At 44.9% G+C, this 288,358-nt stretch overlaps 1 protein-coding gene and 1 pseudogene across 2 annotated transcripts; one reads left to right on the top strand and one right to left on the bottom strand.

Moving 5' to 3' along the window:
* Window positions 1-55,284: 55,284 nt before the first annotated feature.
* Window positions 55,285-239,848, bottom strand: cpne7 (copine VII). Of its 2 annotated transcripts, XM_078400853.1 has the most exons (16): window positions 239,676-239,848; window positions 227,820-228,300; window positions 181,712-181,894; window positions 161,231-161,305; window positions 142,425-142,499; window positions 139,696-139,779; window positions 136,405-136,494; window positions 134,708-134,806; window positions 126,842-126,928; window positions 124,270-124,329; window positions 111,988-112,121; window positions 96,916-96,970; window positions 85,366-85,417; window positions 82,394-82,527; window positions 73,982-74,218; window positions 55,285-61,478 (listed from the first exon to the last, which is right to left on the bottom strand). In XM_078400853.1, the coding sequence occupies exons 2-16, from the start codon at window positions 227,991-227,993 to the stop codon at window positions 61,341-61,343; spliced, it is 1,677 nt and encodes a 558-aa protein (XP_078256979.1). In that variant the 5' UTR covers window positions 227,994-228,300; window positions 239,676-239,848; the 3' UTR covers window positions 55,285-61,340. The 2 variants fall into 2 exon arrangements, with proteins under 2 accessions (XP_078256979.1, XP_078256981.1); XM_078400855.1 differs by lacking the exon at window positions 142,425-142,499.
* LOC144594980 (U2 spliceosomal RNA) lies at window positions 185,523-185,613 on the top strand (annotated as a pseudogene).
* Window positions 239,849-288,358: the final 48,510 nt, after the last annotated feature.

Raw genomic sequence — 288,358 nt, 5'->3', positions numbered from 1 at the left:
AGAGTCTATCAAGGGCCGTTCCGGGTTTTACGTAAGGGAACGGCTACTTTCACCTTAGACATGGGCGGCAAGAGTGAACTCGTCTCGGTGTCCCGGCTCAAACCTGCCCATTTGGACCCGGATCAACCAGTCCTGGTCGGTCAAACCCCTAGAAGAGGCCGACCTCCGTTAGTTCCGCCCAGTCCACAAACCCCCGTTCCGACAGTTCCTCCAGGACCCCCCGTTTCGGCAGTTCCCCTAGGACCCCCCGTTTCGGCAGTTCCTCTAGGACCCCCTGTGCCGGTAGTTCCTCCAGAACCTCCCGTGCCGGCTGTTCCACCAAGTCCGGAACCTCCGGCTCCTGTGGTTCAGGCTGTCCCCCTCCGTACTCGTTATGGTCGCGAAATCCGGCTCCCTGCTAGGTTCCGCACCTCGGGTTCTGGGGGGGGGTCATGTAGCGACCATAGAGAATGGTCCAGGTCGTCGAACCCTCGGATTGGCCAGCGAGGTCACGTGGGAACGCGACCGTGGGGATTGGTCCAGGGAACGACATCGCTGATTGGCCAGCGATGTCAGGTGCGCGTTTGGCGCCCGATTTAGCCAGTTCGGCGAAGTCTTCAAGGAAGACAGTAAGTTTATATTGGTTGTCCTGTAACTTGTTGTTTATCTCTGTATTCGTGTATTGCGGCTGCAATAAACTTCGTCTACAACTTACAAGTTTCGGACTCGCCATACTATGTTTCTTTTACGTGATCTGTTGTTGTTTAGCTTCGTAAAACACCCAAAATTTATTGAAACGATCATGAAAATCTTCTTTGTGTACAAAATAACTGCAGATGCTGGTTTAAACCGAAGATAGACACAAAAAGCTGGAGTAACTCAACGGGACAGGCAGCATCTCTGGAGGGAAGGAATGGGTGACTTTTCGGGTCGGGACTGAAGAAGGGTCTCGGCCCAAAACGCCATCCATTCCTTCTCTCCAGAGATGCTGCCTGTCCCGCTGAGTTACTCCAGCTTTTTGTGTCTATGAAAATCTCCTTTAAGATGTGCAAGCTGCCTTTAGTAGCACTTTGATAATTGCAATACCAAGCCGACTGCTGACGTACACACAAGTGTGAAAACACACACCTCCAGATTATGGGGCAATTTCTTCCAAGCTGTTATCAGGCAAGTGAACCGACCTACTGCAACCAGAGAGCAGTGCTGAACTACCATCCACCTCATTGGTGACCCTCTGACTATCCCTGTTCAGACTTTGCTGACTTTACCTTGCACTAAACGTTATTCCCTTATCATGTAACACTGTAAATTGATTGATTGTAATCATGTATCGTCTTTCTGCTGAATGGTTAGCACGCAACAAAAGCTTTTCACTGTACCTCGGTACATGTGACAATAAACAATAAACAAACAATAAATACTCAGCAAGTACATTTCTGGATAAAAGGAATGGGTGACCCTTCTTCAGGCTGATGTCAGGGGAGAGGGAGATACATAGATCAGGACTTGTAACGTGTGGAAATAGGACAAAGGGAATGCAGATCAAGGGTAATGTGGAGTAGATCATTGTTAGCTGGGAGAAGCTAACGACAAAGCAAACAGAGATAAAATGTAGTCGGAGACAGTAAGACTGGTCGGAGAACTGGGAAGGGGGAGGGGATGGAGAGAGAGGGAAGGCAAGGATTACTTGAAGTTGGAGAAGTCAATGTTTATACCGCTGGGGTGTAAGCTGCCCAAGTGAAATATGAGGTGCTGTTCCTCCAATTTGCGCTGGGCCTCACTCTGACAATGGAGGAGGCCCAGGACAGAAAGGTCAGTGTGGGAATGGGAGGGGGAGTTGGAGGAGGTGCAAGTGAACCTCTGCCTCACCTGAAAAGACAGTCGGGGTCCTTGGACGGAGTCGAGGGGGGAGGTGTAGGGACAGGTGTTGCATCTGCGGTTGCAGGGGAAGGTACCTGGGGAGGGGGTGGTTTGGGTGGGAAGGGACGAGTGGACCAGGGAGTTGTGGAGGGAACGGTCTCTGCGGAAAGCAGAAAGGAGTGGAGATGGAAAGATGTGGGTAATAGTGGGATCCCGTTGGAGGTGGTGAAAATGTGGGAGGATTATGTGCTGTATGCGACGGCTGATGGGGTGGAAGGTGAGGACAAGGGGGACTGTCCCTGTTACGACTGGGGGGAGGGGGAGCAAGAGCGGAGCTGCGGGATATCAAGGAGACCCTAGTGAGGGCCTCATCTATAATGGAAGAGGGGAACCCCCGTTCCCTAAAGAATGAGGGAATCTCGGGTGTACTGGTGTGGAACACCTCATCCTGGGTGCAGATGCGGCGTAGACGGAGGAATTGGAAGTAGGGGATAGAGTCTTTACAAGAATCACGGTGGGAAGAGGTGTAGTCGAGATAGGTGTGGGAGTCAGTGGGTTTGTAATAGACATTAGTCAATAGTCTATATCCTGTGATGGGGACGGTGAGATCACGAAAAGGTAGGGAGATGACGGAGATGGTCCAAGTGAATCTGTGTGCAGGATGGAAAATAGAAGTAAAGTGTATGAAGTCAGTGAGTCCTGCATGGGTGCAGGAGGTAGCACCGATGCAGTCATCAATGTAGCGGAGATAGAGTTCGGGGATAGGGCCGGTGTACGCTTGGAACAATGATTGTTCGACCCTACAAAGAGGCAGGCATAGCTAGGGCCCATGCAAGTGCCCATAGCTACGCCTCTCATTTGGAGGAAGTGGGAGGAGTCGAAGGAGAAGTTGTTGAGGGTAAGGACTAGCTCTGCTGGGCGGAGGAGAGTGTTGGTAGATGGAAATTGGATGGTTCCGTGGTCGAGGAAGAAACGGAGGGCTTTAAGACCTTCCTGGTGGGGGATGGAGGTGTAGAGTGACTGGACATCCAGAGTAAAGATGAGGGAGTGGGGGCCTGGAAAACGGATGTCATTGAGGAGATGAAGGGCGTGTGAGGTGTCCACATAGATGGGGAGAGATTGTACCAGGGTGGATAGGATGGAGTCGAGGTAGGTGGAAATTAATTCAGTGGGACATGAACAAGCAAAAACAATGGGTCTGCCAGGACAGTTCTGTGAGTGGATTTTGGGGAGAAGATAAGACCGGGCCATGCGGGGCTGGGGAACTATAGGTTGGAGGCTTTGGAGGGCAGAGAGCCAGAAGTGATAACATTGGAAATGGTCTGTGAGATTATGGCCTGGTGCTCGTCTGTGGGGTCATGGTCCAAGGATAAGTAGGAGGAGGTGTCTGAGAGTTGTCGTCTGGCCTCAGCCCGGTAGAGGCCAGTGCGCCAGACTACCACAGCACCTCCCTTGTCAGCGGGTTTGATGATAATGTCAGGGTTGCTGCAGAGTGAGCGGAGGGCTGCACATTCAGAGGGGGATACAACACCTGTCCCTATACCTCCTCCCTCGACTCCGTCCAAGGACCCCGACTGTCTTTTCAGGTGAGTCAGAGGTTCACTTGCACCTCCTCCAACTTCATCTACTGTATCCGCTGTTCCAGGTATGAACTCCTGCATATCGGCAAGACCAAGCGCAGGCTCGCCGATCGTTTCACTGAACACCTCCGCTCAGTCCGCCTGAACCTACCTGATCTCCCAGTTGCTAAACACTTTAACTCCCCCTCCCATTTCCACACTGACCTTTCTGTCCTGGGCCTCCTCCATTGTCAGAGTGAAGCCCAGTGCAAATTGGAGGACCAGCACCTCATATTTCGCTTGGGCAGCTTACACCCCAGTGGTATGAACATTGACTTCCCTAACTTCAAGTAGCCCTTGCTTTCCCTCTCTCTCCATCTCTCCCCTTCCCAGTTCTCAAACCAATCTTACTGATTGCAGGTATTTATTCACAAAATGCTGGAGTAACTCAGCAGGTCAGGCAGCATCTCAGGAGAGAAGGAATGGGTGACGTTTCGGGTCAAGACCCTTCTTGTAGTCTGCAACTACATTTTATCTCTGTTTGCTTTGTTGCTAGCTTCTCCCAGCTAACAATCTATGCTACATTTTCCTTGATCTTTGTCCTATTTTCACACCTTACACTTCTATATGTCTCTCTCTTCCCTGATATTAGTCTGAAGAAAGGTCTCGACCCAAAACGTCACCCATTCCTTCTCTCCAGGGATGCTGCCTGCCCCGCTGAGTTACTCCAGCTTTATGTGTCTATGGTCTAACCCAGCATCTGCAGTTCCTTCCTACACAATACTCAGCAAGTGTTTGATGTCCATACAAATCAATGCAAGTAGCACGAATTCAGAGTACAGCAATTAACGCACATCAATTCTGTCCTGTCATCTCTGTGTCCACTTTCTAATCCTGTCCAAGTTGCCTCAAGGTTCCTACAGCATGGCAGAATTAAGTTATCTTTAAATTTCTCTCCATTTTCTTCCTCAGTAAATTCCTGCTCAAAATACAGCATATTGAAAGCAAAGAGCTTGCAATCTTTACCCTCCATCTTTCCAAACAGAACAATACAATAGATTTACACGAACTTGAGCTTTATAAAATCAAAATCCTCATAAAATCTATTACGTATAATTTATTACTATTTAATTTTGCAACTGAAAAAACGTTCACAAGTGTTGATGAAATGAAGACTATTGCTCAAACAAATTGCCGCTGAAGTGAGTTTACTGCACTGGGGAAAGAAAACAATATTATTTTATTTTGGACAAAATATGTAGCAAATGTAAAGTTTGATTTATATTTTTCCCAAGAAAATATCTTCTATTTGAAGCATGCTCTTATTGTTTACCAGAAAATGAGAACAGTCCTCATCAGGACAGGTCAAAAAAGTTAATTCAAATAGAGTCATAGAGTGATACAGTGTGGAAACAGGCCCTTCGGCCCACCTAGCCCACACCGGCCAACAATGTCCCAAATGAAATCACTGTCCTAATACCTGATCTAATGCTGCAATACTGGAAGTCTGGGTGCAAGATTCAGGAATCCCTTTTAGGAGGTTTCATGTTCATTCCGAAGGGCGGTCACGGTGGCGCAGCGGTAGAGCTGCTGCCTTACAGCGCTTGCAGCGCCGGAGACCCGGGTTCCATCCTGACTACGGGTGCTGTCTGTACGGAGTTTGTACGTTCTCCCCGTGACCTGCGTGGGTTTTCTCTGAGACCTTCGGTTTCCTCCCACACTCCAAAGACATACAGGTTTGTAGGTAAATTGGCTTGGTAAATGTAAAAATTATCCTTAGTGTGTGTAGGATAGTGTTAATATGCGGGGATCAATGGTCGGTGCGAACTCAGTGGGCCGAAGGGCCTGTTTCTGCGCTGTATCTAAAAAAAAGAAAATTAGGCAGCAACTCATTAAGCCATCACTGCTTATAATTGACACAAAATGCAGGAGTAACAGCGGGACAGGCAGCATCTCTGGATAGAAGTAATGGGTGACGTTTCATGTCAAGACCCTTCTTCCGACTGAGTCATATCCCTGGATAGGGAATGGGTGACGTTTCGGGTTGAGACCATTCTTCAGATGCGACTGCTTATAAATGATCTGTCTGGTTTGGGAACATTATGTTCACTAGTCTAAGGATGCACGCAGTGCAGGGAAAGTGCCCGTAAATCAGGCAATAGTAACATCATAAACTACACACTGAATGGAGAGTATGCTAGAAATACTCAGCAGGCCAGGCAGCACCTGTCGAGAGAGAAACACAGTTAAAGCATCTGGTTGAAGTCCTTTCACCAACACTAGGTAATGTTAGAAATGATACATGTTTAAAGTTGCAAAGGTAGGTGGGGATAGGGGTAAGGAGATGGGGCGATTTTGCCAGAGAGATTAAACAACACAAATGGTGGGTGATGCTGGCTTAAAAAGTATTGGTATTGGTTTATTATTGCCACGTGCATGGAGATAACAGTGATAAACATTATTTTGCGTGCTATCCAAGTAAATTATACCAGACATGTGTACAAAAGGTGGTGCAAACAAGAAAGGAAACAAAATACAGAATATAGTTTTGCAGCTACAGAGAAAGAGTGGATTTTAAAGTGAGCAAGAACCCCAATGGTGGAGGTGGGACATCAGTAATACATCCTCAGCTTATGAGGGCTCCATTCACAAGGCTGATAACCGCGGGAAGACACTGTTCTTGAATACAGCGGTACGTGCTGTCAAGCCTCTGTCTCTGCCTGACGAACGAGGTGAGAAAAGGAAATGACTGGGGGTGTGACCACTGCTTTCTCAGGCAGCATGAAGTGTAGATAGACTCAATGGGGAAGGGCAGTCTGCTTCTTGTGATGGACTGGGCTTTGTATCTGCACACGCAAGACACAGAAAATGTTGAAATCCTGAGCAAAAAAACAAAGCACTGGAGGAACTCAGCAGGCCAGTCAGCATCTGAGGAGGGAAATGCACAGACAATGCTTTTAATGTCAGGTCCCTTCTTCATATTGATCAAAGTTCAGATGCTACCTGGCCTGCCGAATTCCTTCCACACTTTATTATCTGCAATATCTTGTGGTCTTGGGTAGGTTTGCCAACTGTCACGTATTAGGCAGGACATCCCGTATTTTGGACTAAATTGGTTTGTCCCATACGGGACCGCCCTTGTCCTGTATTAGGCCCAGGGGGCGCTGTAGGCCCGGACACTGTAGGCCGGACACTCTAGGCCCGGATACTGTAGGCCCAGACACTGTAGGCCCGGACAGTGTAGTTCCGGACAGTAGGCCCGGTCAGTGGAGGCCCGGACAGTGTAGTTCCGGACAGTGCAGGCCCGGACAGTGTAGTTCCGGACAGTGTAGGCCTGGACAGTGTAGGCCCAGACAGTGTAGTCCCGGACAGTGTAGGCCCGGACAGTGTAGACCCGGACAATGTAGACCCGGACAATATAGGTCCATAACAGTGTAGGTCCAGAGGCCCGGGCGCCGCGTGTCGGAGGTTGCGTAGTAACCCGCCTCCCGGCCCGGGCGGCCGCCATTGATGGAGCGGGACCACATGGCCGCTGGCTGGGTGAGGTCACGTGGGGCGGTGACGTCACCTTGTCCCTTATTTGGGAGTGAGAAAGTTGGCAACCCTAGTCTTGGGCAAAGCTGTTGTCAAAGCAGGCAGTTGTCAAACCAAGCTGTGATGCATCCAGATAGGATGCTTTCTATAGTGCAGTCAAAAACTAATCTGGAGGAAGTATAAATACACAAAGATGAAAGTAATCTGAAATATCAATAACGGAGGGAGGAAAAGTGCTGAACGCTTGAAATGTGAATATAAGACTGAAATCGTTGATCACATGAATTTCTTGAATTCATGTCGTTTCAAAGGCCGTAATGTGTGAAGATGGAGGTTTAGTTACTGTCCTGCTGAGTTACTCCAGCTTTTTGTGTCTATCTTCGGTTTAAACCAGCATCCGCAGTTCCTTCCTACACGAGGATGAGTTACTGTTCCTCAACCTTAGTTGAGCTTTATTGCAAAACTGTAGGAGGCTGAAGACCGAGAGGTCAGAGCGGGGGTGGGATGAAGCATTAAAGTGACAGGCAACTGATAGCTCAAGGTCATGCATGCAACATGAACAGAGATATTTTGTAATTGGGCACGCAATCTGCACTCGGTTTCCTTAATATAAAGAAGACTGTATGATAAACATAGAATTAAATTGGAAGAACTACAAGTTCTACATTGAATCACTGCTTCACTTGGAGCGAGGAGATAACTGGTGGATTACTTGCACGGTATCAGGATACCGGGCAGTGGGTATTAGTGGAGAGGGTGGACTAAAGGGTCAAGGGTGGTACGGCCCTTTTGGAATGCTGAAAGGGAACTGGAGAGAAAGATCTCCGGATAGAAAGAATGGGTGACTCCTTTTGCTGGAGTAACACAAAATTGTTTACTCCAGCATTTTGTGTCTATCTTTGAAATATTCCACGTGTTCCACAGAGAGACAGGCATAGCTTGGGTTCCCACGTCAATATCTTTGCTTTGAAAAATGCCAGTCGAGTCAAAGGAGAGGTTTTTCAACGTGGTTAAAGGATGGTGAGAATGATGGAAAATCTGGTTGAACCTCTGCACAAAGGGAGATCAGAGGGCCCTCAGGTCAGTGTGGTGCGAGATCGGATTTATGTCCATGTTGAAAATTAGTTCGGTCTGAGGAAAGGGTCTCGACACAAAATGTCACCCATTCCTTTTCACCAGAGATGTTGTCTGACCAGCTGAGTTACTCCAGCTTTTAGTGTCTATCTTTTGAAAATTAGTTAGTTGGGGCTTGGAACTCCAAACTGTAAAATGGTCATTGCTGTCAGAAATCATCATGGATATAGCTATGAAGAGACTAGGTGGGGGTGAAAGAATAGAAAGAACGGCTTTTAGATGGTAAATCACAATTTATTTTGTTATCATTTCAGCAACTGCAGGTTCAGAACAGCAAATTACAAGGTCGACACAAAATGCTGGAGTAACTTAGCAGGTCAGGCAGCAGGTCAACTAGGGTTGCCAACTGTCCCTATTAGCCGGGACATATTGGGCCAAATTGGTTTGTCTGGATCCAATTCCATTTGCCACAGCTTAACCCAACTTTCTGACTGATTCATGTCCCTTTGCACCCTTTCACAGCCTTTTTTGCTATCTTCAATTCCACCAATTTCTGTGTCGTCATCAAGCTTATCAAACCACAGAGATTGTCACCCAAGATATTTATTTATATATTTCAAACAACATTGATTGATCCCCGCCATAAACCGTTGGTTGCAAACTTAAATCAGAAAAACAACTCTCCCCCAGAAGTCTGAAGAAGGGTCCCCTGTTTGCTGTCCTAAGTACATCCTTAAGCCCTTTTCTATCTTCTATAAACCAAAAATAACTCATGACACCAATATTCCATCTTAGTTTAGAGATACAGCGCGGAAACAGGCCCTTTCGGCCCACCGGTCCCGCACCAACCAGCGATCCCCACACACTAACACTATCCTACACCCACTAGGGACAATTTTACATTTACCAAGCCAATTAACCTACAAACCTGCACGTCTTTGGAGTGTGAGATGAAACCAAAGATCTCGGAGAAAACCCACGCAGGTCACGGGGAGAACGTACAAACTCCGTACAGACCATCTCTGATATATGCTTCTTTTGTTTTTCTGATCATGCTCACAAGGGTCTCGAACCAAACCAATCATCTGTTCCTTTTCTCCAGAGATGCTGTCTGAATGGCTGAGTTACTCCAGCATTTTGTTTCAATCTTCCATTCACAATTTCCTTTGTTAACCAACAATCCCTAATCTACCATCTTTACTTTTTTTTACAGAGTCATGCTGACTCTGAACTCTTACTACAGATGCTCCTCGACTTACGTTCCAATAAACCCATCGTAAACCGAAAATATCGTAAGTTGAAAATACATTTAATACACCTGATCACGAGGCCAGGAGCGAGCTGCGGCTCGCTTGCCCATTGTCCAGGTTTTGCACCTTCGTAACATCGAAATATCGCAAGTCAAAGCATCGTAAGTCAAGGAGCATCCGTATTTCATGTTTAACTTCTTCCCACTTATTGCATGCTGTTTTTCCTTCTAGCAGCACCTCCCAAGCCTATCGCCAGGTCCTATCTTGTGGAAGTCAGCACATCCCCAAATTTAAGACCTTTACCATGGTTATCTTTCAGCTTCACTCTTCCCCCCCCCCCCCGTCCCTAAATGCTACACCATTTTGTATACAAAGGAGATGGGTGGGTGGGGGGTGGGGAAGACCTTTCAGGAAAGCAGCAAAAGACAGATCAGTGGCACCCTTACTCATTCGGCCGTGCAGCAGGGACGATTAAAGATCACTGCTGATGGGGAATCTATGGTCAGGCTAGAGGTGGGCATTTCTGTGGTTGTGAGCAGGACTCCAGGATGGTGCTACCTCCCTGTTGCTGGAGTCTAGGACATCACTGAGCAGGTGCAGAACATTCTGAAAGGAGGGGGAACTAGCAGCTCGAAACAGTGGTCCATGTTCAAAGGAAAATGAGGTCCTGCAATAGGAATTTAGGGAGTTTGGTAGATGGTTGAAAAGTAGGTCCTTGAGTGTAGCAATCTCATGATTATTCCATGTGCCATATGGTTGTGAATTTAGAAAGAGGAAGTTAGACACCTAAATGGGTGACTGAGGATCTGGTGGAAGATCTGGGACATCAAATATTTGGTTATTTTTCCAGAGCAGGAAAGACCTGTACAGTTTGACCTAGACCAGTTTGACCCTAAACTGGAGGGGGAGTTTATCCTGGTAGGGTGGTTTGCCAGTTTTATTGGAGATGAGTTGATGAGAAAGGGGAGTGGGAGCTAAAATGACAGTGCAGCAGGAGGGGGGAGAGGAACTTATGTAGTAACTGGAGTAGGCGATGATGGATGGGGAGCTTCAGAGAGCTAAAGGGCTTAACTGTGCTTTCTTCAAAGCAAGACGCCTGCAGATAAGACAGATGAGCTGAGAGCATGGATCAGCATGCAGTATTATGATATTGTGGCAATAATGAAAACATGGCTGAGAGAAGAGTGGCACGGTGGCGCATCGGTGGGGCTACCGCCTTACAGCACCAGAGACCCGGGTTCCATCCTATCTACGGGTGCGCTCTGTACAGAGTTTGTACGTTCTTCCTGTGACCATGTGAGTTTTCTCTGGGTGCTCCGGTTTCCGCCCACAGTCCAAAAACATGCAGGTTTGTGGATTAATTGGCCTGCAAAAAAAATTTGCAAATGGTCCCTAGTGCATAGGATAGAAACATAGAACCATAGAAAATAGTTGCAGGAGGAGGCCATTTGGCCCTTCGAGTTCATTGTGATCATGGCTGATCATCCACAATCAGTACCCCGTTCCTGCCTTCTCCCCATATCCCTTGATTCCGCTAGCCCTTAGCGGGAGCACATGGCCGCTGTCTGGGTGACATCACCTTGTCCCTTATTTGGGGGTGAGATAGTTGGCACCCCTAGTGGTGGTCTACTCATCCTGTGAAATGTAGATCAGGGAGAAGCCAAGTATTCCAGGTGGTACATTTACAGGAAGTATATCCCCCTGCAGCTCCTCTGAGACCACGTGAATCCATGGAGTTACACTCAGTGAAGATTACACAGAGCAGAAGCTGTCGTAGATAAGGGCAGCACAGTGATGCAGTGGTAGAGCTGCTGCCTCACATCGCCAGAGATCTGGGTTCGTTGCTGACCTCGGGTGCTGTCTGTACGGAATATGTACATTCTCCCTCTGACCACGTGGGTTTTCTCCGGGTGCTCCAGTTTCCAGCCACATTCCAAAAATGTGTGGGTTAGGAGGTTAATTGACTTCCGTAAATTGTCCCTAGTGTGTAGGATAGAACTAGTGTATGGACGATCATTGGTTGGTACGCACTCGGTAGGCTGAATGGCTTGTTTCCATGCTAAATCTCTGAAATAAACGAAATCAGGGTTTCAAACAGACGGTCACACCACATGCTCACCCAGATAGATAGGTGTTACCCAGGAGGGGAAGGCAGGTTTAGTTTAGTTCAGTTCAATTTAGAGCTACAGCACGGAAACAGGCCCTTCGGCCCAACAAGTCCACACTAACCAGTGATCCCAGCACATTAACACCATCCTACACACACTAGGGACAATTTTATGCTTTTATACCAACCCAATTAACCTACAAACCTGTACATCTTTGGAGTATGGGAGAAAGCCGAAGATTTCGGAGAACACCCACGCAGGTCACGGGGAGAACGTACAAACTCCGTCATGCGGGATAATGCAAGCTATTCGTAAAGAAGGCCGGGGTGTGGGGAGGACTAACTTACATTTAAAAACCTTCCGTTATGGCTTTTGGATATCTCAAAACACTTGTTTGTTCAACAACTTTGTAAATGTAGTGCCTGCTGTAATGTACAAAATCTATTTTTATACAGCAATATCCCATATCAGCTAATCATAGAATTCTTACAGTACATTCAGAGACCATTCAGCTTTCAAGCAAAATCTAGCAATATTTATGAAAGATGTTGCTAAAGGCGTAAATATTAAGTCAAGGACTCAAAAATATATTCATGGAAATGAAAATGAAAATGTTTATATCATATTAAAATGTCAACAAGGAGGATGAAATAGGAGATGCAAGATATAAATGGAGCAGTTATTTCTCCGTCTCAAGCCTATCGCTCTGGTAGTTTTACATATATAGTATATAAGCTGGGAGGTCATGTTGCAGTTGTGTAAGACGTTGGTGAGACCGCATTTAGAATATTGTGTTCAGTTCTGGGCACCATGTTATAGGAAAGATATTGTCAAGCTTGAAAGGGTTCATAAGATTTACGAGGATGTTGCCAGGACTAGAGGGTGTGAGCTATAGGGAGAGTGTGTAGGAAAGAACTGCAGATGCTGGTTTAAATCCAAGGTAGACACAAAATGCTGGAGTAACTCAGCGGGACAGGCAGCATCTCTGGAGAGATGGAATGGGTGATGTTTCGTGTCGAGACCCTTCTTCAGACTGCCTATGGGGAGAGGTTGAGTAGGCTGGGTCTCTATTTCTTGGAGCGCAGGAGGTTGAGGGGTGAACTGAAAGAGGTGTATAAAATCATGAGAGGAATAGATCGGGTCGATGCACAGAGTCTCTTGCCCAGAGTAGGGGAATCGAGGACCAGAGGACATAGGTTCAAGGTGAAGGGGAAAAGATTTATTAGGAATCTGATGGGTAACTTTTTCACACAAAGGGTGGTGGGTGTATGGAACAAGCTGCCAGAGGAGGTAGTTGAGGCTGGGACTATCCCAATGTTTAAGAAACAGTTAGACAGGTACATGGATAGGACAGGTTTGGAGGGATATGGACCAAACACGGGCAGGTGGGACTAGTATAGCTGGGACGTGTTGGCCGGGGAGGGCAAGTTGGGCCGAAGGGCCTGTTTCCACATTGTATCACTCTATGACTCTATGACTCTGTATCTACCTGATGCTGTCAGCTTTGATGTGATGTAGACAAAATTGATTTAAACTCCCTGAATTATGAAGAAAGAAATGATAACTAAGGACTTTGGTTTAATGGAGAATATGGAGAATACAGTCAATATGCTCTCCACTGCACGCCTGTAGACGGTCAAAAGAGTCCTCTCTGACATACTGAATCTCCGTAATCTCCTCAGAAAGTAGAGGCATTGATGGGCTTTCTTTATAATTGCACCTGTGTTGGGTCCAGGAACGACCTTCAGAGACATAGCTTTTGACTCTCTCCACCATAATCCCGTCAATATAGACAGGTTTGTGGGTCCTCATCCTTCCTCGTCCAAAGTCCACACCCAGATCCTGGGTCTTACTGACATTGAGAGCCAGCTTGTTGATATCCCTTCTAAACTCTGACTCATCACCATCTGTAATTCATCTAACAGTGGCGGTGCCATCAGCAAACTTGAAGGTGGAGTTCGCACTGTGTCCGGCTACTCTGTCATGAGTATAGAGTGGGTGGAGCAGGGGGCTGAGCACACAGCTGTAAGGTCTCCCGTACTGATGGTTTTTCGAGCAGAAGTGTTGTTGCCAATTCGAACAGTCTGGTTTGTGGATGAGGAAGTCGAGGATTCCGTTGCAGAGGGATGTGCAGAGACCCAGTGCCGTGAGCTTGGTAACCAGCTTTTTTTTAAAATCAAAAATATTTATTCAAATATTAAAATAATATATACTGTACAATAAAACCAAAACAGAGCCCACCACCATAATACAAGACAAACAATAAACTATTATACAACTATGTAACAATCCTTGGCAAGGATACATCCAACCCCCTGCGGTGCCCAGAGGTCCCGGACATCCCCCAGGGTGCCCGTGGACAGCGCGAGGTCCCTCTCCAACACCACCCGGGCGCAGATGTAACCCCGGAAAAGGGCAGCTGTCTGGGGCAGAGCCCTCTTCCGCCTGGCGCCGTGACTCGTGGATGGCCAGCTTGGCAAGGCCCAGGAGCAACCCTACCAGGACATCTTCAGCCCCCCTCCACCCTCTCCCCTATGCACAGGGGGTCCAAAGATGAGGATGGTGGGTGAGAAGTGTAGCCAGAAGGCAAGGAGCAGCCCCTCTAGATATTGGAACAGGGGCTGCAACCTCACACACTCCATGTACACGCGGTACACAAACACACACTCCATGTACACGTGGTACACAGACTCACACACTCCATATACACGTGGTACACAGACTCACACACTCCGTGTACACATGACACACAGACTCAAACACTCCGTGACTGTAAACGTTTTTCCTCATCTCCGTTCTAAATGGCCTACCCCTTATTCTTAAATTGTGGCCCATGGTTTTGAACTCCCCCAACATTGGGAACATATTTCCTGCCTCTAACGTGTCCAATATTGGAGATCCCCTCTCATCCTTCTAAATTCAAGTGTATACAAGCCTAGTCGCTCCAGTCTTTCAACATACGACAGTCCCGCCATTCCGGGAATTAACCTAGTAAACCTACGCTGCACGCCCTCAATAGCAAGAATATCCTTCCTCAAATTTGGAAACCAAAACTGCACACAGTACTCCAGGTGCAGTTTCACTAGGGCCCTGTACAACTGCAGAAGGACCTCTTAGCTCCTATACTCAACTCCTCTTGTTATGAAGGCCAACATTCCATTGGCTTTCTTCATTGCCTGCTGTACCTGCATGCTTCCTTTCAGTGACTGATGCACTAGGACACCCAGATCTCTTTTCCTCAATTACTCCTGTGCCAGAAGAAAATGTCGCTTTAGGAAATGAGTTTTTACAGAAGTTATCAGCGTTCCCCTGCATGGTGTTGACTCTGACAGTTCAATGAGTGAGTCTAGAAACAAACACCTGCACTCATAAATAAAACACAAATCCCTGTCACAGAAGGATTCAACTCGAAGAATGAAGATGGGGATCTCGACACAATAACTTCACTGTCTGACTGTATATTATCCATCTACAAAATCATTTTCAATTTCCATCAAACTGCAGCTGGTGCTGTCAAAACTGCCAAGGTAGAAATATCATCCGGAGAAAGGCTTGTACTAGAGAACAGCCGATCAAATCTCCCGCAGATATCCCAACGCGCTTCTTTTGCAATTAATTATTCTTGAAAACGAAGATTACTTCAGACTGTGAGCTCTGTAATTTTGGCAAAGCGTGCTAAACACAAGCAATATTCATCGCATCTTGTCAAAAACTTAATGAGCATCATATATTTACCAAAATACATTTATAAGAAAAAATAATTATTGAAGACATTCATGAAAGAGATAATTGAGGGTTTTAAACCATTAAGACAATTGATTTGGTTATTTGTCCTGTGCGGAAATTCAATGTTTAATTGTGATGGTTTATCACTATCACGTTCACCACACTACCCTCATCGAACCTATTTCCATCAAGATAGACACAAAATGCTGGAGTAACTCAGCGGGTCAAGCCACTTAGTCTGAAGAAGGGTCTCGACCCAAAACGTTACCTATTCCTTCTCTCCAGAGATGCTGCCTGTCCCGCTGAGTTACTCCATCATTCTGTGTCTGTCTTCGGTGTAAACCAGCATCTACAGTTCCTTCCTACAGGATTTTAATCAAATTTGATGACTTAAAAATCCTCAGTCAAGTTTCGGTTGACTTTTACATATCACCTCATATCATTCCAATTTCCAGTTAATGGGTTTTTTTTCTATTTTTTGTCTCTAAAGATAATCATAGCTATCGTTTAAAGTGACTGACACATTAGCGGTTAGAGTAATCTTAAGTCCTTTTGTTAAGCATGGTTATAATGTTGGCAGTCCATTTGTTAAGCAGAATCGTAAGACTACAACAATGGCTCATCTATACTTTCTTCAGGATGGCTCCAATATAAACTATAAACCTGTTTAAGTTGTAAAAACAAGTAAATATTGAAAATGATCAGATCAGGCAGTATCTGTGAAGGAAGAACGAGAATTTCAGTTGAATAACTTTCTCTGTGTTCCCTTTTCTACTTCCCACAGTTCACGGTCAACACACACAACTTTCCTTCCTGCTGCTAGCTTGGGTACAGTCTCCCCATAATTTCAATTGGATCACAAAGAAATTGGGCAGAAATGAATAAATGAATGCAGAAAATTGAAATTTCAAGCTTAAGCGAATTGAATCCATAAATGGGTATCACATTAATATCCACAATCCTTTATAATACTTCAATTGAACCAGAGCCTGTCCAAGAGACCAGTCAACCTTCAGGACAACCTAGTAATTGGGGGGGGGGGGGGGGGGGAGGGTTGATAGGCAGGTGGTTGGACAAAGGCCAAAAATGGCCATATGAGGCAAAGGGATGAAAGATGTGAAATGTGAAGCTAAAGGAAGGAATCTAAGCTTGTGGAAGGAGGGGAATAGTTGCCAGCCCAGTTGGGGCATAGGGGAAAAAGGGAGTGGGGAGTGGTGGGAGGGGGGCTGATGATTATCTAAAATTGGAGAATTTAATGTTCATGCTGCTCAAGTTACCCAAGCGGAATATGAGGTGCTGTTCCTCCAGTTTGCGTGTGGCCTCACTCCGGCAATGAAGAAGACCCAGGAGAGAAAGGTTAGTGTGGGAGTGTGAAGAGAAGTTAAAATGGCTAGCAACCGAGAGATCCAGCAGACCCGAGCGGATTGAGGGCAAGTGGTTCGGCAAAACGGCCGCCAATCTATGCCTGATCTTGCCGATGTACTGGAGGCCACATCAGGAACACCGGATGCTGTAGATGAGGTTAGACGAGGTGCACGTGAACCTCTGTCCAACTGGAAGGACTGCCGGGGTCCATGGATGGAGATGAGAGAGGAAGTATAGAGACATGTTTTACATCTCCTGTGGTTGCAGGGGAAAGTACCTGGGAAGGAGTGGTTTGGATGGGAAGGGATGAGTGAACGAAGGAGTTGGCAGGGGCAGCAGCCTCTGCGGAAGGCAACACAGGGTTGGGATGTGAAGTTGTGACTGGTGGTGGCATTGCATTGGAGGTGACAGAAATGCTTGGTTTGGGAACTGTTCCATCCAAGACCGCAAAACATTGCAGCGAATTGTGGACGCAGCCCAGACCATCACACAAACCAACCTCCCTTCCATTGGCTCCATTTGCACCTCACGCTGCCTCGACAAGGCCAGCAGCATAAATAAGGAAGAGTCGCACCCTGGCCACTCCCTCTTCTCACCTCTCCCATCGGGCAAAAGGTGGAGAAGTGTGAAAACGCACACCTTCCCAGTTATCATCAGGCAGCTGAACCATCCTACCACAACCAGAGAGCAGTGCCGAACTACCATCCACCTCATTGGTGACCCTCGGACTATCTTTGATCGGAATTCACTGGCCTTACCTTGTACTAAACGTTATCCCCTTATGATGTATCTACACACTGTAACTGGCTCGATTGTAATCATGTGTTGTCTTTCCGCTGACTGGTTAGCACGCAACAAAAGCTTTTCACTGTACCTCTGTACACGTGACAATAAACTAAACTAAACTCAACTGATGTCAGAGAATGATGTGTTGGATACAGATGCTGGTGGGATGAATGGTGAGTACCAGGGAAACTCAATGCATTAATCCACACTAATCTTACTCACCTGAACCTGCTGTGACCAGCAGATAATTGAAGCCTAACCCTGTTTTGTATCTCTGCTGCTGCCATAATCTCTTTACGTTTAGTTTAAACTAGTTCAAATTCAATCAATGACCACAGAAGTCCTGTTTACATAGCAACTGCAATGAAAGATAGATGCACAATGCTGGAGTAACTCAGCGGGTCAGGCAGCATCTCTGGAGAGAAGGAATGGGTGACATTTTGGGGTCGAGACCCTTCTTCTGACCACCCATTCCTTCTCTCCATAGATGCTGCCTGTCCTGCTGAGTTACTTCAGCATTGTGTGTCTATCTTCCAGGTAAATCAGCATCTGCAGTTCCTTCTTACACATTAACTGCAATGGGCCATGAATACTATGAGCCAATACAACCGTCACTTGGATTCATTTAGAGAGGAAGTAGGAGCATCAAGTCAATCGAATGAAGATTGGCTTGTGCACTGGTGACCCACTCCTCCCTTGTCCATTAGGGATTAATGACACTGTTTCAATGCATTCCTTTACGCAAACTTCGCTTTGAGAATTTACTTACAAGAGTTTTTGTTCAACATACATGTATCATTTCTCTCACTCTACTCTGTGTCTCTCCCTCTCACCTCATGTTCCCCCTGTACCATAGATGAGTTAGCTATTTTGGGTCAATGTGTGGATGGTTAACTGCTCCTGTATGGAGGTCCTAGCTCTGCTGTGGCACTGATCCCACCCCATTCCCATCTGTCCTTATCCCCATTCCCAGCCCATTCCCATCTGTCCTTATCCCCATTCCCAGCCCATTCCCATCTGTCCTTATCCCCATTCCCATCCCATTCCCATCTGTCCTTATCCCCATTCCCAGCCCGTTCCCATCTGTCCTTATCCCCATTCCCAGCCCATTCCCATCTGTCCTTATCCCCATTCCCAGCCTATTCCCATCTGTCCTTATCCCCATTCCCATCCCATTCCCATCTGTTGTTCTCCCCGTAGCCCTCCTTACTCCCATCCCACATCTGCCTTGCTCCCACCCCCCCCCCACTCTCCCCATCTTCCTGTCTCCACTATTGCCAGCCTATTGCCCCAGCTCCTCCCACACCACTGACTGCAGCCACTGAGCCCATGCCTCCCGCTCCCTCTCCCTAACACCACTGCCCTTGCCCCTGGCTGAGCCCTGCTCCCACCCCCTGCTCCACTGACTGCAGCTACTGCGCCCATGACACCCGCTCCCTCTCCCTAACACCACTGCCCCTGCCCCCTGAGCCCTGCTCCCACCCCCTGCTCCACCTCTACCTCACTGCTGTTGCCCACCCTGGTCATCCTCCTGCCCTCTGCTCCTAACTGCGCGCCCACCCCTGTCGCAGCGGGAGTGCCAGGGACACACGTCCACTGTGGGGAAGGAGGGAGGGTTCATGTCAAGTTTAGTTCAGTTTATTATGGTCATGTGTACTGAGGTAAAGTGAAAAGCTTTCGTTTCAACGCTCTCCAGTCAAAGAGAAGACTGTTGTACTTCGTGGTCCGGTACCTGTTGTACCTTTAGTGACTCTGGACAGACCACAAGTACACGTGTATAAAAGGTTACAATGCTGGAGCTCAACTCCAGGCTGTTTATTCCGTGGTCATCTGGATCCAGAGTGACCACCCAATCACACCAACCTCTTATATACGCACTCCTGCACATGCAAACAAAGTAGTCCTTGGGATACACAAAGTAGTCCCAGGCAATATCACAACATCCCCCTTGTCTTATAAAAGAAATATATATATATATATATATATATGTAACAACAAACTCTAAACACAAACGTTTTTTTGAAACACCATATAACATTAACAAATATCAACGGTAACGTGCAGGTTTCTTACTGGCACGTCCCGAGCGTGTCACATAATCCCCATCATCATTACGGGCCGGTCGTCCCTCCGCTTCACATTGGGTCTCAACCCTATCGCTGTCTGGGGGGACACAATGGGGACCAACCCCTGGCTTCTCCAGTGGAAGATCTCTCAACTGCACTCGATTCCTCCTGAACCGATTTCCATTCGGCGTCTCAATAATGTAAGACCTTGACTGGGGTTCGTCGCAGACCGATCTCACTTCTGCTGGAACCCAGACCTGATTCGCTTTATCCAGAACCCGGACCTTCTGTCCAGCGTGCAATGGCAACAAGTCATGTCTCTTGACCGAACTGTCAAACTGTGCCTTCATATTCTGCTTACGCTCCTCAAGTCGCTCAAAGGTCCTCTGCCCTTCGTATGCCTTGTTCATGTCAAGGTTCGTGGGGAGAGGCGTCCGAATCTGTCTTCCAAACATCATCTCCGCCGGTGACGGTAACTTGGAATCAATCGGTGTAGTGCGCAAGTTGAGTAAAGCTGCTGCTACACTCTGTCTCGTTGCCAAGGACTTCTTGATAACAGACTTCACCGTTCGTACCATGCGCTCAGCCAGCCCATTCGACTGAGGGTACCTAGGCGACGACGTTGTATGGGTGATTCCCCATTGCTTGCACATGGACTGGAAAGCTTCACCCACAAATTGTGGACCATTGTCGGAGATGATCTCCGTCGGTGCTCCTAGCAGACCAAACATTCCAGTCACCATATTAGCAACCATGGCACTCGTGGTGCTAGTCAGTCGGTTGACCACCGGAAACTTGGAATGGTAATCCACCATGACAAGATATTGAACGTTGTCAATTTCAAACATGTCCATTGCTATTTTGGTCCAAGGTGTGACTGGTATCTCATGTGGCATGAGTGTTTCCCTCATTTGCTCTGGCATGTGCATCTGGCACGGACTACACCTTCGGACAAGGTCATCAATGTGTTGGTTCATGTTGGGCCAATAGACCATTTGTCTCGCTAGAAGTCTCGTCTTCTCAATGCCTTGGTGGCCAACATGAAGTTGCTGCAATACATCCTGTCTCATCGACTCAGGAATGACTACTTGCCGTCCTTTGAAAATGGCCCCATTTGACATGCCCAACTCATCTCGAAAAGACCAGTAGGGCCGCAGGTCGGTAGGTATCTCCTGTAGGGTCGCCGGCCATCCGGAATGGACATACTGCATAACCCTATGCAGTATAGGGTCACGACAAGTTTCTGTCTGCAGCTCCACCCTTTTGAGTTTGCCGAAGTGTATCAAGTCGACACCTAGTGTGTCCTCGATGTTGTCGAAGAAGATGCTCTCTACATGTACATCGAGATCTATGCTCTCTGTCTTCTCCGGATTGGGCAGCCTGCTGAGAGTGTCAGCAATGATCATCTCAGCCCCAGGTCTGTGCTCTATGGTGAAGTTGTATCCTTGCACCTTGATGAGCAACCGCTGCAGTCGGGGTGGGGCACTCACTCGTGAGTGGTTTGCCACAGATAGTGACAAGAGGCTTGTGATCAGTCAGCACCTTAAAATCCCGCCCAAATAGGTACGTATGAAACCTTGTGATGCCAAAAACCAATGCAAGGGTCTCGCGTTCAATATTGGAGTAGTTGGACTGGCATGAAGACAGTGCCTTCGAAGCGTACGCAACAGGCCGTCCTTCCTGCGAAAGGCATGCTCCCACTCCTTTCATTGACGCATCTACCTCAAGGGTGACAGGAGCATCAGGGCGATAGTACTGGAGGACAGATTCCCCCTGTATGCAGCTCTTCAGGTTACAGAACGCCGTTTGGTGGTCTTCTTGCCACAAGAATGGGACATCTTTCTTCAACAAATCCCTCAAAATGGCGACCAGGTCAGCATACTTTGGGATGTAGGGCAATAAAAAATTCATCATCCCCAGGAACCGTTGTAAATCTTCCTTATCTTGTGGTGTTGGCATCTTATGAATGTCCTGCACCTACCAAGATCTGGCCGAATGCCTGTGTCTGAATACATTGTCCCGAAGAAGTTGATGGAGTTAGCCTTCACTACGCACTTAGCACTGTTGAAAGCTAGCCCTTCCCGGGACGCTGCCTCTAACAGCTTCTGTAGATTATAATCATGTTCTTGCGCTGTGGATCCCACTATGACAATATCATCCGCAATGCAGACGCATCCAGGAACCTGTTCTATGATCGTGTCCATACGCTGCTGGAATATATCCTGACTCACCGACAAACCGAAAGGCAACCTCCTATAGCAATACCTGCCAAAAGGCGTGCGGAACGTGGTAAGTTCCTGGCTAGCCTCATCAAGTCGGACAGACCAATAACCCGCTTTAGCATCGAGTTTGGAGAACAATTTCCCATTGGCAAAAGCCGGATTGATCTCCTCAAGTGTCTGGATCTTGTGCGGGCAACGTTTGAGACTTGCATTCAAACGCTTCGGGTCTAGGCATACCCTGATTGACCCATCCTTCTTAACGGAGGTGGTTATTGAACTGCACCAGTCCGTATGGTGAGTCACCTTTCGGATGACTCCATCATCTTCCATTTTGTCCAACTCAGCCCGCAACTTGTCTTTGAGATGGATACTACATTTCCTTGGCGCATCAATGTGTGGTGTGGCCTCCTCCTTGAGATGAAGGGTGGCTGGCCCCTTGAAGTTGCCAATCCGATCAAACTGATTAGGCCACCTCTTCATTAGGTCCCCCACCGAGTTGAAACTGTCTTGCTCCTTCCGAGCATCTGATGGGTGCTCCTCTGTTCCCATAGCATGTATCGTGACAACCTGAAGTTGCTTAATACCTGGGAGGCCGATGACAGCGGATCCTGCCACGTCTACCACGAAAAATTCCTGAGGACACCACATCGACCCTTGGTATCGGCACGAAACGGATATAGTGCCAACACACATGATTTCCGTCCCATTATATGCTGTCAGACGGACTTTGCATGGTCGTAGGTGCTGCTTGTATTTGTCATTGGGATACATGTCTCGTATGATCCGAAGGGGAAGAGTATTTCCTCCAGCCCCGGTGTCTATCTTCACCTTCAGTCGATGTTGCCCCTTCATTGACGGGCATTTGATGTTCAACACCGCAAATGCCTCATCACCCATTGGAGGCATCCTGTCCATACCTGAAATGGTGATATTATGGACATACATATCCGATCCTTCCTCTTGACTGTCACAGCACGATGCATCACCGTCATGGGACTGCTGCTGCACCTGGTCAACTCGCTTGTATTTGCCCCTGGACCATTTAGATGGGCGCACAGGATCCACTTTATTCCTACAGCATTTTGCCCAATGCCCTTTCTTGCCACACTTCTTGCATGTGTCGCGATACGCCGGGCATTGCCTGGGCTTATGAAGCAAATCACAGTAGCCACAAGGGTTTTGTCTCTCATCCTGCGACTTCTGTTTCGTCGACCCTCGTGTCTTGACAGCATCAATATGGCTAGACCCGGGCTCTAAATTTGCAATGCGCTGTCTGCCCGCTGCAATGGCCTCATACTGCCTGCCTAACGTAAGCACCTCTGGAATGGTGTGACCTTTAGGCTTCTGTATAAGCTCTCGCTGTAGACCTTCATGGGGCATGGACGTGATTACCAACTCCATGACTCTGTCAGTGAGCTCCTGCTCAGTGAAGTCACACTGGAGGCTTTTTTCGCGACACCGGGTCACAAACTGAGCAAGCAACTCCCCCGGCTTCTGGCGATACCGCATCAACTCCAACCTGTGGACCCTGAAATTTACCTTCGTCCTCAGCTGGTCCTCAAAAAATGCCCATATGCACTCCGGTTTGCTCCGATCCTCCACACTCAGACCTGACGCATTCAAACGACGAAGGCCTTCCACTCCCAAAGCGATTTTTATCTTCGTGGCCTGCTTAGATTCCGATGCAACTTCTAAGTCTTCCAGGCACAGTTGCAACCTTTCCTTGAACAGGGAGAACTCAGTGGGGATGTCCAGCACTTGCCAGTTCATTTCAGGTAACCGAGACATATTATTTGCACTATATGGCGGAAACACTGTAACTTGAACAATTATAAATAAAACCAAAAACAACCGTATCACAGGACCCCAACCCTTGCTATCAGCAAATCTATAGCACTATATGCATTCACAGAAATAAACATACATATACCATAGTATCAAATGCAAACAGTAATCTTGCAGTATTACACACAGATAAGCACACAAAGCAATGTCCAAATCTTCCCTTCAAGAAGCAGACTGGCCGTGTAGATCAGCGTAGCGTAGGCTCTAGATGGGTGAAGGTCGCTGCTCCACTGCGATGATCTGCCTCGCAACGATGGGCCCGCAACGATGGGCCCGCAACGATGGGCCCGCAACGATGGGCTCGCAACGATGGGCTCGCAACGATGCAGCTCCCAGCTGCTGTAACCGCGTTGCGATCGGGCCTCGGCTGCGGTGCGCGTTGGCCCCGCCCACAGGTGCTCCCGGCCGCTGCTGCTCAGTCGACGCGTGCTGCCGCTGCCTCGGGCCCAGGGCCTTCCCGACTCACCGGTCGCCGCGCCTGGGTAAGGATGCAGTGCCTCGACCTTACCGGTCGTCGCGCCTCCGTGGGTGGTCGGTCCCTCCGGTCGCCGAACTCCCCCGCGATGTCGGGTCTCACCGGTCCCTGTCGGTGACGGTGTCGTCGTCGGTGTGGGCCTTCACACACCTCCCTCAGCAGCTTGCAACGTCCCGTCGGCAGCTCAGCGCTGACTACAGATCAGGTAAGTGCACATACACGGTAGGCCCCGTCGAGAGGCAATCCAGCGTCCCGTACGAGCTGGAAACTACTCTTTATTTCTGTTTCTTTCCCCTAGGGCACTAGTTTAATTATTTTCGTAGTATAGTTTTCACCAAAAAAAAATTCTTTTAAATTTAAATTTTTTTTTAACATTTTTTGTTTGACTTGTGAACCTTTTCCGCTTGGGTTTCTCTTTACCTTTCTAGGCAAATCACCAAACCGCTGCCACCATGTTGTACTTCGTGGTCCGGTACCTGTTGTACCTTTAGTGACTCTGGACGGACCACAAGTACACGTGTATAAAAGGTTACAATGCTGGAGCTCAACTCCAGGCTGTTTATTCCGTGGTCATCTGGATCCAGAGTGACCACCCAATCACACCAACCTCTTATATACGCACTCCTGCACATGCAAACAAAGTAGTCCTTGGGATACACAAAGTAGTCCCAGGCAATATCACAACAAAGACTGTACACGAATGCAATCAAGTTGTCCGCAGTGCACAGCTAAAGGATAGAAACATAGAAAATAGGTGCAGGAGGAGTAGGCCATTTAGCCCTTCGAGCCAGCACCGCCATTCATTGTGATCATGGCTGATCATCCACAATCAGTAACCCATACCTGCCTTCCCCCCATATCCCTTGATTCCACTAGCCTCTGGAGCTCTAACTAACTCGCTTTTAAATTAATCCAGTGAATTGGCCTCCATTTAGAGCAGAGATGAGGAAAATCTTTTTCACTCAGAGTTGTAAATCTGTGGAATTCTCTGCCTCAGAAGGCAGTGGAGGCCAATTCTCTGAATGCTTTCAAGAGAGAGTTAGTTAGAGCTCTTAATGATAGCGGAGTCAGGGGGTATGGGGAGAGGGCAGGAACGGGGTACTGATCGTGAATGATCAGCGATGATCACATTGAATGGCGGTGCTGGCTCGACGGGCCGAATGGCCTCCTCCTGCACCTATTATCTATTGTCTATTGTATTGTCTATTGTGAAATTGGGTTAAAGGGTACAACATTTATTTCAAGATAAGCTTATTGGCAGCTTGAACTTATTGTTCTATGTATAAGTGCAATGAGGTACAAAGGAAATCTCGCAATGGCATCACAGTCATCTGGCAGGGTGGAAGGTGAGGGAGGTGGGTTAAAAGTTGCAGGGAGTAGTTCTGAAGAAGGGAGGGAGGAGGTCGGGGGGGGGGGGGGGATGGTGGCATGGAAGAGAAGGTTCAAAGATGGGGAAGATCAAGGTTGAGGGGGCTCAGGGAAATGTAGTACAGCATGTAGGGAGGAGGTGGCAGCAGTGGCAAAGACCCCTCTGAGGGCTCAGAGATAACCTCACGAAGGATGCATTGGTAATGCATCATCATCAGCAGAGCCTTGGGCAGAGTTTGAGTGTTTGAAGATCAAGACCTCAACCCTGACACCAGGCTTTCGGCCTACTGGACATATGGACTCCTGCAGTAGGGTTGCCAACTTTCTAACTCCCATATAAGGGACAAAATGTGACGTCACCGCCCCGCGCCCCACGTGACCTCACCCAGCCAGTGGCCACGTGCTCCCGCTCCACCAATGGCGGCCGTCCGGGCCAGGAGGCGGGTTGTAATGTAACCTCTGTTAGGCAAACACACTCAGCCCGGCTCCCCGAACACACTCCGTTAGCCTACACTGTCCGGGCCTACAGTTTCTGGGCCTACAGCGGGACAAGGGCGGTCCCGTACTGGACAAACAAATTTAGCCCAATATACGGGATGTCCCGGCTAATACGGGACAGTTGGCAACCCTATACTGCAGGCTTCTGAGGCATTGATTTTCTACAGCAGGTTGCTTAACCACTAGATAGATATCACAAACAAATCCATAACAGGACATCTTGACTACCAGCATCCTCCCCAGGCCAAGAACTCCAGCATTGAGGCCCTAATTATACTAGTTGGTACTGACGGGCAGGTCAGATGCATATGTTCCTGGCAAAAAATTACCTGGGCAAAGAAAATGATGGCCAATGTGCTGAAAGCCTCTTTGAAAGAGTGTGACATCCTCATTGATGTGTAGTGTTTTGGCCCTTGATTTGTCATAAAACACAACAAGATGAATGAAACATGAAATTAAAGTGCCAATTGGAAAGTCCAGGAATGGGGTCGTGCAAAAGTTGGGGCGGGGGGGGGGGGAGTCAGTCTACCCCACGACAGAAGGGGGAGGAGTTGTACAGTTTGATAGTCACAGGGAAGAAGGATCTCCTGTGGTGTTCTGTGCTGCATCTTGGTGGGACCAGTCTGTTGCTGAAGGTGCTCCTCAGGTTGACCAGTGTGTCACGGAGGGGGTGTGCTGTATTGTCCAGGATGCTCCGCAGTTTGAGGAGCATCCTCCCCTCCAAGACCACCTCCAATGAATCCAACTCCACCCCCGGGACTGAGCCAGCCTTCCTGATGAGCTTGTTAATTCTAGTTGGCATCTGGTGCCTTTGCCCTGCTACCCTTAGCCACTGCAGAACCCTCAAAATGGAGAAAAACTACACATCCTCGACCCAGAGGGACTACCAAGGAAAGAAAGAGACAGGGAATCATTCTTAACTAAGACTAATGCAGTGCTGCGCAGTTCTTGATGCTTTTTCTCAATAGCCTGATTGGATCTCCATGTCGCCACATTTGAAGATGTTAATAACTGTAGATATATTCCATGCCACAGTAATGCACAAATCGTTATGGATGGCTCCCTTGGTAACTTCAGAGGATTTTGGTTCAAATGTGTCTTTCTACGACCATTAGGGGATATAGATTATAGAGACAGTTACATATTGAACTGCTGATTCGGGAGCTCACATCATTACAAAGTGACAGACACTAAAGATTACGCTCATCTTCCTCCTAAACAGTAAAATACGACTGGAAGGTGGAAACGCTGCAGAGGCTTTTTGCACGAAGATAATTTTAATTAAAAAACTTTGGACTAAACCCTCCATCAAGTTCCGGAAAATGTTGCGCATTCGTATCAACTTGGGGCCAAAATTAGCCACTGAGCTGTCACGGCAGCACGGTGGCACAGCGGTAGAGTTGCTGCCTTACAGCGAATACAGCGCCGGAGACCCGGGTTCGATCCCGACTACAGGTGCTGTCTGTACGGAGTTTGTACGTTCTCCCCGTGACTGCGAGGGTTTTCTCCGAGATCTTCGGGTTCCTCCCACAGTCCAAAGACGTACAGGTTTGTAGGTTAATTGGCGTGGTATAAGTGTAAATTGTCCCTGGTGTGTGTTGGATAGTGTAAATGTGGGGGGTTCACTGGTTGGTGTCGACGCGGCGGGCCGAATGGCCTGTTTTTGCGCTGTATCTCTAAACTAAACTAAACTAAAAGTAACATTATCATTTCGGAAACAAAAAAGCCTTTTCCCAGTTTTAGCTGTATTGTGGCTTCATGTACATGTGTACATCTAGGACTAGAGGTCATAGGCTCAGAATTAACGGACGTTCTTTTGGGAAGGAGATGAGGAGAAATGTCTTTAGTCAGAGGGTGGTGAATCTGTGGAATTGTTTGCCACAGAAGGCTGTGGAGGCCAGGTTAGTGGAGATTTTTAAGGCAGAGATAGATTCTTGATTAATATGGGTGTCAGTGGTTATGGGGAGAAGGCAGGAGAAATGGGTTCGGAGGGAGAGATAGATCAGCCATGATTGAATAGACTTGATGGGCCGAATGGCCTAATTCTACTCTGATTACTTATGCCCAATGCATGTGCTGTATGATACCAGGCATGAATGCCAAGGAGTCTCATCACAAACAGTTGTTGGCAGCTGAGGGTTTGCCTGGAGACTGGATGGAAATGAACAGAGGATAAACCCTTATCTGCTGATCTGCAGCCTATGTTTCTATGTATTTCTGTAAGATTTAATTATTCGGCATCCTTGAATAAAATTCTGGAAACTGTAGAAGTAAGCGGAATGTTAGGCAGAAGATAGACACAAATTGCTGGAGTAACTCAGCGGGTCAGGCAGCATCTATGAAGAAAGGAATAGGTGACGTTTCGGGTCAAGACCCTTCTTCAGACTGAGAGTCAGGGGAAAGGGAACGAGTGATACAGACAAATGAATGGACGAAATACAAAAAGAATGATGCTCAAGGAAAGGTGGAGCCCACAATGGTCCATTGTTGGCTGTGAGATAGGTGATAACGAGTTATACAGAACTGTGAAAAGCGGTGGATTGACTGTCGGTGCCTATAATCATTTGGCATCCTATTCTGCACTTTGTGGCTACTTTTTTTGTATGCTGTGCATGCATAAACAAAGAATTTACCTGTACTTTCATACATGTGACAACAAAGTATCTATCTATCTATCTGTCTGTCTGTCTGTCTGTCTGTCTGTCTGTCTGTCTGTCTGCCTGTCTGTCTGTCTGTCTGTCTGTCTGTCTGTCTGTCTGTCTGTCTGTCTGTCTGTCTGTCTGTCTGTCTGTCTGTCTATCTGTCTATCTGTCTATCTATCTCTCTATCTATCTATCTATCTATCTATCTATCTATCTATCTATCTATCTATCTATCTATCTATCTATCTATCTATCTATCTATCTATCTATCTATCTATCTATCTATCTATCTATCTATCTATCTATCTATCTATCTATCTATCTATCTATCTATCTATCTATCTATCTATCTATCTATCTATCTATCTATCTATCTATCTATCTATCTATCTATCTATCTATCTATCTATCTATCTATCTATCTAATCAATCCAATCCGGGTTGGGTCCAAACTTGGATTTCTGGAACTGGAGTTGGAATCCGCGAGGCAGAAGATGGACGCTCAGGCAAGCACCCAGAAAACACACGTGTCTGTGGTAGCGAGTCTGGGTGAAGACGTGGTCGTCGAGTCCCTGACTCCCAGTCTGACCTCTCCCCTGACTCTCAGTCTGAAGAAGGGTCTCAACCCAAAACGTCACCTCTTCCTTTTCTCCAGAGATGCTGCCAGACCAGCAGAGTTACTCCAGCTTTTTGTGTCTGTCTTCGGTGTCAACCATCATCTGCAGTTCCTCCCTACACATTTTGACTGCAAAATCTCCTCAAGGTATATCTTCTTTGAAGAAGTTGTCCTCCTCTCTCCGACGAGAGTTCTGCTGCATCCTCTCTCGCTGCTCCCCCTCTGTGATTCCTCCTGCTCTCCGGCTCTACAACCACGTGATCGCCCAGACTCGCTACCACAGCCGCGTGGGTTTTCTCGGTGCTTGCCTGCTCCTCCATTTACTACATCGGGGATTCCAGCTCTGGTTCCAGACATCCAATAGTCAATAGTCGTTTATTTGTCACATACACATAAATGTGTAGTGAAATGAAACATTACCCGCAGTTCAACAATAATAAACTAACACCAAAACAAAATAAACATCCATCACAGTGAGTCTCCTCCAGTCCCCTCCTCACTGTGATGGAAGGCCAGAATGTATTTTCTCTTCCCCTGCCGTCTTCTCCCGCGGTCAGGCTGTTGAAGTTGCCACGTCGGGTCGGTTGTGGCTCCCGACATTGAAGCCCCCGCCGGACGGTGAAAGGTCCGCGGCGGGCCGACCCAAGCCCCGCGATTCGGGGCGGGCGAAGATGCTGTCGCTGCTGGAGCTCCCGATGTCGGCCCCCATCCAGGGGCCTGCGGGCTTCCGACGTCCACGCGGCCCGCGCCGGAGCCTCTGTAGACGAGTCGCAGCCGCTCCCGCAGCATCCGCAGGCAGCCACCGCCGCAGGTGGTGAGTCCGGGTCGCGGGCTCTGCGAACCAGAGCCCCAGGTGGTCCCAGGTGCATGGCCGGTGGTAGGCCGCAGCGGGAACGGAGACACGACACAGAAACAAAGGTCGCGTCTCCGTTCGGGAGAGAGAATTTTACAGTTCCCGTTCCCTCCCACCCCCCCCCCCCCCCCCAAACATAACATACAAACACTACACCATATTAAAACTACAATTCATACAAAAACAACAAAAAACACAAAAGACAGACGGACTGCAGGCAAGCCGCAGCTGCGACGGCAGCGCTGGCTCTGGGTTGGGTCCAGATTCGGACCCAACCCGGATTACAGGCACCGTCAGCCAAACCACCTCTTTTCGCAACAGTTCTGTATAACTCATTATCACCTACCCCTCAACCAACAATGGACCATTGTGGGCTCCACCTTACCTTCATTATCCTTGCTTTTTGCATATCTTCCATTAATTTGTCCTAAGTACTGTCTATATCTCTCGTTCCCCTGACTCTGTCTGAAGGGTTTCAATCCAAAACGTCACCTACTCCTTTCTCCAGAGATGCTGCTTGTCCCGCTAAGTTTCTCCATCTTTTTGTGCCTGCCTTCGGTTCAAACCAGCCACTGCAGTTCCTTCCTACACAGCTTGTCAGGCAGGTTTGTTGAGAAAGGAAACCACTTTGCAGGCCGAATCTTGCTGGGCACAGCCCCACTTCATTCTGCCTCATGACTATATTGAAGCTTGGACTGACATCTTCAACTTGTCACTTGCCCAAACAGCTGTCCCTACGAGTCTTAAAACCACCTCCATCGTACCGGTGCCAAAACACTCCACTGCAGCGAGCCTCAATGACTTCCGCCCAGTTGCACTTACTCCCATCATCACTAAGTGCTTCGAGAGGCTGGTCTTGGCACACCTCAAAGGCTGCCTACCTCCCACACTGGACCCCTATCAGTTCGCCTACCGCCAGAACAGGAGTACGGAGGATGCCATCTCCACGGCACTTCACTCCGCCCTCTCCCACCTTGACAACAGAGACACCTACGTGAGAATGCTGTTTATCGATTTCAGCTCAGCATTCAACACCATCATCCCTTCCAAACTGATTGCCAAACTCAACGACCTGAGCATCAACCCCTCCCTCTGCAATTGGATATTGGACTTTCTAGCCAACAGACCCCAGTCTGTTAGATAATAGACAATAGACAATAGGTGCAGGAGTAGGCCATTCAGCCCTTCGAGCCAGCACCGCCATTCAATGCGATCATGGCTGATCACTCTCAATCAGTACCCCGTTCCTGCTTTCTCCCCATACCCCCTCACTCCGCTATCCTTAACAGCTCTATCCAGCTCTCTCTTGAAAGCATCCAACGAACTGGCCTCCACTGCCTTCTGAGGCAGAGAATTCCACACCTTCACCACTCTCTGACTGAAAAAGTTCTTCCTCATCTCCGTTCTAAATGGCCTACCCCTTATTCTTAAACTGTGGCCCCTTGTTCTGGACTCCCCCAACATTGGGAACATGTTTCCTGCCTCTAATGTGTCCAATCCCCTAATTATCTTATATGTTTCAATAAGATCCCCCCTCATTCTTCTAGACAACGACACCTCCTCAACCATCACCCTGAACACCGGCGTTCCACAGGGCTGTGTGCTGAACCCTCTCCTCTACTCCCTTTTCACCTACAACTGCACACTTGTACATGGTTCTAACACCATTATTAAGTTTGCAGATGATACAACGGTGATTGGCCTCATCAGCGACAACGATGAGTCGGCCTATAGGGAGGAGGTCCAGCTACTTGCAACGTGGTGCGCTGACAACAACCTGGTCCTTAACACCAAGAAGACCAAGGAGCTCATTGTGGACTACAGAAGGACTAGGGGTGGTACGCACACCCCCATCCATATTAACGGGACAGAGGTGGAGCGTGTTTCCAGTTTCAGGTTCTTGGGTGTCAACATTTCTGATGACCTCTCTTGGACCCACAATACCTCAACACTGATCAAGAAGGCTCACCAGCGTCTCTTCTTCCTGAGGAGACTAAAGAAGGTCCATCTGTCTCCTCAGATTCTGGTGAACTTCTACCGCTGCACTATCGAGAGCATCCTTACTAACTGTATCACAGTATGGTATGGCAACTGCTCTGTCTCCGACCGGAAAGCACTGCAGAGGGTGGTGAAAACTGCCCAACGCATCACCGGTTCCTCACTTCCCTCCATTGAGTCTATCCAGAGTAGGCGATGTCTGCGAAGGGCGCGCTGCATCGTCAAGGACAGCTCTCACCCCAACCACAGATTGTTTACCCTCCTGCCATCTGGGAGGCGCTACAGGTCTCTCCGTTCCCGGATCTGCAGGTTCAGGAACAGCTTCTTTCCTGCGGCCGTTACCTTACTTAACTCTGCGCTTCGGTGATTGCTGCCATCCCCCCACCCCCCTCGGGCACTCCTCCCATCAGTGACTGATCTCGCTCACCGGAATTTCCACTACCGCTACTGAATTACTGTATATATTATGTGTTTTACTATTCCATCGCATGCACTCTGGTTAAGATGCTAACTGCATTTCATTGTCTCTGTACTTGTACACTGCACAATGACAATAAAGGTTGTATCGTATTGTATTGTAAGCTGCATAGCTTCTGCCACGGCAGTCACACTAAAAGTAGTGGTACATGCGGGTGAACAAAGTCTCAGCCTCTGATTGCTGGCTGATGCTCTTCTGACTGCTCCCACACTCAAGGATCGTTTTCATTGCTTGAGACTGATGATTAGATATGTTTAATTTAGTTTTTAGAAACATGGAAACATAGAAACATAGAAAATAGTTGCAGGAAGAGGCCATTTGGTCCTTCGAGCCAGCACCGCCATTCATTGTGATCATGGCTGATCATCCACAATCAGTAACCCATGCCTGCCTTCTCCCCATATCCCTTGATTCCACTAGCCCCTAGAGCTCTATCTAACTCTCTTTTAAATCCATCCAGTGAATTGGCCTCCACTGCCTTCTGTGGCAGAGAATTCCACAAATTCACAACTCTCTGGGTGAAAAAGGTTTTTTCTTATTTCAGTTTTAAATGGTCTCCCCTTTTTTCTTAGACTGTGGCCCCTGGTTCTGGACTCGCCCAACATTGGGAACATTTTTCCTGCATGTAGCCTGTCCAGTCCTTTTATAATTTTATACGTTTCTATAAGATTCCCTCTCCTCCTTCTAAATTCCAGTGAATACATTCCCATTTAGTTTTAATTCAGTTTAGTTAAGAGATGGGAAGCACAGTGGCATAGCAGTAGAGTTGCTCCTTTACAGCGCCAGAGACCCGGGTTCGATCCTGACTATGGGTGCTGTCTGTACAGAATTTGTACATTCTCCCCGTGGCCTGCGTGGGTTTTCTCCAGGAGCTTCGGTTTCCTCCCACACTCCAAAGACATACAGGTTTGTAGCTTAATTTGGCTTTGGTAAAAATTGTAAATTGTCCCTAGTGAGTTAGTGCTAGTGTACAGGGATCGCTGGTTGGTGTGGACTCGGTGGGACAAAGTTTCCGCGCTGTATCTCTAAACTAATCTGAATTAAATGTTTAGAAAACAGAAAATGAAAATCAAAAACTCCAGATGCTGGAAATTTGAAACAGAAATAGGAAATGCCCTAAGCACTCAGCAGGTCAGCCAGCATCTGTGAAAAGTGATGTAGTTAACAATCTGGCTTTCTTTCCACATTCAGGAACAGTTGAAAAATAGCATTAAAAAATGGATACATAATAAATTCTATTAAACATTAATTTAAAAGATTAGTAATAATTAAGGTAAGGTTAGGAAAGTCAATTGATTTAGGACTGGAGAGTAGCTAATGTTGTTCCTTTGTTTAACAGGAAACTGTAGAAATGAGCAGCATGTTAGGCAGAAGATAGACACAAAATGCTGGAGTAACTCAGCGGGACGGGCAGCATTGATGGAAGAAGGAATAGGTGAGGTTTTGGGTCAAGATCCTTCTTCAGACTGAGAGTCTTTGTGTAAGAAGGGAAGTGAAGAGAATCCAGGGAATTATAGGTGGATGATCTTCACACCAGTGGTATAGAAACTACTGGAGAGGATTCTTCGGGATAGGATTTACTCGTATTTGGCAGAGAATGGGATACTTAGGGACAATCAATACGGCGTTGTCCATGGCAGGGCTTGTCTTATGAAATTGATTGAGGAGGTTTAGTTTAGTTTAGTTTAGAGATACAGCGCGGAAACAGGCCATTCGTCCCACCGAGTCCGCACCGACCAGCGATCTCCGCACATTAACACTATCCTACACACACTAGGAACAATTTTACATTTATACCCAGCCAATTAACCTACAAACCTGTACGTGTTTGGAGTGTGAGAGGAAACCGAAGATCTCGGAGAAAACCTATGCAGGTCACGGGGAGAACGTACAAACTCCGTACAGACGGTGCCCGTAGTCAGGATGGAACCCGAGGCTCTGGCGTTGTAAACGCTGTAAAGCTGCAACTGTACAGCTGCGCCACCGTGCCGACCCTAGCAGGTAACAACGTTGATTGATGAGTGTCGGGCAGTAGATGTTGTCTAAATGGATTTTGGTAAGGCGTTTGCTAAAGTCCTTCAGGTATGGGTGTAGAAATGGCAGATGGAGCTTAATCTAAGCAAATGCGAGCTTCTGCTCTTGGAAGGTCGAATGTAGAAGAAACTATACAGTTAATTGCAAGACTCTTAACAGCATGTCTCTGATGACTTTTACCAACTTCTACAGATGCACCACACAGAAAGCATCTTGTCAGTTGAATCACAGCTTGGTCTGGAACTGTTCTGCTACAATTTTGAAAACCATATTTTGCACTCTTGTATTTTTCTCTTTGTTCTACCTTAGTTTAGTTTAGAGATACAGCGCGGAAACAGGCCCTTCGACCCACCAAGTCCACACCGACCAGCGATCTCCGCACACTAACACTATCCAACACACACTCGCGACAATTTTACATTTATGCCGAGCCAATTAACCTACAAACCTGTACATCTTTGGAGTGTGGGAGGAAACCGAAGATCTCGGAGAAAACCGACGCGGTCACGGGGAGAACGTACAAACTCCGTACAGACAGCACCCGTGGTCAGGATCGAACTCTCTCCAGGGCTGCAAGTGCTGTAAGGCAGCAACTCTACCGCTGCACCACCATGATGCCTGCTGTACGTATATATGACTTGATTGTATTTACACACAGGATTTTCTGATTTAATTGGATCGCACTCAAACATTAGCTCCGTGAAAGTGATAACACAAGTTGATCGAGAGGTAAACAATGCAAATGGCATGCTTGTCGTTATCATTCGAGGCAATCAGTATAAGGATCAGGAAGTCTTGTTTCAGCTGTATTAAACTTTGATTAGTCTGCATTTGGAGCGCTGCATACAGTTCTGTTTGTCTGTTTACAGGAAGGATACGAAGGCTTTGGAGAGGATGCAGAAGAGGCTTATCAGAACTCTCCCTGGGCTGGGGTTATTACCTTTAAGGAAAGTTGGACAAACTTAGATTGCTTTCTCTGGAGCGTTGGAAGCTGAGGGGAAATCTGATAGAAGTATATCAAATCTTGAGAGGCTTAGATGGAATAGATAGTTAGAACATTTTTTTCCCAGAGTAGAAATGCCAACGAATATAGGGCATAACTTTAAGGTCAGAGGAAGACATTTTAAAGAAGATGTATGTGGCAAATATTTTACACAGCGATTGGTGGGTGCCTGGAACATGCTGCCAGGATAATGGTGCATGTTGATATGATAGTGGTGCTTAAGAGGCTTTTAGAAAGGTACATGTATATGCAGGGAATGGAGGGATATAGATCACATGCTAGTTTAGTTTAGTTTAGTTTAGGGATACAACATGGAAACAGGCCCTTCGGCCCACTGAGTCCGCGCCAACCAGCGATCCCCACAGAGTAACACTATACTGCACACACTAGAAACAATAGACAATAGCCAATAGGTGCAGGAGGAGGCCATTCGGCCCTTCCAGCCAGCACCACCATTCAATATGATCATGGCTGATCATTCTCAATCAGTACCCCGTTCCTGCCTTCTCCCCATACCCCCTGACTCCGCTATCCTTAAGAGCTCTATCTAGCTCTCTCTTGAATGCATTCAGAGAATTGGCCTCCACTGCCTTCTGAGGCAGAGAATTCCACAGATTCACAACTCTCTGATTGAAAAAAAAAATCGTCATCTCCGTTCTAAATGGCCTACCCCTTATTCTTAAACTGTGGCCCCTTGTTCTGGACTCCCCCAACATTAGGAACATGTTTCCTGCCTCTAACGTGTCCAACCCCTTAATAATCTTATACGTTTCGATAAGATCCCCTCTCATCCTTCTAAATTCCAGTGTATACAAGCCTAGTCGCTCCAGTCTTTCAACATATGACAGTCCCGCCATTCCGGGAATTAACTTAGTAAACCTACGCAGCCTAGTAAACCTACGCTGCAAAAATTTACAATTTTACAAGGCCAATTATCCTACAAACATGTATCGTGGGAGGAAACCAGAGCTCCCGGGGAAAACCCACACTGGTCACGAGGAGAACGTACCAACTCCGTACAAACAGCACCCACAGTCCGGATGGCACTGTGAGGCATCAACTCTACCGCTGTGCCACTCTGCTGCTTGTAGTGGGGATAACCTGACATCATGTTTGGCACAGAAGCTGTGGGCCGAAGGGCCTGTTCCTTTGCTGTTCTGTTCTTTGACCTTTTTATCCCATAGACTGCTGATAATACTTCCTGTATGAAAATTAGTTGGAGAAAATTGAAGGAGTATGTTTATTTCCCGTACAATACACGTTGGAAAATAAGTCACAAAATAGTCATTTTGTTCATCTGGTGAGATTGATTTAGAGGTTTTGTTTCATGCAGCACTGTTCTGGGATCATTAGTACATTGAAGCTTTATTTTTCTTTTTATCTTTTAAAACAGTTACATATATTTCTAAGTGGATCTAAAATTAGTGGGCACAAATATGCTGCAAGCCTTTGCTGTTGCTATGGTAACGCCAAATGGTGATGTTTCTTAAAGACTCATGAACATCAGAGCTGAGAAAAATGGTTTTGCAAGTCAATAGCTTTTGTTTTTAATGAAACTTACTCTATTATAAAGAATTTTAAGCTTAATTCTGATCATTTGCATTCAGAAATATTTTGAGACGTCAACCTTTTACATCAGTCTGTTCATTTTTATGCCTTTTTGAGTAAACGATGTACAAAATGACTAAAGCCCCTGCCCCACTTAGGTGATTTTTTTAAGCGACTGCAGGCGTCTAGGCTGTCGCCACACGGTCATCGGGATGTCGCCTGTACGGTCGTGAGTAGTTTCCAAAGAGTCGTAGCTTTTTTCTGGTCGCCGATGGATTTCGAAGCGTTAAAAAAATTTGCCGACTGTTGGTTTGACGCCAATGATCGTAGCTTGACATCTCCTGACATGGGCGCTGTCGTAGGTTGTCACCAGGTGGCGTAGGTTGTCACCGGTGCTGAATTCCATTGGCGACTACCTACGTCAACCGGCGACAGGTACCGGCGTCAAAACCGGAGGCCAAAATGACGTGAAATGTCTTCAGTTGTTGCCGACAGGGTCGTAGCTTGTTGTAGCTTGTCGCGGGTAGACGTAGGTTGACTTCAGTTGTCTTAGGTTGTCGCCTATGTGGTCGTAGGTTGTCGTAGGCGCGGTCGTCAATGGACGTCCTAAGTCGCGATGATTGGGTCGCCGGTTGTCGGTAGCTTGCAGTAGCTTGACATCGACTGGGTGGTAGGTTGTTGTAGCTTGTCGTAGACGTTGTCATAGGGGGGGTCCAGTCGCCAGTTTTTCGGCGACCTGCTACGACTATGACAGTCGCCAGCAGTCGCCTAAAGAATCGCCTGTGGTACAGGCCCAAAGAAGCAAAACAGATCAAATTTGTTCATTTTAATCAGCTTCCCATAGACATGCGTGGAGATAACCTGACATGATGTTTGGCACAGATACTGTGGGCCGAAAGGCCTGTTCCTTTGCTGTACCATTCTTTGTTGCTATACTGTACCTTTTTATTCCATAGACTTCTCCTACATAATGATAATATTTCCTGTTTAAAAATTAGTTCGAGAAAATTGAAGGAATATGTTTATTTCCTGTACCACACTTTTTTTTCATGCAACACTGTTTTGGAATCATTAGGATATTGAAACGTTATTTTTATTTATATCTTTTGTGCAGATTTATACATGGGAACATCACAAAATCTTATTTCTTTAGAATGAAAATATATCCAGAAAGTTATTCAGATGGCTTCCCCGTTCAAACAACAATAAGCATACAAAATATTAAAACTGCATCTCAAGGGATATGGGGAGAAAGCAGGAATGGGCTACTGATTTTGGATGATCAGCCATGACCATATTGAATGGAGGTGCTGGCTCGAAGGGCCGAATGGCCTACTCCTGCACCTATTTTTCTATGTTTCTATGCTTCTGTGTGAAATACAGGAGGGAGAACCTAATGGAAGTTTTCTTTGTTTATAAAGCCTTTAGTATATAAAGTTTATAAGCGTGATTGTTCTTGGCAAGGCCAACAAGAGTGGCAGACAGCCTCCATAGGAACTGTGTCGGTAGGACCTGCAGATGCTGGTTTTCACAGAAGATAGACATAAAATGCTGGAGTAACTCAGCAGGAAAGGCAGCATCTCTGGCGAGAAGAAATGGGTGACGTTTCAGGGCAAGACCCTTCTTCAGAGGCCCGAAATGTCACCCATTCCCTTCTATCCAGAGATGCTGCCTGTCCCGTGGTATTCAAGAGGCTTGCAGTTACTCTGAGAGCAATGCAAGAATCTCCAGTTACAGCCACTGATGGCATTGAATTACTCTGGTGGAAAGAATGAAGCTATGTCGATGGACGTGCACATCCTGGTCAATACCTATGGATAGACACAAAATGCTGGAGTAACTCAGCGGGACAGGCAGCATCTCGGGATAGAAGGAATGGGTGACGTTTCGGGTTGAGACCCTTCTTCAAACGTCTGAGTATGTCTGAAGAAGGGTCTTGACCCGAAACATCACCCATTCTTTCTATCCAGAGATTCTGCTTGTCCCGCTGAGTTACTCCAGCATTTTGTGTCTATCTTCAGTGTAAATCAACATCTGCAGTTCCTTACTACACACGGTGATCTGAGGTATTCGTTTGAGAGGCACCATGAAAGTTGTTTTCGCAATGGACTGGCAAGTTACTTGTTAAGTTGGAGGTTTGAATAAATTGTGAACGTGTTTACTGAACAATCAGACCGACACGGTTGGTGGGTCTACTTTAATGGTGCTGTGCTGGTTCCTGTGTCACTGTCAAGAACATCAACACTGCAGAAGTGGTACGAGCCATGTGCCTAACAATTATTTCCAGGTGGTTGAGCTTCACTGCTCCATGCCTGACTTGGCATTGCAATATACAAGACCCGCACTGCAATACAATCTGCTGTTGTTGTTTGCTCCCTTCTCTCACGCCAGAGCATCCACAAATGAGAAATGTATTATTTCCACTCCTTGTTCAACCTTCATAACATCTAGGACTATTTTTTAAAACACTACAAAAATAAATTGGATTCTTTGCTTGCACATCAGTTGAGCACATCCAATCAAAAATAAAGCAAGAGCAATGTAAATGCTGACCTCATTATTCACAGCAAGTTGTGGAATTGCCATTTGCACACATTCTAATAAATCAGTGAAGTAAATTAATTTGAGGCTCTCAGTAATTCACTAATAAACGCTTCAGGTTGGTAAGTAGGAATGACAGAGAGGGGTCCACATTGCTTTGTGCTCATGGTAGATGCCATCCTTGTAGTAGGCCAAATTCCAATAGTTTCGTTTAATTTAGTTTAGAGATACAGCGCGGAAACCGGCCCTTCCGCCCACCAAGTTCGCACCGACCAGCGATCCCTGCACATTAACACTACCCTGCATACACTAGGGACAATTTTACATTTACACCAAGCCAATTAACCTGTACGTCTTTGGAGTGTGGGAGGAAACCGAAGATCTTGGAGAAAACCCACGTAGGTCACGGGGAGAACGTACAAACTCCGTACAGACAGCGCCCGTAGCAAGGATCGAACCTGAGTCTCCGGTGCTGTAAGGCAGTAGCTCTACCATTGAACCACCATGTTATTGTGGATAAATGTGAGGTTATCCATTTTGGTGGCAAGAACAAAAAGGCAGATTATTATCTGAATGTTGTCAGATTAGGAAAAGGGGAGATGCAATGAGACCTGGGTGTGCATATACATCAGTCACTGAAAGTAAGCATGCAGGTACAGCAGGCAGTGAAGAAAGCAAATGGCCTTCATAGCGAGAGGATTTGTGTTTAGGAGCAAGGAGTTCCTACTGCAGTTGTACCGGACTCTGGTGAGACTGCACCTGGAGTATTATGTGCAGTTTTGGTCTCCGAATTTGAGGAAGGACATTGTTGCTATTGAGGGAGTGCAGCGTAGGTTATTTCCCGCGAAGGTGGGACTGACATATGATGAAAGAATGGGTCGACTGGGCTTGTATTCACTGGGATTTAGAAGGATGAGAGGGGATCTTATATAAACATATAAAATTCTTAAGGGATTGGGCAGGCTAGATGCAGGAAAAATGTTCCCCATGTTGGGGGAGTCCAGAACCAGGGGTCACAGTTTAAGAATAAGGAGTAGGCCATTTAGGACTGAGATGAGGAAAAACTTTTTCACCCAGAGAGTTATGAATCTGTGGAATTCTCTGCCACAGAAGTCAGTTGAGGCCAATTCACTGAATATTTTCAAGAGAGTTAGATTTAGCTCTTAGGGCTAACGGAATCAAAGGATATGGGGGAAAAAGCAGGAACAGGGTATTGATTTTGGATGATCAGCCATGATCATATTGAATGGTGGTGCTAGCTCGAAGGGCCGAACAGCCTACTCCAGCATCTATTTTCTATGTTTCAATGTTTCTATACAAGCCACAGTCCAGATTTATGATCCTTTATTGATGTTATCAATCAAATTTCTGATAAGTTCCCAAGATCAAATTCTGATTAGTATAGAAAAGGGAAGTAGGAATGGTTGCGTTCATCTCTGACTATTTATTTCATTAAACATCTACTTTTAGCTTCAGATTTACATTCTATGAACTAACATTCATTCAACTTCTGACTGGAGCACAATGATTACACGACTGGGCTTGTAATTCAGAGACAGACACAAAATGCTGGAGTAACTCAGCGGGTCAGGCAGCATCTCTGGAGAGAAGGAATAGGTGACGTTTCGGGTCGAGACTCTTCTTCAGATTGAGAGTCAGAGGAAAGGGAAACGAGAGATATAGACGGTGATATAGAGAGATATAGAACAAATGAATGAAAGATATGCAAAAAATTAACGATGATAAAGGGAACGGGCCATTGTTAGCTGTGGGCTAGGTAAAAACAAGTTACAGGCAATGTGACTCACCATGACAGCTGAGTTTAGATCTGCAAGTTCGCTAAACACAAAGAAGAACTTGTGAACTCAAGTCTGCACTGAGACTTCCTAACCTTCCTACATAGATAAGGAAGCCTGTTTTTCAGTGGAAAGTTACTGAATGCTGGATCACAATAGTTAACCCTGTAAACACAAGAGCAATAGTTGGGGACACAAGAGAAATAGTTGGTAGAGCAGAGACATTGTAGTAAATGGGGGCAGTGGCGCGGTCTGCTTGAAAGATGAGATAGAATAATGTCGAGATGCCCTTGTATTATGTTTGACGTATTAACCGTCTGTTGTTGAATAAGATTAACATGAATAAAAAGTATATTATGGCTAATGAAATAATTAATACCCATGTAGTAGATAATAATAACAGGAAAACATATAGCCAAGGACAGAGTATATTTCCGTATAGTTGTATCGTTGTATCTATAACAAAACTGCACTGTATAACTGTCGGCTAATTCTGCTGCAAAGACTCAGAACAGGTGAGCAGATAACTGCCACCATCTCTCCATGATATCATGCAATAAAACCTCGTGAAGCAAACCTCGAATTCTCCGCTTTTCCTTTAATTTCCCTCTAAGTCAAATTCTTCGACAATCATAATTAATGATCAACATTGATCTATTCTAGTATCATTTTTTTTTAAATCTAGTTCACTAATGTCCTTTAGCAGCTCAGGCATATATATGACCACTGACCCACACAGTAATGTGGTCAGTTGCTGTCTGCCCTTTGATCAAAGGCCAGCTAGCCAGTGAAGCATACCTTATGGACACAAAGTGCTGGAGTAACTCAGCGGGACAGGCTGCATCTTTGGAGAGAAGGAATGGGCGACTTTTTGGGTCGAGACCCTTCTTCAGCCTGAGAGATGGAATACGAATATAAACAAATGTCTACAGATCCCACAATCAGATTAGCTGCCATTACACCCATGCCTGCAATCAGATTAGCTGCCATTACACCCATGCCTGCAATCAGATTAGCTGCCATTACACCCATGCCTGCAATCAGATTAGCTGCCATTACACCCATGCCTGCAATCAGATTAGCTGCCATTACACCCATGCCTGCAATCAGATTAACTGCCATTACACCCATGCCTGCAATCAGATTAGCTGCCATTACACCCATGCCTGCAATCAGATTAGCTGCCATTACACCCATGCCTGCAATTACAAATACAAAACTTACATTCAGTCCTTTCACAGCCGTGATCCTCATCTCACTTTTATTCCCTCTATCTTTACATAGAAGGTAAAACAGTACAGGTCCTTCATAGAAACATAGAAACATAGAAAATAGGTGCAGGAGTAGGTCATTCGGCCCTTCGAGCCTGCACCGCCATTCAATATGATCATGGCTGATCATCCAGTTCAGTAACCTGTACCTGCCTTCTCTCCATACCCCCTGATCCCTTTAGCCACAAGGGCCACATCTAACTCCCTCTTAAATATAGCCAATGAACTGGCCTCAACTACCTTCTGTGGCAGAGAATTCCACAGACTCACCACTCTCTGTGTGAAGAAATGTTTTCTCATCTCGGTCCTAAAAGACTTCCCCCTTATCCTTAAGCTGTGACCCCTGGTTCTGGACTTCCCCAACATCGGGAACAATCTTCCCGCATCTAGCCTCTCCAACCCCTTAAGAATTTTACATGTTTCAATAAGATCCCCCCTCAGTCTTCTAAATTCCAGCGAGTACAAGCCTAGTCTATCCAGTCTTTCTTCATATGAAATTCCTGCCATCCCAGGGATCAATCTGGTGAACCTTCTCTGTACTCCCTCTAAGGCTAGAATGTCTTTCCTCAGATTATATTTGTTTTTGTTTTTTTATATATAACATATAACAACTACAGCATGGAAACAGGCCTGTCCGGCCCTACCAGTCCACGCCGACCATTCTCCCTGACCTAGTCTCATCTACCTGCACTCAGACCATAACCCTCCAATCCCCTCCTATCCATATACCTATCCAATTTACTCTTAAATAATAAAATCGAGCCAGCCTCCACCACTTCCACCGGAAGCCCATTCCATACAGCCACAACCCTCTGAGTAAAGAAGTTCCCCCTCATGTTACCCCTAAACCTTTGTCCCTCAATTCTGAAGCTATGTCCCCTTGTTGGAATCTTCCCCACTCTCAAAGGGAAAAGCCTACCCACGTCAACTCTGTCCGTCCCTCTCAAAAGTTTAAAAACCTCTATCAAGTCCCCCCTCAACCTTCTACGCTCCAAAGAATAAAGACCCAACCTGTTCAACCTCTCTCTGTAGCCTAAGTGCTGAAACCCAGGCAACATTCTAGTAAATCTCCTCTGTACCCTCTCCATTTTGTCGACATCCTTCCTATAATTTGGCGACCAGAACTGCACACCATACTCCAGATTCGGCCTCACCAATGCCCTGTACAATTTCAACATTACATCCCAACTTCTATACTCGATGCTCTGATTTATAAAGGCAAGCATACCAAACGCCTTCTTCACCACCCTATCCACATGAGATTCCACCTTCAGGGAACAATGCACAGTTATTCCCAGATCCCTCTGTTCCACTGCATTCCTCAATTCCCTACCATTTACCCTATACGTCCTATTTTGATTTGTCCTACCAAAATGCAGCACCTCACACTTATCAGCATTAAACTCCATCTGCCATCTTTCAGCCCACCCTTCCAAAAGGCCCAAGTCTCTCTGTAGACTTTGAAAATCTACCTCACTATCAACTACTCCACCTATCTTAGTATCATCTGCATATTTACTAATCCAATTTGCCACACCATCATCCAGATCATTAATGTAAATGACAAACAACAGTGGACCCAACACAGATCCTTGGGGCACTCCACTAGACACTGGCCTCCAACCTGACATACAATTGTCAACCGTTACCCTCTGGTATCTCCCATTCAGCCATTGTTGAATCCATCTTGCAACCTCACTATTAATACCCAACGATTTAACCTTCTTAATCAACCTTCCATGTGGAACCTTGTCAAATGCCTTACTGAAGTCCATATAGACAACATCCACAGCCTTACCCTTATCAATTTCCCTGGTAACCTCTTCAAAAAATTCAAGAAGATTAGTCAAACATGACCTTCCAGGCACAAATCCATGTTGACTGTTTCTAATCAGGCCTTGATTATCCAAATAATTATATATATTGTCCCTAAGTATCTTTTCCATTAATTTTCCCACCACAGACGTCAAACTAATAGGTCTATAATTGCTAGGTTTACTTTTAGAACCTTTTTTAAACAAAGGCACAACATGCGCAATGCGCCAATCTTCCGGCACCATCCCTGTTTCTAATGACGTTTGAAATATTTCCGTCATAGCCCCTGCTATTTCTGCACTAACTTCCCTCAATGTCCTAGGGAATATCCTATCAGGACCTGGAGACTTATCCACTTTTATATTCTTCAAAAGTGTCCGTACCTCCTCTTCTTTAATTCTCCTAATTTCCATCACTACTCTACTTGTTTCGCTTACCTCACATAATTCAATATCCTTCTCCTCGGTAAATACCGAAGAAAAGAAATTGTTTAATATCTCCCCCATTTCTTCCGGCTCAGCACATAGCTGTCCACTCTGACTCTCTAATGGACCAATTTTATCCCTCACTATCCTTTTGCTATTGACATATCTGTAGAACCCCTTGGGGTTTACTTTTACATTACTTGCCAAAGCAGCCTCATATCTTTTTTTCGCTTTTCTAATTTCCTTTTTAAGATTCCTTTTACATTCTTTATATTCCTCAAGAACCTCATTTACTCCCTGCCGCTTATATTTATTGTATATCTCCCTCTTTTTCCGAACCAAGTGTCCAATTTCCCTGGAAAACCACGGCTCTTTCAAATTATTATTCTTTCCTTTCCACCGAACAGGGACATAAATACTCTGTACTCTCAAAATTTCACCTTTAAATATCCTCCATTTCTCTATTATATCCTTTTCATAAAACAACAATTTCCATTTCACTCCTTTTAAATCCTTTCTCATCTCCTCAAAATTAGCCTTTCTCCAATCCAAAATCTCAACCCTTGGTCCAAATTTGACCTTCTCCATAATGATATTGAAACTAATGGCATTATGATCACTAGACCCAAAGTGCTCCTCAACACATACCTCCGTCACCTGACCCATCTCATTTCCTAACAGGAGGTCCAACACTGCCCCTTCTCTGGTAGGCACCTCTACGTATTGCTGCAAAAAACTATCCTGCACACATTTTACAAACTCCAAACCATCCAGCCCTTTAACAGAATGTGATTCCCAGTCTATATACGGAAAATTGAAATCACCCACAATCACCACTCTGTGCTTACTACTAATATCTGCTATCTCCTTACATATTTGCTCTTCCAATTCTCGTTCCCTATTTGGCGGTCTATAATACACCCCTATAAGTGTTGCTAAACCTTTCTCATTTCTGAGTTCCACCCAAACAGCCTCCTTAATCGAGCCTTCTAGTCTGTCCTGCCAAAGCACTGCTGTGATATCCTCCCTGACAAGCAATGCAACACCCCCACCTCTTGCCCCTCCGATTCTATCACATCTGAAACAATGAAATCCTGGAATATTTAATTGCCAATCGCAACCCTCCTGCAACCATGTTTCACTGATCGCCACAACATCATACTTCCAGATGTCAATCCAGGCTCTAAGCTCATCCACCTTTCTTACAATGCTCCTAGCATTAAAATATACACATTTAAGGGACCCATCATTTCTTATTCTCAGTTTATTTCTTTTCCCTTCTTTCTCTCCTACATATTGGGTCTGAGTGTTTCCCTTTTCTGCCTCCTGCCTCACACACTGCCTATTAGCTATCTGTGTTTGAGTCCCTCCCCCCAACCGTACTAGTTTAAAGTCTCCGCAGTTATTTTAGCAAATCTCCCCGCCAGGATATTGGTTCCCCTCGGGTTCAGATGCAACCCGTCCTTTTTGTACAGGTCATACTTCCCCCAGAAGAGGTCCCAATGATCCAGAAACTTGAAACCCTGCTCCCTGCACCAGATTAGGAGACCAAAACTCCTAAACTGTACACAATACTCCAGGTGCGGTCTCACCAAGGCCCTGTACAACTGCAGCAGAACCTCCCTGCTCCTATACTCAAAACCTCTTGCTATGAATGCTAACATACCATTCGCTTTCTTCACTGCCTGCTGCACCTGCACGCTTGCTTTCAATGACTGGTGCACCATGACACCCAGGTCATGTTGCATCTCCCCTTTTCCTAATTGGCCACCATTCAGGTAATACTCTGCTTTCCTGTTCTTGCCGCCAAAGTGGATAACCTACAATGTCCCTATAATGTCTGATGTGAACAAGATGCCAAGTTAAACTAATCTTCTCTGCCTGATCCAAATCTTTCCATACCTTATATGTTCATGGGTTTATCGAAAAACCTCTTAACCATCGCCATTGTGTCTGTTTCCACCATCACCACTGGCAGTGCAGTCCAGAAACCCACCTCTCCCTATGTAAAGCATTTGCCTCCATTTGCCTTTAACTTTCCCCCTCTGACAAGGTTTTTCCTCTCGTTTACTTTAGAGATATAGCATGGAAACAGGAGGTGCAGATCCAGAGCCAGCAACATTATGGGGGACCCCTACCACCCCAGCAACGGACTGTTCCAGCTGCTACGGTCAGGCAAACGCCTCCGCCGTCACGCTATGAAAATAGAGAGGATGAGACGGAGTTTCTTCCCACAGGCCATGAGGACTGTTAACTATTACAACTCCAGGGACTAAATTTTCTTTTCTGTATTAATTTTAATTTATTTGCTGTAATTGTAATTCTTTTTTTTGCACAATCCGCAGGCATTGCCACTTTTATTTCACTACACATCGTGTATGTGTATGTGACAAATAAACTTGACTTGACTCAGCCCATCGAGTCTGCACCAACCAATGATTATCCACACACTCATTCTATCCTACACACTGGGGCCAATTTACAGAAGCCAATTAACCTACAAACCTGGACGTCTTTGGGATGAGTCAGAAAACCGGAATACCCAGTGAAAACCCACACGGTCACAGGGAGAAAGTACAAACTCTGTACAACACCCATAATTAGGATTGAACCTGGTTCTCTGGTGCTATAAGGCAGCAACTATACTGCTGTACCATTGTGCCACCCTTAAATGTCTTTGATATTTCCATCCTGAGGAAAAAGTTCTGACTGTTTACCTCTCAGAAGTACAGGTGTCAGATGTTATGGGGAGAAGGCAGGAGAATGGGGTTAGGAGGGAGAGAGAATGGGGTTAGGAGGCAGAAGCCATGATTGAATGAAGGAGTAGACTCGATGGATCGAATGGCCTGATTCTACTCCTATCTCTTATGACCTTATGACTTAGAATAATAAACTTCTATCAGATCTCAGCTCAGCCTCTGACTCTAGAGAATATAATCCAAGTATGTCCAACAGATATTACCCTCCAATCCAGCCAGCATCCTGGTAAACCTCTTTTGCACTCCTCCAAAGCCTCCACATCCTTACTGTAATGGAAGACCAGAACAGCGCACAATACTCCAAATGTGGCAAAACCCATAATGTTATTAAGCTGCAACTATACTTTTAAACTCAATGCCTTGACCGATGAAAGCAATCATACTGTTTGCATTCATTTCTTCTCCATCTATTTGTGTTGCCACTTTCAGGGAGTTACTAGACCAAGTGGACCCATTGGGCCCAAACCTCCTGCATTGGTGCAGCACCTTCTCCTCTCCCCCCTCCTCTCCCTCTCCCCCCCCCTTCCCTCTCCCCCTTCCCCCAACTCCATCCCCCTCAACCCCCTTATCCTCCCTCCCTCCCTCCTTCCACCCCTTCCCTCCCTCCCTCCATCCATAGGAGATAGATTTAAACTTTAAAATGTGAATAACTTTAAAAATATAACACCAATTTCAACGAAACTCCTTCCATCAACACCAAAGGGACGACGGTGAGTAAGGTGGGCCTGAAATTGTCATGCTATCGTGTACCATTTTGGCTGTAGTTCAGGAACAAACAAACAAACAAACAAATGAGAGTTTTAATGTATAGATGGACTTGGATCCCAAGATCTCTGTGAACATCAACGCTATTAAGGGTCTTGTCGTTACTTAAAAACCTTCCGTCCACATACTCTCCTCTTGTGGTCCTTATCTGATTTTTTTTTCACTTTTAGCAGACTTATCTAAAATTACTATCCTGAAGCTTTACAATTAATCATCGTTTCCACTTGAAGAAATATCTTAAAACCAAATCATTTCACTGAGTTTCAACATTCTTAAAACATCTTTCTTCTGCTTGATCCCTATATTTTGATGTCAGCTTCCTCATGTGAATCATTGTTGTACAACAGCGATACACTTTCTGATTTCTCGAGGCAATGATTATTTCTGAAATATAACATTTTCAGGATGGTTTAAGTTAGAGTAGCTTATAAATAGCATTATCTAAATGCTAGGGGTAGCGACAGAGCTGCTGCTTTACCGTGCCAGAGACCCAGGTTCAATCCTGACTACGTGTGCTGTCTGTATGGAGGTTGGATATTCTCCCCGTGACCTCGTGGGTTTCCTCTTGGTGCTCCGGTTTCCCTCAAAATCCAAAGACGTACAGGTTTGTTGGTTAATTGGCTTCAGTAAAATTGTAAATTGTCCCAGGTGTGTAGGATAGTGTTAGTATATGGGGTGATCTCTGGTCAGTGCGGACTCGGTGGGCCTGTTTCCGCGCTGTATCTCTAAAGTCTAAAATTGGATGTTAATCTATAAATCATCCACTACTTAGTGAATGACATTAATGCAGAAGGACTGTTCAGAAGCCTGATAACTGAGGGCAAGAAGCTGTTTCTGAGTCTGGCGGTGCACGCTTTCAAACGTCTGTAACTTCTGCCCAATATGAGTTGGGTGAAGTTGGAATGGCCTGGCTGGGAAAGGTCCTTGATTGTGTTGGCCATTTTCCTGGGGCAGCATGAAGTGTAGGTGGAGTCAATGGTGGGGAGTCTGGTCTGTGTGATGGACTGGGCTACATCCATAACACTATGCGATGTCTCGGGCAGAGCTGTTCCAAAACCAAGCTGTTCTGCAATCCAACGATGTCCCTCCTATGGTTATCTGTAGGGGTGTGCAACAATCATTGGAGGATTGCCAAATTTGCCCAGTCTCCTGATGAGCCATTGGTGTTCCTTCAAGGCAGTCACTTCAATACGTTTGGTCCACGATAGATTGTTGGTAATATTCACGTCAGGGAATGTGACGTTCCCAGCTGTGTCTACTTCGGCGCCAGTGATAACGTTTAGGGCATGGACTCCACCATGCTTTCTGAAGTTGAAGACTTGCTCCTTTGTCTTTCTGACATTGAAGGGGAGCTTGTTATCCTGACACCATGTTAATAAACTCTCTATCTCCTTCCTGTACACGGTCTCATCATTGATTGTGAGCCGGCCCACCACTGCAGTGTCATCTGTAAACCTGTAGATGGAGTTAGAGCAGAATTTAGCCAGGCAGTTGTGTGTGTACAGGGAGGATTGTAGGGGTCTGAGAATGTATCTTTGTGGGGCGGCGGTGATGAGGATTATTGAGGAGGATGTGTAGTTGTTTGCCCGATCATGGTGTAAGGGTCAGAAAGCATCCAGTGGCAGAGGGGGGTGCTGATTTCTAGGTCCAAGAGTTTGGAGATGGGTTTGGATTGAATGATGGTGTGGAAAGGCAGATCTATAGTCAATAAATAGGAGTCTGATAGGAGTATGTGTTGTCCAGGTGTTCCAGAGATGAGTTTAGGCCTAGGTTGGTGGCAGGTGTGCACCTGTTGAGACAGTACTGGAACTGCAGTGGATCAAGGCTGCAACTAGATGGCCATGCTTTAATGGAACACAGATTAGTGTTAAGGTGCGCTTTATTAAAGTCTCACAACTAGCTAAAATTATCCATATACATAATTGGCATAACTTCACGAAGGTTTACACAAGGGACTGCGAAGTGAAGATCTGTAACCTATAAAATCAGCCTCCACCTCATTTCAAGAGTCAGGAAAGAATTGGTGGTAGAGATAAATGGTGAGATGTTTGTAACATGGCCTCACCATGCGGTGCATGACACTGAAGCCATTTTCACTGTGACTGTGGACTGTGTCTCAACATTTATTAATCGTACCACTTGTGGTTGTTTTGAAATGAATCATGGGTTTGGCAGAGATTGGGGAATGACCATGAACATTGTCAACTTCCCAAGTGGAGTCTACCACATTCCTCATGGGTATGTTCCCCATCCAGGTACCTCAACATGGGTCACCAACGGTCACCAACCTCCCCATGTTCTAAATGCCAGCGTCCCCACCCTCTCCCCTATGCTCCCAACTCCTTAATACAAATAAACCACCTCCTACTTCTGAGTGTCAAGCTTCCTGGTGAAACTACGATCGCCCATCCTCTCGCAATGCCACGTTGGTACGGATATCCATTTGAATTGGTGCCAAGGTCCAATGCAAAAGAGATCCCACTGTCTGGTGGAGAACAGCTCCACGGCCTGCCTTTGTTTCAGCCCACTCATGTTGTCTCAATAAATAGCAGGGCCCACTAATCCCAAAATAACAAGATTAATGTACCAAGCACGAGGAAGGAGTAAAGGAAATGAAGCTAGACACCAAATGCTGGAGTAACTCAGCGGGACAGGCAACATCTCTGGAGAGAAGGAATGGGTGACGTTTTGGGTCAAGACCCTTCTTCAGACTGAAGCCTTGAACAGAAAATGAAGTCTTCTGAATGCATTTATGGTATTTAATTATATTTATTATAGATCTGTCGAAAACCAAAAGGAAAGAGAGCAGTGCACTGCCCTTACTAACGTTTTAACCGCCATTGATCAATATTCCAGCATTTTTAAAATTAAAACACACAATGTTAAATATATATATTAGATAAATCTGAGATTGAGCATTCAGTTCACAAAGCACAAAGACTATACATTTCCATGCAGTCTTCATATTAGATGATATTGTCGACCCACTAAGTTGATACAAATTGATCGAGAATTGGGAAACACAGCATGGTAAAAAACATTTATTTGGAATCAAAACAATACAGCGGAGGTTAATGGGCCTGTTATGGGCATGCATTTCTGTAAAAAGCAAGCAAACATATCCAAAATATTTTAAAGCTTTTTTTCTCCACAACACTTTTGAATTTAGCTTCGTGAAACCAGGCGTCACACTATCCAATAAGTTCTGTAAGTGTAAGTTCCTCAGAGAGCCTAATTTCTGCTTTCAACCTGCCTTCGCTCATTCCCTTCAGAATCTCTTTGGCAGACCAGCGTGATTATTATGGAGCAATCCATTTACTTCAATCATCTCCTCCAAATTACAGCACCTTATTTAACTGCCAGTCAATACCGTTCCACTGCCAGCACTACTCCCACACATTAGTTGGACATAATTACATTGTTATTTCCATGAGAGCTTCTTGCGTAAGCAATCATTTTAATATGGCGGTAGCATTTAAATGATATGATATTTCTGCTCGTCGAGTTGCCCAAATCATTTGCTGCGTATAACTAATATAAGATGTGCTATCCTATTTTGAGTGATACATCTCTTAGCCTTTCAAACACAAACACTAGATCAATCGATGAGATCAATTCATGGAGGGAAATATCAGGAATTTAAACCACTTCAAAGCTAAATCGGTTTCTCTTTTCTAACTTGTTGGTTAAAAAACCATTGATAAACCCGAGCACTGCAGAAGCATCCTGATCTGGGTTAGTCTGGCATTCATTCATCAGCACAAAGTTGTACAGAAGGGTCTTTTAATCAAGGTTACCCCCCCCCAGCTCACATATGCAGGCTATCTGGCAGCTATTTCAAATGGCAAAGTGGAATGCCTTTGAATAGGACTTTCAGGCACTAGAAATGTTATCCCAAAATTGGGCTTTGTTACTCCAGTCTCTGGCTGGAAACAAACCCTTGACAAGTAAATCCATCTTTGTAATCCATGTCTTGAACAAAACCAAACTGCTAATGTATAGGATGGAACTGCAGATGCTGGTTTACACCGGAGATGGACCCTTCTTCAGTCTGAAGAAGGGTCTCGACCCGAAACGTCTCCCATTCCTTCTCTCCAGAGATGCTGCCTGTCCCACTGAGTTACTCCAGCATTTTGTGTCTATCTAAACTGCTAATGTAACTCCATACCTTTCCAAAGACACGGTGAATCATCGAGGACAGCTTTCATTGGCTTATCGAAACTGGCAGTGGTCATAATGGGACCCATTCAGTTCTGTTTGCCATTGAGATCAATGGATAACCTGTTCACTCCTCTAATGGACTATGTAAGCACCAAGGAGGAAAATGACTTTCACGCAAGAACCGCAGTCCCATCTAGTGTTTGTGGAAATAAAGGTTTGCAGCGTTAATGGTTTTGTAGTTACTGATAGTGCGCTAAATAACCTCCAGAAAGTCATTGATTACTCTATAAGGTTTTCAAAATCAAGGTGGAAACAATCTAGATTAGGAGCCAGTACAAAATGTGAATACAACTATTAAAGTTCTTGGCAGGAAAATTACAGAATTAAGATTATCAAAAAGCAGTGTTTCTGTTCTTCCTATTTATTTCTAATTCCTCAAAATTATGCACCTGGACTCCAAGAGAACCTTACTAGCTGCGAGCAATCCAGACCGAAAATGGGTTTTTGGTTGCACTGTTGGTGCTCTCTTGAGAATTTTTATTAAGATAACTTAATAGAAAAGAAAATGCTAAGTGGAAACTTGTCGCTGATTGAACCTGCAATAAGGTCAGGATTGACATGCTCGTTGTCTGAATATGTTGTGTCAAAAATATGATTACTTTATGGCAACATTTTATCATGCACTCACAAATGTCAGCAATTTTATGTAGGAAATACAATTTAATTGTAATTAGTTTACAATGACATCTTTCAATGAAATATTCCTCCTGGCACCACAACAATGAAACATAGAGAATACAAAACAATAATACATTGGTTTTACAATGCTAAACATTGGTGACTCTGATTATTTTGTAAGTTTTCATTTTGCAATTAAAAAAATGCTAATTGAAATTTTTGAGCAGAAGCATTAGATATTTTAAAATAATATAGGAATTAAGAACTTTAAAAATGTTTACATATGGGTAAATTAGCTTCAATTTCTTACAGTCTCCTACCTAGTGACATTTGAAAAGCTTTAATATTTTACCTTGATGCATTTGAAAAGAAATATGATCTACTTCAGAGGTCTGATGTTTTTACTTAACATGTGTTACATTAAAAAAGCTTCATTCTGATGAAGATTTGAAAGACGGGTGAATTCTCACGTTACAAGAAAGATTTCATAACTGTCATGCTCTATGTTGCTGATTTGCTATGTTTCAAATCACTGCGTCTGGAATTTTAGTAATTATTAACATGCTTTTATAAAGGACAAACATGAATTCAGGCTGTCAAATCCAAGTAAATAGGATCAAACATCAGAAAATGCAGCATTCGCCCTTAAACTCCATGCAATCACGAGCACTGTCTTATTTCACACTGCAAGCAGAATTTAGTAAAGTACAATGTGGTATTACCATGGTGGTGTGGTATCGTCAATACATTTCACACATGGGTATGACTGGTGTAGAAAGACTTGTCTTGCAGTTTATATTAAAAGCAGCAATTATTTGAAAGAATATCATCTACACTTTCTGAACTGTAAGACACAACAGATGCAAAGCTGGTAATGTGCTCACACTGTATAGGAAGGAACTGCAGATGCTGGTTTAAACCGAAGATAGACACAAAAAACTAGAGTAACCTAGCGGGTCAGACGACATCTCTGGAGAAAAGGAATAGGTGATATTTTGGGTCGAGACCCTTCTTGTATTCTCATCAATGTGCTCTCATTGTTGAGCTAAGGGACTTAGACTCATCTTTATGTGACTTTTACATCTTTCTCAAGTGATTCTCAGGTTAGAGTCTCAGAGTAGTACACTATAGAGACCCTGAAAACATTCACATTAGAAGACCACTCAATGATCATACTAGAGAGTTTCTAACGAGCAATGAAGATAGCCCATGACCTCTATCAATGTATTTCAGAGGTTTACTTACTTTATCATGGAAACTTAAAAAAATAATATAACAGTTCCTCCTGAGCAATGAACTTCATAAATCAAAAATGTAAAGTTGGCTAAACTATTACAAAATATAGAAATATTTTAAATTATTTTTATAATTAATTTTACAATCAAACATTATTTCTAATCATGTGTCAGAAGGAACTGCAGATGCTGGTTTACACTGAAGATAGACACAGGCTTGAGTTCATTACTACCTGCATTTGTCCCCCCCCCCCCCCCCTCCCCTGACATCAGTCTGAAGAAGGGTCTCGACCCGAAACGTCACCCATTCCTTCTCTCCAGAGATGCTGCCTGACCTGCTGCGTTACTCCAGCATTTCGTGACTACCTGCATGTTTTCTGTTTTTGCATGTTTCTGTTTCCAATATACAGTAACTGCTTTCATGCATTTTGCTTCACCTACATTTACACTGCAAGTTTAGTATTGTAAGAAATGGGTTCCATTTACCATTAATCTTATTACTTATTACAAATCTCGACCAAAGATTTGGGAGTGTGGGACAAAATGGACCGAGACATTGGAATTCTGAAGTCACTGCATTCAGTGCTCCCGATGTGGGTGGTCCCCCTCTACATCAGTTAGACCAGGCATGGACTAGGCATGCATTTTTGTGCTCTGTCCGCCAAGGCCTACTGCATGCCCTGGTTACCAACCATTTTAATGCTCCTTCCCATATCAACGTCTCTGTCCTTGGCCTCCTCCATTGCCAGAATGAGGCTACGTGTAAACTAAGAACAGCATCTCATATTCCATGTGAGGATCTTACCACCCAATGGTGTGAACATTTGAATTCTCTAGTTTCAAGTAATGTCCCCCTACCACCCCTTTACCACCTCCCTGTTTCTACTAAACCCCCTCCACTCCTCAATATGCTCATCTCTAACCCCCCCCCCCCCCCCCATCCTCGTGCACTATTTCTCTTTTATTTCCCCTCTATTCCCTCATTCCTGTCACCTTCCATCCATATCCCTCCCTCCAGCTTCACCTTTCACTCCTCTCCTCATCTGATACTTTTTTTCTCCTCTTCCATGCAGTCTTCAGCTTTATGGAGAGATGAACTGAAATGTTGATGGAAACACAACTATTTCACACTGATTCTACAGTTTTGCTGTAATTACACCTTAAAGTATGAAGAAGCTGCCAAAAATACCAAAACTATTTTAGATTATTCTGCATTTGACAGACAGTATAAATTAAACAGTAGAAACTAAATGCTATCACTCAGAAATTCTGCAGTAGAACCATTTTAACACAAAAAAATTTAATTGCGCACATTTTCCCTTTGTTATCATTCCTGGTCTCTTTGTTCATACCCACCCTCATCTTTACGTGAATTTCTGTGGCAGCTCAATCTTTTTCACTGCTTTCACATCTTCCCATCAATTGTTTTGTACTTCACAGTAATTAACTATATTTTATGTCTCTGATGCACTTATCGTTTTCTGAACAGGATTTCTGAACAAAAATGTTTGGGAACACAAATACTATATAGAGTCATAGAGTGATACAGCGTGGAAACAGGCCCTTCGGCCCAACTTGCCCACACCAACCCAACAATGTCCCAGCTGCACTAGTCCCACCTGGCTGCGTTTGGCCCATATTCCTCCAAACCTGTCCTATCCATGCACCTGTCTAACTGTTTCTTAAACGTTGTGATAGTCCCTGCATCAACTACCTCCTCTGGGCACTTGTTCCATACACCCACCACCCTTTGAGTGAAAAAGTTACCCTTCAGATTCCTTTGAAATCTTTTCCCCTTCACTTTAAACCACTATGGTCCTCGGTTCACCTACTCTGGGCAAGAGTCCCAGCCTACTCAACCTCTCCCTGTAGCTCAGACCCTTTAGTCCTGGCAACATCCTCATAAATCTTCTCTGAACCCTTTCCAGCTTGACAACATCTTTCCTATTAACACGGTGCCCAGAACTGAACACAATATTCTAAATGCGGCTTCACCAACATCTTCTACAACTGGAACATGACCTCCCAATTTCTATACTCAATACTCTGACTGATGAAGGCCAATGTGCCAAAAGCCTTTTTGACTACCCTATCTACCTGTGACTCCATCTTCAAGGAATCATGCACTCCTAGATCCCTCTGCTCTACAACACTCCCCAAAGCCCCACCATTCACTGCCTACAAGGTGGGACCTACACAGATCCTACCGACGCTGTAGATCCCGCAGGGTTCTATTTTTCAGATTGTGCTGGGAAACCCTTGAGGTACCGTACACAGCAGTTGAACTCAACACTCCATTTTTATATCCATCCTTGAGAAGTTCTAAGTAGGGGTTAACATTGATATCTCAGAGTTTTAACAGTTGAGAATGCTGCATTGATTTTGCCTTTTTAAATAAGCACTTTATCGTCTCAAACATTTATTGATGATTTATTGACGATTAATCATGTATCGTCTTTCCGTTGACTGGATAGCACGTAACAAAATCTTTTCACTGTACCTCGGTACACGTGACAATAAACTACACTCAACTGAATTTATAATAAAATGCTTTTCATTAAATTGTTTTAAGAAATATCAAAACATCATGGACTGTATAAAAGAAGAAATACTTGGGTTTTTTCTCTCTCTCTCTCTCTCTCTCTCTCTCTCTCTCTCTCTCTCTCTCTCTCTCTCTCTCTCTCTCTGTGTGTCTCTCTCTCTCTCTCTCTCTCTCTCTCTCTGTCTCTGTCTCTCTCTCTCTCTCTCTCTCTCTGTCAAATAACTGGTTTGCCAAGAAATTTTCCATGAAGGATTGTGTTGAGGAATTGTAAAGGCAAGAAGACACTAATTGGTGTTATCTCCAGACCCCCAAATAGTAGCCCAGATGTAGGGTGTAAGATGCAGCAGGAGTTAAAGCTGGCATGTAACAAAGGTAATGCCACTGTGGTGATGGGGGATTTCAATATGCAGGTAGACTGGGAAAATCAGGTTGGTTCTGGACCCCAAGAAAGAGAGTTTGTAGAGTGCCTCCGAGATGGATTCTTAGAGCAGCTTGTAATGGAGCCTACCAGGGAAAAGGCAATTCTGGATTTAGTGTTGTCCAATGAACCAGATTTGATAAGAGAACTCGAGGTAAAAAACCGCTTGGAGGTAGTGATCATAATATGATTAGTTTTCATCTGCAATTTGAGACGGAGAAGCTTAAATCGGAAGTTTCAGTGTTGCAGTTGAACAAACGGGACTATGAAGGCATGAGAGAGGAGCTGGCCAAGGTCGACTGGAAAGGGATCCTAGCCAGATTGACGATGGAACAGCAATGGCAGGAATTTCTGGGCATAATCCGGAGGACGCAGGATCATTTCATTCCAAAAATGAAGAAAGATTCTAAGGGGAGTAGGAGGCAACCGTGGCTGACAAGGGAAGTTAAGGATGGAATAAAACTAAAAGAAAAGATGTGTAACACAGCAAAGAGTAGCGGAAAGCCAGAGGATTGGGAAACTTTCATGGGACAACAGAAGGTAACAAAACGGGCAATATGGGCAGAAAAGATGAAGTACGAGGGGAAGCTGACCAAGAATATAAAGAAGGACACTAAAAGCTTCTTTAGATATGTTAAGAGAAAAAGAGTAGCAAAGTCAAATGTGGGTCCCTTGAAGGCAGGCACGGATGAAATTATTATGAGTAACAAGGAAATGGCAGAAGAGTTGAACAGGTACTTCGGATCTGTCTTCACTAAGGAAGACACAAACAATCTCCCAGATGTACTGGAGGACAGAGGATCTAGGGGGGTAGAGGAACTGAAAGAAATTTTCATTAAGTGAGAAATAGTATTGGGTGGACTGATGGGACTGAAGGATGATAAATCCCCAGGGCCTGATGGTCTGCATCCCAGGGTACTCAGGGAGGTGGCTCTAGAAATAGTGAACGCATTGGTGATCATTTTCCAATGTTCAATAGATTCAGGATCAGTTCCTGTGGATTGGAGGGTAGCTAATGCTATCCCACTTTTCAAGAAAGGAGCGAGAGAGAAAACGGGGAATTACAGACCAGTTAGCCTGACATCGGTGGTGGGGAAGATACTGGAGTCAATTATTAAAGAGGTAATAACGGTGCATTTGGATAGCAGTAAAAAGATAAGTCCAAGTCAGCATGGATTTATGAAAGGGAAACCATGGTTGACTAATCTTCTGGAATTTTTTGAGGACGTGACAAGTAAAATGGATGAAGGGGAGCCAGTGGATGTAGTGTATCTAGACTTTCAGAAAGCCTTTGATAAGGTCCCGCACGGGAGATTAGTGACTAAAATTAGAGCACATGGTATTGGGGGTAGGGTGTTGACATGGATAGAGAATTGGTTGGCAGACAGGAAGCAAAGAGTAGGAGTAAACGGGTCCTTTTCAGAATGATAGGCAGTGGCAAGTGGAGTGCCGCAAAGCTCGGTGTTGGGGCCGCAACTGTTTACCACAATATTAATGATTTGAAAGAGGGAATTAGAAGCAACACTAGCAGGTTTGTGGATGACACGAAGCTGGGTGGCAGTGTAAACTGTGAAGAAGATGTTAGGAGGTTGCAGGGTGACCTGACAGGTTTAGTGAGTGGGCAGATGCGTGGCAGATGCAGTATAATATAGATAAATGTGAGGTTATCCACTTTGGCGGCAAAAACAATGAGGCAGATTATTATCTCAATGGAGTTAGGTTGGGTAAGGGGAAGGTGCAGCGAGATCTGGGTGTCCTTGTACACCAGTCACTGAAAGTTGGCGTGCAGGTACAGCAAGCTGTGAAGAAAGCTAATGGAATGTTGGCCTTCATAACAAGAGGATTTCAGTATAGGAGTAAAGAGGTTCTTCTGCAGTTGTATAGGGCCCTGGTAAGACCACATCTGGAGTATTGTGTACTGTTTTGGTCTCCTAATTTGTGGAAGGATATCCTTGTACTTGAGGCAGTGCAGCGTAGGTTCACAAGGTTGATCCCTGGGATGGCGGGACCGACATATGAGGAAAAATTAAAAAGACCAGGCTTGTATTCACTGGAGTTTAGAAGGATGAGAGGGGATCTTATAGAAACATATAAAATTATAAAAGGACTGGACAAGCTAGATGCAGGAAAAACGTTCCCAATGTTGGGCGAGTCCAGAACCAGGGGCCACAGTCTTAGAATTAAGGGGAGGCCATTTAAAACTGAGGTGAGAAAAAACCTTTTCACCCAGAGAGTTGTGAATTTGTGGAATTCTCTGCCACAGAGGGCAGTGGAAGCCAAATCACTGGATGGATTTAAGCGAGAGTTAGATAGAGCTCTTGGGGGCTAGTGGAATCAAGGGATATGGGGAGAAGGCAGGCACGGGTTATTGATTGGGGATGATCAGCCATGATCACAATGAATGGCGGTGCTGGCTCGAAGGGCTGAATGGCCTCCTCCTGCACCTATTTTCTATGTTTCTATGTAAGACAAAATCCTTTTATATTTGCCAACCTTTTAAAATATCCCTATCCTTTCAAGTACACTTTGCTGGCAAGGACCGTACTTAACAGGGAGCCGGCCAGATCTGTGTTCCTACTATTATTACATCAGTTGCTGGAAAACACGTCTACTTTTTTTTAATGAAGATACAGCATGGAAATGGAGCCCTCGGCCCACTGGGTCCACGTCGACCACCAATCAGCCATTCACACTTGTTCTATGTTATCCCGTTTTCACATCCACACCCTCCAGACTAGGGACAATAAACGGGATCAAATAAGCTCCAAACCTGCACGCCTTTGGGATGTAGAAGGAAACCGCAGCACCTGGAGGAAACCCACGTGGTCACAGGGAGAACGTGCAAACTCCAAACAGACAACGCCAAGGCTATGATGGAACCCAGGACTCGGACGCTGTGAGCCAGCAGCTCTATCAGCTGCACCACCGTGCTGCCTTCTTTGATTCCTTCATTTGCCACCAATCAAGGTTCAAGATAAGATTCAATTTAATTGGCACATGTACCAAAAGGTACAGTGAAACTTGTGTTACCATACAGCCATACTCAGTAAAAATCGACAAGACACACAGCCACATAAAATAAAGTTTTACATAAACATCCACCACAGCGGATTCCACATTCCTCGCTGCGATAAAGTTCAATCACCTTCCTCTTTGTTTTACGATGATGTGATCATTCTCACATTAGGAACTTTCTTGAATTAATGCAATCTCCACCACTTCTTGGAACTCCAGCTAATAAAACAAACACTGACTGACTGATTGATTCAATCTATGCCATGACATTCTTTTCCTTTTTGCCATTATGATCCGAAGGAGTAGTATTTTATTTAGGTCGGAAGGAACCGCAGATGCTGGCTTACACCGACAACCTCACACAGAATGCTCAGCAGGACAGGCAGCATCTGTAGAGAGTAGGAATGGGTGATGTTTCAGGTCGAGACCTTTATTTATGATTCCTTGATTTAAGATCTCCTTCTACTTTCATGCTGTATTAATTTGGGCATGCAGTTTTTGTTTCAAGAGAGGGGCAAGAAGAAATCTTATAAAATTCTGCAGAATAAATATTTGCACAAAAATCAACCAAATAACCCCAAAATCTTCAAATTGCTTATGAAGCCGCAAATGCAGAAAACGTGCAGCATATGCCATGTGGGTTATTTTCTCCAGTGGGACTAAATGACTTGGGAGGATATTGTGCAGAAAAGGGAATTAATTCATGAAAGATGTTTCTCCAGCCACTTTGCATGTATTCAGTACAGATAATACATTATCTGAATGTCCCATTGACTCCAATAAAAACGCTAAAAGTGCAATGTTTGGGAATTGGCCAATATTCCCCAAACATTATCTTTCAGCTTCCAGATATTTGTTGCTGTGGTTGATCAGTGGCATGGGCATTGGAACTTGTTTATTCAAACTATGAAAATAGCTTAGCGTTATCTTAATGTGTTTGCAGCAAACCAGTTACGTAATGTGAAGATTTTTTTGTTCTCTGTGCCATCTCATTCTGCCTTCAGAAACCTCCACCAGCAAAGAGCAGTCTATTTATTCCGGCGTTGTGCATGCTGACTCAGAGGAATCCAGACTGAGGCATTTAGGAGGAATAGCCTTGGAACTGTAATATTCCACAACTTGTTTCGGGACTTCTGCTAAGACACACTTGGCCAAAGCTGCTGGAGATGCCTGAAACACAGCAATAAAATAAAAGTATTAACGGAGAAAAATAAAGCTCTCCTCCATTGCCCGGTGGTTGTGCAGAGCGCTGAAGTGACAGCACTTGCCCTGACCTTAAAAATAGTTCCACACAGAATTACAACAACTCAGCTGCGAAATGTACCTTTTCGAAGCCTGTCGCTACGAGAGGTCAGTTATAAGGAATTCCTGGCATCCAGCAAATGTGATAATCATCAAACTGGATGAAACATAGAAACATAGAAAATAGGTGCAGGAGTAGGCCATTCGGCCCTTCGAGCCTGCGCCGCCATTCAATATGATCATGGCTGATCATTCAACTCAGTATCCCGTACCTGCCTTCTCTCCATACCCCATGATCCCTTTAGCCACATCTAACTCCCTCTTAAATAAAGCCAATAAACTGGCCTCAACTACCTTCTGTGGCAGAGAATTCCACAGATTCACCATTCTCTGTGTGAAAAAAAACGTTCTCATCTCGGTCCTAAAAGACTTCCCCCTTATCCTTAAACTGTAACCCCTTGTTCTGGACTTCCCCAACATCGGGAACAATCTTCCTGCCTCTAGCCTGTCCAACCCCTTAAGAATGTTGTAAGTTTCTATAAAATCCCCCCGCAATCTTCTAAATTCCAGCAAGTACAAGCCAAGTCTATCCAGTCTTTCTTCATATGAAAGTCCTTCCATCCCAGGAATCAATCTGGTGAACCTTCTCTGTACTCCCTCTATGGCAAGAATGTCTTTCCTCAGATTAGGAGACCAAAACTGTACGCAATACTCCAGGTGTGGTCTCACCAATGCCCTGTACAACTGCAGCAGAACCTCCCTGCTCCTATACTCAAATCCCCTCGCTATGAATGCCAACATACCATTTGCTTTCTTCACTGCCTGCTGCACCTGCATGCCTACTTTCAATGAGCAGCCAACAGGGGCGTATCTACGGAAAATACCGCCTATGGCAAGCACTGAAATTGCACCCCTGTCCAAACATCTAACACGGACCAGGTAGGGCCCGTCCTGCCAGCCAAAGATAGACACAAAAAGCCGGAGTAATTCAGCAGGACTGGCAGCATCTCTGGAGAGAAGGAATGGGTGATGTTTCGGATCAAGACCCTTCCTCAGACTGTAGCCAGCCACGTTAAAGAATTCTCAATTTTAATTAACCTTTAGACATTATACAAGTTTCTAAATAAAGATCAGTGCATGCACATTTGTATAAGTTTCATTTATTTAACTGCTGATAATAATAAGATATGAATATAATAATGACATTTACTTTGAAATCCTTTCTTCTTTGACATATTCATGAAAGGAAATTAAAATGCATCTCGGATTTTTTTTCTCAGGCCACATGATTTGCTAATACTTAGATTTTTTAGTTGATACAGTGTGGAAACAGGCCCTTTGGCCCACCAAGTCCACGCCGACCAGCGACCACCCCGTACACTAGCACTATCCTACACACACTGGGGACAATTTACAGTTTCACCAAGCCAATTAGCCGACAAACCTGTACGGCTTTGGAGTGTGGGCGGAAACCGGAGCACCCGGAGAAAACCCACGCGGTTCATGGGGAAAATGTACACACAGCACCCATGGTCAGGATCGAACCTGTGTCTCTGGCGCTGTAAGGCAGTAACTCTACCATGGCACCACGGTTTGGTGTTTTGTTATGAATTTACTTAATTTTCATGAAAGTAAATAGATGTTTTTTTTTGCCGTAGGACAAATTGTAAAATGCTGAAGTTGGCTGTGATTTTAGTTTCATTCTCAGCACAGCCCATGGTGACAACTTGCATTACTGCCAGCAGCTTTAAGGTTCCTGTGTTAAGCCTCACAGGCATGGGAATCATAAATAGCTCTTGTGTACAAGGAGTTTGTAGAACTCTCTTGCCATAGAGGGAGTACAGAGAAGGTTCACCAGATTGATTCCAGGGATGGCAGCAAATGTCAGCACTTTCCACATAGATACAATATCTAGGTCATTTTATTTTTGTGCCCAGTAATTTACACGTGTTTGAGAACTGGATGGATTACTGGAACATTCTACAGGGCAATCAAGAGAGACCAGTACTTGTGACTGTGGGGAGCAAAGATTCCTTACTAGATAAGGATAACAGGCATTACTGTGCCTGAGAAAAACACAAAATGCTGGAGTAACTCAGCGGGACAGGCAGCATCTCTGGAGAGAAGGAATGGATCACAGTGATTCTGTAAGAAATCAGTGAGCATGATATATAGCACTATAGTAATTTCATGACATTTAATGATCCTTGCTTATCATCAGAGATTTATTTAAATTAAATTGAAATAGGGTTTGGATTTGAGCTTATTTCTCAGAAAACAATCGGAATCCTCACCATTATCATAATCATTTATTCACAAAATGCTGGAGACACTCAGCGGGTCAGGCAGCATCTCAGGAGAGAAGGAATGGGTGACGTTTACGGGTCGAGACCCTTCTTCAGACTTATCATAATCATAATCATAATCGTAATCATACTTTTATTAGCCAAGTATGTTTGGCAACATACGAGGAATTTCATTTGCCACACAGTCATAACAATAAAAAGCAACAGAACACACAAAATCAATTTTACATGAACATCCATCACAGTGATTCCTCCTCGTTGTGTTAACATAATCAGTAAAGTTTATGGGTGGTAAATGGTGGGAAGCAGATCAATAAAACCTTGCTTGAATCCAATCTGGTGGAGGATTTTAGCTGCTAAAATGCGAGGCTGGGGCCAGGAAGAATATTCTGGAGAGATGGTTTTGTGAAGGAGAAACCATGAACTTTGAATCTCACCTCCAGAAGCAGAGACCTGGCTGAAACTGTGAACTGAGGATTTAATTCTCAGACAACTGCCGGGGAGAGAGGCGGAGCCAGTGTCAAGGGCTGAAGGCAATAGTTTTGGTCTTCCCAGTGCTTAGTAGTTTTAGAGATACAGCGCGGAAACAAGCCCTTCAGCCCACCAAGTCCGCACCGACCAGCGATCCCCACACATTAACACCACCCTACACACACTGGGGACAATTTACAATTATACCAAGCCAATTAGCCTACAAACCTGTGCGTCTTTGGAGTGTGGGAGGAAACCAGAGATCCCAGAGAAAACCCACGCAGGTCACGGAGTGAAGGTACAAACTCCATTCCCCGACAGCACCCGTAGTCAGGATCGAACCTGGGTCTCTGCAACTCCAGCGCTGCGCCACTGCGCCACCCTAGTAGTTGGAGTAAAATGCTGCTCATGCAGATAAACTCTGTGATAAATCAGCTGCCACAGAGGAGTTGGGAGTAGAGGTGATAACATGGTGTAGGGTGCAGTCAACATGAACCAGAAACCTCATGTATTTTCAAATGATGTCACTGAAAATACCAGGGGTTAATAGTGGGGTAACCATGCAGGAAGTGATTGATGCCACTGTAGGTAATCTCTGTCCACTACAGCAGAGATTAAAATAGGAATCAGTGTAACGTGGCATTATGTTCAACACAGACATCATGGGCTAAAGGGCCTGTACTTATGCTCTGTGCAGAAGAAGCCTAGGGCAGCCCCTGCCACTTGAATGACTCTCTTAAGGTGGAACAAGGTTGTGATGAAGTGGTACAGCTTGGACCATCAATATACTAAAGCAGAAAAGATAATTGTAGGGACATGAGGAAAGAGTGGGAGAACATTGGCTGCATTGCTGGTCCACATGACACAGAGAGACTGAAAGGCCTTCTTCTGCGCCATTTCCATTTCATGATTCATAGAGATAACTGGACATATACTGATGGTCACATTGTCTACTTGCTGATGCTGATGTGCAGAGCCACACATCTGGAGGAAGAGACACTGAGGGGGGGGGCATTCTCTCACACAAATATGGTCAAAATCAAGCAGCAAGATCTCTCAGTTGATCTCCAATTTAAGGTGGTAAAAGGACAATCTCACATTTCTTCCTGAGAGATCACCTGAACGAAACAAAAACGGTGTTTATTGCAATGATGCGCGTGAGATCCAAATGCAGTTTCAGTACAAGAGGTAGATTTCAGGGTGAGTAACCGATGCTGGCAATCAAATCCAAGTTCACAATATCCCTGCCAGAGTTTGGATTACAATGACTGAATTGCCAGCCAAGTTGCACATCGATAAGATGGAAATACAAGAGACTGCAGAGATTGTAAACTTGAGCAAAAAACAAAGTGCTGGGGGACCTCTATTTTACAGTATTCTCGTTCCTACTCCAATCAAGCTGAAGAAGAGTCCTGACAATATCTTTCTGTCCATCCCCTCCACAGATGTCCAAGCAGCATCTGTGGAGGGGATGGACAGAGGGATATTTTCAGGGCTTTTCTTCAGACTTAATGGAGTAAGGGGGAGAACACCGTGAAATAGAGGTAGGAATGGGACAAATCCAGCATAAGTGACTGCCGGACACAGGTGAGGGTGGGGGAGGGGTGATCGGCAGAAGGGTAGAGGAAGTCACAAAGCCCACAAGTGAAAGGAAACAAAAGGAGGTCAGATGAGGAAAGAGGAGGAGGGAAATGTAAAGCCAGAGGAAGGAACATGGGGGGGAAGAGGATAATGGCAAAGGGAAAGAAGGGGGATGAGAGGGAAATATGGAACTTAGGGATGGGAGGTGTGGGTAATGAGGAGGAAAATCAATAATATGCCTGGGGTGATGAGAGATAGTGAGGGAAATAAATGCGTGGGGTAAAGGGAGAGGGGGTCCAGGTGTACTACTTAAATCTAGAGAATCACGTGTTCATACTGTTGTGTTGTAAGCTATCCTAGCAGAACATGAGGTGCTGTTCTCCCAGCTTGCATGTGGCCTCGCGCTTGCAATGGAGGAGGCCAAGGACACGAAGGTCGTTATGGGAAGGCAAATTAAAATGGGGGGCAACTGGAAAATCCAGCAGGCCTTAGTGGACAGAGTGCAAGTGTTCAGCAAAATGGTCACCTAGCCTGTGCTTGGTCTCAACCCTCTGTACAGCAGGCCAAATTGGGAGCTTGAATAACTAGATGAGGCTGGAAGAGGTGCACGTGAACCCCTGTCACAGCTGAAAGGGCTGCTGCAGTCCCTGGATGGAAGTGGGAGAGGAGGTGTTGGGGCAGGTGGTACATCTCCTGCAGTTTGATGGGGTGGCAGGTCGAGCAAACCAAGAAGTTGTGAGGATGCCTCTAAGGAAAGTGCAAAAGGATGGGATGATGTTGGAGGAGATATAAACGTCAGAATGATATGTTGGATACGGAGGCTGGTGGGGTAAAGGAAGGACCAGGGGAACTCGACCCTTGTTCTATCCATGCGGCAGGAACGAGCACAGAACTACGAGACAGAGATGAACTACAGCAGAGGGCTCAATCCACAATTGTAGGCGGGAGACCATCTTCACTGAAAGCAGATATACCACGTAGACAGATCAAAGTGCCCACGAGAAAAAGTAGCTCAAAAATAGGACACCTTAATAGACAATAGGTGCAGGAGTAGGCCATTCGGCCCCTCGAGCCAGCACCGCCATTCAATGTGATCATGGCTGATCATCCACAATCACTACCCCGTTCCTGCCTTCTCCCCACATCCCCTGACTATGCTATCTTTAAGAACTCTATCTAACTCTCTCTTGAAAGCATCTAGAGAATCGACCTCCACTGCCTTCTGAGGAAGGGAATTGCACAGATTCACAACTCTCTGGGTGAAAATGTTTTTCCTCATCTTCGTTCTAAATGGCCTACCCCTTATTCCTAAACTGTGGCCCCTGGTTCGGGACTCCCCAACATCGGGAACATGTTTCCTGCCTCTAGCGTGTCCAATCCCTTAATAATCTTATATGTTTCAATAAGATCCTCTCTCATCCTTCTAAATTCCAGTGTACACAAGCCCAGTCGCTCCATTCTTTCAACATATGACAGTCCAGCCATCCCGGGAATTAACCTCGTGAACCTACGCTGCACTCCCTCAATAGCAAGAATGTCTTTCCTCAAATTTGGAGGCCAAAACTGTGATATACAAAAATAGTAATGTCTGGCTGTCAGTTTAATCTATACAGGTCTAAAGGGCGGCACAGTGGTGCAGCAGTAGAGTTGCTGCCTTACAAAGAATAAGTGCTGAATAACCTTGTTCTCCACCACTTGCTCTAGCAGTGCTGGAGAGCCAGGTTCGATCCCGACTATGGGTGCTGTCTGTACAGAGTTTGTACGTTCTCCCCGTGACCTGCGTGGGTTTTCTCCGAGATCTTCGGTTGCCTCCCACACTCCAAAAGAAGTACAGGTTTGTAGGTTAATTGGCTTGGTATAAATGTAAAATGTCCCTAGTGTGTGTAGGATAGTGTTAATGTGCGGGGATTGCTGGTCAGCGAGGACTCAGTGGGCCGAAGGGTCTGTTTCTGCGCTGTATCTCTAAACAAAACTAAACTAAACTAAACTAAACTATACACACTGTTATTCAAGCTAACTTTATTTTCCTCAAATTCTCACAGCAATTCCACACAGAATCAGGTCATCCACCTCCTATTGAATGATTTAATACTTCATCAGCAACACTGGCCCATCATCAATGAAAAAGTGAAGTCGTCTCATGTTTTAACTGTCTCCTTTAATGTCCACTCCTGATATTTTTAAGTCTTTTCTTGATCTGAATAAATTATGACTCCGTGCCAACCTTCTTAAATCCCTCCACTACTTTGAAAACTTGGGAAGTATGCACTTGCAAACGTTTTCCGGTGGGAATAGGTTTAGTTTCCTACATCTTAAGTCAAAATCCTAACCCCTCATTCTCAGGTTTCTCTCATTCATTTCCTTGGCATCTTTGTTGAGTCATAGTGATACAGTATGGAAACAGGCCCTTCAGCCCAACTTGCCCATGCTGCCCAACATGCCCCATCTACCTACCTGCCTTTGGCCCATATCCCTCTAAATCTAACCTATCCAACTACCTGTCTAAATGTTTCTTAAACATTGCAATAATACCTGCCTGAACTACCTCCTCCGGCAGCTTGCACCCTTTGTGTAAAAAAGTTACCCCTCAGATTCCCATCAAATCTTTCCCCCCTCACCTTAAACCTAAGTCCTCTGGTTCTCGATTCCCCTACTCTGGACAAAAGACTCTGTGCGTTTACCCAATCTATTCCTCTCATGATTTTGTGCACCTCTATGAGATCACCCCTCATCCTCCTGCACTCCAAGGAATAGACCCCCAGCCTGCTTACCCTCTCCCGATAACTCAGTCCCTTGAGTCCTGACAACATCTTGGTAAATCTTCTCTGAACCCTTCCAAGCTTGGCAACGTCTTTCCTATAACACGGTGATCAAAACTGAACATAATACTCTGAATGTGGCCTCACCAACATCCTATATAACTGTAACATGACCCCCCCCCCCCCCCCCCCCCCAACTTCTATACTCAAAGAACTTGTAGATCTGTGTACATTACCTCATGTAACGTTATAAGAAGGGTCTCGACCCGAAACGTCACCCATTCCTTTCTCTCCTGAGATGCTGCCTGACCCGCTGAGTTACTCCAGCATTTTGTTTATAAATTGATGGGGTAAGTAAATAATTTTGACAATAGAAATGCGATATATATTTGAAATTAACCAAATTGGCAAAAAAGAAAATTCCAAAACATGAGATGAGAATATCAGATATTACTTTTTGAAACCCTAAGGCAATTTTATTTCAATACTTACCCAGGAGTCACATGCAGCTAGCTAACTGGTAATCCAGAGGTAGCTAATTGCAGTTTTGATTAGCAAACGAAAATCGAGTTAGACTACTGCTGAGCATGGGATCTCAAAACCAATATTAATTTAGTCTCACGAGTATGTGTTGTAATTTCTTCGAGTATTTGTTGGCAAAATGAATTGTACAATATTAAAAATATGTTTTTTTTGTTGGAAATTAGGAGGATTAAAGAAGAGGAGGTACGGATACTTTTGAAAAATATAAAAGTGGATAAGTCTCCAGGTCCTGATAGGATATTCCCTAGGACATTGAGGGAAGTTAGTGCAGAAATAGCAGGGGCTATGACAGAAATATTTCAAACGTCATTAGAAACGGGGATGGTGCCGGAAGATTGGCGCATTGCGCATGTTGTGCCTTTGTTTAAAAAAGGTTCTAAAAGTAAACCTAGCAATTATAGACCTATTAGTTTGACGTCTGTGGTGGGAAAATTAATGGAAAAGATACTTAGGGACAATATATATAATTATTTGGATAATCAAGGCCTGATTAGAAACAGTCAACATGGATTTGTGCCTGGAAGGTCATGTTTGACTAATCTTCTTGAATGTTTTGAAGAGGTTACCAGGGAAATTGATAAGGGCAAGGCTGTGGATGTTGTCTATATGGACTTCAGTAAGGCATTTGACAAGGTTCCACATGGAAGGTTGATTAAGAAGGTTAAATCGTTGGGTATTAATAGTGAGGTTGCAAGATGGATTCAACAATGGCTGAATGGGAGATACCAGAGGGTAACGGTTGACAATTGTATGTCAGGTTGGAGGCCAGTGTCTAGTGGAGTGCCCCAAGGATCTGTGTTGGGTCCACTGTTGTTTGTCATTTACATTAATGATCTGGATGATGGTGTGGCAAATTGGATTAGTAAATATGCAGATGATACTAAGATAGGTGGAGTAGTTGATAGTGAGGTAGATTTTCAAAGTCTACAGAGAGACTTGGGCCTTTTGGAAGGGTGGGCTGAAAGATGGCAGATGGAGTTTAATGCTGATAAGTGTGAGGTGCTGCATTTTGGTAGGACAAATCAAAATAGGACGTATAGGGTAAATGGTAGGGAATTGAGGAATGTAGTGGAACAGAGGGATCTGGGAATAACTGTGCATTGTTCCCTGAAGGTGGAATCTCATGTGGATAGGGTGGTGAAGAAGGCGTTTGGTATGCTTGCCTTTATAAATCAGAGCATCGAGTATAGAAGTTGGGATGTAATGTTGAAATTGTACAGGGCATTGGTGAGGCCGAATCTGGAGTATGGTGTGCAGTTCTGGTCGCCAAATTATAGGAAGGATGTCGACAAAATGGAGAGGGTACAGAGGAGATTTACTAGAATGTTGCCTGGGTTTCAGCACTTAGGCTACAGAGAGAGGTTGAACAGGTTGGGTCTTTATTCTTTGGAGCGTAGAAGGTTGAGGGGGGACTTGATAGAGGTTTTTAAACTTTTGAGAGGGACGGACAGAGTTGACGTGGGTAGGCTTTTCCCTTTGAGAGTGGGGAAGATTCCAACAAGGGGACATAGCTTCAGAATTGAGGGACAAAGGTTTAGGGGTAACATGAGGGGGAACTTCTTTACTCAGAGGGTGGTGGCTGTATGGAATGGGCTTCCGGTGGAAGTGGTGGAGGCTGGCTCGATTTTATTATTTAAGAGTAAATTGGATAGGTATATGGATAGGAGGGGATTGGAGGGTTATGGTCTGAGTGCAGGTAGATGAGACTAGGTCAGGGAGAATGGTCGGCGTGGACTGGTAGGGCCGGACAGGCCTGTTTCCATGCTGTAGTTGTTATATGGTTATATGGTTATATGGATTGCTCTGTTTATTTTCTTCCTTCATTATTGCTGTTAGTTATCTGTAAAAATGTACAGAAAGAAACACGAGACAATCAAATTAGCATCATTGTGAAGGATTTCAGTCTTTCTGATATTGGATATTGATTATAAATTAGGCTTGGTATTTAGTAAAAGGGTTAAGAAAACCTAAATAACGTTAAACTACTTGCATGGCCTAAGATGGTTCTTGCTTAACCTCCAGGCTATACATTGAAAGCTATGGAACATGATTTGCCAGTCTTAGTAAATTACCAAGCTAGGAGTTATAGAGATAAAATGTCGGGCTTAAGAAAATGCTAGAAATGTAACTGCTGGCTTTGAAACAAAATGTCAGCTTGGAATTATGTCAAAAGCCAACCTGAATGTATAAATATTTAAAATAGTCAACGGTACAAAATTTCTGGAAGAATGACAAGCAACATTCGAGTAAGATAACCTTCTCATCTCACCACACAGAATACTCAAACCCTTCACTGTTCTCAAATGTGCCTTCGCGGTTGAGAATCTGTTACATTCCTCCTGGTTAAATCTGCTGTGTGCGAATTACAAATCAAATTCTTTAGGATTAATACAATTACTGTAATGTGTTCATTTGTCCTTGTGTGTGCTGATCCGGAACCGGATAGATTTATCTTTGTTTAGGAAGGAGGTCAGACGCTTAATAAAACAGGGTAATCACCCAAACAGCAGAAGAAATTAAACACAGACATAATGAAACAGAGTACATTAAGCAAAGAGCATTGCCTGACATTTCATCACACCTGAAGAAGGGTCTCGACCCGAAACGTCACCCATTCCTTCTCTCCAGAGATGCTGCCCGACCTGCTGAGTTACTCCAGCATTTTGTGTCTACCTTCGATTTAAACCAGCACCTGCAGTTCTTTCCTACACTTTTCATCACATCCAATAGGTACAGCCTACCTCAAAGCTGAGAATGTGAACTGAAATGAAGTCAAAATGCAGCTCGCAACTCTGCACAAATAAACGTTTAAACTGAAGTAAAAATGAAAGACAACAAAAGTTTGCACTGAATTGTGCTAAATCTGCAAGCTTTACTCCACTGACATAACACACTTGTCTAAATCAAAACCATTCATCAAACTTCATTCTATTACCTTATCTTGGCTAAAACAAGTTCATTGATGATTGCTGGAAAAGCAAAGAACTTTGACACTAATATTCTTTTCACAACATGGCACATTATAAATTTTGGACTACATTTTAATGTAAACGTGCACAGGATTGCATTGTTTTGTGAAAAACTCAGTTTTGCAAAATACTTGGAAAATTGGGAGGTTTTACTTCTAAGAATTAAAAGGGAGGCTCTTGCGAAGAGCAAAAAGAAACTACTGTCACTGAATGAAATACAAATTCCCAATGAGAACTGACTTGCAAATGTAGTATAGATACAGTGATGTGACTAAAAATTAGCTCAAACAAATGTTGCACTGTGGGTTCAAACCAATGTGATGTGAAGCCTTTGAGCGATAGAATAGGCCCAATAGGAACAGTGAGGGTGGTCAGAAATGAGATCAGGTTATTTGATGTGGAGCTGCACAATTGAGGAAATGGTTGCATGTTACGGAGTGGATTGGATGTGGGGGTCATGGAAATTATTGGCCAGGCACCCGGGAGATGGTTAGCGAGGGTGTTGAATACTTGAGGATGCTGAAAGTTAGGGGAGAATGAGGGTTGAGGACAGTCAATGAAAGCGTAACGTGGGCACCTTCATACATAGGATCTGGGCACAGTAGACTATTGAGCAGCACAGAGGATGGAGTTTTAAAGTAGTGTCTGAGTAGATCTCATCTGAAAGTACAACCCCATGCAAGTGATCACATGCCTACTTATGCCCACGCATGTTCGCAATATACTAGTTCACAATATAGAGCACGGTGGCGCAGCGGTAGAGTTGCTGCCTTACAGCAAATACAGCGCCGGAGACTCAGGTTCGATCCTGACTACGGGTGCTGTACTGTACGGAGTTTGTACGTTTTCCCCGTGACCTGCCTGGGTTTTCTCTGAGATCTTCGGTTTCCTCCCACACTCCAAAGACGTAGAGGTTTGTAGGTTAATTGGCTGGGCAAATGTAAAAAAAAAAATAATTGTCCCTAGTGGGTGTAGGATAGTGTTAATGTGCGGGGAACGCTGGGCGGCGCGGACACGGTGGGCCGAAGGGCCTGTTTCTGCGCTGTATCTCTAAATAAATAAATAAGTAGAGGTGTACGACATGAAGAATATCCAACCAAAGCAAAGTACCTAATTGCATTACAAACGGAATTTGTAAACTGTAACTGGTTCTTCCCATTCTTATACTTATTTTGAATTTGAGCGATCCTTTTTAAAATAATTTTCAACTCTAACATTGAGGATCAATCAGGTAGAAGATCATTTTGGGTACCCTATCTGAGGAAGGATGTGCTAACTCTGGAGAGGGTCCGGAAGAGGTTTACAAGAATTATTCCAGGAATGAGTGGGTTAACATCTGATGTGCGTTTGACAGCACTGGGCCTGTACTCGCTGGAGTTTAGAAGAATGAGGGGGGACCTCATTGAAACATACAGAATAGTGAAAGGCTTGGGTAGAATGGATGTGGAGAGGATTTTTCCACTAGTGGGAGAGTCTAGGACTAGAGGTCATAGCCTCAGAATTAAAGGACGTTCTTTTAGGAAGGAGATGAGGAGGAATTGCCTGAGTCAGAGGGTGGTGAATCTGTGGAATTCTTTGCCACAGACTATAGGTGGCCGTCAGTGGATATATTTAAGGCAGAGGTAGGTAGATTTCTTGATTAGTACGGATGTCAGAGGGTATGGGGAGAAGGTGATTGATTGAATGGCGGAGTAGACTTGATGGGCCAAATGGCCTAATTCTGCTCACATCACATGATCTTATGATCTTATGATAATCTGATGTAAAAGGACGAATCGTTCAGAAAATAATTTGGTTCTTACATTTTTAAATTCGCGGAAGGGGACAAACTGTACAATGTCTCTGAGCACAGGTTCCCCCTTTGGAGATCGTAAAACCCCATCATCACCATCCAGTATCTGCATATCCGTGAAATCCGCATTGCCCACACCAACAATGATGATGGACATTGGAAGGTGAGATGCTCGGACTATAGCCTCCCTTGTATCTGCCATATCAGTGACCACACCATCAGTCAGGATCAGTAGGATATAGTATTGCTGTGAAGACAAAATTAAGAATAGTATGAATAGTATGAATATGAATAATAGTATGAATACAGGTGCTCCCCCATCCCCCCCCCCCCCCCCCCATATCCCCCCTCCCCCGGGTACTCCCCCCCCCCCCCGGCTTACGATGCTTTGAATTGCGATATTTCGACTTTGCGATGGCACAAACAGCAGTGAGCTGTAGTGAGCCGAAGCTCGCTACCAGCCACGTGCCCGCCTGTATTACACTGCATTTTGACGTACAATATTTTCGGTTTGCTATGGGTTTCTCGGAACGAAACCCCATTGTAAGCTGAGGAGCACCTGCATTGATTTCTCTAACTTCAAGTAACCCTTGCACTCCCTCTCTATCCATCCTTCCCCCACCCAATTCGTACCAGCTTCAAAGTCGTCTTGTTGAGTCTCATTGGCTGTACTCATTCTCGCCTAGGCCACAGCTAGGCCACAGGCTAGGCCACAGGCTAGGCCACAGGCTAGGCCACAGCTAACAATGGCCTGTTACCTTTATCATCTTTACTTTTTTTGCATATCTTTCATTCATCTATACACTAAAACTCTCGTTTGTTTGCTTGTTCCCGAACTACAGCCGAAACGGTACATGATAGCGCAACAATGTTAGGCCCACCTTACTCACCATCGTCCCGTGGTCCTAGAGAAGAAGTTTCATTGACATGGGGGAGGGAGGGGGAGGGGAGGGGGGGAGGGGAGGGAGGGAGGGGAGGGAATAGGGGGAGGGGAGGGAAGGGAGGGATTAGGGGGAGATGGGGAGGGGAGGGAATGGGGGAGGGGGGAAGGGAGGCAGTGGGGAGGGAGGGGAAGGGGAGGGAGGGAGGGAGGGAGGGAGGGAAGGGAGGGGAGGGGGAAGGGGAGGAGAAAGTGGGAGGGGAGGGGGGAGTGGAGGAGGAGGGGGTGCTGCACCAATGCAGGAGAGGTTTGAACCCAACGGGTCCACTTGGTCTAGTTTATTCCACATCTCTCCACATCACTGTCTCCATCTCTCTTTTCCCTTTCCCCTGACTCTCAGTCTGAAGAAGGGTCTCGACCCGAAACGTCACCTATTCCTTCTCTCCAGAGATGCTGCCTGACCCGCTGAGTTACTCCAGCTTTTTGCGTCTAAACCAGCATCTGCAGTTCCTTCCTACACATTAAGATCGTTGGGGTAGTTACGCCCTTAGATAAAATGTTAAAAGCAAATACAAGATGCTTCTCCCAGGGTCTCGGAGGACACCTGCAGCCACGCAGAAAGAACTAAAGCCAACATTTCATTTCAATAACCTTTCATCAAAACTGAAACGGAAATAGTTTGAGAGACGTTTTGCCATTTAATTTGCCTCCAACCCTATCACAGACCTCCCCCGAACTCTCTCCACACCTCCACTCTTATCTGCATCTTATTACTCATTAATCACCACTTTTTGAACCGTTTTAATGAAAAGCTGTCAGCCTGAAATCTTAATGCGTCTTTTTCCCCAGACCTGCCTGACTTTTTATTCCAGACTTCCAGTCTCCCAATCTTTTGCTTTTATATTGCTTTCCTTGTTTTACAGCAGGAGTTTCATAGAGTTAAGTTAATTGGACTCTATTTAATGTCTCGGAAACTAATGAAGGGCTCAGTGTCAGAAACTAATTAAAGGCCTCAGCTTCCAATGGGATAATCTCTGCATCAAAACACTTTAGATAACTCATTCTGTCTTGGTTGCGGTTCGTAAAATGTTCACTTTGCCTTTTAGACACAGTCCCTGCTACGAGCAGCTGAATATTTAATCCAGACTGGGTTTACAATGGAATACTGCTGCACTGTGTCCTTCAGGTGTTAAACGTAACCCCGTCCACCATCTCAGTACAATGCGACAGATAATGAGCCGCTATCACCAAAGAAGAGGCACTCTGCTAATGTCCAGACCAACAGTGAATACTCAATCAACTGGCAAACAGATTGATCGGTCAAAAATCGGCCTGGACGACCTTACTATCTGCCCGTAAAATCACAAGTCCAACCTCACTCACATCCTTGTCATGTGATGGGAGTGGGGGAAGTGGGGTGATGGAGGCAATGGCTGTAGGGGGCGAAGCCACTAGTGGTAAGAATAGGAAGGCAGATTATTATCTGAATGGTGTCAAGTTAGGAAAAGGGGACGTACAACGAGATCTGGGTGTCCTAATGCATCAGTCACTGAAAGGAAGCATGCAGGTACAGCAGGCAGTGAAGAAAGCCAATGGAATGTTGGCCTTCATAACAAGAGGAGGTGAGTATAGAAGCAAAGAGGTCCTTCTGCAGTTGTACAGGGCCCTAGTGAGACCGCTACTGGAGTACTGTGTGCAGTTTTGGTCTCCAAATTTGAGGAAGGATATTCTTGCTATTGAGGGCGTGCAGCGTAGGTTTACTAGGTTAATTCCCGGAATGGCGGGACTGTCATATGTTGAAAGACTGGAGCGACTAGGCTTGTATACACTGGAATTTAGAAGAATGAGAGGAGATCTTATCGAAACGTATAAGATTATCAAGGGGTTGGACACGTTAGAGGCAGGAAACATGTTCCCAATGTTGGGGGAGTCCAGAACAAGGGGCCACAATTTAAGAATAAGGGGTAGGCCATTTAGAACTGAGATGAGGAAAAACTTTTTCAGTCAGAAAGTTGTGAATCTGTGGAATTTTCTGCCTCAGAAAGCAGTGGAGGCCAATTCTTTGAATGCATTCAAGAGAGAGCTAGATAGAGCTCTTAAGGATAGCGGAGTCAGGGGGTATGGGGAGAAGGCAGGAACGGGGTACTGATTGAGAATGATCAGCCATGATCACATTGAATGGCAGTGCTGGCTCGAAGGGCCGAATGGCCTCCTCCTGCACCTATTGTCTATTGTCTATAGTGTGTCCACCTCCCCCAACCACTACATTAGCTGTGAGGACTTATCATGAGTCTCAGACAAAGGCCACAGCAGGTTACAGATCTCCAGTCAGCTTGGATTTTCCTTGACACGGAACTCTTAGATTTCTTGCCTGTCTACAATGTAGTAGTTGCTGCATGCACAACAGTTTTAAGTTCAGACTGGTCATAACAGTAGATCGCGAGGTGGGTCCCTTGAAGGCAGAAACGGGTGAAATTATTATGGGGAACATGGAAGTGGCAGAATTGAACAGGTACTTCGGATCTGTCTTCACTAAGGAAGACACAAACAATATCCCAGATGTACTAGAGGACAGAGGATCTGGGGGGGGTAGAGGAACTGAAAGAAATTTGCATTAGGCAAGAAATAGTATTGGGTAGACTGATGGGACTGAAGGCTGATAAATCCCCAGGGCCTGATGGTCTGCATCCCAGGGTACTTAAGGAGGTGGCTGTAGAAATCGTGGACGCATTGGTGATCATTTTCCAATGTTCTATAGATTCAGGATCAGTTTCTGTGGATTGGAGGATAGCTAATATTATCCCACTTTTCAAGAAAGGAGCGAGAGAGAGAAAACGGGGAATTACAGGCCAGTTAGCCTGACATCGGTGGTGAGGAAGATGCTGGAGTCAATAATTAAAGAGTTAATAATGGCGCATTTGGATAGCACTAAAAGGATTGGTCCAAGTCAGCATGGATTTATGAAAGGGAAATCATGCTTGACTAATCTTCTGGAATTTTTTGAGGATGTGACAAGTAAAATGGATGAAGGAGAGCTAGTGAATGTAGTGTATCTAGACTTTCAGAAAGCCTTTGATAAGGTCCTATATGGGAGGTTGGTGAGCAAAATTAGAGCACATCATATTGGGGGTAGCGTGTTGACATGGATAGAGAATTGGTCAGCAGACAGGAAGGAAAGAGTAGGAATAAACGGGTCCTTTTCAGAATGGCAGGCAGTTGAGAGTGGAGTGCCGCAAGGCTAGCTGTTGGGGCCGTAACTATTTACAATATATATTAATGATTTGGATGATGACACAAAGCTGGGTGGCAGTGTGAACTGCGAAGAGGATGTTTGGAGGTTGCAGGTTGACTTGGACAGGTTGAGTGAGTGGGCAGATGCATGGCAGATGCAGTATAATGTAGATAAATGTGAGGTTATCCACTTTGGCGGCAAAAAAAAGGAGGCAGATTATTATCTCAATGGTGTCAGATTAGGTAAAAGGGAAGTGCAACAAGATCTGGGTGTCCTTGTACACCAGTCACTGAAAGTAAGCGTGCAGGTACAGCAGGCAGTGAAGAAAGCTAATGGCATGTTGGTCTTCGTAACGAGAGGATTTGAGTATAAGGGTAAAGAGGTCCTTCGGCAGTTGTATAGGGCCCTGGTGAGACCACATCTGGAGTATTACGTGCAGTTTTGGTCTCCTAATTTGAGGAAGGACATCCTTGCTATTAAGGCAGTGCAGGTTAGGTTCACGAGGTTAATCCCCGGGATGGCGGGACTGTCATATGAGGAAAGATTGTATTCACTGGAGTTTAGAAAGATGAGAGGGGATCTTGTAGAGACGTATAAAATTATAAAAGGACTGGACAAGCTAGATGCAGGAAAATGTTCTCAATGTTGGGGAAAGTCCAGAACCAGGAGCCACCGTCTAAGAATAAAGGGGAGGCCATTTAAAACTGAGGTGAGAAGAAATTATTTCACCCAGAGAGTTGTGAAATTGTAGAATTCTCTGCCACAGAAGGCAGTGGAGGCCAATTCACTGGATGAATTTAAAAGAGAGTTAGATAGAGCTCTAGGGGCTAGTGGAATCAAGGGATATGGGGAGAAGGCAGGCACAGGTTACTGATTGTGGATGATCAGCCATGATCACAATGAATGGCGGTGCTGGCTCGAAGGGCCAAATGGCCTCCTCCTGCACCTATTTTCTGTGTTTCTATGTTTCTATAAATCTGCTCACAGATGCTGTAAATTAAATGGCCTGATACAAGCATGCACATTCAAGACTGAACAGCCCTTTTGAGTCCAAAAAGGCACCATTAATACCATACCACTTCCATGAAAGTGTGTGGAACGTACCATCAACGAGAACATTTTTGGACATAATGAGTTTAATTTACAACATAGAGTATTACATTTTAAATGATTTAGAGACAACTTTGCTCGGAGCGTGGCATTTTTTTGACCACCTTGTCATAAGAGTTTAAAATCAGAAGGATGTTTGTACCATGAGGATCATGCATTGAACCAGTGACTGTTTTGCAGATTGTCATCTTATTAAAGTCATCATGTGTTTATTGATCACTCAACGTATCATACATTGGCAAAATCATTGCAATGGAAATTCAACACAAAATACGTTAAAAATAATGGCTAGCAAACGCAATGCTGGAATTTATTTCAAGAGGGCTAGAATACAAAAAAAGGAATGTAATGCTGAGGCTCTATAAGGCACTGGTAAGGCCACATTAAGAATGTTGTGAGCAATTTTGGGCCCCATATCTGACGAGGGATGTGCTGGCTCTGGAGAAGGTTCAGAGGAGGTTTATCTCTTTAACTTGCAGTAACTGAGGCTGCTGCCCCAAGATTGCTGGCCATTTAATCCATCGTGGTCCCTGACACCGTCCTCCACTGGAAACCCAACCTCCAGCACATTGATATGTTAGATGACAAGAACGATCCCAGGAATGAGTAGGTTAACATATGATGAGCGTTTGTCGGCACTGAGCCTGTACTCGCTGGAGTTTAGATGGATGAGGGGGGACCGCATTGAAACGTACAGAATAATGAAAGGCTTGGATAGAGTGGATGTGGAGAGGATGTTTCCACTAGTGGGAGAGTCTAAGACCAGAGGTCACGGCCTCAGAATTAAAGGACGATCCTTTAGGAAGGAGATGTGGAGGAATTTCTTCAGTCAGAGGATGGTGATGGAATTCTGTGGAATTCTTTGTTACAGGAGCCCAAGTCAGTGGATATTTTGTAAGGCAGAGATAGATAAATCCTTGATTGGTACAGGTGTCAGGGGTTATGGGGAGAAGGCAGGAGAATGGGGTTAGGAGGGAGAGATGATCAGCCATGATTGAATGGTGGAGCAGACTTGATGGGCCGAATGGCCTAATTCTGCTCCTATCTCATAAACTTATGACAACAATTCATGGGAGCCTTCAGCAGTGCTCCGTGACTCTGCTGCGCTTAGAGTTAAAGATAATAAGCATTTCTGGATGGATTTAAAGACCATCATCTGATAAACCCTTTGGCAATGTAATGTACCATCACCAAGATTGGTCTGGGTTATTGTGGATGCCACTGTCAATCAGGAACTGCTCAGCTATCACACATGGCGAAACAAAGTCTCCCGCAGAGCAGAAAAAAGAGAAGTCATGCCAACAACCCAAAGCTTAACGCCAATGTCATTGCCAACATGTGGTGGCAAGAGAGATCCTTGAGGAGTGAGCTCTATGCTGATCACCATGACTTGAGGAGCTCCTTCCAGGAACACTTCTGGACCAAGATTCCTTGTTCCGAAGCTGAACCAAAGATGAGTCAATACTCGCGAAAGAAAGCAAAGCGTGGTGCAAAGATCACTTTGCAACACCCCTGAACTATGAGTCAATTGTAACAGATGTCGCTACTGAATCCATTCCACAACACTCTGATGGAATATCTCTCGCTGACCCCCACTTCAGTCCTCAAAGTAGCAAGACATGTCATTATGCAAACCACAGATAGCAAGACTGTGGGACCAGATGGCACACCAGCTGGAGTCTACAATGTGGGGATAAAGAACTGGCACATAAGCCTCATAACTCAGCATCAAATCTGGTTCAATGAGAAGATTCCAGAAGACTTAAAACATGCCAGTGCCCTTGTACCCTTCAAAAATGACATTTCACGCATGTGGGAGTCATTTAAAGGCCAGTCGATCAAAGTTCAGGACCAGCATGTTGCAGTAAAGAGGAGGGATAAGGATGGCAGAGTAAGAGACTGTTGGATGAGCAGAGAGGTGGTAAATTTGGTCCAAAAGAAAAAGCATGCATGGGCAAGTTTTAAGAGGATGAAATCAGACTGGCTTTTGAGAAATATAAAGAAACAAGGAAGGAACTCGAGCGGGCGATTAGATGTTCCGATCCTTTGTTGAAGAAGGGAAGGAGAGATAATCAAGGGAATTGTAGGCTGGTGAGCCTCACATTAGTGATAGGGAAGCTAATGGAGAGGAATCTTCAGGGTCGGATTTACTCCCATTTGGAAGAATGGGCTAATTGAAGACTCTCAACATAGCTTTGTATTCCTCACGCCATGTCTTACTAACTTGATAGAGTTTTTCAAAGAGGTAACAAAGGTGATCAATGAGGGGAGGCCAATGGATGTTGTCTTTACGAATTTTAGTAAAGCACTAGGCCAAGTGGACCCATTGGGCCCAAACCTCTCCTGCATTGGTGCAGCACCCTCTCCTCCCCCCTCCCTCTCCCCTCTTCCCCCCCCTTCCCCTCCCCCTCCCCCTCCCTCCCTCACCTGGAGTACTGTGTGCAATTTTGGTCTCCTAATTTGAGGAAGGACATTATTACTTTTGAGAGAGAGCAGCGTAGGTTCACCAGGTTAATTCCCGGGATGGCGGGACTGACATATGATGAAAGAATGGGTCGACTGGGCTTGTATTCACTGGAATTTAGAAGGACGAGAGGGGATCTTATAGAAACATATAAAATTCTTAAAGGATTGGACAGGGTAGATCCAAGAAAAATGTTCCCGATGTTGGGGGAGTCCACAACCAGGGGTCACAGTTTAAGAATAAGGGGTAGGGCATTTAGGACTGAGATGAGAAAAAATCTTCTTCTGTGGCAGTGGAGGCCAATTCACTAGGTTTTCAAGAGTTAGATTTAGCTCTTAGGGCTAAAGGAATCAAGGGCTATGGGGAAAAAGCAGGAACGGGGTACTGATTTTAGATGATCAGCCATGATCATATGGAACGGCAGTACTGGCCCAAACAGCCGAATGGCCTACTCCTGCACCTATTTGTCTATGTTTTTATGAATGATCCATAGAATGATAGAGTGACAGAGTGATAGAGAGATCGAGTCATACAGTGTTGAAACAGGACCTTCGGTTCAATTTGCCCACACCGGCCACCATGTCCCAACTGCACTAGTCCCACCTGCCCGCATTTGGCTCATACCCCTCCGAACGTGTCCTATCCATATACCCATCTAACAGTCCATATTCAAACCGTTAATGGCATCGCCAGTGTACTTCTGCAGGTAAAGGGTATGGTATAAGGTTCTACATACGGAAGCCTCCTTTGTCTTCTCCTCCTCGGCAGCCACTTTCGCCACCTTGCCAATGATGGGAGACACGTTTGTTGGCCCGTAAAGTTGGATTTTAGGTAGACAGCTCTGATAGGACTCAACTACTCCTTGTATTCCTTAAATAAAGACAGAGTTAAGTTAGCAACTGCTTTCGTGTGAATTCAGTAAAAGAAAGCAATCTTCATAAAGCTTGAACAAATTACGTTAAATTTAGAAACAACGAATTGCAGATACTGGTTTCCAAAACATATATAGTTGCTATCCCTGCACTCCTGGTCCCCCATTGTTAAGTGCTGGTCAATCGAGAAGTATTGAATCGGGTAATAGAATAGAACTCGGATAATCTGGTCTCCTCTTGTTTGGAAACCGGAATGGTTAGGCATTTGGATAATTGGGTTCTGTTCCCTGTGCTTCACTTAAACTTATGAGTTCTTTTTCCCTGAAGATAGACACAAAATGTTGGACTAACTCAGTGGGACAGGCAGCATCTCTGGAGAGAAGGAATGGGTGGCGTTTCAGGTCGAGACCCTTCTTTAGTCTGAAGAACTCCAGCATTTTGTGTCTATCTTCCGTGTAAACCAGCATCTACAGTTCCTTCCTACAGAGTTCATTTTCCACTCTTCTCTTAAACCAAAGTCCTGGGGGCTGCGGAATTATCAGAATTTGTTTTACTCCATGTCATTTGTGCTGCTGCAAACTTTATGCTGTGAACATCTTTGAACAGATAGCTTTTATTGGTAGCTCAAATAAATTGTATTTATAGCACACTCAGTGTAGTTTTGGGAAGTCACTCGAATGTCTTGAGAAATAACAGACTTATTGACAAAGGAATTCAGCAAGTGGGCTTTAAGGCTTGGCACAGAGCCCAAGGTGAGGCGGGGGTAGGGAACCTCGGCAGCAGGTGGATGGGAGACGTAAGTAAGAGTGTGAAAGCTTAGCCTGAAGTGGAGTAGAAGGCTGAGGTTATCTGCTTCACCTACTCTGTGTGTGGGTGGTGTGGGAAACAGATGGTGTGGGATGGCATGGGATGTCGGTACACAATTTATATTGGGACTCAAGGCAACAGCTCTGTTTTTCCTGACGTTTAGTTGGACGATACAGTAGCATGGCCAAGGCTGGATGACGGAAAATCAATTGACAATGCACAGGTGATGGAAGGGTCAGAAAACGGAACTCTCCTTGAGGAAAGAGACGAGGAGTAATTTCTTTAGTCAGAGGGTGGTGAATCCATGGAACTCATTGCCACAGAAGACCGTGGAGGCCAAGTCAATGGACATTTTTAAGGCAGAGATAGATAGATTATTGATTAGTATGGGCGTCAGGGGTTATGGGGAGAAGGCAGGAGAATGGGGTCAGAAGGGAGAGATAGGTCAGCCATGATTGAATGGCGGAGTAGACTTGATGGGCCGAATGGTCTAATTCTTCTCCTATCCCTTATGAAAACATGTTAGAAATGATTGAGTTTGCTGTTGATAAATAAACACACCACAGGAAAATGATGCAGACATTATGGAGAAAGGGGCAGTGTTGGATGCTGGGATTCTGATGCCTGCTGGGAAGAGCGACTATTGCTACTTGATCTCTTATCTTGATCACAGAAGTAAAGAGATTATGAAGGAGGTGGGAAAGGCCCTTTGTAGTGCCCTTTGAAAATAAGCCAGGGAGCTTTGTGTGGATTAACATGGGATGTGCACTTCCCCGGCCCAAACCATCAACAATCCATGTTCTCCAGAGATGCTGCCTGTCCTGCTGAGTTACTCCAGCTCTTTGTGTCTTTTATTGTAAGCCAGCATCTGCAGTTCCTTGTGTGTGCGTGTATATTTTTACGTAATTACGTTAAGTGCGTGAGCAGGCACGTGCGTGACCACCACTATCCACATTAGGTAGACGTTTAGGGTTAACAGAGGTGAATGCCAAGGACAACGGTTTGCATCTGCAATACATTTCAGTGATGTGGACAAAAAGGTAGCAACACACACAGACTCAACATATTTAGATTGCATTGAAAGCTTGATTTTGAATAATATTTTATTAATATTTCTGATTGGATCAAGAATTTAAAAATATATATATTGACTATGTGCCAATTTTGATGAGACATGGATGTCCATCTGTTTGGGGCTGTGCATGCAGTTGGATCAATCATGCCAATGAAATGCTTTTAACGAGGAAATTACTGAAAAACAAGATGCATGTAAACTGATAGTCATCTCTTGGCTTCAGCTGCCTGTAAAGTCACATTTTTTAAGTCAATTCTAATTCTAGTTTTGTAACTTTCTAAGTGACAACTAATGTGGTTACAATGAGCATCAGGGGAAATTACTGTTCAACAGTGGAAGAGAGGCTGTGTATTTTCAATGAGCTTTGCTGTGTACCATTGAAGATGACTGCTACTGATTACTTAGCTAATATATACCTTAGGCTCTTATCAACATTAGGCTCTAACTGTACGGTTACCTTAATCAGAGAATGGCAATTCTAGAATTAATCTGCACACAGAAATCTCTGCTTTGGTTTGCATTGTGTATTGTAGGTGTGTCTGTGGAATTCTCTGCCTCAGAAGGAAGTGGAGGCCAATTCTCTGGATGCTTTCAAGAGAGAGCTGGATAGAGCTCTTAAAGATAGCAGAGTCAGGGGGTATGGGGAGAAGGCAGGAACGGGGTACTGATTTTGGATGTTCAGCCATGATCTTATTGAATGGCGGTGCTGGCTCGAAGGGCCGAATGGCCTACTCCTGCACCTATTTTCTATGGTTCTATGACATTATGTATTGGATCGAGTCTGAGGTAATATGAGAGGGGGTTGTCAGTGGGAACCACGGTGAAAGACCCCAGTAAGGTTAGAATCTGATCCTCCAGAATACTGTGTCGCAGTGCAGAATAGATGACTTGACGGTGAAATAAAGTTGACAGCCGTACCACACCCTCAGGTGATAGAAATAGGCTCCAGCTTACCTTCACATTCCTCATCTTCAGAACTGAAATTAATGGCAAAATTGTGTGAAACCTGCAAAAGAGAATAGTATAGGAAAATAAACTAAAATATTAATGCAAAGAGATTGCATTCCTTTTTTGTTACTCATGAAAGATTTATTCTCTGCTGGGAAGGAGAATGTGTTGCTGATACACACAAAGATTCAATTGTTCCCAATTATTCATGAGTGAATCATTCCCCTGATGTTCCCAGCAATGAAAATCACATTTACTGGCAGCATCCTAATTCCAAAGCATATATCAGTGATAGCTTACAAATAATATCTTTTAATATTGTTGTGACAGCCAAGTAATACGAAGGAAAAATAATTACCTGCAATTACAGTGTACAGTCCCAAAGTGCCAATCAACAAGAGAGTAGTGGAGAGTCATAGAGTGATACGGTGTGGAAACAGGCCCTTCGGTCCAACTTGCCCACGCCGGCCAACATATCCCAGCTACACTAGTCCCACCTGTCCCCATTTGGTCCATATCCCTCCAAACCTGTCCTACGCATGTACAGTACCTGTCTAACTGTTTCTTAAATGTTGCGATTGTCCCAGCCTCAACTACCTCCCCTGGCAGCTTGTTCCAACACCCACCACCCTTTGTGTGAAAAAGTTATCCCTCAGATTCCTATTAAATCTTTTCCCCTTCACCTTAAACCTGTGTCCTCTGGTCCTCGATTCACCTGCACTGGGCAAGAGATGCTGCCTGACACGCTGAGTTACTCCAGCATTTTGTGTAAACCAGCATCTGCAGTTCCTTCTTACACCAATACTGCAGTGATATTGTCATGTGTAGATCTGTTTAGGAGTCGTGGCTTAGTTGAACAACTTCGTTCTAAGGAGTTCCATGTTTGAAACACCTGAATTTTAACAACAGGGCCCAATACCAGGCTTGAGATGCGAGGAGGCCTCAGCAGAGGTAAATTCTCAAAGAGCTTTTCAACATTCAATTAATGATTTTGTGCTAGTATGTCCGAGTTATTTATTTTATACAGCCCTTTTCCATGCTCTGACTGAAGTTGTTGATGGAGAGTGCTGAGAGAACTGGATTTCCAATCTCTTTATTTTGCTAAGGTAAGGTGCCACTTCACATTAAGTTATTGCTTACTCTACTCAAACCTTATAATTCCACAAATAACTTTGTAATCTCCCAGTGAAAGACACAGTTAGTTGGAGAGCATGAGTTTTCTACACAATTCCATGCTGTTTCATATAAAAAGGCGTAAGCACATATATTAAGATGACTAAATAGGTTCAATATTACTTTTGTACTTGATTTTTTTTTTATTGGCGCCTTGGAGATCATATTTCATAATTTCCCATTCCATTTGAAGTAAACACACAGGAGTCAAATTCAATTTGTTAACAGACAAGTTTAGGAACGATTTCAGGAAATACTTTTTCACACATGAGGTGATCAAAGAATAGAATAATCTGCCAGGTACAGTTTGTGGATTTTGGCCCATGCCAATGTAAACCCAATGAATACAAATGATTTTAGGCCCAAAATAAAAATCCCCAAATTACGTGCAGTCCGGATTTCTAATTTTCTTGTGATATTATGATCACTAATCCTACATTTCACCAAAATCACTATATTCGGAGCTCTACGCGGGATAGGCAGCATCTCTGGAGAGAAGGAACGGGTGACGTTTCGTGTCGAAACCCTTCTTCAAACCCTAAACGTCACCCATTCATTCCCTCCGGAGATGCTGCCTGTCTCGCTGAGTTACTCCAGCATTTTGTGTCCATCTTCAGTGTAAACCTGCATCTGCAGTTGCTGCCTACACATATTCTGACCTCTGTTCTATCTCTCTTTTGCACTACATTGATGGTTGGTATGATTTCCTTGGATATTTTTCACGGTATCTTGATACACGTGCCGATATAAAAGGTGTGGCAGTAATAAAGTGGAGTTCCAACCTACAACTGGGATTTGCTTCTAGCAATCATGTGAAGAGCTGACACTGCTCAGATTGTAATGCACACTTTTACACATCTACTTCTGTCATCCACGAGAACAAATTCCAGTAACAGGAAAGGATTAGAGATAAGGTGCTTAAAGTTAAACAGCTGTCCAGCCTTTGTAAAGTCTGGCTGAAGATTGCACCAGTCGGCAGAGAGAGCAATGTGTTACTTGTGATATACTTGCAGTACCAAGGTCGATCTTATGAGACAGGCATCCAACATGATTTGACTAAGGGGAGGGCATACAGTTAATACCAAGCATTGGGCGGCACGGTGGCGCAGCGGTAGAGTTGCTGCCTTACAGCGAATGCAGCACCGGAGTCTCAGGTTCGATCCTGACTACGGGTGCTGTACTGTAAGGAGTTTGTACGTTCTCCCCGTGACCTGCGTGGGTTTTCTCCGAGATCTTCGGTTTCCTCCCACACTCCAAAGACGTACAGGTATGTAGGTTAATTGACTGGGTAAATGTAAAAAATTGTCCCTAGTGTGTGTAGGATAGTGTTAATGTGCGGGGATCGCTGGGCGGTGCGGACTTGGTGGGCCGAAAAGGCCTGTTTCCGCGCTGTATCTGAAATATAAATATAATAATATGAAATAATGTGCAGAGGGATCTTGGAGTCCAAGTTCCTAGCTCACGAAAGGTGGCATCTAGGGTTGCCAACTGTCCCGTATTAGCCGGGACACCCCGTCTATTGGACTAAGTTGGTTTGTCCCGTACGGGGCCGCCCTTGTCCTATATTAGGCCCAGACACGGTTTGCTGTAGGCCTGGACACTGTAGGCCTGGACACTGTAGGCCCGGACATTGTAGGCCCGGACACTATAAGCCCGGACACTGTAGGCCCGGACACTGTAGGCCCGGAGGCCAGTGTGCTGCCTGACGGAGGTTGCGTAGCAACCAGCCTCCCGGCCCGGGCAGCCGCCATTGGTGGAGCGGGAGCACGTGGCCGATGACTGGGTGAGGTCACGTGGGGCGCGGGGCGGTGACGTCACCTTTTGTCCCTTATTTGGGAGTGAGAAAGTTGGCAACCCTAGTGGCATCACAGGTAGATTAGGTGGTAACGGCAGCACCTGGTATGCCTGCCTTTATTGCTAGGGGCATTGAGATATGGTATGCTTGCCTTCATTGCTAGGGGCATTGAGTACAAGTCAGGAAGTCATGATGCAACTCCACAGGACTTTGGTTAGGCCGCATTTGGAATATTGCACAGTTCTGGTCGTGCCATTACATGAAAGATGAGGAAGCTTTGGAGAGGATGCAGAGGAGGTTTATTAGAACGCTGCCTGGATTAAAGAGTTTCAGCTACTAGAGGTGGATAGACTAAACATCAGAGGTTGAGGAGAAGAATGTATAAATTATGAGAGGCCTGGATAGGGTAGACAATCTTAACCTTTTTCCCCAGGGTGGGAATGTGCAACAGTAGAGGGCACAGATATAAAGTGTGAGGGGAAAGGTTTCACGGAGATACATGGGCAGGGTTTTTACACAGAGGGTGGTGGAGGCCTGGAGGACATTGCCAGGGGTGGTGGTGGAGGCAGGTACCATAGTGGTGTTTAAGAGGCTTTTGGACAGGCACATGGAAGTGCAGGGAATAGAGGGATATGGATCATGTGCAGGCAGACAAGATCAGCTTAACCTGGCATCATGTGCAGCATAAATGTTGTGGGCTGAAGGGCCTGTTCCTGTTGTTGAAGTCGACCTGCACCAAGACTCAAGGAGTCAATCATTAACCATCAACAGCAGTATGGCGAGTCCGAAAACTTGAGCGGCAGTTGCGGGATTCGCTACCCCATCGTAGGTGATAATAGCACCAGCCGCGCTTGTGCGGATCTTTTTGGCGGGCTTTCGGAGAATTGGCGGGAGACGCGGCGCCATCTTGCCGTCGCTGTGGCGTGGTCACTGATGTCGAGACCTTGTTGATCGAACCGCTTGCCTTGTTTTTTGCCGCTATGAGCGCGTCCGCTTTCGCTGCATATGCTTCGGGGTCCTTAAAAGAACAATCCGTGAGCAGCAGTCGGACATCCTCAGGAAGCTTCTCGCGGAATGCCTGTTCGAACATAGGGCAATCCGTATGCTCGCCGGCTAGCATCATCATTTCGGACATGAGGACGGAAGGCAGTCGGTCTCCAAGATCCGGTAGGTGCAGAAGTCTTGCCGCACCACCATGCTTATTAAACCCGAAGATTCGCAGTAATACTTTCTTCATGGCCTCGTACTTGCTTTCCGCAGGTGGATTAACGATGAACCGCATCACGCGCGTGGTCGTGTCCGGCGATAGAGCGCTGACGAGGTAGTAGTACATCGTGGAGTCGTCCGATATCTTCTTTATATGAAATTGAGCTTCGGTGTGGATAAACCAAGATTGCGGTGCGTGCGTCCAAAACAACGGAAGGTGAACGCTTGTCGCGCTTAACTCCGGTGTGCCCGGCGCGGCCATCGACAACGCGGCGTCGGGACCCTGCATAGTCGGTGATCGTCCAGATCACGTCGGGGTCACCAATATGGCGAGTCCGAAAACTTGTTGGTTGTAGAAGAAGTTTATTGCAGCCGCAATATTCGAATACAGAGTTAAACAACAAGGTAAAGGACAACCATCAAAAACTTACTGTCTTCTTCGAAGACTTCGCCGAACTGCCTATTTCGGGCGCCAAAAGCGCACATGACATCGCTGGCCAATCAGCGATGTCGCTCCCTGGACCAATCCCCATGGTCGCGTTCACACGTGACCTCGCTGGCCAATCCGAGGGTTCGACGACCTGGACCATTCTCTATGGTCGCTACAGCAGGTTGATTTTGCTTGTGCAAGGGGAGAGGCTATGAAGTGATTTAAATATGTAACAAAGTATCCTGCATCCAACAGCTTTTGGGACTTTGACATTGTGTTGTACTATTCTATGCTCTATGTTGATTCAAACATCGTTGTAAGGGGGGACTTGTCATATGTTTAGTTTAGTTTAGTTTAGAGATACAGCACGGAAGCAGGCCCTTCAGCCCACCGGGTCCGCGCCGACCAGCGATCCCCGCACACTAACTCTTCCCTACACCCACTAGAGACAAATTTTACATTTACAAAGCCAATTAACCTACAAACGTCTTGTACGTCTTTGGAGTGTGGGAGGAAACCGAAGATCTCGGCGAAAACCCACACAGGTCATGGGGAGAACATACAAACTCCGTACAGACAGCACGGTCATGGGGAGAACGTACAAACTCCGTACAGACAGCACGGTCATGGGGAGAACGTACAAACTCCGTACAGACAGACAAAGTCGGGATCGAAGTCGGCTCTCTGGCGCTGGATTCGCTGTAAGGTAGCAACTCTACCGCTGCACCACTGTGACCGCTCATATGTATTCTTTTAAGAGAGTGACAATGGAGAGGGGGATGAATATGAAAATCCCACGGGTACTACCTGGGCAAACGTTACCTCACTCGCCCGACCCGAATATGTTGCAACTCTTCTGGGCTGATTGGATGCAAAGAGTTGCCCAATGAGAATCTCAAAAATGTGCTCAAGAAGTTCTCAATGCAAGGAAATGATCATTCAAGGATGTGGCAGGTGCGTTGTAGTGTGTAAAAATGGGAGGAAGCAGAGGTGGAGGGTTATTGTTCGGACTGGAGGCCTGTGACTAGTGGTATGTCTCAAGGATCGATGGTGACCCCTTTGCTGTTTGCAGCTTATATCAACGATTTACAAGAGAATTTAAAATACATGAATTGTAAGTTTGGAGATGACACTAAAGTAGGTGGCATCATAGGCAGTGAACACAGCTATCAAAAGTTGCAGCAGGATCTTGATCAGCAGGGCAAGTGAGCTGAGGAATGGTTAATGGAGGCAATGCACATAAACGCGAGATGTTGCATTTTGCGAGGCCAAACAAGGGTAGTACCTTCACGGGGAATGGTAGTGTCCTGGAGTGTTTTCGAGCAGAGGCATCTATGAGTACAGGTACATAGTTTCCTGAGAGTGGTATCACATGTAGATATGGTGGTATCACAGGTATACACGGTGGTAAATAAGGTTTATGGTATATTGGCCTTCATTAGTCATGGTGTTGAGTGTAGCAGTTGCAATGTTATGTTATACAACATGTTGGTGAGGCCGCATATATAGTATTGTGTTCAGTTTTGGTCACCCTGTTATAGGAAGGGTGCCATTAAGTTGGAAAGAGTGCAAAGAAGATTTATAAGAATGTTGCTAGGACTTAAGGGCCAGAGAGAGATTGGGGTAGGCTAGGATTTTATTCTCTGGAACTCAGGAGGCTGAGGGTTAATCATAGAGAGGTGTCTAAAATCATGAGGGGAATAGATAGGGTGAGTGCAGTCTTTTACCCATGGTATGAATAGACATAGGTTTAAGGTGAAGGGGCAAGATTTAAAAGGAACCCAAGGTGAACTTCTTGACTCAGAGGGAAGTGGGTATATGGAACAAGCTGCCAAAGGAACTAGCCGAGGCATTCAAAAGACACAAGGATTGGAACATGGATAGGAAAGGTTGAGAGGGATATGGGCCAAACATGGGCTAATGGGATTAGCAAGAGAAAGAGAGAAGCAAAGATTTACCAGTTTGATTCCTGGAACAAGTTTGTTATAAGAGGAGAAATTTACAGAATGGGTCTATATTTCCAAAGTTTAAAATAGCAAAACTTGATCTATGACAATTCAAAATTGTCATCTATATACTAAAACTCTTGTTTGTTTGTTTGTTTGTTTGTTTGTCCCTGAACTACAGACAAAATGGTACACGATAGTGCAACAATTTTAGGCCCCTCTTACTCACCGTCGTCCCTTTGGTGTTAATGGAAGAAGTTTCATTGAAATCTGTGTTATATTTTTTAAGTTATTCACATTTTAACATTTAAATCTATCTCCTAGGGAGGGAGGGGGGAAGGAGGGAGGCGGGGAGGGAGAGGGGGGAGGACAAAAGGGGGTTGAGGGGGATGGAGTGGGGGGGAGGGGAAGGGAGGGGGAGAGAGGGGGAGGAGGGAGGGGAAGGGGGAGGAGAGTGGGAGAGGAGTGGGAGGGGAGGAGGTTGGAGGGGGAAGGGAGGGGTGGAGGAGAGGAGGGTGGAGGGGAGGAGGGTGGAGGGAAGGAGAGGGGAGGGGGGAGGAGAGGGTGCTGCACCAATGCAGGATAGGTTTGGGCCCAATGGGTTCACTTGGTCTAGTAGAATTTAAAAGGCAGATGTGGAGTTGGTGGTTCCCCTGGCGGGGAACCAGAATTCAGTCTCAAAATAGGGGTCTTCCATTCAGTACATATAAGAGAATACATTTTTCCACCATGACAATGTGAATTTTTGAAATTCTTTATCCTAGAGGAGCATGGAGGCTTAAAGCAGGTTTTTAGATGTTAAAGGAGCTAAGGGATATGGGGATAGTGCTGGAAAGTGACTCTGAAGTAAAATATCTGAGCTTACTGAATGGTGGCGCAGGCAACAGGGACATATGGCCGACTGATTTTTATGTTCAGTCAAGAAGGTGGCGCAGCGGTAGAGTTGCTGCCTCACAGTGAATGCAGCATCGGAGACCCGGGTTCGATCCCGACTACAGGCGCCGTCTGTACGGAGTTTGTACGTTCTCCCCGTGACCTGCGTGGTTTTTCTCCGAGATCTTCGGTTTCCTCCCACACTCCAAAGACGTGCAGGTTTGTAGGTTAATTGGCTTGGTAAATGTAAAAATTGTTCCTAGTGTGTGTAGGATAGTGTTAATATGCGGGGATCGCTGGGCGGCACGGACCCAGTGGGCCGGGTCTGTTTCCGCACTGTATCTCGAAACTAAATAAAATAAATGGGAATTAAGCAGGAAAGTGAAGCTTATGTTGATCACCAGTTATGATTGTTTATGAGAAAGCTTTGAATGGCTACATGAACTTCCGTTTCTATTTCGTACATTTTTATTTACGTCTGGGAATGGTGCAAGTGGTAAAAAAAAAAGTTGCAGAATGCACAACATTTTCACATTAATGCATAAATAGCAGAGAACTTTTAGTTTAGTTTAGTTTAGAGATACCATGCAGAAACAGGCCCTTCGGCCCACCGGGTCCGCGCCGACCAGTGATCCCCGCACATTAACACTATCCTACACCCACTAGGGACAATTTTTTTAAACATTTACCAAACCAATTAACCTACAAAGCTGTACGTCTTTGGAGTGTGGGAGGAAACTGAAGATCTCAGAGGAAACCCATGAAGGTCACGGGGAGAACGTACAAACTCCGTACAGACAGCACCCGTGGTCAGTATAAGAAAATAACTGCAGATGCTGGTACAAATCGAAGGTGTTTATTCACAAAATGCTGCAGTAACTCAGCAGGTCAGGCAGCATCTCAGGAGAGAAGGAATGGGTGACGTTTCGGGTCGAAACCCTTCTTCAGACTGATGTCAGGGGGGCGGGACAAAGGAAGGATATAGGTGGAGACAGGAAGATAGAGGGAGATCTGGGAAGGGGGAGGGGAAGAGATCAGTGGTCAGGATGGAACCCGGATCTCCGGCGCTGCATTCGCTGTAAGGCAGCAACTCTGCCACTGCGCCCGTAACTGAGAAAATTATCCTGGATAAATACATATTCCGTTTATTATGATGTAATGACTCGAACCAAACATTGGTTTAGGTTCGGATTTACATTTTAGGTTTTTTATTGCTGCTTGTACTGAGGTACAGTGAAAAGCTTTGGGGCCATCCAAACAAGGTAGATATACTGGTGGCCAAGCACTTCAACTCCCCCTCCCATTCCCAGTCTGACCTTTCTGTCATGGGCCTCCTCCAGTGCCATAGTGAGGCCCACCGGAAATTGGAGGAACAGCACCTCATATTTCACCTGGGCAGCTTGCAGCCCAGCGGTATGAACATCGACTTCTCCAACTTTAGATAGCTCCTCTGTCCCTCTCTTCCCCTCCTCCTTCCCAGATCTCCCTCTATCTTCCTGTCTCCACCTATATCCTTCCTTTGTCCCGCCCTCCTGACATCAGTCTGAAGAAGGGTCTCGACCCGAAACGTCACCCATTCCTTCTCTCCTGAGATGCTGCCTGACCTGCTGAGTTACTCCAGGATTTTGTGAATAAATACCTTCGATTTGTAATCTGCAGTTATTTTCTTATACTGGACATAAATACAATCAAGTCAAACTCAAGTATAAAAGGTAGGGAAAGGGGAAGATACAGACTACAGAATGTGGTTCTCAGCATTGTAGCGCATCAGTGCCATAGACAAGGTTAAATGTGCCACAATGGGGTGGAAGTGAATCGGACAGTACCCCAGCTCATGGAAGGGCCGTTTAGGAACCTGAAAACAGATGGGAAGGAACTGTTTTGAGTGGGATGGTGCACGCTTTCAAGCAATTGCACCATCATGGTTTATTCAATGTCAATTTGATTCCTATCTTGTGAGACTGAAGAAACATTTATGCAAAAGATATGGAGACTTTTTTTAAAAAAGTCACGTGGCTTTATGCAAGAGTTTATAATACAATCTGAGCCAGCTCGTACAAGAGGAAACTTGCATGCCTTTCACTGAACACAATAATGTCATAAATTAACAAGCCTCATTTATTCCCTAATGAGCATAAATTTAAGAAAAGACACAGAACATTAAATGCATGATTGAGTATCAAATGGAATGATTCATGGTGATTCTGAGAAATACATAGTCATTCATTTAAGTAATGATTAAACTTTGAACAGTTGGTAACCATAATATTTTCGATTTACTCCGCATGGCTGGTCGACATTATATAAAATATCATTACTGAAGCATTTGAATGAATTCACAGTAGTAAGCCACATCAATTAAACGTGTTCTGCAATAAGGATTACGACTGGTCTGATTGTAACATTAATTTTGCATTCCCATCTCTTGACAGTAACCTATCGTCTCCTTGTTCGTGACTATCTCTGCCTTAAAAGTATTCTAAGTCTTTGCTTCTACCACCCTTTGTGAGCAGCACAGTGGTGTCGCTGGTCGAGCTGATGCCCCACAACTCCAGTGATCCAAGTTCACTCCCGACCTCCTGTGCTGCCTGCTTCACAATGTGAAGGCTTTCCCAATGGCTACGTGCATTTCCTTTGGCAGCTCCAGTTTTCTCACTTTTCTAAATGACCTATTTTACAAAGACTTGCAGGTTGGCAGGTTAATGGGCCATGATAAATTGTGCCTGCTTTGTTAATGAGTGGCAGAGACTGAAGCGAGTTGATGGGAATGTAAGGAAAATAGAGAGCGATTAATGCAGATTAGTGCAAGTAGGTGTTTGATGGTTCTGCAGACATGGAGTGCCAAAGGACCCATTTCCACGCTATAACTTCAAACACTCATAACCTTCTGGGAAAACAAATAATATCACCCTGTTTAGTTTAGTTTAGAGATACAGCGCAGAAACGTCGGCAAACCGAGTCCGCGCCGACCAGCGATCCCCACACATTAGCACTATCGTACACACTAGGGATAATTTTACATTTATACCAATCCAATTAACCTACAATGCTGTATATCTTTGGATTGTGGGAGGAAACCGGAGATCTCGAATAAAACCCACGCAGGTCACGGGGAAAACATATAAACTCCGTACAGATAGCACTCGTAGTGAGGATGGAACCCGGGTCCCTGGCGCTGTAAGGCAGCAACTCTACCGCTGCGCCACTGTGCAGACCTTGTATTTGTCTTAAATAAGGATCTCCTTATTTTTAAACAAGGCTCTTGTTCTAGGTTCTCACATGGAAAGAAACATCCAACCCTCCCCTACTCAAACTCAGAGAGTTACATTATGCTTTATAAATATTGGGAAATAAATTCCAAGATTGGTAAGTGCACACTCAGAAAAAAAATCTCAAATTAAAGACAAGTTTCCCATAAGCAGAAGTGGACATGTTAATTATACTAAAGCACGTTCATAGCCACCATATAAGGTTTCTTTGAATTTACAAGCAATTTACCTTTTTGACAAATAAATTGATTGGAAAATTAAAGACAATTTTATTCCACGTAGTTTTTGAACTAATAAGGCAGAAATCAAAGAGAAAATGTGCAGGGTAAAGTTACTGGTGAACTATACTAGATCTATACTAGATTAAATGGAAATTCAGGGGCATATGTAGCGATAAGTAATACACAAGGGTATGCATAAATAAAGTATCTGGAATTTGCAACGAGACCTTTTGCTGCAATGGGGAAAGTGTTTCGGCCAAGATGTATGAGCAAACCATATGAAATGGAAAATATTACCAAATGAGTGCCAATTTCTTTTTCAAGTGTCTTGACAGAATCACTGCCAATGTTAGATCTGGACATAGAAGAAAGAGACAGAGACAAGCAGAGCAGATGGTGCTGCAGCTTAGGGCAAGACTGATTTGAATCTTGAGAAAACATGCAAATCTGCACCAGAGCCAGGCTGGGAGAGGACAGAAGGCTCACGGATGGGAAGTAGCACTGAAAGAAAGAAGTCAGCTCTCGCTGAGGCTTATAAAAACTTGGACAGAGGGAGGCAGGGCCGTAAAAGGAAGGTGTTGCACAGAAAACCAAAGGAAGGAAACTGTTTACACCTAAAGATGCTTGAGCAGAAATTACTCACCACATAATTCGGAGGAATTCTTGCTCCAAATCCCAAGGCGGAAAACCTCTTATCACTAGGAGTTAAAATGAATCACATGTCAGTGGAAAATCAGTGACATGGTTATCAATTTCAAGACAGTCTCATTACATTCTTGTCAATTTGGAAAGCTATGTATGGAACAGGCAAGTCTTTGCAATCAGGAAATAAAGTGCTGGAATAACTCAGAAGGTCAGGCAGCATCTCTGGAGAACAGGGAGAGGTGACGTTCCGGGTCGAGACCCTTCTTCAGATTATCTGCAAGAAGATCCCCCATAATGCTGCGTTCCCTGGTGGTGATGCACTAAACCTTGGCTCAACCTATCAACATGGCACATGGCTGAATTCTGAAACTAGACGGGGAATGAAAATGCCTTCCATCTGCTCTGTAACAATACGTTATTTCCCCATCCTTATCATGTTCGCTGGCCAAACCCAGAGTCCTGCTGTAACTTTCTCAAGCATGCGGGAACATTGCACTTTTAGATCTACCCAGAGTTGCTGCACAATGAGGTACAGATAGGAACAGCCCTTGGCTAGGAACAGCCCTTGGCAATTTAGACACCAGACACCATTAATTCTCATGGCATCGGGAAACCTCCTGATCATTACCTCCCGTTTTTCTGGAGGCTGATGAATTAGTTCTCTCCAGAGATGCTGCCTGTCCCGCTGAGTTACTCCAGCATTTTGTGTCTACCTTTGATTTAAACCAACATCCGCGGTTCTTTCCTACAGATTAGTTCTGTTGTAGGGTCAACAATAGTGAGGGCTAATAGTCAGTAAATAGGGATGTGGATTGTGTTAATGTGTGACAGGAAACGGCAGACAAAGCTTAACAGGAATTTGATTGATTATGTGTGCACTCATCATTGTAATAGAAAGTTAGATCTACTGTTAATGAATTTGGACTTGTGGATAATCATCTCATTCTGTTTGTCACCTAATTAAGTCTTTCTGAGTTCTGTTTTGTAATTAAGACCTTGTTTTATTGTTAATCAAGTCTCTGTGCATGACCTCGTTTTGTTGTTAATCAAGTTTCTGCAATTAAGACCTCGATTTACTGTTAATCGAGTTTCTGAGTAATCTTGTCATCTGAGAATCTAAAACAAATATTCCAAAGTGACACTTTGGCTGGTCTCTTGCTGCACACCAGTTTAATAAATCAACCGTTACTTCAAGCACCAACTCCGCGTGGCCTTTCCATCTTGCCCCTACAGTTCTCCTCCATGTTGATGAACACTTGGAAGAAACATTGAAAGTGGCAAATGCACAGATTGTACTCTGGATAGGAGACGTCAATGTCCAACACCAGGAGTGGCTTGATAGCAGCACCACTGACTGTGCTGGCCAACCTCTGAAGAATGAAACAGCCAGAATGAGTTAGCAGCACCAACCAACCCAACACATGTGAAAAACCACAAAACGCTGGAGTTACTCAGAGGGACAGGCAGCATCTCCGGATAGAAGGAATGGGTGACGTCAAGACCCTACTTCAGGGTCTCGACCCGAAACGTCACCCATCCCTTCTATCCAGAGATGTTGCCTGTCCCGCTGAGATACTCCAGCATTTTGTGTGTATCTTCGGTTTAAAATAGCGTCTGCAGTTCCTTCCTACCCATGTGAAAAACCATCTGACCTTGCCTCACCAATCATTCTGGGGATGAGCCCCTTTCTTTACAACCAGCCAGTGTGGAAAAAGGGTCTCGAAGTGTCCTGTTCATAAACAGAAGTTGCTCATCACATCAGTGAAAATCAGACCTCAAAGAGGGAAAGTCAGTATTCTGACCAGATAATGTACTTGTTCCTATTCAGCAGCTTCATATCTCAAAGGTCTAGGTTAATGGAAGCAAGTGGCGACAGAAAATGGGGAATAATAATTTTTGTTAAAAAAGTCTTTTTTTAAACTTTTAAAAATTGTTTACATGTCTCTAAATTCAGTATATTATTTGGTTGGAGTTGTCCATCTGTGCTACACAACATCACATGTGTTGGTACTAACTGATCGGCATGGACTAGTCGGGCGAAGGTCCTGTTACCCAACTGTACGACTCTATGACTTAGCTCTTCCACAGTGGTGTTCCCTGGTGGCACAGTTAACCACCACTTCCAGAACACAAAACGTTGGAGTAACTCAGCGGGACAGGCAGCATCCCTGGAGAGAAGGAATAGGTGACGTTTCGGGTCGAGAATTTGTCACCCATTCCTTCTTTCCAGAGACGCTGCCTGTCCCGCTGAGTTACTCCAGCATTTTGCGTCTATCTTCGGTGTAAACCTGCATCTGCAGCTCCTTCCGACACACCTCCAGAACACACGTTTACTGGCAGCGCGATTTCACATACTAGTGTGGAAATCTTTATTTTAAATGTAACTTTCATTACCCAGGAATATTTCTTGCCAGGAGTTGGCTGATCAAACAGAATAAATCTAAAGATGTGTTTTAAGATCCTGAATTGATCTGCAATTCTGCAGATTCTCCCCAATCATCAAGGTGATGGGAACAACAACCCAATAAAATCTCTGCATTTACCAGCAAATAAGAAGTTATGGCTGTTGTGAATATTGTTTTGTCACATGGTAACATACTGCAGAGATATGAATCCAGAATCCAATGATGATCAATCTTTTGCAATTTTGATGGATAGATTGAGCCATTGACCACACCAGCATTTATTGCTATCTCCAAAGTACAGTGTAAAAAATCTGGAATAAAAATGTTCTATCAGTAATAGCAATGAATTGTTGGGAAATCTAACATCCATCCTGAGAGTGCCTCTATGTGACTCCAGGCCCACAGTAATGCAGCCACTAAACATGCCTCTAAAATGGTTTAACAAACCATGTTGCATAAGGACCATTAAGAGACAGCTATTAAACAATGTCCGTGCCAGCAACACCCAGTGGCATGATGGTACGGCGGTAGAGTTGCTGCCTTACAGCGCCAGGAACCAGGGTTCGATCCTGACTACAGGCGCTGTCTGTACGGAGTTTGTACGTTCTCCCCGTGACCTGTGTGGGTTTTCTCCGAGATCTTCGGTTTCCTCCCACACTCCAAAGACATACAGGTTTATACATTAATTACCTTGGTAGAAATGTACAATTGTGCCTAGTGTGTGTAGGATAGTGTTAGTGTGAGGAGATCACTGGTCGGCACGGACTCGGTGGGCCGAAGAGCCTGTTTCCACTAAACTAAACTAAACACCCACATCCTGTAATAAATTTAGTTGGGTCAGGTTCTAATCTTTTAATGCAATCAAATGCTAACATGGTTGAAATCTAAATCTAGAATTGTATAGTTAGAAATAATATCTTAATGAAAACAGGATAAAAATAGTTTTATTTTAAAAAGAAAGTATATTATCTAAGAGAGGATTCGTCATTTGTGGTTATTCTCCAATTCAATTCCAACTTCAGAAACCTAGGCACAAAAATCTAGTCTGAGCCTTTTCTGCAACATTAAAGGAATGCCCCACTGTCAGGAGGTGGTGCCTTCAGTTGAGATATTAAACCAGGACCCAATTTCTGAAGATGGACACAAAATGCTGGAGTAACTCAGCGGGTCAGGCAGCATCGCGGGAGAGGAATGGGTGACGTTTTGGGTCGAGACCTTTCTTCAGACTCGACCCAAAATGTCCCTCTCTCCAGAGATGCTGCTTGACCCGCTGAGTTACTCCAGAATTTTGTGATTATATTCAGTGCAGAGCAGTATCTGCAGTTCCTTCCTACCCAGGTTCTGAGCTGGGTGAATGCAAGTGATTCAACGTCACTGTTGAATGGAGAGCTTGAGCAAGGCAGTTCTCCCAGTGTTCAGCCCATTATTATCCCTCAGTCCCCGTTACTGAATAAATAGCAGATCATTATCACTGCATTTTATGCATGTCGTTTATCAGGTGACAACGGTGATCACACTTTGGGATGTTGTGAAAAGGCAATATAAAATGGAAATCTGAGATTTTTTTTCCCCTCATTTTCTTGCTTGGCTTTTTGGCAGATTAAAGCAATGATTGTAGTTCGTCTGCAGGGTACAGATTCCTCTCCTAATCTGCATCCATTTAGGTTCCCACAGCAGCGGTACTGCATCTCAATGAGAGCTGCAAATAAACCAGCATGGACATTGATTTTTAGGCAGCGTGGTGCCTGCAGATGTCTATCAAATCTCCCAGCCCAAGCTTAAACTTGAATTTAGTGGAAAATCACAGGACCAAAGATGGCCACTATCCACACACCAAGAGTCAGTGGATGAAAAGCAACACTGTGGAACGACTGAGTCATACTGCAGGAAAACAGGACCTTCAGCCCAATCTGTCCATGCCGACCAAGATGACTATCTAAACAAATCCCATTTTTCTGCAATTGGCCCATGTTCCTCTATTTCTTTTCTATTCGTGTATCTGTACAAATACTTTTTAAATGCTGTGATTGTACCCGTGGTAAATTATTCCATATACCCACCATCCCCTGAGCGAAAAATGTGCCCTCAGATCTCCTTGAAATATTTCCCTTCTCACCTTAGACTCCCCTACCCTTGGAAACATACTGCGACTATCTACCCCATCTATGCCCCTCATCATTTTATAAACCTCTGCCAACCCAATCTCCTTTTAACTCGAGCTCCCCATTCCAAGTGACATTGTGGTTAATTATTTCTGCACTCTAGTGCCACCACATCCTTTCTGTAGTGCGGCGACCTAAACTAAACACAACATTTTAAGTGTGGCCCAAGTAGTGTCTTAACAGCTGCAACATGAAGTCCCAACACATATACGCAACCCCCCTGCTAAACGCTTTCTTCAATACCCAATCAACCTGTGTCACCATTTTCAGGGAACTGTGAACTGGTACAATGTCTCTCTGTACGTCAGTGGTTCTCAAGTCCCTCCCCTTTATAGTCTCTATCCAGCCAAAATTAGATGTACCTCACAATTATCTGGATTAAATTCTACCTCCGCCGCTCTGCCCAACTTACGATCTGATACGACATAACTTTATTTATCCCAGGAGGTAAATTGGTCTGCCAACAGTCATAAAACACAACAAGATACATGAAACATGAGATTAAAGTGACGAGTGGAAAGTCCTGGAATGGGGATGTGCAAAGATCATAAGATCATGTGATAGGAGCAGAATTAGGCCATTCGGCCCATCAAGTCTACTCCACCGTTCAATCATGGCTGATCTATCTCTCCCTCCTAACCCCATTCTCCTGCCTTTTCCCTGTAACCTCTGAAGATTGTGGGGTGGGGAGGGGAGTCAGTCTACCCCATGATAGAAGAGGGAGGAGTTGTACAGTTTGATAGCCACAGGGAAAATAGGATCTGAGGCATTCTGTGCTGCATCTTGGTGGAAGGTGCTCCTCAGGTTGACCAGTGTGTCACGGAGAGGGGAGAGCTGTATTGTCCAAGATGCTTCGCAGTTTGAGGAGCATCCTCCCTTCCAAGACCACCTCCAATTAATGTAACTCCACCCCCAGGATGGAGCCAGCCTTCCTGATACTTGCCACCTGATCTATATATTCCCAGGCACCCAGCTTGGCAACCTATAACTCCACCAATCTTGGTGTCATCAGACGACAGACATTCTCATCCTAGACATTCATATGTGTGACAAACAACACCGTTCCCAGCACCAATCCCCGTGGTACACCAGTGGCTACAGACTTCAAGCCAGAGAAACAACTCTCCACCAGTACCCCTGCCTCCTATCACCAATCCGACTTTGGAATCAGTTTGCCAAAACATCGCGGATCGCATGTGCTCTAACCTTCTGCACCATCCTACGACACTCTAACTTGACAAAAGCCATGTCATCAATTTTATTAGTAATCACCCTAGAAAATTTAATTGGATTTGTGAGGCAGGGTTTCCTATGCACAAAAACCATGCCGATTCTCCCTCACCATTCCTTGTCTTCCCAAATGATCATGTCCCATTTCTAAGAATTTTCTTTCCAAATGTTTCCCCTAACTTGGGAGTTATGGAGTTTAATCTAAGCAAGTCTAATCTGTTGTACTTCAGGAGGCCAAATGCAAGGAGAAGGCTTTCTGTCAATGGCAAGCCCCTTAACAACATTGATGTGCAAAGAGAACTTGGAATCCAAGTCCATAACTCCCTGAAAGTGTGAATACATGCAGATAGAATAGAAAAAATGTTGTAGGAAAGAACTGCAGGTGCTGGTTTAAATCGAAGGTAGACACAAAATGCTGTAGTAACTCAGCGGAACAGGCAGCATCTCTGGAGAGGAATGGGTGACGTTTTGGGTCGAGACCCTTCTTCAGACTGATGTCAGTGGAGTGGGCGGGATAGAGATAGAATGTAGTTGGAGACAGTGAGACTGGTGGAAGAACTGTGCCCGGTATGTGGGAGGGATGGAGAGAGAGGGCAAGCAAGGGCTATTTGAAGTTAGAGAAGTCAATGTTCATACCGCTGGGCTATAAGCTACCCAAGCAAAATATGAGGTGCTGTTCCTCCAATTTGCACTGGGCCTCACTCTGGCAATGGAGGAGGCCCAGGACAGAAAAATCAGATTGAGACTGAGAGGGGGAATTAAAGTGCTGAGCAACCTGGGGATCAGGTAGGTTAAGGTGGACTGAGCGGAGGTGTTCAGCAAAACAATCGCCAAGCCTGCGTTTGGTCTCGCCAATGTACAGGAGTTGACACCTGGAACAGCGGATACAGTAGATGAGGTTGGAGGAGGTGCAAGGGAACCTCTGCCTCACCTGAAAAGACTGTCGGGGTCCTTGGATGGAGTCGAGGGGGGAGGTAAAGGGACAGGTTTTTCATCTCCTGCGGTTGCAGGGGGGTAGTACCTGGGGAGAGGGAATGGCCTCTGCGGAAAGCAGAAAGGGGTGGTGATGGGAAGATGTGGCCAGTTGTGGGATTCCGTTGGAGGTGGCGAAAATGTTGGAAGATTAAATGCTGTGTCTGATATGCCCAGATTCATTGGTCAGGACATCAAGTATAGGAATGGATAACGTTTCGGGTCGAGACCCTTCTTCAGTCTCAACCTGAAATATCACCCATTCTTTCTCTCCAGAGATGCTGCCTGTCCCGCTGAGTTACACCAGCTTTTTGTGTCTCTCTTCGGTTAAAACCAGCATCTGCAGTTCCTTCCTACACATTAAGTAGAAGAGTCAGGAAGTCATGATGCAGCTCGGTAAGACTTTGATCGGGTTGCATTGCATGCAGTTCTGGTTGCCCCGTTACAGGAAGGATGTGGAGGCTTTAGAGAGGGTGCAGAAGAGGTTTACCAGAATGCTGCCTGGATGAGGAAATATTACCTGCAAGTGAAGGTAGACAAACTTGGATTGATTTCTCTGGAATGCTGGAAGTTGAGGGAAGACATGATAGAAGTATATAAAATGGTGAGAGGCCCAGATAGGCTAGACAGTCAGAACCCTCCCTCCCGAGGTGGAAATGTCAAAGACTTTGGGTATTGGCTTTCAGGTGAAAGGGACACACAGAATGTGGTGTGTACCCGGAATGTGTTGCCAGGGGCGGTGGTGCAAGTAGTGAGGATAGTGGACTTTAGATAGGCACATGGATATGCAGAGAATGGAGGGGTGTGGATCACATGCAGGCAAATGAGATTAGTTTATCTTGGCATCATGGTTCATACATCGGCTGTAGGTTCTGCTGCTGTGCTATAGTTTTCAATGCTCTATGTTCTGCCATCTGGATGCAACATGGCCACAATCTACTCAGAATGATAACTATAAGTGAAATGTAGGGAACCACAACTGTACTGTCTTGTGTAGGAAAAAACTGCAGATGCTGGTTTAAATCGAAGGTAGACACAAAATGCTGGAGTAACTCAGCGGGTCAGGCAGCATTTCAGGAGAGATGGAATGGATGACGATTTGGGTCAAGACCCTTCTTCAGACTGAAGGTCCCAAAACATCACCCATTCCTTTTCTCCTGAGATGCTGCTTGACCCGCTGAGTTACTCCAGCATTTTGTATCGACAGCACTGTCTTTCCTGACCTCACAAAAACCATTTTGATTCAATTTCAAGTGACTATGGAATATCCTTAAATGTGGCTGTTCCAAGAAATTAGTCTCCACTACATGATGGAACACAAAGACATATCTTCTCCATCGTGATCACAACAGACACACTGTCAGTGGAAGCTTGTGTGATAGTGCACGACCACACCATCACCCAAAACACTTCTCTCAACCTTTCTCACTGCAACCTTGACTCTTGTCCTATAAGCCGCTCACTGGAATGAAGCTAGCCTAAAGGATGAATGCGAGACTGTTCAACCTACACCACCTCCACTCCAGAACAGTGGCATCGAGCCTCAGTGGGCAAATGGAAATAATACAAGAGACTGCAGATGCTGAAATCTGGAGCACAAACAATCTGCTGGAGATACGCAGTGGGCCGAGCAGCATTTGTGGTGGGATATATGGACAGTCCACATTCTAGGTCGGCACCCTTCGACCAGAAGACCCAAAACACCAACTGTCCATTTTTCTCTGCAGCTGCTGCAGGACTTGGCTGAGATGTCCAGCAGACTGCTTCGTGATTTAGTAAGCAGATAATTCTTACTTTGCACTAAATATCTGTAAAAAGGATCCTCTGGCACATGGATCTCCAAACTATGGCCCGCGGGCCACATCCTGCCCGCCACGAGATTTTATCCGGCCCGCAGTAAGCCCTTAGACAGCGGGGACTGGAGGCAGAAGCTGCCAGCGAAGGTTCACCGGAGAGCGGATCGCCACCGACCCAGAGCCGGGACAAGGCGAGAGATGGCAGCGCCACCTCGCGAACACCAAGCCCAAGGAAACTTCCCTCCTCGCCGCCACCGCTCACACTGGGGAGAGAGGGTGGGGGGAGAGAGTCGGGGTAGAGGGAGCAGTGGGTGAGAGCGGGAGCGCGGGGAGGGGGAGGGTGTCAGAGGGTCCGGTGAAGGAGCGCCGCCACCTGCGGGGGCTGCTCCCTCCCTCTCTCTCCCAGCGCCAGTGAGATCTGCGCCGCTCCTCCACTCTCTTCCCCGGCCCCGTCTCCCTCTAACGCAGCGAAATACGAACAAACACAAGTGAAACTTCCCTCCTCGCCGCCACCACCGCTGCCGCTCACCCCGGGGATGCGCGGCTCTGAACAACAACTACACTTGTGTTTGGTCGTATTTCGCTGCGTTAGAGGGAGACGGGGAAGAGAGTGGAGGAGCGATGCAGATCTCACTGGCTCTGGGAGAGAGGGAGAGGGGAGAGGGAGGGGGGAGAGAGGGGGGGAGGGGAGAGAGAGGGGGGAGAGAGAGAGGGGGAGAGAGGGGAGAGAGGGGGGAGAGGGGAGAGAGAGGGGAGAGGGGGGGAGAGAGGGGGGGGGGAGAGAGAGGGGGAGAGAGGGGAGAGAGAGGAGAGGGGAGAGGGGAGAGAGGGGGGAGGGAGCAGTCCCCGCAAGTGGTGGCGCTCCTTCACCAGACCCTCGGACACCCACCCCCTCCCCGTGCTCCCGCTCTCACCTGCTGCTCCCTCTACCCCGACTCTCTCCCCCCACTCTCTACCCCCTCCCACTCTCTCTCTCCCCCCCCTCTCGCTCCCCCCCACTCCCTCTCCCCCACTCTCTCTCGCCCCCCCACTCTCTCTCTCCCCCCACTCTCTCTCTCCTCTACCCCCTCCCACTCTCTCTCTCCCCCCTCTCGCTCCCCCCCACTCCCTCTCCCCCACTCTCTCTCTCCCCCCCACTCTCTCTCTCCCCCCACTCTCTCTCTCCCCCCACTCTCTCTCCCCCCCGACTCTCTCTCCCCCCTCTCTCTCCCCCCCACTCTCTCTCCCCCCTCTCTCTCCCCCCCCATTCCCTCTCCCCCACTCTCTCCCCCCACTCACTCTCCCCCACTCTCTCTCCCCCCCCCCACTCTCTCTCCCTCCCCACTCTCTCTCCTCCACACTCTCTCTCCCCCCACACTCTCTCTCCCCCACTCTCTCTCCCCCCCCCCACTCTCTCTCCCTCCCGACTCTCTCTCCTCCCCACTCTCTCTCCCCCCCCCCACTCTCTCTCCCCCACTCTCTCTCCCCCCCACTCTCTCTCCCCCCCACTCTCTCTCCCCCTCTCTCTCCCCCCCACTCCCTCTCCCCCACTCTCTCCCCCCACTCACTCTCCCCCCACTCTCTCTCCCCCCCATTCTCTCTCTCCCCCACTCTCTCTCCCCCCCCCCCACTCTCTCTCCCCACTCTCTCTCCCCCCACTCTACCCCCTCCCACTCTCTCTCCCCCCACTCTCTCTCCCCCACTCTCTCCCCCCACTCTCTCTCCCCCACTCTCTCTCCCCCACTCTCTCCCCCACTCTCTCTCCCCCACTCTCTCCCCCACTCTCTCTCCCCCACTCTCTCCCCCACTCTCTCTCCCCCACTCTCTCCTCCCACTCTCTCCCCCCCACTCTCTCCCCCCCCCACTCTCTCTCCCCCACCCTCTCTCTCCCCCCCCACTCTCTCTCCCCCCCACTCTCTCTCCCCCACTCTCTCTCCCCCCCCCCCCACTCTCTCTCCCCCACTCTCTCTCTCCCCCACTCTCTCTCCCCCCCCCACTCTCTCCCCCCCCCCCCTCTACCCCTCTCTCTCTCTCCTTTCTTCCCCAGTGGTGGTCACTGTATTTTTTCTGTTTTATAAATAATTGTATACCCACGGTATATATATATTCCAATATTTCAAGCTCTTTTTAAAAATTGAATATTATTTATTTGTTGCCATATAAACCATGTAAACTAACCTAATCTAACCTAGTTTAACCTTTCCTAATCTAATCTAACGTAACCTAGTCTAAACTTTGAGTTCATTAAATTTATAAAACTCACACTTCTTTATTTTATCCTATGGCCCACAAAAATGTGCCAAATGTATAATGTGACCCTCATGCTGAAATGTTTGGAGGCCCCTGCCACCTCCATGTCACCTCACTGCACAATACTACCAGAATGCAGAATATAGTATTGCAGTGTTCTGACAATCAAAGATACTAGAGGAACAAGACAGACCACTCGACCCTCAAAACCGTAGTATGTCATGGTGCCATTTTAGTAGGCAGAAACTTGCAGAAACTTGCAGAAACATTTTAAAAGAAAAATAACAAAAATCTATGAATTGATAGATGAGATATATTCTGCATTTTAATGGTATCATCACACATACTGTTCCCCCAAAACACTGATTACACTGCGAGAGGCAGAGCGAATGGCGGGTTTTGCCTACTAAAATGGCCGACGTTACGCTCCTTTGCGTACTACACTTCAGTATGAAGAAGGGTCTCGACCCGAAACGTCGCCCATTCCTTCTCTCCTGAGATGTTGCCTGACCGCTGAGTCACTCCAGCATTTTGTGAATAAATACCTTCGATTTGTACCAGCATCTGCAGTTATTTTCTTACACTTCAGTATAGACGATTTAAACAGAGTGGTCTATCTTCTTCCTCTAGTATCTTTGCTGACAATAAAGATCCAAAATGTGAAATGGAAAACGTGGACCACTTTCCATATCTCAACCTTTGGCTCTCTGAGGAAAACGATGTTTGAAAAACAAGATCTCTACCAAACACAAAACCCATCAGACAACTCAATGGTATTCTCATAAGCTAAGGGTGTAGTCCTGATCTCCCAACCTACTTTACTGTTGCCCTTGCACTTTTTTTAATCTGCACTTTCTAAGCAGCTGTAACACTATAAAACTGTAATTCTATATTTTGCATTCTGTTTTTTGTTCTCTTTGCACTATCACGGCAGCACAGTGCCTGAGACCCGGGTTTGATCCTGACTACGGGTGGTGTCTGCACAGAGCTTGTACGTTCTCCCTCGGTCCTGTGTGGCCCGGTTTCTTCCCACATTCCAAAGACGTACAGGTTTGCAGTTTAATTTGTAAATTGTTCCTAATGTATGTAGGATAGTGTAAGTGTGTGGGGATTGCTGGCCAGCATGGACTCGGTGGGCCGAAGGCCCTGCTTCTACACTGTATTTCTAAACCAAACTAAACTACCCATCGGACTTGTGTGTGGTTTGATTGTGCTCCTGTATCGTAAGAAATGACTGGCTAGCATTCAAGCAAAGTTTTTTCACTGCATTTTGCTGGCAGGTTACTTGAGGAAAGAGCATCCTAGATGGAACTGAAGACTCGGAGACTCTTCCTCAGGATTCCACCCCCTTCGAGCATATCCTGCTGCTCTAATGCAAAGTCTGCAGATGGACGATTGGCTTCAGAACCCACTGAACTAAAATGGAAACAAGTCATTAATGACCCCAAGAAATGATAAAGAATGTGTCCTTAGCTCATGTGAGCCCTGCATCCACAATTGTTTGACTCTTAGATGTTTAAATACCAGTACCTCAACATAAAGTTAAGGCAGTAGGTTAATGCCTTTAAAAACTGGTTTATTCATGATTTTTATTGTCTAATATCGGATATTTTTTAATATCCGAGCCCCTTTCAACGTCATAACTACACACTCCCCCTCTACTATGCTGTTACATCTGTCCAATTATATGCTCCAACCTGTGAATAATGATTGATATACTTCACACTATGACTCCATTCACAGACAAAAATGCATTAACTGGGTGTTGGTTTCTATCATCACCTGAGCAAAGCCTTAAAATATCCGTGAGGCAGTCTTAATCAAATCTTGGTAAGGTTTTAGTAAAATCTTCAGAGTAGTTGCAATTAACATATGTTCTTATCAATTCTAATGAATTACAAATTATCTTAAATGAAAGTGTGGGAAGGAACTGCAGATGCTGGTTTACACCAAAGAAAGGTACAAAAAGCTGGAGTAACTCGGTGGTTCAGGCAGCATCTCTGGAGAGAAGGAAGAGGTGAAGTTTCGGGTTGAGATCTTTCTTCAGACTCAGTCGGGGGAGAGAATAACTAGAGTTATGAAAAGGTTCAGGTTTCAACCTGAAACGTTACCTATTCCTTTTCTCCAGAGATGTTGCCTGACCCACTGAATTACTCCAGCATTTTATGTCTATCTTAAGTGGATGCTGGACTGAGCATGCAGGTTCTGTGGTCATGTATTAATGAGGAAAACTGGGATCCTAACAAATGCCACAGGCTTTGTTTTGACAGTTAAAAGGAAGGGTATTTAACAATTCCAGAAGTCATTGGCTTAAAGGAGCATTGTATATTTTCATTGATGTCGTTCCATTTTAAATAAGTGACTTTGATTAAGGAAACAAGCAGCAGAAGCATTCACAAACTGTTTTTAGCAAAAAAGAATAATAATAAAAACAACAAGTATTAGTCAGAAGTAGGGTCTCGACCGGAAATATCACCTATCCATTTTCTCCAGGGATTCTGCCTGACCCATTAAGTTACACAAGCATTCTGTGTCCATCTTTGGTCTATTTCACAGGACATAGACATAGAGTGTCATCTACAATTCCTGTTTGTGAAAAAGCAACCAAAACAAAAAGTCACATTTCTTCAGAATTATTATTTGCCTGATATGAATGCAAACGATACTCAGGAGAAGTCTATAATTCCTCTGTTAAGAAGAGTTGGGGTTTTGTAAATTCTCTTCTTCCACTGATGGTTTACTTTCCTATCCTTTCATGTGCCCAAGAGGATTTCTATTGACAGCAATGCAAAATTGACACAGAAATAACCATGTCGATTGTAATCATGGCTCGATTGTAATCATGTACTGTCTTTCTGCTGGCTGTTATTATTTGGAGTAGATCGCAATAATGACCATTTCCAGGAGTTCAGAACAATGAGACATAAGCTCATTGAAACACACAAAATTCCTTTGGAGTTTTATAAGTAGGCGCAAAGTTAATGGCTTGATTATAATCATGTATTATCTTTCCACTGGCTGTTTAGCACGCAACAAAAGCTTTTCACTGTACCTCGGTACACGTGACAGTAAACTAAACTGAAACCGAATGGAGATCGGAACCAAGCAGCAATGTAAGGTGTTTCACACTAGGGCGTCAGAGATGTCCTCATTCTTCAGGAAACGGGGCTTTCCCTCCTCCATTATAGATGAGGCTCTCACTAGGGTCTCTTCTACATCCCGCAGCTCCGCTCTTGCTCCTCCTCCCTCCACTCGCAACAAGGACAGAATCTCCCTCGTTCTCACCTTCCATCCCACCAGCCAGCGGATACAACAAATCATCCGCCAACATTTCCGTCACCTACAACGGGACCCCACCACTGGCCATATCTTCCCATCCTCTCCCCTCTCTGCGTTCCGCAGAGACCATTCCCTCCATAACTCCCTGGTCCACTCGTCCCTTCCTACCCAAACCACCACATCCCCGGGCACTTTCCCCTGCAACCGCACGAGATGCAACACCTGCCCCTTTACCTCCCCCCTCAACTCCATCCAAGGACCCAAACAGTCTTTCCAGGTGAGACAAAGGTTCACCTGCACCTCCTCCAACATCATCTATTGCATCCGCTGCACTAGATGTCAACTTATTTACATCGGCGAAACCAAGTGCAGGCTCGGCGATCGCTTCGCTCAACACCTGCGCTCGGTCCGCATTGACCAAACTGATCTCCCGGTGGCCGAGCACTTTAACTCCCACTCCCCCTCCCCCTCCCCCTCCCATCCCCAGTCTGACCTTTCTGTCATGGGCCTCCTCCAGTGCCATAGCGAGGCCCACCGGAAATTGGAGGAACAGCACCTCATATTTCGCCTGGGCAGCTTGCAGCCCAGTGGTATGAACATCGACTTCTCCAACTTTAGATAGTTCCTCTGTCCCTCTCTTCCCCTCCTCCTTCCCAGATCTCCCTCTATCTTCCTGTCCCCACCTATATCCTTCCTTTGTCCCGCCCCCCTGACATCAGTCTGAAGAAGCGTCTCGATCCGAAACATCACCCATTCCTTCTCTCCCGAGGTGCTGCCTGACCTGCTGAGTTACTCCAGCATTTTGTGAATAAATACCTTCGATTTGTACCAGCATCTGCAGTTATTTTCTTATACAGCAATGTAAGGTTTGATGCTTTACAGCAAATTCAAATTGAAATGCATACATCATCCAAGAACTTCAGAGACAAAAGCGTACCATTACAACTATCAGGCTGCTAGACTGCCAGGATCTTTTCGGATAAATGGTTAACAGTACCTGTCGTAGTCTTGACAGATCTCACCAACGGAGATAAGTGCTTTCAGATACTCGTTGGGCTGATAGGGATTGATGTAATGCAAGGAACAGCTGTTTCGTGGGTCTCCATTTGAAGCTGTGAAGTCAATGGCTACCTAAAATAGAAGGTGGTAATTCATAATTAACAGCACCAGGCTCCGAATGCTACATTTTTCTAGAAGCTCATACTGATGCACAATGTTCTGAATAAAAACGCATAAGATATGTCAAAATTAAAAGCACCATTACACATATACACGGCAGCAGAAATCTAGTACTTGAAGGGCACACTGATACATACATCCACAGAAACTATAGTCTACGATTGAAAGAGCTTTGAGAATTATTAACAAATTGCACAGCATTGGCAAAAGCATTTTTCAAATTAACAATATGTAATTTAAGTTCATAAGTTATAGGAGTTGAATTCGGCCATTCGGCCCATCGAGTCTACTCCGCCATTCAATCGTGGCTGATCTCTGCCTTAATATTTTAATTTTAAAGCCTCAAATCCCCGAAGATTTCCTTTTTTTCCTGCGTGATATGTCATGCACCAGACAGATGGACAGTGACTGGAGTTTGGCATCAACCAACCTGCGGCACAGGCAGAAATCTTCACGGTCTTTAGCCTGCTTTCAGTAAACTACCGCTACTGATTTATAACTGCCTGGTGACGTGTCAAAGGGAAGAGGGCTCATAAGTGATCGGAGCAGAATTAGGCCATTCGGCCCATCGTCCACTCTGCCATTCAATCATGCCTGATCTATCTCTCCCACTTAACCCCATTCTCCTGCCTTCTCCCCATAACCCATGACACCCGTACTAATCAAAGATACTAGAGGAACAAGACAGACCACTCAACCCTAAAAACCGTAGTAGGTCAAGGCGCCATTTTAGTAGGCAGAAACTTGCAGAAACATTTAAAAAGAAAAATAACAAAAATCTGTGAATTGATAGATGAGATATATTCTGCATTTTAATGGTATCATCACACATACTGTTCCCCCAAAACACTGATTACACTGCGAGAGGCATAACGGACTGCGGGTTTTGCTTACTAAAATGGCCCCTTTGCGTACTACACTTCAATATAGGCGATTTCAACGGAGTGATCAATCTTGTTCCTCTAGTATCTTTGGTACTAATCAAGAATCTGTCTATCTCTGCCTTAGAAAATATCCATAGACTTGGCCTCCACAGTAGAAGTTGGACTGTAAACATGGGTCATGCTTTGTCAGCATTTGGAGGATGTAGCAATATGTGAGAGGAGCTAGTTGGTGCCTCATCACTGTGAATGAGCGCCTGATCCCATGGTGATTTTATGGAGAGTGGATGATTTGCTCCAGGCTCTGTACTCCCACTGTTACACACAAACAGGAAATGTGACCTTAGGGAAACACTAGGGGTTCTAATATGATGCTGCCTTGTGATTGGAAATGTGTTGTGACAGGAACTGGATTATAATTCAGCGAAAATCCTTCAGTATGGCTTTCTTGGCACCTCCACTGATGCCTTACTGATGCATTGACAGTGCCTGACCTTCTGCTTCAAGGGGGGGGGTCAATATCTGCCACCACAAACCTGCTGCTGGTACATGGTGGAAAGTAAAAGTGTGGAAGAGAAAACCAGGCCAACACAGTCCTTGTACAGTAATTGCGTGCATTCACCCAGCCCAAGCTCACATTCCTTTACCACTGCCAGTATTAGTCGATGAATTCTGGCTGTGATGTGCCATTCCCACAGTGGTATATACTCCAAGAGACTCACGTTTTTAAAATTCATCTTTGATCACTGTGAATGAGCAAAAGAAAAAGACTGCAATGTTGGCAGATACATGGCACACTTTGGATCCAATTGGAGGAATTAGTAGCTTCAAATATAATCGCTGAGTGAAATATAATGAATTGAGTGAAATTCCTTTCTGTTCATTTATTGTTTTACATTGGCGTTGAAATAGAAATTATTCTCCAAAATCCTTGGGGAACTTTGCAAGTTCTGTAATCATTTGTATGTTTCATTCATGTTCTTGGACCCATAAATTCTATCATTCTGGCAATTTAGCACGAATGTTTTGATGCAAGTACACACTGCAGATTTATTTGCCTTACACAAGTCTCCTAGACATAAAAGCTTTGTGCTCCCATTGCTCCTGTGCATAGGGTTGCCAACTGTCCCGTATTAGCCAGGACATCCCGAATATTAGGCTAAATTGGTTTGTCCCATACGGGACCGCCCTTGTCCCGTATTAGGCCTGGGGGGCGCTGTAGGCCTGGACACTGTAGGCCCAGACAGTGTAGGCTTGGTTATTGTAGCCCCGGGGGCCGCTGTAGGCCCAGACACTGTAGGCCCAGACAGTGTAGGCTTGGATATTGTAGCCCCGGGGGCCGCTGTAGGCCCGGACAGTGTAGGCCTAGAGGCCTGGGCGTCGCCTAATGGAGGTTGTGTAGCAACCCGTCTCCCGTCCCGGGCGGCCGCCATTGGTGGAGCGGGAGCACGTGGCTGCTGACTGGGTGAAGTTACCTTTTGTCCTTTATTTGGGAGTGAGAAAGTTGGCAACCCTACCTGTGCATAAACTTTGAAAATATTCACAACTCTGACTGCCACAGAGAGCAGTGAGTAGAGATCCCCCAGTAAGATCCTCTGGAGGTCCCAGCCTCTGCACATCTCCACTGGAATGGTTTAAACAAAGTAAGGCCCATTTCCATATCCCAGTGACAAGGTAACCCAGGCACAGAATGCCTCTTCTCCATGTGGCTTGAATAATGGCTTCCCTAGGCAGCATCTTACATTTCCTCCTGGTCTAAGATGTAGGACGGCACAGTGGTGCAGCGGTAGAGTTGCCACCTTACAGTGCCAGAGACCCCGGTTCCATCCTCACTATGGGTCCTGTCTGTACGGAGTTTGTACCTTTTCCCCGTGTCCTGCGTGGGTTTTCCTGGGAGCTCTGGTTTTCTCCCACACACCAAAGATGTACAGGTTTGTAGATTGATTGGTTTGGTAACATTATGATTTGTCCCCAGTGTGTGGAGGATAGTGTTAGTGTGTGGGGATCGCTGGTCGACATGGACTTGCTGGACCAGAGGGCCTGTTTCCGCGCTGTATCTCTAAACTAAAAGAAAGTAAACTAAGATAGTTAATGGACAATAGAATCCCCATTGTAAATATTGTACTGAGAGCTAAAAGAGCTTGTGAGGTGAGGTGAGGTGAGATCTTTTTTCGACCTTAAAAATTGAGCAGAGTTTGTGCGTCCATTTTGAGAAGTGACGAATAAGCAACATTTAAAAAGAGGCAGGAAAACACCACAAAAGAACCGTTTTTAAAAATTGAACGGGCAGGAAATTTAAAGGGGCAGGCATCTGATTAGCTGAGGAAGAGACAGATTGAGCAATGAAAGGAAGGGAAGGTGGAGCGGAGCGGCCTGTTGGGAGTGGCCATGTTGGGGGCATGAAGTGCGTGTTGTGGCCAAGTGCAGAAATGAGGCTTTGGCTCGAGATGCTGGGGTAAGGAGCGCCGAGAAGAGGTACACATGAAGTTAATGGAAAGGAGAGCACGGGGAAGTTTACCAAAGTGTCCAGAATAAGAAATAGGACAGGAAGTTTAGAAAGGGATAAGAGTCCAACGTCAGGCAACGTGGGAACCATTTTGAGAAGAGGGGTGGTGAGTACTGAACTGAAGGTGTTATATCTAAATGCACACAGCATATTAAACAAGGTGGATTAGCTCATAGCACAGGTATAAATTAGCAGGTACGACGTTGTGGGCATCAGGGAGGCATGTCTGAGAGAGAGTAAGAGCGGGGAGCTGAATATCCATGGATACACATCCTATAAAACAGACAAGCAGATGGGCAGAGGAGGTGGGGTGGCTCTGTTGGTAAGGAACGAAATCCAATCCAGGACAAGAAACGACGCAGGAACAGAAGATGTGGAATCCTTGAGGGTAGAGTTAAGAAATTGCAAGGGTAAAAAGACCCTGATGAGTATTATATACAAGCCTTCAAATAGCAGCTGTAACTTGGTGGGTACAAGTTACAGCATGAGATAGAAAAGGCATGATCGCATTGAATGGCGGTGCTGGCTCGAAGGGCTGAATGGCCTACTCCTGCACCTATTGTCTATTGTCTATTGTCTATTGGTCATGGGGAATTTTAATATGCAAGTCCACTTGGAAAATCAGGTTGGTACTGGATCCCAGGAGAAGGAATTTGTAGAATGCATACAAGATGGCTTCTTAGAGCAGCTTGTAGTGGAGCCCACTAGGGAAAAGGCAATTCTGGATTTGGTGTTGTGCAATGAACCGACGAGGCAGTGATCATAATAGGATAGAATTCAATCTGCAGTTTGAGAGGGAGAAGCTGAAATCGGAGGCATCAGTATTACTGTTAATTAAAGGTAACTGCAGAGGTATGAGGGAGGAGGTGGCTAAAGTTGATTGGAAAGATATCTCAGCAGGAATGACGATAGTGTAGCAATGGCAGGAATTTTGGGGCATAATTTGGAAGACGCAGTATCTTTTCATCCCAAAGAAGAAGAAACATACCAAGGGGAGATTTAGGCCAATGTGACTGACAAGGAAAGTCAAATGTAGCATAAAAGCAAAAGAGAAGGCATATAACATGGCAAAGATTAGGGGGAAGCAAGGCAATTGGGAAGCTTTTAAACACAAAATTGAAGGAAACAAAAGAAGCAATAAGAGGAGATAATGTGAAATATAAAGGTGGGCTAGCCACGACTATAAAAAAAGATAGCAAGTGGGTTTTTTCGGATATATAAAGAACAAAAGAGAGGCAACAGTGCACATTAGACTGCTGGAAAATGACACTGGAGAGGTAGTAATGGGGATCAAAAAGATGGCGGATGCGCTGAATATGTATTTTACATCAGTCTTCACAGTGGAAGACACCAGCAATTATGCCAGAGATTCAAGCGAGTCAGGGGGCAGAAGTGAGTGTAGTCACTATTACCGAGGAGAAGGTGCTTGTGTAGTCGAATGGGGTGAAGGTGAATAAGTCACCTGGAGCAGATGCACGACACCCCAGGGTTCTAGAAGATGTAGCTGTTGAAATTGTGGAGTCATGAGTAGTGATCTTTGAAGATCTTTCGAGTGGTGCTGGCTCGAAGGGCCGAATGGCCTCCTCCTGCACCTATTTTCTATATTTTCTAACTCTCTAGAGTCAGGAATAGTTCCAGAGGACTGGAATAGTTCCAGAGGACTGGAATAGTTCCAGAGGACTGGAATAGTTCCAGAGGACTGGAATAGTTCCAGAGGACTGGAAAACCGCACATGTAACTCCACTCTTCAAGCAGGGAGCAAGTCAAAAGAAAGGAAATGATAGGCCAGTTAGTCTGACTTCTGCGGTTGACAAAGTCCATTTTTAAGGATGAGGTTTTGGGGTGTTTGGAAGCACATGGTCAAATAGGCTGAAGTCAGTGTGGTCTTGTTAAGGGGAGATCTTGTCTGACAAATCTGTGGGAGTTTTTGAGGAGGTGACAAGCAGGTTAGACAAAGGAGAGTCAGTAGATGCTGTTTACTTGGACTTTCAGAAGGCCTTTGATAAGGTGCCACTAAACACGATAGGAGCCCATAACATAACATATAACATAACAAAACTTTATTGTCACTCGGCACAACACCGAACGAAATTTCAGCAGTCACAGCAAAAAAAGAAAAGAACACAGGACACCCGACCCCAACACAAACATCCATCACAGTGACTCCAAACAACCCCTCACTGTGATGGAGGCAACAAAACTTCCCCTCTCCTCCCCCCGCACCCACGGACAGACAGCTCGACCCCTACCGAGGCAACTGACACGCACAGCCCCCGCAAGGAGATGGAAGGCCCCCCGGCCGAGCCACCCCGGGCACTGAAACGTCCCGCGGCCGCACCGGGCGATGTTAAGTCCAGCGGCCGAGCCGCACCGGGCACCGAAACGTCCCGCGGCCGAGCCGCACCGGGCACTGAAACGTCCCGCAGCCGAGCCGCGCCGGCGATGTTAAGTCCAGCGGCCAAGCCACACCGGGCACCGAAACGTCCCGCGGCCGAGCCGCACTGGGCACTGAAACGTCCCGCGGCCGAGCCGCGCCAGCGATGTTAAGTCCCGCAGTCGAGCCGCGCCGGGCACTGAAACGTCCCGCAGCCGAGCCGCGCCGGCGATGTTAAGTCCCGCAGCCGAGCCGCGCCGGCGATGTTAAGTCCCGCACCGGGCACTGAAACGTCCCACGGCCGAGCCGCGCCGGCGATGTTAAGTCCAGCGGCCGAGCCGCGCTGGGCGATGGAAGGCCCCGCGGGCGAGCTGCGCCCCGGGGAAGAGACCTAATAAAAGAACGGTTTCCCCCGCCCCACCCCCCCCCCAACACACCCACCCCCACCCCCCCCACCACACATACACAGCCAAAAACAGAAACAAAAACCATCCCAGCACCGACACAAACAAAAAAAAAGAAAAAAAGACAAACAGACTGCCAGAGAGCCGCAGCCGTTAGGCGCAGCCAACTCCACCCCACTTTTGGCATGGCATGGGTAGAAGAATGGTTGACTGGAGGAAGGCAAAGGGTGGGAATAAAGAGGCCTTTCCTGGTTGGCTGCCGATGACCAGTGGTGTTCCGCAGGGGTCGGAGTTGAGTCCGCTACTCTTCGTATTTGATGTTGATGATCTGCATGATGGAGTTGATGGCTCTGAGGTCAAGTTTGCAGATGATACAAATATAGATGGAGGGGCAGGTACTGTTGAGGAAACACGGAGTCTGCAGAAGGACTTGGGCAGGTTGGGAGAGTGGGCAAAGAAGCAGAAAATGGAATAGAGTGTAGCAAAGTGTATGGTCATGCAGTTTGGTAGAAGGAATAAAGATGTAGACTACTTTCTCAATGGGGAAAGGATTCAGAAATCAGAGGTGCAAAGGGACTTGCCCTCGCAGCTGCGGCTTGCCTGCAGTCCGTTGGTCTTTTGTGTTTTTTGTTGTTTTTGGTCTTAATTGTAGTTTAGATATGATGTAGTGTTTGTGATTGTGTGTTGGGGGGGGGATGGGGAGGAACTGTAAAACTGTAAAATTGTCTCTTCTGAACGGAGATACGACCTTTGTTTCTGTGTCGTGTCTCCGTTCCCGCTGCGGCCTACCATCGGCCATGCACCTGGAGCTGGGGGCCTCCAGCTGGGACCACCTGGGGCTCTGGTTCGCAGAGCCCGCGGCCCGGACTCACCACCTGCGGCGCTGGCTGCCTTCGGATGCTGCGAGAGCGGCTGCAACTCGTCTCTGGAGGCTTCGGCGCGGGCCGCCTGGACGTCGGAAGCTCGCAGGCCCTGCCCTGGGTGGGAGCCGACATCGGGAGCTCCGGCAGCGGCAGCGGCAGCGGTAGCGTCTTCACCCGCCCCGAATCGCGGGGCTTTGGTCGGCCCGCCGCGGACCTTTCTCCGCCCAGCACGGCACTTCAATGGCGGGAGCCCCGACCGCCCCGACGCAGCAACTTCAACAGCCTGACCGCGGGAGAAGACGGCAGGGGAAGAGAAAAGACATTCTGGCCTTCCATCACAGTGAGCAGGTGACTGGAGGAGACTCACTGTGATGGATGTTTCTTTTGTTTGGTGGTGGTTTATGATTGTATGTGTTATTGCATATTTTTATTGCTTATTTTTATTGGTCTTATTGTTGGACTGTGGATAATTTTTCATTTCACTGCACATTTATGTGTACGTGACAAATAAATTGACTATTGGACTTGAGAGTGCTGGTGCACAATTCCCAAAAGGTTAATTTGCAATTTGAGTTGACGGCAATGAGGGGAGTAGAATATAAAAATAAGGATTTAATGTTGAAGGCTTTATAAAGCGCTGGTGAGGCCATATTTGGAAAATTGCGGGCCCCATACCTGAGGAGGGATGTGCTGGTTTTGGAGAGAGTCCAGAGAAGATTTACAAGAATGATCCTGGAGATGATTGGATTAATATATGAGGAGTGTTTGAAGACTCTGGGCCTGTACTCGCTGGAGTTGGGAAGAATGAGTGGGATCTCATTGAAACCTACCGGACAATGAAAGGCCTGGATAGAGTGGATGTGGAGAAGATGTTTCCAGTAATAGAGTTGTTTCCAGTCTAGAACCAGAGGGCACAATCTCACAATAAAAGGACATACCTTTAGAATGGAGTTAGGAGGAATTTCTTTAGTCAGAGGGTGGTGAATCTGTGGAATCCGTTGCCACAGATGGCTGTGGAAGTCAAGTGATTGGGTATTTTTTAAGCGGAGATTGATAGGTTCTTGATTAGGAAGGGCATCTAAAGTTACGGGGAGAAGGCAGGAGGATGGGGTTGAGAGGGAAAAATAAATCAGACGTGATTGAATGGCAGAGTAGACTCAATGGGCTGAATGGCCTAATTCTGCTCCTATATCTTATGGTCTTATCGAGCCTATCCAACATATTTTCAGTAATACCACCTATTCCAGATGAATTAGAATTTCGATGAAAATTTCAGCAGAAAGAGATACAGTCAGGGTAATTATAGCCAGAAAATTATTTTTTCAAATTAATCATCAACACTTTGTCCTTCAGGGATCACATCCATCTTCTTCTGCGGATCCATGCAAGATTGTTAGATTAACAAACGCAATTAAAAGAGTAAAATTAAAATTGGAAGGGACTAAAAAGAAGAGCAAATTGTGTGTTCCCATTCAAAGCTGCCATTTGGATTCTTGCAAATCTATTGGCACGTGTTCGTCCAGCTGCTTCACTTCTACCAGGTTTGGGATGCCAGTGAAACATGTTGATCCAAGTCCCAATCTAAAGGTCATTCCATCGACCAAGTACCAAACTGACAGCATTATTACAAGGTGTTGAATTTCACTGCTGGTGTATCCCAAGCAAAAAATCTGACAGCAAGAGGCACAGAAAAAAAGGCTTCCCATCAGTACAACGTTGTAGCAGTCATCATTGTTTACCGTGTACTGTATGTTTACATATTCTGTTGTGCCACTGCAAGTAAGAATTTCATTGTTCTATCTGCGACGGACGACAATAAAACACTCCTGACTCTCGAGACTCCTTCAGCAACCCCAGCCAGAATTGAGTTGTGTAAATCCAAAATATTGGACTGGATAATTATTGGTCATTTGATTGACCACATAACACAACAGGTTCGGTTTTTGTAGCATGGATGGCAACTGTTAAATATACTGCGGTTTAAAGCAAGTTTATGCTACTCCTATTGAAAGGATTAAAGCATTGTGAAGAGATTTTCCAAGATAGTTCCTAACTACAAACAAGGCTCGTCCAATTTGACCAATTATTGCCCCCCTCAGCAAAATCATAGCTGTTACTGAAAGTGTTCGCACGTAGCAATGTCTCACCAATAACTTGCTCACATCTCGAATGGTCATCCTGGATCTACTCTCCAAACTTCAAGGTCATTCTGGGGGAGTCCAGAACAAGGGGCCACAGTTTAAGAATAAGGGGTAGGCCATTTAGAACTGAGATGAGGAAAAACTTTTTCAGTCAGAGAGTTGTGAATCTGTGGAATTCTCTGCCTCAGAAGGCAGTGGAGGCCAATTCTCTGAATGGATTCAAGAGAGAGCTGGATAGAGCTCTTAAGGATGGCGGAGTCAGGGGTATGGGGAGAAGGCAGAAATGGGGTACTGATTGAGAATGATCAGCCATGATCACATTGAATGGCGGTGCTGGCTCGAAGGGCCGAATGGCCTCCTCCTGCACCTATTGTCTATAATTAGTGTTGATTCAATCATGAACCTTCCAACACATAATCCACACCATTTGGAAAGGCAAAGACAGCTGGTGCATTGACCAAAAGCACTTCCAAGTCCCCCTTTGATTCACACACTCTTCTGGCATGGCAATTTATGGTTATTCCTTCAGTGTCCCAAGGAAAATGTCTGAAACCCCTTACTGAATAACATGTAGGAATAGCTTTATCACAAATACTGCAGTTGTTCAGAAAGGCAGCTTCTGATCACCATCTCAAGGGGGCCATTAGGGACAGGCAGCAACAGACACATCCTAGGAGAGTACACTAAGATCAATTCCACAGGTGAAGTGAGAGCAATGGTCCTTGAGATTAAGGCAGCATTTTTGCCTGTGGCATTAAACAGGTAGATGCAGGAAAAATGTTCCTAATGTTGGGGGAGTCCAGAACCAGGGGCCACAGTCTAAGAATAAAGGGGAGGCCATTTAAAACTGAGATGAGAACAAACTTTTTCACCCAGAGAGTTGTGAATTTGTGGAATTCTCTGCCACAGAAGGCAGTAGAGGCCAATTCACTGGATGAGTTTAAAAGAGAGTTAGATAGAGCTCTAGGGGCTTGCGGAATTCAAGGGATATGGGGAGAAGGCAGGCACAGGTTACTGATTGTGAATGATCAGCCTTGATCACAATGAATGGCGGTGCTGGCTTGAAGGGCCAAATGGCCTCCTCCTGCACTTATTTTCTATGTTTCTAGTACAATAAACATTGATGTCAATGGGAATCAAGACTACTGGGGACATGCCGATCACAATAGAACGTAGTTATGATTGTAGCCGAATAATCTGGATCCCTGGACATAGATATAAGATATAATGCACCAAATAACGTGCATTTTCACACCATTATAAATTCAGACCTATTGGTCAGGGATTGCATAGCTCTAGCAAAAGAAAGTCCAAGTTACTTCCATCAGTGAATTCCCAACATCACCATCTCTGTGTATCACCAATGACTACAACATTAACTTGACCGCCATCTAAATTCTGTGACGGCAAAAGCAGATGAGAGGCTGATATCTTTTTTCATAAACAATAACGGATTGCCACATGCAGTGCCTTAGGATTTGGTACTTGATTTCCTGATGGAATCCTACAAATGGTCTTGGAGGGTTAATCTAACAGGGGGAAGCTGTGTCAAATGCCCTAGGCCAGTGAAGGGGCCATCCTTTGTGACTGAGCACTGAGCTTCAGGAGGGATACATATAAAACTGATGAAACGGGATACCAATCTTCTCACCCAGATCAACTGAATCAATCCTAGACAAATCAACGTGTTAACAGATGTCACAGCCAGATCAATATTTGGTGGTGAGTGTTCCACCTCCTGACAATACAAAGCTTTTCTGCCACATAGAAGGTACAATGTGATGGAACACTCTCCACTAGTCTTGCAAGAGTGGAACGTCAACAATACTTAAGATATCAAATGTCATTCAAGGTTGCACGGTGGCATTTCTTGGTTTCTTGGTTCTTGGTCCTCCAAAATATTCCAAATGGAATTTAAACTGGAGGTGGTAGGGTTACTGCCTTACAGCGCCAGAGACCCGGGTTCGATCCTAACTATGGGTGCTTGTCTGTATGGAGTTTCTACATTCTCCCAGTGACCTGCGTGGGCTTTCTCCAAGATCTTCAGTTTCCTCCCACACTCCAGATGTACAGGTTTGTAGGTTAATTAGCTTGGAATAAAATGTACAATTGTCCCCAGCGTGTGTAGAGTTGTGTTAGTACATGGGGGTCGGTGCGGACTCGGTAGGCCGAAGGGCCTGTTTCCACGCTGTATCTCTAAACTAAACTAAACTAAAAGCCAAAGCACTTCTTCCACCGTCTGAAACATTCATTGCCTCCACCATGAACTGTGTTTACCATCTACAAAATGGACAGCAGGAACATGCCAAGGTTTTTTCAACAATATCTTCCAAATTCATTAATGCTACTACAAAATAAAGAGAAGGGAAACAGATGCGTGGAAAGGACACCTCCTCAATGATCAGCTTGTATCATGTTTCCAGAAACTTACTGTTGTTTCTTTAGTTTCACTAGATCAAATTCTGAGAACTCCCCACCCAACCCAACCGCATTAGTCGCTCTGCACTCACTGCACTGATTGAAGAAAGTGATATTTCAGAGGTGGGAATGAAATGCCAAGGTTTATAACAGTCATATTTCACTATTGATGAAACCCATGGCAACAAAGGCCTTTGTGCAGTTATGAGTTCCTCCTCACCTTACCTATTTAGTGCATACTGCTTCATCCTCGTGGATGTTCCAGATAAATGATACCTTTCTTCATCACATAGCCCTAACTTCAACAAAAATGAAGTACAACCATTTCACGATTTTGTAACCATTCACCCTTAACTTGGATTTAGAGAATGTCAATAACATTACACCTTTAAACTTATGGCAAACTCATAAATGATAACCACTGGTCAACAATTTAAGTAAAATCAAGCATTCATCTTCAAGGGCAGATAAATGTGAACTCTCAGAAGTGGTTTTAAAAACATAATGACCTACCGTAAAGTGAATCTGACATCCTCCCATTATGTAATCTAAAAATGAATATACCCTGTGCAACTATAAAACAAAAAAGAGTAATTTGTTAGTCCAAGAAAAATAAATCATTTTAACACACTTAATATAATGAGTAATAACCTTGCCTGGCCACTGTAAACAACTTCTCAACCTGTTCAAGTGATTGATAATTAATAATGGCACCTGGTTAATTTTGCATGACAGGGTCCAAATACGTTAGGTGTCTTGTTCTGATTGATTTTATTTTAATGATACTGTTTCATCGCTAATGATTGTGAGCAAACGTATTCCTTGACAGAAATGAGTAACAATTTACTTAAAGGCTTATGAAGGTTTAGATCAAGTGTTCCTCCACAGTTCGGATTCTCTGAATGTCTTCCCTCATTAGAAGATTCAGTCTGACTGTTACACGTAGAACACAAAGCAGTACAGCTTAGGAACAGGCCCTTCGGCCCACAATGTCCATGCCGAACATCATGCCAAGTTAAACTAATCTCTTCTGCCTGCACGTGGTTTAATGGGTTCTTTAGTGTCACATGTACCAGGTACAGTGAAATAGATTTCCTGCATATAGCTCTGCAAGACTATCCCAGTGCATAAAGCACAATCACCCCAGCCGGTACAGAACAGCTCACTGAGTCTATATGCAAGAGAAGCCATTAGATCCATACCCCTCCATCTCTGCATATCCAGGTGCCTCTCTAAAAGCCGCTTAAACCTCGTTCTCGCATCTGCTTCCAAAACTACTCCTGGCAGCGCGTTCCAGGCACCCACCAAACTCTGCGTATAAAACACATCTCCTTTAAACTCTCTCTCTCTGACCTTAACACTGGGCCCTCTATTCATGGTTCTATCTACCCTATCTATGCCTCTCAGAATTTTATATACTTCTATCAAGTCTCCTCTCAACATCCGACGCTCAAGAGAAAACAATTCAATTCAACCTCTCTTTACAACTAATACCCAGGCAGCATGCTAGTTAATCTCTCCAAAACCACTACATCCGTCCTGTAATGGTCTTGTCCATTAACTGTACATTTGACCTCCCAAATCTCTCACAATTTTAACCTCAATATTTTTGAATGCACATTTTGTGCAGCAGAAATGTGATATAATTGTGGTAGGCTGCTTTAATTAACAGTAAGCACCACTTTAAATCAAAATGTCTTTCATACAGATTCCTCCTGATTTTCTGTTGCCTGTGGAGCCTGACTGAAACAAAATACGTTAGTTGGGATGATCTCTTTGGTAGAAGCTCCTTGCATAATTTTAGAAACCTGCTTATAAAAAATGCATAACACTGATGGTAGAAATCTTAGACTATTGAATAAATGTGATTCATAGCCTTTCTCAGCTATCACTCTTTAATTCAGTGGTTTATTTTCAATTAGGCAGCATCAGCATGTTGGGATTTCACACACAGCACAAACTGTACAAGGAAAGATTTTAGAGAATTTTAGGTTTCTATTCTTCCGAATTTCCATCAGAATGTTGTGTGAAATTGGCTGCAAATGGATCTGTTCTTTTTAATCTACAGAACAAACAAGAAACTGAGACATGTAGGAAGGAACTGCAGATGTTGGTTTAAACCAAAGATAGACACAAAAAGCTGGAGTAAATCAGCGGGTCAGACAGCATCTCTGGAGAAAAGGAATAGGTGACATTTTGGGTCGAGACCCTTCTTCAGACTGAAAGTCAAGGGAAAGGGAACGAGAGATATAGACGGTGATGTAGAGAGATATAGAACTGGACTGATAGATTTATAGATATTAAGGGAATCAAGGGAATAGGGTGGCACGGCGACTCAGCGGGTAGAGTTGCTGCCTGACAGCGCCAGCGATCCAGATTCGATCCTGACCACGGGTGCTGTCTGTACGGAGCCTGTACGTTCTCCCCGTGACCTGCATGAGTTTTCTCCAGGATCTCCGGTTTCCTCCCACACTCCACAGACGCACAGGTTTGTAGGTTAATTGGCTTTGGTAACATTGTAACTTGTCCCTAATGTGTGTAGGATAGTGTTAATGTGCGGGGATCGCTGGTCGGTGCGGACCCGGTGGGCTGAAGGGCCTGTTTCCGCACCGTATCTCTAAACTAAACTAAACTTAGAGATAAGAGAAAAGGTCCTCTGGGGCAAAGCTCGGCTGTGATGCTTTTGAACGGCAGAACAGACACAAGGAGCTGAACGGCATATTCCTACGACTAATTTGTGAGTTCCTATGAATTGTTTTGGAATGAACAAACAAACTCATGTCCTATAAATAATTTGCCCAGAATGGATGGAGCTACTTTGCCAGTGGTTGTGATCCATAGCAGGAGACTTCAATTGAGATTTTTTTCTGGATAAAGAATACAAAATAAAGAGTTTGCAGTAATCTCAAAGGCGGTAACTCTTGTATATTGTCTCAGTGTACCATTTCTATACACTTCTACTAAGATTGTGCTTTATAGTATAGTAATACTTTCGCTGAACTGTATGCAAAAGAGGCATTTCATTGCACATTGGTACAAGTGATCACAAGGTGTCATTCAACCATATAATCCCTGTTCATCTTACCTTGCAATCTTTCAGTATGACTGTTCCAGAATTTTTATAATGTCTCTTTTTGGCTTTATATTTTGGATTAACGCAGTCCCAATGGACCTGATGAAAAGAGAGAAGGCCCCAGTTGCATTATGAAATCATTATATAAGCCACTCTGACACTCACAATACATCATTTGTAATTCTAAGTGTATTTTGAAATGTCGTACGATGTACCTTTGGGTCTAGAAATATATGTAGACGAACTAGTTGCCACGCATTTGAAGACCAGCTACGTGTTACTTGAGGAAGGAAGCATTTAAATATTCACAAAGCATGCATCAAGTTGAATAAACCAACAGTGGGGAATATCACTAACAGTTAGATCATAACATAGAACAACAGATGAATTACGTGGAGCAAAGTTTCTGAACAGATAAGCTCTAACTCAATGTTGAATTCCACCACAGTCACTCTTATGTTTTGGCCTTTATCTGCTAATTATATTGATCAAACATTTACATATGTAGCAGGCTGTGTTTTCACAAATATGCGTCGAGATTTAATGTCTAACCAACTATTGGGGCAAATACACAGGTAGGACCAGACGTAAAAGAGAGGGCACAACTCTGTTCCAACTCCAAAATCCCCAACTCTATCAGTGTGGTGCAGATCGACCGTTAGCTTTATGAGAAAAGCTTGTTGCTGTCAGTCTCCCCGCTTAAGTAACTCGAATGGTATGATGCTGTTGCACAAGTAACCTAAATACAAGATAAACTTGCCACCCCAAGTTAAATCTTGTTCATGCCCTCACCACAATGTGGCAAGTGTTTTCCCTTTTCTCTTTTACTTTAACATTGAATTGATCTGCTGCACTATCCTTCCCCAGACCTTGCACTATTTATTTCACATCTCATGGCCTAGCGTATCACTCACACTACCAGTCCTCACCACAATAAGTAGCTGCTAGAACTGTTGCCTCACACTTCACTTCATACCTTAGTTTAGTTTAGTTTAGTTTGGTTGGGGGATACAGCGCGAAAACAGGCCCCTCGGCCCACCGAGTCGGCGCTGACCAGCGATCCCCACACATTAACACTACCCTACACACACTGGGGACAATTTACAATTTTACCGAGCCAATTAACCTACGAACCTGTACGTCTTTGGAGTGTGGGAGGAAACCAGAGATCCCGGAGAAAACCCATGCAGGTCACGGGGAGAACGTACAAACTCCATACAGACGGTGCCCGTAGTCGGGATCAAACCCGGGTCTTTGCCGCTGTAAGACAGCAACTCCACTGCTGCACCACTGTGCTGCTGTCAGGTGCTGCCACAGTGGAGTTTGCATATTCTCCCTGTGAGTTTGTGGGTGTGTATTCTCCCTGTGTCTCTGTGGGTGTGTATTCTCCCTGTGACTCTGGGTGCCTGGCTTCCTCCACATCCCAAAGACGTGTGCTTTGTAGCCTAATCGTCTCTGGAAATCGCCCAGTATGTAGGGAGAAGATGGGATAACATAGAACTACTGTGGTTATCACAAAATGCTGGAGTAATTCAGCAGGTTAAGCAGCATCTCTGGAGAGAAGGAATGGGTGACGTTTCGGGTCGAGACCCTTCTTCAGGCTGATGTCGGGGGGGGGGGGGGGGAGGATATAGGTGGAGACAGGAAGACAGTGGGAGAACTGGGAAGGGGGAGGGGAAGAAAGGGACAGAGGAACTATCTAAAGTTAGAGAAGTCAATGTTCATACCGCTGGGCTTGCCCAAGCGAAATATGAGGTGCTGTTCCTCCACCACTGGCCACATCTTCCCAACTCCACCCCTTTCTGCTTTCCGCAGAGACTGTTCCCTCCGTAACTCCCTGGTCCACTCGTCCCTTCCTACCCAAACCACCCCCTCCCCGGGCACTTTCCCCTGCAACCGCAGGAGATGCAACACCTGTCCCTTTACATCCCCCCTCGACTCCATCCAAAGACCCAAACAGTCTTTCCAGGTGAGGCAGAGGTTCACCTGCACCTCCTCCAACCTCATCTATTGTATCCGCTGATCCAGATGTCGACTTCTCTACATCGGCGAGACCAAACGCAGGCTCGGCGATCGTTTCGCTCAACACCTTCGCTCAGTCCGCCTTAACCAACCTGATCTCCCAGTGGCTGAGCACTTCAACTTCCCCTCCCACTCCCAGTCTGACCTTCCTATAGAACTAGTGTGAATGGATGATCAATGGTTGGCATGGCCTCAGTGTGTCAAAGGGCCTGTTTCCCTGCTGTATCTTTCAATCAATCGAGCCAGGGGGTTAACCCTGGTTCAATAAGAGGTGCAGAAAGGATGTAGGGAGTGCCACCAGACAATGCCAAAAATGACCAGAGAACAGCAGAGAGAAACTTGGCTGCATCTATGTTAAACAGTAAACAACACATTGAATAGACAGAGATAAACAATGGATTCGACCAAAGCTCTACAGCCCCACCGTATCTCATAGTGAATGATGGTGGACAACAAAACAGCTATAATGGCAGGAGGAGGCTCTAAGAAGGATTCCCCCGTCACCAATGGCAGGGCCCAGCACAAGACTGCTATAGAATAGTCTGTAGCATTCTCAACCATGTCCTGGCAGTAGTGCCCCATACATAACCCACCTCGCCTTCTAAGATCCAGCTAATTCAATTCATGCCATGTGATATGATAAAACGATGAGATCATTGGGAACAGGCACACCAGACAACAGTCTGAAAAAGGGTCTCGACTCGAAACGTCACCCATTCCTTCTCTCCCGAGATGCTGCCTGACTCACTGAGTTACTCCAACATTTTGTGTCGACCACACCGGACAACAGTTGGCTACAGATCCATGGACCTTCCAGTGCTCCAGAATTAGATGCACCCCCACTCACGATGTTACAATACAGTTACAACATTGGGTTAGTTTAGAGATACAGCATGGAAACAGGCCCTTTGGCCCATCGAGTCCACACCGACCAGCGATCCTCATGCATTAACACTATCCAACACTAGGGACAATTATTTACATTTAGACCAAGCCAATTAACCTACAAACCTGTACGTCTTTGGAATGTGGGAGGAAACCAAAGTTCTCGGAGAAAACCAACGCAGGTCACTGGGCGAACGTACAAACTCCGTACAAACAACACCCGTGGTCAGGATTGAACTCGGGTCTCTGGCGCTGTAGGCGCTGTGAGGCAGCAACTCTACCGCTGCGCCACCGTGCCGCACAATTGGTATCTATTCAAAAGGTGGAAATTTGGCCACGTATGTCCTGTTCACAAAAACAGGACAAATCTAACTTGGCTACTTACTGCACAATCAATCTAATCACTGTCATTAGCAAAATGATTCAAGCTGCCATCAAAAGAGCTAACAAGCAGCACTTAATCAGCAATGACCTGCTCAATGATGAGCAGTTTGTGCTCATCAAGAACCATTCTATTCCAGACCTCATCATAGCCCCAGTCCAAACATTGACCAAAGCGCTGCCTTCCTTTGACAAGGTCACGGTGACTGCCCTTGTCATCAAGGCAGGATTTGACGGAGTGTAGCATCAAGGTGCTGCGGTCAATAAGCAATTAACCAGCGGAAAACATTGCAGTGGTTAGAGTCATTTCAATTGCAGAGGACAGTGAGATGATAAGCAATAGAAGGAAGGTGTGATAGGAACAACAGGGAAATGAGGACCTGTACAATTGTAATAATACAATATTGGCATTTAATTCTCATACTGCCTTCCTGAATCGCTGCAAGGGCCAGGAAGCGAGCGGGCAAGATCATCTCTGATTCCTCTCACCCTGGCCACAAACTCTTTGAAGCACTTCCCTCTGGAAGGCGACTCCAGACTGTCAAAGCAGCCACAGCCAGACATAAAAACAGCTTTTTTCCGCGTGTAGTAGCTCTGCTCAACAACCAAAAATCTGTAGCCTCTTTTTGCTCTGGTTTATTTCACTCACATGTTTAAACTATAATGTTGTGTTCTTAATGTTTTAATGGTTTATGCTTTATTCTTAATTGTTTACTGTATGCTTGTGTTGATACTTGCGAGCGGAGCACCAAGGCACATTCCTTCTATGTGCACATACTTGGCCAATAAACTTATTCATTCATTCATTCTTGAATCGCTGCAGTTCTTGTGGTGAAAGTAGTGCTGGAAGAATTTGATGTGGTGGCAAATTAAGATGCTGTGTGCCCTGAGGAGACTGTGGAATTGCCAGTGCTCCCACACAGTGCAGCGGTGGCATGAGTGAACAGGGTGGTGAACAGGATCTGATCAAGTGAGCTGCTTTGTCCTGGATGAGGCTGAAGTTCTTGATTATCACTGGAACTGCTTTCATACAGAAAGATGGAAGGAATTCCTTGTAGGCGGTGCAAATACCAGGGGGTAAGTTACTCGGCACAAAATATCCACCATCTTTACATTTTAGATTTTTTTTTTTTAGATTTAGAGATACAGCGCGGAAACAGGCCCACCGAGTCCGCGCCGCCCAGCGATCCCCGCACATTAACACAATCCTACACACACTAGGGACAATTTTTACATTTACCCAGTCAATTAACCTACAAACCTGTACATCTTTGGAGTGTGGGAGGAAACCGGAAAACCCCGGAGAAAACCCACGCAGGTCACGGGGAGAACGTACAAACTCCGTACAGACGGCGCCCGTAGTCAGGATCTAACCTGAGTCTCCGGCGCTGCATTTGCTGTAAGGCAGCAACTCTACCGCTGCGCCACCGTGCCGCAACTTTGCTGCTTTTGTTGACACAGAATTTATGTGGTTGTTCCATTTAACGTTCTGGTTAGTGGTGAGTTTCTGGATGGTGAACGTGGGGTATTTGATGAAAGCCATGCCATTAACGTCTAGGGGAGGCTACTGGATTCTCTTGCACTGGACATGGCCAATGCTTAAGCTTCAACTATCACTTCAACTATTATTGTGGGCAGCACGGTGGCGCAGCGGTAGAGCTGTTGCCTAGCAGTGCTTGCAGCTCCGGAGACCCGGATTCGATCCTGACTACGGGCACGGAGTTTGTACCTTCTCCCCGTGACCTGCGTGGGTTTTCTCTGAGATCTTCAGTTTCCTCCCACACTCCAAAGACGTGCAGGTTTGTAGGTTAATTGGCTTGGTATAAAATGTAAATTGTCCCTAGTGTGTGTAGGATGGTGTTAGTGAGTAGGGGTCGCTGATTGGCATGGACTCAGTGGGCTGAAGGACCTGTGATCCTGGATCCTCCAATCGTGTGGGCACAGTTGATGCCATTAAGAAGATAATCTATTGAAATCCCTGCTCCCATTCTTTCTCTTCTCATTTGCCCAAGGTGAATTTGGGTTTCCTTGGACATAGAGCCTACATTTCCTCCCTTTTCCAGCTTTGTGAAGGATCTCGACCCGTGGGTTTCCTCAAGGTGATCCAGATTCCTCCCACATCCCAAAGATCCTGCAAAATCATCCCTAATGTGCAGGAAGAGGATGAGAAAGTGGGATAACAGATCTGGTGTGAAGGGTTGATTGATGGTTGGCGTTGGCTCGGTGGGCCAAAGAGACCGTTTCCGTGCTGTATCTCTAAACTCTAAAGTAGCTGCCCTGTTGCTGTGCTACCAAACATCCTCTGATATGGCTGCAACATACAACAGATCTCTGCAGGCATCTCTTAACAGCAGTGTCTCCTTAATGCATTGCCCATGTTTACATAGCTGGCACATGGAGGAAAAGTGCACTCAAAAAATCATTTGGGGACGGAGAGTCTTGGTGGGAGTCCTTGCCACACCACCCCACTCCTTCACCTTTCCCCAGGGTTGTGCCTTACTGGGTCTTAAACTGCTCCGCTCTATTATGTTTTACACTGCTGTTCACAGACTACTGAACCTTAAGATAAAGGTGTAGTCCTAAACTCCCAATCCTACCTCAATGCAGTATTTACATTTGTTTTAATCTGCACTCTCTACGTCTAACTCTGAAACACTATATTCTACACTCTAATTATTTTTCTTTTTGCACTACCTGTTGTGCTTGGGCATGAGAGTAGTTGTATGGCATAATTTCAATGGATAGTATACAAACAAATCTGAAGAAGGGTCTCGACCCGAAACGTCACCCATTCCTTCTCTCCTGAGTCACCCATTCCTTCTCTCGCGTCTGTACGCAGTTTGTACGTTTTCCCCGTGACCTGCGTGGGTTTTCTCCGAGATCTTCGGTTTCCTCCCACACTCCAAAGACGTACAGGTATGTAGGTTAATTGACTGGGTAAATGTAAAAATTGTCCCTAGTGTGTGTAGGATAGTGTTAATGTGCGGGGATCGCTGGGCGGCGCGGACTCGGTGGGCCGAAGGGCCTGTTTCCGCGCTGTATCTCTAAATCTATAAAAAATCTAAATCTAAATCGTGAGATGCTGCCTGACCTGCTGAGTTACTCCAGCATTTTGTGAATAAATACCTTTGATTTGTACCAGAATCTGCAGTTATTTTCTTACACAAACAAGGTTGTTCGCTGTCTCGGTACATGAGACAATGATAAGCCACTACCAGCGCATAAAGGATAACCACCAAGTCTATGTGCCTGGCAGCAACACATTTAGACTAAATTAGTCACAGTGTCATACAGCGCAGAAACAGCTGCTTTGACCCAACTTGCCCATGCCAACCAAGATCTGCCACCCAGGCTAGTCCAATTTGCTAATTTTTGGCCAATATCCCTCTAAACCTTTCCTACCCATGTACCTGTCAAAGTGTCTTTTAAATGGTGTTCTACCGCAACCTTCCCCTCCAGCAGCTTGTTCTTTATACCCACTACCCTCTGAGAGCAAAAGTTGCCCCTAAGATCCTATTACATCTTGCCCCTCTCATCTTAAACATATGTCTCTGGGGGTTTTTTTATCCCCTCTATCCTGAGTAAAAGACTGTGCATTCACCCTATCATGGTCTTATACATGTCTATAAAATCATCTCTTAGTCTCCTGCGTCACCAAGGAATAAAGTCCCAGCATGCCCAACCTCTCCATATATCACCGTCCCTCAAGCCCTGGCAACATCCTCATTAAACTTCTCTGCATTCTTAATGACATCCTTCCTATTAGCAGCGTAACTAAAACTGAACACGGTACTACAAATGTGGCCTCTTTTACAACTGCAACATAATATCTCAACGTCTATACTCAAGACCCTGAATGATGAAGGCCAATATACAACAAAAAAAGTTCCTTTAGCACCCTATCTACCTGTGATGCCACTTTCAGGGAACTATATACCTGTACTCCTCGTTTCCTCAGCTTTACAACAGTCCCCAGGGCCCTACCATTCACTGTGAAGATCCTGCCTTGGTACAACTTCCTAAAATGCAATACCTCACATTTTCTTGCATTAAAAGCCATTAGCCATTCCTCAGCCCACTTGCCCAGCTGGTCAAGAACCTGCTGTAGTTTTTGATAACCATCGTCACTGTCTACGATATCACTGTCTACAATAATGCTATTGTAATATGCCCCACAGTGCTCTTCAGAGACTTTGTGGACTGGAACAATATCATATTCTATCAAATCTCCATAACCAACTCTCCTTCCATACACCAACAACCAGCAAGTAATTGAAGATCTCAAAGAAGAATAAGATCTGGAGGGAAGGGGAAGGTTCTTTCCCCTTTGGGCTTAATACTTGGCAATAGCTGGATTAATATGGCCTAATTTTGCTACACAAGCATCAAACCACCATTGTATAAAGATTGACTTCATAATCTACTACTCTGCAGTGTGTCCAAGTGATATAGGCAACACCACTCTATCAAATTTGACAACAATGGAATTTCCAGACAAATTTGTCTGGAAATCCAACTAAATGCCTTCTGGCAGCTTTATCAATTAATCAGTGTGATATCTTCTCCGGTTCATCATTCAACATCATTTACCTTGTTTTCTCCCATCGCCTTCCGCAGTTCTTGAAATGTCGAATAAAACTCTCCAATGAAGTCATGTTTTCCACGGCTATCATAATCCCAGACCAAACACTGGAAAACAAAACGGAATACACTGAATATCAGGTGAGGGAATTTTTACTTCCTTATGTTTGAATTTTAAGAGTGACGGTGAAGTTAAATTGAGTAGCATCTCTCTAGGGAGCAGTGCCCTGTCAATTCCAGCCTATCCTATGTTGACGATTAGACCTGCTAGAAAATGTATTACAAACATTCAACATTGTGAACCAACAATTAAAATGAAGGTCAAAAGTCATCTGAACAAATTTTAAGGTGATTAATGAATGGCTGAAGAATTTTAATAGTTAGAAGAAAACTGATACACAGAAGTATATATTTTTCAATTATTTTCAGATGCTCATTTAGATTCCAAGCTATATGGATAATTCCGGCTGCTGATGGAATAGATTGGAGTATTTTACCCCAAACTTTTTCTTCAAACGTGCCAAGAAAATTCAGACAATTGGTAATAATGCTAGTTTAAACTAATTTTTGGTATAGGTTTTCCATTATAAATTAGGAGTTTAAAATGCTAAAAATTAATTGTCATGAAAGAAACACCTGGGCGGCATGGTGGCGCAGCGGTAGAGTTGCTGCTTTACAGCGCCGGAGACCCGGGTTCGATCCCGACTACAGGTGCCGTCTGTACAGAGTTGATATGTTCTCCCTGTGATCGTGTGGGTTTTCTCCCGAGATCTTCGATTTCCTCCCACACTCCAAAGACGTACAGGTTTGTAGGTTAATTAGCTTGGGTTTGTATACTTGATATAAGTGTAAATTGTCCCTAGTGTGTAGGCTTGTGTTAATGTGCGGGGATCGCTAGTCAGTGCGAACTCGGTGGGCCACAGGACCTGTTTCCACGCTGTACCTCCAAAACTCTTTTAGAAAAGAACTCTAAATACCAAATTGATTTCAATGGTTATTTTAGTAGGCCATTGATTTAAAATCAACATTAATCCAGTATACATCAATATGTGTTGGCACTCTGATGAAACCAACTGAAATTTCAACACTGATCTCTGTGGCTGCCTCATTGTAGTGGTGCAGATGAAGCAAGGTAGAAAACCCAGTGGAAGTCTAGCAAATTAGAGTATTGTACACAAACCAATTTTTTCACAATAATCTGCAGCTCACGAGTGAAGAGAAAAATAAAATGAAAATAGAATCTTGGCACAGACTTCTGCATAATGCTCATCGGAATTATCTGTGCCTACTTCTAACAGTTGACAATGAAACATATAACCACCATAATCATAATCCCAATCATACTTTATTAGCCAAGTATGTTTTGCAACATACGAGGAATTTGACTTAACCATTCACTTTTATAAAATGAGGTGGCATTTTAATCTGCTATCAGCTGCAATGGTCATTTTTAAAAAGCCTTTCATGCAATAAGGTTCATCGGGAAGTTAGTTTAATATTGAGGGAATAAGCCAAATATTGTGGAGTGTCAACAAGAGAAAGAGGTTCAGGGAAATGACACAAATTATCTTCAGCCTTCTGTCCGAATCTCAGGGGCATGGGTATCCATTAGCACAGACAAAAATATACTTTGTGAATATTGGCTTCAGTTCTGCCGTGTTTTTTTGATTAATCATGTAACAATCGGTATTCCACACCAATCCTACCTTTAACTGTCTCTTTTCATCACAACTACAAAGTGAACTCAGAGAAACTTTAAATGACTCCCACACTGGATTCAAGTTGTTCTTGATAACCTGGGTAAGCAGAGAAAACTTCTCAATGTCACATTGAATACTTGTCAACCTTACCACAAAACCCAAAGCAAAGATTTGCTGCATATGGTTTTGATTATTTCATTGTTATATCGATAAACTAGGCATAGAAAGTACCTGAGTTTTACTTTACATGACCATATAAACCAGCAAGTTAAAAATAACACAAAAAAATAGTAATCTCTTGGTCAATAAATGGCCTGTGGGCTATAGAATTAATCTACTCATACTTTGTATGCTCCACAACCTCAAAGTAAACTATTGATAGCATATTGAGTTGTTGAAATTCTTTTAATTTAATCTCTAAATGATCATTTTGCTCATCAGTAAATGGTTATATTATTTGCTACAATTTTTAATCATAAAGTGATACTTAATAATTTTACGATATGACACTTATCAAATCCTTATATATCCTTTTGCCCTGGCTATTTTAAATAGACTTTTAACACTTCACATATTTCACCTATACATACTTTGTGTAAAATCTTCCTTCGGATTTAAGGAGATATTCCAAAAGATTGGATTAATGCTTCAATTGGAAATAATTGAAAGATTATGGGGAAAGAAATAGAAGTAGTTAAATAGCTTCTTCTTAGAACTGGCATGAATATGATTGCTAGAATGGCCTGTATATAATATACTACTATCATTCTGCAACATTCTGTAGCATTAATCCAATTCCATTTTCATCCACAGTATTGAATGTACCACCATCACACTTCATGCAGTACACTTCAGATCACAGAAAGTCATTGAATAAAAAATGCCCTTTCTTCTTAAGGTAATATTTTCATCTGCTTACAATCTTACATTGGTATAATGACAATGAACCTGCTTTGTGACATTTCCTTTAAATCTGAAGACAGCACTGTTCCATCAAATGATGCACAGTCTATAATCTGGAGCAAAAACCAGACTGCACAGTCCTGGAGCAGGGTCTTGATCCAAAACGTCGGCCATTCCTCTACCTTCTGCCTGACATGCGAAGTCTATCCAGCAGCAGTGTGTTTTTTGTTTTATTTTCTAAGTTTTAAGAAATATTCCAACATTGATATAAATATGTATTCAAAGCTGCCACAAATTACAAAGTGAATCTATTTTCACGCCAATCAATCTACCAGTAGCAGCTTCCCCTTAATCTTCCACCGTGATCAATTCTCCACTCCCTGCCCCCCCCCCCCCTCCCCCCCACACACCACACAGAGCCATAGTGATACAATGTTGAAACAGGCCCTTTGGCCCAACTTGCCCACACCAGCCAACACGTCCCAGCACGTCCATGTCCCACCAAGTCTGTCATATCCATGCCTAACTGTTTCTTAAATGTTGTGATGGTCCCATCCTCAACCACCTCCTCTGGCAGTTTGTTCCACACATCCACCACCCTTGGTGTGAAAAAGTCACCCCTCAGATTCCTAGTAAATCTTTTCCCCTTCACCTTAAACCCCTATGTCCTCTGGTCCTCGACTAAACCTATGTCCTCTGGTCCTCGACAAACATAAAACATGGTCTCATAAAAACATTTGCTGTCTCTATTTCCATCTGCTCAGTAAAACCCACTTCTTTGACCAAGCTGCCTTAATATGATCTTGTTTAACTTGACACCAATTCTTGTTTGATAAATTTTCTCTGACACTTCACTCATTTTTAGAAATCTATTTTGTTCTACTATAGACAGCTTTAATGAGGTCAGTCAACATCTTAAGAAGAATCTTTTAAAACTAGCAGTAGAATATGTTCATTAGTCTTTTCAACCCCCTGCTTTGAAATTATTATTCTGAATGCACATCACAGCTCTCTGTAGGGTTTGAGTGACAAGCGCACTAAAAATTCTTTGTTATATTATTATGTTGCTTTCTTGTTAACATCAAAGTCTAGACCATGGACTTCAAAGCATTTATATAACTACAATATTTTACAACTACAAAATGGGGAACATAACATCAGAGCTCTTTCGTTTAGTATTTTTGTATAGAACAATTGTAATGATAAAAACAATTTGCAGTTCCAAAAGTATATTTTTCCTCAGTTTTAATGCCATTACTCTATTGCCTTCCATTTCTGGACACATTACGTTCTCATTAATCACTCCAAGTAGATCTTTGAGAACTGCACACAGCTCAGCTTTCACTCCTCAGTCAGTTCTTCCTACACCAAACCTTTTTGTGTACCTTGGTGTGCGATTTGACTGTTGGCAAACCAATTTCACCAATTTCCCTCCGGGGATGAATAAAGCTGGATCGTATCGTATTGTAATCAACCCTGGTTAGACTGACACCCTTACTCTCATGGCAAGTGGCAAGTGAAAGTGTCAGGCAAGGCTAAAAGGTGAATTTAAGATTAGGAATTGAACAATCAATAGCCCAATTTATTTCAAGAGCTTCAAAATATTGCTGTTTTATAAAATTTGTATCCTTAAATGAATAGTTTACATCACTTATGATTATGATGGATTAATGGCTTTGGAGTTGTCACTAAGTTTATTAATTCAGAGGTTTGAAATTTCATGTTCCTTATTTTCAGAATGTTACAGCTGAGAAAGAGGCTATTTAGCCCATTTAATGTGTGGCACAACATAAGAGCCACCTGTTTTATCTCTGCCCTCTATATTCCCTCCTCCAAATCTTTTACGTTAGATCCAGCTCCATTTTGACTATTATCTTTGGCAGTTTTTTTCCGGTCGCTAACCATCTGCTTTAAAAAAAACCCTCATGTCACTTCCAGTTTCTTTGTAAATTACTTTCTTTCAATATGTCCTAAAGTTTGTCGGTGTGCATGCAAAACAAGAGTATTTAATGACTGCCACCCATGAGAAAAGTTAATTATGCATGATTTTAAATATCTTGAACAACTTCCTTTATACCAGATTCTTCCGACTACCCATGCAACTTCTATCATCATAACAGAAGATTGTTAACTGTGGAATCATTTTAGTAAATTTCTTTTGCACCCACAGTGCCTTTACACACTTTCTCAAACTACCCTGCCATTTTCACTAAATTTATACTTTAACTAAATTCTCTCAATTCAAGTAACTCTTTAAGAACAACTGCTCTTAGTTTATATTTTATTTTATATTGTATTGATTTAATCATATTTAGAAGCAAAATTGTATTTGTGCGCTATAGATTGTGCTGTATAAATATATATTTTTGGTTATTCCTCACACATTTTACATACCTCGGTCCTGTAGACTAGTTGCTCAGACTCATCGTCATTAATCCTGTATATTTCCAAAAAAGGATCTGATTTGCTGAAAAGATCCTGTAATGATAGAAATGAAAAATCATTTGCTTTTGAGTTGCGTCGACCACATCATTAGTTTCAAGACAACTTTGAAATGATTGATGGGACAAGTGAATCAAACTGAATAATAGCAGATCGGGCATAAGTAAATGGAAATATATTTAGACCGGTTATGGGAAAAAGACTGAGATACAGCAAATGAAATTCACATTAACAAAGATAGCGTTGTTTCTTCATGCTTTGGGATATTTAAACCTGCTAGTCTCTAAAGTATTCCTGGTTCCCAATCTCAACAAGAAATCATGTAGGTGATGTTACATTGTGGAAACCCTGCTGATTTGCACTTTTTTTGCCTGAAAACTCCTTTCTTTCTGCTTGCCTCATTCCAACCTTTTCATTCAACATCTACAGTGGTGAATCTCCAAAAACATTGGCAGATTTGATGGAAGGTCCGATTATTCTTGTAAAAACAGTGTGATCACGCTTTGTCCTTTGGCATTATAGTTATAAAATGGAGAAGCCACAATCAAATTCACCCCCTCCCCCCACTGTGCTTCATGAGGGTAAAAGGACACTATTTAAATAATGGACCAGTTGTGAAAAGTCAAAAAATATCAGAAGAGATTATGGGAAGATGTAATTTTGAGGAAACTGATGCATTTATCACTCATCTACATTTTAATAAGCCAGACTATTCATTATTTTTGCTAAAAGCTATTTGGAAAAACCCCGATTCATTTTAGTCAAGTTTACATCTATCTGGTACAGCACTAGAATTCCTTTCGCTTGTCCTCCATCATTGACTGCTTAGAATTAGATCTGACTGTCATGTAGTATTAAATGCGCATCCGCTTGTAAAGTGCAGATAGAAGTTGGTGGAAAATACAAATGCACATTTGGCTCTTCCGACACAACCCAACATCAAAGTTTAATTCTCAAATCCCACGAGTAAATATGTTCAGATCAAAACGCTTTATTAACTACACAAAAAGAAAACAAACCCTTCATAATAAATGCATTAAATTCAAGATTTTATGTAAACTGTAACTGTAAGCTCGAAAGCATTGAGAAGATTGTTTTGTAAAGTGCTTTACATTGCTTTTACTGGATGAAGGGACAAATTTGCTGAAAAACAGATGGGTTCAGCAAATTGTGCAAAGGGACAGAGATAGGTTAATTGAATGAGCATGAAGCTGGCAGATGGAGTACAATGTAGTTAAAATATGAGATTATCCACTTTGGAATGAGAAAGCAATTTATTTCAACAGAGTAAGACTTCAGAATTTATTTCAACAGAGTAAGAAAGAATCTGGGGTTCCAGTACACGAAGCACAAAAGATCAGCATGCAGTGAAAACAAGTCATTAAGGCGTAGCGCAGCGGTAGAGTTGCTGCTTTACAGCGAATGCAGCGCCGGAGACTCAGGTTCGATCCTGACTACGGGTGCTGCACTGTAAGGAGTTTGTACGTTCTCCCCGTGACCTGCGTGGGTTTTCTCCGAGATCTTCGGTTTCCTCCCACACTCCAAAGACGTACAGGTATGTAGGTTAATTGGCTGGGTAAATGTAAAAATTGTCCCTAGTGGGTGTAGGATAGTGTTAATGTACGGGGATCGCTGGGCGGCACGGACTTGGAGGGCCGAAAAGGCCTGTTTCCGGCTGTATATATATGATATGATATGATATGATAATATTTGCCTTTATTACAAGAGCTCTGGAAATTTGGAATTTTGGTACAGCTTGCAGTGCATTTGAGAGACTGCACACAGATTACTATATACGGGTTTAACATAGTGCAGCACAGGAACAGGCACTTTGGCCCACAGTGTCTCTGTTGAACATGATTAGGACTGAGATGAGGAAAAACTTTTCACCCAGAGAGTTGTGAATCTGTGGAATTCTCTGCCAAAGAAGGCAGTGGAGGCCAATTCACTGGATGTATTCAAGAGAGAGTTAGGTATAGGGTATGTAGGTTAATTGGCTGGGTAAATGTAAAAATTGTCCCTAGTGGGTGTAGGATAGTGTTAATGGACGGGGATCGCTGGGCGGCGCGGACTTGGTGGGCCGAAAAGGCCTGTTTCCGGCTGTATATATATGATGATGATGATGATGATGATGATCAAGGGATATGGGGAGAAAGCAGGAACGGGGTACTGATTTTGGATGATCAGCCATGATCATATTGATTGGTGGTGCTGGTTCGAAGGGCCGAATGGCCTATTCCTGCACCTATTTTCTATGTTTCTATGATACCAAATAAAACTAATTCCTTCTGCCTACTCATGATCTTAATCCATCCATTTCCTACATATCCATGTGTCTATCTAAAAGACTGTTAAATGCCATTCTTTATTTTTATTTAAAACTCGCCCCGCACATCGCCTTTAAACTTTTCCCCCTCTCAGCTTAAAGCTACGCCCTTTAGTCTTGGAAGAATGATTCTGTCTGTCAAATATGAGTATTTCATATTCATACCATAAACTTCTATCAGGTCTCCCCTCAGCCTCTTTTGTTCTAGAGATAGCAATCCACATTTGCAATCCCGCCTCTCTTTGTAGCTAAAACGAGGCAGTATCCCGATAAATACCCTCCACTCCCTCTTGAAAATCTCCACATCCTTCCTGTAATGGTGTGGCCAGAACTGCACATGATCCTCCAAACATACCTTGTCATCCAGTTTCTTAGCACAAAAGGCTAATTCCACATAGCCATTGTTTCCATTTATTTCCTCTGCAATAACCTGTGAACATAGACAGAAATAAATAACACCTGTTTGTTGCATCTTCTATTAAGAATTAGATTCATCACATAGTTTGCACAATGGATTAAAAAATAGAAGAAGTGGATTTTTTTAATACTTCATATAGAAAGGCATTCGCCAAAATGATAACCATTATATCTGGCCTGGATAGAATGGATTTGTAGAGGATGTTTCTACTAGTGGGAGAGTCTAGGACCAGAGGTCGTAGCCTCAGAATTAAAGGACGTTCCTTTAGGAAGGAGATGAGGAGGAATTTCTTTAGTCAGAAGGTGGTGAATCTGTGGAATTCTTTGCCGCAGAAGCCTGTGGAGGCCGTCAATTGATATTTTCACGGCAGAGATTTGTAGAGTCTTGATTAGTATGGGTGTCAGGGGCTATGGGGAGAAGGCAGGAGAATGGGGTTAGGAGGGATAGATAGATCAGCCATGATTGAATGGTGGAGCAGACTTGATGGGCCGAATGGCCTAATTCTGCTCCTATCACTTATAACCTTGTATCTGACTTAATGGTATATTTCAAAGCAATTACTGTCACCTCTTTGATTCTGTGGTGGAAGAAAGTGTGAAACTTTCAGTGTTCTCCACTATTACGGAGTAAATCACACTGCAATTTGCTGCTACTGCCTTGGAAATCAGCAGGCTGTGGTTTAAGTTGTCGTTTTCTTCCTGAAACAGTGCAACACGGTATCTTTCTCTGAAAGCCAGCACTTAGACATGGTGTGGTGTGAGTATGAAATACTCAGGTGACTCCACAAAAAATAATGCCTCCTTCCTTCTTGGTTTATGAGTCCTATTTGCTTGCCTTCGGAACATAAAAAACTAGAAGCTAGAGTAGGCTATTCGGCTGCTTGTGCCTGTTCTGCCATTTAATAACTAAAGATCTATCAGTCTCTGCCTTGATAATATACATCGATGGCCTCCACAACTCTCTAGGGTAGAGAACTCTGAAATGCACTAATGTCAGGAAGGAGAATTTCTCACTTCAAACCTGAAGGGCCAATCCATGATGCCAAATTACTGTACTTCTTCAAAAACTAAACAAATACAACGGTGCTGTTCAGATTTTAATTATCATCAAATAATTTTTTTAAAGTTTATCTTCACCTTTTTTTTCATCTTTTCTTTTTCTCCCTTTCCTCTCAAGATCATTTTTCTTCCCACCTGTTTATTTCTTTTTATGTGTCTTCACATCAAATTAACTATTCCAACCATTTTCTGGTTCACTCATTACAATATGAATTTTAACCCTAAAAAATGGGGTCATTATACTTGGTTGAGATGTTAAAAGGTTAACATAATAAACCCATCTTTGATTCACCTGCAGTTCAGTTCAGTTTAGATTATTGTCACATGTGCCGAGGTACAGTGAAAAGCTTTTGTTGCGTACTAACCAGTCAGTGGAAAGACAATACATGATTACAATCGAGCCATTAACAGTGTGTAGATACATGATAAGGGAATTTATTCACAAAATGCTGGAGTAACTCAGCAGGTCAGACAGCATCTCGGGAGAGAAGGAATGGGTGACGTTTTGGGTCGAGACCCTTCTTCAGACGGTACCTTTCTCTGAAAGCTAGCACTTAGACATGGTGTGGTGTGAGTATGAAATACTCAGGTGACTCCACAAAAAATAATGACTCCTTCCTTCTTGGTTTATGAGTCCTATTTGCTTTCCTTCGGAACATAAAAAACTAGAAGCTAGAGTAGGCTATTCGGCTGCTTAACGTTTAGTGCAAGGTAAAGCCAGTAAAGTCCGAAATGTTCCTGGAAGAATAGAGATTTAAGAGTGTGGAGTGATTGTAATATGTGATTGTAGATCTGCTTCTGTGGCTACCAGGCAAAAAGTCATCTGGGTTGGGTGCCATCATGGAAGCTCTAATCTAATCAGCTGATTCACTTCCACATTTAACAGAGCTCAGGGTGTAAGACTGACACCAATTTGATAGATTTTATACTAATTAATTAATGGGACATGGATATCATTGGCATGACTAATGGTATTTGTCCAGAACTGACTGTATTTGCTTAGTCAATCAGAGATTAATTAAGAGTCAAACATGTCCTTTGAGTCTGGAGTTATATCAAAGTCACAACAGTTAAGGCCTGGAGAACCCTCTCCCTGAATTACATCAGCTTCACAGCTACTATTACATTGTCTGGTATTTTATTTCATTAATATACATGAAGGTAAAGATGCTATATTAAGATTCAAACCACTGTAATTTCTGCATATCTCGGTGAAGGAGATCTAACCCGAATTTCTGTTGGGCTAAATGAGTGTGAAGCGATTCAGTTTAGTTTAGTTTAGTTTCGAGATGCGGCACAGAAACAGGTCCCATCGGCCCACCGAGTCCGCGCCGACCAACAGTCACACTGTACGCTAACACTATCCTACACACTAGGGACAATTTACAATTTTAACAAAACCAATTGACCTACAAACCTGTACATCTTTGGAGTGTGAGAGCACCCGGAGAAAACCCACGGGGTCACAGGGAAAACCTACAAACTCAATACAGACAGCACGCGTAGTCAGGATCAAGCTGGGTCTCTGGTGCTGTAGGGCAGCAACTCTACCACTGCCCATCTGCAGACCTTGCATTTCTCTGCAGAATCTCTGATGTTGAAGGGGAACACGTGTCAAGCAAAGTTTTCTTTATTCCTCAAGCACCACACAGCTCCCCAAACCCCCAACCAGTTCAACTCCTCCCAGAACTCCACTACCAACTGCCCCTCCTCCCCATTCCACGTTCCATGACCCCCACACCCCCGAGCCGAGGGTTCGCACCACGCGTGGCTCACCACCAGGGACCGCCACAATGTCCCCATTAATCCCAGGCCAGTGTCTACATCCTCTTGCTTGCTTCCCCTCCCTCTTTCATTCAAACCCAGATGCAAAAAATGAAGGCAGTTTATCATGTTATTCCTTCATAACTTGTTGCAGTTATTCTTTCACCTCTAAAGATTAGGCCACCAAAATGGCCAGAACGTGTCTCACTTGGAGGTATGATCCGAGAACTGGTTCGACTTCATGCTGTGTCAATCTCCACCTTCTCCAAATCTATTGTTTCAGGCACAGCGGCCTATCGACGTAACTGGCAGAATTCCCATTCTCACGCATCAGTAACTGAGAGACTGGAATATGTCTTGCCATCTTGATTGCTTCAGCATCCTTTACATCTTTCGAATTGGACCAGCCCAGCATGAAAGCTACATGCATTTCTGTGCTTAGGAAGTATTAATCTTTAATCCCCATAAGCACTCACTGTAGCCTCGTCAGTGGTGCTCAGACAGATAGCCTTGCAGCGTGACCTTGAATAGATTGTGCTCACTACACACATGTAGAGTTCTTCCATTTAGAAACCTCTCCAGTTAAAAGATTACAGCAATTTGTACGTAATGCCTCTCTCCATCCCCAGAGCTCTGCTTACATATGCTATTGGTTGTCCCTTCTCGAAGGTCATTGCCCTTACTGGAAACATCTGTTCTTTCTCATCATCTGTATATCAAAATATCACAACTTAAGTAATCAGAATTATTTTGGCTAGAGGCACAAGAGACTGAAGATGCAGGAATCTGGAGCAACAAACAATCTGATGGAGGATGTCGAGTAGAACCTGTGGTGGTGGTGGGGGGGGGAGAGAATGATCAATGTTTCAGGTCAAAACCTTGCATTAGATTACAGAGTAACTTGTAATATTCTCCCAAAGCGAGCCATGACTCTGAATTGTGTAGGAAGGAACTGCAGATGCTGGTTTAAATCGAAGATAGACACAAAATGCTGGAGCAACTCAGCAGGACAGGCACAATCTCTGGAGAAGAGGAATGGGTGACGTTTCGGGTCGAGACCCTTCTTCAGACTGATGTCCTTTGGATTAAAACGTGGTCGTAGAGTTGGAGGGCAGGAGGAATCACAGAGGGGGAGCAGTGAGAGGGGATGTTGCCGAACTCTCGTTGGAGAGAGGAGGAGAACTTCTTCAAAGTAGACATACCTTGAGGAGATTTTGCAGTGGAACGGACAAAATGTGTAGGAAAGAACTGCTGATGCTGGTTTAAATCGACACTCTGATTTGTTCAATTATTTGTCCATGAGCATCTGGTCAGTATCATTATACATTCATCTCCATCAGGTAGCTAAATGGCATCTGTAGCTGTGTAAACGCCCTTTATGGGCGACTATTTGCATACCTTGGCAGGGTATGCAAGCAAAGAATTTCACTGTGACTTATTACAAGTGACAATAAAGTATCTATTCTATTCTATGGCTCATGCATCTCATTTGTATGGGTAACGAACACCAGAAACTTCTAGAAGAGAGGAGGGGTGGAACAAAGTCATGTAGATGAGAGGGGCTTCAGATATGCAGAGATGAAAAGACAAAAGATGTGAGATAAAGGATCTACCTCCCTATTAACAACATTCATTTCTGGAGCCTGGGTTTGGTAAGAATTCTCCGATCTAATCGGTTAATGGGAGTCACAATTGCTTGCCCTATTATACAAATCCCCACCCCCCGAGACAACGACATGCAGCTGGTTCATGTCAATGACCCATAGAAAGTCAGTACAATGATCAGCCAATGCCATTCCTAACCAACCCTCAAATCCTGAGTGCACATCCTGCACTCAAATTCACTTGGACTATCTCCGACACCTCCCTCCCCGTTCTCGATCTCACCGTCTCCGTCAACGTAGATAGACTATCGACTGACGTCTATTATAAACCCACCGACTCCCACAACTGTCTAGACTACACTTCCCACCCTGCTTCCTGCAAAGACTCTATCCCCTACTCCCAATTCCTCCGTCTACGCCGCATCTGCGCCCAAGATGAGGTGTTCCATACCAGGACATCTGAGATATCCTCATTCTTTAGGGAACGGGGGTTCCCCTCTCCCATCATAGATGAGGCCCTCACTCGTATCTCCTCGGTACCCCGCAGCTCCGCCCTTGCTCCCCCTCCTCGCAACAGAGACAGAGTCCCCCTAGTTCTCACTTTTCACCCCATCTGCCGTCGCATACAAATCATATTCCTCCGACATTTTCGCCACCTCCAACGGGATCCCACCACTAGCCACATCTTCACATCTTCCCATCTCCACCCCTTTCCGCCTTCAGCAGAGACCGTTCCCTCCCCAACCTCCTGGTTAACTCATCCCTTCCCACCCAAACCACCCCCTCCCCAGGTACCTTCCCCTGCAACCGCAGAAGGTGCAACACCTGTCCCTATACCTCCTCCCTCGACTCTTCCAGGGACCCCGACAGTCCTTTCAGGTTAGGCAGAGGTTCACTTGCACCTCCTCCAACCTCATCTACTATATCCGTTGTTCAAGATGTGGACTCTTATACATCGGTGAGACCAAACACGGACTGGGCGATCATTTCGCGGAACACCTTCGCTCAGTCCGCCTGGACCTACCTGATCTCCCAGTTGCCAAACACTTTAATTCCCTTTTCCATTCCCACACACACCTTTCTGACCTAGGTCTCCTCCATTGTCAGAGTGAGGCTAAATGTAGGTTGGAGAAACAGCATCTCATATTTCGTTTGGGCAGCTTACAACCCAGCAGTATGAATATTGATTTCCCTAACTTCAAGTAACCCCAGTATTCACTCTCTCTCCATTCCGCCCCCACCCAATCTCATAGTTCCCCAGCCCCGCACGGCCCGATTCTACCTCCTACCCAAAATCCACAAACACAATTGTCCCGGCAGACCCATTGTCTCTGCCTGCTCATGCCCCACCGAACTTATCTCTACCTACCTCGACTCCATCCTATCCCCCCTGGTCAAATCCCTCCCCACCTACGTCCAAGACACCTCACACGCTCTCCATCTCCTGGATAACTTCCGGTTCCCAGGCCCCCACTCCCTCATCTTCACCATGGATGTCCAGTCACTCTACACTTCCATCCCCCACAAGGATGGTCTCGAAGCCCTCTGTTTCTTCCTCGACCGTAGAACCAGCCAATCCCCATCGACCAACACTCTCCTCCGCCTAGCAGAGCTGGTTCTTACCCTCAACAACTCCTCCTTTGACTCCTCCCACTTCCTCCAAACCAGAGGCGTAGCTATGGGCACTCGCATGGGCCCTAGCTACGCCTGCCTCTTTGTCGGGTACGTCGAACAATCCCTGTTCCAGACGTACACTGGCCCCATCCCCGAACTCTACCTCCGCTACATCGACGACTGCATTGGTGCTACCTCTTGCACCCATGCAGAACTCACTGACTTTATACACTTCACCTCCAATTTCCATCCTGCCCTTAAATATACCTGGACTATCTCTGACATCTCCCTCCCGTTTCTGGACCTCACCATCTCCATCACAGGAGAAAAACTAGTGACGGACATTTATTACAAGCCCACCGACTCGCACAGCTATCTGGACTACACTTCTTCCCACCCGGTCCCCTGCAAAAAGTCTATCCCCTACTCCCAATTCCTCCGTCTACGCCGCATCTGCGCCCGGGATGAGGTGTTTCAGACTAGGGCTTCCGAGATGTCCTCGTTTTTCAGAAAACGGGGCTTCCCCTCCTCCATTATAGATGAGGCTCTCACTAGGGTCTCTTCTACATCCCGCAGCTCCGCTCTTGCTCCCCATCCCCCCACTCGCAACAAGGACAGGATCCCCCTCGTTCTCACCTTCCACCCCACCAGCCAGCGGATCCAACATATCATCCACCAACATTTCCGTCACCTACAACAGGACCCCACCACTGGCCATATCTTCCCATCCCCTCCCCTCTCTGCATTCCGCAGAGACCGTTCCCTCCGCAACTCCCTGGTCCACTCGTCCCTTCCTACCCAAACCACCCTAACCCCGGGCACTTTCCCTTGCAACCGCACGAGATGCAACACCTGTCCCTTTACCTCCCCCCTCAACTCCATCAAAGGACCCAAACATTCTTTCCCGGTGAGACAGAGGTTCACCTGCACCTCCTCCAACCTCATCTATTGCATCCGCTGCTCTAGATGTCAACTTATCTATATCGGCGAAACCAAGCGCAGGCTCGGCGATCGCTTCGCTGAACACCTGCGCTCGGTCCGCATTAACGCAACTGATCTCCCGGTGGCCCAGCACTTTAACTCCCCCTCCCATTCCCAGTCTGACCTCTCTGTCATGGGCCTCCTCCAGTGCCATAGTGAGGCCCGCCGGAAATTGGAGGAGCAGCACCTCATATTTCGCCTGGGCAGTTTGCGGCCCGGTGGTATGAACGTCGACTTCTCCAACTTCAGATAGCTCCTCTGTCCCTCCCTTCCCCTCCTCCTTCCCAGATCTCCCTCTATCTTCCTGTCTCCACCTATATCCTTCCTTTGTCCCGCCCCCTTGACATCAGTCTGAAGAAGGGTCTCGACCCGAAACGTTACCCATTCCTTCTCTCCCGAGATGCTGCCTGACCTGCTGAGTTACTCCAGCATTTTGTGAATAAACCGCCCCCACCCAAGTTGTACCAGCTTCAAATTTGTCTGCTTGAGTCTCATTGTCTGTACTCAATCTTACCTCGCACACAGCTAACAATGGCCTGTTTCCTTTATCGTCATTACATTTTTGCATATCTTTCATTTTTTTGGTCTATATCTCTCTACATCACCTCTCGTTTCCTTTTCCCCTGACTCTCAGTCTGAACATGGGTTTCTACCCAAAATGTCTCCTATTCTTTTTCTCCAGAGATGCTGCCTGACCCGCTGAGTTACTCCAGCTTTTTGTGTTTCACATCTGGCCAAATGACTGCCAAAATGGCTTACAAACACTCCTGTATGATGTCAATGTGGGAGGATGATTCAAAATACAGTTTGTGCAATTTTTCTGAAAGTCAAATATCAAATAAAAAATCAGTTGTAAGTGCTTTCTATTTGTACAGGTGTTCATAAACATTAAATGTTAAGGAGAAGGGAAGAAGAAAGTGATGCCATGTGTAATATTCAACTTTAGCGAACACCTGAAATATTTTACATAAAAAGCTGGAGTAACTCAGCGGGACAGGCAGCATCTCTGGAGAAAAGGAATAGGTGGTGTTTTGGGTCGAGACCATTCTTCAGACTCAAGAAGGGTCTCGACCTGAAACGTCACCTATTTCTTTTCTCCAGAGATGCTGTCTGACCCGCTGAGTTACTCCAGCTTTTTATGTATATCTTCCATTTAAACCACCATCTACAGGTCCTTCCGACACCTAAAATATTTTACTTGGTTCCTAGACGGTGAAGAGCTTGCACTTTAAGCTTTATGTTTTCCCTGCCTGTCTTAACGACGTGGCTCCGATCCCTTTATTTTTAGAAACATAGAAACATAGAAAATAGGTGCAGGAGGAGGCCATTCGGCCCTTCGAGCCAGCACAGCCATTCATTGTGATCATGGCTGATCGTCCCCAATCAATACCCCGTGCCTGCCTTCTCCCCATGTCCCTTTATTCCACTAGCCCCTAGAGCTCTATCTAACTCAAATATAAACTCCAACACACCGTAGTTGGGATCATAACAAGCATCCGTGGTTGGCATCGAACCCAGCTGTCTCCGGCAACGTAAGGCAGCGACTCTACCGCTGAGCCGCCGTACCGGCCTACGCAACATAGAAACATAGAAACATAGAAAGTAGGTGCAGGAGTAGGCCATTCGGCCCTTCGAGCCTGCACTGCCATTCAATATGATCATGGCTGATCATCCAACTCAGTATCCCGTACCTGCCTTCTCTCCATACCCCCTGATCCCTTTAGCCACAAGGGCCACATCTAATTCCCTCTTAAATATAGCCAATGAACTGGCCTCAACTACCTTCTGTGGCAGCGAATTCCACAGATTCACCACTCTCTGTGTGAAAAAAACCTTTCTCATCTCGGTCCTAAAAGACTTCCCCCTTATCCTTAAACTGTGACCCCTTGTTCTGGACTTCCCTAACATCGGGAACAATCTTCCTGCATCTAGCCTGTCCAACCCCTTAAGAATTTTGTAAGTTTCTATAAGATCCCCCCTCAATCTTCTAAATTCCAGCGAGTACAAGCCGAGTCTAGCCAGTCTTTCTTCATATGAAAGTCCTGCCATCCCAGGAATCAATCTGGTGAACCTTCTCTGTACTCCCTCTATGGCAGGAATGTCTTTCCGACATTGAGTACTGTCCCGTCTCTGCTGCTGCTGCCTTGACAGTACCTTCATGTCAATGCTTCCACTTCCCCACAGAAATGCAATCACCATTCCTGGCCCAGTTAATTGCTGCACTTTATCATGCTGCTTGCCCAAAAGGGAACTTTTAGCATATCAGCGGTGAGATTTTCACTCACAGAAATTCCACTAACAGAGAACACTTTGGATCAGCTCTGAAATTTCCACTCCACCATCTCCATACTCCATCACTGCCATCCTCAGCAAAAACTGGACAATAATTTTCTAAGTTATTAAAGTGGGGATCCAAGACAAATCAACATATCAGAATATTAGGCATAAGCCCGTAAATTCAGGAAGCATTTCTTCATCAAAATAGATGGTGGAAACTGGGAATTAATTTCCCCTAGAGTTTGGGCAACGTCAAAAACAATCTTTTCTAAACACTAGACCAACCACAATCCAAGTCAGACAAACCACAGAGTAAATACAAAAGGAAATTGGATGAAGTTGCTGGCAATTTAGCATTGATTGCAAGCTGCAAGTGATAAATTGAATTGGCCGCACATTTTGGTACGATGAGAAATGAACCTCGGCCTGAGTTTAGTTTAGAGATACAGCACGGAAACAGACCCTTCGGCCCACTGAGTCTGCACCGACCAGCGATCCCCGTGCATTAACACTATCCTACGCACACTAGGGACATTTTGTATACATACACCAAGCTAATTATGGCTGTACGTCTTTGGAGTGTGGGAGGAAACCGAAGATCTCGGGGAAAACTCAGACGGTCACGGGGAGAACGTACAAACTCCGTACAGACAGCATCCATAGTCGGGATCGAACCAGGCACTGCAAGCGCTGTGAGGCAGCAACTCTACCGCAGCGCCGCCCTACATTGGATTGGCCACCCATTCTGGTACGATGAAAAATGAACCAGCTCAAAACTGGGCTAACCTTGGCCTGGGTCTTGCTTGTTGTTCATGATTCAAAAGGAGTATTTTGAAAAACCACCTCAGATTACTTTAAGGGCAACAAATTGGCCATTCATTGCCTGCAGCAATTGCATAATGCTTGCATGCATGGCCAATGTTCATCTCATTTATACCTTTCTAAGCATGGCCCTGGGACTGGTCTCACACCCCAACTGTGTACTTGAGCAGGAGCCTCTCCTGTTTTAGTGGATGCACTGGATGAGTACTACATCCTAATGGCCATAATCACGGTCTCAGTACCAGGGTAGATTTTCATTTCGATTTTGGAAGTATAGATTGCCCATCTGTTACAAAATCAGAAGTATCTGTTCTGAGAGGCAAAATCCACAGTGACAATTGTTTTCCCAAGCAACAAACTGCAAATGATCTGCTCAGAATCAGTTTGCTCATTTAGGTTCGTGGATACAACTAAAATTGTTGTGAGTTTTTCTTTTAGTCCCTCGTCAGCTGTATGTGTGACACCATACAGTGACAATAAGCAAATCTCCCAAGCAGAAATCCTGATAAGCATATGGCAGCAGCTTTAGTTCCTGATGTGCACAGCGCATGGAAACATAGGACGGAATAAAACAAATTTGTTAAAATCACAGCCCATGAGAGCCCTTTCAATTTCAACCACATTAATGAAATTGTCTGGTTTGAAATTCAGGAGAGAAGTGGACAATAATAAATGTCGTCCAGGAATAACTTGCAAACTTCATGTATTTATCCAGTTTATGACTCATTCGGGGTACAAAAGAGCAAGGTGCAATTTGTTTGATTTTGTGCAGGTAGTAATTGGCGTCCACTGAACTTTGATTTTGAGTGATACCATCAAGAGTAAATGGGAGAAGGTTGAAGCAACAATAAACACACAAAGAACATGTTAACCCTTTCAAGCCTATTTTTATTTTGATGCAATGCAAGCGTGAGGTTTAATGTTACTGTTTGCAAATTGTCCAGCTTTGCAGATCCTTCTTATTGAATATTGGAACAATTATTCCAGTGAAGGAGGCCAATTGGCCCATCAAGAATGTGCCAGATCCCAATGGAGGAATCCCATTAGTCCCATCCCCCTGCTCTACCCCCAAAGCCCTGCAAATGATTCTCTCTCTAGCCATTCTTGAAGTTCTAAATTGGGGCAAGACCAACTTTGACAGTATCTGACTGCAAAGGGACTTCAGAAAGCGGGATGCTTTTAAAACTGTGATAGTGAGAGTTCAAGGTACACATGTCCGTGTTAGAGTGAAGGGTTGGGCAAAGAACCTTGGATGATGTGGGAAATTAAGGCTTTAGTGAGGAAAAATAAGGAAGAATGGGTCAGGTTTAGGCAGCTGGGATCGGAATCCACTCCCTGCAGGAGTATAAGAAATTGAGCATACCTGAGGAAATCAGTAGAATAAAAATGTGTCATGAGATGGCTCTGGCAGATAAAAGTATGGTAAATCCGAAGAAATTTATATTAAGCACAAAGGGTAACTAGAGATGGATTAGGGGCTCCCACATAGGAAGGATGAGGAAGAAGTCTTTTGGCACATTTGGTCTTCATCAGTCAGGGAATTAAATATAGAAGTTGAGATGTTATGTTCCGATTGCACAAAATGTTGATGAGGGCACATTTGGAGAATGGTGTTCAATTTTGTTAACCCTACTATAGGAAAGATGCCATTAAGCTGGAAAGAGTGCAGAGAAGATTAATGAGGATGCTGCCAGGACTCAAAGGCTTGAGCTAGAGGGAGAGGTTGGGCAGACTAGGACTTTATTCCTTGGAGCATAGTAGGCTAAGGGGTGATCTTATAGGAATAGACAGGGTGAATGCATGGAATCGTTATCCCAGGGTAAGGGAATCAAAGAGCTGGAGGGTATAGGATTAAGGTTGAGAGAGGAGAGGTTTAATAGGAACCTGAGGGGTATTTTTTTCTCACAGTGGGTGGTTGTTTATGGAATGAGCTGTGAGAGGAAGTAGTTGAGCCAGGTACAATAACTTTTAAATGATAATTGCACAGGAACAATTTTAAGATATATGGACCAAACACAGGCAAATAAGACGAGGTTAGATGGGCGTCATAGTCAGCATGGACGAGTTGCTGTATCATTCTATTATCACTACCATTCACAAACTGTTCATGTTCAGGTACTTTATAAATTGTTCAAGGATTATGAGTACATTACAAAAAATAAGCTACATTCTTGACTAAAGCAACCAATATTACATCCTTATTTAAATAAGCAACATGAAAATCTGTCAGCCTAGAAATTATATTGCATAGTTCAATGTTTAACGGTTTTAGTATCATTTTATTAGAAGCTCAATAACTGACAGCAATTGAGTACACACTGCATCGTTAACAAAAGGCATCACATTGTTTTGCATACAACAACCTGATATCAAACTGACAAGAGCCATTTTATAATACAAAAGTATCAGAAACAGGAGCAGGGCTGGGTCACTCAACCGCTTGGGCCTATTCTAGCAATGAGTAAGATCGTGGCTGATCCAATCCTACCCTCAACACATTCTCCCCATAACACGTGATTCCCTTTTGGCTTAAATATCTGTCATTCTCCAATACAATCAACCACTTCACCTCCACAGTTCTGTGTACGAAAGAATTCCAAAGATTCACAACTCACTGTGAGAAAGAAATTTCCGCATCTCCCTCTAAAATTGGTGATTCCTGATTCTGTAAACAAGCCCCCTGGTTCTTGTATCCCACCGGGCAGATGCCCCTCAGTGGTGACTCTTGCCAGCCCCCCTCAGCATCTTAGAAGTTTCAATAAAATCATCTTATTCTTCTACACTCCAATGTGTTTAGGCCCAACCTATTCAAGCTTTCTTCAACCTCATCCACTTTGACATCAGACCTCAATGGACGTAGTCTTAATTAGTTTTGCATGTCAGGAGCTATAGGGGGGGAAGTCAGGAGAAAGGGGTTGAGAGGGAAAGGTAGATCAATCATGATTGAATGGAAGAGTAGACTTGATGGGCCGAATGGCCTAATTCTGCTCCAAAAACTTATAAACTTATGAATAACCACTTCATCTCAGGAAGTGACCTCATGAACCTTCTCTGCACTGCCTCCAAAGCAAATATATACTTAAATGTGGAGACCAAAACCGTACTTTGAGTGTGAGTATTTTTTTCATGAAAAAATAAATATACAATGAAAAAATAGATAGAAACTAAGCAGAAACATGACTAAACTTTTTTTAAGGAATTTGGTGATCCGATTCAGATGAATGGGAATATGTTAGATGCGTCAGTTGTGAAGGGGCAGGTACAAGATGTATCCACTCTCTCACTACTTTAAACTCTATAATGCCCTTTGACTCAATGGTGTTTCTAGGCACGACGCGAGAGGTCAGTTGTACGTATGACCTGCATGTTTTGTGCTTCTACATTGCAATGTGTGAGCATGGAAGAACAGACCATCTAGATACAGGCTGTGGACTGAGCTATCAGTTCTCTATTCAGCTGTTGGCATGCTCTACGTATATTCTGGATCAATATGCATCTTCAATTTCTGTCCTCAACTTGTGTACAATCCTGTACACAAAACCATAATTATTTAACCTTTGCCAAGTCTTCTTGGAAACAACATACCATGATCCTCAAGACAGACACAAATGCCAGAGTGACTCAGTGGGTCAGACAACACCTCTGGAAAAAAATGGATGTGACGTTTGGGGTCAGGACCCTCCTTCAGACCCAACCCAAAACGTCACCTATTGATTTTCTCCAGAGGTGTTGCCTGATCCACTGAGCGACTGTGGCATTTTGTGTCTATCTTTGGTATAAACCAGCATCTGCAGTTCCTTGGTATTGTACAGGGCCCTAGTGAGACCGCACCTGGAGTACTGTGTGCAGTTTTGATCTCCAAATTTGAGGACGGATATTCTTGCTATTGAGGGCGTGCAGCGTAGATTTACTAGGTTAATTCCCGGAATGGCGGGACTGTCGTATGTTGAAAGACTCGAGCAACTATGCTTGTATACACTGGAATTTAGAAGGATGAGAGGGGATCTTATCGAAATATATAAGATTATTAAGGGGTTGGACACGTTAGAGGCAGGAAATGTGTTCCCAATGTTGGGGGAGTTCAGAACCAGGGGCCACAATTTAAGAATAAGGGGTAGGCCATTTAGAACGGAGATGAGGAAAAAACATTTCAGTCGGAGAGTTGTAAATCTGTGGAATTCTCTGCCTCAGAAGGCAGTGGAGGCCAATTCTCTGAATGCATTCAAGAGAGAGCTAGATAGAGCTCTTAAGGATAGCGGAGTCAGGGGGTATGGGGAGAAGGCAGGAACAGGGTACTGATTGAGACTGATCAGCCATGATCGCATTGAATGTTGGTGCTGGCTCGAAGGGCCGAATGGCCTCCTCCTGCACCTGTTGCCTATTGTCTATTGTCTATTATACTATGACGCTCCATCACTCATCAGTTTCCTGCATGTTCATCATTTTGCCTCTTGAGCTTATGGAACTTGAGCTTATCCTCCATTCGTGCCACTTTGTTTCAAGAGCTGGGTGTGAGTAATAGCCAGGGGTGATGTGCTGCCGGAGCTCACCGGAGTGCCGCTCCAGCACCTCTGTAAAAAGAAGCCAAAATAAACAGCGGGGACGTACAGGTATGTACGTCTCCAAAGACGTACAGGTATGTAGGTTAATTGGCTGGGTAAATGTAAAAATTGTCCCTAGTGGGTGTAGGATAGTGTTAATGTGCGGGGATCTCTGGGCGGCACGGACTTGGAGGGCCGAAAAGGCCTGTTTCCGGCTGTATATATATGATATGATATGATATGATATGATAATGTTAACTAGTGGGGAATTTACCAGCGGCTGCTATGGCACCAGTGACAGCTCCGGCACGTAAAGAATCAGCACTGCAACACTGGAAATAGCTCCGCCTAAGTTGACTTTTGTGAGATTTGGGGTAAGATTAATGAATCCTTCATTCAATCAGTGAGCAGGATTCATTTTGTGACAACAATGAGGAACATCAAATCAGCATTTAAACACAAAACAGTCAGGTGGTGATAAGAGTTAATCCAATAACAATTAGTTGTTAATGCCCTTATAATCCATTATTATTAAATCGCCCACTTGCAAAGAACATTTATTATTGAAATTCTCATTTTGCATTCATGATTACAGGAACCTTTATTTTAATGAGTCCATGCAAGTTAATGAGAGATGTGGGAGACTAAGTAATCAGTATATTGCCGTTCATTCATCCATCTTAACATTTCCCCAAATTAGACCTAGAATACTAACAGTCATGATCCATTAATGAGCCAATTTCTAGCAGCCCTTTAGCTGAGTCTGTTCAATCCCAAAAGTATTCACTAATTTACACCCTATTCTTATTCACTCTCAAAATCTTATTCCTACTTTATCTCTCCTTTTTATTAGTATTGATTTACTTTATATTTCATCACTTGCAGCTCACTTGATGGATTAATTATCTCTGTGTTTACCTTTCTCTCCACGTTCACCATTTTCTGATCCCTCTGTACACATGGCATTCTCCCTTCCCAATCCATTTTCTCCATTTTGACTTTTAATATTACTCGACATTTTCTCCACTTAAGCTCAACAACAAATAACATCTCTGGGGGATGGAATGGAACTGTGCCCTTGGAATGATCTGCCCCTGGGCTGGGCTGGCAGTCAGACTCTAGCAGAAAGGATGAATAGATTTGGAATAATGGCTCGAGGTTGGTTTAGTTTAGTTTAGAGATACAGTGCAGAAACACACCCTTCGGCCCACCGAGTCCACATCGACCAGCGATCCCTGCACATTAACATTCTCTTACACACACTAGGGCCAATTAACCAAGCCAATTATACCAAGCCAATTAACCTACAAACCTGCACGTCTTTGGAGTGCGGGAGGAGACCGAAGATCTCGGAGAAAACCCACGCAGGTCACGGGGAGAACGTGCAAACTCCGTACAGACAGCACCCTTAGTCAGGATCGAACCCGAGTGGCTGGCGCCGTAAGGCAGCAACTTTACTGCTGCTCACTGTGCCACCCAATATTAACCTCTGGTTAAAACCCAGAGGGAGCAGTATTTGATATTTACCAGATATATCCTTCAGAATGTAAGATTTTTTGTTGTTAAGGAGCATGGTAAATACACACATTAATACATGCTCTTATCATTCTTAATGATCAATTGGTGGGAACCATACCCCTGTTGAAACACCCCTCCCCGCAAACACAAACAACCTCTACACATAATCTAGGAGCTATATTAACATAAAAGTTAAAATAGGAATGAGATGAAAGATCAAAGATAAAAGAGTGATGAATAAAATATGTCAGCCTGAGAATATTATACGAAATAATAAATAACTGAACAAATTCAAGCAATGGTAATGAAAACGATGCGTAACTTTGCCCTGATAGCAGAAATGGAAAGTATGAACATACGGCATTGTCTGCACAGTATCGTATCAGTAACAATGTGTGGGAACTGAAGACAATATTTAGAAACACTCACAAAAAAAATCACACTGAAAATAGTGCAAATGTGACCACAGACAATGTGTGACTGACTGACCTTTAATAATTTAAACAATGTTGCCTCCAGAAACGATGAGGCAGGAGAGGGGGATGAGGCAGGGTGGGGATGAGGCAGGGTGGGGATGAGGCAGGGTGGGGATGAGGCAGGGTGGGGATGAGGCAGGGTGGGGATGAGGCAGGGTGGGGATGAGGCAGAGTGGGGATGAGGCAGGGTAGGGATGAGGCAGGGTGGGGATGAGGTAGGATGGGGTAGGGTGGGGTGAGGCAGGGTGGGGATGAGGCAGGGTGGGGATGAGGCAGGGTGGGGATGAGGTAGGGTGGGGATGAGGCAGGGTGGGGTGGGGTGGGGTGAGGCAGGGTGGGGTGAGGCAGGGTGGGGATGAGGCAGGGTGGGGATGAGGTAGGGTGGGGTGGGGTGGGGTGAGGCAGGGTGGGGATGAGGTAGGGTGGGGATGAGGTAGGGTGGGGATGAGGTAGGGTGGGGATGAGGCAGGGTGGGGATGAGGCAGGGTGGGGATGAGGCAGGGTGGGGATGAGGCAGGGTGGGGATGAGGCAGGGTGGGGATGAGGCAGGGTGGGGATGAGGCAGGGTGGGGATGAGGCAGGGTGGGGTGGGGTGGGGTGAGGCAGGGTGGGGTGAGGCAGGGTAGGGATGAGGCAGGGTTGGGATGAGGTAGGGTGGGGATGAGATAGGGTGGGGATGAGGCAGGATGGGGATGAGGCAGGGTGGGGATGAGGCAGGGTGGGGTGGGGTGGGGTGAGGCAGGGTGGGGTGAGGCAGGGTGGGGATGAGGCAGGGTGGGGTGGGGTGGGGTGAGGCAGGGTGGGGTGAGGCAGGGTGGGGATGAGGTAGGGTGGGGATGAGGTAGGGTGGGGATGAGGCAGGATGGGGATGAGGCAGGGTGGGGATGAGGCAGGGTGAGGTGAGGCAGGGTGGGGGTGAGGCAGGGTGGGGTGAGGCAGGGTGGGGATGAGGTAGGGTGGGGATGAGGCAGGGTGGGGATGAGGCAGGGTGGGGATGAGGCAGGGTGGGGTGGGGTGGGGTTAGGCAGGGTGGGGATGAGGCAGGGTGGGGATGAGGCAGGAGAGGGGTGGGGTGGGGATGAGGCAGGATGTGGTGGAGCAGAGTGGGATAAGGCAGGGCGGGGTGGGGTGGTGCGGGGTGGGGATGAGGCATAGTGGGGTAGTGTGGGGTGAGGCATGGTGGGGTGGGGTGAGGCATGGTGGGGATGAGGCAGGGTGGTGTGGGGTGGGGTGTTGCAGGGCGGGGTGCTGGTTGAGGCAGGGTGGGGTGGGGTGGGGTGGGATGAGGCAGGGTGGGGTGGGGTGAGGGTGAGGCAGGGTGGGGTGTGGTGGGGCGGTGCGGGGCAGGGTGCTGGGTGAGGCAGGGTGGGGTGAGGCAGGGTGGGGGGGGTGAGGCAGGGTGGTGTGGTGCGGGGCGACGTGCTGGGTGAGGCAGGGTGGGGATGAGGCAGGGTGGGGTGAGGCAGGGTAGGGTGGGGTGGGATGAGGTAGGAGAGGGGGATGAGGCAGGGTGGGATGAGGCAGGGTGGGGTGGGATGGGGTGGTGCATAGTGGGGGTGAGGCAGGGTGGGGTGGGATGGGGTGGTGCATAGTGGGGGTGAGGCAGGGTGGGGTGGGGTGGGGGTGAGGCAGGGTGGGGTGAGGCAGGGTGGGGTGAGGCAGGATGGGGTGGTGCGTGGTGGGGATGAGGCTGGGTGGGGAGGGGGTGAGGCAGGATGGGGTGGTGCGGAGCGGGATGCTGAGTGTTGCTTGTGGACAATCACCACCAGATGCAGATGCCTCGTGCATAAATGGAACATTAAAAACTGTGAACATGGTCTTCAAAGAAAGACAATGCCAATTTGCAAATGTAATGGCAACAGCAGGATGATGCATCCTATGTAATTATGGTTTAATCACTTGAATCCAAAATTATAATAGTTTCTCTGCGTTATGAAAGAATGTTACTGATGAGACATTACCATGTTCAATCGATACTCATGCAGAATCAACAAACTAAATACTAAATATTTAAATTTTGCTCAATTTCATTCTTAACATTATTCTTTTTTATGTCAATGATGAATACTAATGAATACTAATGCTCACGGTGATTGTAGACTTCCCGGCATATTTTCCATACTTTAAGAACAAAGGCTTTGTCATTTTCTTTTGAGCCACAATCTGTAAAATACAAAATCATATTATATAAAACTGAATGAACGATATATCATAGAATCATTGAATCAGTAACTCGCCCTTTGGCTCACCATGTCCCTACCAACCATCAATACCTATCTATTCCAATTAATGTCTTGGGTGTCCTGTAGCAATGGGACATTCTTAATATTTATTAGAAAATATTCGCTGCAGCTGAAGAATATAAAAATTGATCAAGTTAAATCTGGCCATTATCATTAGGTTAAACCAGATTTCATTTCAATGCTTCATAACAATCATGTTAAACAACTAAGGGTTTCCTGAGGGTAAAACTTGAGTAGGGATTTGCGTTTTATGACGTTAGTCATTGGAACTTTTGGAGGATTTGATCATGGAAGGTATAATTTATGAGAACCTGTGTCTGCACAATTTCATGAAAGCTGCTATTCACCGATCAGAACCGAGCCTCATTCCTCGCTTGATCTCTTTAACTTGCAGGAACTGAGGCAGATCGTCAGCTGCCCCAAGATTGCTGGCCATTTAATCCATCGTGGTCCCTGACACCGTCCTCCACTGGAAACTCAACCTCCAGCACATTGATATGACAGATGACAAGAATGATCCTAGGAATGAGTAGGTTAACATATGATGAGCATTTGTCGGCACTGGGCCTGCACTCGCTGGAGTTTAGAAGAATGAGGGGGTCCTCATTGAAACAAACAGAATAGTGAAAGGCTTGGATGGAGTGGATGTGGAGAGGATGTTTCCACTAGTGGGAGAGTCTAGGACTAGGGGTCATTGCCTCAGAATTAAAGGACATTCTTTTAGGAAGGTGATGAGGAGAAATCTCTTTAGTCAGTGGGTGGTGAATCTGTGGAATTCTTTGCCACTAAAGGCCGTGGAGGTAAAGTCAGTAGATATATTTAAGGCAGAGATAGATAGATTCTTGATTAGTACGGGTGTCAGAGGTTATGGGAAGGCAGGAGAATGGGGTTAGGAGGGAGAGATAGATCGGCCATGATTGAATGGCGGGGTAGACTTAATGGGCCAAATGGCCTAATTCTACTCCTATCACTTATGATTTTACAATCTTATGATTACAGTTCAGGTTATTGTCACATGTACCGAAGTTCAATGAAAAGCTTTTGTTGCGTGCCATCCAGTCAGTAGAAAGACAATACATGATTACAATCGAGCCATTTATAGTGTACCGATACAGGATAACAGGGCAGTGTCAGGGCTGGCATGGCCATTGAGGAAACACAATCTGCCACAGGCAATGATAGTCCAATTCAATACTACCATCGTTGAGTCCGTCCTCACCTTCTCCATCATGGTCTGCTTTGGCTCAGCCACCAAGCACGACATCTGGAGGCTGCAACGGATCGTTCGATCGGCCGAGAAGGTTGTTGGCTGCAACCTTCCCCCCATTGACGAACTGTGCACTACAAGGGCCAGGAAGATAGCGGGCAAGATCATCTCTGACCGCTCTCACCCTGGCCACAAACTCTTTGAAGCACTTCCCTCTGGAAGGCAACCCCAGACTGTCAAAGCAGCCACAGCCAGACATAAAAACAGCTTTTTTCCGCGAGTAGTAGCTCGAGGTTAGATAGAGCTCTAGGTTAGATAGAGTAGGTTAGATAGAGCTCTAGGGGCTAGTGGAATCAAGGGATATGGGAAGAAGGCAGGCACAGGTTATTGATTGTGAATGATCAGCCATGATCACAATGAATGGCGGTGTTGGCTCGAAGGGCCGAATGGCCTCCTCCTGCACCTATTTTCTATGTTTCTATGTTACTCAATAACCAAAAGTCTGTAGCTTCTTTTTGCTCTGGTTTATTTCACTCACATGTTTAAACCGTAATGTATATTCTTAATGTTTTAATGTTTTATGCTATATTCTTAATTGTTTACTGTATGTTCGTGTTGTTGCGAGCGGAGTACCAAGGCACATTCCTTGTATGTGTACATACTTGGCCAACAAACGTATTCATTTATTCATTCATTCATCTGCACTTATAGCACTGCTTTGCCATCTGGTGAGGCCATTCCTCTAGCTCACTGGCAATCAATGCTATCCCTGTTATTTAATGACCAACATTCATAAATGCACAAAAACACTTGGTTTTTTTAAATAGTGTAATTAAATCAATAAAGGGTCCATGTGCATTTCTCCTGTAGCACCTTTTTTCCCATACATTTGAATTCAAGAGAGAGCTAGATAGAGCTCTTAAAGATAGCGGAGTCAGGGGGTATGGGGAGAAGGCAGGAACGGGTACTGATTGAGAATGATCAGCCATGATCACATTGAATGGTGGTGCTGTCTCGAAGGGCCGAATGGCCTACTCCTGCACCTATTGTCTATTGTCTATTGAATTGAGCCATTGACTTACTGTAGACATACCCTGCTGCAGGAATCAGGCACATTTTTCCAAGCTGACATCTGGGAAGTCTGTGGATATTTGCACTCTCCCTTTGGACTCCGTGTGAGGAGTCCACCAGCACAGTGCGAGGTCAGTCCGCAGCGTGGTTGATAGGGTATGAAATGCTGCAATTAAAACAGCATTCACCTTAAACACATAGCTGCAATCGCAGAGAATGAGCAAAAGAAATGTAAACCTTCATGACTTGTGATTGGGCAGTGTTGCTTCCACACCTATTTACTTCATACCACAAAGTGGTCGAGTCATAGAGCATGTATCCAGGTCCACCAGCCAACCAATTGCATGCCAACCATGCAGAATCACGGTGGCGCAGCGGTAGAGTTGCTGCCTTACAGCGAATGCAGCGCCGGAGACTCAGGATCGATCCTGACTACGGGTGCTGTACTGTACGGAGTTTGTACGTTCTCCCCGTGACCTGCGTGGGTTTTCTCCGAGATCTTCGGTTTCCTCCCACACTCCAAAGACGTACAGGTATGTAGGTTAATTGGCTGGGCAAATGTAAAAATTGTCCCTAGTGGGTGTAGGATAGTGTTAATGTGCGGGGATCGCTGGGCGGCGCGGACCCGGTGGGCTGAAGGGCCTGTTTCTGCGTTGTATCTCTAAATCTAAATCTAAATATCTAAAAATCCATTGACATTAATCTCACACTAATCAGATTTATCTGGGGCTACACTTTTCCCATCCTGCCTCTTGCAAAGATGCTATCCCCTCCTCTCAATTACTCCGTCTCCCACCGCATCTGCTCCCAAGATGAAGCTTCCCATTCTAGGACATCCGAGACGCCCTCTTTCTATCGGGTTTCGGGTCGAGACCCTTCTTCAGACGGGTCTGACCCATCTCGACCTGAAACGTCACCCATTTCTGTAGCCTGGTGGAGGAATTCAAATGTGCCAAAGCAAGGCTGGACATGACACTAACAGAATCCCGGGACCCAATAGTTAGAGGTGTCGCTCCAACCCTAGCAACAGGGAAGAAATGGACTCCAGCAGCAGTGGTACAGGATGCAAAATCTGTCCTCCGACACTGGGACATAGTGGGCCATGTCCAACAAGGCCGAGGGGGCTTTGGCCTGGGAGTAATGAAACCTACCTGGCAAAAGGCTACTCCAGCTGAACGTCGGCACCTGGTGGTGGAGGAGGTGCGCCGCCAAGAAGAAGCAGCCAGGTGTGCCAAAGCTATATCTCAAGCCAAGCAAGGCCGCTGGATGAGGTGGGATAGCATTGAGAGGAGGAAGATCACATGGAGTGAGCTGTGGAACATGGAGTCAAGTATGTTGAGCTTTATTATCAGAGCTACATATGATGTCCTTCCCTCTCCCACAAACTTAAATCTTTGGCTGGGAGAGGATCCAGCCTGCCCACTGTGTGCAGTTCCAGCAAACCTCAAGCACATCCTGGTCGGTTGTAAGACCAGCCTAACACAAGGCAGATACACCTGGCAACACAACCAGGTGCTGAGGTGTTTGGCAGCTGCACTCGAGTGCAAGAGAGTTACCACCAACGCCATGCCTATCAGTGCCCAGCTAACATTCCCGCAAATCCCATCGTTCATCCGGGAAGGAGAGAAACGGAAGACTACCACCTCGCCTCTCAACTCATGCCCACTGAGCGCAGCCAGAGACTGGGAAATGCGGGTTGACCTAGGCCAGAGGCTTTCCTTCCCAGTTGAAATCGCAGCTACCAACCTGCGACCAGACCTCGTCCTCTGGTCCAACTCCTGTCGGCATGTTTACATCATTGAGCTGATGGTGCCCTGGGAGGAGGCTGTGGACGAAGCATTTGAAAGGAAAAGGCTGAGATATTCCAACCTTGCAGTAGAGGCAGAGGAGCGAGGTTGGAGTGTAAGAGTGCGTCCCGTGGAGGTGGGGTGCAGGGGCTTTGTAGCCAGTTCCACTGCAAGGCTCCTGAGGGAAGTTGGAGTCAGAGGGCAGGCCCAAAGGAGGGCAATCAAAGAACTTGCAAATGCCGCCGAACGGAGCAGTCACTGGCTGTGGCTGAAAAGAAAAGATACTGTCTGGGCTGCCATGTGACCATCTAGAGGCTAACCATAAAACACACACCCAGGTCTGATCACCCTGCGGTGGGCCTGCCTCGACTGAGGGTGTCTTGTGATAAAAGGCCGAAACACCCAGTGACGTTGAGGTACACAACTGAAGATGTGTCTGAATGGTAGTAACATCACCTAGTGGTCACCCCCAAGAACAACACCAGTCAATTGTAGTGCAAACCTTAGGGATTGTAACAGCTAGTCCTACTAATCAATCACACTAATCAGATTTATCTGGGCTACACTTTTCCCATCCTGCCTCTTGCAAAGATGCTATCCCCTCCTCTCAATTACTCCGTCTCCCACCGCATCTGCTCCCAAGATGAAGCTTCCCATTCTAGGACATCTGAGACGCCCTCTTTCTATCGGGTTTCGGGTCGAGACCCTTCTTCAGACGGGTCTGACCCATCTCAACCAGAAACGTCACCCATTTCTTCGCTCCAGAAATGCTGCCTGTCCCATTGAGTTACTCCAGCACTTTGTGTCTATTTTCGGTTTAAACCAGCATTTGCAGTTCCTTCCTCCACCTGTCCATCGCCAAGCTTTATTCTGTCCCTCCTCTCTCTTCCAGTTTTCTCCCACCCCGCCTCACCACAATAAGTCTGAAGAAGGGTCCCAACCAGAAATACCACTTGTCCATGTCCTCCAAAGATTGTATGTAGCCTGACCTGCTGAGTTACCCCAGCTCTTTCTGATTTTCTTTTAGTAAACCAGCATTTACAGTACCCTGCATCTGCAATCCCATACAATTACTAAGTTTAGGCTGGATCATTTCGGAAAAGGTTGCCCTAAATTAAAACCACTGCTACTATGAATGTAATAACGTTCTGTCATTCAGAAATAAATATTGCTGACCATTTTGAGCAATTGCAAAATGCCAGTGCACTCTGACCAGAATGGCAGACCTGGGCGAATGGAAATCAATGCCAGTAAACCTTCCATAATGTCAGAAAAGTCCAGACACGTATTTTTGTTTGCCTTGCAGCTGTTGCCTATATTATTATGAAATGTCAGACAGAAAATATTGATGATTTATGTTCGAACAGGGCTCCAGCTATGTAACATGCTAATCATAGGTGAATAATATATGGTTTTCATTGTGTAGGAAAGCTTTATTGATGAAATTCATTTATAATTAGTTAAATCACCATGGTATGTTTTCTGCCTTGATACACATGCTCTCAACTGCATATAAATACATGTATAAATCTTGTGTTTGGCATTGGGTGCTGGTAACAAGAGTCATAGAGTTACAGAGTCAGAGAGTCATACAGTGCAGAAACAGCTTCTTCAGCCAAACTTGCCCCATCTACATTAGTCCCATGCCAACCACGATGCCCCATCTACATTAGTCCCATGCCAACCACAATGCCCCATCTACATTAGTCCCATGCCAACCACAATGCCCCATCTACATTAGTCCCATGCCAACCACAATGCCCCATCTACATTAGTCCCATGCCAACCAAGATGCCCCATCTACATTAGTCCCATGCCAACCACAATGCCCCATCTACATTAGTCCCATGCCAACCACAATGCCCCATCTACATTAGTCCCATGCCAACCAAGATGCCCCATCTACATTAGTCCCATGCCAACCACGATGCCCCATCTACATTAGTCCCATCTGCCTGCATTTGTTCCATATCCCACTAAACCTTTCCTATCCATGCACCTGGCCAAATATCTTTTAAATGTAGTGATAGTACCTGCCTCAACAACCTCCTCTGGCAGCCCGTTGCATATTCCCACCACCCTCTGTGTGGAAAAGTTGCCCGTCGGGTTCACATTAAATCTTTCCCCGCTCACCTTAAACCTATGTCCTCTGATTCTTGATTCCCCTGCTCTGGGTAAAAGACTCTGCATCTACCCGACCTATTCTCCTCCTGACCTTAAACACCTCTATAAGATTCCCCCCCCCCCCCCTCCCTTAGTCTCCTGCACTCCAAAGTATAAAGTGCTAGCCTGCCCAACCTCGGGCCCTCTAGTCCTGGCAACATCCTCATAAATCTTCTCTGCACTCTTTCCAGCTTGACAACATCCTTCCTATAGCAAAATTGCTAAAAGTGAACACAATGCTCCAAATGCGATCTCTCCAACGTCTTGTTCAACTGCAACATAACCTCCCAAAGTCTATACCCAATACCCTCTAATTGATGAATGCCAATGGATCGAAAGCTTTCATAACCAACCTATCTACCTGTGAAGCCATTTCTAGGGAGTTATGTACCTGCACTCCTGGATGCCTCTGCCCTTTGGTCCTGCCATTCATTATGAAGGTCCTACCCTATTTGACTTCCCAATGTGCAATACCTCGCACTTATCTGCATTAGATTCCATTATCTATTCTTCAGTCCATGAACACAACTGATCAAGATCCTGCTGTAATGTTTGATAACCATCTTCGCTATCTACAATACCACCCACTGTAGCTTCATCTGCAAACTTACAATAGACAATAGACAATAGACAATAGGTGCAGGAGGAGGCCATTCGGCCCTTCGAGCCAGCACCGCCATTCAATGTGATCATGGCTGATCATTCTCAATCTGTACCCCGTTCCTGCCTTCTGCCCATACCCCCTGACTCCGCTATCCTTAAGAGCTCTATCCAGCTCTCTCTTGAATGCATTCAGAGAATTGGCCTCCACTGCCTTCTGAGACAGAGAATTCCACAGATTCACAACTCTCTGACTGAAAAAGTTTTTCCTCATCTCAGTTCTAAATGGCCTGCCCCTTATTCTTAAACTGTGGCCCCTTGTTCTGGACTCCCCCAACATTGGGAACATGTTTCCTGCCTCTAACGTGTCCAACCCCTTAATAATCTTGTACATTTCGATAAGATCCCCTCTCATCCTTCTAAATTTCAGTGTATACAAGCCTAGTCGCTCCAGTCTTTCAACATATGATAGTCCTGCCATTCCGGGAATTAACCTAGTAAACCTACGCTGCACGCCCTCAATAGCAAGAATATCCTTCCTCAAATTTGGAGACCAAAACTGCACACAGTACTCCAGGTGCGATCTCACTAGGGCCCTGTACAACTGCAGAAGGACCTCTTTGCTCCTATACTCAACTCCTCTTGTTATGAAGGCCAACATTCCATTGGCTTTCTTCACTGCCTGCTGTACCTGCATGCTTCCTTTCAGTGACTGATGCACTAGGACACCCAGATCTCGTTGTACGTCCCCTGTTCCTAACTTGACACCATTCAGATAATACTCTGCCTTCCTATTCTTACCACCAAAGTGGATAACCTCACACTTATCCACATTAAACTGCATCTGCCATGCATCCGCCCACTCACACAACCTGTCCAAGTCACCCTGCAACCGCATAGCATCTTCCTCACAGTTCACACTACCACCCAGCTTTGTATCATCTGCAAATTTGCTAATGGTACTTTTAATCCCTTCATCCAAGTCATTAATGTATATTGTAAATAGCTGCGGTCCCAGCACCGAGCCTTGCAGTACCCCACTAGTTACTGCCTGCCATTCTGAAAGGGACCCATTTATCCCCACTCTTTGCTTTCTGTCTGTCAACCAATTTTCTATCCATGTCCTACCTCCAATACCATGTGCACTAATCTCCTATGTGGAACCTTGTCGAAGGCTTTCTGAAAGTCAAGGTACACCACATCCACCGGCTCTCCCCTGTCAATTTTCCTGGTTACATCCTCAAAGAATTCCAGAAGATTAGTCAAGCATGATTTCCCCTTCGTAAATCCATGCTGACTTACCAATCATGCCTTCTATTTTCTCATCCAAATCATTGATATAAACTGCAAACAGCAATGGGTCCAGTACCGACACCACTAGTCACAGGCCTCCAGTACAAAAAACACAAACTTCCACCATCACCCTCTGCTTCCTCCATGAAGCTTCAGTCGGCTAGCTCTCATTGGATGAAGAGGAGGCAGCAAATCTGCATTCCAGTAACTATCTTAATTCATCCCATCGTAAAGGGAATTTTTCAACTCTGTTCAGATAATTAGACGCCCTCACGCACACTGCAGCAAGGTAAGTTCTGTGCATGATTTGCCATCCATCCGGTCATAGTTGGAAGTTTATATCTTTAATGCTTCCAAGTTTAACATTAATGTACCAAGTTCAGTGGGCAACGGATAAACCAGATATCAGTCTAAGCATCTCTCTGCACATTGCCCAAATTAACTGGCAATAAGAATTTTCCAGTGGTTAGCTGTCTCCTATCATTTTACTCTTGCTGTTTTCTAGTTGGCTTGAAGACAAGGTAAATCAGATAGCAAATCAATCAGCTTACAGAACATTATAATTGCACAGAAATGTATCCTCATTGAGTAAAATGTGTTATAATGCAACATCAGTGAACGATAGTCGATCTGACTTCAGTGGAATGAACGTCAGAGAGAATGCAAAATGTTGCTGCAATTATATAACACTTAGTGCATCCAGCCATGAATGGTTTTCAAAGCAATTCTGAATGCATCAATCAGAATAAAGGAGAGGCCATTTAAAACTGAGGTGAGAAAAAACGTTTTCACCCGGAGATTTGTGAATTTGTGGAATTCTCTGCCACAGAAGGCAGTGGAGGCCGATTCACTGGGTGAATTAAAAAGAGTTAGATAGAGCTCTAGGGGCTAACGGAATAAACGGACATGGGGAGAAGGCAGGCACGGGTTAGTGATTGTGGATGATCAGCCATGATCACAATGAATGGTGGTACTGGCTCGAAGGGCCAAATGGCCTCCTCCTTTTTACATACATTTTCTATGTATGTAATCTCCCATATGAAAATGAGTGATTTTGTTGCAAGTTTACAAACCTGTTTGACATAATAGAACTGTATTGGGAATTGATAACCTGCCCATGCAAGACAACCTGTAATAATCCAGGTGTTAGGCTATGAGAAACATGGCAGATTTTGAAAATTTAACTTCATGATGGTTAAACATTTTCTCCCATCAGTAATTGCTGAAACCCACAGAAATATTTGTAAGAATAAGAATACACTTTTTCTGGTTAGTGTTTAAAGAAACAATTTATCAGAAAGTGCTTCGGCAAGGCTGAACAGCAGTCCGCCTGGACCTACCTGATCTCCCAGTAGCTAAACACATTTAACTCCCCCTCCCACTCCCACACTGACCTTTCTGTCCTGGGCCTCCTCCATTGTCAGAGTGAGGACCAACGTGAATTGGAGGAACAGCATCTCATATTTTGCTTGGGCAGCTTACACCCCAACGGTATGAATATTAATTCTCTAACTTCAAGTAATCCTTGCTTTCCCTCTCTCTCCATACCTCCCCTATGCTAGTTCTCCAACCAGACTGGCTGTCCTCCTGATTTTATCTGTATATGCCTTGATGTCACCTTCCCCGAGCTAACAATGATCTATTCTACATTTTCCATGACCTTCGGCCCCTTTAATCTCTCGTTTTCACACCTTACCCTTCCATATCTCTGTGCCTCCATTTCCCCTGACTCTCAGTCTGAAGAAGGGTCTCGACCGGAAAAGTCACCCATTCCTTCTGACCAGAGATGCTGCCTGTCCCGCTGAGTTACTCCAGCATTTTGTGTCTATCTTCGGTTTAAACCAGCATCTGCATTTCCCTCCAACGCAGTTTATTTGAACAGTTCCATACACTCTTCAACATCTGCTTCCAGGGAAGAAAGCCCCCATACTAAAAACAAACTGCTGCAGGAACTCAGTGGGTCAAGTGGCGTCTGTGGACAGAATGAACAGACAACATTTTGGATCGGGACGCTTTTTCAGACTGATGGAATAGGGGGATGAAAGCTGGAAAAGACAGGGAGGGAAGATGTGGCAAAGTCTGGCAAGTGATCGATGGTTTCAGGTGAGGAGAGGAGATGGGTGAAGTGACAAAGGGTAGAGGTGAAGGGGAAATATAGGTGTCAGATAGAAAGAAGAGGAGGCGTGAAAAGCTGTGGGGAGAGGATGCAATAGGTCGGGGGAATGGAATGATGGAGGAAACAATGGAAATATGGGACTTGGTGATGGGAGATGAGCAAATGGAGGAGAGGAAAGGAGCAGGGTGATGTGTGGTGAAGATGGTAGATGGAGATGGAAATGTGAGCTCACTGTGGTGGGGATGGCGGCAGGGGAATGCGCGAGGATATTTAGTCTGAAGAAGGGTCCCAATCTGATATGTTGCCTGACCATTCCCTCCACAGATGCTGCCTGACCAGCTGAGTTGCTCCGGTACTTTGTTTTTTTTGCTCAAGATTCCAGCATCTGCAGCTTCCAGTGTCTCTAGGCTTCCACACAAGTTTGGAGAATTTGGGCAGATGGATTTTAGGAAGACTTTTGATGAGGTTCTTCATGGGAGGCTGATCCAGATGATTAAAATGCATGGAATTCTCAGTGACTCAGTCGTATGAATTCAGAACTGGCTTACTCATAAAAGACAGAGGGTTGTGGTGGAAGGATGATATTCTGGCTGGAGGTCTGTCATGAGTGGAGTTAAGAAGGACCTGTGCTGGGAACCCTACTGTTTATGATATATAGACATGACTTGGATGTAAATGCAGACGGGTTAGTGAGAAAGTTTGCTGATGACACCAATATTGGACGAGTGCCAGACAGTGAGGAATGCTGTCAGAAGATGCAGCAGATATAGATTAGCTGCAGAAATGCGTGGTGACGCAGTTTAATCCGTGGAAGCGTGAGGTGTTCTCAAATGAGTACGTTTGCTACAAGGAGAGGTTGGCTAAACTTGGATTCTTTTCACTGGGGCATCGGAGGTTGAGGGGAGACTTGATGGAAGAATATAATATGAGAGGCATTGATAGGGCAGTCAGAACCAATTACCCAGAGTGGAAATGTCCAACACTAGAGGGCATGACTACAAGATGAGAGGGGGAACGTTTGATGGAGATGTGCCGGGCATGTTTTTTTGCACAGGGAGCGGTGGGGGCCTCAACACATTGCCAGGGATGGTGGTGGGGGCCTCCACACAATAGACAATAGACAATAAGTGCAGGAGGAGGCCATTCGGCCCTTCGAGCCAGCACCACCATTCAATGTGATCATGGCTGATCATTCTCAATCAGTACCCCGTTCCTGCCTTCTCCCCATACCCCCTGACTCCGCTATCCTTAAGAGCTCTATCTAGCTCTCTCTTGAATGCATTCAGAGAATTGGCCTCCACTGCCTTCTGAGGCAGAGAATTCCACAGATTTACAACTCTCTGACTGAAAAAGTTTTTCCTCACCTCCGTTCTAAATGGCCGACCCCTTATTCTTAAACTGTGGCCCCTTGTTCTGGACTCCCCCAACATTGGGAACATGTTTCCTGCCTCTAACGTGTCCAACCCCTTAATAATCTTATATGTTTCGATAAGATCCCCTCTCATCGTTCTAAATTCCAGTGTATACAAGCCTAGTCGCTCCAGTCTTTCAACATATGACAGTCCCGCCATTCCGGGAATTAACCTAGTAAACCTATGCTGCACGCCCTCAATAGCAAGAATATCCTTCCTCAAATTTGGAGACCAAAACTGCACTCAGTACTCCAGGTGCGGCCCAGTACAACTGCAGAAGGACCTCTTGGTCCTATACTCAACTCCTCTTGTTATGTGCCACATTGCCAGGGATAGTAGTGGGGGCCTCCACACATTGCCAGGGATGGTGGTGGGGGCAGATTCAATAATGGGGTTTAAGAAGCATTTAGATAAGCAAATGGAAGTGCAAGGTGTAGAAGGATATGGATCATGTCGAGGCAGATGAGATCCATTTAACTTGGCATCATATTTGGCACATGCCTTGTAGGCTGGAGGGCCCATTTCTATGCTGGACTGTTCTACGTTCAATGTTCTGTGTTGCCAAGTTCTAAAGGTGGGGTTTGAAACTATCTGACGTGGTCATCCTGGCCTAAACTATTGGTCAAAGCTTCCCTGAGATGGATGAAGTACAGCAGCTCCACACAAAGCTCAAGTCCGTCAGCATGTAAGTCAGAGAAACGTCTGGATTCCTTGGGAGAAGACAGCTTGCGTCTGGAGAAGGGTCTCGACCCCCACTCCTTCTCTCCAGAGATGCTGCCTGTCCCACTGAGTTGCTTCAGCATTTTGTGTCTATTTAAACCAGCATCTGCAGTTCTTTCCTACACAATTCAGAGTCATGGCTCGCTTTGGGAGAATATTACAAGTTACTCTGAAATCTAATGCAAGGTTTTGACCTGAAACATTGATAATTCCCCCCCCCCCCCCCCCTACCACCACCACCACCACAGGTTCTACTCGACATCCTCCATCAGATTGTTTGTTGCTCCAGATTCCTGCATCTTCAGTCTCTTGTATCTCTAGCCGAAATAGTTCTGATTACTGTAAATCAGTGTAAATCAGCATCGACAGTTCCTTCCAATGTATAAAATAACCCAATTTTTGAAGGAGTGTTGCATTTTTAGTCTACATTTGGGTTGGTGAATATGCACAATGGTACAACTGTACCACTGGTACAATCACTGATGGGCCCATCCTATATAGGTGCCCTCTACATGACCCTGTATAATTCAGCATGATCAATACTGGAGAGCAACAATGAGCACAATCTTCGCATCATTCCCCATGTTATTTCAAGAAATATAAGTATCATGAGGTTGTCATCAAGGGCCGTCACGGTGGCGCAGCGGTAGAGTTGTTGCTTTACAGTGCTTGCCGTGCCGGAGACCCGGGTTCGATCCCGACTACAGGTGCTGCCTGTACGGAGTTTGTAAGTTCTCCCTGTGACCGCCTGGGTTTTATTCGAGATCGTCGGTTTCCTCCCACACTTCAAAGACATACAGGTTTGTAGGTTAATTGGCTTGGTATAAGTATAAATTGTCCCTAGTGTGTGTAGGATAGTGTTAATGTGCTGGGATCACTGGTCGGTGCGGACTCGGTGGGCCTGTTTCCGCACTGTATCTCTAAACTAAACACTGGGTGGCTCCACCAACAGTGGCTGCCTCACCAACAGTCTGTCTGTCCTTTCTTCTTTTTGTTATTTTTAGTATGTGCTAAAAAGTATGTTTCAGTATTCCTAGGTTTGTTTTATGTGGGGAAGGGAGGGGGGGGGGGGGGGTGGTTGGGGGAAACTTTTTTTCAATCTCTTACCTCGACGGAGATGCAATTTTTTTCCGTATCGTATCTCCGTCCCCATTGCGGCCTAACGTCGTGGAGTGGTGCGGCCTTTCCTGGAGACCGGCCCGGCGCTTCAGCCGCGGGAGTCTGTGGGACTTTAACATCGCGGAGTTTGCGATCCCTTTGCCGGGGATCGAAGCTCCAACCGCGGGGCCTGTGGACTTTAACATCGTGAAGCCCGCGGTCTCTGGTAAGAAGAGGCCGACTCGGGAGCTCCATGCCGCGGAGAGAGTTTCAACCGCCCCGACGCGGGAGTTTCGATCATCCAGACGGGGGCTTTGATCGTCTGCTGCGGAAGCTTTGATCGCCCCGACTACAGACGGTTTGACTGCCCCGACTGTGGGAGAACAAGAGGAAGAAGATTGAACTTCCATCACAGTGAGGAATGTGGAATCCACTGTGATGGATGTTTATGTTCACTTTTATGTGACTGTGTGTCTTGTAGGAAAATAACTGCAGATGCTGGTACAAATCGAAGGCATCACAAAATGCTGGAGTAACTCAGCAGGTCAGGCAGCATCTAGGAGAGAGGGAATGGGTGACGTTTCGGGTCGAAACCCTTCTTCAGTCTGAGTTACTCCAGCATTTTGTGATACCTTCTGGCTGTGTGTCTTGTTGCTTTTCACAGCATGGCTGTGTGGTAACTCAAATTTCACTGTACCTTAATTGGTACATATGACAATAAACTAACCTTAAAACCTTGAAACCTTGAACTAAACTAAAAGTTCTCAAAGGGGTTTACATTTTTTTCATCAGATAAACATAGCTGTATTTACTTAATTTAGGGTAAATCAGAAACACACAGCTTCATGTGGCTCAAATAACAATGGTCATATCAATCACCTTCAGAAACAAAGCAACCCTTGTGAGTGAATTGCATTATATCTAATGAAACAATTAAATAACTAAGAATTATATCGAACTAGACAGCCTTAAGTTTAATTTACAACATCTGTTACTTTACTCATTTTGCACAAAAGCACTTTCTCGGGGATTAATGGTGACCTAACCCACATAGCAAAATTCAAGATATTCTGGGAAGGTTAATACAAAAATAAAGGTTAAAGTATTAGGCATGTCCTGAAGATTAGTTAAGAGAAAACATACAGAGAGTAGGAATAAATATATCAATTTTAGTTTTATTACTGTAATGGCCAGTTCTGGTGGTCAGTGCTGACAGAACATAGACCACAGATCATCACAGCACAGGTATGATGCCCATATGTTTGTCCACTATGTTTATGCTGAACATGAAGCCTATTTAAACTGATCTCATCTGCCCATACATGATCCATATCCCTCTATCCCCTGGGCGTTGGGTATATGGAATGAGCTGCCAGAGGAGGTAGTTGCGGCATGTACTATCACAATGTTTAAAGGACATTTGAACAGGTATGTGGATAGGGTAGGTTTAGAAGGACACAGGCCAAATGTCGGCAGGTGGGACTAATGGAGATGAGCCATGTTGATTGGAGTAGGCAGTTTGGCATGAAGGGCCTGTTTCCCCACTGTATAACTCTATAGCTCTCTGACCTAGACTTAAATGTAGATGGGCTGGTGAGTAAGTTTGCTGACAATATCAAAACTGAAGGAGCGGCAGACAATGAGGATTGAGGACAGTGAGGAAAAGACTGTGCATTTACTCTATCTATTCCCCTTATTATATTATATGCCTCTAAAGGATCACCCCTCATCTTCAGTGCCCCAAGGAATAGTCCAAGCCTGCCCAACCTCTCCCTGTAGCTCAGGCCCTCGAGTCCTGGCAACACCCTCGTAAATCTTCTCTGTATCCTCTCCAGCTTAACAACATCTTTCCTCTAACAGGGTGACCAAAACTGAGCACAATACTCCAAATGTGGCCTCACCAACATCTTGTACAACTGTAACATCACCTCTCAACTTCTATATTCAATGGTAGACACAAAATGCTGGAGTAACTCAGCGGGTCAGGCAGTATCTCTGGAGAGAAGTTTCGGGTCGAGACCTTTCCACAGACTGATGTAAGGGCATGGGGCGGGACAAAGATAGGATGTAGTAGGAGATAGGGAGACTGGTGGGAGAACTGGGAAGGGGGAGGGGATAGAGAGGGAAAGCAGGGACAATCTGAAGTTAGAGAAGTCAATGTTGATACCGCTGGGGTGCAAACTACCCAAGCGAAATATGAGGTGCTGTTCCTCCAATTTGCACTGGGCCTTCTCTGGCAGGCTCAGGACAGAAAGGTCAGATTGGGAATGGGAGGGGGAGTTAAAGTGCTGAGCCACCGGAAAATCAAGTTGGTTAAGACGGACTGAGGGTAAGTATTCTGCGAAATGATCGCCGGGCCTGCACTTGGTCTCGCCGATGTAGAGAAGTTGACACCTGGAACAGCGGTTACAGTAGATGAGGTTGGAGGAGGTGCAGGTGAACCTCTGCCTCACCTGGAAAGACTGTTTGGGTCCTTGGATGGAGTCGAGGGGGGAGATAAAGGGACAGGTGTTGCATCTCCTGCGGTTGCAGAGAAAAGTACCTGGGGAGGGGGTGGTTTGGGTGGGAAGGGACGAGTGGACCAGGGAGTTACGGAGCGAACGGTCTCTGCGGAAAGCAGAAAGAGGTGGAGATGGGAAGATGTGGCCAGTAGTGGGATCCTGTTGGAGGTGACGGAAATGGTGGAGGTTAATTTGTTGTGTGCGACGGCTGATGGGGTGGAAGGTGAGAACAGGGGGGACTCTCTCCTTGTTACGAATAGGGGAGGGGGAGCAAGAGCGGAGCTGCGGGATATTGAGGAGACCCTAGTGAGAGTCTCATCTATAATGGAAGAGGGGTACCCCCGTTTCCTAAAGAATGAGGACATCCCGATCCGTGACCATATCACCCCCGTCCTTTATAAACTCCACTGGCTCCCCATCCCCCAGAGAATCCAGTACAAAATCCTCCTCATAACCTACAAAGCCCTCCATAACCTGGCCCCATCCTACCTGACCGACCTCCTCCACAGGCACACTCCCACCTGCACCCTCCGCTCTGCCGCTGCCAATCTCCTATCCCCCCACATCCGGACCAAACTCAGATCCTGGGGGGACAGGGCTTTCTCCATCGCTGCTCCCACCCTATGGAACTCACTACCCCAAACCGTTAGAGACTCCTCCACACTCACCACATTCAAAACATCGCTGAAGTCTCACCTGTTCAGTACTGCCTTCAACTACTGAAGGTCACCTCACCTTCTGTCTCCTTTCTCTGTTCGTTTACTTATTTACTTATTTATCTATTTATTCATTTCCCTATGTTCTCTAAATCTCTGTAAAGCGTCTTTGAGTATATGAAAAGCGCTATATAAATAAAATGCATTATTATTATTATTATTATCTCCGATGCCCTTGTATGGAACACCTCATCCTGGGCGCAGATGCGGCGTAGACGGAGGAATTGGGAGTAGGGGATAGAGTTTTTACAGGAAACAGGGTGGGAAGAAGTGTAGTCAAGATAGCTGTGGGAGTCAGTAGGTATTTAATACTCTGCCTGATGAAGGCCAATGTGCTAAAAGCCTTCTTGACCACCGTATCTACCTGTGAAGTCACTTTCAAGGAACTATGTACCTGCACTCCTATATTCCTCTGCACTACCACACTCCCCAAAGCCCTGCCATTCACTCTGAAGGTCCTACCCTCATTTGACTTCCTAAAATACAACATCTCGTACTTATCTGTATTAAACTGCATTATCCATTCCTCAGCCCATCTGCCCACTGATCAAAATCTTGCTGCAATTTTTGATAACCATCTTGACTATCTATGATGCCACCCATTTTCGTGTCATTCACAAACTTGCTAATCACACCTCGTACATTCTCATCCATTTATATATTATTATACATATCACAAACAGCAGAGGTCCCAGCATGGGTCCCTTGGAAACTCCACTGGTCACAGACCTCCAGCCAGAATATCTACCTTCTGCCACAACCCTCTGTCGTCTATGAATAAACCAGCTCTGAATCCATATGACCGAGTCATTGTGAATCCTGTACATCTTAATCTTCAGGATCGGCCTACCATGAGGGACCTTATCAAAAGCCTGACTAAAATCCATGTGTACGACATGCATCGTCTTACCTTCATCAATCACCTTTGTCACCTCAATCAAATCACGACCTGCCACGTACGAGGATGTGCCGGCTACTCCTAATGAGCCCATCCTCTTCCAAATCTAATCTCAAAAAGTTCTCTCCATTTGTTTCCCTACCACTGGCGTGAGGCTCACCGGACCAACGTTTCCTGGATTCACTCTACTTTCGTTCTTAGACAACGCAACAACATTGCTCTCACTCCAGTCCTACAGGAGCTCATCTGTGGTGAGAGAAGAAACAAAGGTCCTCATCAATCTCCTCTCTTGCCTCCCTTCATAACCTGGGATAGATCCCATCAGGCCCAGAGGATCTCTCTACCTTAATGTTCTTCAAGAGCCTCAGAACCACCTCCTTTCAGGGGAAGTTGGAGAATATTCTGCTGTTCAAAGGGACCTGATGTTTTGATTCACAAAACACAAAGGCATTGTTCAGGTTCGGCAAGCAAATTGAAAGGCAAATATTACACTGATGCTTATTGCAAGTTAGGATGCAGTGCAACTGCAGTCCGTCTGTCTTTTGTGTTTTTTGTTGTTTTTGTCTGAATTGTAGCTTTAATATGGTGTAGGGTTTGTATGTTATGTTTGGGGGGGGTGGGAGGGAACGGGAACTGTAAAATTCTCTCTCCCGAACGGAGACGCGACCTTTGTTCTGTGTGGTGTCTCCGTTCCCGTTGCGGCCTACCACCGGCCATGCACGTGGGACCACCTGGGGCTCTGGTTCGCAGAGCCCGCGGCCTGGACTCACTACCCGCGGCGCTGGCCGCCTTCGGATGCTGCGGGAGCGGCTGCGACTCGTCTCCGGAGGCTCCGGCGCAGGCCGCGTGGACGTCGGAGGCCCACAGGCCCCTGGGTGGGGGCCGACATCGGGAGCTCCGGCAGCGGCAGAGGCAGCGTGTTCGCCCGCCCCGAATCGCGGGGCTTGGGTCGGCCCGCCGCGGACCTTTCACCGTCCGGCGCGGCCTGAAATAGGCCGCGGGATTTTTCACCGCCCAGCGGGGGCTTCAATATCGGGAGCCACGACCGCCCCGACGTGGCAACTCCAACAGCCTGACCGCGGGACAAGACGGCAGGGGAAGAGAAAAGACATTGTGGCCTTCCATCACAGTGAGGAGGGGACTGGAGGAGACTCACTGTGATGGATGTTTCTTTTTGTTTGATGTTAGTTTGTGATTGTATGTGTTATTGCATTTTTATTGATTATTCTTATTGGTCTTATTGTTCAACTGCGGGTAATGTTTCATTTCACTACACATTTATGTCTATGTGACAAATAAACGACTATTGAAGAATTAATTTTCCTTTTTTTTTTGGTTTCATTATCCGACCTGCCTAAGAGGTAATCTAGCTAAAATTGGATTTAACTTTTGACAATGAAAATGACTAAACTCACTGGATTTTGAAGTATTAGAGACGATCTCATTAAACCAGGTGAGATTCTGTGAGAGATTGCAAGAGTGAGAGGCTTTTTGCAATGGCTGAGGAATCAGTAGCTAGAAGGCATAGGTTCAGAAAACGGCATCATCCCTGGAGGGATTTAAAAGAAGAGGTATTTCTTCACTTAGATTGTTAATCCCTGGAATGCAGTCCCACGGGACTTCAGATGGGGCATTGAAGGGAATCAAGGAATAAAGAGATCTGACGGGGGACAGACAAAATTCTCAGTGAATATAATGTCAAACGAACATATGATTTTAGATTTAGATTTAGAGATACAACGCAGAAACAGGCCCTTCGGCCCACCGGGTCCGCGCCGCCCAGCGATCCCCGCACATTAACACTATCCTACACCCACTAGGGACAATTTTTACATTTTTCCAGCCAATTAACCTACAAACCTGTACGTCTTTTGGAGTGTGGGAGGAAACCGAAGATCTCGGAGAAAACCCAAGCAGGTCACGGGGAGAACGTACAAACTCCGTACAGACAGTACCCGTAGTCGGGATCGAACCCGGGGCTCCAGCGCTGCATTCGCTGTAAGGCAGCAACTCTACCGCTGCACCACCGTGCCGCTGTTGAACTGCGCGACCTGCTTTTATTTCTTTAACTTTTTTGCTCAAACCAACATGTTTTAGAAATGTGTAATTCTGAATGTGTAAATCTGTAATTCCTTTTAATTTATTAAATATATCAATATTAAACTTTGAATCTTGGTAAAAGTGTGGTTAGCAGACGTTGTTACAACATTGACCACTGTTTCCTTACTCCAACTGATAATTTAATTTTAGTTTAGTTTAGAGATGCAGCGCGGAAATGTGCCCTTCGGCCCATTAAGTCGGCGCTGACCAGTGATCCCCGCACACTAACATTATCCTAAACACACTAGGGACAATTTAGACTCATACCAAGCTAATTAACCTACAAACCTGTACGTCTTTGGAGTGTGAGAAGAAACCGAAGATCTCAGAGAAAACCCACCAGTCACAGGGAGAACGTACAAACTCCGTGCAGAACAGACAGCACCCGCAGTCGAGATCAAACCCGGGCCGCTGTCGTTGTAAGCGCTGTAAGGCAGCAACTCTACCGCTGCACCACCATGCTGCCCACAAATTTGAAGTGGAAATAAAGAACTGGAACATTGAACCTGTTCAGTGCCACCCCTCCCCCGAGTGTACTCGGGTGATGGCCAATCGTGGGGGAAAAAACTTGGTAGTGAACAGGTTAAAAAGCCTAGAAAAATGAGAATGACATGTATCTGCGACATACTGCCCTTGGTACTTACTTGGCCAAGGGTGCACTCCACACCACCCAAGAAATCATCGTCTCGTGCACCAATACTACAGTGCCCATGTATATCGTACACCTCGAATCGAAGCTTCTGAACCTCCTCAAAGAAATAATCCACGTTGAAAATTTTAGAGAAGACTGGGTGCAAGTTACTCTTTATAACCTCAGTCCGATCAACCTGTAAAAAGAGAAAAAATATTAAAAGATCACTGATTTTGACTGTTAAGAATACCTGATATATATGATTCAACTGACTGCCTACGTTAGACTATCTGATATCATTTCTATAATATATTTTTTAGCTTAAAAGCTCGTGACATTGCCAGTTAGAATTGCCCAGAGTGAGACATGGCGCCACAATGTTCTTAAACAATAAAACATTGAACCACTCATGAATGTGTAATAGCAACAGTAATAATATCTCAACGGCAACCATGGATCTCGCTCCTTGGGGCAGGAAGAAGATTTTGTTATCTATCTTAATTACAGCTAGAATCCAAAAGATTAATAATAATAATAATAAATTTTATTTGTCATATGTAAGTTGGCACAGGGTCAAGGGTACCATGAAATGTATTTGACAAGACAACGGGTCACCTCAGCAGTAATATCCCAAGGATAAATAAGATTTTAAAAATGACATTAACTGGGAAGAACAATGCTAACCAGACCAAAGCGATTGGCACACTCAAATGAAAGATCATTTTGGAATGGCCACATTTATCAGTCATAGACACAAGGTGTTGGAGTAACTCAGCGGGACAGGCAGCATCTCTGGATAGAAGGAATGGGTGACGTTTCGGGTCGAGATCATTCTTCAGTCTCTGGGTCTCGACCCAAAACATCACCTATCCAGAGATGCTGCCTGTCCCACTAAGTTACTCCAGCATTTTGTGTCGATTTTCGGTGTAAACCTTCCTTCGCATTTATCAGTCAGCTCCATTAATTCTGAATCAGGATATGGAACCATTGGAGGAGGCATTTCCTCTGAAGTTTAATAGACATTTTGGTGGTTTTTACTCATAAAACTGCATATGTATGATTTTTAGCACTTGTGGGTTAAAGTAGGTTCACTTCATTAACCCACCACCATTGTTGAAGGGATTCAGTGTATGCAGATACTTTCCTAATAATGCCACAAAACACACTTAGACCTTCAACCAATGGGCCACCCATGCCTATATCACAGTATCCATGCCGTTTTCTCATACCAGCTGCCCTCGCGGTGTGCGTGTGTAATTGTTGTTTAGTACCAATTGGAGCCTAAATGTGGGCTGGTTATTGTTTTGACTGCTTTCTTCCCAGGAATGGAATGACAATCTCCATAACATAAAACCCAATTTAAAAAACCTACATTTGGAACAGATCTACCCTGAAACACCACTGGTTTAAATTCCAGGTCCGTATACTACAATGATCTTTTATTATTCTATTCAGGTACTTTGTGCAGTATCCTGACCGCAAAACAGAATGAAACCTTGAATTAGAGAACTCTATACCCAGCACTAACTTCAACTTCTTACTCAAACGCTAAAGCATCAATGGACCATATTCTGACTCGAAAGGGCTGCCAAATGTATGGAAGAGTACTTCATAGGCAGAAGACGTGACAGTGTAAATGGAAGAGTTAGTAACAATGTTCCTGAAGAGTTAGAAACAATCTTCTATAGAATTAACCTACAACGGTCTTGAAGCAGATTATAAAATTATTCTCAGGATACATTTTCTCTCTTGATTGTTACTGCCATTATTTCTCTCACTATTTCTCTTTCTGGAAGGAACTTGACCTATTATCCCAACTCTCATCTTTTTTTTTTAAATTTCCTCACAAGATGGTAACATTTTTGGCAGCATTTATTGAAACATTAGCTCCTTTTCCCTTCCCATATGTGTTGCTTGACCCACTGAGTGTTCTCATCAGGTTCAATTTTCGTCTCATAAACAGCTATCAGGTTAATTGGGTTGATAATGTTTTTAAATGGTGGATTGTTTCTTGGGACAGCAGTTTATGAAGAGATTTGATGGAGATGTTCAAAATCATGAATGTTAAACACTGTAGGTTATTTGGAGTGGCAAAAGGGCCAATAATCGGAGTTTATTCATTTAACCTCTTAGCAGAAAACAATTGAGGAAAGTTACAACTTTTTTACCACACAGGAAAAAAAAGTCTGGCCAGTTGGGCAGAGAAACGACAAGGAGTTTGATGCACATCAGTATGAGATTTTGCATTTGGAGAATTGCAGCAAATCACCGTTATACACAAGGCATGGGGGGGTAATCGGAGTGGAAGGACAAAGGGATTACTCAGTGAATGTCCACTGATCATTAAAGAAAGGTGCACAATGCTAATCTGCAAAAACAGATGAGATCATTTGCGACTGTCCTGAGTAAAAGGCCTGTCCCACTTAGGTGATTGTTTAGGCGACAACAGGTTCCACGGACTGGCCCTGATGAGCTCTCCAGCCACGTCCTCAGGGTCTGCCCAGATCAGCTGGCGGACATCTTTAACCTCTCTTTACTTCATTTTGAGGTCTCCGTCTACTTTAAGAAGACTATTATCATCCTGGTGTCAAAAGAAAAGCCAGGCAGTGGGCCTTAATAATTACCATCCAATGGGTCTGACATGATGTGCTTTGAGACACTGGTGATGGTGCACATGAACTCCAGCCTCCAGATGGTGCACATTAATAGCAGCCTTGATCTACTACAGTTTGCCTACGGTTGCAACAGGTCCTGGCAGATGTCATTTCCCTGGCCCTACACTCATCGCCGGAACATCTGGACAACAAGGCCACCTTCATCAGGCTGCTATTTATTGACTATTGCTCCACCTTCAAGACCATCATTCCAACAATACTAATCTCCAAACACCTAGACCTACCAGTCAAAACCCCAAATCTGTAACTGGATCCTTGACTTACTGATCCACAGATCACAATCAGACAGCATAGGCGACAGAATATCCTCCACAGAATATCCATCAGACTGAAGGGTCTCGACCCGAAACGTCACCCATTCCTTCTCTCCTGAGATGCTGCCTGACCTGCTGAGTTACTCCAGCATTTTGTGAATAAATACCTTCGATTTGTACCAGCATCTGCAGTTATTTTCTTACACTTAGAATATCCTCCACGATAATTTTCAAAGCCAGTGCCCCGTGAGGATGTATTCTCAGCCTCTGATCATACTCCATATACACTCACAGCTGTGTGGTCGAATGCTGCTCCAACTCCATCTACATGTGTGCAGGTGACACCACTGCAGTGGGCCGAACCTCGAACAATCGCGAGACCGAGTACAGGGAGGGGATGGACCACTTAGTAACATGATATTGAGACAACAACCCCTCCCTCAATGTCAGCAAAACCAAGGATCTGCTTATTAACTGAAGATAGTGAAGTAGGAAAATAACTGCAGATGCTGGTACAAATCGAAGGTATCACAAAATGCTGGAGTAACTCAGTAGGTCAGGCAGCATCTAGGAGAGAGGTGACGTTTCGGGTCAAGACCCTTCGTCAGACTGATATCAAGGGGGCGGGACAAAGAAAGGGTATAAGTGGAGACAGGAAGACAGTGGGAGAACTGGGAAGGGGGAGGGGAAGAGAGGGACAGAGGAACTATCTAAAGTTGGAGAAGTCAATGTTCATACCACTGGGCTGTAAGCGGCCCAAGCGAAATATGAGGTGCTGTTCCTCCAATTTCCGGTGGGCCTCACTATGGCACTGGAGGAGGCCCATGACAGAAAGGTCAGACTGAGAGTGGGAGGGGGAGTTGAAGTGCTCAGCCACCGGGAGATCAGGTTGGTTAAGGCTTCTCGGCCTTTTGTCTAAGATCAAGTGTAGTATCTGTTCTGGCACAATCTAATGTTCTTATAAGAACAGTATAAGAGCAGTATTTGCATTGGATCATCGACGAGTAGCGGAGGTCAGGAGCACGTGTCTGGTTTAGGGGTGGATCCATGCTGGTTGGGTAACCAACCTAACACCCTTATCCAGGTGGGATGGCAGCAGCAAGTGGAGCTGGAGCTGGAGGGCAGGGTATCCGGAATACCCTGCGAGTATCGGTGAAGGACCTCAGGGAGGGGAACCCTTTCTCAAGGGACCTCTTCATCAAGAAGGTGCTGCTGGAAGCCTGTGGATTCAAGGCCGGGGACATCTTCTGCCTCCAGGACTTCCCAGGTAACGGATATTTCTTTTTTTTTTTTTTAATAAAATTTTATTGGGGATAGGTACATAACCTGTTTACATCTTTACAGTCATACATTTTTGAATTGATAATATTGTCAATTATTATTATATACCTTTTACCCCTTTTTTTTAAATTTATTTTATATAAACTAAATAAAGCTAACGAAGTAGATGAAGTGAAGAAAGAAAAGAGAGAGAAGAAAACTAAAAACAAAAACCAATTTAAAAGAAAAAATAACTAAAAACAAAAAAAAAAAATAAAAATAAGGAAAAAATTAGTTAAAGAAGAATGGAAAAATTTATTAAAATAACAAAAACTTCATTCGAGATATATTCGTACATTCCAAAGTATAGCATTTCATTCATTCTTTAGTCCGAGTGCTAGTCAGGTTCCTGTGCTGAACTATTCTGACCCTTTAAGTAATCAATAAAAGGAGACCATGTTTCAATGAATAATTCCTGTTTGTCCAACAGGGAAAATCTGATTCTTTCCACGTTTAAGGTCTCCGTCATTTCTATAATCCACATTTTAATTGTGGGGGCCGTAGGGCCTTTCCAAAATTTTAGAATTAATTTTTTTCCTGTTATTAAACTATAATCAATAAAGTTTTTTTGTGTTGTTCTGAATGTTTTATTTAATTCTAATTCTAATATTCCGAGTATAATTAATTTTGGATCTGGGTCCAATTGTGTGCTGGTTATTTTAGATATTATACTAAAAATATTTACCCAAAATTTTTTAATTTTTATACAGTTTGCAAACATATGAGATAATGTAGCTTCTAAATGTTGACATTTATCACATTTAGGTGAAATATGTTGGAAAATTTTATGTAGTTTTGTTTTGGAATAATGTAACCTATGTAATACTTTAAATTGTATTAGAGAATGTCTGGCGTTTAGTGAACACTGATCTATATGTTGCAAACTTTCTTCCCAAGTATCTTTCGTTATTACTTGATTTAATTCTTTTTCCCATTTTTGTCTATATAAATCCGTAGAAGGCATGTCACTGTCTAATAAAATATTATATATATAAGATATTAATTTTTCTGTATTAGGATGTTTGTTCCAACATTCGTCAAGAATTTCTGAATTTCTAATTTGAAAATTTTGGGAGTTCGACTTTACGTAATCTCTAAGTTGAAGATATCTGAAATAATCATTTCCACGAAGACCATAAATCTGTTGCAACTCCTGAAATGTCAGAAAGGTGCCTTCCTTATAAAGTTGTCCCATATTTTTAATTCCATAATTCTTCCACTGTGTAAAACCCCGGTCTAACCATGAAGGCTTAAACAAAGGATTATTCACAATTGGAAGAAAAAGCGATAAATTATCTAGTTTTAATGTCTTTTTTAATTGTTTCCAAATTCGTATAGCACTAAATATTATAGGGTTTTCCCTATAAATTTTTTTGTTTAATTTAGACGTGGCAAATAATATCGAACCAATATCAAAAGGCAAACAATCTTCCTTTTCCATTTTTAACCAGTCTGGTTGAAGATCTATTTCTTCCAACCAGAAATTCATATTTTTAATATTAACTGCCCAGAAATAAAACAAAAAATTGGGTAAAGCCAGGCCTCCATTTATTTTTGATTTACACAAGTGTCTTTTATTTATCCTATGATTCTTATAATCCCAGATGAAATCATTAACAATAGAGTCCAATTTTTTAAAAAAGTTTTTTGTCAAATATATCGGAATTGTCTGAAAAAGGTATAGTATTTGCGGTAAAAAAATCATTTTTATGGCATTAATTTTGCCTACCATTGAGATGGGGAGTGTTTTCCAGTATTGAATATTCTTATGTAGTTTGTTCAGTAACGGGGGGAAGTTTGCTTTAAATAATGATGTATATATCTTAGTTACATAGATACCTAGATATTTAAATTTTTCATTTACTATTTTAAATGGAAATTGTTGTATTATCTGTTTGTTATGTTCCCTTATTGGCATAATTTCGCTTTTATTCCAATTTATTCTGTATCCTGAAAGTGATCCAAATTGGGTTATTAGCTTTAATAAGTTTGGAATACTAATTTCTGGTTTTGTGATGTAAATTAATACGTCATCTGCATATAGAGAAATTTTGTTCTCTGTGTCCTTTGTGTTATATCCGTGTATTTCCGGATGCCCCCTAACTCTTTCTGCCAGTGGCTCAATAGCAAGCGCAAATAATAATGGGGATAACGGGCATCCTTGTCTACAACCTCTAGCTAGGCTAAATTTCGATGACAACCTTTGGTTTGTAAATATTCTAGCCGTGGGATTTGTATATAACAGTTATTTAACAGATATTTCGACGTTACCTTCCAGAACCCGGCGGGATGGCAGAAGTTGCTGCAGGACTTCCGTGAGAAAGGGGATGAAGCCCCGCTGTCGCTCCTGAAGGTGCAGCCGCTCTTCACCCTCCCCACCCAGAGGGAACGAATGATCACGGTGCACATGTTTAACCCACATGTGCCCGTCGTGGATGTCCTCACCTTCCTTGCGCGCTACGTCGAAGGGGCCGGGAACTGTGTGGACATAAAGGACTTGTTCGGGATCTGGACGAGCAAGAGGCAAGTAAATGTGAAGCTGAGGGTGGACGGGAAGGGATTCATCATCCACCCTCCCTCGGTGTTCGCCATCGGAGGGAACCGGGGCTACACGATGTACGCGGGGCAGCCCAGGGTGTGCAGGAAATGCAACAAACCTGGGCACGTGGCGGCAGAATGCAGGACAGTCGTCTGCAGAAACTGCAAACTAGAAGGCCACGAGACAAGGGACTGCAAAGAGAGTAAGAGCTGCAACCTGTGTGGGGAGGGAGGCCACCTTTACAGGGCCTGCCCAAAAAGAGCAGGCACGTATGCACAGGCGATAAGAGGGGCCGCTGCCAGCACCCCCAGTGTGGACGAGACGCCTCCTACCACGGCAAAAGCCCAAAAAGGAAAGGAGAGCAGGGGCGATGACAGCGCGACCACCAGGAGCCCCCAACCGCTGGACAGAGCCCCCCAGGCCCCTGCCCACGAGGGCGATTCGATGGAAGAGGGGGAACAGGAAGAGGAGGAATGGAAGGTGGTAAAATCGAGAAAAACATTGAAGGCTGTGCGCACGGAGAAAAAGGCGGAGGGGGCAAGCAAGTCCCAAAAAAGAGTCCTCTCCCAGGACGAGGCCAGCAACCTCTCCGCATCGGAGGATGAGACGACCGGGAGGAGCCGACAACGGAAGCAGAGGCAGAGGAAGAAAACGGGGGAGGAGGAAGGTAAGAGAAAGAACGTGTCTGTTGCCCTCCAGCCCCAGGAGACTGGGAGCAGTGCAGCGGCCAATGGGCCCCAGCCCCAGGAAAATGGGAGCAGTGCAGCGGCAAATGGGCCCCTGGTCCGGGAGACCGGGAGCGGCACAACGGCCAATGGGCCCCTGCTCCGGGAGACCGTGAGCGGCACAACGGCCAATGGGCCCCAGCTCCGGGAGACCTGGAGCACTGCAGTGGCCAATGGGCCCCAGCTCCGGGAGACCGGGAGCAGTGCAGTGGCTAATGGGCCCCAGCTCCGGGAGACCGGGAGCAGTGCAGTGGCCAATGGGCCCCAGCTCCGGGAGACCGGGAGCAGTGCAGTGGCCAATGGGCCCCAGCTCCAGGAAACTGGGAGCAGCGCAGTGGCCTCGCCAGAAAATACACCTTGTGCTGAGGAAGCCACCAGCCTGTACCACTACCTGTGCGACAGAAATGTGCAGGAACGCAGCCAGATGATGTGCATGCGGGAGGAGGACCGCCTGGAACTCTAAAGGACAATGGAGCTGAAACTGGCATCTTTAAACGTGCGCAGTGTGAAGAACACCTTGCAGTACCTGGCCAAGGTAAAGGCGGATGTGACTTTTCTACAAGAGTGCGGGCTGCCACACCTTCGCTGCTATCGGAGGTGGTCGCGATGGTGGCCCCACGGACTGTCGGTATGGTCGGGGGGAAATGATTGTCGTGCGTCCGGTCTGGGGATCTTGCTGCGGGGAGGGGGCTTCACCATCACTGAGGTAAGGGAGGTGGTGGGGGGGGGCGTCTCCTGGTGGTGGATGTAATGTACCGTGGTTCTCCGCTCCGGCTGATTAATGTGTATGCCTCACCCAGGCGGAGCGAGCGGTTGGCCGTCCACCAGCAGCTCCCACCGCTGCTGGCCACGTCTAGACCGCTTGTTCTGGCCGGTGACTTCAACTGCATCATCGATGCGGCTGGACGATCCGGCAGTGCCAACCACAGACTGGACGGCACCTCCAAACTCCTGGTGGAGACGGTCAAAGATGCAAAGCTGCGCGACGCCTTCAGCGACCCTGCAGGCGGAGCCCAGCCGCGGTTCACCTGGTCTGGACCGAACGGTTCAGCCCAGTCCCGGATAGACTTCCTCTTCACATCGAGGGCCGTCACGGTCAGACACCGACCTCGCGCCGGTGTTCTTCTCTGACCACTGCCTCCTTCAGGCCACCTGTCATTTACAGGAGGACCGGAAGGCGGGCAGAGGGACGTGGAAGTTAAACGTGGAGCTGTTGACCCCGGAAAACGTTGAGGAGCTAAAGAGGGACTACGCATGTTGGAGAACTGTGAGGCCCCTCTTTGACTCCCCGACACTCTGGTGGGAGGCAACAAAGGAGAACATTAAGAAGTTCTTCGTCTCCAAAGGTGTTCAGAGAGCAAGACAGGGTAAGAGGGAACTGTGTCAACTCCAGACAGATTTGCAGCAACTGCTCCTTCTGCAGAGGAGAGGGGTGGATGTGAGGGAGGAACTGAGAGAGTTGAAGGGCCAGCAAGCTCGGCTCTTTACCTCTGAATCCTCCAAGATCATCTTCCGGTCCCGGGTCCGCCATGTTGAGCAGGATGAGACGTGCTCACGTTACTTCTTCCATAAGGTTCACAGGGGGAGCTCTGTGATCAAAAGCCTTAGGGAGGAGGACGGCTTGGTAACATCCTCGCAGACAGACATGCTCAAGATCTGCAGATCCTTTTATAAGGATCTGTACGATGTAAAGACCACAGACAGCACCGCCTCCCAGAACTTCCTGTCCTCCATCACGGAAGTCTTGGACGACAGCAAGCGGGAGAGTCTGGACCAACTACTGACCCTGGAGGAGCTGACTGGCTCCATCCGTTCCTTTGACTCGAGTAAAACTCCCGGAGGCGATGGCTTACCGGCAGAGTTGTACTCGGCTCTGTGGGACTGGGTGGGCCCGGACCTGCTGGAAGTGTACAACGATATACTTGTAGCCGGCAGCATGTCAGACTCTATGAGGAAGGGCAGCATCACCCTGATCTACAAGCAGAAGGGGGAGATGAATGACATAAGGAATTGGAGACCCATCACATTGTTGAATGTAGACTACAAGATCCTGTCTAAGGCCATCGCCAACCGGGTCAAGTCTGCTCTGGGACAGGTGATCCACCCGGACCAAACCTGTGCTGTACCTGGCAGGAAAATCTCAGACAGCCTGGTGCTGCTGAGAGATACCATTGCCTACGTGCAGGACAGACGGGTGGATGCCTGCCTGGTCAGCTTGGACCAGGAGAAGGCCTTCGACAGGATATCGCACACGTACATGAGGGACGTGCTCTCCAAAATGGGCTTTGGGGAGGGAATCAGGAAGTGGATACAACTGCTCTACAACTGCTCTACTCCGATATCTGTAGTGCAGTCCAAATTAATGGGTGGGAATCAGACAGCTTCCCTGTCAGGTCTGGAGTCAGGCAGGGTTGCCCTCTCTCCCCTGTCATGTTCGTCTGCTGCATTGAACCCTTTGCCGAATCCATCAGGAAGGATGCGAGCATAAGAGGAGTGACATTGCCAGGCAGTGGGGGCACTCAGGTCAAGGCCTCCCTGTACATGGACGATGTCGCCGTCTTCTGCTCGGATCCAGGGTCGGTCCGCAGACTGATCAGCGTCTGCGACCAGTTTGAGTTGGCCACGGGGGCCAGGGTAAACCGCAGGAAGAGCGAGGCCATGCTCTGGCAACTGGCCCGACCGATCTTCCATCCCCTTCACCATCAAGCCTGACTTCCTGAAGGTGCTGGGGATCTGGTTCGGGAAGGCTGAGGCATGTAACAAAAATTGGCTGGAGCCGATAGCCAAGGTGGGGAAGAAGCTGGAGCTGTGGAAGCAGCGCTCCCTCTCCATCACGGGGAAAAACCTGGTCATCAGGTGTGAGGTGCTCTCGGGGCTGCTGTACTTGGCGCAAGTGTGGCCCATCCCTCCCTCCCACGCCAAGGGGATCACCCGGGCCGTCTTCCGCTTCATCTGGGGGTCGGCGATGGACCGAGTGCAACGAGCCACAATGCACAAGTCGGCAGACAACGGGGGTAAAAGCGTGCCCAACGTCGCCCTCATTCTGATGGCCACCTTCGTGTGTGGCTGCATCAGGCGGAGCATAGAGCCAAGGCACGTGGGCACAAAATGCCACTACCTGCTGAGGTTCTACCTGTCCCCGGTGTTGCGAAGGATGGGCCTGGCGCAGATGCCACGCAATGTGCCAGCCAGCTGGACATTGCCGAACCATCTGTCGTTTGTGGACAGGTTCTTCCGGACCAACACCTTTGACCACAAGTCCATCGGGCAGTGGTCAGCACGGAACGTCCTGCAGGCACTGCAGGGGAATGACTCCATGGATCCTGTGGCGTGGTTCCCAGAACAGACCGCCCAGCTTGTCTGGCAAAATGCCTCATCGCCAGAACTCACCAACAAGCACCAAGACCTGGCTTGGCTGGCGGTGAGGGGAGCCCTCCCAGTCAGATCCTTCCTGCACCGCCGGAACCTCACTACCAGCGCACGCTGCCTTCGGGACGGCTGCTACGGAGAGGAGACGGTGGCCCACCTCTTCAAAGAGTGTGGATTTGCCAAGAGTGTCTGGAGAGGTCTGCAGGGGTCCCTGTCACGATTCATTCCGAGCAGCTCCGTCACAGAGGACTCTGTGCTCTACGGACTGTTCCCAGGGACGCATTCCGAGACTGACATCGAGTGCTGCTGGAAGGTCATCAACTCGGTGAAAGACGCTCTTTGGTCTGCCCGATCCTTGTTGACCTCCCAGCGGAGCGAGCTGTCCGTCAAGGAATGTTGCCGACTGGCCCACTGCAGACTGCAGGAGTACGTGCTGAGGGACGCACTGAAGCTTGGTGCAGCCAACGCCAAGGCCCTGTGGGGGAGGACCACAGTCTAGTGTCCTTCCGCTGCTGGACATGGGGGGGGGGCAGGGTGTGGTGGAGAGAGACGCCCCTCCAAATAAGGGATACTGGGTAAATGTATGTAAATTTGGAAGTAAATGCCTGTATTGAATGTGTAACCTCCGGAAATGTCGGATGGGTTTGTTTAAAAAAGATGTTTTGTAAATGATATTTATTACTTGAATAAAGTGTTTTTTGATAAAAAACAAAAATAAAAAAAAATAATAAAAAAAAGACGGAGCGTAGGTGTTGAGCGAAATGATTGCCGAGCCTGCGTTTGGTCTCGCTGATGTAGAGAAGTTGACATCTAGAGCAGCGGATACAATAGATGAGGTTGGAGGAGGTGCAGGTGAACCTCTGTCTCACCTGGAAAGACTGAGGTCCTTGGATGGAGTTGAGGGGGGAGGTAAAGGGACAGGTGTTGCATCTCGTGCGGTTGCAGGGGAAAGTGCCCGGGTTTATGTAGGTGGTTTGGGTAGGAAGGGACGTGTGGACCAGGGAGTTATGGAGGGAATGGTCTCTGTGGAATGCAGAAAGGGGAGGGGATGGGAAGATATGGCCAGTAGTGGGGTCCCGTTGTAGGTGACGGAAATGTTGGAGGATGATATGTTGGATATGATGGCTGATGGGGTGGAAGGTGAGAACGAGGGGGATTCTGTCCTTGTTACGAATGGGGGGAGGGAGAGCAAGAGCGGAGCTGCGGGATGTAGAAGAGACCCTAGTGAGAGCCTCATCTATAATGGAAGAGAGGAAGCACCGTTTCCTGAAGAATGAGGACATCTCTGATGCCCTAGTGTGATGCCCTAGTCTGATGCCCTAGTGGCAGATGCAGTTTAATGTGGATAAGTGTGAGGTTATCCACTTTGGTGGTAAGAATAGGAAGGCAGAGTGTTATCTGAATGGTGTCAAGTTAGGAACAGGGGACGTACAATGAGATCTGGGTGTCCTAGTGCATCAGTCACTGAAAGGAAGCATGCAGGTACAGCAGGCAGTGAAGAAAGCCAATGGAATGTTGGCCTTCATAACAAGAGGATTTGAGTATAGGAGCAAAGAGGTCCTTCTGCAGTTGTACAGGGCCCTAGTGAGACCGCACCTGGAGTACTGTGTGCAGTTTTGGTCTCTAAATTTGAGGAAGGATATTGTTGCTATTGAGGGCGTGCAGCGTAGGTTTACTAGGTTAATTCCCGGAATGGCGGGACTGTCATATGTTGAAAGACTGGAGCGATTAGGCTTGTATACACTGGAATTTAGAAGGATGAGAGGGAATCTTATCGAAACGTATAAGATTATTAAGGGGTTGGACACGTTAGAGGCAGGAAACATGTTCCCAATGTTGGGGGAGTCCAGAACCAGAGGCCACAGTTTAAGAATAAGGGGTAGGCCATTTAGAACGGAGATGAGGAAAAACTTTTTCACTCAGAGAGTTGTAAATCTGTGGAATTCTCTGCCTCAGAAGGCAGTGGAGGCCAAATCTCTGAATGCATTCAAGAGAGAGCTAGATAGAGCTCTTAAGGATAGCGGAGTCAGGGGGTATGGGGAGAAGGCAGGAACGGGGTACTGATTGAGAATGATCAGCCATGATCACATTGAATGGCGGTGCTGGCTCGAAGGGCCGAATGGCCTCCTCCTGCACCTATTGTCTATTGTCTATTGTACGCAGATGCTGAGAAGTGTGTTTAGCTCTGGCTGAACAATCTCTAATCTTGTGATGTGGACTGGATAAGAAGATGTACCTCAGCAACCTTGCATTGTAAAATCACGTTATAAAAACAATCGTGTCAATGGGGTAAAGAGTGGTGGGGGCTAGAACATTTACACTCACAATAACAATGTTTTATCCTGCAGGATTTTCAAACATCAAGGTCTAGTTGATGTTTATAAGTTTAGTTTTATTATTGCAAGCTAAAAATACTCATTGCTGCATTTTACATTGTTTAATAGATGTGACAGTGCCCTCTCCCTTGGCTGTCGCTTTCATGCCTTTAACTGGCTGACAGGCCAGGAGAGGCCAGGCCCCAGCTTCACTGGTAACAGGTGGGTCTAAATAGCTGCCGTTGGTTGGCCACTTGTACCTTGATAGCCTACTCCCTACTCCCGAAACGTCACCCTTTCCTTCTCTCCACAGATGCTGCCTGTCCCGCTGAGCCACTCCAGCATTTTGTGTCCGTCTTGGTTTAAACCGGCGTCTGCAGTTCTTTCCCACACATACTCTCTATAAAACCCAGGCACTCTAGAATGACGGGAGAGGATGAGTGAAGAAACAGGAAAGAAAGAGGAAGCAAGAAGATGGTGAGAAAGGGAGACAAAATGGAGTTCCTCTCTCCTGTTGCAGGTTTGAGGAAGGTTTGAGGAAGACTGAGCCATTGGGTCAGAGCTGAGAACACCTGCACCACTGTGTGGTCAAGGCTGGACTGTGGGGAAGATGCCCTAGACAGCCAGTGTCTCTACCTGAGGATAAGACTGAGTGGCTGTGACAAGCCTGGATGCCAGAACCTCTTCCTGCCCACAGACAACGAGGGACTGTGTCCATACACACACACACACGCACACACACGCACGCACGCACACACACACACACGCACACACACGCACGCACGCACGCACACGCGCACACACACACACACACACACACACACACACACACACACACACACAACTGCTGACCGCCAGGATAATCTAGAGACAGCCAGTGTCACCTCTCCAAGCCTGAAGCTGAGCTGTCAGGAAGAAACCTGTATTGTCAGCACCTCCTCTTAAGTTAGGGGTGAACAGCAGGAAGAAGCCCGAGGTCATCACGCCTCCTCCTTCGAAGACCAGGACTATGTTGCTGGACCAAGCTTGACATTACCAGCATCATCACACATGTGCTCTGATGGTGAGGGACAGCGCCCCCATGTGGTCCTGGACTTTCTCACCACTGTAACAATAAACCATGCGAGTTCACCCTGCTACAAGTGCTGAAACCTAGTGTGTCCCCGACACCACATAGAGCATCAGGCACAAGGGACAGCAGAAGCAATTGCTTGTCAATTTTAATGGCCACCTGCAGGAAAACTGATAAAGTTCTTAAAAGAGAAAATTATATCTGATTACTACAGTGAAGTTACATGGAAACAGTTTTTTACCCAGACTGATTTTTTTTTGCAATACAGATTTTTATTTTCTGCTGTTCAATTTGCAATGTAACTTTTAAGCCAACACAGTCAAAGATACCTTTTAAGCCAGGTTAGCCACTCCCTTCCCCTCTCCCTTTGTGGGAAGATCAAAAAGATCGAAAGTATGTACCACCACATTCACGATGTTAAACATCATAGGAGTAAAGAAGTTCTTCTGCAGTTGTATAGGACCCTGGTGAGACCACATCTGGAGTATTGTGTACAGTTTTGGTCTCCTAATTTGTGGAAGGACATCGTTGTAATTGAGGCAGTGCAGCGTAGGTTCACGAGATTGATCCCTGGGATGGCGGGACTGTCATATGAGGAAAGACTAGGCTTGTATTCACTGGAGTTTAGAAGGATGAGAGGGGATCTTATAGAGACATATAAAATTATAAAGGGACTGGACAAGCTAGATGCAGGAAAAATGTTCCCAATGTTGAGCGAGTCCAGAACCAGGAGCCGCAGTTTTAAAATAAAGAGGAGGCCAACTGAGGTGAGAAGGAACCTTTTCTCCCAGAGAATTGTGAATTTGTGGAATTCTCTGCCACAGAGGGCAGTGGAGGCCAAATCACTGGATGAATTTAAGAGAGCTTAGATGGAGCTCTGGGGGCTAGTGGAATCAAGGGATATGCAGAGAAGTTGGGCACAGATTACTGATTGTGGATGATCAGCCATGATCACAATGAATGGCGGTCCTGGCTTGAAGGGCCGAATGGCCTCCTCCTGCACCAATTTTCTATGTTTCTAAACCCAGAGTGTAGGAGATACCATTCCTGGCTTGATCTAAAGCACTTGACTCCTGATATGATAATTTATGTTTTGTTAATATGATTTGATTTGACTGGATGCACACAAACAAAAGTTTTTCACTGTATCTCCATGCATGGGACAATAATAAACTAATACCAATAAATGGTTCTCTAGTTCCCAATTGAAATCACATTATAACCAAGTTAACCACATAATGTAAATAGTGTTTTCTAATTCAACAGCTTTATAGCAGAACTACCTGTACAAATGTTATCTATATATAAATCAATATTAAACAAAGGCCCACCTTAGCAAGTAACACAAGAGCCTTCATTTAGATTAACGCTTCATGAGCTATACCACAGGAGATCATTTTGTAATATAAAAATGCAATTGCTGTTTTTCATATAAAACAGGAATGCATTCAACATGTTGTTTATTTTGTGCAGGTAAGTTTTTGCAAACCTCTCATTTATTATTATAGTTATTTTCCCTTCAATTTTAATGGCTCTTCTTTCTGAATAAATTGGTATTTTCTTTCAACTAATGAAGAATATACCAGAACAAAAACATAGTTAATGAAAAATAGCATTAATGATAATGTAGCTGTTATGAAACATAGTAATGGTCTGAAATTCTGTTTGATGTACACCCTTTATTTATGCTTAAGGGGCACATAAGTGGTGATGTGAATATATATGAATAATATAATACAGAACACACAAATATAATTAGCAATTGCCACACATCACTGCACAAAATGAATTACTTTGAAAATATCTTAGCTGAATTACTCTCGCTCGCTCCTCTGTCCCTCTCTTCCCCTCCCCCTTCCCAGTTCTCCCACTGTCTTCCTGTCTCTGCCTATATCCTTCCTTTGTCCCGCCCCCCCCGACATCAGTCTGAAGAAGGGTCTCCATTCCTTCTCTCCAGAGATGCTGCCTGACCCGCTGAGTTACTCCAGCTTTTTGTGATACCCGCATAATCTTACATGTTCTATAGAGCTTTACTAATGGTTACTGTGGCTTCTCCAGTTTTGACCATAAAACTCGCAATTTGTGTTATTACATCAAGAGAGTAGTAGGTACGATTTCTAGCTTGACCTAGAGCACTTTTATTCCTGGCATGATCAATTATGTTTTGTTACATTGTGCTATCCGTTAGTCTTTACTGCCTTGAAATTCAACTCTCCATAACTTCTCTCTTGTCTATTTCTCAGCAAATCCACATGGCAGCCCATGGAGGTATCAGGGTCCCAGTGGAGTCGACATCTGAAGACTTATTTCTGTGCGGTAGGATTTGTACTCATAGCATGATCAGGTTCGTGTTCTCAGCCCCCCTTACCAAGCAAACAAACGGCAGGTGGGAACAGTAGTTGAAGTGTGTGGTACCAAGAGATACATGGTAGAAATTGGAGGATGTGTTAGAAGTGTGTACATAAACCATATGAGCCCAGCAAGGGATACACAAAGCATAGATGAAAAAGCAGATCTGTCAGACTTTGGTATTATTCCAAGTTCAGATGTAAAATCAGAATCTCCAAAGAAAGTAGAGACAAAGTTAAATGATCCTGAACTTAACTCCTTTAGAACCACAACCTGACACTCCCCCTAAACCACTCAGGAGATCAGAAAACCAGTCGTCAGATTAAATTTATAAAATTATTCTTGTTTGTCTAATTTACAACTTATTTTACTTTCTAAAGGGAGAACAGTGTAGTGTATATAATGGTAACTGTAACTTTAAATACTGAGTATTAGAATGGTATGATTTGTGTCATGTGATATATTCTATATCTTATCAGTCTCATGAATATGTGTGAGTACGCACAGTGTACTTTTGTGAAAGACCCACACTGGCAACAGCGTGTACTGTGCTCGTTTCCATCTACATGCTGAAGCCGTAATATCTTACACATGTCCTCTCTAAAACTGCCTTCACAGCCAGTTAGCCCTGGCAACAACCACGTAGCAAGGTGGTGCCATCAAAAGACAGCACATCTGGAACACAAGTATTTGCCCTTTCTCCACAACCTTCTTTCTCTGACCCAATGTAGCAAACAAACGTCCAGCCCTTTGGCTGCAGCCACTGGTGTCCACTGAAATGATCGGCACTAAGATGAAGCACAAGGGTGATCAAGTCAACAATCGCACTATATTGATCTTGGCGAATGTTTGGCATGCAGTTTAGCATGGAATTATCATCCATAGTTGTGTGGAGGAAACATTGAAGATGATCAACTTCAGAATTGACAACACGGCAACATGTGTCACCATGGGGCTTTGTGCTTCTCTGCAGGTTATCATGCGTGAATGGCGGGCAGTACTGAGACATCAACACTCATTTCTCATTCTGTTTGCAATGGAGCATGCAAACGCCACCTACGCCAACCACCACAGTGCTAGTAACAAAGAATTCCATTGGTGGAGTGTTACCAGCCGTACATGTATACAGTGGGTCAGGTGAATAAGAAGCCATATATTTGTAAGAGAGGATACTGTTTGACTTGGAGTCCTTGTTCTTTTCTTCCTCTTGCTGTTGTGCAGCGGTGAAAGACTGTATCCCACCTCACAGGTTTCAAAGGTCTTTTATTGTCACGTGTACCAATTAAGGTACAGTGATATGCGAATTACCATACAGCCAAACTAAAAAAAGCAACAAGACACGCAACTGCATAAATGTTAACATAAACATCACCACACCGGATGCCCCACATTCCTCACTGTGATGGAAGGCAATAAAGTCTAATCTTCTTCCCTGATTTTTCTCCCGAGGTCGGGGCAGTCGAACCATCAGTAGTAGGGGCGATCAAAGCTCCCGCAGCCGGCGGTCGAAGCCCCCGCGTCGGGGCGGTCGAAGCTCCTGCGGTTTGGAGTTCCCTAAGTCGGTTTCTGACCATAGACCGCGAGCTCCGTGATGTTAAGTCCGCAAGCATCCACGGTTGGAGCTCTGAGGTCGATCCCTGGCAAAGGGATCATGGGCTCCACGATGGTAAGTCCCACAGGCTCCCCGCGGTGGAGCTCTCGATGTCGGTCTCCAGCAAAGGCCGCCAACTCCTCGATGTTAGGCCGCAGTGCAGACGGACATACGCGACGGGAAAAAAATCACATCTCCGTCGAGGTAAGAGATTTAAAAAAGTTTCCCCCAACCTCCCCCCCCCCCCCCCCCTCTCCCACATAAAACAAAGCGAAAGAACACTAAAAACATACATTTAACACATACTAAAAAAACAACGAAGAAAGGGACAGACAGGCAGCCATTGGTGGCGCCACCTGGTGGTTCCTCACTTGCTGATAACACAGCATGAAGAGGAGAAAATGTGAGAATTTCTCAGGACAGTACTACAGGGTTCCTGTGAGACAAACAGGCACTGCAATCAGTCCCAAATAATTCCAAATAGACTCTTCATTAAACGCTTCAGAAACTCATACCCATGGTTGAAGAGTTACTCCAGCATTTTGTGTCTATCTTTAGTGTAAAGCAGCATTTGCAGTTCCTTCCTGCACAGATCCATCCTGCCATTCATCTGTGATAGAGGACTTGCTCTGAGCTCTCCACTCCCATTCCTGGTCCTGGTGGCAGTGAAGCAGGGAATAATGAAATCGCCATGCAGCTTCCTGGTGCAGTGAAATGGCAAACTACTAAGGCATTTCTATTTCAAAACCAAATGGTAACTTTTACCATAGAGTTCAATGAAAGTCACTGCAGAACTGCAACAATTATGAATTATCAATCAAATGACCAAATGTCAATTTTACCTTCAATAGCCACAACATCAATTTTCTGGTATTCTGTAAATGGAGGATTCTATTTGGCCGACATGGATGAGTTGGGCTGAAGGGCCAGTCTGAAGAAGGGTCTAGACCTGAAAAGTCACCCATCCCTTTTCTCCAGAGATGCTGTCTGACCCTTTGAGTTACTCCAGCTTTTCGTGTTTATCTTCCATGCAATCATCTATGACTCTATAAATAATAGCAGCCACCTTTTTTCCCTTGTCAGCAACTGGGAGTGGAGGATTAATTCAATTTAATGGATGTTAAGACATGTTACAACTCCTGCAAAGGGAATACTTGAATCCCTTGATTCAAATGTAGCCAATTCCCCATTTCGATGAGGGCGGCACGGTGGCGCAGCAGTAGAGTTGCTGCTTTACAGCGAATGCAGCGCCGGAGACTCAGGTTCGATCCTGACTACGGGTGCCATCTGTACGGAGTTTGTACGTTCTCCCCGTGACCTGCGTGGGTTTTCTCCGAGATCTTCGGTTTCCTCCCACTCTCCAAAGACGTACAGGTATGTAGGTTAATTGGCTGGGCAAATGTAAAAATTGTCCCTAGTGTGTGTAGGATAGTGTTAATGAGCGGGGATCGCTGGGCGGCGCGGACCCGGTGGGCCGAAGGGCCTGTTTCCACGCTGTATCTCTAAATCTAAAATCTAAAAAAAACAGGCAGGCTGGATTCTAAGTGGCCAAGAAACAGTAACTCACACATTCGGCCGCATCAATGCTTCAAGCGTAACTAGCCAAGAGCAGATCAGAGGCTGGGTATTTGCAGGGGGGGTTAATTTGCCTCATGATTCCCTAAAACCATTCCACTGTCTATAATGTACAAGTCCGGAATACACTTCAGCTTCCTGGATGAGCAATGTGCCAGCGACACTTCAGAAGCATGGCACCAGCCAGGGCACAACAGCCATCTTGGTGGACATCCAATCTGCCATCCTACACATTCACACCCTCAGCATTAACACACTGTGGCTACTCTTCCTTTAGATTTACTTGACCTTTAGATTGGTAATTTAAATTTTACAGATACGAACTTTAAAAGCAACTTGCTTAGTGCCGGTAATTGGCATATTAAATTTCCAAATTTGATCAAAATTATTTTTCTGATTTCATCTGAGCCAGTGCTATAATCAATTGTTGCAGTAAAATTTTGTTTTCTTTTTCTGCCATTGTACTAAAAGATGGCAATTGGTAGTGTGTATGTTCATATTTGATTAATGTCATAACTGACAATGCAACACATGCTTCTAAAGGAGCATGGCTCTCCGATTTACATTTTTAGGCTTAATATTTTTAGTTTAGTTTAGTTTAGTTTATAGACAATAGACAATAGACAATAGGTGCAGGAGTAGGCTATTCGGCCCTTCAAGCCAGCACCGCCATTCAATGTGATCATGGCTGATCATTCTCAATCAGTACCCCATTCCTGCCTTCTCCCCATACCCCCTGACTCTGCTATCCTTAAGAGCTCTATCTAGCTCTCTCTTGAATGCATTCAGAGAATTGGCCTCCACTGCCTTCTGAGGCAGAGAATTCCACAGATTCACAACTCTCTGACTGAAAATGTTTTTCCTCATCCTCTGCATCAGCAAGACCAAGCATTGACTAGGTGATTGAATGCTTGCGCTCGGTCTATCAAGACCTTCTGGACAACCTGGTTGCTCGCCACTTTAACTCCGTCCACATACTGACCTTTCTATCCTCAGCCTCCTCCACTGCCAGGCGTAAACTGGTAGAACAGAGCTTTACATTCCACTTGAGTAGCGTACAACCCAACAGTATGAACATTGGATTTCTAATTTCAGGTTAAACGCCTAATTCCCCCCTCTTTCCCCCCTCTTTCCTGTATTGTCTATCTCCAGGTCCCAATGTGAACACTTTTCCCCACTGCTCCAGTCACTTGCAGTAGTTCCTTTTCCCTAGTCCTTCTGCTGATATCCCACATCTCACGAGTTGGAGTCCCCCATTTTCCTGGTATCCACCCTCTCTCCCCATTCACCTCCACCCATTATCCCTCCCTCCAGTTTCACATTTCAATTCTCCTCTTCCTTCCTTATTTGACACCCTGTTGTCTCCATTTCACCTCTAGCCTTTGCCATTACCCCTCCTCATCTGTATCAAGCCATCACTTGCCTATTTTTGGCCTACCCCATCCCCTCACCTCTCTTTATCAGCTCTCTACCTCGTCAGTCTGAAGAAAGCACCCGACTTGAAATCTTTCCCTCCACAGATGCTGCCTGGCCCATTGTGTTTTTTCAGCACCTCTCTTGTTGCTCATAACTCCAGTGTCTGCAGTTTCATAGAGTCATCACAGAGAGGTACAGTGGAAACAGACCATATCCCTCCAAACCCGTCCTATCCATGTACCTGTCTAACTGTTCCTTAAACGTTGGGACAGTCCCAGCCTCAACTACCTCCTCTGGCAGCTTGTTCCATACACCCACCACCCTTTGTGTGAAAAAGTTACTCCTCAGATTCCTGTTAAGTCTTTTCCCCTTCACCTCGAACCTGTGTCCTCTGGTCCTCGATTCCCCTACTCTGGGCAAGAGACTCTGTACATCTTCCATGATTTCTTCTTCTACATTGCTCTTACTGGCAGACAATGGGCAGATATCCATCTTAGTTCATCACAGTTTGAACCTACGTCACCTTGTCATTGTCACTTAATTCAATTTAAAGTGCTTGTATTGTTCTGTAATATCATCACCTGGTCACATCATTGTCTGTGTGTTTTTTCATAAATCACATCCTTTTCCCAATGAATTAGTTAACCAGAGATATGCTAGATTAATTCAATTAAACCAATAAAGTAGTTAAATAATATTTTCTGTAGCAGCTAGAGGTGAGGACCAGGGTACAGAGGTCTCGACCTGAAACGTCACCTATTCCTTTTCTCCAGAGATGCTGCCTGACACACTGGGTACCTCCAGCGTTTTTGTGTCTATCCACAGTGCAAAAGCTGGAGAATGAGGGATTACTATGTGTTATTGTTATTCAGCTGGCTGGCCCTGCTAGAAATAGACCTTTATGTGTAAAGTTAGGATAGGTGGAAAGGAGTAAATATTCACAATGCTGCTGTTATTTTACATGGGTTCCCATGTCCTTCATTCTCAAATGAGAACACACAAGCAGGCAAAGGTCTGGAGATTCATCCTCCTGAACCAACATCAATGACCAACCTTTTTTACCGTAAATCTTTTTACCGTAAATACACACTGTGTCGGTACTTGGATGTGAAAAATGACCATTTAGGCTAGTTACATGATGATGAAAAGTAGATGACTACACCCTAGGGCAGTCACGGTGGCGCAGCGTAGAGTTGCTGTCTTACAGCGAATGCAGCGCCGGAGACCCATCCCGACTACGGGTGCTGTCTGTACGGAGTTTGTACGTTCTCCCCGTGACCTGCGTGGGTTTTCTCCGAGATCTTCGGTTTCCTCCCACACTCCAAAGACGTACAGGTTGGTAGGTTAATTGGCAGGGTAAATGTAAAAATTGTCCCTAGCGGGTATAGGATAGTGTTAGTGTGCAGAGATCGCTGGTCGGCCCGGACCCAGTGGGCTGAAGGGCCTGTTTCCGTGCTGTATCTCTAAACTAAACTAAACTAAACTTAAACTAAATTCTGCTGGAGGAAAAATTCTGGAACAATTTCCAGACGATGAATAAACACTTAACAACCAGGAATCCACACATAATGCAGCATAAGAATCATAAAGTATGATTTTCATAAAGAAGTTCAGGACAATGTCTACAACTGATGAAGGAACTAGGAACCGCAGAGGCTGGTTTACAAAAAAAGACAAAAAGTGCTGGAGGAACTCAGCAGGTCAGGTAGCAACTCTGGAGAACTTGGATAGGTGACGTTTTGGGTCAGGACTCTTCTGCAGTCTTCAGCCACCTATCCAAGGTCTCCAGAGATGCTCTTCGACCTGCTGAATTACTCCAGCACTGTATCTTTTTTCTTCAACTAATGATGTGTTATTTGAATTACATTATCATGTCAGATGATGTTGAACACTTGCTTTACTATTGAGAGCAGCATAGACTTCTCTGAACATAACCAATCGTGGTCACAACCTCCCCAGAGAACATTATTGCTCCTTTAATGGAGAATATTTATCTAATGCCTAAGGTCTATTTGCTGGAAAATTCACCAGTGTGTGGGATGATTAAACAGTTTTAAACTGCAAAAAAAATCCTTCTCAATGTGTCATCTTCATGAATGAGAAAAAAACTGAGAATAAATCTTTTAAAATGCCGCGTGCAAGAAGAAATCAATCTGTAGCAATCTGTTATGTGTTAATGTTGTCGACATTACAAGATATTATAATGATGAGCAGTGCACATTTTATTTCTTGTACCCATGTTATAAAGTATAAAACATTGCACTTATTTTTCATCCAGTGTTATTAAATTTGCCAATATTTGTTCGGGCTGTGATTTATTTCCATTAAATTCTATATTTGATTTCTCTTGCCTCTCAGCTTCCTTCTCCTGTGGTAGCCTGGATAATTAGATAGAGCACTGATCTTTTGATCAGATTTCCATTTTACCTCTCTCTCCATAACATTAACTCGTACCATAGAATGATCTCCAGTACAATACAACGGTACTGCTGGAGCTGCTTATTATTGGATGAACTCATAAGTGGTCGATTATTTTATTATTAAAGGACCCCTGGTAGTATGGTGAACAATCGGGCTTAAATTGGTCTCTGTGGTTAATGAGTCAATAAAAACGGCACAGTGGCGCAGCAGTAGAGTTGCTGCCATACAGCGAATGCAGCGCCGGAGACTCAGGTTCAATCCTGACTACGGGTGCTGTACTGTACGAAGTTTGTACGTTCTCCCCGTGACAAGCGTCGGTTTTCTCCAAGATTTTCGGTTTCCTCCCACACTCCAAAGACGTACAGATTTGTAGGTTAATTGGCTGGGCAAATGTAAAAATTGTCCCTAGTGGGTATAGGATAGTGTCCTATCAGGAGATAAAATTGGCGTGTCAAAAATGTAATGCTACGGTGGTTATGGGAGATTTCAACATGCAGGTAGACTGGGAAAATCAGGTTGGAAATGGACCCCAGGAAAGAGAGTTTGTAGAGTGCCTTCGAGATGGATTCTTAGAACAGCTTGTACTGGAGCCTACCAGGGAGAAGGCAATTCTGGATTTAGTGTCGTGTAATGATCCTGATCTGATAAGGGGACTAGAGGTAAAAGAGCCATTAGGAGGCAGTGATCACAACATGATAAGTTTTACTCTGCAAATGGAAAGGCAGAAGGGAAAATCGGAAGTGTCGGTATTACAGTATAGCAATAGGGATTACAGAGGCATGAGGCAGGAGCTGGCCAAAATTGACTGGAAGGAGGCCCTAGCAGGGAAGACGGTAGAACAGCAATGGCAGGTATTCCTGGGAATAATGCAGAGGTTGCAGGATCAATTTATTCCAAAGAGGTGGAAAGACTCTAAGGGGAGTAAGAGACACCTGTGGCTGACGAGGGAAGTCAGGGACAGCATAAAAATTAAGGAGAGGAAGTATAACATAGCAAAGAAGAGTGGGAAGACAGAGGATTGGGACTCTTTTAAAGAGCAACAAAAGTTAACTAAAAAGACAATACGGGGAGAAAAGATGAGGTACGAGGGTAAACTAGCCAATAATATAAAGGAGGATAGCAAAAGTTTTTTTAGGTACGTGAAGAGGAAAAAAATAGTCAAGGCAAATGTGGGTCCCTTGAAGACAGAAGCAGGGGAATTTATTATGGGGAACAAAGAAATGGCAGACGAGTTAAACCGTTACTTTGGATCTGTCTTCACTGAGGAAGATACACACAATCTCCCAAATGTTCTAGGGGCCGGAGAACCTAGGGTGATGGAGGAACTGAAGGAAATCCACATTAGGCAGGAAATGGCTTTGGGTAGACTGATGGGACTGAAGGCTGATAAATCCCCAGGGCCTGATGGTCTGCATCCCAGGGTACTTAAGGAGGTGGCTCCAGAAATAGTGGAAGCATTGGAGATCATTTTTCAATGTTCTATAGATTCAGGATCAGTTCCTGTGGATTGGAGGATAGCAAATGTTATCCCACTTTTTAAGAAAGGAGGGAGAGAGAAAACGGGTAATTATAGACCAGTTAGTCTGACATCAGTGGTGGGGAAGATGCTGGAGTCAATTATAAAAGACGAAATTGCTGAGCATTTGGATAGCAGTAACAGGATCATTCCGAGTCAGCATGGATTTACGAAGGGGAAATCATGCTTGACAAATCTACTGGAATTTTTTGAGGATGTAACTAGGAAAATTGACAGGGGAGAGTCAGTGGATGTGGTGTACCTCGACTTTCAGAAAGCCTTCGACAAGGTCCCACATAGGAGATTAGTGGGCAAAATTAGGGCACATGGTATTGGGGGTAGGGTACTGACATGGATAGAAAATTGGTTGACAGACAGAAAGCAAAGAGTGGGGATAAATGGGTCCCTTTCGGAATGGCAGGCAGTGACCAGTGGGGTACCGCAAGGTTCGGTGCTGGGACCCCAGCTATTTACGATATACATTAATGACTTAGACGAAGGGATTAAAAGTACCATTAGCAAATTTGCAGATGATACTAAGCTGGGGGGTAGTGTGAATTGTGAGGAAGATGCAATAAGGCTGCAGGGTGACTTGGACAGGTTGTGTGAGTGGGCGGATACATGGCAGATGCAGTTTAATGTAGATAAGTGTGAGGTTATTCACTTTGGAAGTAAGAATAGAAAGGCAGATTATTATCTGAATGGTGTCAAGTTAGGAGGAGGGGGAGTTCAACGAGATCTGGGTGTCCTAGTGCATCAGTCAATGAAAGGAAGCATACAGGTACAGCAGGCAGTGAAGAAAGCCAATGGAATGTTGGCCTTCATAAGAAGAGGAGTTGAGTATAGGAGCAAAGAGGTCCTTCTGCAGTTGTACAGGGCCCTAGTGAGACCGCACCTTGAGTACTGTGTGCAGTTTTGGTCTCCAAATTTGAGGAAGGATATTCTTGCTATGGAGGGCGTGCAACGTAGGTTCACTAGGTTAATTCCCGGAATGGCGGGACTGTCGTATGTTGAAAGGCTGGAGCGATTGGGCTTGTATACACTGGAATTTAGAAGGATGAGGGGGGGATCTTATTGAAACATATAAGATAATTAGGGGATTGGACACATTAGAGGCAGGAAACATGTTCCCAATGTTGGGGGAGTCCAGAACAAGGGGCCACAGTTTAAGAATAAGGGGTAGGCCATTTAGAACGGAGATGAGGAAGAACTTTTTCAGTCAGAGAGTGGTGAAGGTGTGGAATTCTCTGCCTCAGAAGGCAGTGGAGGCCAGTTCGTTGGATGCTTTCAAGAGAGAGCTGGATAGAGCTCTTAAGGATAGCGGAGTGAGGGGGTATGGGGAGAAGGCAGGAACGGGGTACTGATTGAGAGTGATCAGCCATGATCGCATTGAATGGCGGTGCTGGCTCGAAGGGCTGAATGGCCTACTCCTGCACCTATTGTCTATTGTCTATTGTCTATTGTCTATAATGTGCGGGGATCGCTGGGCGGCGCGGACCCGGTGGGCTGAAGGCCCTGTTTCTGTGCTGTATCTCTAAATCTAAATCTAAATCTAAAATCATTTGTACAATTCAGCCCAAATTTCTTCTTGAATGACATAGTCTATTATTGTTAATATTGCACTATTATTTATTTTGTTTTTTTATGTGTACCCATGCATGTGTGTGTGTTTGTGTGTATTGCTAGAATATTGTGGATGCATTAGTAATCATTTTCCAATGTTCGCTCGACTCTGGATCAGTTTAGACGGTAGCTAATGTAACTCCACTTTTTAAGAAAGGAGGGAGAGAGAAAACGTGGAATTATAGACCAGTTAGCCTTACATCGGTAGTGGGGATGATGCTTGAGTCTATTATTAAAGATGTTATAGCAGCACATTTGGAAACCAGTGACAGGATCGGTCAAAGTTCGTATGGATTTATGATGGGGAAATCATGCCTGACTAATCTTCTGGAATTTTTTGAGGATGTAACAAGTAGAATGGATAAGGGAGGGCCAGTGGACTTTCAGGTATTGACATGGATAGAAATCTGGTTGGCAGACAGGAAGCAAAGAGTAAGAATTAACAGGTCCTTTTCAGAATGGCAGGCAGTGACGAGTGGGGTGCCGCAAGGCTCAGTGCTGGGACCCCAGTTATTTATAATATATATTAATGATTTAGACAAGGGAATTAAATGTGACATCTCCAAGTTTGCGGATGACACAAAGCTGCGTGGCAGTGTGAGCTGCGATGAGGATGCTTCGAAGCTGCTGGGTGACATGGATAGGTTGGGTGAGTGGGCAGATGCATGGCAGATGCAGTTTAATGTGGATAAATGTGAAGTTATCCACTTTGGTGGCAAGAACAGGAAGGCAGATTATTATCTGAATGGAGTCATATTTGTAAAAGAGAAGGTGCAACAAGATCTGGGTGTGCTTATACATTAGTCACATAGTAAGCATACAGTTATAGCAGGCAGTGAAGAAAGCTAATGGCATGTTGGCCTTCAGTGCGAGAGGATTTAAGTTTAGGAGCAAGGAGGTCCTACTGCAGTTGTACAGGGCCCTGGTGAGACCGCACCTGGAGTATTGTGTGCAATTTTGGTCTCCTAATTTGATGAAGGACATTATTGCTATTGAGGGAGTGCAGCGTAGGTTCACCTGGTTAATTCCCGGGATGGCGGGACTGACATATGATGAAAGAATGGGCCGACTGAGCTTGAATTCACTGGAATTTAGAAGGATGAGAGGGGATCTAATAGAGACATATAAAATTCTTAAAGGATTGGACAGGCGAGATGCAGGAAAAATGTTCCCAATGTTGGGGGAGTCCAGAACCAGGGGTCATAGAGTCATAGAGTGAGAGAGTTAGATTTAGCTCTTGGGGCTAAGGGAGTCAAGGGATATGGGGAGAAGGCAGGAACTTACTTTAGATGATCAGCCATGATCATATTCAATGGCGGTGCTGACTCTAAGGGCCGAATGTTTCTATCTACACACACTGAACTATTTTTTCTCATGTATTGTTTACAGTGTACCATGCTTTCATATTCTGTTTCGGAAGGAACCGCAGATTAAACCGAAGATAGGCACAAAATGCTGGAGTAACTCAGCAGGACAGACAGCATCTCTGGAGAGAAGGAATGGGTGACTAACATCTGTTTACATATTCTGTTGCGCTACCGCAAGTAAGAATGTCATTGTTCTATCTGGGACATATGACAATAAAACACTCTTGACTCTTGACTCTTCAGTGGTTCTACCAATCTGAGTAAAATGATGTGCGAGGAATGCACAGCAGAGCCCATGTAGCCAAACTGTTAACAGCTGCGTGCTTTGCGAGCTTGGACCAAGGAGAAGGCTTCATGGCAGTGGCAGTGGCACGGGCACAATCTAGTGGAGCACCCAGCTGTCCATTGTACGCGGCTGTATGTTCATAAGTGGAAGCCCCCTTGCAATTCACAAGGGGCTGCGTGATCTTCTGCTGGAACCCTCAGGCTGATCAGAGTACAGTCGAATGATGTCCCAGAGAGATACAGAACTCCAAAAACCTACTCTGCTCTTTCCTGTCCATCGGGAACCCAGGAAAGCAATTTGTTTTGATAATGATGTGATCATTGCGTGCATGAATTCACTTAAGTTTGATGTTGATAATGTGCCCCGCGGCAAGATGAAAGGAGCTGTAGACAAAAGACTTCCACTAAAACAAACAATATTGGTCCAGCTCCAGCTGTTGGCCACACATCTCTCTCCAGCTCTGTGTACAAGGCTTATTCACTGCTTATTCCCTGCCTCACTGAGAAGAGCAAGTGCATAGACTTGCCCAGTAACCACGGGGAGGGGAAGAGTTCCTGTGAGCTGTGTGGGGAGGAACTGCAGATGCTGTGTGTAGGGAGTTTATACATTCTCCCCGTGACCATGTGGGTTTTCTGTGAGTGCTCCGGTCTCCTCCCACAATCCAAAGCCATACAGGTTTGTAGGTTAATTGGCTTTGGTAAAGATCATAAATTGTCCCAAGCATGTAGGATAGTGTTAGTGTACGGGGACTGCTGGTCAACACGGACTTGGTGGGCCGAAGGGCCTGTTTCCGTGCTGTATCTCTAAATTAAACTAAACTAAACTGTAACATCATCTCTTAAGCTCCTTTTGGATGGTATTCATGGTATTGCGGTTCAAGCTCTTCAAACTGCCAAGGCTGTCAGCTCACAGTTAAGTCTCCTCCTTCACACAAAGTCCTTTTTAATAACTTTGAACAGGTTTTTTCCTTACATTCCTATTATTAATTTGTACCATCTTTAGGTTCTTATTTGCTGCACATATATACTATTTGTTATGTATCTACACTAACCAAATGATAGGAACAATGGAAAATAAATCACATAAACAAACTTTGATTTAATGAGTTGTATTATTACCCTCACCAGCTGGGAGCCTAAAAGCATATCTACATTAGATGCTGCTGAAGGCTTTCTCATTGTGACCATGTTACTATATAACTCAGTCTGACTACAGACCATTTCCAGAAAGCCTACTGCCTACCTTTAAGGTAGAAAGCCTTCTGCCGACACCTTTTTTTTCGGTCAGAGAATATCATGTGTGATTATATTGTTTTATTTTTTGATATAATGATTTCGTACTATTTAACTTTCACAACTGTATGGTCAATCTGTTGTATTGTATTAGCAGAAAATTAAATAAATACAGAAATACAGAAATCTAAATCTCTATGGATCTGCTTTCGCTGTGTTCAGCAACTTTTTTTAAAAATTATTTATTTTCCGGTCTGAATCTTCACTGTCCTCCCGTGTTAAAGATTTACCATCCTCTAGGTTTAGAAATTTCATCTCAACTCTGTTCAGAACGGCTGACTAAAAGTCGGAACTACGTAAATGCCTACACACTAATCATCTATTCCCTGCAAGGGATATGCATGAGAATATCAAAGAGTTATGCAATTATGGGTGCAATCCAAAAGATAATCTCACAAGAGTTTGGAAGAAATGACGCAAGATTCCACTGAAATAAATCAAGAAGCAGCTTCCTGCTCAACATTAACAGTGCAAGATCAAACATATGCGGAAAGCGTGCATCAATATATCTATGAATAATGAGAATATATGAATCAATCTTCCTTTATAAAAATGAGGAAGTATTGTGTATAAATGCTGAATATATATCAATGGTATATGTGCACATTGATAGTGTGGGAACAGAGAGTGGAATAAACAAGGTGCACATGTTTAGCAGATAACAAGGTGCTCTGTCACTTCATGAATAATTCTAGGCCTGGCAGATTAAGTAGGAACACAAAGCTATATTGCAGTCGGCAGTGAGTGGGAAATTAGCCTCAGGTCAATAAAAGAGAATAATTACACAACAGCAGAATTGAAGCAATGTGCCAGATCAGATGTTTCACACACTTTGAGTAGCAAATATGAAAATGGAAAATACAACAGAAGGTGGAACAGGGCATATGGTCCCTTGTGCCTGCTCCATCATTCAACAAGTTTGTGGCCGAGTCGCTACCTCAAATCTACTTTTCTGAGCAATCCCTTTGAAGCCAAATCCTTAATCTATCCAAAGAGTTCATCTGAATTTTGAATATAATACAAATCTGAGCATCCACGCCAATTTAAGGATGAAGGCTCCAAGGATCTGCGAGACACAGTAAAGAAATGTCTTCATACCCTTGTCTCAGATGGATGCTCCCCCAACAGAAATGCTACCGAACGCTGGCCCCATCCAACATGGCCATGCCCCTCAGACTAAAGCCAACATTCAAGGCATGAATATTGACTTCTCTAACTTGAAGTAACCCTTGCTTTCCCTCTCTCTCTCTCCATCCCTCCCCTTTCCCAGTTCTCCGATCAGTCTGACTGTCCCTGATTACATTTTATCTCTGTTTGCTTTGTTGTCACCTTCTCCTAGCCAACAATGATCTATTCTACATTTTCCTTGGTCCGCATCTCTTTTGATGTCTCAATTTCACACCTTACCCTTCCTTACCTCTGTGCCTCCCTCTCCCCTGATTCTCAGTCTGAAGAAGGGTCTCAACCCGAAACGTTACCCATTCCTTCTATCCAGACCCACTGAGTTACCCCAGCATTTTGTGTCTATTTCCAAAATGTACTTTGATGCCTACACAGACTAACTTATTGATTTAAACCAGGCAAGAGGTATCATTCATTCTTTAGCCTAGAAATCTGATGCGATGTTGTGGGGTACATTTTTTACCACCAAGCAAATAAAAATCAATATTATTAACAGTAGATTGCAAAAATGACCATTTCTGGGAGTTTAGGAAAATGAGACATAAGCTCAATAGACAATAGAAACATAGAAACATAGAAACATAGAAAATAGGTGCAGGAGTAGGCCATTCAGCCCTTCGAGCCTGCACCGCCATTCAATATGATCATGGCTGATCATCCAGCTCAGTAACCTGTACCTGCCTTCTCTCCATACCCCCTGATCCCTTTAGCCACAAGGGCCACATCTAACTCCCTCTTAAATATAGCCAATGAACTGGCCTCAACTACCTTCTGTGGCAGCGAATTCTACAGACTCACCACTCTCTGTGTGAAGAAATGTTTTCTCATCTCGGTCCTAAAAGACTTCCCCCTTATCCTTAAGCTGTGACCCCTGGTTCTGGACTTCCCCAACATCGGGAACAATCTTCCCGCATCTAGCCTCAACAACCCCTTAAGAATTTTATATGTTTCTATAAGATCCCCCCTCAGTCTTCTAAATTCCAGCGAGTATAAGCCTAGTCTATCCAGTCTTTTTTCATATGAAAGTCCTGCCATCCCAGGGATCAATCTGGTGAACCTTCCCTGTACTCCCTCTAAGGCTAGAATGTCTTTCCTCAGATTAGGAGACCAAAACTGTACACAATACTCCAGGTGCGGTCTCACCAAGGCCCTGTACAACTGCAGCAGAACCTCCCTGCTCCTATACTCAAATCCTCTTGCTATGAATGCTAACATACCATTCGCTTTCTTCACTGCCTGCTGCACCTGCACGCTTGCTTTCAATGACTGGTGCACCATGACACCCAGGTCACGTTGCATCTCCCCTTTTCCTAATTGGCCACCATTCAGGTAATACTCTGCTTTCCTGTTCTTGCCTGTATCCAACAAATCATCCTCCAACATTTCGGTCACCTACAACGGGACCCCACTACTGGCCATATCTTCCCATCCCCTCCCCTTTCTGCATTCCACAGAGACCATTCCCTCCATAACTCCCTGGTCCACACGTCCCTTCCTACCCAAACCACCTACATAAACCCGGGCACTTTCCCCTGCAACCGCACGAGATGCAACACCTGTCCCTTTACCTCCCCCCTCAACTCCATCCAAGGACCCAAACAGTCTTTCCAGGTGAGACAGAGGTTCACCTGCACATCCTCCAACCTCATCTATTGTATCTGCTGCTCCAGATGTCAACTTCTTTACATCGGCGATCGTTTCGCTCAACACCTTCGCTCAGTCTGTCTTAACCAACCTGATCTCCCGGTGGCTGAGCACTTCAACTCCCCCTCCCACTCCCAGTCTGACCTTTCTGTCAAGGGCCTCCTCCAGTGCCATAGTGAGGCCCACCGGAAATTGGAGGAACAGCACCTCATATTTCGCTTGGGCAGCTTGCAGCTCAGCGGTATGAACATTGACTTCTCCAACTTTAGATAGTTCCACTGTCCCTCTCTTCCCCTCCTCCTTCCCAGTTCTCCCTCTATCTTCCTGTCTCCACCTATATCCTTCCTTTGTCATCAGTCTGAAGAAGGGTCTCGACCCGAAACGTCACCCATTCCTTCTCTCCTGAGATGCTGCCTGCCCTGCTGAGTTACTCCAGCATTTTGTGAAATAAATACCTTCGATTTGTACCAGCATTGGCAGTTATTTTCTTACATTAATTTATAAAGTATGTAAGTGAATTTAAGATTTTAAAGCAGCAACAACAAAAGCAACAACTTGCATTTAATTATTGTCTTTAGAAAAGAAAAACAGCCTCAGGGCATATGAAAAGCTTTAGAAACTATCAGGATGAATACAGAGGTGGCTCAAAGGAAATTGTGAAAGGAGTAGGATGCAGTTTACAGAGGGAATCGGAGTGCGTGGATCCAGAGATACTGACCGGTCGGTGTGCCTGCAGTCAATAGTCAAATAAAGTGTGCAGAATAGTAAAAAATAGCTTGAGGTATGAATATTGACTTCTCTAACTTCAAGTAACCCTTGCTTTCCCTCTCTCTCCATCCCTCCCCTTTCCCAGTTCTCCGGCCAGTCTGACTGTCCCCGATTACATTTTATCTCTGTCCTTCTCCTAGCCAGCAATGATCTATTCTACATTTTCCTTGGTCCCACATCTCTTTTGATGTCCCGATTTCACACCTAACCCCTCCTTACCTCTGTGTCTCCCTCTCCCCTGGCTCACAGTCTGAAGAAGGGTCTCAACCCAAAACGTTACCCATTCCTTTTATCCAGAGATGCTGCCAGACCCACTGAGTAGAATTGCTGCACTGGAAGAATTTACTTAATTGGCCTTGCTGAGCATAAAGAAGAATTTAAAATTATAGATAAGAGTTCTAAGTTTGAAGCTCTGGAGGGTGTGGGCGATAGGTGAGTGAGGTCACCACAAAGATGGGATTAGGCAGATGCGTTTTGGACCACGTGTGGGGCAGGATTGGAGGCAGGTCACCAGATAATTGGAGAGAAGTGCAATCTAAAAACTGATGTATTCATAGGTCATAGAACAGTCCAGCAGTATAACAGTATTTGTGCCGAACAATGTTTGTGTCAAACATGATGCCAAGTTCAACCGATCGCCTCTGCCTGCACATGACCCATATTCTTCCATGCCGAGCATATCTGTGTGCCTATCGAAAGGCTTCTACTTTCACCATCACTCTGGCAGCACGTTCCCGGTGCTCAACATTGTTTGTATTAAAAAAACCTTCCCCTTCAAAGTTTGCCCCTCCCCTTCGCATCTCCCCTTCAAACTTTGCCCCTCTCACCTTAACGCTACACCCTCTGGTTCTTGACACCTCCACCCAGGGAATAGGTTCTGTCCACCTTATCTATGCTTCTCATCATCTCGTGTACCTCTATCAAATCTCCCCAGAGAAAACGATTCCAGTCTGTCCAACCTCTCATAGCTATACTCTCTAATCCAGGCAGCTTTGCAGTGAACCTTTGCACCTTGTCCACAACTTCCAAATCCTTCTTGACCACAACTGCTTGCAGTACTCCAAATGTATTTGACTCTCAAAACCAGAAACTGATGTGTTCTTTCATAAACGTACGTTAGTTGATGGTTGTTCTTCTCCAAGGCAGGAGGGTTCATGGAGCTCACAGAGGCTTATCTTAGATCCTTTATATCCCCACCATTGAAGGGATTTACAGGAGTCTCTGCCTCAGAAAGGCAGCCAGCATCATCAGAGACCCACACCACCCTGGCCACACACCCATTTCACCCCTGCCATCGGGAAGAAGGCACAGGAGCCTGAAAACTGTAACGTCCAGGTTCAAGAATAGCTTCTTCCCTACAGCCATTAGGCAACACTACAACCTCTGAAGTGCACAGACAATTATTGTTATTATTGCACTGTTATTGGTAGTTATTTTATGCATTATGTATGTGTGTGTGTGTGTGTGTGCGTACACACAAACATACGCATAAAAACAAACAATAATAGTGCAATAATAACTATATAAAAATATATATGTGTGTGTGCGTGCTTGCGTGTGCGTGCGTGCGTGTGCGTGTATGTGTGAGTATGTGTATATATACACACGGAACTTTTTTCGCATTCATTATATTGTTTACACTGTATTATCTTTACATATTCTGTTGTGCTGCTGCATGTAAGAATTTCATTATTCTATCTGGGACATATGACAATAAAACACCCTGGACTCTTGACTCTTATTTTGTTCTTTTGAAGACACAATTGTGGTTGATCTCTGTTGAGGATGTGTTGCAGTAGGCATGTGCACTCAGCAGGCTTGAAGGAAATAAATAAACTTCCTTTAGGACAGCACAGCGCCCTAGCTTGTGTATGTAAAGATATGACAGTATAATCTCTTTACCTATTTGTTGATCTTTCTGTGATTCAGACTCAAATCAGTTTAGTGTCATATGCAACGGAGTGCAATGAAATTCCTTGTTCATATGAAACCCATAGTGTAAACCATGGTAATGAGAGATGCAATAATAAATACAATGACAAATGTAAAACAGCAGAATGGTGCAAAGATTGTCTTGCAATCTGAAGTCGTGCAAAAATAAACTAAAGTGCAATAACGGAATCATCAAATGAGGTAGAGTTAAGAATAAGAGTACGTGGTAGTATGTCTGAGAAAGGGTATGAAAGTGGTGATAGCAGTTCTTATGTCATAAGTTCTGAGCTTTCAAGCTCCTGTATCTTCTCCCGGAAAATAGAGGAGAGAAAAGAGAATGGCCATGTTGGCAAGCGTCATTGACAACTCTTCTGTCAGTGATAGGAGTAGAATTAGGCCATTCAGCCCATCAAGTATATTCCACCATTCAATCATGGCTGATCTATCTCTCCCTCCCAACCCCATTCTCCTGCCTTCTCCCCTTAACCTGACACCTGTACCAATCAAGAATCTATCTATCTCTGCCTTAAATATATCCACTGACTTGGCCTCCACAGCCTTCTGTGGCAAAGAATTCCACAGATTCACCACCCTCTGACTAAAGGAATTTTTCCTCAACTCCTTCCTAAATGAAACGTCATTTAATTCTGAGGTTATGACCTAATAAGGTCATAAGTGATAGGAGTAGAATGGGTGGAAGCTTAGCCTTGGAGCTGAATGCTTTGCTGGGACATGAACAGCCTGAATTCGCCTGAAATAGTGAAATTACATTATTAACTTTTTTCACGTTGGAACTGAAAACCATGAACGTGGTTTTCAGAAGAGTCGAGAGCCGAAACGTCACCCATTCCTTCTCTCCAGAGATGCTGTCTGTCCGGCTGAGTTACTCCAGCTTTTATCTTCAGTAATAATCATGGTAAAGATAGATAGATAGTTGTTAACCAAGGGGGTGAATGGTTACAAAGTTGGAATACAAAGTTGAGGCTACAATCAGATCAGCAGTGATCGTTTTAGTTATAATGGAGTAGGCATGAGTGAATGTGTGGCCAACTCCTGTGGCAAATTTGTATATCTTTGTAAACACATTATCTTTTGAACATAAAGATAGACACAAAATGCTGGAGTAACTCAGCGGGGACAGGCAGCATCTCTGGAGAGAAGGAATCGGTGACGTTTCGAGTCGAAACAACTTCTTCAGAACCGAAACGTCACCCATTCCTTCTCTGTGGAGATGCTGCCTGCCCTGCTGAGTTACTCCAGCTTTTTGTGACTATCTTCAGTAACAATCCTGGAATTCATCTACTCTCGGGAATAAGACCAGTTTTAAATATTTTTACTATTTGGTGACACTAATACATAATGTTCCAGGACACTAATATTTCCCAGCACAGATAATGCATGTCTTTGGCATGGTAGCACGAATATATCAAAACCAGTGACGGGCAACATTGACTTTGGAAGATATTTTGGTGTTACACATATTGATTACGCAGTTATTTTGTGGGCAGTGCTATCCAGTTTGTTAGTCTAGAAGTATGCTAGCCTTTGGCATTCAGGAAAACATTCTTCATCTGTGTATTGGTAACAGCAGATACAGTCTCACACTTTCACTTCCAGTATTTGTGCCTCAGCCCCATCACAGCATTAATTATGAGTCACACTTTATGGTCACAAGATTCTGCATTACATGTGTATGCTTGCACGAAGGACTTTAGTTGTCTGAACAGAAATTCTAGCTTTAAGAAACCGTAAATAATATTTCATTCATTAAACCTTTAATAGACCCCATTCTTCAGCCAAAATTAGAACCACTTTACTGTAGCTGGAATGCATGTGACCTATTAGATTGTCATGTGTAGGAAGGAACTGCAGATGCTGGTTTAAACCGGAGATAGTATGGCGAGTCTGGAGGCTTGTACTTTGTTAAAGAAGTTTATTGCGGCAGCAATATTCAATTACAAAGGATAACAAGCGAGATTACAGACAACCATTAACTCAAACTGTTCACATCGAAGTTCTCTTCCCACTGCCTGGTTTTTGGGCCCCAAAACCACTACCTGACCTAGCTGGCCAATCAGCGGGTTCGACTCTCAGGACCAATCCCTATGGTCGCACCACCGTGACCTTGCTGGCCAATCCGAGGGTTCGACTCTCTGGACCAATCCCTATGGTCGCTACAATATACACAAAATGGTGGAGTGAGTCAGCAGGGCAGGCAGCATCTCCAGAGAAAAGGAATGGGTGACGTTTTGGTTCTGAAGAAGGGTCTTAACCCGAAATGTCATCCATTCCTTCTCTCCAGAGATGCTGCCTGTCCTGCTGAGTTACTCCAGCATTTTGTGTCCATCTTCTATTAGATTGTCAGTCAGGTCCTAAATAATTCATTTGTCCAACTGCAAATTGTGAAGCCTTAGGTATACCTGCCATTACCTAAAGGAAAGCTATTTTGCTGAAACAGAATTGTGTGTTGGTTCAAAATAAATATTTACATTTTTTTTTCATGATTTATGTACAAATGAATTCTGTGGGTTATCCACCAACTGCAGAAGACCCACAAAGGTACCCATAAGCAGCAATATAAAAACATTGAGAATATTGCTTTAAATTTGTGGCAATTTAAAGTTCCTCATGCACATTCTTCCTTTGCTTTCAAACTGGGAGATTTAATGTTCTAAACCTGCCTTTCACATTCCAGTTGTTATTTATTCTTTGTCTCTTCTTTGCTCCACAATGCTTCAGGGAAACTCATCAGGATGAATGTTAGTTAAAAATCTACACATTCAGAGGTGCATTCACATTAACCACATATAAAGTCTTTAATCAATACAATACTTTCTGTAAACCATTCCAAGTAAAACTTCTTGTCATAAAACTCTGATCTTCCACATTGGCCTCTACTGGTTATTGAGTCAGCAATAGTCTCCTAATGTTAAAATGGGCCATTAACACAGATGACACAGCATTCAGTAGATCACATCAACCCGTGCATTGGTGCTTGCGATTTCTGCCTCGTGTCACAATCCATATTTGTTCAGTGTATCAAACCATAAAATAAGACAATCAGCAAAATAGCCGTACAGAGACCACAGTTTCCCTCCATTTCATTAAATATTTACAGGAACAATAAGTTTTCTTTTGGATTTTTTTTTCAATACACTGTGATTGCTGCTGTGTAAATATTTTTACATTTGGGAATCTGCCAGGGGGCAAAATCTGTCTCCTGCAGAGTGTGGAATTAACGCTGACTATAACATGCAACCACTTTGCAAGGTGCTTCAGAATGAACCTGGTTATTGGGAGATACATAGCCTTTTCTAAGGAAGTAGTGTTGTGGTTTGGGAGTAATTCTGTTGCAATAGTCGTTTAGTTTAGTGATACAGCGCAGAAACACCGGGTCCACGCCGACCAGCGATTCCCGCAAATCAACACTATCCCCACTAGGGACAATGTTTACATTTACCAAGCCAATTAACCTACAAACCTGTACGTCTTTGGAGTGTGGGAGGAAACCAAAGATCTCGGAGGAAACCCACGCAGGTCACGGGGAGAAGGTACAAACTCCGTACAGACAGCAACCGTAGTCGGGATCGAACCCGGGTCACCGGCGCTGCATTCGCTGTAAGTCATCAACTCTACCGCTGCGCCACTGTGCCACCAAAATAGTCTTTTACATCAATGGTCTTATGATAAACGCATCTGTGCAGTTGTTAAGAACACAATTATATTTGTGTATTTCCATTATTTTAGGATTTCCGCCGAGCAATCACATTGAGGTTTCGACCCAGGGTCATCTGGCACAACTGACCTTGCATGAACCTTTTTTGCACTTTACCTTGTTTCTTTTTTTTTCCCCTTCCCTTTGTTGTTTTTGTTTTCGCCGTGATTTATTTATTTTATAGCATCGATATGGATGTGGCATTCTTAATCTCGTTATACTTGTACAATGACAATAAAGATATTGTATTGTATTGTATTGCATTAGTTATAATGGAGTAAGCATGAGTGACTGTGTGGCCAACTCCTGTGGCAAATTTGTATATCTTTGTAAACCCATTATCTTTTGAACATAAAGATAGACACAAAATGCTGGAGTAACTCAGCGGGACAGGCAGCATCTCTGGAGAGAAGGAATGGGTGACGTTTTGAGTCGAGACCCTTCTCGAAACGCCACCCATTTCCGTTCGAGACCCTTCTTCGTCACCCATTCCTTCTCTCCAGAGTTGTTGTCTGTCTCACTGAGTTACTCCATCATTTTGTGTCTATCTTCCGTGTAAACCAGCATCTGTAGTTTGGTCTCCTACACACTTCATTTCAGTTATATAATTTGAAAAATGCAACAATTAAAAACGATGAGAATAAAATATCAAAGACCTTGAGGTTATTATTTTTTAAATGGTGGAAGTGAGGTTAATGCTAAAAATAAAAAAAAATTGAGAAAATAATCTCAATAATTGTCATATGTCCATTGTAATTATTGCCATAGTATATTTTGTGAGGTGTTCAGTCCTCGAATTGACAGACAAGCTAACAATTACAATTATACAAGGTTCCCACTGCCCTATTGTGTGCTTCTTAAAAAGTGAATGCTGAGCAGCCTGGTTTCTTAGGGAAAAGGGAAAGATGGAGACAGTTAGCCAAGTCATCTATCTCTATCTCTATATAACTAAAACTCAGATATTGTGTGTGTGTATATATATATATATTTGTATGTATATATATCTCTCTGAAATTTTGACATTTGGTTGTGGACATGTGGACCTACAGCCAAAACGGTAAACCATAACGCTACAATTTTAGCACCACCTTAATCACCACTGTCCTGGCGACTGTTTATAACAGGTTTTATTTAAATTGGTCTTATATTTTTTAAGTTAGAGAGATTTTAAAGTTTCAAAATTTCATTTCTAACCCGTGGGGGAGGGGAGGAGTGAGTGGGGGTGGGGGTGGGGGGAGAGTGCGGCTGGGGAGGAAGGCAGGGTGGGGTGAGGAGGAGGGAAGAGTGGGGATGGGGGAGAGTGGGGGTGGGGAGGAGGGAAGATTGGTGTGGGGGCGAGAGTGGGGTGCGGGCAGGGGTAATGGAGGTGGCGGGAGAGGGAGGTGGAGCCGAGTGGGGGTGAGGGGAGGGGGAGGGGGAATAGGGGTGGGGAGGGGGGATTGGGGGTGGAGGCAGGGCTGGGGGAGTGGGGGTGCGGGCAGGGGAGGTGAAAGTGGGGTGTGGTAGGGGGGATGGAGTGGGTCAGTGGGGGGAGGAGGGGGGTTAAGGGGATTGAGTGGGGGGGTTGAGGGTGCTACACCAATACAGGAGAGGCTTTGGGTCCAGGGCTCACTCAGTGACGACACCCTCTCCCCTTCCCTGTTCCCCCTCGACGAGGAATGGGTCCAACGGGTCCACTTGGTCTAGTATATATATATATATATATATATATATATATAAATACAGCCAAAACGGTACATGATAGCACAACAATTTTGGGGGCACCTTACTCACCATTCGACTGTGGTGTGCAGTTTCAAGTTTCGTTATATTTTAAAAGTAATTCACTTTATAAACTTTAATAAACTTTATACTGTGAATGGGACAAGTTATTTTGATCTAATACTTCCGTGTTCGGCGTCACAATGGGAACCCAACGAGTCATATATGAGATCGCCATTTTGAGATCGCCATTTTGATCTAATACGTCAGGCGTCACAACTGGGGAGGATTGCCGTGCCTGACCTTCCTCTCGTGGTGCAGCGCGGCGGCAGAGAAAAGGTCAAAGAAGATGGCCGCCTGCAGGACGAACATGGCGTAGCGCCTTGCGGCCGCTCTCCTGCTGCCAACCGCCGCGATGGCAGCCCGGGGTCGGGGTGAGTGGCTCCTTCTCCCCTTTCCTCTCCCCCCTCACCCGCCCCCGGGGGAGATTCTCCGGCCGCCACAGCCTCGGATACAACCCTGGGATCTTGCTGTGCACTTTTGGAGTGGGGGAGGGGAGGGTGCTAGACCAATTCAGGAGAGGTTTGGACCTAACGGGTCCACAGTTCGTCTAGTTTATATATATAAGTCCTGTTCAAGTGGAAAAGGAGCACCACCATCATCCCCTCAAGAAAATCTCCTGTTCTTCTCATTGCCAAGTTCAAGCAGCCCAACCAGCAAACACCATCACTACGTTCCCCCCACTCAAGTGCCTTACTTGATCCATTCAATTGCCCCACTGCTGTCCATGATTACCTGAGCACTCTTGTAGCTAGTTCCAAGTTACCTACAGATATACCCCCCTGAACTGCTCTCCCCACATCTCCATCAATGTCAGGGTCCTCAGACTGGTTACATTTGACTCCTGTAGAAAAACTCTAGGTCCATCACTTTACTTTAACACAGGCAAAGTAATCTAGATAGTTGAATACAAGGCCATCGGAAACCACTAAGTCCTACATTTCCTCAAAACAATCCCTGATCCTGCACTGTATTGGAGAGTGAGTTTACATAATTGTAGTTATTTTTTAATACTTTACCTACTAAATTAAAGAAACTAAACCTGTAAGAAGTTGGGAATACAGAGCAGTATGCGGTTTCTCTCCAAAATACATCAATTGGTCTAACTACTGGATTGAGCAATGCATTAACAAAATCAATTTCCTATGATCTGTATCCTGCAATAAAGAGATGCTGTAAACAGGAAGCTAAATGCTCAGAGTCGAATATACAATCTTAATAAATATATGACATTCCTCCTTCGAACAAGCCACCAAATTATGAACACATTTGTCTTCCCAAAAATCGTGCTACCTTACATTAAGGAGTGAAATCCTTTTGCACATTGCAGCTACAACATACAGTAAATGTTTGCCACTGTACAGCCATTTTTTTGCAATATCCACAGCAATTACAATAACGTGTCAGCTGTGCCTCCATAAATAGTGGTCTTGCCTCAAATTCAAACCACAGTTTCCGTGTTAAAGGCCCATGAGAGACAATTGTACAAAAGTAATTGTGTGTGGAGATGGCAAATATAAGTAGGGAAAAACGTAAAATTACCAGTGCACAGAATGAAACATTATGACTGTGGAGAGATGAATATTATCACAGCATATGGAAGGAATATGATCAGTTTAATTTATTCATTTAATTTAAAATCGTTGAAAACATTAGCGACGCAGTGGTGCCGGTTTCCGATGGGCACGGTGATGGACGTCCCACACATCTCTGTCCTCCATACAGCTGGCAAGCTCTTCTTTTGTTTCTACATACGCGTCTTCCATCAACGTCTTCAGCATGGTCTTGTTTGGTCGTCCCGGGTTCCGTCTTCCATGGGTGGGTTCCCACAGCGCAACCTTGTTTGCTGGTGTTTCTGGACGGCGGTGGCAATGACCAGTGAGCCTCATCCTTCTCGACCTGATCTTCTCGGTCAGAGGTGGAATCTCCCCGTAGAGCTGGGAGTTGGTGATGTGGTCCCTCCAACTGACATTTTGAACTTTTCTGAGCATTCGGTTGTAGACACCATTGAGAGACTTGGACAGTGCTCGAGTGAGAGTCCATGCCTCACACCTGTACTATAATATTGTCTCTACAGTTGCATGGAAGAATCTCAGTTTGAGACCCTTAGACATCCGAGACGTCCAGATTTTCCCCACGTTATTGAGGGCTTTCCCTGCGAGCGCTTTCCGGACCTTGATGTCATTCTTCGGGCTCTGCATCCTCGCTCCCAGGTTCTTGAAGTCCTCCACTTTCTTGAGAGATGCACCGCCTCTGGTCTTAAGCGGCGTTGATTATGCAATGAGGCAGGCGCTCAAGGAACACGAGGACCTCGGCTTCACAATCACCCCAAGGCGTTCGAGAAGAATCGGCTCAATCAACTTGTGGGACCTCGACTTCGCTGATGACATCATCCTGCTGTCAGACCACATTGGGGAGGCACAGGAGCTGCTCGGCAGGGTCGAGACGGAGTGCGAGAAAGTGGGCCTCCACCGCAATGCCAAGAAGATGGTGTACATGGCTTTCAACGGTGGTGACATGAATATGATCATGCAGTAGAATTAATATCATCTGTGCACAGAATGGAATGATATAAGGGTTACGTAGAAACATAGAAAATAGGTGCAGGAGGAGGCCATTCGGCCATTCGAGCCTGTACGCACCGCCATTCATTGTGACCATGGCTGATCATCCCTAATCAATACCCCGTGCCTACCTTCTCCCCATATCCCTTGATTCCACTAGCCCCTAGAGCTCTATCTAATAGGATATTATCAGTTGGAGAATGAAATATTATCAGGGTAGAGAATGGTATATTGTCAGGGGGCATCTGGAAGATCATAACTGTAGGGAAAAAAATATCTCAGTGCATCAAATGGAATATTATCAGGATGGAAAATGGAATATGATCGGTTTGGACAATTAGATATTAATAATGTCACTGATGGAGTCTTATCCATGCTGTGAATGGAATAGTCAGGATGTAGTGTGGAATATGATCAAATTGATAGGATTTTGTTATATAAAGGGCATTAAGAAATATTGGATCAAAGCAGGTAGCTGGAGTTAAGACAGAAATCAGCAATAATTTAGATGAGTGGCAGGGCAGGGTCAAGGTCTGACATTGATTTAATATTGTTTAGGAAGGAACTGTGGATGCTGGTTTACACCGAAGATAGACACAAAATGCTGGAGTAACTCAGCAGGACAGGCAGCATCTCTGGAGAGAATGTTATGGGTGACGGTTCGGGTCGAGACTTTCAGACTGAGAGTCAGGGGAGAGGGAAATTAGAGAAATGGAAGGACAAGATGTGAAAAGAACAGATCAAAGCAGACGCTGATCAAGAAAATGTCCAATGGTTCATTGTTGGATGAGGGGAAGCTGACAAGAAGGCATACAAACAGTAAAATTAATCAGGAGGACAGTGAAACTAGTCGGAGATCTCGGGTGGGAGGGGATGGAGAGAGAGGGAAAGCAAGAGTTACTTGAAGATAGAGAAATCAATATTCATACCGCTGCGTATATTGATTTAATATTGTTGTATACAAGTTCTGTTTTCCCTCTTTCCCATTAGATGACAATTTATGTTAAGCGCTGGATCAATTCAATGAAAATTACAAACACTTTGTCAAAAATGGGAATATTGGTTGGTGAATATTTTCAGCATAATTTATTTACCAATTACACATTCTGTAAAATACAATTTATCTGCCATCTTCAATAGTAATAGGACCAATACTATCCAAACAATCAAGTGTTTTTGAAGTTGAGGCAATCTTTGAATATGGCGTTAGTTTAAAAAGATTGTCTTTTGATTTATGATCTGTGCTATCCATAACCCAACTTTCTATTTGCTTTTGCTGTGTTCTTAGTGCTTCACCTGGGCACCAATATGAGCCATCGGTGTCTCAAAAGAGCACTGACTATGGACAGTCTTTTCAACCAAGCCAGCAACATTGCCTTGGGTAAATGGCAATAAAATTTGACAATTTAGTCAGAATAAAATTGATCCAATCAATATTGAGAAAGATTAATTATGCAATCCTCAATGGTAACTGGAGAACACACTCTATACTAATTTTGTTGCCTGATGTCAAATGAGTGCATTTACGTCTGGTTGAATCAAATGTCAAAAGCTATCACTTCACTGAGGAGACTAGATAAGGGGATAATACTGGTAGTTCAAAGAGCTTTATTTGCTGCTGAAATTGTGGAACTTATCAGAGGATCGAATGAAGAAAAGACTTTCCTAAAATTGTAATCTTCTGTGGTAAGAATTGCTCCGACTAATCTGGCATTGCATTTTCATTGTAATTTTTTCTTAAAACTTCAATGAACTATGATACAGTGTAGACATTTGTTATTAAAAATGAAAGTAATCACATGGGACAGCTACCAAGTATCCCCAGGAAGAAATCTGGAAACTGACTCACATAATTAAAATTGTTAAATACAGAATCAGGAAACCCAACACGTCATTTTTCACCGCTTTGAATGCATTATGGGGATAAGCTATGTTTTTAAAAATCGTAGAATAATTAAAATTACAAGAAGAGGCAACTCAATCAGTCCGAAGAAGGGTGTCGACCCGAAACGTTACCCATTCCTACTTTCCAGAGAAGCTGCCTGTCCCGCTGAGTTACTCCAGCTTTTTGTGTTTATCTTCAACCCAACCATCATCTGCGTGTGCAGTCATTAACAGGGAGTCCACTCCTTATCCCTGTTATATTCCAATACAGAATCTTATAGACATAGAAGTAATTCAGATATTAAGAGAGAGGATATCAGATGGTGCATTAACCAGCACCTGTAGGGCATAGTTGGTGAGCTAAATCACACGCATGAACTATACCAAGGAGTACTTGTAGTGGCACAGTGGCACAGCGGTGGAGTGGCTGCCTTACAGCGCTTGCAATGCCAGAGACCTGGGCTCGATCCCGACTACGAGTGCTGTCTGTACGGAGTTTGTACGTTCTCCCCATGACCTGCGCGGGTTTTCTCCGAGATCTTAGGTTTCCTCCCACACTCCAAAGACATTCAGGTTTGTAGATTAATTAGCTTGTAGATTAATTAGTTTGTAGATTAATTAGATTAATATGTAAATTGTCCTTAGTGTGTGTGGAATAGTGTTAGTGTGCCGGGATCGCTGGTCAGTGCGGACTCGGTGGGCCGAAGGGCCTGTTTCCACACTGTATCTCTAAACTAAACTAAACTAAATTAAATTTATTTTGCGCTCTCTGGACCCACTAATGTATTTCATCGTCTATTAATTGGCAAGGTCAATCTCCAACTTTAATTAGGGGTTGTTGTATCAAATCAATGTGCACATCTTTCATAATCAGCTGTCTCAAATTAATTTTATACGTGCTCATGCAAAAACACAACCAGATGGACTAATGTTTTCGACACGTAAATGCTATTGACATTCACCTACCTCCACCCAATGTCCTTGAGACTGCATCAACAGTACCACGGATGGATCAGACTTATTGAGAGTATCTCTGTCCAACAAGGATTTGCAGGAAACACGCAGCTCCACCTTGGACACACAGGGAGCTGTGACAACACCCAGTGGGTTTGGAGATACTCTGCCTGTGAGCTCAGTCATCTCTGCACCAAGACCTCCAGGGGAATCCAGGAGCAAGGGAACAGCACTGCAAAGATCTTCACACGAGACTGGAGGAGATCAGTCTACACTACAAGTGTAAACTCAGGTGTTGTATTGCAGTCTTGTGCCGGCTGAAGAGCTATAAAGCCATTTGAAAGTGGTGGCGATTATTTCAGTGGAATCAGTTTCTATCCACTCTGGATCCTCAAATCCAACCTCTGCTAATGCGTCAATTCTTCCATCTTGAGGGTCCTCAAAAGTAACTTGGAATAGGCAGCAATACCTTTAGACAAGGTGTCAGCAGTACCTGGAAATAAATCAAACAAGAGTTTGGTGTAATAAAGCTCGCATTCCATTAAGTTAGGCTTCTCAAATTATATGACTGAGATTAACAGTGACAATTGCATTCCTTAAGTAGTGCACACTCTTATAGCATTGTTTTGAGCATAATCTGTTCAATCCTGCTGGAGGAACAAAATAAGCAAATAAAATAATATGACAGAGAGGTAACACGTGTTGAATTAAAAAGAAACTAGAAAGATAGACGAACAAACCCTTTAAAATAAAATCTTCAGCAAGTTCACATCATCAGATTATAATTTAAAGATATATTAATGATTTATTAGCTATTTAATTGGTTGGTAACATATTCACTTACTGAATAAATTGATTAAATTGACTTCCTGCTCGATTCCTCCCACATCCTTGAGACATGCGGGTTTGTAGAATAACTGACCTTTGCTCCCGAATGTATGTAGGGAGTGGGTGAGAAAGTGGGAGAAGATAGAACTAGTGTGAATGTGTGATTGATGGTCGGTGTGGACGGTGTGGACGGGGGGGGCTGAAGGGCCTGTTTCCATGCTGCCCCTCTAACCTAATCTGATCTAAATTAGAATTGGCATGTCAGGACAGGTGATGTGACGCGGTAACTGAGAGGTAATGGACCGTCGATGCAGGACTGGTAAGCTCGCACACTGCCCCACTCTGAACTCAGGCCCGAACCACTGGCATTGACCACTCCGCCAACAATGAGGAGGGACGTGGATCATTGAGGTTGGAGTCCCTAGGTGCCGAGGCCGCGAAGAACAAAGGGGACCTGACGTGGGTGGACCACCGGGAACAAGAGGGACCTGTGGTGGTGGTGGTGGTGGGGGTGGGGAAAGAAGGGACCAACTGAAGCGGGACACGAGTGTCAAGCAAACCAATGAAGGGGGACACGTGTCAAGCGAAGTTTTCTTTATTCCTCAAGCACCATGCAGCTCCCCAAACCCCCAACCAGTTCAAGTCCTCCCGGAACTCCACTACCAACTGCCCCTCCTCCCCATTCCTAGTTCCGTGACCCCCCCCCCCCCCGCCAGCCGAGGGTTCGCACCACCCGTGGCTCACCACCAGGGACCGCTACACAACAATATTTAAATTTATAACTTTGTCCGCGCCTTGTGGCGACTCTTCTGTGTGCTGTGTATGCAAAAACAAAGAATTTCACTGTACCTTCACGGTACACATGACAATAAAGTATCTGTCTGTCTATCTAAACCATTGAGAACTGTGGCAACCATGCCAGAAATCAGTGTCTGCAAGTTGAGGACCTTGGGCTCTGAGCTGATATCTGAGATTCAGACATGGCAATGCATCAGGTGGGATGGTGGAATCTTACCTGGATATTTTCCTTTAGAGTCACAGCTTTGAGGCTGAGATTTGCAAATGATCAGTCAATAGGAAGAGAAGGGGTGCGAGCACAAGTCAAACAAGTATTGGGTTCCTGAAAGTAAAATTCGAGGAACCCAGACGCTTGTGCAATAAGTACCACGTTCTTGTAGCCCATAGAGATGAGAGAAGAGAATGGGTAAACCATCACTGGGAAAATCGATGGGTAATCCGATGGGTAAACCAACTACTGGGGGAGGAAGGAATTGGGGGGAGGAAGGAATTCATAAACAATGCAGTAATGAAAGGAAAGCAAAGATCTGAAGATGAGCACAGTTCTCGGCGTGTAAGAATATGTCCCAAAAACTATGCTGCCTGCCAGTGTAAGGAGTGAGTGAGTGAGAGGGCAATAATCCATGCTTTAGTCTGTGACAATAACTCACATTGGTAGATTTAAGAGGGTGGTCTGCGGAGGAATTATGATCAGGTAGTGTCCATATTAAGTTAAAAAGAACCAAAGCCCCATGCACATTAGTATAGTCTCAAAAACATTAGGGAGTTAAAGGGGGAAGCTGCCGAGCCAACCCTTGTTCGGCCCCTGAAGACCAGAGACCGGGAGGTTGGAGCCGGCGACGCTGGATGTGGCGGGCGAGGAGTGAGGCCGGTAGGAGAGGAGGGGAAAACGGGGGTTCGGCCTACTGCGCCCTCAAGGCTGGCTGTGGGAAGCTCCCATCCCCCGGGGGACAAAGGTGGGCGAGTGAGGAGAGGGATGTGGGTTCACCGTTCGATCCAAGGGAGGCCCCATGGCAGCCCGGGGCTCGCCTGTACAGAAATAGTCAATTCATAACAAGTAAAGCGCGGACTGGACTTTGACAATGGCGCCAAGGCATGGCCCCTCCTGCACACAGGATCAGTAGACTATTTCTGTACAATCTGCTAATCGGAAATGTGCTTAGGTATGGCAATATTGTACTGGACAGTTTGTAAGAAAAGAATTTCACTCTGCGTTTGCACTTTGCACACGTGACAATAAAAGCACCATTAAATTGCTCAATGATTGGTGTGGCTGAAGGAGGTTTCAATTGTAGGGTTGTGGCACCAATACTGGGGCAAAGGGGATGGACAGTTCTGTTGGGATGGGCATCACTTGAAATGAAATGTCTCAGCAAGTCAGATAACGAGGTGGTGAAAAGGATAATAACTAGAATCTTTCAGGTAGAGACAGTACATACAAATATAAGTAGAAAACACAAATGTAGACCAGTTAGGCCGACACCGATAGTAGGGAAATAAAATCAATGTACTTTTAATTTAAAAGGACAAAAGGTGCAGGTGGACTGCTGCAATAATGAGGTGCTGCAGCAGTTGGTGTTGGGAGTAGAGGAGTGATAGATGTTCGTGCACTAGAGTTGTAATTTGGATGAAGGCATCAAGTGTAATATATTCGACTTTGCTGATGATCCGAGGTCCGGTGGGAATGTGGTCTGTGCGAGCGGGAGGGCGGTCGGCGAGAGTGGAGGGCGGTCGGCGAGAGTGGAGGGCCATCGGCGAAAGTGGAGGGCCGTCGGCGAGAGTGGAGGGCCGTCGGAGAGCCGTCACCAGCGTGAGTGGAGGACGTGCCGCCAGGAATAAGGACCACCAAGAACAAAGAGGAACTGTGAGGGGGGGGGGGGGGGGGAGTTGGAAGAGAAGGAAGAGGGACTATTTTAAGGATTAGAGATACAGGCCCTTTCGGCCCACCGGGTCCACGCCAACCAGCGATCCCCACACATTAACGCTATCCTATACCCACTGGGGACAATTTTTACATCTGCTAAGCCAATCAACCGAAGGTCCCGGAGAAACCCCACGCAACCCACGCAGGTCACGGGGAGAACGTACAAACTCCATACAGAAAGCACCCGTAGTCGGGATCGAACCCGGGTCTCCGGCGCTGCATTCGCTGTAAGACAGCAACTCTACCGCTGCGCCATCATGCCGCTCATATTGCCCGATTATATTGAATACTTTTGTAACTTTGTCGGCACCCTTTACGCGGCTGTAATTACACTTGCATACTTTTACTGTGTGCAAACAAAGAATCTCACTGTACCTAGTACACGTGACAATAAAGTATCAAACGATCAAGCTGAAAGGTGTTGATGTTTAAAGGGATCCTGGGAGCACTTGTGCACACATTATTGAAGATTCACCAGATGGAGCAAGAAATGAGCTAGGAAAATGTACTTGACTTTTATGCAAGTAAATTTGTGGAGATATTTTATTGGAATGATAATGGGACCTGGTGAGACTGCACTCAAAATAGCGTGTACTGATGTGATCTCCCTACCCAAGGAAGGTCACCACAATCTGATGGAATAGTGGACCAGGCTCAAGGGGCTGAACAGGCTGTCCTAGCTTTCATGTCACATACAGTGTACACTCATTCACTGCTTTCATCATTCCAGTTCATGCATTCTTCTCATGGTATGGAATTCCAACATAAAATTTGACGTTTGAGTTTCATGGAATAGAATCGAAACACAACTCAAGCACTAATTTATACTATCGGTATTTACAATCCGACAACATCTCTCCTTAATTTCCTGTTATGTACACTCACAGATGAATCAACTCATTTTTTATTCACTGACACAGTCTCCCTTCCTTCACATATTAAAGTTTTACATCCCTTGTCCTTCAAACCGCCAATTGGGGAAGAGCCGGTTTTAACAGGATGAGACCAGATGTGAACCAAATAAATTGAAAACAAAACTGTAATTTAACAATGGTGCTTTTAAGGTGGAGCTGTTTCAGCTATCTAAAACCCGTCCAATAGAGTTTTTTTATTCTTCTCCTCCCTCCCTTGAGGGAAAAGAGTTAGCAAAGTAAAGCCACAGGTCCATAAATAAACAAAACAATAGTCAGCGAAGCAGAGCACAGAGAAAGTGTTCAAATAAGTTAGAGGAAGGTTGCAGACAGAATAAAGAAGGAAATATGTAGGTTAATGTCATAGAGGTATAGAGTCATAGAGCATGGAAACAGGCCTTTCATTCTAACATGCCCATGCCAACCAAAATGCCCCATCTACACATCCCACCTGCCCGTGTGTGGCCAACATCACTCTAACTAGAAAAATAGTTGCCCCTCAGGTTCCCTTTAAATCTTTCCCCTCTCACCTTAAACCTATGTCCCCTGGTTCTTGATTCCCCTACTCTGGTTAAAAGACTATCTATTCGCCTCATGTCAAGTCAAGTCAAGTCAATTTTATTTGTATAGTACATTTAAAAACAACCCATGTTGACCAAAGTGCTGTACATCTGATTAGGTACTAAGGAAAAAATGAAACATACAGTAGCACGCAAACATAACAGCACATACAAAACAGTTCACAGCGCCTCCTCAAGGAGCCTCAAACGCTAGGGAGTAGAAATAGGTTTTGAGCCTGGACCTAAAGGAGTCGATGGAGGGGGCAGTTCTGATGGGGAGAGGGATGCTGTTCCACAGTCTAGGAGCTGCAACCGCAAAAGCGCGGTCACCCCTGAGCTTAAGCCTAGACCGCGGGATAGTGAGTAGCCCCAAGTCGGCCGACCTGAGGGACCTGGAGTTAGAGAGGTGGGTTAGAAGATTTTTGATGTAAGGGGGGGAATGTCCATTTAGGGCTTTATATGTGAATAGGAGCTTGAAGTTGATTCTGTACCGTACAGGGAGCCAGTGGAGAGAGGCCAGAATCGGCGTGATGTGGTCCCTTTTACGGGTACCCGTCAGGAGTCTCGTTGCGGCGTTTTGGACCAGTTGCAGGCGGGACAGGGAAGATTGGCTGATCCCAGTGTATAGGGAGTTGCAGTAGTCTAGGCGGGAGGAAATGAAAGCGTGAATGATTTTTTCGGTGTCGTCGAATTGGAGGAAAGGTTTGATTTTAGCTATGGTACGAAGTTGGAAGAAGCTGGCTTTTACCACAGCGTTGACTTGCTTGTCAAATTTTAATGCAGAGTCAAATATCACGCCGAGGTTTTTGACATGCGGTTTGACTAGGCAGGATAGGCTTCCAAGACTGCCTGTTATCGATTTGATGGAATCGGGGGAGCCGAATAGGATGACCTCAGACTTGCTCTCGTTTAATTGGAGGAAGTTCTGTGCCATCCAACTTTTTATGTCCTCAAGGCAGTGTAAGAGGCTGTTTAAATTTGACTGGTTGTTGGGTTTCAGGCGGAGGTAAAGCTGAGTGTCATCGGCATAGCAGTGGAAAGAAATGCCGTGCCTTTGAATGATTTGGCCAAGGGGGAGCATGTATAGAGAGAAGAGAATGGGGTCTAGGATGGAGCCTTGTGGAACTCCGCAGGAGAGGCTAGCTAGAGCAGAGGAATAGCTGCCTATGTTGATGGCGAAACTCCTATCTTTGAGGTAGGAAATGAACCAGCTCAGGGCAGTGCCATCAATGCCAACCGCGTACTGGAGACGGTCAATAAGGATGGTGTGGTCCACTGTATCGAACGCTGCGCTGAGGTCGAGAAGGAGCAGGATTGCACAGTCGCCGGTGTCGATGGCGAGAAGCAGGTCGTTGTGTACCTTCAACAAGGCAGACTCTGTGCTGTGGTGGGCTCTGAAACCTGACTGGAAACTTTCTTATATGGTCTTATATACTTCTATAAGGTCACCCCTCATCTTCCTGGACTCCAAGGAATAAAGTCCTAGCCTGCTCAACCTCTCCCGGCAGCTCAGGCCTTTGAGACCTGCCAACATCCTCGTAAATCTTCTCTGCACTCTTTCCAGCTTAACAACATCCTTCCTATATCAGGGTGACCAAAACTGAACACAATACTCCAAATGTGTTCTCACCAATGTCTTGTACAACTGTAACGTAATATCCTAACATCCATACTCGATACCCTGGCTGATGAAGACCAATGTGCCGAAGGCCTTCTTGACCACGCTATCTACCTGTGACGCCAGTTTCAAAATGCTATGTACCTGTACACCCCTCTGCTCTACAACGCTCCCCAGGGCCCTCCCATCCACTGCGAAGGTCCTGCCTTGGTTTGACTTCCCAAAATGCAACGCCATACACCTATGTGCATTAAACTCAATTAACTATTCCTCATCCCTCTTGCCCAACTGATCAATTACCTGCTGTCATTTTTGATAACCACTATCTACAATACCACCCATTTTAGTGTCATCTGCAAACTTACTAACCATGCCTTGTACATTCTCATCCAAATCGATGAGGTAAACCACAAAGGAAGAGAATGTGGAAAGGCTTTTTTTAAATGCTAGTTCAACCACAACTGGAATATAATCAGTTCTGGGTGCCACACTTATGGAAAGATGTAAATAATTTAAGCAAATATGTTTTGCTTGGATCGTGCTGGGGTTGAAAGGGCTTCAGTTGTGTGGCTGGACCAGAGAAGCTGAGCCTCTTTAGAACTGAGAAGATTCCAAGATGGTCTCATAGAGGTTTTTGTAATCAGGGTACAGGCAGAATCGACAGAGAAAAACCCATCTCATCGGCAGAAGAATTAAGAATCAAGTCATTGCCAAAGATGTGTAAGAAGGAACTGCAGATGCCGGTATAAACCGAAGATAGACACAAAATGCTGGAGTAACTCAGCGCGACAGGCAGTGTCTCCGGAGAGAAGGATCTCTGAAGCTGTTCCCCACCCTTAACCAAGGGTTAACCAACGTTAAGGGTGAGGACCAGCTCCGCTAGGCAGAGTGGAGTGTGAAGAAGAGTCTCAATCCGAAACATCACCCATTCCTTCTCTCCAGAGATGCTGCCTGTACCACTGAATTGGCAAAGATGAATGCGATTTTACAAAAAATTCACGTCAGATATCAAGACAAAAAAACACACTTGTCTCCTGCTGTTTGCCACCTGGGAAAGGACTCTTTCATTTAAAATTATATAGCAATCTACAAAAAGCTTTATTCAGCATTAACAAATATTTATGCACAGATTATCCCAGTTTAATGCAATTAGATATTGGAAGCCTTAAATGACACAACTAATAGCAGGATAAGATCCTGAATTACATGTTATAATATTCCTACCTTATCAGAAAAATATAGTCCCTTATTTACTGTGAGCAATGCTGTGGTCCAAGCAAAGTCACAAAATATTGAAGAGGAAAGGTTATTCATGTCTTCTAAACTTATTTTTGTTACAGTCTATTAACAACTTTGCCTCAGTATATGCTCTACTACACTTTGTAACAAACTACAGGTAAAGCTTCAAAGAATATTTTACAGTTCATTTCTCACATCCAAAGACAAAAATAAAGCCAATAAAGTCAACCTACATCATAGCGCAGATAGCAGCATACCACTAAGGACAGTTCTACGGTCTCAGTGATCATCTTGTTCTGTATTAGTCTTTGATTTTGTACAATCCAGTCAACTGATCTGACATTAAATGTTTTTTTCTGGGATCAATTCATGTAACCACTACTTGAGAAAAATAACATTTCAGCCTTGTTAATTTTAAAAACCTTCTACTGTTATGAGTCCGATCTGAGCCCAATATATATTACATTATCCATGATCGCACTGTTTAAATTACAAATCCTATCACAAGCTTTTTCAGCTATTCTTCAAAATCTAGTGCTAAGTCACATTTTCTTACTTTCAATTTTCTTCAAATCTGTTATTGTAATTTTGAAGGTATGAAATGAAGTCTCCACACGCAAACACATGCACGCACACACACAAACACACACACACACGCGTGTGCACACACACAAACACAAACACACAAGCTGTTCTAACTATAATATGTCAATATAATATATCAATATAATATAATATATAATGCTGAGACATTACATTAAATGTCACAAGACAAATACTTATGGATAAATAATATTGTTAAGAAGTCTCACATTAACTAGATTCTTTTAAGGAATGGCAGAGAATCATACATGAATCCCTTTCCATACTACATGATAGATGGTAATTAATAGAGTTTATTTGGCTCATCACCCAAACACTTTAACACACTGATAGATGTCAAACCCCATCAGACATTCCATTACTTTAAGACGATAGATTACTGAATATCTAATTGGCTTTTAAGAAGACATTAAGAAACTAATAGTCATGCTCTGAGGTTATCTGAAGCCCCAAAACAGGAAGAAATGTTTTTCTATCAATCCAGAAGTGTTTATAACGAGTTTTCTCTTCCAGATTACCAGAGCGTTTTGATTTCAAGTTCATAATTTGCCAAATTGTGATTCAAGCCCCTGAAAAGGGTCTCAACCCCAAATGCCACCCATTCCTTCTTTCCAGAGATGTTGCCCGAGTTACTGCAGCACTTTTTGTCTATCTTCAAGCCTACAGCAGTTGGTTGTCTTAATACTAGGCTCTGCAATGCTCTAAACGTGTAGCGTGTTCTGCCCAATTTTATCGGTTTAACTACATGCTCCTCGCCTTTGATACTAGTGAAACTTTGCTGTGTATGATTTGCGTTTAGCTCAGTAGCTATTTAACTCAGTATTTTGCAATGCCCAAGAAGCTTCAGGTGCAATACTACATATATACTGGCCTCTCACGGCACAAGAACATTTTGTCTGCATATGACAATATTATATTTATTATTTGGAAGACTTGATAATAACTGCATATATATAATACGATTCCAAGTTCCTTTAATAGAAAATAGATTTTCAGATTAATTCTGTGACTTTTATTGCTCAATTAAATTTATATTATGAGCATAAAGTTAATGGCAGAAAATACTCATTGGACTTTTTTGTTGACTTGGTTAAGAAATTTATTTTATTGTGCAGTTAATAGTAATTCCAAAGATATGCCAAATTTTCAGGGCATATTCCTTGCACTTTTCAAATACCTTACTAATTCTTTAATTTAAGAAGGATGGAGAGACTATCCAGAAAAATCAGGTCTGCTGTGGGGAATTAACTAGAATCCTACTGAAGATGGACAAAATGATGAGAGGGAGCCAGCTGTGATTTGTGATTAAGTCGTGCCAATCTAAGACAGCTGAACATATTGAGGAAGCAAATAAAATGATAAAGAAGTGAATGTCTTTTATGTGAAATTCCAAAGCCATTCAACAGTTACGTACTAGAGAATATTATGAAAATCAGAAATATGGGTTTTTTAATTATGGGTATAGAAGATTGACTAAGAGGTCGCAGGTAGGAGGGTGAACAAGTCTGTTCAAATTATTCAGCTTTAGCCCTTATCAACGGTGTTGTTATTGTCACATGTGCAAAGTGCTAACACGCAGTGAAATTATTTTCCTTACAAACTGTTTTTTTCTTAATGATTCATGATCCCTAAATTGTTTGGCTTCAGGAGACTAGGTGAGGCCATATGCTCCCTGATGCTCCCTGATCTCCAGAGAAGTTACAGTGCTCGCTTTTTTGGTCAATTTCAAAGTAAACCTATATGTTCTGCCTCCAAAACTCAAAACGCGTTATTTCAATTATCTGTCTTCAATCACACCTTCTTCAATCCTCTTGAATATAACATCTAATATGTTACCCCGATGTGCAGGGAGGAATTGCAGATGCTGGTTTACACTGAAGATAGACACAAAATGCTGGTGTCACTCAGCAGGTCAGGCAGTATCTCTCGACCTGAAACGTCACCCGTTCATTCCCTTCTCTCCAGAGATGTTGCCTGTCCCGCAGAGTTACTCCGGCATCTTGTGTCTACGTTACCCTGACGATTTTGTTCAGAATGTGCTCCACTTCTCATCCAAAAACAAATTATCGCAAATCTGGGAGATCACCAATTGGATTCATTAATGTAGTTCATCTCTCCACCGATGCTGCCTGACATTTTGAGTATTCGTAGTCCTTTCCTTTTCTATTTCATTCTGTGTTTATATCTCCACCTACTGTTGATGCTCGGCACAAACCCGAACAGACGTATCCCCTGGAAGTGGGGATAATGGGGCAAGTGAACTCCATAGATGGTGCAGAATTAAATCAACCTTCTCCCTTTTGCGTTATTGGCCCATGTAAGAAATTAGATATATATCTAATAGTAATAGATATATATATATATATATATAATACACACACACACACACACACATATATATATATATATATATATATATATATATCTAGAGAGAGAGAGGGAGAGAGAGAGATATATATGTATGTGTGTGTGTGTATATATATATATATATATATATACACATACATATAAAAGTTCCTGGAAGCATGAACTGTGAACGAACGTCTTAATGCCAGCCAAGTATCAAATAGAGCAGAAAGCTAACCATTTATATATACAGATAGCAGGAGAGATGTTAGTGAGGAGAGGGTGAGCAGATAATTCCATGCATTAGGTGTCAAAATCTGCGCTGAAATGCAATCCCCCCGCCCTGTAAAACCACCACGTGTCAATGTTAATTCCCCGTTCCACAATTATTTCCGAGCAGAGTAATCACATTGCAAGATTGCGTTTAATTTTTCCTTTTTGTTTTGTTTGTGTTTTAAACCCTGTTAGCGGATTACGGTACCTGGACAACCACACAGCCCACTTAAAAGAGTTTCTTGAAGCAACATCCCGATCGTCGACCCTGACTAACTAACACTAACACTAACACTAACACTAACTCGGACCAGCCAAACAACCCTGGGTTTCATCAACAGCAAGTTCAAACAATGGAAACGCGGGACCAACACGCTCATTAGTAACAACAGTGTTTCTTTCCCCTGACATCCCGAGAGCCAAACGTTTTAAATAAAAAAGATGTAAAATGGTACTGAGTCTGAAATAGTTCACCATACATACATGGTTCACATGTAAGCGAGCGACCCAACACTGCACACTCTAGGCTGGTCTGCAGAGATGATCCCAAATACTGTGCACATCACTTTTATTTGGGTACGTTTACTGAAATATTTGCTGTCACTTCAAATTGTACCTTCTGCCTAGATGTGTAGTTCTACTATTCTGATCTGTTCTGGCTAATTTATTTCATTTCCTCCAGACAACACTCCTTAGTTTAATACTTCAAACTGTCTCCCCTACAATATCCCAGAACTGTGGAGGGGGTAAAAGCACCGAAAAATATACCTGGACAGCGTTCCCGATGCGGCTGTGTCTTCTCTCGGCTCGCCAGATAGTCAGTCCCCCGCTTGGTGAGAGGCAGTGAGAGAAACACAGGGAGAGATAACGTGCGAGCTCCCGCCCTTCAGTTACCTCACTCGCACCATCTCCACAGCACAGTGGCAGCTCCCAGTGGCAGCGCAACCCCTGCTCACAACTACCTCACACTCCCCTCTCTCCCCTCTCTACCCTCTCTACCCTCTCTCCCCTCGTCCTCAGGTTCTCCTTTGAAACGAGCGACCTACTTCCCTTCACGGCAGCGGCACCATTGCAAGCTCTCGTTGTAAATGAAGTTATTAGAGAGCATCATTTCTCAAGTTGCACCCAACCACCTATATACTGAAAATCTCGTTTGTTTGTTTGTTTGTTTGTTTGTTCCTGGACTACAGCCAAAACGGTGCACAGTAGCGCGACAATTGTAGGCCCACCTTACTCACCGTCGTCCCTTTGGTGCTAATAGGAGAAGTTTCATTGAAATCGGTGTTATATTTTTTAAGTTATTCACGTTTTAAAGTTTAAATCTATCTCCTAGGGAGGGAGAGGGGAGGGAGAGGGGAGGGAGGGGGAGGAGGGGTAAGGGGGTTGAGGGAGATGGAGTGGGGGGAGGGAAAGGGGGGAGGGAAAGGGGGGAGGGGGTGGAGGGGGAGGTGAGGGGAGGGGGGTGGAGGGGGAGGTGAGGGGAGGGGGGAGGGAGGGAGGTGAGGTGAGGGGGGAGGGAGGGAGGTGAGGTGAGGGGAGGGGGGAGGTGAGGGGAGGGGGAAGGAGGGGAGGGGGAAGGAGGGGAGGGGGGAGGAGGGGAGGGGGAGGAGGGGAGGGGGGAAGAGGGGAGGGGGGAGGAGGGGAGGGGGGAGTGGGGGAGGAGAGGGTGCTGCACCAATGCAGGAGAGGTTTGGGCCCACTTGGTCTAGTACTTTATAATCAGTTCTTCAGGTGAGGAAGTTGTAATATAAAGGTTAAATAGACTGTGAGCTGGAATGGAGTTGTCAGCTGAATTAGCAGAACCTAGCTTAGAAAAAAACAAGTAGATGTTAAAGACCACGGGCTCCGCGGTTGGACTTAGTGATAAAATTATGATATAAATACCTACTTCTACCATGAGAGCATGAGCTTCATCTTCAGGGAGAGGAAAGAGTTTCACCAAAGAGAGAGAGAGAGAGAGGAAGAGCTTGGCCAGTGGTGTGTGCTGCCAGTGCAGGAGACTCGAATACACAGAGGGGCTTAAGAGTTATTTTGTATTGTTCCTTTATTGATAGTTGATAGTTTTTCTGTGTTTTACTTGTGTTTGCTTTAATAAATAGTTGTTTGCGATCTTCACCATGTGCTTCCACCAAGGATTCAAGGATCCAAATCCTTGAATCCTGCATATATTTCATTACAGAAGTATTCCAGAATGGGGGGAGATGGGTGTTGTGGGATGGGGGAGAGGGAAAGGTACATTTGATTTTGTAGGTACATGACTTATCTTGGACATAGTGCGTTCTACAGAAGTCTAGGATTGTTATTGCTGGGAGGAAGGCCATTTAGTTCTTTCAGTAAGTCCACGCCAACTTTATGATAAGGATTCATCTCTAGTCCATGTTTTGTGCTCCTTCCTCATTGAACTGCAAATTATGGTTGCTCAAATGCCCATGCAATTCCACTTTGAATATCCCAAATGATTCTCTTCCCACCACTCCTTCTGGCATTGAGTTTGAATCATAACAGAGGTATGAAGGGTCTAACCAAGGGCCTCGACTAAAATACCACCTATTCCTTCTCTCCAGATATGCTGACTGACCCGTTGAGTTACTCCTGCATCTTGTGTCTATCTTCGGTGTAAACTAGCATCTGCATTTCCTTCCTACGCGTAACAGAGGTATGATGCAACAGAGCATGACAAAGGTGTCTCCTCACATTCTCCTTATTGGCGAGAACTAGCAGATTGTCAAGACTATGGAAAGTCACTCCATTTAATACCCAGACATGCTTTCATCTCCATTGACTAATGTTACACAATAATATAACAAGTGAGCAGGAAATGTTCAAGCACTATAGACCCAGCTGCGGTCATATAGAAACATAGAAACATAGAAAATAGGTGCAGGAGGAGGCCATTCGGCCCTTCAAGCCAGCACCGCCATTCATTGTCATCATGGCTGATCGTCCACAATCAATAACCCGTGCCTGCCTTCTCCCCATATATCCAACTTGCGCTCGTGACTAAAGTCCAGACCATCAAGATTTCTGAACAATAGGATGTTTGGGTTATCAGAGTTTTACCGTATCTACTCAAAGCTTTAATTCTGTAGCTTTAATTCTGTAGCTTTAATTCACCCACAAGAACAGCTTTCCTCTACTTAAGGAGTACTGTAAGGAGTTTGTACGTTCTCCCCGTGACCTGCGTGGGTTTTCTCCGAGATCTTCGGTTTCCTCCCACACTCCAAAGACGTACAGGTATGTAGGTTAATTGGCTGGGTAAATGTAAAAATTGTCCCTAGTGGGTGTAGGATAGTGTTAATGTGCGGGGATCGCTGTGCGTCACGGACTTGGAGGGCCGAAAAGGCCTGTTTCCGGCTGTATATATATGATATGATGATATGATATGATATGATAATCCTATTATTATCTTTCAATATTTGTCCATTGCACATTTAAACCAAATCTTTGCAATATGAGATCAATCCCAGCTTTTCAGGTGTGGCTGACATAACTCTACCTGCAACCTTGTAACTATTCTAGGAAATCTTTTCTGCACTCTCTCTAAGACCTTCACATCCTTCCTGAAGTGTAAAGGCTGATTCTTCCAGATTTTAATTCATGGTTTGGATTTTGTAGTTATGTCCGTATTGTCAGGAACTAACTAACTAATTAAATTGAAGGAATAGGAAGATTGAAGAGGTTGAGTTGACATAAATGTTTTTTTTCAAAAATACATTCAATAAGGTGGCAACTAATAGATTTGTCATCAGGATTGAAGGCCATGGAGTTAAAAGACTATAAAAGCACGATGGAAATATTTATTTCACAAAATGCTGGAGTAACTCAGCAGGTCAGGCAGCATCTCAGGAGAGAAGGAATGGGTGACGTTTCGGGTCGAGACCCTTCTTCAGACTGAATAGAAATATTCAGACTAAATAGAAATATTTCGTTACTTTCTAATATTCCTGAATATATTTGAATGATTATGATATGATGCAGTTTTCAAATAGTCAAACCTATGAAATGCAGTTTTCAGTGAGATTACGAGTAGTAGACATCGCAGAAATAGAGGGCGGCACGATGTTGCAACGGTAGAGTTGCTGCCTCACAACACCAGAGACAGGGCCGGATTAAGCATATGTTATAAAGGGGCCTTAAATACGGGACAAGGTGACGTCACCACCCGTGCCCCATGTGACTTCACCCAGCCAGCGGCCACGTGCTCCCGCTCCACCAATGACAGCCGCCTGGGCCGGGAGAGGGGTTACTACGCAACCTCCATTCAGCGAACACACTCGGCCCCGCTCCCCAAACACACTCGGCCCCAAACACACTCGGCCCCGAACACACTCGACCCCGCTCCCCAAACACACTCGGCCCCGAACACACTCGGCCCCACTGCCCAAACACACTCGGCCCCGAACACACTCGTCCCCGCTCCCCGAACACACTCGGCCCCACTCCCTGAACACACTCAGCCCCGCTCCCCGAACACACTCGGCCCCGCTCCCCGAACACACTCGGCCCCGAACACACTCAGCCCCGAACACACTCGGCCCCGAACACACTCGGCCCCGCTCCCCGAACACACTCGGCCCCGCTCCCCAAACACACTCGCCCCCCCCCACCCCCCCGTTCCCCGAACACACTCGGCCCCGCTCCCCGAACACACTCGGCCCCGCTCCCCGAACACACTCGGCCCCGCTCCCCGAACTCCGTTAACGTTAACGAGCTCCGTTAGCCTACACTATCGGGCCTACAGTGTCGGGGCCTACAGCGGCCCACAGGCCTAATACGGGACTCTCAGAGAGTGTGTGATGGAGGGGTTTAGTTTAGAGCTACAGCGCAAAAACAGGCCCTTCGACCCACCGTCCGTACCGACCAGTGATCCCTGCACACACTAGGGCCAATTTTACACATACACCAAGCCAATTAACCTACAAACATGTACGTCTTTGGAGTGCGGGAGGAAATGGAAGACCGCGGAGAAAAACCACGCAGGTCACGGGGAGAACGTACAAACTCCGTACTGACGGCACCCGTGGTTGGGATTGAACCCGGGTCTCCATGCTGCAACTACTGTAAGGCAGCAACTCTACCGCTGCACCACCGTGGGGACAATGATGGAGGATTGCGAGAAGAGGGCCAGAGGAGTGGGAGCCGAGGGTGCCAGAGAAGTAGAGACAGGGAGGGTGGGAGGAGTGTGGAGAAGGTAGGGCCGGAGGAGTGAATAGAGGCAGGACCGGAGATATCAGGGGTGAGAGGGACAGAGCAGGGGTAGGGAGTGCTGGAGCAGTGAATGCCTAGAGGCATGCAAGGTGTGGGTGGAGGAGGTGGTAGAAGAATGGAGGAGGAGACAGGGCCCAGGAAGTGAGGAGAGAAGGCCGGGGGATTGGTGAGAAAGAGGGCCCGAGCTTTTGGGATGGGTGAGAGGGAGTGGCAGGATTTTAGGAATATGGGCCAGAAGAGTAGAGAGAGAGAGAGAGAGGGAGAGAGAGAGAGAGGGGTACGGACGGGTAGAGGCTGAGAAAAGGCCGAAGATGTGAGGGAAAGTGCCTATAGAAATGGAAAGTAAAGGCCGGTGGAGGGGGGGGGGGACATGGAGGGAGGTGTGGGGAAAAGTGGTTCGGAGGAAACGGAGAGAACGTAATGGAGACGCGCAGGAGGGGAGAGTGCGATGGAGAAGAGGAGAGAGAGTGGGACAGAAGACTGGGAATAAAGGGGGAAGGGAGATTGGCGGAAGAGAGGACTGGAACAGGAGCTATTTGAATGGATGAAAGTCTGGGAGGCGAGAGGGAAGGGGGATTGGGGAGAGAGACGCCCAGTGGAGTGGGAGAGGGGAGAGAGCCGGAGGAGTGGGGAGAGAGAGAAGACCGCAGGAGTGAAGAGAGAGAGAGAGAGAGAAGGGCCGAGCAAGGAGAGGGAGGGGCGGAGAGGTGGGGAAAAAACAGGCAGAAGGTATGCGGAAGATTGAGCAGCGGAGGATTCAGGGGAGCAAGTGCCAGAGGAGTGGGGAGAGAGCGCCGGAGGAGCAGGGAGAAGTAGGGCCGGAGGAGTGGGAGAGATGGGGGGGGGGGGGTGATGAGGGTGGTGAAAGTGGCCCAGGGACTTGGGAGAAAAGAGCCGATGAGCGAGGAGTGAGAGGGCCGGGATGTGTGGGGAAACAAGGCCAATATTCGAGCAGAGAGTTCCGGAGGAGTAGGTGTTTGGGTGAGGCCGGAGGTGTGTGGAGTAAGAGGGCCAGAGACTGGGCGGTGACGCGCTGGCAGCCCATTGGTCCGTGCAGCCCCGCCACCAACGCATTCTAACCGGGCATTGGCAACACATTCTAATCACAGCATTGGCAACACATTCTAACTGGGCATTGGCAACACATTCTAACCACAGCATTGGCAACACATTCTAACCACAGCATTGGCAACACATTCTAACAACAGCATTGGCAACACATTCTAACCGGGCATTGGCAACACATTCTAACCACAGCATTGGCAACACATTCTAACTGGGCATTGGCAACACATTCTAACTGGGCATTGGCAACACATTCTAACCACAGCATTGGCAACACATTCTAACCGGGCATTGGCAACACATTCTAACCACAGCATTGGCAACACATTCTAACTGGGCATTGGCAACACATTCTAACCGGGCATTGGCAACACATTCTAACCACAGCATTGGCAACACATTCTAACTGGGCATTGGCAACACATTCTAACTGGGCATTGGCAACACATTCTAACCACAGCATTGGCAACACATTCTAACTGGGCATTGGCAACACATTCTAACCACAGCATTGGCAACACATTCTAACTGGGCATTGGCAACACATTCTAACCGGGCATTGGCAGCACATTCTAACCGGGCATTGGCAACACATTCTAACCGGGCATTGGCAACACATTCTAACCGGGCATTGGCAACACATTCTAACCACAGCATTGGCAACACATTCTAACCGGGCATTGGCAACACATTCTAACCGCGGGGCAGTTGGGGAGCGGGGTGCGTAACACAGCGTCCCTGTCGATTTCAAGCATTTAGTGCGGGGCCCTGTAAACCACGGGGCCCGTAACAAATGCTACTTTTGCTACTACGTTAATCCGGCCCTGGCCAGAGACCTGGGTTAAATCCCCACTACTGGTGCAGTCTGTGCGGTTAGTGTGTTCTCCTTGTGACTGTGTGGGTTTTCTCCAGAAGCTCCAGTTTCCTCACTCATTCCAAAGTCGTGCAGGCCTGTAGGTTAATTGGCTTATATGTATTGCCCCTAGAGCGTAGGATGAGATAACATAGAAATAGTGTACGGGTGAACGATGGTCAGAGCGGACTCGGTTGACCGAAAGGCCCACTTCCACGCTGTATATTTAATCTAAATGGAGGCAGACTAATGGAGTGGGCAGATGGTGGCCACTAAGGAACAGAGCTTTTACAGTTTGATAGAATGAATAACAATAGGCCACATAAAACAGGGGCACAATTCTAATACACGTACGGGTGCCGTCTGTACGGAGTCTGTACGTTCTCCCCGTCACCTGCGTGGGTTTTCTCCAAGATCTTCTGTTTCCTCCCACACTCCAAAGACGTACAGGTTTGTAAGTTAGTTGGTTTGGTAAAAATTTTAATTGTCCATAGTGTGTGTAGGATAGTGTTAATGTGCGGGGATCGCTGATCGGTGCGGACTCAGTGGGCCAAAGGGCCTGTTTCCGTGCTGTATCTCTAAAACTAAAAACTAATACTAAACTACCAGAACAGAAGGATTATTTTCTGTTGTGCTGCTTGCAACTGGCCGCCACAGTCAGGCGCCATCTTCATTTGGGAAAATATACATCAGGATCATTGAAAGTGGCAGGGCAGTTTGAGAAAGTGTACAAAGGTATCCTGAGCTTTATAAATAGAGCCAGTGAGTACAAAAGCAAGAATATAATTTAGTTTAGTTTAGTTTAGTTTAGTTTAGTTTAGAGATACAGCAATATATTACAATAGATTATGGAAACAGGCCCTTTTTACAATTATACCAAGCCAATTGACTTACAAACCTGTACGTTTTTGGAGTGTGGGAGGAAACTGAAGATCTCGGAGAATACCCACGCAGGTCACGGGGAGAACGTACAAACTCCGTACAGACGGTGCCCGTAGTCAGGATCGAACCCGGGTCTCTGGCGTTGTAAGGTAGTATAGTAGCTCTACCGCTGCGCCATCATGCCGCCCACATTTGAAAACATTTAATAAAACTTTGTTTCAGCCACCACAGGTTGGGGTTGTGGACCCACACTTTAGGGAGGCTCAGAAGCGGATGTCAAAGAGATCTAGCAAATTGATTCCAGGGATGAGGCTCTATAGATATGTGGATAGTTTGGAGAACTGAGTGCTAATCTCCATGGAACAGAGGAAATGTGACAGAGGTAATAAAGTGAAGAAAGCAATACTTGGTGAGAAATAAAATACAATCGCTGGAATAACTGAGTGGGCCAGGCAGCATTTGTGGAGGGGATGGACAGGTGATGTTTCCGGTCTGAATCTTTCTTCGGAGAGAAATTGTTCCCAGTGGAGAAAGTGTCAGGAACTGGTGGACACAACGAGTAGTTCTGGGGGATATACTGTCAGGTTAGCAGAGGAGGCAGGTTCAGTTCTAGTGCACCTGAAAGAAAATAATTTACAGGTTTAGGGGGAGCGTACAGGAAGCGAGACCAGCTGGATTGCTCATGCATTTGAGCTGACATGTTGAATGGACTCCATCCAACTGTGATTATATAATTCATGGAATACAGAGCAGTGCAACACAGGGACATGCCCTTCACGCATTGTGCCTGTGCTCACCATGATGCCAATCTAAACAAATCCTATCTGCCAGCACTATCCCTCTGTCCCCTGCCTGTTCGTGTATCTGTCTAAATGCTTCTTCAATGTTGCTCTCATATCTCCTTCTACCACTTATCCTGGCAACACATTCCAGACACCTACTACTCACTGAATTTTTTAAAAAATGGTTAAACTTTCCTCCTCGCATCTTAAAGTTTCGGCCCCCAGTGTTTGACATTTCCACCCTGTGAAAAAGGCTCTGATCCTCTATTGATCCTCAACCCTATCTCACATTCTAGCCAATACTTTGTATCCAACCTCTGTTTCTATTCAAGAGAGAGTTAGATATAGTTCTTAGGGCTAACGAAATCAAGGGATATGGGGAGAAAGCAGGAAACATAGAAACATAGAAAATAGGGGCAGGAGTAGGCCATTCGGCCCTTCGAGCCTGCACCGCCATTCAATATGATCATGGCTGATCATCCAGCTCAGTAACCTGTACCTGCCTTCTCTCCATACCCCCTAATCCCTTTAGCCATAAAGGCCACATCTAACTCCCTCTTAAATATAGCCAATGAACTGGCCTCAACTACCTTCTGCGGCAGAGAATTCCACAGACTCACCACTCTGTGTGAAGAAATGTTTTCTCATCTCGGTACTAAAAGACTTCCCCCTTATCCTTAAGCTGTGCCCCCTGGTTCTGGACTTCCCCAACATCGGGAACAATCTTCCCGCATCTAGCCTCTCCAACCCCTTAAGAATTTTATATGTTTCAATAAGATCCCCCCTCAGTCTTCTAAGTTCCAGCGAGTACAAGCCCAGTCTATCCAGTCTTTCTTCATATGAAAGGCCTGCCATCCCAGGGATCAATCTGGTGAACCTTCTCTGTACTCCCTCTAAGGCTAGAATGTCTTTCCTCAGATTAGGAGACCAAAACTGTACACAATACTCCAGGTACGGTCTCACCAAGGCCCTGTACAACTGCAGCAGAACCTCCCTGTTCCTATACTCAAATCCTCTTGCTATGAATGCTAACATACCATTCGCTTTCTTCACAGGGTGCTGATTCTGGATGATCATCCATGATCATATTGAATAGCGGTGCTGAATCGAAGGGCCGAATGGCCTCCTCCTGCACCTATTTTCGATGTTTCTATGTTCACCCTCTGCCTTCTGTGGTCAAGCCAAATTTGAATCCAATCTACCAGGTTTCTATCGATCTCATGTGCCTTCACCTTCTGTATCAACCTACCATCAGGGACCTTGTCAGAAACGTGATACATTGACCATTGACTTTGCATATTAACCCATTTTCTCCTCCACTATTGAACAGTTGAAACATGGGTCATTTCAGATATGTAGCATCCAAAACACTTTACTGTTGTGCCAAGAACACCATAATTACTCTGTGAAATTGACAGCTATTTGCGGTTTTTCTCACCTATGTAATTTGCTCCAGAATCTCTCAACATCGCTGCATTGTGACCAGACTTCTCCAAAGGAATCAAAAACATTTTTTGAACTGACAGGAATTTACAAAGCAGCATTTCTTTAAAATACCTAAAGTGCTATACTTTAGCTACATAATGTCTCACAAACTTCTGCTTATCAAATTATCTGCCACAGTATTCTGTTGTTAAGAATATGTGATACAACCTCTTTAATAAGGAAGTCCAATCAGAATGACAACTGAGAATTTTTACCACTTCTACTATTTATTCTACTTCTAATAGAGTGCAGTTTCTATATAACATGGATGTGTGGGACAACCCCTTTTCAGTTTAGTTTATTGTCACGTGTGGTACAGTGAAAAGCTTTTGTTGCATGCTATCTAGTCGGCAGAAAGACAATACATGATTACAATCGAGCCATATACAGTGTATAGATACATGGTAAAGGAATAATGTTTAATGCAAGATAAAGCAAAGTCTGATCAAGGATGGTCGGAGGGTCACCAATGAGGTAGATAGTAGTTCAGCACTGGTCTCTGGTTGTGGTAGGATGATTCAGTTGCCTGATATCAGCTGGGAAGAAACTGTCCCTGAATCTGGAGGTGTGCGTTTTCACACTTCTATACTTTTGCCTGATGGGAGAGGGGAGATGAGGGAGTGGCCAGGGTGAGACTCGTCCTTGATTATGCTGCTGGCCTTGCCGAGGCAGCGTGAAGAATAAATGGGGTCAATAAAATGAAGGTTGGCTTGTGTGATAGTCTGGGCTGTGTCCACAATGTCTTGCAGTCTTGTGAGCTGTTCCCATGTGATGCATCTTGATAAAAATGCTTTCTCTGGTGCATCTGTATAAGTTGGTGAGTTGTAGGGTGTACATGCCGAACTTTCTAAGCCTTCTAAGGAAGTGGAGGCGTTGTACTTAATATAATTGTATTTAATTGTATTTATGTATTTATTTGTTTTTGCATTTATTGCATATATGTTTGTACGCACCGTCAGGATTGGCTATTTTTTAATTTCGTTGTACTCGTTGCAATGACAATAAATGAATATTATTATTATATTATTATTATTATTATGGAGTGCTTTCTCGGTCGTTGCTTCAATATGGTGGTCCAGGAGAAGTTGTTGGTGATATTGACTCCTAGGAATTTGAAGTTTTCAACCATCTCTACTTCGACTTCGTCACTGCAGACTGGGGTATGTGGACCGCTTCACTTCCTGAAATCGATCACTATCTCCTTCGTCTTGCTGACATTGAGAGAAAGGTTGTTGTCTCGATACCAGGACACAAGGTTCTCGATCTCCTTCCTGCACTCCATCTCATCATTATTTGATATCCGGCCCACCATGGTGGTGTCGTCTGCGAATTAGAAAATTGAATTAGATTTGTACATCTCCCCTCACACTAACACTGTACATCTTCACTAACACTAACACTACACTACACTATCCTGACACTCCCCTTTAAAGGTAAAGCTAATATTTGTCTATTTTTCGACTTTGCCTATACCTATAGTATATCCAAAGCTGCTCTATTGAGATTGCACTCCATTTAAATTTAAATCTTTACTTAATAGTCTGTATCGAATTAATTAAAAACTTCTCATTTCCTTTCTGTGAGAATCTTATATCATAATTGACTGTATAACTGATTTGGTTTTATCACAGATGCTAAACACCAGGGATCCCTTTGAATTGACCGCCAATAGCCAAAGACTTTGAAAGAGCAAGTTCTATTGCTAGATCTTAATTAGAAATTATCATCAAATTCAATGGGAACTATTGCCATTTTTCAATTGACCGAGAAAATATATATTTATTTTAAATGGACTCATTTCTTAATTATTTTTATTTTTTAATCATAACCTTTATTCCCCACTCTTATTTTTGCTTTCTGCAACCAATTTGTCACAGCGTTCATTACCCAAGCTGACACTTGTCTCTGTAAAAGACCCTTCAAACCTTACAGTAACAAAATGATAGACTTATACTCTACGTCAGTGAAGTCCCCCTGAACGAGACCTGCTTTTAATTTAAGGAAGATCTCAGAAGCACTCACCCACTGTCTACAATCAGGACAGATTCTATATAAAACTAATAAAAATCTAATATTCACAAGCAACCTGCTATTAAGGTATGTAAACATTTCACTGATTACTTTTCTCGTATGCCTCATGCATAGCACAATATAGACTTCCAATTACGTCTTTGATCTTATCTTATGGTTTTTTTTAATTCACTATTGACCATTTTTATGACCCTGAGACAACCTAAAGTGTTTGCAAATCAATGAAATATTTGCTAAAGTAAATTCACTATTTCAGCGTAGGAAAGACTGCAGCGAATTGCACGATAGCAAGGTCCTGTTAATAACAAAGAGATAATGATCAAGTAAGCTGATTTATTTCATTGGTTGAGAGACAATCATAACCCAAAACATTGGAAATAAACCCTCTACTTTTCTCCGGAGTTGAGCTATGGGATATTTTACTTTGTCACAATACAAGGTTATAAATTGAGGAGTGAAGCATTCTGCCTCTGTGTTTGAGATCATTTAGAGTCACAGAGTGATACAGTGTGGAAACAGGCCCTTCAGCCCAACTTGCCCAAACCGGCTAACATGTCCCAGCTACACTAGTCCCACCTGCCCACGTTTGGTCAATATCCCTCCAAACCTGTCCGATCCATGTATCTGTCTAACAGTTGAATGTTGGGATAATCCCAACCTCAACTACCTCCTCTGGCAGCTTGTTCCATACATCCACCACCCTTTGTGTGAAAAAGTTACCCCTCAGATTCCTATTAAATCTTTTCCCCTTCACCTTGAACCTATGTCCTCTGGTCCCCGATTCCCCTACTCTGGGCAAGACACTCTGTGCATCTACCCAATCTATTCCTCCCATGTTATTTGAACAGGAATTTGAACGCACATCTATGACTCACAAGTACAGATACTTGCCAGTTAATCTGCTGCTGACACATTGGCTCTTCAGCTTCACGCCAAATCCTGAAGTTGTGGCTCACCTCATTTCCTCACCACGTCTCACAACCAAATGGTGCAGCCACATCCATTGACACCTCCTCTGTCCAAAGAGAACAACCTTTCCAACCAATTTTCCGGTGTACAAAGGAGCCAAATGCAGGTAGTTCAGATCTTGGAAAAGTACGCAAAGGCAAACATTGCCCTTGTATTTCGCCTGGGCAGCTTACAACACAGTGGTATGAAAATTGATTTATCTAACTTCAAGTAACCCTTGCTCCCTCTCCAACCCCTGCCCCACCCAAGTCATACCAGCTTGGTCATACCAAGTCATCTTGCTGAGTCTCATTGTCTATACTCGTTTTCACCTAGCACATAGCTACGTTATGTAATGCTGAGGCTCTATAAGGTGCTGGAAAGGCCGCATTTGGAATATTCTGGGCAATTTTGGGCACCATATCTGAGGAAGGATGTGCTGGCTCTGGAGAGGGTCCAGAGGTGGTTTACAAGAATGATCCCAGGAATGAGTAGGTTAACCCATGATGACCGTTTGTAAGCACTGGGCCTTTACTTGCTGGAGTTTAGAAGAATGAAGGGGGACCTCATTGAAACATACAGAATAGTGGAAGGATTGGATAGAATGGATGTGGAGAGGATGTTTCCACTTGTGGGAGAGTCAAGGACTAGAGGTCATAGCCTCAGAATTAAAGAACGTTCTTTTCTGAAGGAGATGAGGAGAAATTTCTTTAGTCAGAGGGCAGTGAATCTGTGGAATTATTTGCTACAAAAGGCTGTGGAGTCCAAGTCAGTGAATATTTTTAAGGCAGAGATAGATAGATTCTTGACTAGTACAGGTGTCAGAGGTTATAGGGAGAAGGCAGGAGAATGATGTTAGGAGGGAGAAATAGATCAGCCATGATTGAATGGTGGAGTAAACTTGATGGGCCGAATGGCCTAATTCCAATCCTATTCCTTATTACCTTATAACCTAACAATGGCCTGTTTCCTTTATAATTGTTACGTGTTTGCACGTCTTTCATTCATTTGTTCTGTATCTCTCTACATCACCGTCTTTATCTCTCGTTTCCCTTTCCCCGGACGCTCAGTCTGAAGCAGGGTCTCGGCCCTAAAATTCACCTATTCCTTTTCTCCAGAGATGCTGTCTGACCCACTGAGTTACTTCAGCTTTTTGTGTATATTACAATTGTCTTGTAGGCTAAGTATTATCGATGCCAGGTTTGAGATCCTGAGCTTCAAACATCCTTTTCCTTAGACAGCCGAAGATGATGTAGATGGGGGTTTAAGAGTTAGCGTGTACGTGACAGATTGCATGCGTCGCGTGATGAGCCTGCTTTTACTTACTTAGAATTGCTAGCTAAAGAATAACAAGTTGTTTTGCAGAACTGCAGAGGGTGTTGGGAGTAAAGGAAAGAGGCCCGATACCAAGTGGTACTGCAGAGAACAACATGTCTGTTCTAGACAATAAGAACCGGTGCAGAGATGTGCTGATTGTGTCATTAGCTGGACCCATGACTACTCATGTATAAATATACTGCCGGTGCACAAAATAATGGCGTGGGACCGCGAGAAGCAGCAAATGTGTGACCATACTCGCAGTGACTCTCCCACACCTGCTAGCGTAATGAAGTTATTGTCTTTACTGTGAACATCAGTGTCTGACGGTGTTTGTTATTTCAGAGCGCGGGAGGGCTTTAACAAGATACTGAAGATGATGATGAATTTCATCTTCAATATCTGTGTTCGCTGAGTGGTGGCTCCTGAGTGGTCCAAGTTTGCCCTGATCTCAGCATGAACGATACTATATGATACGATACGATACGATACGATACGATACGATACGATACGATACGATACGATACGATACGATACGATACGATACGATACGATACGATACGATACGATACGATATGATGCGATGCGATTCATCCACGGTTTGCCGACAGTCACAACACACAAGGTACACAAAATCTTGAAATTAAAATTCCGGCTCAAAACTGTTATTTAATCGATTCATCACACAGAGAACTGCTCAATGCTAATGGATGTCTTAATACAATTAAATAATTAAAAAACAGTATTCTGCATGAATCAATGCTAATACGTTGGTCATTACCAAGGCAAGTCAACATTTATTCTAGCAAAGTAAACTGCATTAAAATGGAAGAAAGGATTTTAAAATCTTAACATTTTAAATCAGTTTTAAAATCTGTCATTAACAGCGACCTTTTGTATTGCATTGGCTGTTCATTGTACAGGATCATGATCCCTTTAATATTTTTCATCTGTTCAAGTCTTCACCACTATCTTTGGTGAGATCGTGGATTCCACTGAAAGTTTTCATTACTTAAAAAAATACACGCTGCTGGAACTCCAAAATAGAAACCGAAAATGCAAGAAAGGCAAGAATGGGTCAGGTGGTATTAGTTGAAACTTGAACTAATTTAGCATTTCAAGTTGGAAACCATCCACCAGAACTAGGAAAGAAAACTGAATAAAAATATCACTTTAAATTGCAGAGACATTAGGGGGGGGATGGGGGCTGGATGCATCAAAGGGAATATTTGATGTGATGAGGCCAGGTTTGCCACAGGGATGGGTTTTCCAGAAATATTGGTAAATGGGGGAAGGTGGGATCGGTAGCAGTTAACGGTTGATGTACTTTGTGTTATGTGTTGTTAATGGCAGGCCTGTGAAAAATGCCCAGACTACACTAATGGAGAGGGAAACATTGAGCCAATAGTTAACAGTGCAGGAAGCCACAGACCACTAAGTCAGAGTGGAAGTCAATAGCCATTCTGGTGTGACTAAAGTCGGGGGTCATGTCTCAAAATAAGTGGCTGGCTATTCAAGGCACAGATGAGAAGAAATATCTTCACCCAGAGAGTAATGAATAATTGAAATTCTCCGAATAGGAAGCCAGTGAACATTCAGTTTCCATATATGTTCAGGACAGAGATCAAGAGTTAAGAGTGTTTGGTGTCATATGTCTTGAAACGGGCAATAGAATTTTGTGTATCAAGGAAATCAAAGGATACTGCATGCAAATGTCCCAAAGGTAAAAGATAAGCCATGATTGTATTGTACGATGGGCTGAATGGCCTACTGCTGCTTTTATTTCTTATGTTCTCAAATTTCTAAGAATTACACAGCAATGATTTTTGTTATTTTGTTTGTGATATTTCAGTTTCCACCTTAATCTCATGTGTAGGATCCAATCTTTATTTCCTTGATCTCGGCTGCCTATACCTGTCCCAAGCCTCCTTCTGTTTGCTGACCAGATTTCTCATCATCCAGGCTTCCTGACGCCCACCTGCCTTGCTCTTCACTCTAACAAGAATATACATGCCTTGAACTCTTGTCATCACACTCTTAAAAGCATCCCACATTCCGGACGTTCCTGCCCTTGAACAACCCACACCAATCAACTTGAGCAAGTTCCTGTCTAAATATCATCAAAGTTAGCTCTGCTACAGTTCAGAATTTTAACTTGTGGGCCTGCTCTGTCTTTATCCATAACTATTTGAAATCTAATAAAACCATGGTCGCTGGTCTAAAAAGGCTCGCCCACAGGGACTTCAGTCACTAGCCCTTCCCGATTTCCTTAGAGTTGATCAAGCTTTGCCCTCTCCTTTACAGCTCCCTCTGGAGAGGTTTTGGGAACTCAGGAGCAAGGAGAAAGAAAGTAGGTGGGCAAAAGAGAAGCAGAATACAGCTCTTAATCAGCTGGGCAGTGTGGGTTAACGAATGGTTAATGGAGTTTGATGCAGGTAAGTGTGAGGTGTTGCATTTTGTGAAGTCAAATCAGGGCAGGACCTTCACAGGATATGGCAAGGCCCTGATGAGTATTGTAGAGCAGAGGGATCGTGAGGGACCCAACAATACTAAGGAGTTGGTGGTGGACTTCAGGAGGAGAGGAACACCCCTGTCTCCATCAATGGTGTGGATGTGCAGTTTACCAGGGAGTACAAATACCTGGGAGTGTACCTGGACAGTTAACCGGACTGGTCCCGGAATGCTGAGGCCCTATACAAGAAGGGACAGAGCCGGCTGTACTTTTTGAGAAGCCTCCGCTCCTTCAACGTCTGTAAAAGGATGCTGCAGATGTTCTCCCAATTGGTGGTAGCCAGTGCCATCTTCTTCGCTGCCACTGTGTGCTGGGGCAGCAGGGCGAAGGCCGCGGACACCAATAGGATCAACAAACTCATCAGGAAGGCTGCCTCGGTCCTGGGGGCGGACTCGGATTCATGGGAGGTGGTCTTGGAGGGGAGGATGCTCCTCAAACTGCTCACCCCCTCACCCCCTCCATGGCACGCTGGTCAACCTGAGGAGCACCTTCAGCAACAGACTGGTTCCATCAAGATGCAGCACAGAACGCCACAGGAGTTCCTTCTGCCCTGTGGCTATCAAACTGTACAACTCCTTCCCCTTCTGTCGTGGGGTAAACAGATACTGAGACTGACTCCCCTAATAAAGTTCTATCATATTGTAGTGTATCAAATCATGGAGTGTAAATACATAGTTCCCTGGCAGTGGCATCACAGGTAGACATGGTGGTCAAGAAAGCTTTTGGAACATTGGCCTTCATCAGTCAGAGTATAGAAGTTGGGATATTATGTCATAGTTGTACAAGGTGTCCGTGTAGACCCTCCTTCAGACTAGTCAGGGGAAAAGGAAATGAGAGATATGAACGATGATGTAGAGAGATATAGAACTATGAATGAAAGTTATGCAAAATAGTAACGATGATAAAGGAAACAGGCCATTGTTAGCTGCTTGTTGGGTGAAAACGAGAAGCTGGTGTGACTTGGGTGGGGAGGGATAGAGAGAGAGAGAGGGAATGCCGGGGTTACTTGAAGTTAGAGAAATCAATATTCATCCCACTGGGCTGTAAGCTGCCCAAGCGAAATATGAGATGCTGTTCCTCCAATTTGCGTTTAGCCTCACTCTGACAATGGAGGAGGCCTAGGACAGAAAGGTCTGTGTGGGAATGGGAAGGAGAATTAAAGTGTTTAGCAACCGGGAGATCAGTTAGGTCCAGGCAGACTGAGCGTCCTACTGCTTGATGGAGAGAGAGAGAGAAAAAGAGAGAGGGAAAGAGAGAGGGAGAGGGAGAGGGATACAGGATCCCTCCATATCAGGAACAATGTACCCTTTCCTTCCATTTCTGAAATGTGCCACTCGGTATTAAGCAGTAGAAGTCTTCTTATCGAGTCCACATCACAACTAGAAATTGATCAGCCAGAGCTGGACACACCTCGGCATCTGCATGCAATGGTGCCTCGTGCGTCTTGTGGTGGAAAGATTGGTGGGAACAGGGCCGCGGCGTGAAGGCTCTTTCCTTGACCCCATCAGTAGAAGTGGGCACGTGGATACTATATCACACAGTGAAAGTGATTTGAATCACCCTGGGACAGTCAAAGACATCAAGTCTTTCTTTCCTTCTATTTAATGGTCAATGAAACTACTTTCAATTAGCCGCAGTGTGATAAACCTGTTAAAACTGGTATCTATTTAAGTATCTCCAGCAAAATCAAGTTACGATAATGAGCAATTAGGCCCAGGATCTCCAGTTGTGTCTGTACGTTGCCTTATTAGCACACCACCCTTTCAGCACTTCTTTTCACCAGTTTCTTCAGCTGACTCTGGATTGAACAACATGTCTCCATCACATGAGCCAGGACATTTCAAAGAAAGTGCCTGTTTGTAGTGAAGTACTTTGAGACACTTTTTAAAATGTAAAATAAAACTATGGAGATAAATCTTTCTATCGTCCTCTTTTCAGGCTTTTAAACCTCAAGTCTGACTCATCTAATCACTATATCCTGCTAACCCTGACTTTCCTACCTTCACCTTAGTCTCCCGTATACAGAAGAATCATTGCATTATTCCATCACAACGCTGGTGCAATGAGTCATGAGTAGATTTTGTCTTTTATCAATGAAAATAGGATGACTTATAATATCACTTCCTCCCTTCTAGTTCAGGAATACCATGATGTGTGTAATGTGACAATTTATCACTTTTGTGCCCCTGCTGTGCCTATTTATTCTGTTTTGCTGGCACTGAGATTGAGATTTATCTCTGTAGTCAGTCACTTCCCGGCACTTAATCATGAGAACATGCATCCTATTGTCTGCACTGCAGGAAAAAAAGCTGCCCAGCCTAGCCTAACCTCACCCTCTACCACTTTGTTCAAAGCCCTGCAGGTCACAGCTCTTTAAGTATGAATCCAAGGATGTTTTATAGGTAACGTGAGTTTCTACCTCAGTCATTCTTTCAGGTCCCTCTAGGTGAAAAAACGTTTCTTCACCTCCCTTCTATTCACACTGTTTATTTTAAAAACGATGCCTCCTAGATTTTGATGTTCTCATAATTCATATTTATACTATCTAAGCCCCTCAGAATTTTATATATCTCAATTAGGTCTCTCCCAGCCTCCTCTTTTCTCAAGAGCACAATTCTCACATAGAAGGAACGGGTGATGTTTAAAGATCGAGACCCTTCTTTAGACTTCTCAGTCTGAAGAAGGATCTCGACCCGAAACGTCACCCATTCTTTCTCTCCAGAGATGCTGCCTGTCCCGCTGAGTTACTCCAGCACTTTGTGTCAACCTTCAGTGTAAACCAGCATCTGCGGTTCCTTCCTACACAATTCTAAGGTATCTTTGTCATGGTATGTATTGTTGTACTTACTGCTGTCCCTGAGGGAAGTAGGAACTTCATTGTAACCTGGTGTATGTAAATCTGAATCTGAACCTCAATCTAAAATAAAAACTGAAAATGTTGGAAATGCTCAGCAAGTCAGGTAAGAATCTTGGACCTCAAATATTAACTAGCTTTCACTTCCACAAACACCGACTTGACCTGATGAGTTTTTCCACCATCTTCTGTTTTTATTTCAAATCACAACTGCAAGTAGTATTTTGATTGTCAATTCCCAATGTTTCATCCTGGAACGTAGAACAGTACAAACCAGGAACAGGCCCTCTGGCCACTGTATCCATGCCAAACACAATGCCGTTAAACTAAACTCCTCTGACTGCATGTGATCCATATCCCCCTACTTCCCTCCACATCCATGCGCCTATCCAAAAGCCTCTTAAACCCCACTCCAAATTTGAGGAAGGATATTCTTGCTATGGAGGGCGTGCAGCGTAGGTTCACTAGGTTAATTCCCGGAATGGCGGGACTGTCGTATGTTGAAAGGCTGGAGCGATTGGGCTTGTATACACTGGAATTTAGAAGGATGAGGGGGGATCTTATTGAAACATATAAGATAATTAGGGGATTGGACACATTAGAGGCAGATAACATGTTCCCAATGTTGGGGGAGTCCAGAACAAGGGGCCACAGTTTGAGAATAAGGGGTAGGCCATTTAGAACGGAGATGAGGAAGAACTTTTTCAGTCAGAGGGTGGTGAAGGTGTGGAATTCTCTGCCTCAGAAGGCAGTGGAGGCCAGTTCGTTGGATGCTTTCAAGAGAGAGCTGGATAGAGCTCTTAAGGATAGCGGAGTGAGGGGGTATGGGGAGAAGGCAGGAACGGGGTACTGATTGAGAGTGATCAGCCATGATCGCATTGAATGGCGGTGCTGGCTCGAAGGGCTGAATGGCCTACTCCTGCACCTATTGTCTATTGTCTATTGTCTATTGTCTATTGTCTATTGTATCTCCCTCCACCACCACCACCTCTGGCAGCACATTCCAGGCACCCATCCTTCTCCCTGTAAAAAACTTGCCCCCACATGACTTTTCCCCTCTCACTTTAAAGCTATGCCCTCGAGCCTTTAACATTTCCACCCTGTGGGGAAAAAGGTTCTGATTGTCCACCCATCTATGCCATTCATAAATTTTATATACCTCTAACCGATCTACAATCAGAACTACGATGTTGTTGTTTTAGCAATCCCTCTCAATCTTCTCCCCATCCAGGGCAATCAGGTCTCCTGTGCAATGTGCTGAACAGAACAGTGGCAGAACAGAACAGCACGGTGGCGCAGCGGTAGAGTTGCTGCCTTACAGCGCTTGCAGCCCCAGAAATCACTGGGCGGCACGGACTTGGAGGGCCGAAAAGGCCTGTTTCCGGCTGTAGATATATGATATGATAAACCCAGGTTCGATCCCGACTACGGGTGTTGTCTGTACGGAGTTTGTACGTTCTCCCCATGACCGCATGGGTTTTCTCTGAGATCTTCCGTTTCCTCCCGCACTCCAAAGACGTACAGATATGTAGGTTAATTGGCTTTGATTATAAATGTAAATTGTCCCTAGTGTGTGTAGGATAGTGTTAGTGTGCGGGGATCACTGGTCGATGCGGACTCAGTGGGCCGAAGGACCTGTTTCCGCGCTGTATCTCTAAACTAAACTGAACTAAGAACTGTCCATGGTGCTCTTGATGTGGATAACTAATGCTGGCATAACCTCCTTATTCTTATAACCCAAGCCTCAGCTAATCAAGGAAACCTTTCTGTATGCCTTTAACCCCTCTCATGATACATTTAAAGATCTGTGTACATTTCACCCTAGGTCTCTTTCTTCCCCCTTACCACTCAATAGCCTACAGTTTATTCTATATTCTGTCCCCTTGTTGCACCTCCATAAATGATTTACCTCGCAGTTCTCTTGATTAAATTCCATTTGCCATTTCTGTGCCCAATTTATATCCACGTATAATTTTGTTCATGGCAGCCACACCACCAATTTTTGTATTACTTGTAAACCTCTACTGACACATGTTAAACTCCACAGACCTCCATTCACAAAAACACACATTAATTGTTACTCGTTGCTCCCTGCCGCTGAGCCACTTTGAATCCTATTTGCCACTTTACTTGGATCGCATGGGCTTTTGTTTTCTTGTCTGCCTGCCATATAAGAACTTGTCAAAAGCTTTTTCAAAATCCATGTGTTCTACCATAAACATTCTGCCCTCAACAACTTGTAACCTTATCATAACAGTGTAATCATGTTGGTGGCATGGCATTCCCTTACAAAACTGAATGCTGAAAGCCCCCTGACTAATCAGTGCCTTTCTAAGTGAAGTTTAATACTATTCCTCAGAATTTCAATCATTGGCTCGCCACTGAAATTAAATACAGTTTGCCCTTTGCTCCCTTTTTAAGATACAACGTTGGCATGTAAAAGAATGGCATGTAAAAGTTGTAGTAAAACAAAACACTAGGGGACCGAGGATTTAGTGGGAGGGAGGAACTGAAGGAAATCCACATTAGTCAGGAAATGGTATTAGGTAAACTGTTGGGACTGAAGGCAGATGGGTCAGGGCCTGTTGGCCTGTATCCCAGAGTAATCATGGAGGAGGCCCGAGAAATCGTGGATGCATTGGTGATCATTTTCCAATGGTCTCTCAACTCTGGATCAGTTCCTGTGGACTGGAGGGTAGCCAATGTAACCCCACTTTTTAAGAAAGGAGGGAGAGATAACACGGGGAATTATAGACCAGTTAGCCTTACATCGGTAGTGGGGATGATGCTTGAGTCGATTGTTAAAGATGTTATAGCAGCGCATTTGGAAAGCAGTGACAGGATCGGTCAAGTTTAGCATGGATTTATAAAGGGGAAATCATGCTTGACTAATCTTCTGGAATTTTTTGAGGATGGAACAAGTAGAATGGATAACGGAGAGCCAGTGGATGTGGTGTATCTGGACTTTCAAAAAGCCTTTGACAAGGTCCCACACAAGAGATTACTGTGCAAAATTAGGGCACATGGTATTGGGGGTAGGGCAGTGATATGGATAGAGAACTGGTTGGCAGGAAGGAAGCAAAGAGTAGGAATTAATGGGTCCTTTTCAGAATGGCAGGCAGTGACTAGTGGGGTGCCGCAAGGCTCGGTGCTGAGACGCCAGTTGTTTACAATATATATTAACGATTTAGACTAATTAAATGTGACATCTCCAAGTTTGAGGATGACACAAAGTTGGGTGGCAGTGAGATCGCACCTGGAGAATTGTGTGCAATTTTGGTCTTTTAATTTGAGGAAGGACATTATTGCTATTGAGGGAGTGCAGCGTAGGTTCACCAGGTTAATTCCCGGGATGGTGGGACTGTCATATGATGAAAGAATGGGTCGACTGGGCTTGCATTCACTGGAATTTAAAAGGATGAGAGGGGATCTTATAGAAACATATAAAATTCTTAAAGGATTGGACAGACTAAATGCAGGAAAATTTTCCCTATGTTGGGGAAGTCCAGAACCAGGGTCACAGTTTAAGAATAAGGGGTAGGCCATTTAGGACTGAGATGAGGAAAAACTTCTTCACCCAGAGTTGTGTATCTGTGGAATTCTCTGCCATTGAAGGCAGTGGAGGCCAATGCACTGGATGTTTTCAAGAGAGAGTTAGATTTAGCTCATTGCGCTAAAGGAATCAAGGGATATGGGGAAAAAGCAGGAACGGGATACTGATTTTAGATGATCAGCCATGATTATATTGAATGGCGGTGCTGTCTGGAAGGGCCAAATGGCCTACTCCTGCACCTATTTTGCTATGTTTCTATGGTTCTCAGTTATAAATGTAAAAGTTGGCATTTTATCAAGATACAATGAGAATCCAACCCTCTGACCCCACTCCACAGCCAGTTTTGAACAATTGTGGCCTTCACAATTCCTTCACAATTCCTGCTCTTGGTTTTTATTGAGCAACCTGGTCTGGCAATTTATTTATCCTCAAAGTTGATAAACTCACAGTACTTGCTCTTCCACTTTGTTCATCCCATCCAAAATGTAATTCATTTGCCTAAACTAGAATGTCAGTGTAATCACCCTCCTTTGCAAAGACAGCTGTCTCCTACTCATTAAGAACCTAACCCACTTCCTCTGCTTCCACGTTCAATAACTTTTTGATCCCTAATAAGCCCTACTCTTTCCTCTGTACTTCCAAAAGAACTTTGGATTTTCTTTGATTTTACGGGCCAATATTTTATTCATACTGTATCTTTGCTGCCCTCATTTTGCTTTTAATTTGACTCATACTTTCTCTACTCTTCTGGGCTTTCTGCTATTTTAAGCTCTTACTGACTGACTTAACTGTCCTTTTGTGAATTATGTTATCCTTGCAGTTCCTTGTCATGCTGGGGGCTTAGAATTTGTATGGGAAGATGTTTAGAAGGATGAGAGGGGATCTTATTGAAACGTATAAAATTATAAAAGGACTGGACAAGCTAGATGCAGGAAAAATGTTCCCAATGTTGAGGGCAGTCCAGAACCAGGGGACACAGTCTAAGAATTAAGGGGAGGCCTTTTAAAACTGAGGTGAGAAGAAACTTTTTCACCCAGAGAGTTGTGAATTTGTGGAATTCTCTGCAACAGAAGGCAGCGGAGGCCAAGTCACTGGGTGAATTTAAAAGAGAGTAGAATAGAGCTCTAGGGGCTAGCGGAATCAAGGGATATGGGGAGAAGGCAGGCACGGGTTACTGATTGTGGATGATCAGCCATGATCACAATGAATGGCAGTGCTGGCTCGAAGGGCCAAATGGGGCCACCTCCTGCACCTATTGTCTATGTTTCTATGTTTCTATGCTCACTTTGAACACCTTGACTCTCTTTAAATGCCTCACATTGCTGTGAGACTATTTACCTTAAAGTTGTTGTCCCACACCTGCTTTTTACTAAATAATCTTTCGGGAAAAAATGAGCTTTACCCCAATTTAGAACAATTACTCCAATTATATCTTTGCCCTTTTCCAAAATTATGCTAAATCTATCCATAATATTTTCAGAACCAGAAAAATACACACACTCCTGTTCAGCTTTCCAGCAACGAACTAAAAACATTCTAGTATCTGTGCCCTCTGTGATTTATCAGTCAGGGTGGTATTAGGGTTATTGAAATATCCCACCATTATTACTCTTATGTAGTTGTCAGAAATTTGCTTAACATCATCCAAACAAAGAATATTAAGCTTCCAGTCTTGCCCATGTTTCAGCGATATTTATAATTTCACAGTGTGTCTATTAGTGCTCTCAATTCTCTACACTCTTCACATTTGTCTATTTTCCAACTTCTGTTTTATCTGCTTTTCAATCTCTCTCATTAGTGTTCTGCGTCCAATTTCATACTTTGCTTCTGACGCTTCTAGATCCATGCTAAACTTTCCATCCCCCTGCCAAGCGAATTTAAACTCTGTCTCCGATGTATTGGTCCCAGCCCTAAAAAAAGTATAACTCATCCGGGTCAGTACAGGTTCCACAGGTACTAATATCCCTGGAATCTAAAGCTGTGCCTCCTACTCCAATCCTCCACCCACCCCTCCATCTTGCCTCCCATCCCAGCTCCTTCTCTCCACCCATGCATTCATCTGAGCCATCCTTCTTTTAATAACTTCACTTATGAAATTCCTCGTATGTTGCAAAACATACTTGGCTAATAGTTTCGTTTAGTTTAGTTTATTTGTCGTTCCACTCCTTACAGATCATGCAACGAATGGGACGAAACAGAGTGCCTCCGGGGGCCATAGTGCAATACAATACAATACATCTAGACAGGGGATGACAGTGCAGTACAATACGATACGGTACAATACAATTAGACAGTGCAATACAATACAAAACATATAGACAGGGGATGACAGTGTAGTACAATACGATAGAGTACAATACAATTAGACAGTGCAATGCAATACATACATATAGACAGGGGATTAAAGCATGTAAACGGTAAAAAAGTATGATTGTGATTGATTACATGTGGCACTGTGAGTTAGCTGAGGAGTACGAGCTTAGATGTGACCTGCTTCATGCCATCTTCTGAAGATGTCCTGTTTCATAACCTTCCTCCTAGCTCATTCAAACCTCCCTGCGACACAACTTTCCTTTTTCTCTCAATGTTATTGGCACGGCTATGGACCATGATCGCTAGCTGTTCACCCGCCCCCAGCCTTACAGTTTGATTCTGGGAGGCAATAAACCACCTAGGCCACCCATCATATCTGCAACCACAGGAACGTCTGTTCCCCTCACTGTAGACTCTATGATGGCCATCGTTTTGTGACCTTTCCCCTTTCTTCCCTGTTTCACTGTGGTGCTGAGACCCTGGCTCTGCCTGCATGGCCCAGAAGCCTCTCCTCCGCTCGATATCCAGCGCCGAAACACAAATCACCATCATGGGTCTCCTGCCTGAAGCATTCCTTTTTTTTGTGTGAAATAAAAACAAATAATTCTGGAAATACTGAGCAAATGTCAGGTCACATACGAGCTATTGCTATTTTTTGTCTCGGCACCTGTCACAGAGTTCCTCTCTAACTGCACTCTCGTGAGGTGCGAGGTTACAATGGTTGCAGTCTCAACACTGTCCACTCTGCAAGCAGTGGGCACAGTATACCATACTGAAATATGCTACAAGACCATGAGATATAGGAGCAGAATTGGGCCACTCGGCCCATCGAGTCTGCTCTGCTCTTCAATCATGGCTGATCTATATTTCCCTCTCAACTTGATGCGCTTGCCAATACTATAAATCTCTGCTTTAAAAATACTCAATGTCTTGTCCTCCACAGCCGTCAGTGGCAACGGATTCCATAGATTCACCATCCTCTGGCTAAAGAAATGTCTCCACATCTCCATTATAAAGGTGCGTCCTTTTATTCTGAACCTCTTCCCCCTGATATTGATAACACAGACGGCTGTTTTGTCTACCTGCACGGCGGAGGGGGAAAGCAAAGAGAGGGAAGCGTGCTGGCACTCTGTGCAGAAGCCGGCGAAGAAGTAACAAACCCTCTCTGCCCAGCATTCTGTTATCTAATGTGCAATCCCGGGACAATAAATTAGACCAGTTGCGCGCACGGATCGAACACCATCGGGACATTGACAACTGCTGTGTTCGGGCGTTCACGGAGACATGGCTGGAGACCAGCGTACCAGACTGTGCCGTCACTCCGGAGAGTTTTTCCGCCTACCGACAAGACAGAACGATGGACTCAGGCAAGTCGAGAGGAGGGGGAGTGTGCTTTATGGTTAACTCTTCGTGGGCCATGGATGTCTGCGTTTTAACTATACACTGCTCCCCGGTTCTGGAGCTGTTGACCCTTAAAGCTAGACCTTTCTACCTCCCCAGAGAGTTCAGTTCAGTCCTCCTTACTGCTGCTTACATCCCCCCACAGGCTAATAAATCTCTAGCCCTGGACGAACTGTACGGGATTGTAAATGAGCTGGAGAACTCCCATCCTGTGGCTGCGTTCATTGTTCTGGGAGATTTCAACAGAGCCAATATGAAGAAGGTTCTCCCAAAGTACTTCCAACACATCACTTTTCCCACTAGGGTAGAGCAGACCCTGGACCATTGTTACACCCCACTCAGTGACTGTTATAAACCCCTCCCTCGCCCTGCTTTTGGTAAGGCAGGTCACTGTTCCATTCTACTGCTGCCTGCATACAGGCAGAAACTAAAACAGGAAAAACCGGTTTCCAGGGTGATATATAAATGGAACAATGAGGTTGATGAGGCCTTACAGGACTGCTTTGACACAACTGACTGGCAGATGTTTGAAGACGCAGCAGAAGGCAATATCAACGAATACACCGACTCTGTCTTAGGCTACATATGTAAGTGTATCGATGATGTGGTTCCAAAAGCCACCATCTGCACTTACCCAAATCAGAAACCCTGGGTCGGACGGGAAATCTGTGCTAAACTTAAAGCACGGACTACTGCCTTCAACTCAGGCGACCTCAACACCTACAAGGTAGCCAGATATGACCTCCGGAAGTCCATCAGGAAAGCCAAGAGAGACTACAGAAACAAAGTGGAATCTAACTCCTGTTTAAATGACTACCATCCTGTCGCACTGACATCAGTCATCATGAAATGCTTCGAGCGACTAGTCAAAACTCACATCTGCTCCTCTCTCCCTGACACCTTGGACCCTCTTCAGTTTGCATATAGACCAAACAGGGCCACGGACGATGCCATCGCCATGGCAATACATACTGCGCTCACCCACCTGGACAAAGGAAATACATATGTGAGAATGCTCTTTATTGACTACAGCTCGGCATTCAACACTATTATTCCCCCAAAACTCGTCCCCAAGCTCCTTGATCTTGGACCGGAGACCTCCATCTGCAGATGGATATTCAATTTCCTGACGAGCAGGCCCCAGGTGGTGAGAATTGACAGCCACACCTCTTCCTCACTGATCCTCAACACAGGCACACCACAGGGCTGTGTGCTCAGTCCTCTCCTGTACTCCCTGTTCACTCACGACTGTACTGCTAAGCGCAGCTCAAACATCATCCTAAAGTTTGCTGACGATACGACAATCTTGGGCCTCATCACAGACAACAATGAGATGGCCTACAGAGAGGAGGTAAAGGCACTAAACAGCTGGTGCCAGGAAAATAACCTCTCTCTCAATGTCAGCAAAACTAAAGAGATGATGGTGGACTACAGGAGACAGTGGGGGAGTGGACACCTCCCCATCCACATCAGTGATGCTGAGGTTGAAAGGGTCAGCAGCTTTAAGCCCCTCGGTGTGCACATCACAGAGGACCTTTCCTGGACACTGCACACGGACATAATAACAAAGAAGGCCCACCAGCGGCTCCTTTTCCTGAGAAGACTGAGGAAGTTTGGCATGAACGCCAGCATCCTCACAAACCTCTACAGATGCACCATCGAGAGCCTGCTGACGGGCTGCATTACAGTCAGGTACAGGAACTGTTCTGCCCACAGCCACAAATCACTACAGAGAGTGGTGAAGACGGCACAGCACATCACTGGCAACTGTCTCCCGGCCATTCAGGACATTTTCTACCGGCGGTGCCTGCGGAAGGCACGCAGCATCATCAAGGACCACAGCCACCCAGCACGCAGGCTGTTCTCCTAGTTACCGTCAGGCAGACGATACAGGAGTATGGCTGCGTGTACCACCAGACTTAAGAACAGTTTCTACCATCAGGCCATTAGGCTTCTGAACTCATGAACACATTTCAAATCATATATGTTGATTATTTTTAATATTGTCTTTTTACCTATTTTTAATATTGTCTTTTTACCTTACTAATGTCATTTTTAATATTATTTATCCTTGGAATATTACTGCTGAGGTGACCCGTTGTCTTGTCAAATACATTTCATTGTACCGTTGATCCTGTGCCAACCTACATGTGACAAATACAATTTATTATTATTATTATTATTATTATTATTATTATTATTATTCCCTTTATCCCTTACTCCCATCACATTATTCCCTTTAACATGTACCTGTACACTGAAGACACAGAGATTGGAAAGCAGATAAAACAGAAGTTGGAAAATAGACAATAATAAAGTCTGGCTGTGGTTAAATTTTTAGATTTTTTTAGATTTAGAGATACAGCGCAGAAACAGGCCCTTCGGCCCACCGGGTCCGCGCCGCCCAGCGATCCCCGCACACTAACACTATCCTACATCCACTAGGGACAATTTTTACATTTGCCCAGCCAACTAACCTACAAAGCTGTACGTCTTTGGAGTGTGGGAAGAAACCGAAGATCTCGGAGAAAACCCACGCAGGTCACGGGGAGAACGTGCAAACTCCATACAGACGGCGCCCGTAGTCAGGATCGAACCTGAGTCTCCGGCTTTGCATTCGCTGTAAGGCAGCAACTCTACCGCTGCGCCACCGTGCCGTGTATGTAAATATACATACAGGTGCTCCTCAACTTATGACGGGGTTACATTCCGAGAAACCTATCGTAAACCGAAAATATCGTACGTCAAAATGCATCGACTACACGTGATCACGTGGCCGGAAGCGAGCGGCGGCTCGCTATGGGTCATTGTCGTTTTGCACCATTGCAAAGTCGAGATATCGCAAGTCGAAGCATCTTAAGCCGGGGAGCTCCTGTACCTAAATGTGAAGAGCGTAGAGAATTGAGAGCACTAATAGACACATGTGAAATTATAAATATCGCTGAAACATGGGCAAGACTGGATGCTTAATATTCTTTGTTTGGATGATGTTAAGCAATCATACACTGTCTTTCCGCTGACTGGTTAGCTATGAAGGTGGGCCACACTACCTGCCCCTCCACCTCTGCGCTAGCAGAACAAATAGATTTATAATCCCAACCACAAAAGGTTGTGAACCAGCTGATAATAACTTCAGACAACTAGTTCTACAAGCTTACCTTTTGATTTTTGGGGGATTTTTTTTGAGATACAGCGCGGAAGCAGGCCCTTCGGCCCACCGAGTCCGCGCCGACCAGCGATCCCCGCACATTAACACTATCCTACACACACTAGGGACAATTTTTACATTTACCCAGTCAATTAACCTACAAACCTGAACGTCTTTGGAATGCGTGGGAGAACGACAAGCTGTCCATGTCCTTCGGCTTAGTATGTGCTTACCAGTATGAATGAAAATTACAACATTAAGAACGGTAAAAAATAACTTAAACAAATAAATAACTAAAATGAAATCACTGCCTTACTAAAGTCTGAACACTTCACTGCACTCAGCAGGAACTGTATGCTGTGTGAAGAAGGAATTGCCAACTTACTTCGATTTTAATAGTCCATACTTGATTTTTATGCTGTGCTGATGTTTAATTGATTTCCCTCATGGTCCATCTGCTGTCTGATTGAGGTTGGGAGATACAATTGAATAATCTGTCTGAACTGGTAGTTTGTAAGACTGTCCCTCAAGATTTGTCCGATCTTCACCAGTCTGTAGTCTGGACCTGTCCACTGACTATACTCTGAAGACACAGTTCAGTTCAGTTCAGTTCAATTTACTGTCACGTGTACAGAGTTACAGTGAAATGTGTGTACCGAGGTACAGTGCGATGGTCTGGGCTGCGTCCACAATTCCCTGCAATTTCTTGCGGTCTTGGATGGAGCTGTTCCCAAACCAAGCTGCGATGCATCCTGATCAAATGCTTTCTATGGTGCATCTGTAGAAGTTGGTGAGAGTTGTCGGGGACTCTTACATGCACTTACATCCCTCCCCTGCAGAAAGCGTCCTCACAGACCCAGTACACTCTGTAGGTGTATTTTTGTGAACTGATATTCAATTCTAAATTATAATTTGAAGATGATTAAAATTCTCTTTTGGGGGTGATTGTTTGCAGGGCCACACTGCACTGTTAGGAAAAGGATAGTTCAGATTGGGGAATGTAGTAGGAGTAAAACCTGCAAATCTTTTGTAGCTGATCTGTGAGAGTAGGTTGGCTTAATCATCAGGAGGAATCTAGATGAACTATTGTGATGTTTCACATGGAGCCCTCCAGTGTAGCGGCTGACTAGCAAGTGGGAGAAGCCCTTTGTAAGATTGACCAAGACTGGGCACAGATGCTACAATTACATATGAATGTATGAGAAGTCATACCCATGACATCCGGAGGCTGCAGCACATCGTTCGATCAGCCAAGAAGGTTGTTGGCTGCAACCTTCCCCCCCATTGACGAACTGTACACTGCAAGAGGCAGGAAGCGAGCGGGCAAGATCATCTCTGACCGCTCTCACCCTGGCCACAAACTCTTTGAAGCACTTCCCTCTGGAAGGTGACTCCGGACTGTCAAAGCAGCCACAGCCAGACATAAAAACAGCTTTTTTTTCCACGAGCAGTAACTCAACAATCAAAAGTCTATAGCCTCCTTTTGCTCTGGTATTTTATTTCATTCTTCACATGTGTAAATTATATTGTCGTATTCATCATTGTTTACTGTATGTCATGTTGTTATATGCGAGCAAAGCACCAAGGCAAATTCCTTGTAATTACAAATACTTGGCTAATAAAATATATTCAATTGAATTTTTCAATGTTGAGAAGGCCGGCTCCTTTAATAGTCTAGAAATGGATTGAGAACATTGAAACGGAATCATGGACAAACATAGGTCATTTTGACTTGAGAAATTGGAATTTCTGCAAAAATAAAGTCAAGAGTCAAGAGTGTTTTATTGCCATGTGGTCCCAGATAGAACAATGAAATTCTTACTTGGAGAAGCACAACAGAATATGTAAACAATATAATAAACAAGAAAAAAGGTTCAGTGTGTGTATATATACAGAAACACACACATACATACATACATATATACATATATTTATATATGTACACATATATACACACACACACACACACATAACAAATATACAAACAATAATAGTGCAAAAAGACAAACCTAATGCCCCCACGTCTATGTAGTTCAGAACTTATTGTGAGGTTGTAGTGTTTAATAGTTTGATGGTTGCAAGTAAGAAGCTGTTCCTGAACCAGGATGTTACAGTTTTCAGGCTCTTGTACCTTCTTCCTGATGGCAGGGGTGAAATGAGAGAGTGGCCAGGGTGGTGTGGGTCTCTGATGATGCCGACTGCCTTTTTGAGGATGTCAGAGCCTTGATGGACTGGGCAGTGTTTACAACTTTGTGCAGTCTTCTTCGCTCCTGGGCGTTCAAGTTGCCGAACCAGGCCGTGATGCAACCAGTCATTAAGCTCTCTACTGTACACCTGTAGAAGTTCAAGAGGATCCTCTCTGAAATACCGAATCTCCGTAATCTTCTCAAGAAGTTATAATTGCATCAGTGTGCTGGGTCCAGGAAAGATCTTCGGAAATATGCACGCCCAGGAATTTGAAGCTTTTGGCTCTCTCCGCCGTCATCCCATCGACAAACCTTCCAGGACAGGCAGAGGAGCGGCAGGTGAAGGAGCGAGTGTGGGCATTGGCTGCAGAAGTTAAAGCCTTGGTGAGTTTTCAAGAGCGGGTCATTTAAAAACCGATCGGGCCTAGCCTGCAACACACGCCTTCAAGGTCGGCAGAGGAGCGGCAGGGGAAAGAGCGGCAGGGGAAGGAGCGGCAGGGGAAAGAGCGGCAGGGGAAAGAGCGGCAGGGGAAAGAGCGGCAGGGGAAAGAGCGGCAGGGGAAAGAGCGGCAGGGGAAAGAGCGGCAGGGGAAGGAGCGGCAGGGGAAAGAGCGGCAGGGGAAAGAGCGGCAGGGGAAAGAGCAGCAGGTTACTTCTGCAGTCCATTCTGTGGGGAATTGGCTGCAGAAGTCAGTTAATTGAACAGCAAATAAAAGTAGGGCTTGCTCCAGGAGGAGCTGCCTGTTGGGGAGTGGCCTTATTGAGGTGAAGTGCCTTGGTGAGTAAAGTGTGTCTTTGGCTCAAGAGTCAAGTGTATTGGTGAGTAAAGCGTGAGTCTTTGGCGAGGAGGTGGAGGCAAGGGGGCTACACTTGATCGAAATTTGTGATTTGTGATTTTTGTCCACTGAAGAAATGGCAGACAAGTTGGTGCAGTGTGTTTGCTGCAGGACGTGGACAGTCAGGGACACCGCTGGTGCTTCTGACAACTACACCTGCAGGAACTGTGTCCAGATGCAGCTCCTGAATGAACGTGTTGGGGAACTGGAGCACCAGCTGGATGACCTCAGGGCCATCCGGGAAAACGAGAGTTTCCTGGACAGGACCTACAGTGAGGTTGGCACGCCAAGGATACAGGAAGTGCGAAGGTGGGTGACTGTGAGAAAGGAGAGTAAACGTGGAGTGCAGGAGACCCCGGGGGCTGCACCTAATGAAAACAGGTACACCCTCTTGGGAGCTGTCGGGGCAGACCACGCTTCCAGTCCGAGCGGCGGACAGGTCGATGGCTCTAATCCTAGCAATGAGACTCGACCGGCGAGACCGACGTTGGGCAGAGCCATAGTGGTGGGTGACTCCATTGTCTGAGGAGGTGCGGACAGAAGATTATTTGGCGGCAGGCGAGACTCAAGGATGGTCTGTTGCCTCTCTGGTGCCAGAGCTCAAGATGTCTCAGACCGACTTCAGAACATCCTCGAGAGGGAAGGTGAACAGCCGGAGGTAGTTGTGCATGTGGGCACAAACGACGTCAGGAAGAAGAGGAAGGAGGTTCTGCAACGTGAGTTTAGAGAGTTAGGAAGAAGACTGAAAAGCAGGATTTCTAGGGTGGTTATCTCTGGATTGCTTCCTGTACCATGTGCTGGTGAGGGCAGGAACAGGGAGATAGGGGATCTGAATGTGTAGCTGGGGGGCAGGCTGGCGGGCTGACGCAGGGAGCAGGGATTTAGATTCATAGACCAGCGGGATCTCTTCTGGGGTAGGGGTGACCTGTACAAATCAAGAGGTAAAATTGGCATGTAACAAATGCTACAGTGGTTATGAGAGATTTCAACATGCAGCTAGACTGGGAAAATCAGGTTGGTAATGGACCCCAGGAAAGGGAGTTTGTGGAGTGCCTCCAAGATGGATTCTTAGAGCAGCTTGTACTGGAGCCTACCAGGGAGAAGGCAATTCTGGATTTAGTGTTGTCTAATGAACCGGATTTGATAAGGGAGCTCAGGGTAAAGGAGCCATTAGAAGTTAGTGACCATAATATGATACGTTTTAATCTACAATTTGCGAGGGAGAAGGGAAAATCAGAAGTGTCAGTATTACAGTTGAGCAAAGGGGACTATGGAGGCATGAGGAAGGAGCTGGCCAAACTTGACTGGAAAGAGACCCTAGCAGGGAAGACAGTGGAACAGCAATGGCAGGTATTTCCTGGAATATTACAGAAGGTGCAGGATCAGTTCATTCCAAAGAGGAAGAAAGATTCTAAGGGGAGTAAGAGGCAACCGTGGCTGACAAGTGAAGTCAAGGACAGTATAAAAATAAAAGAGAAGAAGTATAACATAGCAAAGATGAGTGGGAAGCCAGAGGATTGGGAAACTTTTAAAGAGCAACAGAAGATAACTAAAAAGGCAATACAGGGAGGTAAGCTAGCCAATAATATAAAGGAGAATAGTAAAAGCTTCTTTAGGTATGTGAAGAGGAAAAAATAGTCAAGGCAAATGTGGGTCCCTTGAAGACAGAAACAGGTGAATTTATTATGGGGAACAAGGAAATGGAAGACGAGTTGAACTGGTACTTTGGATCTGTCTTCACTGAGGAAGACACAAACAATCTCCCAGATGTTCTAGTGGCCAGAGGACCTAGGGTGATGGAGAAACTGAGGGAAATTCACATTAGGCAGGAAATGGTGTTGGGTAGACTGATGGGACTGAAGGCTGATAAATCCCCAGGGCCTGATGGTCTGTATCCCAGGGTACTTAAGGAGGTGGCGCTAGAACCCGTGGATGCATTGGAGATCATTTTCCAATGTTCTATAGATTCAGGATCAGTTCCTGTGTATTGGAGGGTGACTAATGTTATCCCACTTGTTAAGAAAGGAGGGAGAGTGAAAAAAGGAATTATAGACCAGTTAGTCTGACATCAGTGGTGGGGAAGATGCTAGAGTCAATTATAAAAGATGAAATAGTGGCACATTCAGATAGTAGTAACAGGATCGTTCCGAGTCAGCATGGATTTACGAAGGGGAAATCATGCTTGACTAATCTTCTGGAATTTTTTGAGTTTGTGACTAGGAAAATGGACAAGGGAGAGCCAGTGGATGTAGTGTACCTGGACTTTCAGAAAGCCTTTGATAAGGTCCCACATAGGAGGTTAATGGGCAAAATTAGAGCACATAGTATTGGGGGTAGGGTACTGACATGGATAGAAAATTAATTGGCAGACAGGAAACAAAGGGTAGGGATTAACGGGTCACTTTCAGAATGGCAGGCAGTGACTAGTGGGGTACCGCAAGGCTCTGTGCTGGGACCGCAGCTATTTACAATATTAATTAATGATTTAGATGAAATGATTAAAAGTAACATTAGCAAATTTGCAGATGACACAAAGCTGGGTGGCAGTGTGAACTGTGAGGAAGATGCTATGAGGATGCAGGGTGACTTGGACAGGTTGTGTGAGTGGGCAGATGCATGGCAGATGCAGTTTAATGTGGATAAATGTGGTTATCCACTTTGGTGGTAAGAACAGGAAGGCAGATTATTATCTGAATGGTGTCAAGTTAGGAAATGGGGAAGTACAATGTCATCTGGGTGTCCGAGTGCACCAGTCACTGAAAGGAAGCATGCAGGTACAGCAGGCAGTGAAGAAAGCTAATGGCATGTTGGCCTTCATAACAAGAGGAGTTGAGTAAAGGAGCAAAGAGGTTCTTCTGCAGTTGTACAGGGTCCTGGTGAGACCACACCTGGAGTATTGTGTGCAGTTTTGGTCTCCAAATTTGAGGAAGGACATTCTTGCTATTGAGGGAGTGCAGCATAAGTTCACGAGGTTAACACCCGGGAAGGCGGGACTGTCGTATGTTGAAAGACTGGAGCGACTGGGCTTGTGTACACTGGAATTTAGAAAAATGAGAGAGGATCTTATAGAAACAAGAAATATTAAGGGATTGGACCCGCTAGAGGCAGGAAACATGTTCCCGATGTTGGGGGAGTCCAGAACCAGGGGTCACAGTTTAAAAATAAGGATAGGCCATTTAGAACGGAGATGAGGAAAAACTTTTTCACCCCGAGAGTTGTGAATTTGTGGAATTCTCTGCCTCAGAAGGCAGTGGAGGCCAATTCTCTGGATGCTTTCAAGAGAGAGTTAGATAGAGCTCTTAAAGATAGCGGAGTCAAGGGATATGGGGAGAAGACAGGAACAGGATTCTGATTGAGAGTGATCAGCCATGATCACATTGAATGGCGGTGCTGGTTCGAAGGGATGAATGGCCTACTCCTGCATCTATTGTCTATTGTTATAGACAGGTTTATGGGTCCTCATCCTTCCTCTTCCAAAGTCCACAATCAGTTCCTTGGTCTCACTGACATCAAGAGCCAGGTTGTTGTGCTGGCTCCATCTGGTCTGTCGACCGATCTCACTTCTCTCCTCTTTTCTATAAACAGAGAAGAAACCATTGGAATATGAATGTGAGAAGTGCAGCAGGTAATTGTGGAGAGCTGTGAGCTAGAGATGTCAATTTGGAGTGCACAAAATGAAATGAGATTCTGCTCCTTCGGATATTGCTCATGTGTTAAACATGATAACAAAAACCTGTTGCTGCCCCACCTGATCACATAGGCCATCACTCATTTCTTAACATGTAAGCATAAATGCATTTCTTTTATGTTTCACCTTATTTCTGCACTAAATTTTGATCTGTCTTTGTCTTCCCTTCTCAGTCAATTCCATTGTCATCTTCTTTGTGCAAGAAAATGGGGAACTGCATTCCCTTTAAATAAAACACTGAAATCCTTGCTATGATCTTGTAGGGGTTACTATGGCAATGTCCGTGAATGTTTCTGCAAGATTTTTTTTTTTCACAGACATGCACGGAAATACACGAATGGTACACAGCCTGATCTTATCCCTGGACATTTTCTCCACAATGCTGCAAATTCATATTTTCCCTGTGTTTCTTGGCCCTGTGATTGAAAGAGTTGTGAGAATGGAAGGGTGGAACTTCACCAATGCTCCAATTTTCTGTCATTTATCTGGGCTATTGCCGTTTTGTACAGTTAAAACATTATAGCATGGAAATTCGAATGCATTTAACATGGTTTTAAAGGTTACGCAATTGATTGCCGCAATGTTAATCCCAAATCACAACCAGGGAAAAAAAGTGCTCATTGGGAACAAGGGGGACTTCTGACATCCTTCTGAAAACGCAGGACACAGAACTGAAATGAACACTCGCATGCTCCGTAGTGCGCTATTTACACGGGTTGCTGGCAAATTAGTTGGGCAGTCAGTTGGAGCGGAGGACCATTCATTCATCAGCAAGAAGAATGCAGATCAAAGTTGTTGATGGTCTGAACTTATAGTGTCATGGAGTCACAGAGTGCTACAGTTTGGAAACAGGCCCTTCGGCCCAACTTTCCCACACCAGCCAACATGTCCCAGCTACACTAGTCCCACCTGCCTGCGTTTGGTTCATAACCCTCCAAACCTGTCCTATCCATGGACCTGTCTAACCGTTTCTTAAAAATTGGGATATTCCCAGCCTCAACTACCTCATCTGGCAGCTTGTTCCATACACCTACCACCTTTTGTGTGAAGAGGTTACCCCTCAGATTCCTATTCAATCATTTCCCTTTCACCTTAAACCTATGTCCTTTGGTCCTCGATTCACCTACTCTGGGCAAGAGACTCTGTGCATCTACCCGATCTATTCCTCTCATGATTTTATTGGTGTTTCTTTTATCCCGCTACTTTAAGTAATGTTTCCACTGGCTGGCTGGCTCAGTCGGGACCAAGAGACGAGAACAATGGATTGGACAGGTTTGGAGGGATATGGACCAAGTGCAAGCAGGTGGGAGTAGTGGTGACTTGGATAGGTTGGGTGAGTGGGCAGATGCAGTATAATGTGGATAAATGTGAGGTTATCCACTTTGGTGGCAAGAACAGGAAGGCAGATTATTATCTGAATGGGGACAGATTAGGAAAAGGGGAGGTGCAATGAGACCTGGGTGTGCTTGTACATCAGTCACTGAAAGTAAACATGCAGGTACAGCAGGCAGTGAAGAATGCTAATGGCATGGTGGCCCTCATTGCAAGAGGATTTGAGTTTAGGAGCAAGGAGGTCCTACTGCAGTTATACAGGGCCCTGGTGAGACCGCACCTGGAGTATTATGTGCAATTTTAGACAATAGACAATAGACAATAGGTGCAGGAGTAGGCCATTCAGCCCTTCGAGCCAGCACCGACATTATTGCTATTGAGGGAGTGCAGCGTCGGTTCACCAGGTTAATTCCCAGGATGGCTGGACTAACATATGATGAAAGAATGGGTCGACTGGGCTTGTACTCACTGGAATTTAGAAGGATAAGAGGGGATCTTTCGAAACATAAAATTCTTAAAGGATTGGACAGGCTAGATGCAGGAGAAATGTTCCCGATGTTGGGGGAGTTCAGATCCAGTGGTCACTGTTTAAGAATAAGGTGTAGGCCATTTAGGACTGAGATGAGGAAAAACCTTTTCACCCGGAGAGTTGTGAATCTGTGGAATTCTCTGCCACAGAAGGCAGTGGAGGCCAATTCACTGGATGTTTTCAAGAGAGAGTTAGCTTTAGCTCTTGGGGCTAAAGGGATCAAGGGAAAAAAGCAGGAATGGGGTACTGATTTTAGATGAACAGCCATGATCACATTGAATGATGTGCTGGCTCGAAGGGCTGAATAGCCTACTCCTGTACCTATTTTCTATGTTTCTGTAATGTAACAAAAGCCTTCTTTACCATCCTACCTCCCTATGACATCACTTTCAGCAAAGTGTGGCAGGTAATAGGTGAACACAGGCAAGGAAGGCTTTTACGTTTTGTCATTAGATTGTTGTTTATACATAAAGAATGTTTAAAATGCATGTGAAGGGTTGGCACGGTAGCTTAGCATTAGAGTTGCTGCCTTACGGTGCCAGAAACCTGTGTTCCATCCTGACTACGGATGCTTGTCTGTGCGGTGTTTGTACGTTCTCACCGTGACCATGTGGGTTTTCTCCGGGTGCTCCGGTTTCCTCCCACACTCCAAAAATGTACTGGTCTTTAGGTTAATTTGGTAGAAGATTGTAAATTGTTCTTAGTGTGTAAGACCGTGCAAATGTATGGGGATCGCTGGTCGGCATGGACTCGGTAGGCCGAAGGGCCTGTTTCCATGCTGTATCTCTAAACTAAACTAAACCAACTAAAATTAGATCAATTTTCAATTTCTGTGCAGAATGGAGTTTATTTTCACTCACCCTGCCTGGCATTACTAAGGTGTTAATGTCTACAGAATGAGGTGAGTAGATTTTCTAAACCATTAACTGGTCACAGCTGCACTGTCAAAAGGGTCTGATCTGTGGGTGTTAATGTGCCTGTCTGCTTCATGTGTTAGGCACTGTTTAAAATTAATATCAATCTCCTAATACCCAAATATGAATGAGTCAGACCCAACATTTCTGGCAATTGAAGGACCCCAGCAAGTATTGACTTAGTTTTGTGTAGGAAGGATGCTGGGTTAAATCGAAGATAGCCACCTGAGTCGTTGTACTAGTTTCAAAGACGTCTTGTTGAGTCTCATTGTCGGTAACTCACTTTCACCTAGCACACAGCTAACAATGGCTTGTTCCCTTTATCATTGTTACTTTTTTGCATATCTTTCATTCATTTGTTCTATACCTCTCTATATCACCGTCTCTATCTCTCGTTTCCCTTTCCTCTGACTTTCAGTCTGAAGAAGTGTGTCACCTATTCCTTTTCTCCAGAGATTCTGCCTGACCCGCTGCATTACTCCAGGTTTTCGTGTCTATCTTTGATTTTGTTTTGATAGGTCTCAAATGAGCAGTATTCTGGGGCACACTGAAAATAACCTGTTGCTTTCACCCTGGGCTCGTCAATTGTGCACAGTCCCACCTACTGCCTGCCTTCCCAGCAGTAACTCCTGTCTGCTTATCTTGGCCAAAACTGACAAACTGGATGCATAAGAGACTGCAGATGCTGGAATCTGTAGCTAAAAGAGAGAGTGGTTAGAGAAACTCAGGAGATCAAGCAGCATCTGTGGAGGGAAATGGACAACAAACGTTTCAGTGCACTTCATCAAATTGGTCATTGTGCCTGTTGGTCTGGCAAAATGTGAAACTGTGTCAATGCCTCCAAGTTAGGAGGGGGATTCCATTGCCCTGGTCATTGCATCAACTAGCTTACTGCCCAGCCACCCACCAGAAGCAGTTCCAAATTAAGAATCCCCTGTCTCTATATCAACCACACAAAACATAAAGCAAGTCTGTTTTTTATCACACTTTCATTCCAAATCTTTATTTTTCTCACTGCATTTCCACACAGTACTAGCAAGTCATAACTGATAGGAGCAGAATTAAGCCATTCGGCCCATCAAGTCTACTCCGCCATTCAATCATGGCTGATCTATCTCTCCCTCCTAACCCCATTCTCCTGCCTTCTCCCCATAATCCCTGACACCCGTTCTAATCAAGAATCTATCTCTGCATTAAAGGTATCCATTGACTTGGCCTCCACAGCCTTCTGAGGCAAATAATTCCACAGATTCACCACCCTCTGACTAAAGAAATTCCTCATCTCCTTCCTAAAGGAACGTCCTTTAATTCTGAGGCTATGACCTCTAGTCCTAGACTCTCCCACTAGTGGAAACATCCTCTCCACATCCACTCTACCGAAGCCCTTTTACTATTCAGTAGGTTTCAATGAGATCCCCCCTCATCCTTCTAAACACCAGCGAGTACAGGACCAGTGCCATCAAACGCTGATCAAATATTAACCCACTCATTCCTGGGATCATTCTTGTAAACCTTCTCTGGACCCCCTCCAGAGCCAGCACATCCTTCCTCAAATATGGTGCCCAAAATTGCTCACAATACTCCAAATGCGGCCTAACCAGCGCCTTATAGAGAGCCTCAGCATTACACCCTTGTTTTTATATTCTCGTCCTCTTGAAATAAATGCTAGTAATGGCTAATATCATAAAACAGATTTGTAGACAGGATAATTCAACATCTAATGTTTAATCTACAATGAATTTGATCACATTCAATAGCTTTAAGCTAGTTTGGTCCTTGACAAATATGGTTAAGGATTAACCAGATATAAGTGGCATAAAGATTAACGAGTAACCATGGAAACTATTTTGCTACAGTGCCGGCTACTGTTGGCTATTATCAGCTTTGGTCTTATGAAGTAAAGCAGGTGCTTTTTAATGATCACAAACAAGCAATGTTTAATACATTATGTGGTCAATAATATCAGGCTGGGAGTTAATACAAGTCACTAATCTATTCAACGGGCCAAATATATCAATGGCTAGAGAAACAAGGCTTGATCAGTCCTGATCATTATCCTAAAGTCAAGCCTATAATTTCCAACAGAAAGGCAACCCTTGTGTATTGCTACTATACATTAGGAAATTAAATTCAGGCACAAAATGCTGGAGTAACTCAGCGGGACAGGCAGCATCTCTGGATAGAAAGAGTGGGTGACATTTTGGTTCTCGACCTGAAACGTCACCCATTCCTTCTCTCCAGAGATGCTGCCTGTCCCGCTGTGTTACTCCAGCATTTTGTGTCCATCTTTGGTGTCAACCAGCATCTGCTGTTGCTTCCTACACAAGGAATTAATTAATTTTGATGTGTAAGAAGGAACTTCAAAGTAGGCTTACCTTGAGGAGATTTCGTAGTGGAGCAGACGAAATGCGTACGAAGGAACGGCAGATGCTGGATACACACCGAAGATTGAAGGGTCTCAACCCAAAATGCCACCCATTCACGTGAGGGGGGAGGGGAAGAACAATGGAGGACCCAGTGTGGGGGGGGGGGGACTGCCGTGAGGGGGAAGGGGAAGAACAATGGAGGACCCGGTGTGGGAGGGACCGCCGTGAGGGGGGGAGGGGAAGAACAATGGATAATTGAGGTGGGGGGAGAGCAAAGGACAATGGGGATCCGGCTTGCGGGAACGGCTGTGGGGGGGGGGTGGGAACAAAAGGAGGAACTGGCGTGTTTTGTAACTTTGTCAGCGCCTTAGGTGGCTGCTATTTGTATACCTCTGGTATGCAAGGATAGAATTTCACTGTGTCTAGTCTCGTGTGACAATAAAGTATTCTGTAATGTATTCCATTCCATTCCTTCTCTCCAGGGATGCTGCCTGTCCTCCCACACTCCAAAGACGTACAGGTATGTAGGTTAATTAGCTCGGTATAATTGTAAAATGGTCCCTCGTGTGTATAGGATAGTATTAGTGGGCGAGGATCGCTGGGCGGTGCCTGTTTCCATGCTGTATCTCCAAATGGAACTAAACTAAACCCCTTTTGATTGATTTTTATTTCATTAACCTAAACTGAGGCGTAGTTTACACCAGCTAATTAACCTCCCAGCATGTCTTTAGGATGTGGGGAAAGACATTTGTGCAGTCACAGTGAGAACATGCAAACACTCAGCAGTCAGCACCCAAGGGCAGGATTGAACCTGCACTAAAGGCTCTGCCATTGTGCTGATGTGTAAAGTGAACTCCACACCGACAAGAGGAAAGGTCTGAATCATGGGCTTCCCATGACTTTGGGGGTAGTAACTACATATTATGAAAAGTTACTATCCAGCTATTAAAGTTAGTTTTTGTTTTTCCCACTGGTTTATAATAGCTTCACTTATTGAGCAGTAAAAGCAATAATGTAATCAAGCAGCTGAACATAGCAATAGACAATAGGTGCAGGAGGCCATTCGGCCCTTTGAGCCAGCACCGCCATTCAATGTGATCATGGCTGATCATTCTCAATCAGTACCCCGTTCCTGCCTTCTCCCCATACCCCCATGACTCCGCTATCCTTAAGAGCTCTATCTAGCTCTCTCTTGAATGCATTCGGAGAATTGGCCCCCACTGCCTTCTGAGGCAGAGAATTCAACAGATTCACAACTCTCTGACTGAAAAAGTTTTTCCTCATCTCAGTTCTAAATGTCCTACCCCTTATTCTTAAACTGTGGCCCCTTGTTCTGGACTCCCCCAACATTGGGAACATGTTTCCTGCCTCTAACGTGTCCAACCCCTTAATAATCTTATACGTTTCGATAGGATCTCCTCTCATCCTTCTAAATTCCAGTGTATACAGGCCTAGTCGCTCCAGTCTTTCAACACATGACAGTCCCGCCATTCCAGGAATTAACCTAGTAAACCTACGCTGCACGCCCTGGCCAGTTGCCATTTCTTTCTTAACTGCGAATTTGGTTCAGCGCATGGCATATGTAAGAACATTGCAAAGCCTCTACATTTTGTGAGTTATAATTCAATAAACTGGGGCAAAAAAACACTCAGCAGGTCGAGCAGCATCTGATGGAAAGGAATTGTTGGCATTTTAGGTTGAAACGTCAACAATTCCTTTGTCCCATAGATGTTGTTCAACCTGTTGTTTAGCCTATTGCTCAACCTGTCATCTCACAATGTTAGTAGGAAGGAACTGCAGATGCTGGTTTAAACCGAAGGTAGTCACAAAAAGCTGGAGTAACTCAGCGGGTCAGGCAGCATCTCTGGAGAAAAGGAACAGGTGATGTTTTGGGTTGGGTCCTTTGTTCTAAATCTTTCTATATCACCATCTGTATCTCTCGTTTCCCTTTCCCCTGACTCTCAGTCTCAACCCGACGGGTCTCGACACGAAACGTCACCTATTCCTTTTCTCCAGAGATGCTGTCTGACCCGCTGAGTTACTCCAGCTTTTTGTGCTTGTCTCATAATTTTGTATTACCTCTATCATGTCACAGCTCAGCCTCCTTAAATCTGAGCATGTCCAGCATCTTCTGGTTTTAACCCCAGATTTCTCCCATGTGCTGTTATTTCCGTTTCAATTTATAACGAATATCCTGCTCTATATCTCTCCGAATTATGACTGAACTTTTATCTCACCACATGTAAAATATCAAAGGTGAGACTGAACAGTCAGTTGCACGAGTCTGAACTAATTGTTTTGAATCAACGTTTGGAATAACCTACGTGAAAATTCACAATTGCCAATCTGCATTCTGTTGAATGATACACCAAAAGTAACTGTCCACCAACAAATTAACATTGAATTGTCTTGTAATATTGTAGGTTATTCATCCACGTAATTTAGGAATGATGTGCAACCACACTTTCACAAGGGTGAAATAAAGAATGGCTTATCAAAATCGGGTTTTACCAACATTCATTGCAAAGGCTAGGAAGGTTGTTATCATACTGCAATGGAATACTTTTTAAATGAAAATCACATCTGTAAGTTCATTAAATCTGACCAGTTTTCAACATCATCTTCTGTATGAATCGTCCAGCAATGCTGGATGTGGTGGGGCCTGGAAACATTGTGAAACTGGATCCTATGAAGATGAGGACCAATACTACGAGTTCTCCCACGTTGGGTACATATAATAGATGTCAGTCGATAGTCTATCTTCTGTGATGGAGATGGTGAGATCAAGAAACGATAGATAGTGAGATGTCAGAGATGATCCAAGTAAATTTGAGTGTAGGATGGAAATTAGTAGAGAAGGAGGGTCTGAAGAAGGGTCTCGACCTGAAACGTCACCCATTCCTTCTATCCAGAGACGTTGCTTATCCCGCTGAGTTACTCCAGCCTTTTTGTGTCTATCTAAGAGTTCTTCCTTTGCCCACTTAATTATTCATTCACTTACTCTCTCATGCACTATGTTAAAGTCTGTGGAACTTGTATTTTCATTCTGTCTATCATAAAGCAATAAATGGGAAGTGACATTCATGGAGTTTTATATAAGAATACTCTGGTATTCCTCAGGGAAACAATCTGGATGGAGCACTTTGAATATAACGCACTTCCTGCAGTTGGTGAAGCACTCAGTGAGGCTGCCGATTGCAGTGCCATTTACACAGAGCTGGGGGAGCGATATGTGGATGGAACAACTAACTTGCAGTCAGCATGAACAGTACACAACCTGATGTACAGTGGAATCACATTGTTGCTTTCATTGACTTGCATGTTATCTGTGAGAACGCACGCATTTTGTGAAGCAATGTTGGACCACACTTAACAGAGGTCATGTTCCAAAATAAATTCAGACAGGATCCAAATCAGATTGAAAATTTATAAGTCAGCGTCTCTACTTGATACGGAGTGACAACCGCAAGCCAAAATGTTATTAATGGCTGAACATTGAACTTTTATTTATTAAACACTGTAAACAGAGTAAATGTGCTTTCGCAAGTAACAATATTAAAAATTGATTGCAGATCCATAAGCATCCCCATTGAGGCATAATTATGACTGCAAATAAATGTAAGCAATATTTTTCCAATCACATAAGAACGTTTTTTTCAATTGATGCTTATTTTAAAATTCATCAAACTAATTACTATAAGCAATTATCCTTTTTGAACAAATCCAGTTGACATATTTTATTTCAAACAACATACATTGATAAAAGAATGACGAGCTTGGGATGTTACTGAGTCCCAGTCTGTGACATGAACTGACCAATATATAGCTTGGACATGATTGCTGAAAACCCATCGGATTTATGCCATCGTGTATTCTTAATAAAAAGCTAGCAGCCTTCGCCAGGTTGTCCAATAAAACTGTCAGCATTCAGTGAAGAGTATTCAAAGATAAGCAGAGCAGAACAAAAGGAATATTACTTTCATAATTGTTGCCTTTAATTTAAAGTTATTTTTAACACCATGAGATTGTCAGTGCTAATGGTAGGCAGTCAATTGTTCTGGTAACAAACAGCAAGGCTGTAATGTAGAGTCATTCTCCTAGTGTGTTCAGTTATTGATTTTAGTCCAGCAACTAGTGCCAGCACCCACAGGATGTGGGAGTCTGGACATTCCTGCCCCAGTCCTGAAATAAGAGAGAAGATTTCAGCAGGGTTTGCATTCGGTTCAGTTCAGTTTAGTATAGTTTATTGTCACATGTACCGCGCTACAGTGAAAAGCTTTTGTTGTGTACTATCCTGTCAGTGGAAAGGCAATGATACATGATTACAATCGAGTGTATCGATACATGATAAGGGAAAAACGTTTAGTGCAAGGTAAAGCCAGCAAAGTCCGATCAAGGATAATCCAAGGGTCACCAATGAGGTAGATAGTAGTTCAGCACTGCTCTCTGGTTGTGGTAGGATGATTCAGTTGCCTGATAACAGATGGGAAGAAACTGTCCCTGAATCTGGAGGTGTGCATTTTCACAACATAAATGTTGCCTGATGGAAGAGGGAAGAAGAGGAGAAGAGGGAGTGGCCAGGGTGCGACTCGTCCTTGATTATGCTGCTGGCCTTGCCGAGACAGCATTATTGCATTATTGTAACGTGTTACAACCTGAGACAGCATTATTGTAACCTGTTAGGTTACCCAGATTCAATTCTACTTGAATTTCTGGAAGAAAATGGGACAAGGGACAGCCAATATAGTCCAAGGCAAAGGTGGTGGATAGGTTATGTGCAACGTCAGAAAGTTTGGAGGGCTCATCGCAAGTGCAGGGTAGGAGGAACAACAAAGGACAAGGATGTGACGTCAATGTTTACTGTAGATAGAGAGTCGCAGTGACCCCTCAGGAGAATAACGAACAACCGATACACCCAAACAAAATTCACTTCAAACACAGCGATTAGTGTTTTCCCAGGACCTCCCAAAGATGTACAGGTTTGTAGGTTAATTGTCTTGGTATAATGGTAAATTGTCCCTATTGTGTGCAGGATAGTGTTAGTGTGCGGGGATCGCTGGTTGGCAAGGACTTGGTGGGCCGAAGGGCCTGTATCTCTAAACTAAACTCAACTGGCATCATCCATTACGGAGAGCAGGCAGGAAATATTTACCTCATCAATCCTGTAGCATTTTGTTTCCAGTCCTACAGCAAAATCAACAAGCCAGTTTTTTTTAACCCTTTGCTTCACCACTCATTACACATCCCTTCACCTTACATTGTTTTGTCATTTAATCAGCCCTGGTTTCCTCACTATTGGCAGAATTTCCATTTTGTTCTTTTCTCTCTGCTCTATCCCCACTTGTTTATCTCCATATCCAACCTTTCCTCGCTCTGAGGAACTTGAAACGTGAAATGTTTACCTCTAACCTGACAGCCTGACTTGCTGAGAATTTTCTTTTTTTTTTAACTGAATTTTAACATCTAAATGGATATTATTTGTAATATGATAGTACATGTATGTTTTGCCAACAAGCCAGTTCTTCAATTTGAAGCTTTAGTCAACACAGTTCAGGTGCAGAAAAAATCAAAAATAAATCTGATTAGTCAAAAATAATTGCTTTCCTGCACTTTAATTATGGATCCACTTGGAAATGACAGCCAATGCCATTTGAGGCTTGAATTGTGAATAACACTATATTGGTTTGTTTTCCATATCAGCTCCTACTTGACCTCAAGGGAAAGCTTGATGCCGACAAATTTCAGAATTAATCACAAAGTCTAATTGCTTGACATTTGTTGACACGTTTATTACAGTGACTAAAATTCTACTTGTTAAACTTGTCAATTAGTGAAAAGTGACAAAACAACATTAAGTGTATCTGGTAGAACCACTCTGGTTGACAAATTCACAATCATTAATGCCGTCAGTCAGTAAAGGCCGGGAGAGCACAAGCAAGGACGACCCTTGGTTGAAGGCAAGTAAGTGTTAATCGAAGGTAAAAAGTCCGTTTAAAAAGAGCTCCAAAGGGATGCTAGCAGGCAGTCAGTGAAGCGCACACCTCCAAGCTCGTCAGGAAGGTAGGATAGAAGTGAATACGTGGATTAGCTAATCAATTAAATTAGAAGTTTGGTAAATTGGCCAATTAGACAATTTAGTGACTGGTTTAAACAAGGCTTGCAGAAGGGGTTTGCCCCTGTCTGGGTGAGGCCCTGTCGAGAGAAGTGCCCTGTGAGCATCCCAGAGTACTTAAGGAGGTGGCTCTAGAAATAGTGGAAGCATTGGAGATCATTTTTCAATGTTCTATAGATTCAGGATCAGTTCCTGTGGATTGGAGGATAGCAAATGTTATCCCACTTTTTAAGAAAGGAGGGAGAGAGAAAACGGGTAATTATAGACCAGTTAGTCTGACATCAGTGGTGGGGAAGATGCTGGAGTCAATTATAAAAGACGAAATTGCTGAGCATTTGGATAGCAGTAACAGGATCATTCCGAGTCAGCATGGATTTACGAAGGGGAAATCATGCTTGACAAATCTACTGGAATTTTTTGAGGATGTAACTAGGAAAATTGACAGGGGAGAGTCAGTGGATGTGGTGTACCTCGACTTTCAGAAAGCCTTCAACAAGGTCCCACATAGGAGATTAGTGGGCAAAATTAGGGCACATGGTATTGGGGGTAGGGTACTGACATGGATAGAAAATTGGTTGACAGACAGAAAGCAAAGAGTGGGGATAAATGGGTCCCTTTCGGAATGGCAGGCAGTGACCAGTGGGGTACCGCAAGGTTCGGTGCTGGGACCCCAGCTATTTACGATATACATTAATGACTTAGACGAAGGGATTAAAAGTACCATTAGCAAATTTGCAGATGATACTAAACTGGGGGGTAGTGTGAATTGTGAGGAAGATGCAATAAGGCTGCAGGGTGACTTGGACAGGTTGTGTGAGTGGGCGGATACATGGCTGATGCAGTTTAATGTAGATAAGTGTGAGGTTATTCACTTTGGAAGTAAGAATAGAAAGGCAGATTATTATCTGAATGGTGTCAAGTTAGGAGGAGGGGGAGTTCAACGAGATCTGGGTGTCCTAGTGCATCAGTCAATGAAAGGAAGCATGCAGGTACAGCAGGCAGTGAAGAAAGCCAATGAAATGTTGGCCTTCGTAACAAGAGGAGTTGAGTATAGGAGCAAAGAGGTCCTTCTACAGTTGTACCGGGCCCTGGTGAGACCGCACCTGGAGTACTGTGTGCAGTTTTGGTCTCCAAAT

The sequence above is a fragment of the Rhinoraja longicauda genome, chromosome 6 (genome assembly GCF_053455715.1).
Source record: "Rhinoraja longicauda isolate Sanriku21f chromosome 6, sRhiLon1.1, whole genome shotgun sequence".
Lineage (NCBI taxonomy): Eukaryota > Metazoa > Chordata > Chondrichthyes > Rajiformes > Arhynchobatidae > Rhinoraja > Rhinoraja longicauda.
Note: the sequence above shows the minus strand (reverse complement) of the source record. Positions and strands in the feature narration are given on the sequence as shown.

What these genes read in the sequence shown, in the direction of transcription:
- cpne7 (XM_078400853.1), bottom strand. Translation starts at nt 227,993, where the DNA reads ATGACTGAGCTCACAGGCAGAGTATCTCCAAACCCACTGGGTGTTGTC. An exon ending in GAATTCCTCCGAATTATGTG is followed by an intron (nt 85,418 to 96,915) that starts GTGAGTAATTTC and finishes TCTCTTTTGCAG; the next exon opens with GTTTCACACAATTTTGCCAT. An exon ending in CCTTCCGCGAATTTAAAAAT is followed by an intron (nt 61,479 to 73,981) that starts GTAAGAACCAAA and finishes GCTGTGTTTCAG; the next exon opens with GCATCTCCAGCAGCTTTGGC.